This window comes from Pagrus major, chromosome 6, assembly GCF_040436345.1.
Source record: "Pagrus major chromosome 6, Pma_NU_1.0".
Classification (NCBI taxonomy): domain Eukaryota; kingdom Metazoa; phylum Chordata; class Actinopteri; order Spariformes; family Sparidae; genus Pagrus; species Pagrus major.
Window position 1 is genome coordinate 30499970 of NC_133220.1, and position 288358 is coordinate 30788327.

The 288358-nt window shown below is 42.5% G+C and overlaps 4 protein-coding genes and 18 non-coding genes across 26 annotated transcripts; 20 read left to right on the plus strand and 2 right to left on the minus strand.

Moving 5' to 3' along the window:
• Window positions 1-2161: 2161 nt before the first annotated feature.
• shq1 (SHQ1, H/ACA ribonucleoprotein assembly factor) lies at window positions 2162-41333 on the minus strand. Of its 2 annotated transcripts, none has more exons than XM_073467750.1 (12): window positions 41267-41333; window positions 40142-40308; window positions 39312-39376; window positions 35122-35250; window positions 34826-34986; window positions 34560-34672; window positions 34382-34479; window positions 28699-28856; window positions 28104-28157; window positions 21868-21991; window positions 14349-14469; window positions 2162-2918 (listed from the first exon to the last, which is right to left on the minus strand). In XM_073467750.1, exons 2-12 carry the CDS (start codon window positions 40282-40284, stop codon window positions 2258-2260), a joined length of 1827 nt encoding a protein of 608 aa, XP_073323851.1. In that variant the 5' UTR covers window positions 40285-40308; window positions 41267-41333; the 3' UTR covers window positions 2162-2257. The 2 variants fall into 2 exon arrangements, with proteins under 2 accessions (XP_073323851.1, XP_073323852.1); XM_073467751.1 differs by having other exon boundaries at window positions 40142-40292; window positions 41267-41314.
• Window positions 35722-78261, plus strand: gxylt2 (glucoside xylosyltransferase 2). Of its 3 annotated transcripts, none has more exons than XM_073467755.1 (7): window positions 35722-35744; window positions 53950-54148; window positions 56393-56524; window positions 72271-72522; window positions 72872-72995; window positions 75317-75489; window positions 77091-77335. In XM_073467755.1, exons 2-7 carry the CDS (start codon window positions 54008-54010, stop codon window positions 77265-77267), a joined length of 999 nt encoding a protein of 332 aa, XP_073323856.1. In that variant the 5' UTR covers window positions 35722-35744; window positions 53950-54007; the 3' UTR covers window positions 77268-77335. The 3 variants fall into 3 exon arrangements, with proteins under 3 accessions (XP_073323856.1, XP_073323854.1, XP_073323855.1); XM_073467753.1 differs by lacking the exon at window positions 35722-35744 and adding an exon at window positions 43306-43774 and having other exon boundaries at window positions 77091-78261; XM_073467754.1 differs by lacking the exon at window positions 35722-35744 and adding an exon at window positions 48003-48059.
• Window positions 59997-60069, plus strand: trnak-uuu (transfer RNA lysine (anticodon UUU)). The gene has a single exon. It is a non-coding gene; the product is annotated as a tRNA-Lys (tRNA).
• On the plus strand, window positions 60435-60507 carry trnaf-gaa (transfer RNA phenylalanine (anticodon GAA)). The gene has a single exon. It is a non-coding gene; the product is annotated as a tRNA-Phe (tRNA).
• trnak-uuu (transfer RNA lysine (anticodon UUU)) lies at window positions 60952-61024 on the plus strand. Its single transcript has one exon. It is a non-coding gene; the product is annotated as a tRNA-Lys (tRNA).
• trnak-uuu (transfer RNA lysine (anticodon UUU)) lies at window positions 61910-61982 on the plus strand. Its single transcript has one exon. It is a non-coding gene; the product is annotated as a tRNA-Lys (tRNA).
• trnak-uuu (transfer RNA lysine (anticodon UUU)) lies at window positions 62868-62940 on the plus strand. Its single transcript has one exon. It is a non-coding gene; the product is annotated as a tRNA-Lys (tRNA).
• On the plus strand, window positions 63309-63381 carry trnaf-gaa (transfer RNA phenylalanine (anticodon GAA)). Its single transcript has one exon. It is a non-coding gene; the product is annotated as a tRNA-Phe (tRNA).
• On the plus strand, window positions 63826-63898 carry trnak-uuu (transfer RNA lysine (anticodon UUU)). Its single transcript has one exon. It is a non-coding gene; the product is annotated as a tRNA-Lys (tRNA).
• trnaf-gaa (transfer RNA phenylalanine (anticodon GAA)) lies at window positions 64267-64339 on the plus strand. Its single transcript has one exon. It is a non-coding gene; the product is annotated as a tRNA-Phe (tRNA).
• Window positions 64784-64856, plus strand: trnak-uuu (transfer RNA lysine (anticodon UUU)). The gene has a single exon. It is a non-coding gene; the product is annotated as a tRNA-Lys (tRNA).
• Window positions 65225-65297, plus strand: trnaf-gaa (transfer RNA phenylalanine (anticodon GAA)). The gene has a single exon. It is a non-coding gene; the product is annotated as a tRNA-Phe (tRNA).
• On the plus strand, window positions 65742-65814 carry trnak-uuu (transfer RNA lysine (anticodon UUU)). The gene has a single exon. It is a non-coding gene; the product is annotated as a tRNA-Lys (tRNA).
• Window positions 66183-66255, plus strand: trnaf-gaa (transfer RNA phenylalanine (anticodon GAA)). Its single transcript has one exon. It is a non-coding gene; the product is annotated as a tRNA-Phe (tRNA).
• Window positions 66700-66772, plus strand: trnak-uuu (transfer RNA lysine (anticodon UUU)). The gene has a single exon. It is a non-coding gene; the product is annotated as a tRNA-Lys (tRNA).
• On the plus strand, window positions 67121-67193 carry trnaf-gaa (transfer RNA phenylalanine (anticodon GAA)). Its single transcript has one exon. It is a non-coding gene; the product is annotated as a tRNA-Phe (tRNA).
• trnak-uuu (transfer RNA lysine (anticodon UUU)) lies at window positions 67638-67710 on the plus strand. Its single transcript has one exon. It is a non-coding gene; the product is annotated as a tRNA-Lys (tRNA).
• On the plus strand, window positions 68596-68668 carry trnak-uuu (transfer RNA lysine (anticodon UUU)). The gene has a single exon. It is a non-coding gene; the product is annotated as a tRNA-Lys (tRNA).
• Window positions 69037-69109, plus strand: trnaf-gaa (transfer RNA phenylalanine (anticodon GAA)). The gene has a single exon. It is a non-coding gene; the product is annotated as a tRNA-Phe (tRNA).
• On the plus strand, window positions 69554-69626 carry trnak-uuu (transfer RNA lysine (anticodon UUU)). The gene has a single exon. It is a non-coding gene; the product is annotated as a tRNA-Lys (tRNA).
• Window positions 78262-79336: 1075 nt separating the features above from the next.
• On the plus strand, window positions 79337-88060 carry ppp4r2b (protein phosphatase 4, regulatory subunit 2b). Its single transcript, XM_073467756.1, has 9 exons — window positions 79337-79444; window positions 80170-80251; window positions 80578-80748; window positions 83891-83984; window positions 84075-84112; window positions 84205-84279; window positions 84409-84552; window positions 84656-84960; window positions 86483-88060. The coding sequence occupies exons 1-9, from the start codon at window positions 79411-79413 to the stop codon at window positions 86851-86853; spliced, it is 1314 nt and encodes a 437-aa protein (XP_073323857.1). The 5' UTR covers window positions 79337-79410; the 3' UTR covers window positions 86854-88060.
• Window positions 88061-104950: 16890 nt separating this feature from the next.
• Window positions 104951-210560, minus strand: pdzrn3b (PDZ domain containing RING finger 3b). Of its 2 annotated transcripts, XM_073467428.1 has the most exons (10): window positions 209773-210560; window positions 203300-203386; window positions 200624-200731; window positions 113630-113883; window positions 111749-111836; window positions 109214-109312; window positions 108996-109058; window positions 108804-108905; window positions 108456-108572; window positions 104951-107332 (listed from the first exon to the last, which is right to left on the minus strand). In XM_073467428.1, exons 1-10 carry the CDS (start codon window positions 210484-210486, stop codon window positions 105827-105829), a joined length of 3138 nt encoding a protein of 1045 aa, XP_073323529.1. In that variant the 5' UTR covers window positions 210487-210560; the 3' UTR covers window positions 104951-105826. The 2 variants fall into 2 exon arrangements, with proteins under 2 accessions (XP_073323529.1, XP_073323530.1); XM_073467429.1 differs by lacking the exon at window positions 203300-203386.
• Window positions 210561-288358: the final 77798 nt, after the last annotated feature.

Sequence of the window (288358 nt, forward strand, 5' to 3'; positions counted from 1 at the left end):
TGTGCAAAATCCCAAATTCTGAGCTTGGTATATTTTTGGTGGTGGCCAGAGTTGATCTGACCCTGAGGTGTCCCTTAGTGATGATACTTTTTCATTCTCCAGGTGCACATCATCATCATCATCATTACCTTTATTTAAACAGGGAGGACCAATGAAAAAAAAAATACACATTTAAAACAATCAATCAAATGACAATACATATAAAGCAACATCAATTCAACATCTCAAGTCTGCAGGTCAGTATGTGACCATTGCTGCACAAGTCTTAATCGTTCGTCTCCTCTTATGGGTTGGTTAAAAGCAAATACATCACGAGCCCGAGTAGACTTCTTTATTAGACATGTGCTGTTGCTAATGGGCTAATTACCAGGGTGGCCCACATGAGTCCTGAACACATTACTCCACTTTCTGAGACCCATGAGGGTCAAAGGGTGCACTCACTACACGAGTAAGGGCCTGATTTATCAAATCTGAGTCAAAATAGAGCATAGACATCACATTAATTACTGCCTTGTATAATTTATCAGCTCCCTTCATTAAACCGGTCTCATGAAAAATGTCCGTCGGCGAGGAGTATTAATTGCAGAAGAAGCTAGTGAAGTGCAGAGCTTGGCGGCGGATCCCCCGGTCAGGCTCTGAGACGGCTGCACTAATGGGGGAATATGAGGCCACTTTAAAATGAAAAACGGCAACGGAGCGCCGTGTCACTTACTCAATGTGAAACCCCAGCGGGGAGAGGGAACCACCGCCTGCGGGGGCTGCTGTCCCTGGACTCATGTCCCCCAGAACGGAAGGGGGTTTTAAATGGGCCGACTTTCACTGCGTAACTCATCACAGTCACGCCAATGATGGTGCTCGCTCCCAAAGGAGGTGTTGCAAGGAGGTTGTCTCTTCTTGGGAGGTGCTTAACAACACCATCCGTCTTCGTAACACAATACTACAGACAGCGCCTACATAAGGAGCTATCATCACCGGTGGCTCCCGAGCTGCCTTCATTCATGCAGGATGAAACTCTCCTTGGAAAAAAGCCTGAGGCGACGCTGTGGCTGTGCCCGATCAATCACTCCCCCGGCCAGTTATGACCCATCAGGATCACAAAACCTGACAAATTCTGCTAATTTGGGTCATTTCTGCATCTCATCTTTGTCCTTCAATCACAGTAATCAACACCGAGTCCACTCAGGGGACACAGATTAAAATTATTTTATTACAGTGTGGTTGGAAATAGCTGCTGCCACTGTATGAGCACATCTTTACGCCTGAGCCGGTCAGTGTCAGCTTGCCTCTGCCGGCCCCCTGCTCCTCTATCTCGCGGCTGCCTCGGGCCCAGGGGTGCTCTTATCTCTCAAACAAACGGCTCCCGCGCCACGGCCCCGCTCGCAGCCCTCATCTATCTGCCTGACATGTGCTTCCTTGTTTGTTTTCTCTCGCCTGCTAGACGCGGCCGATGATATTGAGCTGTGTTGACGGCGCTCCTCCATTCATGCCAGATGAATCAATCACTCCTGCGTGCTCCGCAGCCCTGTTTAGTGCCGGCAGAGTCTTTTCCACTTCAATCAATGCTGGGGCTTTAGGAAGAGGTTAGTGCTTTTTCCTGCTATTTATTAGGGAAAGAATAGCTCCCTAAAATAAGCTCTAGCAGGCACGGTGACTGAGTGATTTACAGTAACAAATAATGACAGATGTTGTCGGTTTCCTGGAATGACGTTTCCTGTTTTGTTCATTAGAGTCCAACATGGTTATATAGACTGAAATTGTTCACATGGGTAGTAGTACAGAAGTTCTACACTGTTAGAAGATGAACTACATTTAGTCCACAAATACTGCTGAATTACTTTCAATAATAAAAAGAGAAGAAATAATTCATATAGGATCAAACACAGTATGTTCAGAGAGTAGGAATATATTTGTATAACATGTAAGGCAGCTAGATATAGAGCTACAGGAGCAAGAGTCAGATAACAAACGAGGCAAGACAGGAGAAGCTATGCTGCCTCTAATTCAATCCTCTAGTGCTCATTAAAAGAAAAGAAAAGAGACTTGGCAAGTTCATAATTAAAAAATATCATTCTTTATCTAAATAAATGTCCTCTAGAGCAGGGTTAAAGCGCTGCGTGTTTTTACAAAGGAAAGAAGAAGCAACAAAAAAATATTCCAAAAATAGAAATGAACTGATTGAAAACCAAACGCGTTCTTACATCACTTACATGGAGTCAACAGTTCAGAAAGTGTCTTTAAGGCTCCGCAACGGTTCCTGTCAACGGATGAAGTCACTGTCATTGAGATCCTCCTGGGTTTGGATGATGTGCAGAGGGTTTCTGCGAGGACTCGGCTCTAACAGAGTCCCACTGCTGCTCCTCCCAGATGTTACTTGAGTTGTTTCTGCGGCGCTGCTGGGCTCTGAACAGCTCCTCTCTGCTTTGTAGCTCGAGTCTTGAGAGATTTTCAGCTCCCCCAGCTCCTCGATGAGCTGCCTGGAGCCTACTGAGGCTGAGGGGAGGGCGTCCACTCTCCTCTCTGCTGAGATGAGTGAGTTCGTGGGCTCCTGGGGGATGAGAGAGGCAGCGGAGCTGGAATGGTACTGTAGAGGGTTGTCCTTAGACATCCCTCCTCCTCCTCCTCCTCCTCCTCCTCCTCCTCCTCCTCCTCCTCCTCCTCCCTCGTTGGAGTCGGTGCAGCCTTCCTCTTCAGATTCCTCACTCTCATCAGATGAGTCACTGCTGCTGCTGCTGTCACTAGAAGTGCTGCTGCTGTCACCGCGGGATATCGGAGTGCTCTTGGAAGCTCCCTGCTCTTCTTCTTCTTCCTCTGCCACCATTGCCGCTGCCTCCTCTAGCTCCTTGAGTTCCAGCTGCAAGTCTTTTTTCCACAGGGAGGCTTTTTCTAACGTCACGGCCAAGGCTGTCATCTTCTTGGACCTGTGAAGAAAAAGAGTGGTTAAGTTAGAAAAGCCAAAAAGTTGTTTCCTCAATAAAATGTAGTGTCTGACAACACAAAGAGGAAGAAAAAAAAGAGACATCCAGCTACAACTTCATCAGTGGCACCCGAGGGAGAGCGGCACAACGACTGACTGATCGACTGGCTCTGCGTACTAAAGACATAGCCACAGGATAACCATCTACAAATCTAATACCCATTAACCATATCCCATTCTCATCTGAATGCTAAGTAGACCACGATTTGCCGAGGCGTGGGGGGCTCAATGAAATATGGAAATATGGATGTTTAATAATGTAGGGAGATGAGCGGCGCTGATACGCGGGGCTCGGGCTCTTCTCCTCCCCCACCGCTGCTCTCCCTGCGAGAGGCGATAAGAGACTGAGAGGGATTACTGAGAGAGGCGGACCCCTCCTCCACAACCCGTCCAGCACACGCATGCACGTGCACGCCTTCACCTCCGCATTCTGAGAGGCTACGCCAACAGAGGAAGAGGAGAGGTGGCTTGCAGAGGATGAGAGCAAGCAGAGGGACCTTTCACACCACACAAAATGTGGTTTTTAGATTCTAAGGAGTACATTCACGTTCTCTTTTTTTTTTAATGATTTCAAGAGCTGCCAACATTTCCTGAGAATCTGATTCAATGCATGCCAAATAGAGGGGAAAAAAAGTCTGATTTGAATTTTAAACTGTTAATTTCACCCAACAATTAGGCTGCAGAGGGAATTAACAGAATGAACCTAAGCACAGTGTGAGAATAAATCCTGCAGAATAGAAGCAGGGTGACCCTGAATGGCCCGAACAGACTGCAGTTGTGCACAAAGTCTGACTGCAATACAGTCAATAAAAGTCTGGACGGAGAATGGCTCCGTGCTGCAGCCCCAACATCTCCGAAGATTAAGATTAAGAGAATGTCCCCATAAAGCAGTACATTAAACAACGCTCCCGTCCTGTGGCTTCAGTTTTATAGTTGTGTCACCACAGAAGACACAACGGACTCCTTGAGGAGAGAGAAGGTGTTTTATTGCTGGTGACTGTCCTCCTACAAGGCCCCATTTGTGTAAAGCCATCAGATTGTTGGGAGGCCCCCGCCTGCACATTATTCACACTGGGAATGTCTGCCATGCTGCCAAGACCTTAAGTGGTTGCTATTCGTCCCCCGGAGCGGTTAGGGCGTGTGTGCCGCCCCCATTGCCATGGTGATTACAAGGTGACCTCTGCGGGTCACTGCGATTCAGACTCTGTCCATTCAGGTTGGGATAGAGCGTGTGTGTGTGTGTGTGTGTGTATGGCCTACTCTTCCGCTGCCATTCACATTTTCACACTCGGCTCCCGGTGCCCTCTCTGGCCCAATTAACCCACCGCTGAGCACCAGGATGGCTCCTCATTACCGTGCAAGCCTAATGAGCTCCCTATTCGGGAGAGAGTAGTGTGTTTATGGAAGCAGCATGTAGGGGCTGAGCATTCATTTAAGACCTCAGGAGGGACTGTGTAAACAGATCTTATAGTTGTGCTGCATCATATGGACACACGCTATCCTCTGTACACTGAAACTGAAACTGGGGATGAGCAGGGTGTGAGTGTGTGTGTGTGTGTGTGTGTGTGCGCAGAATGCCCTTTCCCACATGCACCTTCATCCAAGAATGTTTTTGCCAGTTTTCTCTGTCACAACTTTGCAGAATTTGAAAACAGAAGCCAAAGTCGATTTTCCTGCTCTGATGCTTGGGCAGGTTGCCAGATCAGAATGTAGAAAAATTTTCGAAAACCTTCCCCTGTGGTCTCGGTCACGGAGCTGTGAGAGCGGCTGAAATGCACCATTTTCTCAGGCTGTGAAATATGTGAATCCTGTCAAATGTGGCCAGCTGTTATCAGACATTATTTATCCTTCTTGAAACAATGAAAAGAAATGACCTGTAAGTAAATCTACAGAAGGAACCAGTGGTCTTGAGGCTGAGTGCCACTGGCAGGATAAAGAAGTCAGTTTTTGGATATGTTGACACTAGGAAAAATAAACAAGACAAAAAGTCTACAGCCACACCAGCACCGAATTCAGTCCTGCGTGAAAAACACATCTCTTTCATTTAATTGGACGACTCTGGTGGTGCAGTGGGTGTTCCAACACAGAAGGCTGCGGAAAAACAAAGCAGGGTCATCTGGCAAACTTTTGCTTCAAAGCAACACGACAGCATCCAACAAGTCGCTGTCTTGGTCTGTCAATAAACAGTACACGATCAGGAAAAAGACTCTCGCACACTATCCACTTCACTTGCAATTAAGTTTATTACCAAGATAACTAAGATGAAGGTCTAAGTACCGAAACGTTGTTGTCAATAAACTTAATTGCAAGTGAAGTGGACAGTGTGCGGGAGTCTTTTTCCTGATTTTGTCGGCCTTCGGTCTTCTCCTACGCACCTGACGACTTTAAGGTGTGCAAAAGCTGCACTCAATAAACAGTACATGCAAATGGATGTTCCTGGTGGATTACTTTGAAACGTGAGTGTTGTATTTCTCCATTTTACCTCACAATTGTTGCAACAAAATAGAAATAAGTTCTGTATATGAGAAGTGTTCACATTCATGAACTTGTTGGACTGTATCTCACGTCTCATGTCTCACTGGTTCTTGAAGCAACACGCCCCAACCAACACATTGTTTTAACACAGGGCTGATTTCACGCTAAATGCACACTTAGGCACAGTGGTGCTTTGGGCTAAACACTACTGTCAGCAAGTACGCTTAGTTTAACATATTACCATATTATGAGAACATCATTAGTTTAGCAGGTATTTGGTTTGAACCCAAAGTATTTGACAGTTAGAAATATTGACATGATGATGATGAAGCCAGATGAACAGCTAAGGGATGACAAAACTTTCAAAAAATGTATTCCGAAGGAAGCATGGATCTCCAATCCATCCCAGTAGTCATCAGGTCAAAGAGAGTGCACACACTTTGTTCTTTTACTGCTTCAAGTGATCATCAGCTCTCCACATCCCTGGGTGTGTGTTACTGTTCTATTACAGTCATTATGATACATTCACTGGGTACCATCGATATCTGTATCCAACTTGGTTGACCGACCAACCAACATTTCCATCCCTTAAACTGCTTACTTAATGTCTGTATAGGGGTTAGCTGATTTTCCTATTTTATACAGAAGCACATAAATGCACCATGCTCGCACAGTTTCCAAATCAATCTGTGCATTGTAAACTAAAAGACAACTACTGCAGACAGGTTGTCTAGCACGAGCAATGCTTAACCTCCATATATGATCATGTAAACACGTAAGCTGTTTAACGAGACGACTTATGTGTGAGGAGCAGAAACCCACTGCATTCTTTGGATAACTGTGTCCAGCAATTTTGTGGTCTCCGTGTTTGAGAATCTAAAGACAGGAACAACATGAGCTGAGATCCCCAAGTCTTGCACAACTATTTTAACAATGACAAATGGCTTTTTCTTCACAAAGACTACAGGATATCAAGACATTAATATAACCTCGATGGATGCTGATGAGTGTGTGTAGGCTCTATGGAGCCTGTTTAAGTCTCTGGCTCTATAAAACCCACGTGAGAACTTCCTGTAGCGAGGCTGTGGCAGAAGAGCCTCCTGCAGCACAGCCACTTCAAAGACTGCCCCGTATTCTCTTTCCCCCGTGGGAAGTCATTATTGAGTTAGCATTGGGGAGGCGCGCTTGTTTTCTCTCCCCTCCTTTGCTCTGTGGTGGGAGAAGCTCGGCCTGCGGTGAATACAAAGGCTCCATCCAGGAGGGGGAGGGATAATGTTGTACACAATCCAGTCATTACTACACCGCTGTTGTGGCTTGCCTTCATTAAACTGAGGAGGGGTGGCTTTTTCAAGGTTGGAAAACTTCTGGCGAGACAAAGACGCTTCCATCTGCCAAAGTCTTTCCGATGAGAATGAGAATGAGAAGAGAGAGAGAGAGAGAGAGAGAGAGAGAGAGAGAGAGTGTGTGTGTGTGTGTGTGTGTGGTGCCTGTGTCTGCGAAAAGAGCCGAGCTAAATTACAATCTGACATTTCTTTCATCAGACCCGTGTTCATTGAAAGGCCAACTCATTCAGCATGTCTGTGCTCTTCAAAACATCTCAGATAAAGCTTGTCTTCAGATGCATAAATCTGTGTAATATGAGTACCAGATTTCCTCAGTGCAACTCGCAAAATGCATCATTCAGGAGCTGAGGGGGATAAAAGCTGACACCGGGAGATGTGATCCGTCAGTGCGACTGAATACTGGAGTGGTCCGAGCTTCGATTCCAGAAATGAGAAACACAAACGTATTTACTCAACACGCCAATGTTCCCACCTATAGCTGCCTATGAAAGACTTATTGTACTGTACAAACAATGATATGTCATAATTATCTGTTGACAGTCAAGTACATTTTGTACATTACAACCTGGGCTACTGTTAACCCAGCAACTTCATTGCTGATGTCGAGGCACAGTGACAGACCTTATAGGTTGTACAGTTTTACGCTGCTTATTTGCATCAGAAAACAACTACACAAATCTTTGGCCAACGTGCACACTGGAAACATTCATTTAGCCAGACTAGTGATGTGGCTCTCAGAACGGCAATCTGGACTTTGGTCCAAACTGAAATGTCTTGACAACTATTGGATGGAAAACCATCCTCATGTTTTAACTGGTCCAATACTTTGTTACAAATTTAAATACTTTATAACGCATTAAAAGTAGAATGGCACTCAGTAGAGCGTATACCTCTGCCATGGCCCAACAGTCCCCTTTAATTCAATCAAGCCTTTATCAAACTAAATAGCACTGTATCACTCTAAATTTTAAACCCCTCATTAATTCTTAACCAATTTAAGCACACTAGATCTAGCATCAAATTGTTCTCACTCATAGTCACCAGCCACCTTAATAAGCAGATGTTTTTCCATCAAGAGCCATGCATTATTCCCTGACAAGTTAACAAAAATGTCGAAAAACACCTCTTCCGGGTAACATTGAGAAAACATTTTTGGATCCGTCCCGAAACTTAACAGGGTCTATATTCTGGGCTGCGACCCATCCTCCACCCAAGTTTATTTGGAAATCTGTTCAGTAGTTTTTGTGTAATCATGCTCACAAACCAACCGACAAACCAAACAATCAACCGTCCAACAAACAGACCAAAAAACTGACATGGGTGAAAACATAACCTCCCTGGTGGATGGCATTAGCATTAGACTGGTAGTATGGCTGTTAGGACTGCAACCAAGAATTCTTTTAATTGAGTTTGACTGATTAATCTGCTGATTGTTTTCACGAATACTTGTTTCCTCTATAAAATGTCAAAGAATTGTGAAAACACTCGTCAAACTACTGTACAGTGCACATGACAATGTGAATACAATCAGTTTTTTGGACATTTTAATGTTGAATGAAAATGTATCTGCCTTGTGATATGTCATAAAAATATTGCCATTTCCAGAAAAATAAATAACAAAACACAATGCAGAACATAAATGGCAATTACATCAGCCCCCTTAGTTCCTACTGGGGTTTTGGCATCTGCTACTGAAGACCCAAGACCAGGTACTGGTCCGCAGCCTGGTAACCCATCATGGCATGGTCAAAAGACTTCTGGGGGTGTCCTGTGGTGTCTGGCACTGGGACATTTGAAGTGAATTCTTTGGGTCCTGTATGTCTGGGGGTGGAGCCTCCATGGATCGGACTTGATCCAGCACGCCCCACAGATGCTCGATCAGATTGGGGTCTGGGGAATTTGGAGGCCAAGTCAAAACCTTAAGCTCTTTGTCATGTCCCTCGAGCTGTTCATTGTCCTACTGGGGGGGCCAGTGCCAATGGGAAATCCTGTCGTCATGAGGGGGTGTACTTGGTCCACAACGATATTTGGATGAGTGGTGGTGTGTGTGGCTTTTGTGGGTTTGGTTGAGGCATAAGAGGGAATGTGAGACAATTCTTAAAATGTCTCAACTGACAAAGCGGTGTTGTATTTCCCACATCATCATTTAAGTTTAAAAGTCGAGTTGAAATTTTTATCAACATACAGTATCTTCACCATGGCAGGCTTTGGTTTGGTCTGTGCTCAAGAAGTCAAAGCCCTCAGGCTCGAAACTGAAAGTTGTTTCAGCTTGTATCGCAGCTTGAAAAGCAAAAATTTTCAAGTTTGACTCATACTCATACTCTGCTGTTGGGAAATTGGGATCTTTACAACAAAGAATGTTCAGCTCTTCACAATCTGATTTTACTGTCTGCTCTCTCACCTTTTGGTTTATGCAATCCCTCAGATATTTAAGCCCTGAAATTAAATTAATAGTTATACAGTCTGTCTGTGTTATTTCCAACTGTTAACATCTCTTGTCAATTTCTTCAAAAGTGGCAGAAATTACAATGTTAATGCTTTCTGATCAGATGCACAAGCCTTTGAGGCTGCAAATACAGAAAAAAAAAAAATCCCTCCGCTATAATCAATTGAAATAACTAGAGTGGCCACTCCAAACATGCAAATAAGAAATTATGCAAAGTCTGTGTTTAAGATGAGCCTGTGTACCCAAGACAAAAAAGTGGAGTGGCCTCATGCTGGGAGGAAATCTGTACTACTTATCCCTGTTAGCTGCAAGACATTTGTGTCTTTGTTCTCCCCAGCGGGGCCTCTAGGATCTCCTTCAGTGCTGAGGCTAACATCAGATAGAGCAGCTCCATTATCTATTTCAAAGCCTTCAGGACGGGCGTTTGACAGTTGTGTGACGCTGCCTGGTTGTTCCAGGGAAGTCCTTCCCAGCGCTCATCTGGTTGTCACATCAGCTGTATGGTTAGGGGGGGAGGGGAACAACAGGGAGCTGCCAGGCTCGCTACAGGACAATTTGCCATTTTCTTCCACGCCACGAGCATCACACAACAACAGCCTGCAACACCTCATTGAAATTCTCCAGGAAAAGCCCCTGAGCACGAGTAAAATGAAAACACAAATCTTGCTAAGTAGCCGATAGGAAAAGCTGGGCATTAAGTGCCTTGTGCTTTACAGTCGCACAGAGAGGTGTACTGAGGTGGACTGCTGAGTTGAGCTCGACGGGAGGGATGGGTGTTAACACCGCGCCACCGTGCACAAGTGCATTTTCAAGGCATTTCACCGCAGGTCTTGGCTGACACGGTTGACCCCCATGCTTGACCTCGTTGAGACTTTCCCAGTTGTTGGAGCCACAGATGCTTGTCGCTGTGGGGGAGCTGCTGTCAGAGCTGCCGACTCTCTCCAGCAGCCATTGTCATGCACACAATGCCAAATGAGACGAGGGAGGAAGAGAGTATGCAGAATTTCTAAGGGCTGTCTCGTTATCCAAAAATAAGGATGGCCTCAGGAAAAAGAAAATATACAACTCCAGGCTCAACATTAGAGTGTTTTTTCACTTGCAGGGTTGGTCCGAAATCTAGTTGTAAAAGTCAACTACTTGCCCTGAACAAATTGTTTTAATTTATTATTTATAAGCGGTTATCAAATAACAAGAGTCTTAAGTTTGTTGTCCTGTTTTGCATACATGCAAAGCAACAAATTTTCTTGCATATCAAACATGCCAACTCCTGTTTCCTAGTTAATTGAAATGTTTGCTTGTTCTTCAAATCTTTAACATCTTCACCCGCATCTGTTTTCATGCCCCGTCAGTACTGCGCATGAGCAACTCTCAATAGTAGAGGTGTCAATCTTTGGCAATCTCACATTGGATTCCATCTATCCGACTTTTGGTCGTCAGCTCGATTCAGTATTGATTTTCGATTCTCGATTGAATGAATAAAAAGGGGGCACTATTTTTCAGTCTCAGAGAGCCAAACCATTAAGTGGTTAAGATTAACATCAATGAGCCACAGCCTTTTCATTTAAAAAAAGTTAACAGCATTGATGGATGAATTAATTAACTTGAAAGCATCTCATTGTCATGCCTGTATGTGAGTAACAAAATGAGGGGGTGGGCTGTGCGTGTTACAACATTTTCAGCAGTGGAGAGCAGCCTCTCTGCTGCACCGTTGGATTTAGGGAGGACCATTGTTGTACAAGACGCAGAGCAGGCGCAGGGTTTTTAAGGTAAAACAGACATAGTTATTAGGCATAGTTATTTCCTTCATGCAGAGTCTGTTTAAGTTGTTAAAAGCTGTGGTGTGTGTTGGCCAGCTGGTCTCTTTCGGTACTGTTGATCACTGCTTGGCTCTGTTAATGTTAAGTCTCTGAGTGACACAGTAGAAATTATTCACAATTAATGGCTCACAAAGGTAATGTTTAAGTCATTAAAATAAAATGAATACTTGAAACCTCTGTCTTTTTTTAATCTGAATCAAAGGAGAACTCGAGCCTGTGCGCACTGTAGATATTCTGGGTGCTGCACTGCCTCGCAGTCGAGTTCTGCCTTATCTGATCCCTCAATATCATGTTTTTGATTGACATTCAGAACATTGATTTTTGACGTTGGCGAATCAATTCTGAATCGTAGGAGATAAGAATCAAGATTTTTTTACCAACCCCGATTTAAATGAGATGGGAAGGAAATGAAATGGCTCTCCTCTTTGCTACTTCCATCATCAGCTCTGGAAAACATAATGTTGTATGTAGATTTACTACCCAGATGTGACCTTTAACTTGCCTCGGGCAAACTTTTGTCAATTTCCTTTGTAACTGTCATAGTGCAGCCCTTCATCTAATAACATTTATTATCACTTTATTTATTTTGTACTCCCTTTCTTCAGTGAAAACAACACCCATGTTTTTTGGGGCCTGTTCACTTCACACCTCTCATTCACAATTATCCGAGTCTGTCCATTCAGCTGTTACAGTGTGACGCTCGGTTTCTCCCTAAACTGTTTCTTGTCAATTTTCCAGTCTCTGGAGCAATGTGTGATTGTCCAGCTCACACGTCTTATAGAGAAGTCACAAATTCTCTCCACAAAAGAAAAACCCCCACATAGAACCACGTTTTTCCACTAATGACTTCATAAGGCAACAAGAATCTCGCCTCACTTCCCTCCTCTCAAACAAACCCTGGAACACATCATTTGAACGCTGCCATGTTTTTTGTCTGCCAGAATCTAATTGACCCAATTAATAAGGGTGGGTGGGTGGTTGCACGTGAACCAGCGCTGAAAAAGGAAGTTGTAGCCCTTCTGATTTAACTGAGGTAATGCAACACAACAGCAGGCTTAAAGGCTTTGTCTGTGCTGGCTGCTGTGAATCTACATTGGCCTCCCTCCAAGCTTTTTGATAAAGGGAAAGACGACAAAGAGAGAGAAAGTGAAGCGACTCGCTTTTTCTTTGCAGTCCAGCAGCACTGCAGGAGCTCTGGCATCCCGAGGACCTTCAAAAGCATACCCTGGGACTAATGGACTGGAGAGCCCGCTGCTCCATTTGGAATTATACTCTCTGCTAACAATTCAGAGATAATTAGGATTGGATGGGTGTGTGAGGGTGAAGTTTAAACACTTTCCACAAAGGAAATGTGTGTAAAAATTTGGAACAGTGACCACTGTGGCGAAAAAAAAAAAGATCACTGAGACACTGTGAAGAGCAATTTGCTTTGAGGTTGCACTCTTGATTTCACTGCGCAGGTTTCTGCTGAGACTCTGTGTGTGAGAGCAAAGGCGAGCGCCTGCCCTGTGGCTTAAATCACGGTGAAGTCTTTACGAGGTTGTAAATTTGAGACCGATGTCTCGGCAGTCAGAGGAACTTTAGGAGTAGAAATGCATGTGGGACAGCAAGGAGATTAAATAAATCAACCCTCCAGCCAGCAAACATCCATTAATCGCCATGTCCATCATACGCAGCTGATCGCGTCTGCTTCCTCGGCTGCGAGGAGTGACAAGATACAGGGATTGCACCAGGGGTATAGATTACATCTCATCTTACCGCACGGCTCACACAGACGACTCACTTAGCGGAGGATGACAAATCCAGCGCAGGGGGAATATCTTGCACTGAAGAAAACAATGCCTACACGATCTGTCATCAAACTTGTCAGACGCCACAAAAGGCTGCCACAACAAACTGCATGTTTGATATCCGAGGCTGGTCTGTGGAAACCGCGATCGTTCCAAACCTCAAAGAAACAGGACTTGAATCTCCTGTGCTGCTCTGCTTTCAGACTTATTTTATACTCCAAACATGAGAACATAGTTTCAGAAACCGCAAGTGAATGGAATTTCTGTTGAGTGAGGGCCAGAAGACCCACACTGGAACAACAAAAAACATCATGCTTGGTTGCTCTTTCAAGTAGCTGGAGGTGACAGAAGTGGTTTTACCAATCCAAACGTCTTTTTCACAACAGCTTATATGAGAGGCTAAAAAACTTGACAGGGAAAAAAAACAGAACAGAAGAGGGAAATGTACCAATTCCGCCGCAGGTCAGTGCTACGACAACATGGGTTAATGTATTTAATGATCGATGTGGGGCGTATTAGGAGTCAGCGTGTTAGGTCAAGCTGACATTTAGTTCCAATGTACAGAGGAGGTAAAGAGAGGAGGAGGAGGAGAGGGGAGGGGAGGCAGTGCTCCGGTGCCCCTCAGCTGAGGAGAGACTGATTGAGATTTTCAGCGAGTTGACAGAGCTTCAGAAGCTCCATGTGCTTACACCGTAAGATGGAGAGCCTTTAAAAGCACAAGTGTGTCTCTGATCTCAGAGAGAAGATCGCACCAACCTTAAACCGAGGTATTGATTTTTCCCACCCATTAAGATCCCAGCATCTGTAGCGTTTATAAGAGCAGAATTCTAGACTTGTGCTGGAAAAATGTAGAAATGAGAATTTGTGGAGAGGGTGTGGGGCGTGGGTGGGGGGGGGCACTAAATCCCCGCAGACCTTTTATCGTGTCTGCATCTGGGCGCTGAGCCTACAACATCAGGCGCACATTTTTCAACTGGGCTTTTTCCAGACGAGCACACCACTTGGCTGAACTCTAGCCAAGAGTAAAACAGAGCTCATTACTGAATAATGTGCTCGCAGGCTCACATTTGAAATGTGTAAGTAATTGTAAAATATGCACGACGAGGAGGAGAGAGTCATCAAATCTATATCACTTGGAGAAAAAAGTGCACATTTTGCATGTTTGGCTTCCAATGCTGGTGCAAGGTTACACCCATGGAAGATATAAGGAGCCTCAGCACACACATGTGCGCTCGTAAAAGTTTCATTCGGAGTGAAGCCGCTGAGTGCAGCTGGCTCTTTTGAACCATTGTAATGGAGAGAAGGGGAGACTGCATCTCTCACTGGCTTGGTCTTTCAATTGGCCCTGCTGTGACAAATGACTCGTCCAATCGTCTCCTCTAAAGCACTGCTGCATCATAGCGGCTGAGTGGCACTTCCCTTGGCTCTCGTGGTAATTCTCAGAAGATGAGGCCTCTGATGTGTTCGCGCACAGGTTTATGGAGTGTGTGTTGGTGGACTTACTTGACCCTCTGGATCCAGATGCAGTAGTCAGTGATGTACAGATCGTTCAGTATGTAGGCCGGGTCGTTCTCTCGGAAGACTTTGTGAATATCCAGCAGGCATTTGAGGACACAGGCTTTCCCTGGGCACAGCAACACACACCGTGGCAGGAAAATGGAAAAACAGTGTTACTCGCGCTCAGTATTAAGGATGACAATGCGCTCCAGCTGCTGGCAGACGCAGCGTGAATCTAAAGGCTTGCAGTCATTGTTCCATACATAAAAGCCAAGGTACAGGATCAGAGGAAAATCCCAGCGAGCTGCACAGTAATTTGATCCATACGGTTTAAGAAGAGTTCCTGGTTAAGAAGTGCTTCATCTGAGACAAAAGAGCAAAAGAAGACAACTCTATTTTAGGCATTCATCCTGTCAATTTAATGGTGGCTCTGCTCAGGATTTCTGTCAGAAATGCGTTTGCCTTGATCTGTCGAAAATGGAGCTAAATGTTTCAGATGAATTTCCACTTGACAGCCATTCAAGTCAGCCCATTCAGCTATTGTGCAGCATCATTATAGTCTTATGTGAATCCATTTTGCTTGTGATTTGAGAAAACTGTAGGACTGATTTAAACATTTTTACAGACTTCAATGATTCAATTTGGCAAGGTAATGAACTGGACTGTTTTTCCAACTGTACATGGCACCAAGTTCAATACAGGTCACTTAACTACACAGCTTGAAGCTTTAAAATGCCTCTTTTTTATGTCTAGTGCACAACAAAATCACTTTCTATAAATCCTGTCTGTACATAAATGGAGAGTATCAAGTTGTCAAAGCTTTCTGGTCCAAAAGTCTCTTTTGTGCACAGCTCTGTTGCAATCTTATCATGAATGTATGGTTCTGCCAGCCAATCTGATTTACAGCATAATCCTTTGAACTATGAGTATATTTCATTTTTTCCACTTTCTAGAGTGACTCAAAACCTGCTTAGAATATGAAATATGGACACAGCTACTGTGTTGAAGCCTGCTGTTTGACTCAGCCATTGTAAAAGCTGAGAAATTCCCCAGCCAAATACTGATATTACTGGGCTTATGCTTGATTTTGGCTTGCACTAATGACTCGTAATGCTGTAACGGCAAAAATTAAAATCTTTAAAAAACAAAACAGTTTGAGAGATAATTTTGTTCCCCCCCATTCTCTGTCTGTATGCAAATGTCTCCTGCATGCATTTGTGTGTTTTATGAAACTCCATTCTTTGGTACCAAATTCAATTCACCTCCATGAAATTCGGGTGGAGGAAGCAGAATCAAGATGAATATCTCAGAACCTTGGCACATAAACCATAACTCTCTGCAAAGTTAGATACCACACATATGCCAGTGAGGAAATGTGTGCTCTTTGGAGACTTGGGTGAATTAATGCCCCGACAACTTAAAAAAACAATACAGCTTACAGTCTTGTTTACACCCATCAATAATACACAACACTACATTGTGTGTTAGTGCATATATACACATACTTTTCATGTTTATTCTGGCGTCCCCTGGAGACAAAAGCAGTATGAACACCACGGCGTCATGCCATAAAGATCTTCATCTGGCTAGCATGTGCATTTGGTTTGGAAGCTAGTGAAAGACAGAGGCAACGTATTTAATATATTGTACTTTACTAAACTAGACTATATACTGTTTCTTCTTCTTTTTAACAGCTGTTTGCAGGACTAGTAACAAGGTGTTCAGGCGAACACTGATTGCATTAGTTATTTAAAAAAAAAAAAAAGTAATTCGGCACCATGGCAGCCCTATTGCTCGATTCATTCCCTAGTCATGTAATGCAAGATATAGCTTGGTAGCAAGGCCAACATAAAATGTTACAAGTAAAGTTACATAATGAAATCAAAGGGATTTCTGTTTCTCCAAATTTTCAGTCTGAATTACTCCTAACTCCCGCTCTGTTCTGCTCAGTGGTCACGTCACCTCTCCAAACCTTCGTCTGCTGCAGAGTTTGTGATTTTGTCCGTTTGTCAGGGTTTTCATCGGCCCGTTTGTGATCAGATAGCCTTATTGGCTACAAAAATGCAGATGAAGGTTTAGACATTAATTCAAACTGTACTCAATTATGATTTTAAAAGTAACTAAATAGATTATATGGTATAATGCTTAATACTTAATACTTAATAGTATATAATAATAGTAATAGTAAATTAACAGACTTGAAAAAATACTCTCCCAAAAAATATAACTCATTTACAGTAATTTGAGTAGTTGTAATTAGTTACTTCCACCCCTGCAACACAGAGTTATCTGCTGCTGTTCCACCAGACTACAGAGCAGTTCCTCTCCTCGGTCAGACTACCCAATACATCCTCAGCACATTCATTTTCAGATTCCAACCTGGTGACATGAATTAAGAATAACTACTCACAAATAGTCAGTCTTCTCACTGATGGTCTTGTTTGCTTCTGTAGGTCATATCCTTGTTGTATCTTTCAGCATGTGGTGCAGTATGCAATTAATTACAGACAAGACTACCAGCCAAATAATGTAAACTATCAAACATGGTGGGAGCTTTTAGTTACAATGTATATGACATGGTTCACGGCTAACACCTGCACTTTGGAAATATATTTAGAGGTCATTTTGGCCAGCATGCTGCAGCTTTCAACACCACAAATGCATCACACAGTATCTCCATTTGTTATTCTGGCAAATTACTTCTCCCTGAAGTATACAACAAGCCAAACTGCCACAGGACTTCTCCTTCCAATCAGGCATATAAATAGCCTTATGATGTGGCCAACAATCCACTGAGGGCAAGAGAAAAGGCTCCTCTCCACCTCCGCAGAGCTGGTTGGTATTGTCCAGAGACATTCCAGCCCAATCAAAATAAACAGCGCACTCGCAGTGAGGAAAACCTTAAACAAACATTTGGTTCTCATTTGAGCATGGGATCATATACAGGGAACTCTGCCCTCATATTCAGGACTTGGATCGCGTACGGCAAAAACACACTCACTTCCAAGACTTGACTTCTTTTTCACAGGGTTGTTTGTAGAAAACCAGGGGAAAGGTTGTGCTCTGCAACAGTTCAACATTGATATTCTTGGTGAGATGCCTGTGAGCAAGGTGTGTTAATTAGGCAAGAGCAGGTTAACCAATGAGTGGGCCAGAGAGTGCAGTCCAAATTAACAACAGTAATTCTCTCATGGCTGCACAATGAGCAGACTTGCATAGATGTAGTGGTGGGTGTGAAGTGGACCAGAAACAAAGGCTGCTGTGTCCTCTGTGAGAAAAAAAGGAGAGTTTTTCTAAAACAGCAGAGGCAGCAATGTGAAGTGACAAACTTTTACTCCCCTATTCCATGCTTTACTTCCAACACATTTGTATAGATATATCGTCTTTGTGGTTTATAAATTTAAAGAATAATCAAGAAAAATACTGACGATATACAGAGATCAATACATAAGGAATGAGAAGAGGGCATTAACATTAAAGTTCAGCCACCTTAGAATCTGTATCTTATTATGTAAATGTAGTTTTCAGCCTTATACTGAATATCTACTCGGTGTCATAAGTTTATACCATCTAATAGAAAAATCTGAGAATAATATCTGTGTCAGAGGGATTCTATAACAATTCTCCTTTCCACTGAAGCCATGGAATAGATTTATGCGTCTATCACCGCACCAGCTTAAAGTGGAACGTAGAAGTAAAGTGTAGCATATAATTTCATATCAGGGACCCTGAAATTTCCACACCCTTTCTATTGCAGTTAATTTTTTCATTTTGGGATGTGAGCATTTCCATATGAGCTGAGAGATTATTTTATGTAAATGTTCCGCGTACGTGGGTGGAAGGGACAATGATATCATGGACTGTAAGAATCTATCCTAGGTAGAACATTCATTTTTAATCCTGGCTGATAGGGAATTGGGTAGTCTGCACTATCTATCTGAATCTCTTTGAACAGTGTGTTATTTGAGGATACAGTTATTTCTCCTGTTGTTTTCTAAAGAGGGATTTATGAATTTTCCAAGGTATTTAAAAAGAGAAACTATTGGGATATTTTGAGTTTGTAACTTGAAATAAAGCAACATTTTTCTCACACAAAAATAAAAGTGCATCATCTGCAAAAAGAGAAATGCAATGATGAATATTCTTATTGGTTTAATGACTGAGGACTGCCTCACTGTCAGGGCTACTGATGAAATGAATGGGATAAACAGGGTAGGGGATCTCCCTAATTATACATTATAATTTCCAGAAATGAGAAAGCTAAAAGGTTTTTTAGACTTATCGTTGCAATCATTATTCTTACTATTATTATCAATATAATTATCACTATCATTACCATTATTTTACAGCTTGATGTGGAACTTGCATTGTGCTACTGTATGTCTCCCCTACAGGGAGGAAATCAGTTGGTTGTCCATAAATAATACAAAGCAAGGCTGAGAAATATATTGATATTATAGAAAATATAATTAATCCAAGACTAAAGTGATTCAGAGATAAAAAGTTTAAAACACAAAGTGGTCTAATAAGAGCAAATGTACTCAAGCAAAAGGCCCAGTCATAGTTTCTAAAATGCATTATGATTTAGTTTCAGTGCGTGCCATACAAAAATATTTTATTTCCTCTGCGCTCAGTTCAGATTAACTGCTCAAAACTTGCTCTGTGCTTTCTAGTAATGGCACATCACATTGCTGCTTTTAAACAGCGCCGCAGTCTGAGATATGAGTCATACTGATTTTGACCTGCCCGTGGGGAAAATGAACATGTACGAGTCCATTCTTGATTAACTGCTCTGTTTTCACTGTCTCTGACTGTTGTATCTCATCTCGTCTGTGTGTGTGTGTATGTCTGACTCGAATCACAGTGCTTAAGACTATAAAGATTGGCTGAGTAGTGTCATGTGAGTGATTAACAACTCTTGCAATTGGTCTGTGGCACAACAAAATGTAATTATTTAAAAAAAAAAAAAAACGTATCAGTTACAGGTCCTGGTCGTGTTAGGATGGTGTCTGGTATAGCCTAAATATTAAGGCCATATTGCCCAGCACTGCTATAAAGAGTACAGTCCAGACCTGCTCTACATGAAAAAGTGCTTTTTGTTGTATTATATTCTGCCTTCTCAATTTACAGTTTCTAAAAGGCAGGAGAGGCTCATCTTCACCCAATGTCAAGTCAACATGCCAGGGCAATTCAGCCTTGACAGCACTGCCCACTGACATCACAATCAATACAGTTCAATTGACTCGTTCAGTACATCTAGTTCAAATGAATGTACATATTGTAACATTCAATACCAGCACTTTCTTTCATACTTCATTGCCTCTCATTCTGTTTTTTTTTTCTTTCCCTTTTTTCCTCTGTCACACATGCACACACACAATCCATGCATCTCATCCCATAAAATACCAATAGTACCCTAAACCTACAGTGTTCACACCCTGGCCTGCTGGTAAAATGTTATTACTTTTCCTTGATTTTCCATAACTAGTTCAAAGTGCTTTTATGACCTAAAATTTGACTTCCACAGATCAAATTCCCAAGCTTTCCCTGCCCTCCCTCTCAGAAATACCATGACCAGAGAGAAAATCTGCCTGAATGAATGACAGCAGAGATGCATGTTGGATGGATCTGTAACAGGGGAACAGAGCCAACATTTCTTGTCTTGTCTTGTCCAGGCAGTTCGATCGTGACAGCAGCATGACCCAGAGGTCCTCTGCCACACTTCCTGACTCCAGCCTCCTCTCCCTCCTCCCCCCTCCTTGTACCTGCCCAGTAGCTCTTTAGTTACACTTAGGAAGCAGGTGAAGGAGCTCCTTGAGAATACTCGCCACACTGCCAGAGGGCTGTTCAAATATTTACCCCCGGATAACATTTCCTCGGAGGCCTTAACCTGTGCGCTGCCATTAATGGGTTTGTTTTACTAATACCTGCAAATGTTTGCTTTCGCAGCCACTTAAATCAAGTGCCTCAAACATGGAGCGTGCATTTCCATTTGCTTTATCCCGACAAATTAATTAGTGTGTAAAGTAATGCTGGGAGGAAACACACCCTCAGACACACGCCAGGCCAAATTACTGTAGTGTTACAGTTCATTAAGGAAAAGCCCGATTACTCATACTTCACTAATGCTTGCAAATAATGAAGGTTATGAGTCGTGAGCGAACATCATGAGAAATAATAAAGAAATAATTAGCTGTTTTTCCTTTAATACAATGGAACAAATAAACAGAGCCTCTTATCAGTTGGCTGTTTTAGACAAAGCAGAGCCACAGTACGATGCTGAATGAGCTGTCAATAAGCACTGTAACAATTTCCAGGCTCAGGTTGAACATGAGAAATGTCATTATAGCAGAAAAAGTGTTTCCGCAGTAAGGGAAAGGAGGTGGTGACTCCGACTGCTGTTTCCTGGGCTCTCCTGATCAACTCAACTTCCTACATAATGAGGCGCAGAAATGCTAATCTGGAGCTTAAAAGGCCTTAATTTGCTGTCATTTACCAGCGTTAAAATCATCACAAGCTGGATAATCTTAGCCCTCACACATCCTGCGTGTGTTTACACTGCACAGTTTCATCTGTCCGCGGGGGATTTTGATTTAAAGATTACTCTGGGCTTTGAGATATTAAAGTCAACAGTCCGTTCTCCACTAATCCACATTTTCCCTCCCCAAGGAGGTGGGAGTTGGGCCACTCTCTCGCTTAGCTGGAGGAATATTACTTTCAAACACACGCTGCAGTATGCTCAAGACCCACTTCCTCTTTCACAACGCTTTCTGTGTCCGTCCTGCAGGCTGCCTCTGTTAGAGCATGCACCGCGCAAGCATGCTGACAGTCTTTTCAGCAGCTTACTCTCACCATGTGTGTGAAGGTTTATCTTATATCTCCGTGTTGGTGTTGTTCACAGATAATAATTCATGTTGTTCTAGGACCTTCATTTCAACTGACCAATCTCATGACGTTACAAAACTAAAAATACCGCATCACAGTTTTATGCCTCCGCACACCAGTCAAGTTGCTGTTATGAAGCTGTAGCACTGAATAATGGCCAGAACATTTTCTGCATAATATCATTATGTCACAGTGCATTTAACCTCTAACCTTTTGGATATCAGATGTCATAATTTCATCATTTTATCCTATTAGACATTTGTACGTAAAATTTTATTATAATTATCACATGAATTCTTGAGTTATGGCCAAAAATGTGTTTTATGGAGGTCACAGTGACCTTGACACCAAATTGTAATAATTTCATCCTCGAGTGATGGTGAACATTCCTACCTCCTTTTAAGATATGCCCTCTAGGCATTGGTGAGTTATCGCGTTCACAAGAATGGGATGGATGGACGTACGTACGGACTGACATACAACCCGAAAACACAATGCAAAATCATAACATCATTGGCCACTTGCTATGATGATTCTGGAGCAACATTAATTATGATCTTTCAGGAAGATTACCAACACGCTGAGATCAGATTGTGCTTATGTGTGGGCTTTGGTGGTGTGATACTTCTAATGGACTCACCTGACTGCAAAATCTTAGTTGTGTCACAAACAGCTGCAGAGACCATGGCAAAGTGTCTGTAGAGTGGGTAGCACAAAACCCTCCGTCCAAATGACACCAGGACATCCTGCAAGGAGCTGAACGTCTGAAAGAGAGAGGACATGGAACTCAGCTGACATCTTTAATTCAAGAGAAGGAAATGGAAATAGACACAGAGATGCAACTGCCATTAAAAGTTTGACTGAGCCACATGTTTTCTACCCAGGAATTTTTCATTTTTCCCTTTTTTTTTAGGTGAAAGACAGGCTCCTATTGGTCTGCATTGCAGTCGCTGGTGCGCTAATTACTCCTAACAACTCCTCATTTATAGAGCTGGCAAAACAGGGGCTCACAACTCTTAAACACCTCTGCAGCCCTGGCCTGTTAATTGCTGCTTCTCTTTAATCACTGCCTTCACTCTCAGATTTTCTCTGCACTAAAGGACACACAGCCTGGAGACAAAAACAGTGATTTTTTTATCCCGCGTGTCTTTCTCTTCTTTTCTTTGTGGCTTGTTAGGGATGTGTTGCGAGCTTGCGAGTGCGTGTCATCAGGGATCATGCTCTCCCTTGGGCTTGTTTAGCAGGAGTGTAAATAAGGTCTGCTGCTGCAGGGGGGGGACTCGCAGTCACACCAGCGCAGTCGACTGAGGACAAGTAAACATGCAGCAGATGGAGGGAGGAGGGGGGAGGGGATGGCGCTGGGATAAGGTGGTCGGGAGAAGGAGAATGTTAAGCATAAGCGAGGTGACAGAGATAGACAGCGGGAGCATAAAGAAGAGATAGCAGAGAGGGAGAATGGAGTGAGGAAGCAGTGCTGATTTCAGCTGTGACACACAGACAGACAGTCAGTCAAAGACAGAGGGGAATCTATTGTAGAGTGCAAGGTGAAGGGGGGACGAGGGGGAGGGAGACAGGGAGTGGGGGATTGAGCGTGGTGGCCTGTCAATAGGAGCTGGCAGTTCTGCTGACTGACTGACGAGCAGCAAAGGGCTGCCAGGCAGGTGAAGACTGTTCTTTACTCCACTGTCACCGCAACAGGAAACTACTCTCAAACTGCAGTCATGGTCTCGGCAACCAAACTTCTCCAAGCAGCCTCATTGGCTCGTTTATAATTAGCAACAAAGTGCACCTCGGGTGATTCGATCACAAGTGGTGACCATGTATCCATGCCAAACACCTAATGAGGACGCTCTGGGATCCCATCGCTTATATTATAAGTGCTGTGGGACACACTTGCCACCTCTGTAGTGGAGTGTGAACTTAAATGTGTCCCTGACATTAATGAAGGATCGTCTGTTCAACAGCATCATCTGTCTAGGCAGATGTATGTGTTCATGCACAACTGCTGTCACTGAAAGCGTGACATAACTGGCAACACACCAACCCTCTTGAGCAACAACAATAAGAGAATAAAGAGGTCCGCCTGGTCTGTCAGTTGATATTTAAGCATGATTTATGGTTGTTGGTAGAGGGTTTACAGTGGATCTGACAAGCACCTACTCAAAAGCATGACTACACTTTGGGACTACCTTGGCTGCAGGGACAGAGTTGGGGAGTGGAAGAGATATTTTGCGCGCCCCTGGTACCAGAAGTAAAGGTCAAAGTTACGTGACTCACAGTTGGAGCACTTCTATGGCTCAGATCGCAGGAAACTCTCCTGAATAAACCATTATTACAAAAGCTTAACAACCCTGTGAAAAAATCCAATCAAAGGCTCAGATCAGATTGTTTGTGAATTCAGAAACTTTCGCTGTTACAGTTGAAAACTCCCACAATAAAAATAGAGTGATTTAAGAGAAATGTACACAGGTTTGTACTTTCAACTTTTTAATCAAAGAACCAAATATGGCCTCTTTTTCAATTGCAATGCTGGTCGAGTCTCATAGGTATTGTTATGTTTAGATCTGTCCACCATGCCAAAATAACAAAACATGATTCCTGAGAAATAATTAAAGTAAGTTGTAATGTGTGACCGCCTGTTGCTGATCAGTCATGTAGTGTGCTAAGCACAATGACTACAAGACTGAAAGTTGTGTAGTGTAAACAGCACAGTGACCTGACGACTTTGAAAGTCATGTAGCGTGGCCAAGGCATAAGGCAATTCCCACAGTGGTGCAAATGCATGGTTGCCTTTACAATTTAAGCTCCACACTTCCACAAGGCTTCTTGAGAGGAGAAATTTGAAACAAAACACCAGTGTTGCAGAACGGACAGAAATAGGGCTGCACGATGTGGTCAGGAAGTGATATTGTGATTATTTTGACAGATATTGTGATTGCGATATAATTCATGATTATTATGGATGATCAAATTTGACATGATGTGGCATTTCTCCCGGTCTCTACCAAACAAACATGTTTTAATGCATCTAGAGAACAAACTTTGTAGGCCAGAACATCTCTGCAGCACTACAACATTTCATTAAAACACTGTTTTGTGACACATTTTACCTTTATGAAATACTTGCAGTTCTTGCGATTTGGATATTGCACTTCGTCATATAGCGATTTAGATTATTTTGCGAATAATTGTGCAGCCCTAGACAGAAACACCACAAGATACTGTAAATTTTAACAATTTATGTCCGCTATTCTTTGATCAATCCTTTTGTATGTCAATATATTGTCCTCACAATACAGGACCCTGTTCCAAGACGCATTTTTACAGAGTAAATTGCATAATTTGCAGAGTAAAATGTGGAATCCTCCTCAAATCTGGAACACATTCTGACGTAAAAAGACCTATTCCAGGTCACGTTTTACTCAGCAAAGTCATATCTAACATTACTCAGTGAACCTGCTTCTTAGGACAGACCCAAAAAGTCAAAACTGTACTGAATGTATGTTCACACTGAAGAATAAACCTATGATTTTATCTTCACAGATTAAATCACTGTTTTATACACGTGCAGTCATCCAAAGACAAGAAAAAAGAAAAATGTCACCATGAGAACACCTGAAATGTGTGTTTGACTACATAGGACTATTAAAATAAGTGACAATGGAGCAATAGAACAATAGAATAAAGGTTTAATGAGCCTGAACCAAACTGTGATATGTCTCTGATATGTATCCTTTCAACCACTTGTATCAGATGCAGCCATCACCAGCCTCAGGAGGAGGGAGAGGTTTAGCCATTTCCTGCTGTTTGCGCGCATCAATGTGGAAAGCAAACCTAATGATCTGAAAACAGCAGAGTGACTGGAACCCAGTTTGACACAAGAAACAGTCAACAATTTGTCCTCCCGTTTTGGACATGAGCTAAAATGATAGACGACATCAGAAAACTCCAGTTTCTAATGCCGGTCACACACACGTAACACACTGAGTGGTTGTCTGATGGCAGACACAGACCACACACACACACACACACACACCCACACACACCCTATCATTTGCTCTTTGAATTGAGAACACCTGTTACTGCTTTTGTACACCACTCAGATAATGTGCCAAGTCCAACAATTAACAGCTCCCTGTAGTTCACACTGAAGGCTTTTGTTAGTAATGTGGAGAGAGTCTGGACCTGACTGTTCCTTTCACAGCAAATATTACTGATGTTGTCTGGAATATCAGCCCGAGTCTCTGATGCATCTTGTGCAACTGTCAACATATTTATACAGAGTCAAACCATGTGTGTATGTGTGAAAGACAGGCAGACACATTCACACTGATATTCACCTCTTCGATGTATTAAACCCAGCCGCCAGTCAAAACAAGTCTGTTCAACTGGTGCTGAGCCATGATCAGAGGCAACTGCAAAACTAAGGATTACAAGAGGATAATAAAAGAGGAGCACATTCTTAGTTATATTTACATTATTGGTACTTAGGGTTCATAATTCAATGTACAATTGTTTTCACAAAGTTTGTAGGAACTGTAGGAAACAATGGCAGAAAAAAGGTAGACGCCTAAACTTAAAGGAGACCTATTGTGCTTTTTCACTTTTTCCTTTTCTTCAGTGTGTCACAGGTTGTCGTGCACGTAAAAGATGTTGAAAGTTAAAAAGCAAAAGTCTGCGTCGACAGGAGCTCCTCTCTCCTACACTGCTCCTGAAGTGTCTTAACCACCCTATCAGAAATCCAGCCTTTAATTCCACGACTTCTTGACATCACTATGTAACCATGTCACACATTTGCATAATTTATGCCCATATTGACGGTAGAAGTAAAGCTAACTGCAAGCTGATGCAGCAGTATTCAGGAGGGGGGCCTTAAAGAGACAGGAGCTAAAACAGAGTGTTTCAGAAGAGGGGGAATACAGTGCTGCTGCACTGAAAACTGAAAACTGACACTTTTTTAAACATTAAAGTATGTAATCCTATTTTAGTAGTAACACAAAATAATGATTCTGACGATAGCATAATGTCTTTTTTAGCAACCCAACCAACACATATCTAACATGAAGAATAGAGGAAGTGCATCTGTGAGAAATGTCATCATTAAGAAAAAGCAGAAGTGAGAACTTACAGTATCAAAAGAATCAAAAGAATGAACAGTCTCTATATTTGCCCCTATCCTGACAAATGAACATTTGTCTTTTTTGCTGGCTAGCTGAATTTAAGGATGGAAGTGAAAAAGAACTGTAGGTGTTTGTTTTCATCTTAGTAATTGATAAATGAAAACAGCAGCTAATCAAACTTCAGCAACACTTGGGTAGGAAACAAGCTCAATGTCCATGTACTGATGTCACACCCTGCTGAAATTTTATTGGCAAGAGAGGGACCCAATCAGCAAGGCATCCCAAATATCTAGAATGGCTGAGACACTCCAGACACAGTAACGTAGTGAGGAACAGCAGCATGCCAGATCTCTAACAGCAGGCTGGCAACAAGACCTTCCAACATGTATTCTGAATACACATCTGTAACCTGATAGAAACCAGCTCCATCTGTTAATGGGTCGACCCGAAGTTTCCCACAGACAATTTCAAAAGCACATGTGAGGGAGAAATCTTCAGAGGCAGCAAAAATACAAAGTAAGTCAAAGAAAAGATACGAGCAGGGGAAAGATAAGCAGATCCACACAGTGCAGGGATTGAAAAGAAAGCTCCACTGATTCAGCTTTGCACTCCAGAAACATTGTCAGACTCTTGATGGCCAATTTTTTGAAGAAGTATCTTAAAATCAATGCAGCAGAACAATGTACGTTTGATGAGACCTGGATGTAGTGCTGGAGGCGGAGCCCATTCATTCCTGTGAAAGCTGCTCAGTGGCGCTTGAAGCCAAAGAAGCTCGATGTATAAAAATACCCAGATCTTCCGTGTTGTGCGGCCCACAGAGCGTGTGCACTTGAGACTTCCGCCGACGGAGCCGGCTAACTTCTGGTTTTACGCCCAGCTAACTTGAATAGGGATAAAATTATTTAATTTTGTGGCTCTTTTAGACTTTCCAAATTTTAACAGGCCAAATGGATCAAAATATGACAGTGTAACAGAGACAGAGTAATTTCGCGGGGGTTGTGGTGCTCAAAAAAATGTATCCACCATTTTACAGATGATTCATTCACAATGTGGGCTTATGCTCTTCCTGGGGGCTTGAGCAGAACCACATACATATACCGTCCTTTAAATTCTACATGTTCTTCTTCCTTGTCAAAAGCTGCCACCTGCATTACAAACAATGTAACTCACCCACCAACATCTCAGTTGAAGATTTGCGTTAGCAGCAGAGATGAGTAGCAGGCTACTGAGGTATGGTAAGCTTGCATCATTGTGGATCCCACTGCTTTTCTTTCTGAGAGCCTGTCTCTGATTGCCTTACAATGATATTCTCACCCCCACCCAAACCAATTTCACTCTGCATGCAAAAACCCAACCAACCCGACCAACAAAGGCAGCCAATCAGAGGCAGGCTAGGGCCGGTGTAAGCAAGAACAGTAACGGGATCCATATTATCATGATAAGCTCAATTCTTTCCACCTCCACACCAACATATCTATTTCATTTTCAGACTTGTAGACTTCAGCCCCAACTGACGTTGACTCAAGTCACATCATTTGAGCACATTTTGAAGAAAGACCTTTAAACATACTTTGTTTTCAAAATTTTCCTATCAGTGGACATCTGAGCAGGGTCTGCAGACTGACTAGTCTTTGAAGAGCACTTTCACAGTTATGTTTGATCAGGTGCATTGTTCCTATTAAATAAACAAATAAGTATGTGGGAGTAAATAATTCACTGCGGTTCATCTTATTTTCTTATGCAATAACTGACTCACCTCCAGCCAGCAGAGAGTCCCGCTGAGTTTTCTGATAGTCCACGATGACTCTACCTGCAGGGTAGAAGGGGACCACTTATCATCACAACAATAAGCTGCAGGAAAGTACAAGAACATACACTACAGTACAATTTATTCTCCTCAGACAAAAGTAGCTCGGCTGCTCAGATTTCTGCTCACAGTAAAGAGCAGGCTTCAAACAAAGTGAGATTCTCTAGGGGACTTGTTCTAGTCTCTCTGCATATTATAATATCCCATATGGAAATGAAAATATTCACATACGATAGACTTTGTTTTCATAGCTGGCGTTAATTCAACATTCCCCTGGATCAAATATCTGTGGTATTTCATTCACACGTTCTGCGAAGTGTCTTTCACAATGAAATCAGTCGCGCTCACCTTGCCTCTCTGCAGCTACCTTACAGGAGTGACACAAAGAGGCCTGGCCTGAGCTCCTGGATCTGCTGGTAATCTCTTAAGGCTCTGAATGAAATGGAAGGGGGTCTAAAGGATTTGAGGATAGAGGGCTTTGTCATCCAAGGCTAAGTGCTGCTCAGAGGAGTTGCCTCTTCACACATACACACTCACTACTCACATTGTGCTCTCCCTCTGTGGAGCGCACTTCATAGCAATAAGCCAGCAGGATGTCCACGAGGCTGAGCCACACTTGGTAACGAGATGTCTTGTCAAGCAGGTAGGAGCGGTTGGTGAATTTCCTCAGCTGCTCCTTCTCGACGTCGGTAAATGACACAGCTGCACAAGAACATGGATAAGAAGTGTTACCATTGGTTGGACACTGAGCTGCCTTGTGACCTACACAATATCCAGTCAGGTTGTGAGAAGCCGTGGCGGTTGGGTGGAAGAGGAGTGGCATACATACATTTCAGTTTGCACATATAAGCTTTTAATGTAAAGAGAGATGGGGGTGAATAAAGTAGGCTTAGTGTGCACTAAGCCTACTAAATCTGAAAATCCATCATTTCTCTCAGCTTTGGCCTTCTGTCCATACCAGGCAAGATTTCACACCCAAAACATAAGGTAAAAAAAAGTCTCAAGACGGGATCAATCTGAAAACACCCACCTCAAACATAATCTTTGAAAAACAATGGTGTTTGGTGGAGGACTGAACACTCTAGACTGAGATTATGATATTCCCTATGAATTCTAACTAAAAATCTGCATTTAGCAGGTGTGATCCTGTCTATCTGGCAGTGCCTGTGTGTTGACAAACTGAAGATTACACCATGCAATAAAACAGACGCCTTCTCCAAATCTAATGAATGCTGAAGCCTGCTTTATGGTAGAGAGCTAGACACTATGATGTGTAGTTTGACAGAAATTAAAGAGCTGCACAAAGTTCTTGATTTAAGCTCCAGCCGGATTGTTGAGCTCCATTATAACATCCCAATCGGTGTATATTTATCCTTCCGACCGCTTGTTTGTTACCAAATCACATTAAGTGACAACATATGATTTTGGATTCTGTTTCGAGGCTAATACATTACATGGTATCAGATAGATGCAAGAAATGGGGATAAAAGATCAGGAGAAAAAAGACTCAGGATTTGTTTATCGTGGTATATTTCCATTACTGGGACTCAAAAACGTGTCCAGTCCTATCATTCCCTGATTTATTTTTAATTGCCACATGGGGAGGCCGGCATGTTTCAAGTCATTTCAAAATCCCAAGCCTGTCACCAATGTGCACTCCCATGCACACAAACAGTTACACTTACAGAGTTTTAGGCATGTTTCAATCATTATCATGATAATATCTTGATATCGCAATTATTCTGGTGAGGATAATTGCGACAGGAAATTTTCATATTGTCCCATGCCTAATTGGTGCATAGACCCAATCCAGCATTTCAGGCTGTTTCAGAGGCATATCTCATAATGTTATCGGTATTGAAACGACCCTACCGAAATCGCAGTGCACAGTCCCACTGTGTGGCAAAAAAGTCTCGAATAAGTATGAACAAATTGGGCAAATAATCCAAATAGGCCTACATTCAATTAGGAAATTGGTAAAGCTAATCCAATTTAGATGTGTCTGACAGCTGAACAGTTCCCCATTAAGATATCATAAAGCTCCATCATATGAAAATATCTCAAAACCGCCTCGTCCCTGCTCTCTGCAAATTCACTAACTGTTGCCTTTTGAAAGAGGCATCTGCTTAATGGGGATCTGTGGCAGGCCTAATGGGGCGGCACAAACAGACTTCAATCCCATTTAAGCTATCTGCATCGTTCAGTATTGAAAGGCGCGCTGAATTTCTGCAGGAACACGCTGTAACTCAACAGTTTTTCTTTTCTCCCAGCAGCTTATAAAACAGCTGAAAGCAATTCCTCTCTCTGCATGAGCAGAGGAGAGTCCCTGCACTGAGCCCCCGATGTGCAAGAAGCACGCGGTGTGTATTGGCTGGAGCATGTACACAAACGCACGCACACACTCACACTCACACTCAGGCGCACGCGATATACATACATATACACACACACATGCAGCGCTTTAAAAATGATCTCTCTGGCTGCAGTGGGAACTTGGCTCTGCTGGGAAGGAGATTCCTGCTGCATTACGTCAGCTCTCTGCTCCCTGCAGAGGCTACCTGAGTCCCACGTCAGTGCAGCTGCGGAGCACAGCCGAGCAGAACACACACAGACGGACACAAAGGCCCATGTGCATGTGCGCCCACATCTGCACACACTCTTCTTCAAAGAAGGACACACACATCGAGAAAAGGGGATGAAAATATTTTAAAAAAAACAGATTTAAAAGACTGACTTGCAGAGTCATAAGCAACAGATATGCAAGAGTGTCGTTTAAACACACACGCACACATCAGACAAACGCCAGGATGCACGGGTACATAAGGAATAAAAATGTATTTAGTGCACAAATGTTGACAGAACTCTTGTAAATCATCATTCACACGAGGATACAAACACCATCTGTTGCTGAACACACTCAGGTTCTGCAATTAAAACCTGACATTCACGACAACTAAATGCTAAATCTAAATCTAACAGCGCACCGACTTTCTTGCAAGTTGAACTCTTGACGCTGATATATTTTCTATTAGTTCTGCAGCCAAAGCGGTGAGGCGAGGTGAGCGGACCTGATTGATTTTCCCCAACAACCACATTCATTCATCTCTGCTATGGAGCCAATCACTTCTAATGGGCATTAGCACACAGTGCGTGAGGGCTTCTGCTGATTGCAAATTAATTTCTGACCTAATTCCTCCAGTTGGAACGGCAGCCTGGCTCTCCACTGCTCTCTACAGGTCCAGATGGCCTGATGGCATGGAGTAAATATGCTTTTGTTGAAATGCTGCTGAGGCTTGGAAAACGCTTGCACAAATGTAAGACGTGGACATGTGACCTTGGATGGCAGATACGGTTAATGTTGTGCACACAAACACTGTGATCATGTCAAGGATGAAATCAGAAGGGACATTGAAAGACACGGATACTGTAAACTCGGGTAGAGCAGTGGTGCTATCTAACGTGGTCAAAGGTCAGATTTCAAAACCCAGCCATAACAAAGTGCAGCAGGTAGACAGAGGCTGAGCTGTCAGCACCACTTAGCTGGACCAGTGTGTGAATGCAGGCCTCCAGTGGACAGCTGTGGCCTGTCAGAGCGCTGGCCCCGACACCGGAGAGCACAGAGGGGCCAGTTTCTACTTCATTAGCACTTGTGTCCACATCCATCGGTCAGGTGACATATATATCAGACTTAGCAGCAGTAAAGGGGGGAAGAAGTCTAAAAAACACACATGGAGGAGTTGTAGTCGCCATTTTAAATATACGAGAAACAGTTAAAATCATGAGCATGCTTTCAAGATTTGACGGCAAGCCGCTTAAATCTCCAGACCGACCGCCATTCTTCACACTCAGCTGAGGCTAATGCTATTCGACCTGTCAATCAAGCCATTAAGTTTAATTTGGCCCATTTATCTACGCCTGGGCTCCCGACTGAGGCACTCTGCCTTAGCATGCAGAATGAGGCGAGAGAGCCCGCGGGGCTACATAGGACCGTAATGTTCTTCAGAGGCTAAACTAATGGCCTTCTGCAATGTTGACTGATGGCTGCTCGTCAGCGATCTGGCCCTCGCGCTGGCGGAGACGCGACCGGCAGCACTCCCCTCCTGTGATAATGCTATCAGTTTAATCTAAATCCTCTCTCAAGAGTACAACACCCATGCACTACACGTAAGCTGTGGCTGTGAGCCACACGCCTGCTTAAACAGTGGAAGTGCTGGAATTAGCAGGCTGTTAGAGGAGCCGGATGGCACAATTAAATAGTCTCTCACAGAGCTGAGGCTTCACAAGCTATCACTGAGCCTTAGCGGAGAAATGAAGCTGGGAGGCTCCAGCCAGTGAGCAGCACGTCTCAATCTGAGTAAATGAGCCATTGATTTGAAATAGATGGGAAGTGATTGCAAAAAGAAAACCTGAAAAAAAGATACTGAAAAAACAAGAAGGTATAAATTGTGAGCGTGAGTTGTCACATAAACTCAGCAGATGTTCTTGCTTAAATTGGTCAACAGGCAGCACAGAGATGTAGTGATTAGGGAAGGTCCAAGTTCAATCTCTCATAATGGCAAGTGTCTTTCCTGTTGAAAAGCCCCAAGGCTGTCTGGCAGGGAGTGCAGCTCTGTAGCTCTCTGGCTGACCTTTCACTAGAAGGGGGCAGTGAAAAGACTCGTGTGTCCTCAGGGGATTAATATATTGTTGTCAGAGAACAATGTCAGCGCCTTGCAGGCACAAGTCCCAGCCAACAGAGTCCCGTCTGAAACAATGTTTAAAGTCACATCACTATTAGAGCACGTTTTGGAATAGCACAACTATGGCCTGTAGAAAAGGTCAACAAGAGTATTTAATTTGATTGAATAATATTAACTAACAATGCATGATCGGCCTCTCAATTTCTGCTACTTCATGCCACCTTCTGGTAGCCTTCAGTCACTGCTTTGTTGGTTAATTAATTGCAACTACAACTACAAGGGGGAAAACTTTTTTAAAAATGTTGAACATAACAGTGCAGAGCGTCTACAGGTATCAGACACTTTAATTTAATGCTTTTTAAAACCGTTTCTTAACCAAACTTGGCTGATTATTCGGACAAATCTCATTCTTATTCAAGCACTGCAGGTAAGTATAATGCAGATGTAGGGTTTATGTGGGAATATGGTTATTAGAGTGAGTTAATATACATTTTGCAGACAGGTAAGTGCAAGTATAAAGTAAAAAGAGAGTATTGGCTTAGTCTTGGAACATTATAAATGTGGACTTTGATGCAGAAGAGTGTGACTCATTTAGACAGAAAGACATTTAAATTAAATATTTATAAAATTGAATTCAAGTCATTAGAAGACTTTTAAGGGATGAGCAAACCTCCAATTGATATAGTGCAAATTCACATGCTCATGTCTGCAGTGCAAACACACACTACTCTAACCAGTCATTAAGCCGTGCTGTTGAATCTTCTAGATGCAGCATTTTTATTTCATTTTTTAATTCTCTCTCCCTCGCTTTCTCCTCCTCCTCTCCTCTGGACCATCCGCCTCTGTCTTTCTTGTTGGTGCCTCACATATAAGCTGGATCAGGAATGTCGCTGCCTCAGGACCCCCTCATGGCTCAATTATGTTTTCCAATCTTCTTATATGTATTACTTTTTCAAATTAAAATCTGTAAACATTCTGATGTTTGTTTGCTAATCTTCTTGTGGGGCCTGTCCCCTTCCAGGTCAGGTGAAGAAGAGGTTGTGTGGCTCGGTCGCCACTTGGCAAAGCCTTGGCCTGCTCAGTTGTCCACCTGGATCCACATTCTTCACATTTATATAATCTATTTGTATCAGATATTTTGTCATTGTAATCTGTATATTTTGTGATTTTGTTAGTCTGTTCTGTGCATGAGACGACCGTCCCTCCTGGGAGAGGGATCCCTCCTCGGTGGCTCTTTCTTCAAAGGGTTTTTTGGTTTTCCCTCACTCAAATCAAGGGTCTAATGACAAAGGGCATCATACACTGTACAGATCGTAAAGCCCTCTGAGGCAATGTGTGATTGATTGATCAATTTTGGGCTTTTCAAATATAACTGACTTGACTTCTAAATAATTTGTCTGTTCATTGGAAAAGTTAAATTAGAAAAGAAAACGTGAAATAAATAAGTAAATTCATGTTTTTCAACTGTTTTTAAAAAGCAGCTGAATATTAGATGGATCCCAGCAACAAAATTCAGATTAACTTTATGGCAGATTGACTTGAACTCACCAGCCTCTCCCTCCTGCTCTGTAGAAGGGCTCAGCTTCACCCACCACGGCTTAAACTCCAGCAGCCCCTTTATCTCATCATCCTCAAAGAAATCAGCCCTGCAGTGACGTATTAATGTTAGCAGAAAGCAGACATAGAAACATTTGTGGGAGTCGGGTTTCAACTCTGATAAACTCACAGGTAATGGTCAGGAGAAAAAGCAGATGCCTCCGCTTCCAGCCGTGCCTTCCTCCTCTCTGCTGCCGTCGTTCCTTCTGGGTTCTTGACATCAGTCACATCGCTCAGTTCCTCCTGTCAGTGCAGTCCCGACATATCAAATCTCTCTCTGTCATCTTAACTTTACTTGTATCATTCAAAAAGTTCCACTCAGCAACTTTATCTGATTCCATTAATAAAAGATGAGGAGTTCACAGATGAGGAAGTAATCAGTATCTGTAATCTCACCTGTAATCTTGCAAACACTCCAGACCTCTGATTGCCGAAGCCGTATGTCTGCAGCGCTCTCAGCTCCTCCTCAGAGCTCTCCTTGTACACCTCCTGCTCAACCTGCCAGTCAAATTCTTCCTCGTCTTCCTCTTCATCATCTCCCATGCTTTCACTGCATCCTATTGAAACATTAAGAAGTTATGGTTACCTACATTAATACTGCACCACTTTGTGATACTATCCCCATCTACATACTCTAAATGATTGATTTTCAGTTGATGAACAAGTTCAGCTGCTGTATACATTTGACTTACTTGTGCTCAAGTCCTCTACCAATGGTTTTGCTGAGCGGGAGCCTTTTGGGGCGAGGAGACTTGTCAGCATCTGAAGTCCTTCAAATTGCTCTCCAGTTGTTTCCTTAGGGACCCGGAGAGTGAAGAGACCTACAGCAAGACAAGACATGAAGGAAGGGATGTTATTATGTCATTGTTTATCTAATACACTGTGTATTTCTACTGCTGAAACAATTATCTACTTAAGTGAGGGACACAAAAGCAACCGCAGTAATTTTGATGACAGATGAATGCTTCATTTATCAAATGTCATGTAACAGTACAAATGATTTGGTGATTCCAGGGTCTCCAATGAGAGGATTTGTTTGCTTATATCCAAGTTATTTTATCATTTTAAGTTTTATTAATTTAAACTGCCAATGGACAACTTTTTTGAGAGTTGAACAATGTAATGGCTGTAAAAAACACCATCCACATATAGTTAAGTTCTCTTTACACCTCCCTTTCATTATGCTATTCTGTCTGCCACCAGGCTTGACTGTTCCCGCAAAAACGAAGGACGTATTACGCCAAAAAGGAAGCGCGTCTGACATCGCTCAACAAAAGCAGGAAGAGGCATTGCTCTCCTCGATCACAATCCCCAGGTAACAATGGAACAACTGGAATAACTGCAAAAGAGAAAGTACCCTGTTGACTGAGGAGGCAAAGAAGGTGAAGAGGAAAATAGAAAACAAGGTAAAACAAGAGTGAACGGACAGACATTCACCTGATGGAGAGCGCTCTGGTGTTGTGTCAAAGTCTGTTCCCTCGCTGATATGTTTCCCCTGACCACTGAGACGATTCATTTCCACTGGCATTCTTTCCACGAGATCAACGAGCAAAAAAACCTGCCTACTTTTTAATACATCCAAGTGTTTTACTCTGTCTTTTCATCGCACTGAGATCAGGGTTTCTATGGTTTGATTTTGCTTTGGACAGTAGCCACTTTGCTAACAGTGTCTTTGCGATAGCAGCGCCATCACTAATACCACAGGGAAACGTTTGGAGGGAGGAATTAAGTTAGTTTTGAGATTTTATACAAGGCTATTCATAAAAAAAGGTAAATGGGAAATTGTTGAAAATAGGCATTACCTTCAACACATGTCAAATACGTCGTTTTTCCATGAAGTATATTAATTACACATCAATTATTATAACAGGAATCACTGTGATGTCGCACAACACAGCAGTCACTTCTAGGTAGACAACTGGCAATTAACTTGTACTGTGGAGTTATGTCAATTTGGCAATATTGTTTATTTCTTTCGTCATTTTCAGCCATACCTGTAATGTTAAAGATATATAGTCACACTCTGCTGTGCTTATTTCATGTTCTGTGTTGCTTTGCTAGCATCTTTAATATCATTACACCGCTCTGAGCAACTGCTGGTTTTGGACAAACTCAAGATGTCATTTCAGCTAAATGGGTCTCCAACCCAACACTAAAGTGCTATTAATGAGATATGAGAGCATCAATAGATGCTTATAAACTGGCATGTGATATTTTACTGAAGTCAGCAACTCAACATAGACTGCTAAAGAAAAAAGAAACGTTTTGATTGATCACTTTTGGACATAGACTTTAATGTGAAAGAAAAATCTCTTTAGAACAAGTACTTTTTTTGCATATGCTATTAAAAGTAAACAGGCAATACATAACTGATGAATGAGCCTGATTTGGCCACACAACAGACATAATCTAATGGTTGCCCAAAGACCTCATAAAATTTCAATGCACCCAAGTGTTCGAGCTTAGATGTGCTTTACGAGGGAAGCTGACTAATTGCTCGAGCTGTGGAATGGAGAGCCTGGAAGAGGGATCTTAATGATTGCTCATTATAAGTCTAAACAAGGACACTCATTAGTGGAGCTTTATTAGCAGATGTTACAGGCTTATTTGGACACAGCGTGTTAACTGGTGCCACGCTGACAGACGGGCAACGAGGTGTCAGAGTCCATAAGGCAGACGCCTCCATAAAGACAACTTCATTAAAACTGATTATGTGCAACAGAAAGTCAAAGACAGATCACAGTGACACAGAGTACTGTATAGACACGAGTCAACGACACTAAAATAGTCATTAAGTGTTTCATCTGCTTGTTATATTTAAAGAACATCTTATACGAGCTCCTCCCTGTCACTGTCACTGTCACTGTGGAAGAGATATCACAGGCAGCCTGCAGGCTGTAATCATTATGACATTACAGATGGTTCCAGTGGCCCTTTAAACGGGATGAAATCAGGAGGATCATTTACTCTGGCTGATTGACTGAAGAACAAATTAAAGACGCCCCGGGGATCAATCACTGGCTGCTACTAGAGCCATGTCACTCAGTGCCTCGTAAGAGCGAGACTGCTCACCAATATCATGCAGAGCAAGAACGTGCATGTTTTTTAATAAGGATCACTGTCAAAGAGGGTGATCGCCACTGATACCCTGAATGGATTACATATTGATTAATAAGGTCCAGATTGGATTTCCAAATTCAGTTCAGTTTGGTCCAAACATTTACCCACCAGTGTCCAGAGACTCATTCTCCAGATCAATCTCTGAACGCTCCAAATCTACCTGCAATTTTCGGACCTGCATCTACAGGAAATACATTTTTAAAAGATCACTCTCGGGATTTTATGAGTCGATATCGGATCATTCAAAATTGATTTCTTTAAACCACAATGTTAACAATGTTGTTTTAATTCTCATCAGATATTTATGCGTTGTTGTGATCAATCAGAGTCAACACTGCTCTTTTTACAGACTCTAACCCAGAATAACAAGCAGATCACACAGCTGCACACCAGCTGACTAAGGCAGCTGAGATTAATTTGCCACGATTAACTGATTAATCGTTTAGTCTACGAGATGTCAAAAAAATGTGAAAATCTAATCACAATTTCCCAAGTCACATCTTCAAATGGTTTCTTTTGTCCAATCAATTATCCAAAACCGTAAGATTTTTCATTTAATATCAAAGAAAAGCAAGTCCTCAGATTTAAGGGTTAGTTGTTTGTCATTTCTGCTTGAAAAATGACCTAAATGATTAATAAATCATCAAAATAGTTAGCAATTAATCTGTTTTCAACTAACAACTGCAGCTCTACACCTGCCATATCCCACATTGACACTCACTCACAATGTGTTATCATAGTTATCTGTTAAAAATCATTTACTGAGGGGTCAACTGTCAAATAAAGACCAGAAACACAAAAGTTACATTAATCTGGGGTGTCAGGGTGGCCTAGTAGTTTAGAAATATGCCATATGATGTCCCCAGTTCAATTTCAGCCAAGGACTGTTGTGTCATACGCCTCTTTTTCTCCTTTTACTTCCTGTTTGTATCTTCACTGTAAAAATGCCAAAAAAGTTACAGTGCTTTTTACAACCCTGGTCCAGCATACAGATGACTGGGAGGTCTGGTGTGAGTCCATGGTTTAGTGTTTGTGTGAGAGAAATATAGCTCAATATGTTGAGATAGCTTTTGTACGACTACAGCAAGATGCTGGAAAACAGCTTTTCCCTTGTTGAAAGAAAGGTCAGCACATTCTGACAAACACCGCCGGAGAAACAACAGTTGGTAGAAGTTAGAAACAGATTGTGGAGAAAAATGCTTCCACTTGTTTTTAAGTCACGGTGTCAACAAAAACACAGATGAAATCAAACTAATGGAAGACATCAGATCCCCCAACAGAACTTCTAGTTGTTTTTCCAGCCACAACATAGTTTTAGACAACAGCAGGAACTTTATATTGACCTTTTTATCAAATAAGAAGAAAACATAGGCTGAGTGTAGAACTGCTTGTCCCTCCAGTTGGTGTGCATGCTATGATTTATACTGCTACCTTGAAACCTCAATACTGCCTAAACTGGCCTCAGTTTAATGCAACAGCTGTCTGAACTTTTACTGTCATCACACAACTGACATACGGCTGGGTAATATATCAATATCATATTGTTATCATGACATGAGATCATACTGTATATTGTTTCAGATCTTGGATATCTTTGTCATATCATGTCTGTTATGGCAGAATTGTTGTCCTTTCCTGGTTTTAAAAGCTGCATTACAGTAAAATGATTTTGCCTTTACCCACTTAGTGATCATACTGGCATTACTGATGATCATTTATATTGATGATGTAGTATTTAGTCATAGATAGTGATATGACTTACCTTTATCAATGTCAAATTTGGCCCTTTCTCTCCCATCCTCCACTATTCTTCCAGGAAGAGATAATCTGAAATCAAGATGGTTACAGTCACTAACAGAAAAGACAAACACCACAGATTTTCTATTGATATCTGAGACAAATACCATGTTAAAATAAATTGTCACAAATTCAAGTCTAAAACAGATGGTGCCACTTGAACAGCAGGCTTTGGGAGTAATGGATTAGATGGATTGGCGTTGCATAAGTAGGATACTGTATTCTGTTAAAGTTGCAGAAAAAAAGGTGCAATCAGATTACCGATGCATTTTGTAAAAATGGGGTTATTACAGGATTCCAATTTTCAACAAGGCTGCCAACTCTTATGCATTGACCGTGGGACTCAATCCCTCAATCCCATGCCACAAATTTATAACTGATAACAGCACGAAAAGATGACAGACAGTGCACAGATAGTCGAGAGTGAGCAGCTCTTGTGGCGGCAGCCTCTGTCCCACTCCTCTGCAGCACAACGCTATCGCTGCGTCTGAATTTTGGCCTTATTTCGTCTTTAAAGCACAAAACATCACAATACAGTGCAAATAATTTATCTACTCTTGTCTTTATTTGAATATTTGGTATTGAAGTCATCCAAAGTAAGGGAAAGTAATCAATTACATTACTTTCATTATGTTATACTCAGATTAGGTTACTGACTGCATTTTTTAAACAGGTAATTGGTAACTATTATTAAAGTAACCCTCCCAACCCAGGTGATAAGCCCATAAAATAACCGCTTTCTTCGCCCCCTCTTGCATCCAAGCTACATCAGTTTGTGCACGTTGCTTAACTCACCTGAGAAAGTAGGGCTTGGCATAGAACTTGAAATCTGTGCCATCAATGTAAAGGTCAAACTCTGATGTCCTGGTGTAGGGCACCCGGATGTTGAGGATCAGGTACTCAGGATCTTGGTTCAGGTCAAACGCAGGAGTGATCATCGTGAATACTGTTGTAACACAGACCTGTAGCATCAATGACAGGAAGGATCTTAAGCTCCTGTTGCAATGTATAGGATTGCACTCCGCCAGGCTGGAGGAATGAATGACGGCCCAGCTGACTACAGCATGCCACCTTGTGGTTGACTCAATTAAATGTTGTTAGTGGCTCACATCACCACGAGCAGCAGCCCACGTGTTTCTCACTGCTAGTGAGAACTGTCAACAAAGCTCGTGTACAACATAGCGACTCATTTCCTACTGAAACAAGATACCAATTGTGTATTTACTTTGGCTTAATATTAGCTTGTTGATCGTTCCTTCCGTTCACGCTTGTTTATAAAGATCTTCACACCAAACTGCATTTGAAAATCTGCACATTTAAGAAGGTCTTACTTTTTGACTGACGTGTGTATGTTCCAAAACATTTTTCACCCGTTAAACATATGTGTAATGGTCTCCAATTATGTTCGGCATAACCCTCATCTGCCAAAAAGCTTTATTAAAAGTTATTTGTTAACGTTAACTTGTAATTATAACAGTCTCTTCAAGCCAAGCAAGCTGGGGAGTTAACACGCATTCAAATTTTGCAGGTGTAGATTCGCTTTAAATTACAGTTTCTTATTGACCTACATGTATTCCGAATTTAACCACAGACTCTAAAGACCAAAAGACATTAAGTTGTGATCTACGAGGAGTCTATATTTGTCGGTGAGCTGTATGTCACACTGACTTGACAGGTTTTCACAGGGAGTTTCGTTTTTTACGGTTAGCTCGCTACTAGCTTGTAAACTAAGCTAACACATGATTGGTCTCCTCGTGTTTCGGCTAACAGCACAGCAGTGCTAGGAGACAGATAACGCTACCGGTAGTTAACAGTACTTTTACAACCGTGTACGCGGTGGAAATGGACCGTTTCAATCACTCCAATGACAGTCACTAAAACACAGCTCATTTAGCATACAGTTAAAGCGCACACACTCACCAGAGAAGCACGGAGTTATCCCAACAAGCTTCACTGGCAGCTCCTGGATGTGGCGACCATGTTTTACCGTAATACCAAATGTTAACAGGCAGTAAAAATGTTCTTTGAAGATTCACACTTTTTTTCTAACATGAAAGATGACTTTATAGACATTATCATTTTTTTCACAGTCAATGTAAATACATCAAGATTCGTCAATATAGCAATACGATTTTTTTTTAACAAGAAATGTTTTAATGTAGTTAACAAGAGCTGTAGTGGCATGCATTTGTTTCCAAAGTGAGGTCCTTGAGGAGCTGTCAGGTGGACAAAACTCTTCAGTTAAGTTAAAAACAAGTGAATATATTGATAAACTGTTTAAATGATTGAAAAACAAAACAATCAAAATTAAGGAGAGCCATACCAGCTGTGGTTGGAATGTCACTGTACATTTATTTAATTCCACTGTACTTTACATGCAAACATGTTTTACTCTGTTGCATTTATTTGACAGTTGTAGTTGCGGCTCACTTTGATTTGATTGATTGATTAATCATTTACAAACAAAACCTAATATGAGTTTATAGAAAATGAAGCATTATTGTAGCTTAAACTCCATAACAATGTGCCTACAAGTACTTGAAATGAGCCTCTAGCTTTTAAAATGCTGCTTACCCAGTAATACCACTGTAATATTTCTGATAATACCGCCATACACCACTCTGCCACATGATAAGCAGGCTACTTTTACTTTAGATGATTTAATTAGTAAGATTTTGAATGCAGGACCCTGAATTTGACTGGCTTGTATTATACATGGAACAGGCCTCTCAGACATCAGAGGTTCCTAAGTCAAAGCATCCGTGTGAAGTTATTGTTAAGATTCCTAGTTGGTAATACAAGAACAAAACTTTATAGTGAGTTTTTATCACTTCAAGTTTTATGAAGGCTCTGCAGAAATAAAATCATACAAAAACTATACTACACAGATGGTGGGAAGGGTCGTTAAGGCATATATGACCAGGGGCCCATCATTTCCAGCCCAGCTCATAATCTGTCCATACACTGTGCTATTGCTACTTTTACCTCAAGTAAAATATCTGAATTTCACCACTGATTATGCAATGGATTTATCCAAGAGGCATAACTGTCAGTTTATGGCCTACTTTTAATTTAGTCTATAACGACTTCTTCTGCAGACATTACATGATGTGTGAATCCATATTTTTTAGTGAGAATTAGGATGAACAATTGTAAGATTACAATCAATTACATAGATTAATAAGATTAGAATGATTTCTATATGAATGAAAACTGATTTTATTGTCTATTTGCTTGTATTTCTCTTACAAAACTTACTTTATAGACATACTATTGCCCATTAAGACGTTTCCACAATGTAAGTTGTGTACAATTCAGTGATGTAACTCAGTACATTTACTCAAGTACTGTACTTAATGTACAATTTTGAGGTACTTGTACTTTAATTGAGTATTTCCATTTGTTGCTACTTTATACTTCCACTACATTTCAGAGGCCAATATTGTGCTTTGTACTCTACTACATTTATGTGACCATTTTAGTTACCAGTTACTTTGCAGATTACATGCTGCCTCAGAGCCAAAGAAGCACACTCACAGAAAAATGCTGAATATCGGATTTGATAATAGGACAGGCCCATTATTGGTCAACCCAAAGTATAGGCCTATAGTAAATGTACATTTACTTTGATACTTAAGTGTATTTGTTTTTATACAATAACTCTTAATACTAGTAAATTTACTTCCAGCTACTTTACGACTTTTACTCAAGTAGCTACTCACATGGGTGACTCACTTTTACCAAAGTAATATTGTAGCCCTGTGTCTTTACTTTTTAATCAGTATGACTTTAGGGTACTTTTTACAACACTCGTAAAAGTGTCCTATAAAAGCATGAATAAATAATTCATAGTGCACATTAATACCACTGTTACCACAGCCACCCTTACAGGGTTATTACAATATAATTGCGCGTTAATACTGCCATCATTACGGTAATGCGTGAGAAGCCACGCCTCCGCGGTGTAATCCTCCATGGACGATGAGGAGCCCCTCTCCGCTCTCCATCATCATCTGCAGAAAAATGCGAGCGGGGAGCGGTAACAAAATGTCAACTCGGGCCGCTCTCCCTCAGCCGCAGACATGAGCGGAGCCCCGTCTGCCTCCTACAGCCGCAACAAGTCGCTCTCGCCATGCGGTTCCACGGCAAAGTAGTTGTGATCGCCGTGTGCCTGGGAGTTTTCCTACTTTTGTACTTTTGGGGGGGCAACGCCGCGGACGACCCGCTGTTGAGAGAAGTTGTTGAGGAGGAGGAGGAGGAGGACGGCAACTCTTCCCCGTCGCCGTCGGAGCACGGGCGCGATGTTGCGGCGAAGTTTGCGAGGAAGAAGCAGCCGTCGGCGGGAGTCGGCGTGCGTGCGGAGCAGCTCCTCGGGAGACGGAAAGAGGGGCGAGCGGTGAACAGAGGGGCCGGCGTGAATGCGAAGAGGTGAGTTTGTTTGTTTCAGTCGATCAGTTGGAGCCTTTTTTTCCTCCACGACTGTTCCCACAAAAGCATCAAGAACAACTTGGTGTTTGTGAATCTCATCTTTCCTGTCAGGAAGTTGCAGGGTGAACGTGTCAGCGTTTAATCCTGCCCTTTTTTTCTTTTTGAAAGCAGACGTGCTCCCTCCATCAGAACAGCCTACATTGTGCTCAAGGACGCTGCCTCCACAATGGGCTCATCTGTCAGGGGACACGTTCAACATGCGTGTTGGCACGAGCTTTTTTTTTTTCCCCACATCCGTAATTTTATTCCTCATTTGTTGTGATCTTGTTGTGACTCACGCTGCTTCAATCAGCAGCAGCTCTGATCTGGGGCTGAAATGTGAGAAGGGAGCATGACCGATGTGATTATGTGGAAATGTTGGCTGGATTTGCAGAGAGGACGTCCAAACAAGCCACAGTGATAAATCATCACCTGACCTCTAGGTCTTCATAATTTGACCCTTGAGGCCTTTAATTAAGACCTTAAAGCCTTAAAGGTCACCTTGAAAGACATTAATTGCCATTAACAGGGAATGCAAATGAGCAGAGAATGATGCAACAGTGGAGAGATATGACTGGAAATGACAGAGAACGGAAACCCATCCTGTTCTCGGCTCTCTCGTCAAAGTCTGTCAAAAACAATCCACGTAGGAGTGAAGAGGCTGTCAGGTGTGATTCTCCTCTTTAAGAGAAAGCGGCACCCAGGCACGTTCTGATGAGGCCACCAGCCCTCTCAGATTTAGACAAAAGGCAAGAGTTTGTCAGCTGCTATTTCTGTCCGAGAATGGCAGCGTTTTTATTATGTCTGCCAGCTTTTCTAAATCAAGCCTCACACGTCCCTCGAAATTTCCTCCCTGGGCTGAATGCCGGGCGATGCCATAATAGCCGGGATGTGGTTGTGGAGATACCCGCTCCGCCGGCAGGCAATAATATGTATTCTACTCCAAAGCTCGACTGGAGCTTTGGGACACTGTTCGTTAGATAAAAGCCATCAAGGCGTTACGTTGAGAAAGGACCTTTGCGTCCTCCCAGAAACCACACTCCTCCGTGTGTGCTCGGCACTGATAAGGGAGATGGGGTGGAAGGGGTCACCGGTGGCCGTGAAAAAAAACACTAACAGGTTTGGAAAAGGCTCAAGACTGACTGCTGCGATTAGGAGGGAAACACACCGAGCATCTGGCCAAAGCCTTTCGAAAACTTTCTTGTTTAATTGCATGAGCTAATCGGGTGGATGTTTGGTTTAGAAGATAAAAGCCAGAGGATTTTGAACAATAGGGTGTAGTTTTCAACTAACACACATACTAGCCTTTGCTGTTAGTGTGGCTCGTAGGGATAACAGGGCTGTATGTGCACACAGAGGGCGAAATAATTGATCTAAGGGAAGGAAACTTTTATAGGATGCATGCCAGGGCGATTCATTGTTGCCTCCTCAGACAGACATTTCATTAAAAAGGTGTGTACACACACCGCCCGTCCAGGTCTGGTTTTTTAATATCTGCTGCCCGACACTCTTCATCTGTAAATCTGAGCCGTGGACAGATTTCCTGTGCAGCATGCCTAATAGACAAACATCCCTGTTAGTCCCAATCATATCATTTCCTCTTGACACATCACACTACTTCCTGCGGCCAAAAATAGAGAGAAGAGCTCCAGCTGCCGCCCCCCCAGACATCACACACATACTGTACCGCTGTACACTGTGTGCGGTACTCCAGACAGACATCTTCAGATGATTAATCAATTAGTGAAATGACAGAAAAAGAATCTCGAACAACTTTGGTAAGCAGTGAATTTGAACATTCGCAAATTCCAGGTTCTTAAATGTGACATTTTGCTGCTTTTCTCTGTTTTTATCCTGTTTGAAATTGAATATCTTTGGGGTTTATTTGGACTGCAGGTCAGACAAAACAATACACATTCATCATCGATCAATTTGCTGATTATTTTCATGTTTCATTGATTGATTTAACTCTATATAATCTCCAAAAATGTTTAGTTTTTAAGGTAACGTAGACACTTAGGGTTTTATCATCAGTGAAAACCTTTCTGACACACTTGTATGTCACTCGATTGCCTTCCCGGCTCCCGGCAGATAAAAATGAGGGCTTTATTCATCTCCGCTGGGACTGGTCTTACATTTTTGGATCATAACACATCGACTGTGGAGTTTGTCTTCAGACTCTCCACTTCGACATGAGACCCTACCGTTCTTTGGATGGATGTCAGTTTTTAGATCCTCCACTACGTCCAAAATGTAGGCGGCAGCTGACTAGGTAAGCCTTGTTTTTAGCCTAGCCGCTTGCCGCAAACGCCTTTACTATTGCATTAATATGCAGTAATGCATATTATAAATGGCCAGACTGCCTCACTTGACATCAAATTGCTTTTTTTCCCCAAACAACAGTTCAAAACCCAAAGACTCCTCATTGACTATCATACGAAAAGCAGCAAATTCTTACAGTTCTTACATATCCTTAGCCCAGGGCTATCCTTAGCCCTAGGCTAAGAGCTGACCCTGGGACTAACAGCTACCTTAACCTGGGACTAACAGCTACCTTAACGTGGGGTTAACAGCTACCTTAATGTGGGGCTAACAGCTACCTACATGTGGGACTAACAGAGACCTTAACGTGGGACTAACAGCTACCTTAACCTGGGGCTAACAGCTACCTTAACGTGGGGTTAACAGCTACCTTAATGTGGGGCTAACAGCTACCTTAACGTGGGGCTAATAGCTACCTTAATGTAGGACTAACAGCTACCTTAACCTGGGGCTAACAGCTACCTTAATGTGGGGCTAACAGCTACCTTAATGTAGGGCTAACAGCTAGCTTAGCCTGGGGCCAACAGCTACCTTAACCTGGAGCCAACAGCTACCTACACGTGGGACTAACAGAGACCTTAACGTGGGGCTAACAGCTACCTTAATGTGGGGCTAACAGCTACCTTAATGTAGGGCTAACAGCTAGCTTAGCCTGGGGCTAACAGCTACCTTAATGTGGGGCTAACAGCTACCTTAATGTAGGGCTAACAGCTAGCTTAGCCTGGGGCCAACAGCTACCTTAACCTGGAGCCAACAGCTACCTTAACGTGGGACTAACAGCTACCTTAACGTGGGACTAACAGCTACCTTAACGTGGGACTAACAGCTACCTTAACGTGGGACTAACAGCTACCTTAACCTGGGGCTAACAGCTACCTTAACCTGGGGCCAACAGCTACCTTAGCCTGGGGCCAACAGCTACCTTAACCTGGAGCCAACAGCTACCTTAACGTGGGACTAACAGCTACCTTAACGTGGGACTAACAGCTACCTTAACGTGGGACTAACAGCTACCTTAACGTGGGGTTAACAGCTACCTTAATGTGGGGCTAACAGCTACCTTAACGTGGGGCTAATAGCTACCTTAACCTGGGGCCAACAGCTACCTTAACCTGGGGCCAACAGCTACCTTAACCTGGAGCCAACAGCTACCTTAACCTGGGGCTAACAGCTACCTTAACCTGGGGCCAACAGCTACCTTAACCTGGAGCCAACAGCTACCTACACGTGGGACTAACAGAGACCTTAACGTGGGACTAACAGCTACCTTAACGTGGGACTAACAGCTACCTTAACCTGGGGCTAACAGCTACCTTAACCTGGGGCTAACAGCTACCTTAACATGGGGCTAACAGCTACCTTAACGTGGGGTTAACAGCTACCTTAATGTGGGGCTAACAGCTACCTTAACGTGGGGCTAATAGCTACCTTAACGTGGGGCTAATAGCTACCTTAAAGTAGGACTAACAGCTACCTTAACCTGGGGCTAACAGCTACCTTAATGTAGGGCTAACAGCTACCTTAATGTAGGGCTAACAGCTACCTTAGCCTGGGGCCAACAGATTCCTTAACCTGGGACTTTTGAGAAACACTAGACTAATTGATTAATCAGTTTTGAAGATGTCATCTCAGGCTCAAGGAAATTCTGACAGGAACCGTTAAAAAGTGAGAAAAGATTCCTGGATTCATCCCTTTTTCCAGGTCCGCACTAAAAGTAAATGGGGTCTATTCTGGACCGAGACCCATCCTCCATCCAAGTTTTGTGGAAATCCATTCAGTAGTTTTTTTGTAATCCTGCTGACAAACCAACCAACCAACAAACCAAAACTAGTCTCCATCTACTTGAGCTGTAGGAAAATCGATCAAACCAACCAACCAACCAACCAAACAACCGACTAATGGACACACCTACTCCTTGGTGGAGGTAATAATCATTGGTTGCAGTTCTAAACATAAAAACCTGTGACTCCTCACAACAGAGCCTTTAGCTCTAAATCCCACATTCCTCCACTCTGATCTCTTTATTACCTTCAGTATGTCTCAGATTCAGAATAACACAGATGTAACCCCTCTATCAGCTTAGTTACATTGTATTAATGCCTGCATCTGCAGGATTAGAGTGTCAATACTCTGTGTTGAAACAAATCCCTTGCCCTGTCACTTCAAATATAGTTAAGCAGTGTTCTCCCGCAGTAAAGAAGTCACTCTCTCAGACTGGCATTATGCATAGCAATAAAAATGTCACCTTGCATGACTGAACACTCTCTCCGCTGTTTTGAAAGCTCCTTCCTTGCCTGTGAAGCCTGACATGGTTGGAGAGGGTGCCTGTGTGAGCCTCATCGGGGCAGTTAAATCTGTCTGTTACACTGGCGAACTCACTCGTGGATTACCAGTGAATGAGTCATAGAGGGTGTGGAAGGAGAAAGTAGAAAAAAAGGAAGACTTACATTGGGTAAAAATCCAGTATTTCTTAAGAAGTTTTCCTGGAAGTACAAAGATAACCCTTTCCTGACTGTTACCGAGCCAGCAAATGCTGAAACAGTTAGCTGATTCATTGATTGGCTGATCAACAGAAAAACCTGATTAACTACAGCAAAAATGCCAAACATTTAACTTTGTATTTGTTTTTTTCTCTATTTTATATTTTTGTTACTGGGATATCATTTGGTTTTGGACTGTTGGCCAAGTAAAACAAGCAATTTGAAGACGTCAGCTTGGGCTCCGAGAAATTGGAATTTGCATTGTTTCATTTACAGATTAAACAATCATTTAATTGAAAACATTGAAGAGTTGACTGATGAATTATTCATGGCAATAATTTGTAGTTGAAATCTGGGTCTATTTTGAATTCTGGAAAATGAATCTCTTGGTGCTGGTGATGCGTTCAGTAATTGAAATGTAGTCAGCAACATAGCGTTCAGTCGGGGTGGAGCTGTACACAAGTTAATTTTAGTGACAGCTTATGATTGGTTATTCAGGGTTGGCACAATGGACTGACTGAAATGCGAAGGAGCGCTATGGTGGGGCTCAAGCTCTGTATTAGATGCATTCAGTTGATGCTGTTGCCAATGGTCAAGCCTGTTTCTGATATCCAGAGACACAGGGATACAACTTCGGTTTGATAACGACATCGTCTTCGTTCATTGTCAGTGTGACTCGCTAAGAAACAAGATACTCTGTAATGATACATCATTTGGCGCACGTCAGTTGATGCCTGTAGCCGCTGAGATAAGTTAGCCAAAATTTGGCAATCAGGGAAGTGAATGCAGTCATGTTTTGAATCTGCCCCGCACATGGAAACAGAGTATGTCCACGCCAAATTCTCGACAATGATGCACGTCTGTGTGCAGGCTCGCTTAAAATGACCACCTCCAGTTTCCCATTTGTGTTGTGCCACGCCAAAGACACTTGCTATACGAGTTATATATCGGTTGTTAACTACCCATCTGTCTTACCGCTCAAGCTTTCCCAGTGGAACTCACACTTTAGAAGAAAATGTTCAACTTGTACTAAGATGATAATATTGATAATGAGTCACAGAAAAAATGTCCAAAATTTTCTGGTTACAGCTCCTAAAATGTGAATATTTTCTGGTTTCTTTCCTCCTCTATGACAGTAAACTGAATATCTTTGGGTTGCGGTCAAAACAAGACATTTGTGGACATCGCCTCAGGCTTTGGGAAAAAGTGATCAACGTTTTTTTTGCCATTTTCTGACAAGTATTTGAGAAAGTGATTAACAGATTATTCAATAATTACATTTTTAGTTTCAGCCCTATTGAGCACCAAATCAATCATCCGTTACCATGTGCTTTGGGATGAGCATGTATCAGTAACACCCTAGTATTCAGTGTGCACTATGATAACAACCCTCTTTTAAAACGTGCATATGAAATCTCACCAGGCGTAATGAGCACATCTTGGGTGAATATAGAACACGACTGATGCGTATTGCAGAATATTTGGTTGGGGCCGTTTCTGTTAGACCTTGCAAATCATCTCATAGGGCGAAGGAAAAGAAAACAGATGATCTGGTTCTCATAAAAGTGTGAATCAGCCGGCTGTGGGTGCGTCAGCTATTTACGACCAGTCAACGCTGATTTGCTGAAGTTTCTGAATTTTCTTTGCCACGTCTTGGAAGCACAGCTGAATCCAGTCTATCAATCTGAAGAGGCGTCTGTCGGCTTCGTTGTCAAGATGCGTAACATTTTGCGCCTGTTTCGAAGAGCTGAGTTCTGTTCTACCCCCTGCAGACGAAGGGCATGATGGGAACACGTTCGTACCTTTGATTCCCACTGGTTCAACCCACATATTAGGTGTGAGTCCAGCAAATGGCCCAGTTGTGTGCTGATTAATTAAATTCCTTCAAGGTGTTCTTTGGTGTAGTTTGTACTCCGGCCCTTCATTCTGTACATGCACATATTTCTTTGACATTATCTTTGAAGGTGCTGCTTTTTTCTCTTCGTACATGATTTAAAAGGGCTGGCTGTGGTGCTTTGTAGGCAGAGGGCTCCTCTTATGCTCACTCTGCAGCCAGTAATGAATTCAGTCCCTTTGTACCTCTTATGTGCTTTCTGACTGCTCCCAGATGTGAGGAACAGTGCCATGACACAAAATATCACGTGTGCAGCCTGCGCTTTTACACAACAAAGAGATTCTTTCTTGTTTTGTCATTTGATTCTACACAGAAAACCGTTTCAAGGACATTTATTTTGCATGACTAAATGCAACCTAATTACAGTCATGTAGGAGATATGGATTGTATTTTCTGCGGGGAAAATAGGAATGTGTGTTCAACAACCTTGACAGAGCATCGGCCTTTGAAGCGTGGCAGACAGATTTCTCAGCACCTTCTCATTCATCCTAATCTGCGCTCCATCATTGTCCCCCAGCCATGCAGAAAACGAAGTGTCACGCTTGGAGACTGCCCTGCAACCCACCTGTCAAATTTCACTCTCCTCTCTTCCCATCCCTTTTTATGGCAGACTCTCAGCTTCCTCCAGACTCGGAGGAAATCCATGCCGTTCGGTATTTGCATTCCTTCGCCTTAAAACCGTTTGACTTCCACTGTTCTCCCAAATAACGCTTCACGCTGAAGAAAAGGTTCTTTGTTTGCGCGCCAGTTTTCTTTCCCTACGGCTATGAGAACATAACATTATGCTGAACATGTTGTTATTACAAGCGGCCCCACGCAGTGTGTACGTGGAGGACGACTAGATGATGTCGGCCTAGCTCCGGGCTCCCCCATTGTACAAATGTTTCCTTATCGTAGTGGGAGATGCTCTGCCCTGCTGAGTGTTTTAACTCTACAGCAGTGCGAGCTCTGCAGAGAGAGCATGTTTTTGCATCAGATAAAGGACCTCCTTGCCTTTGAGCATGGGAGAACAAAGTGGGAACGGAGCTACAGAGGTAACAAAGTGGTTATGTGTGTTGGATAGTGTGTGGAGGCAGTGTTAAACAATATGAAGGCACATATGTCAGGTATTCGAGGAAAATCCTGTATTCACACCTTGTGTATGGAGGATGAATCTAGCGATCTGCTGTTTTCTTGAACGCTTCACTTGTTTCCTCTGTCTTGATTCTCATTATGTCCAAAATGATTTTCATTGCTCCTGACGTGTTGATGGAGTGACACTCTGTTACTGTTCAGCGGTGACGTGTTGACAGGTGAGGAGAGCGTACAGTCTGTGCTGCTGTGCTCTGAGATTGGACGCACTTGGTCGCAGGTGGAAGTGTTTTAACAGATACATTTGCCCGATACACATGCAGGATGTTACCCAGTTGGACATGCATACTTTTTTGGTGTATGAAATTTATATTGTACAATGCATCTGCAAAGTGACTTCTGAAATAAGATACAAACATTTGTCCTTGTACAAATGAAACGTTGTATTGGTAAGCAACAAAACACAACCAGGCTCATCTACATACTCTCAGGGGGTTTGCTGCTCCAGCCTTTCCTTGTCTGTACAGAGACTTTATGGCTAGTAGCTCATGGTGACTGATGTTAGCTAACATATATCCAGCCTGTTTCCTGAAAATGTCTTGTTTTCTACTTAAGCTACTGTTACATTATGTTGGTGTTCTTCAGTATCCTGTAGTTGTTGAGTGTAAATGACCGACGGCTGGTGGATAGTGAACAGTAGTTGGTATCTTCCAGTTAAACTTTGTAAATTCCTTGTTTGACGCATTTTACTTTAAAATATCTTAAATGAGACCTTCAGCATTTGTTGCTGTAAAGCCGCTGGTCCTGTCAGTCAGTTAACACAAGCTAACGCTAGCTCAAGCTAATACAGCGATGTCAAGTCAGTAAGATGATTTAAACATGACAGCTATTTGTGTTTGTGTAGCTGTTGGCCTTTGAGTGTATATATTTCTATATAATATATATTTCTATATTATATTAGGAGTAGATCGATTATTGGCCCTGGCTGATTATCGGGCAGCATTTTTCCGATTATCGTTATCCGTGATTTTTCTGTCAGATTGTTGATAGAATAAGCTAATTTATAAAATGTGCTACTTTGGCTCTGTTCCAGCATTCTCTCACACAAAGTCCCACCCACAACAATATCTGATTGGTGACACGTCACAATTAATAGCCTACTAACACTGAATAATCCAAATCTGCAGAGTAACTAGTTACTAGATGTATCAAGTAAGTGTGGTGGAAAGAAAAGTAAGAAGTAAAGTGGCAGAAAATCGAAAGTACCTGAAAATTATACTTAACAACAGTACTTGAGTAAATTGTACATACATTTCTGACTATTTGCTTATATTACGTAGACCACCATTGCAGACATGGTTTAATTTTTGTAAAAGTATCGCTTTTCAAATTCCAATCACAATATTGATGTGTAAGGATCATAATTCAAAGGCTTGCTCTAGTTCTGCCCTGCTTTTACCTTTTTAGTTAAGCTACTGAGTCTATAATAACAAATGCATGTTGAGCTGCCGAGCGTTGTTCGCTAAAACTCAAATTGTCAGTTGTCACGTTGTCATCGAAACATGCCATGCTGAATTAAAGAGAAATATGTTTATGCAATGCATAACACATCATTTTCGATTTGATGGAATCATGCACCAAGAAAAACATGGTGTCACTGATTTCCATGTTATCTTTAGTTCAAGCATGATATCACTGCAATGAAGTGGATCAATGTTGAAATGAAAAAAAATCTTTGTTTAACATAAGCAAAAGGGAATCTGATGGAGCAAGAGGTTAATGACTAATCTAATAGGGGGGTTAGGGTTTATAGGCTTTTTATAGGGGGAAGTGCTGGATTGCTATATAATTTGAGGGATTTTTGTATAGGAATATTCTTGGGCATGTATGTGTAGCTATTAAATATTACCACAAACCATCAGAAATTTGTGGCCTTACTAAATAAGAAATATGGGCATCAACCTTCAAAATACTGCTTTGGTCAAACCTAATGTGGAACACAAGTTTCTTCTTCTGTACTCTTCTTTAGTATGTATGTTTTGACTCAAGCATAGTTGAGTACATCTGTTGTAGATAACAAACTGTTCTTCACCAGCTCTGCAGCGAACAGGCCAATTTACAGGCGATGAGAGAGAGAAACAAGGTTTGTGAAATCACTGATTGTCAGCAGATCCACACCCCCTCCGTTCTCTCCACTCTTGGCCTTGAATGATTAAGATCTGAAGACATTGTTGGCTGAAGAAAAACGGCTCATTGTGCACTTCATTTGTTCAGCTGATGTATTGAAGAGATACTGTACCATTGTTCCTGTGTTCAGTTGGAATCATGTGTTGTACACTTTTTATTCCTGTTTTGTGTGTCTGTTTTAGTATACAGCGGAGTCATGTTGCCAGACCTGTGGCAAAGCGCACCCGGGTAGAGGAGGTCATGCACCTGGCTGTGGTGGCCTGTGGGAATCGTCTGGATGAGACCCTCACCATGGTCAAATCAGCCCTGCTGTTCAGCCTCAAGAAGATCACGTTTCACATTTTTGCCGAGGACCCTTTGGCTCCACAGTTTAAAGAAAAGGTAATTATCCTGCACTGGCCTGATGTCCTCATGTACACAGTGCAAAGGTGCAAGATCAAATGTGTTAACCCAAAGACCTTGGTGACAAGCATCACTCTGTAGTTTCTATGTATACTTCAGTGAGTCCTCTGACTTCTGATTTAATCCAGCGCATGTTAAACATTGCTTCTCTCTTTGTGATAGATGATATCAAGATCAGAGCGGTTTTTAACTCTGCCTCTCTGACTCACTCTGCTACAGACACACAACCCTTTTATCTCAAGGCTGGTGTGTAATATATCATCAAGACACTGCTTTTCCTCCCCGACCGTGTATCACTTCAAAGTCACCTTTACAGAGGCGCCTGGCATGGTTTTGATTACTTCCACTGATATTGTAACTAACAGTCTATTAACAACACTTCAGCTGAGCACCTAAAGTGCCTTAAACAGCTTTAAATCCAAACCCTGAACCTGCAAGCTTGACTTCATGTGTGTGGTGAATCATTGCCACATGTTGAAAAAATCCCCTTGTGAAAGACAGGGAGTTGTGGTAAGTAAGGCCTACATACTTACATATGTACAGCAAGGAGCTGAAGTCAGGGCAAAGCCTTGGAATTTGATGACCTGAGAGTGAGACTCAAGCAAGTGAGTGCGTGTGGAGGAAACTTGTCGGCAATTATTTAGCCTGTCGAAACCAGCATGGTACCAAAAGACATCAAAACAACCAGGTGCACTTACAAGCTTGTACTAAACAACAGAGTAAGCAGGCCTTCATTAAATAGGAGAGGCCGCAGTGTGTTTACAGAAGGGATGTGATACCAGAGAGCTTCTCTTTCTCTGTGTGTTTGCCCTCAAAGCGTTTGCAAATGTCAGTAAATGGGAGGTGTGGAGCGAGGGCAGGTTGTCCACTAGTTAATTAATCGCTGATGCCGTCGTTCTGGCTGATGGATAACTCGGGCGACCGTTAATATACCTATACCTGCCCAAGTAAAGTCTATATGTGGGAAACACTGCCCTCCAAACAACGTTTTTTTCAGTGCACTCCTGTCATTTTAAATAATTAAAGTTAATTGATAAACTGTTAAATATCCTGCCTCCATTATATGTCTTTGTCACAATAGTGTTTGATAACAACATTTGAAGGATATTGTGTATATCAGCAGACATGGCAATGTCGCAATTTTTGACTCGCTAACATTGGTATCGGCATCGGCCCCGAAAATTACATATCAGTCAGGCTCTACTTCAAAACGATATTGTGAGGTCTTTTTCATTATAAAAGTATAATGCAGTCTCTACTAGTTGGTTGATGTCTTGGTAGCTAACTAGCTCATCAACGTTACATAGTTTTTGCTGATTTGTGCTTTACTGTCATGCTTTTTGACGAATTTGATGGCATATGACACCCAAAATTTAGTCCAGCAGCAAAGTTGCTGCACTGCTCCTCTAATTTCAGTGCTGAGTGGCACCGCTAGTGGCCAGGTAATGAGGCGGTGTTCTTTTTCATTTGATGACTTGATCGATGGTGTGAAGTTCTGAACAAATTGAGAGCATCCATGCCTTCCTATCATCAATCATATAAATGGCAAATGGCAGCAGGATAATACCAAGGTTGCCACAATAACGCAAGAGAAATCACCACAGCTGAAGACGGCATATTGGAAACATCTGGTCACGTCTGTTTGTGTAAAAGCCATCGATGACAAATGAGGATCTTGAAGGGTTGTCCCATTTAATAGATTGTGATTTCAACCACTACCCGTCTCTAACTATTTTCTGAGGGGCAAAAACCAGTGGTAGGGGTAAATATTGGAAATGAGATTGAGTCTTGGAGCATGTGTGTTGAAGGAGTTAGAAATGTTGTCTCTCCTTCGGTTTCTTGTCCTCGTCAGCACAAACCACGCCAACTGCTTGCAGCGTTCTCACTCCATTCAGGGCCAAACTGTGAAACTGATGATTACAGGGGGACTCAGCGTTTAATTGGTCAGATAACACAAGCTTTAGCAATACACTCTGGACCTGTTTCGACTGTAGCTTTAAAACAAAACAACAGCTGGAGGCTGCATGTGTTCCACACAGAACCGCTTCGGCACCACAAGACATGACTTCATTGTTTTAAACGGCCGCCTTTACAAGACAGACAGATTAGCTTTCAGAATAATGGTTGTTTATAATTTCTTACAAACTTTCCCTCACTAAACCTTTTAAGAAATCCATTCGACACTTCCTTTGTATTACATGTGATGTGTTTCTTTACTTCCAGCTGAACCAGTGGCCTCGCGCCGTGTCAGCCAAGTTCCACTACACTATCTACCCCATCACCTTCTCTGTGGGGAACGCCGACGAGTGGAAGAAGCTCTTCAAGCCCTGTGCTGCTCAGAGACTCTTCCTCCCCGTAAGGCTGCAGCACTTATCTGCTCTCATATCCTCACCATGCATAATGTCATTAACCAGTGTGAAGACAAAAAATTGGCATTAATCCATTTTTCATTTCTACTTGTACAGCATTTTTTAGCCTTAATTTTATCCCAGAGCATAGTTCTAATTAATTACTTGTGTGATTATTGATGATTTCACACCTTTTCTGCAGCATTTACTAAACTAATAAGCAGCCTCCAGAGACTGAATCCAGTAATTTCATCACGTCAAGGCTGTGCTTGGCTATTGATTTTCTTTTTCTGCTTGCGTTCATTGATATCACAGCCAGCTCACTTACCATGTAATGAACATATTGCGGGTCAGACAGATCTATAGGTGTTTGTCTCGCTGCAAGGCAACGGAGAACATTCAATACTGACTGTGAGGAATACCTTTTGAGAGCCTCATAGGAGTCTTTCTTCCTCTACAATAGTCTGAATTATGGACTGGGTTGCTCCCTTCTGATTCAGAAACATCACATAGATGTCTGTTACACTCCTTCTACACCGAGCTCTCAGCCTGGCTCAGAGGTGGACCTGCACATACTTTGTGATCCCCAGTGAAAAATTGTCTGCTGTAGGCCTTTTTCCACCATTAGAACTTAACAACCCGTAACTTAAGGTGTTGTGTCCATTGTCATGGGTTCTGCTTTTGGGTCTGCTCTTCTCCCTGCTCTGGTGAAGAGACGCTTCCTGGAACTAAATTTCAGCACTGCTCAGGGAGCACGCAGGGGAAAGACAACTACAGCCCATTTACAGCACAGGAAACATGAGAATTATGTCTTTAACCGTAGAGAACACTGAATATCGTTGCATTTAAATGGTGCTATCTTAATGGTGATCATTTTATGAGCTTCTGTAATGGGTTCTGAGGGTAAGTGTGGGAAAAGCAGGCAGTTAGACGAGGTCGTGCGATTGACGATGCTCTGCTCGTTTCTGTTTCCTGCGCTGCCTTACTTGTTTTTTCACTGCAAATGAGCACACAGTCGAGCTGGACTGTTTGCAACGTGTCATTCCCGTGTCTTGTCTCGTCTGTGTGCTCCCTCACACTGATCAGTCACATTGTGTGAAAACCACAATGACTGTAAGACTGTTGATGACAAGGTAGAAAGTTGTGTAGCATGAACAGGACAGTGATCTGACAAGTTTAGAAAGTCGTGCAATGAGTTAGCTGCTTTTTACAAAGTGTGCAAACAGACTCATTTTTGTATTCACTTAGTTTACTGATTGCTCAATAAGGCGTACAATAGGTTCAGTTGATGGGGAATTATAAGATCACCCTCTGCTGGACTGCAAGTGCAAATTACAGTTCAACGTTTTTTGGGTTTTTTTTTATCACGTTTGATTGAAAGTTGAATATTGAATTAAAAGTGACAGCCTTATTTCATAACATTCAGGTTGTGGTGGTGTTGTTAAAATCATGTAACATATGCAGTAGTGAGCTGTTGTTTCCACTAAGTAGTGGGGCAGTGCAGGGGCGGAGGGGTGGGGGAGGTGTCAGCCTGGTGCTGGCCTCGTTCACTATCCATCAACCTCCTGCTGTGGGCCCTTTCATTATTGAATCACACTGACGTTAAAAAGACATTACATGCGAACGTTTCCTGTATTAAATTAATCCATTAATCCAATGTTTTCTGTCCCATGGCTGTACTCGCCAACCAAACTGCAGGAAAATGAAGAAGGGTGACCACTCCCCCACGGGGCTAAAAGCCTGCAGCTCCCCTCCACTCAGTTAGAACTGAAGAAACCTCTTGGATGAGAGGTGAAACGTCTTCAAGAAACTGAAACACGTCCAGTTGCCTCTGATACAGGACTTAGAATTACCATGACCTGGATGACTGAGAACCTTCAGTGGCACCGAACACTTACTTTTTATTAACGTCAGGTCATCATGGATAAAAGCTCTGAGAGAAAACTTTGATGCACATAGTGTGGACGGACTGTGTTTTTAAGAGTGTAACCACACCATCTGCACAGCAGTATTCGTCAGAGAAATTTGTGTTCTCCTACTCGGGGAGTCTAGTCCACAGTGCCTATTACTGCATAGCTGTGTGTACGCACACATTAAATTATGTTGTTGAAACAGTGGGTTACCGCTCTGTTCAGGGCTTGTTGGTATTGATCGCTGCTTTGTCACACCACTCCTCCTCGCTGCTGTCAGCAACATAATCCAACAAAGAGCAGGCACAGTTCATGGTCAGACACAGTGCAGCGTGGCTTCTTACTACCACTCAACTCCATCCATTGGCTTTAAGTGGTTCTGTCTTTAATGACCCTAGGCCTCAGACTTTATCATCCCAGTTAGCAGCATTCTAAGTTTGCCATAGAGGCAGTCCGACCCTCTGTCCATCCATGTTGCATATTTTTAATAGCTTATTGGGACCGGTACAACTGTAACTGTAAATGTACTCACTATAAAACTGGGGAGTCACTTCAGGCTGTCAGAAATCTAGTTCAAACTCGTAAAGTTTCTCACTTCTGAAGTTTGGCTGCTGGTGAAGAGTGAAAACTAAATCTTATCTCAGCCAAACTCGCACAGTAGTTTTTCTACCATTCACTGACAGCACAATTCATCAGTGAATACAGGAAGTAATTATCTCATCTTTAACTCATATTATTGTTCTGAACAGACAGTAGAAGTCAGCATTTTTTGGAACCAGTTTACTTGAAGGGGTGTGCGTAAGACATAACCATAATATGACACCTGTACAGAACATTAAGGAGTCTTAATGAATGTTTATGACTGTTGCCTTACGTGTCTTTCAGTCAATGATTTGATTTTCAATGGTGGTTAACGGTCATTCATGAAGACTCCTTCATGGTTAGGACAGTGTCATGTCAGTGTCACATCAGTCTTATGGAAACCCCTTCAAGGAAGGTTTTACAACTAGGTGGTCATGATTTCAATTCTAAGTCAAGAATTGATCGAATGAACTTTGAATTTCAATCATCAAAGATTAAAAGCAGGATCTGCGAGTCTCCCAGTACTTCTTTTCTCTCCACCCTTGCCTCCCTGCTCTCATCTGAAGAAAAAACTCTTCAAAGACGACTCAGCTAGCTCACCGGTAGCCTACAGCAGTGCTTTTGGACACTTCAACCGACTGCTGCCGGAAGTAACTCTGACAGCATCTTAGATGTTGGGTTTTTTGGTTTTTCAGAGATTCTTTATTGATTTGTTGGTGAGGAGGGTTTAATCGGGACAGATTTGAGAAACAGAGTTTTGTAACAAACTGAATTGATATCTTTTGTTGTTTTGTGTTGAGTCCTCAAAGAATGTTATTTTTTTTCTTCTTTATTTTTGGTGAATATTTTCTGAACTGGTTTGAAACCCTGCTGGCTCCACTTGTAACATGTACTCGATAGTAAGACATAAAGCCTAATGGAATTCTTCATCAGTTAACTGTGGAAGTGTGTTGGTCTTGCTAAAAACACCTAAGCTGTGCTGGAAGAGCCTGGATAGCTCAGACGGTAGAGCATCAGACTTTTAATCTGAGGGTCCAGGGTTCAAGTCCCTGTTCAGGCGCAACAAGGATCCTTGCAATGGTTCCACCATTTAGCCTTTCACCAAGGCACGGCACACACCAATGCACTTGCAGACTGAACCTTCAGCCCAACTGCTGAACATTCATGAACCATTGAGATTAGTGCGTTTTCTTGAATTGTTGACCTTTTCTTATGAGGTCCATTAGAATTTAGGCTGAAACATGATTTCTGCAAGCCCTTAATCAGCCAACAATTGGTTCAGGGAATCCTGGACTTTGACTGACACTGGACAAACTCAAAGGCTTTAAGGTAGACTACCAAATGCAACATATTAAGACTTTCTTTTCAGGGCAATTTCAACATGTAATGGAGCGGTGAAAAGTGCACGTTTGTACTGTTGTCTTTGCCGAAATAGCTCAGCTGGGAGAGCGTTAGACTGAAGATCTAAAAGTCCCTGGTTCGATCCTGGGTTTCGTCAAAGCCCACCTACACTATGTGAAGCAACGACATGTTCTTGAGGGACTGTAAAAATGTCATGCTAGAGCTTTCAAAGCCAACATGAAGGCCTCTCGCCCAGCAATGGAACAGCCATCTAGACGGGCTTGATGTTGCTCATTCTGGTCTACATTTTACAAATTGCTTGTCGTTGGATGCGTGTTTGACTGCTGAACACTGAACCATTTTAAAAGGTGGATGTGGCGCCACACAGCAACTGGCCAAGTTCATGGTTTTGAAAAAACTTGAAGTATGAAAGCAAAAATAAGCAATCTCCCTTCTCTTTTTGGAGCAACCACAATATGGGATCCTGCCTCCACTTGTAACATGTACTCGATAGTAAGACATGAAGCCTAATGGAAACCTTCATCAGTTAACTGTGGAACTGTGTTGGTCTTGCTAAAAACACCTAAGCTGTGTTGGAAGAGCCTGGATAGCTCAGACGGTAGAGCATCAGACTTTTAATCTGAGGGTCCAGGGTTCAAGTCCCTGTTCAGGCGCAACAAGGATCCTTGCAATGGTTCCACCATTTAGCCTTTCACCAAGGCACGGCACACACCAATCCACTTGCAGACTGAACCTTCAGCCCAACTGCTGAACATTCATGAACCAACATTGAGATTAGTGCGTTTTCTTGAATTGTTGACCTTTTCTAATGAGTTCCATTAGAATTTAGGCTGAAACATGATTTCTGCAAGCCCTTAATCAGCCAACAATTGGCTCAGGCAATCCTGGACTGTGACTGACACTGGACAAACTCAAAGGCTTTAAGGTAGACTACCAAATGCAATATATTAAGACTTTCTTTTCAGGGCAATTTCAACATGTAATGGAGCGGTGAAAAGTGCACGTTTGTACTGTTGTCTTTGCCGAAATAGCTCAGCTGGGAGCGCTTTAGACTGAAGATCTAACGGTCCCTGGTTCGATCCTGGGTTTCGTCAAAGCCCACCTACTCTATGTCAAGCAACGACACGTTCTTGAGGGACTGTAAAAATGTCATGCTAGAGCTTTCAAAGCCAACATGAAGGCCTCTCGCCCAGCAATGGAACAGCCATCTAGACGGGCTTGATGTTGCTCATTCTGGTCTACATTTTACAAATTGCTTGTTGTTGGATGCGTGTTTGACTGCTGAACACTGAACCATTTTAAAAGGTGGATGTGGCGCCACACAGCAACTGGCCAAGTTCATGGTTTTGAAAAAACTTGAAGTATGAAAGCAAAAATAAGCAATCTCCCTTCTCTTTTTGGAGCAACCACAATATGGGATCCTGCCTCCACTTGTAACATGTACTCGATAGTAAGACATGAAGCCTAATGGAAACCTTCATCAGTTAACTGTGGAACTGTGTTGGTCTTGCTAAAAACACCTAAGCTGTGTTGGAAGAGCCTGGATAGCTCAGACGGTAGAGCATCAGACTTTTAATCTGAGGGTCCAGGGTTCAAGTCCCTGTTCAGGCGCAACAAGGATCCTTGCAATGGTTCCACCATTTAGCCTTTCACCAAGGCACGGCACACACCAATCCACTTGCAGACTGAACCTTCAGCCCAACTGCTGAACATTCATGAACCAACATTGAGATTAGTGCGTTTTCTTGAATTGTTGACCTTTTCTAATGAGTTCCATTAGAATTTAGGCTGAAACATGATTTCTGCAAGCCCTTAATCAGCCGACAATTGGCTCAGGCAATCCTGGACTTTGACTGACACTGGACAAACTCAAAGGCTTTAAGGTAGACTACCAAATGCAATATATTAAGACTTTCTTTTCAGGGCAATTTCAACATGTAATGGAGCGGTGAAAAGTGCACGTTTGTACTGTTGTCTTTGCCGAAATAGCTCAGCTGGGAGTGCTTTAGACTGAAGATCTAACGGTCCCTGGTACGATCCTGGGTTTCGTCAAAGCCCACCTACTCTATGTCAAGCAACGACATGTTCTTGAGGGACTGTAAAAATGTCATGCTAGAGCTTTCAAAGCCAACATGAAGGCCTCTCGCCCAGCAATGGAACAGCCATCTAGACGGGCTTGATGTTGCTCATTCTGGTCTACATTTTACAAATTGCTTGTCGTTGGATGCGTGTTTGACTGCTGAACACTGAACCATTTTAAAAGGTGGATGTGGCGCCACACAGCAACTGGCCAAGTTCATGGTTTTGAAAAAACTTGAAGTATGAAAGCAAAAATAAGCAATCTCCCTTCTCTTTTTGGAGCAACCACAATATGGGATCCTGCCTCCACTTGTAACATGTACTCGATAGTAAGACATGAAGCCTAATGGAAACCTTCATCAGTTAACTGTGGAACTGTGTTGGTCTTGCTAAAAACACCTAAGCTGTGTTGGAAGAGCCTGGATAGCTCAGACGGTAGAGCATCAGACTTTTAATCTGAGGGTCCAGGGTTCAAGTCCCTGTTCAGGCGCAACAAGGATCCTTGCAATGGTTCCACCATTTAGCCTTTCACCAAGGCACGGCACACACCAATCCACTTGCAGACTGAACCTTCAGCCCAACTGCTGAACATTCATGAACCAACATTGAGATTAGTGCGTTTTCTTGAATTGTTGACCTTTTCTAATGAGGTCCATTAGAATTTAGGCTGAAACATGATTTCTGCAAGCCCTTAATCAGCCAACAATTGGTTCAGGGAATCCTGGACTTTGACTGACACTGGACAAACTCAAAGGCTTTAAGGTAGACTACCAAATGCAACATATTAAGACTTTCTTTTCAGGGCAATTTCAACATGTAATGGAGCGGTGAAAAGTGCACGTTTGTACTGTTGTCTTTGCCGAAATAGCTCAGCTGGGAGCGCTTTAGACTGAAGATCTAAAGGTCCCTGGTTCGATCCTGGGTTTCGTCAAAGCCCACCTACTCTATGTCAAGCAACGACACGTTCTTGAGGGACTGTGAAAATGTCATGATAGAGCTTTCAAAGCCAACATGAAGGCCTCTCGCCCAGCAATGGAGCAGCCGTCTAGACGGGCTGGATGTCGCTCATTCTGGTCCACATTTTACAAATTGCTTGTTGTTGGATGCGTGTTTGACTGCTGACTATTGAACCATTTTAAAAGGTGGATGTGGCGCCACACAGCAACTGGCCAAGATCATGGTTTTGAAAAAACTTGAAGTATGAAAGCAACAATAAGCAATCTCCCTTCTCTTTTTGGAGCAACCACAATGTGGGATCCTGGCTCCACTTGTAACATGTACTCGATAGTAAGACATGAAGCCTAATGGAAATCTTCATCAGTTAACTGTGGAACTGTGTTGGTCTTGCTAAAAACACCTAAGCTGTGTTGGAAGAGCCTGGATAGCTCAGACGGTAGAGCATCAGACTTTTAATCTGAGGGTCCAGGGTTCAAGTCCCTGTTCAGGCGCAACAAGGATCCTTGCAATGGTTCCACCATTTAGCCTTTCACCAAGGCAAGGCACACACCAATCCACTTGCAGACTGAACCTTCAGCCCAACTGCTGAACATTCATGAACCAACATTGAGATTAGTGCGTTTTCTTGAATTGTTGACCTTTTCTAATGAGGTCCATTAGAATTTAGGCTGAAACATGATTTCTGCAAGCCCTTAATCAGCCAACAATTGGTTCAGGGAATCCTGGACTTTGACTGACACTAGACAAACTCAAAGGCTTTAAGGTAGACTACCAAATGCAACATATTAAGACTTTCTTTTCAGGGCAATTTCAACATGTAATGGAGCGGTGAAAAGTGCACGTTTGTACTGTTGTCTTTGCCGAAATAGCTCAGCTGGGAGCGCTTTAGACTGAAGATCTAAAGGTCCCTGGTTCGATCCTGGGTTTCGTCAAAGCCCACCTACTCTATGTCAAGCAACGACACGTTCTTGAGGGACTGTGAAAATGTCATGATAGAGCTTTCAAAGCCAACATGAAGGCCTCTCGCCCAGCAATGGAACAGCCATCTAGACGGGCTTGATGTTACTCATTCTGGTCTACATTTTACAAATTGCTTGTCGTTGGATGCGTGTTTGACTGCTGAACACTGAACCATTTTAAAAGGTGGATGTGGCGCCACACAGCAACTGGCCAAGTTCATGGTTTTGAAAAAACTTGAAGTATGAAAGCAAAAATAAGCAATCTCCCTTCTCTTTTTGGAGCAACCACAATATGGGATCCTGCCTCCACTTGTAACATGTACTCGATAGTAAGACATGAAGCCTAATGGAAACCTTCATCAGTTAACTGTGGAACTGTGTTGGTCTTGCTAAAAACACCTAAGCTGTGTTGGAAGAGCCTGGATAGCTCAGACGGTAGAGCATCAGACTTTTAATCTGAGGGTCCAGGGTTCAAGTCCCTGTTCAGGCGCAACAAGGATCCTTGCAATGGTTCCACCATTTAGCCTTTCACCAAGGCACGGCACACACCAATCCACTTGCAGACTGAACCTTCAGCCCAACTGCTGAACATTCATGAACCAACATTGAGATTAGTGCGTTTTCTTGAATTGTTGACCTTTTCTAATGAGGTCCATTAGAATTTAGGCTGAAACATGATTTCTGCAAGCCCTTAATCAGCCAACAATTGGTTCAGGGAATCCTGGACTTTGACTGACACTGGACAAACTCAAAGGCTTTAAGGTAGACTACCAAATGCAACATATTAAGACTTTCTTTTCAGGGCAATTTCAACATGTAATGGAGCGGTGAAAAGTGCACGTTTGTACTGTTGTCTTTGCCGAAATAGCTCAGCTGGGAGCGCTTTAGACTGAAGATCTAAAGGTCCCTGGTTCGATCCTGGGTTTCGTCAAAGCCCACCTACTCTATGTCAAGCAACGACACGTTCTTGAGGGACTGTGAAAATGTCATGATAGAGCTTTCAAAGCCAACATGAAGGCCTCTCGCCCAGCAATGGAGCAGCCGTCTAGACGGGCTGGATGTCGCTCATTCTGGTCCACATTTTACAAATTGCTTGTTGTTGGATGCGTGTTTGACTGCTGACTATTGAACCATTTTAAAAGGTGGATGTGGCGCCACACAGCAACTGGCCAAGATCATGGTTTTGAAAAAACTTGAAGTATGAAAGCAACAATAAGCAATCTCCCTTCTCTTTTTGGAGCAACCACAATGTGGGATCCTGGCTCCACTTGTAACATGTACTCGATAGTAAGACATGAAGCCTAATGGAAATCTTCATCAGTTAACTGTGGAACTGTGTTGGTCTTGCTAAAAACACCTAAGCTGTGTTGGACGAGCCTGGATAGCTCAGACGGTAGAGCATCAGACTTTTAATCTGAGGGTCCAGGGTTCAAGTCCCTGTTCAGGCGCAACAAGGATCCTTGCAATGGTTCCACCATTTAGCCTTTCACCAAGGCAAGGCACACACCAATCCACTTGCAGACTGAACCTTCAGCCCAACTGCTGAACATTCATGAACCAACATTGAGATTAGTGCGTTTTCTTGAATTGTTGACCTTTTCTAATGAGGTCCATTAGAATTTAGGCTGAAACATGATTTCTGCAAGCCCTTAATCAGTCAACAATTGGTTCAGGGAATCCTGGACTTTGACTGACACTAGACAAACTCAAAGGCTTTAAGGTAGACTACCAAATGCAACATATTAAGACTTTCTTTTCAGGGCAATTTCAACATGTAATGGAGCGGTGAAAAGTGCACGTTTGTACGGTTGTCTTTGCCGAAATAGCTCAGCTGGGAGCGCTTTAGACTGAAGATCTAAAGGTCCCTGGTTCGATCCTGGGTTTCGTCAAAGCCCACCTACTCTATGTCAAGCAACGACACGTTCTTGAGGGACTGTGAAAATGTCATGATAGAGCTTTCAAAGCCAACATGAAGGCCTCTCGCCCAGCAATGGAGCAGCCGTCTAGACGGGCTGGATGTCGCTCATTCTGGTCCACATTTTACAAATTGCTTGTCGTTGGATGCGTGTTTGACTGCTGACTATTGAACCATTTTAAAAGGTGGATGTGGCGCCACACAGCAACTGGCCAAGATCATGGTTTTGAAAAAACTTGAAGTATGAAAACAAAAATAAGCAATCTCCCTTCTCTTTTTGGAGCAACCACAATGTGGGATCCTGGCTCCACTTGTAACATGTACTCGATAGTAAGACATGAAGCCTAATGGAAATCTTCATCAGTTAACTGTGGAACTGTGTTGGTCTTGCTAAAAACACCTAAGCTGTGTTGGAAGAGCCTGGATAGCTCAGACGGTAGAGCATCAGACTTTTAATCTGAGGGTCCAGGGTTCAAGTCCCTGTTCAGGCGCAACAAGGATCCTTGCAATGGTTCCACCATTTAGCCTTTCACCAATGCACTTGCAGACTGAACCTTCAGCCCAACTGCTGAACATTCATGAACCATTGAGATTAGTGCGTTTTCTTGAATTGTTGACCTTTTCTAATGAGGTCCATTAGAATTTAGGCTGAAACATGATTTCTGCAAGCCCTTAATCAGCCAACAATTGGTTCAGGGAATCCTGGACTTTGACTGACACTGGACAAACTCAAAGGCTTTAAGGTAGACTACCAAATGCAACATATTAAGACTTTCTTTTCAGGGCAATTTCAACATGTAATGGAGCGGTGAAAAGTGCACGTTTGTACTGTTGTCTTTGCCGAAATAGCTCAGCTAGGAGAGCGTTAGACTGAAGATCTAAAGGTCCCTGGTTCGATCCTGGGTTTCGTCAAAGCCCACCTACACTATGTGAAGCAACGACATGTTCTTGAGGGACTGTAAAAATGTCATGCTAGAGCTTTCAAAGCCAACATGAAGGCCTCTCGCCCAGCAATGGAACAGCCATCTAGACGGGCTTGATGTTGCTCATTCTGGTCTACATTTTACAAATTGCTTGTCGTTGGATGCGTGTTTGACTGCTGAACACTGAACCATTTTAAAAGGTGGATGTGGCGCCACACAGCAACTGGCCAAGTTCATGGTTTTGAAAAAACTTGAAGTATGAAAGCAAAAATAAGCAATCTCCCTTCTCTTTTTGGAGCAACCACAATATGGGATCCTGCCTCCACTTGTAACATGTACTCGATAGTAAGACATGAAGCCTAATGGAAACCTTCATCAGTTAACTGTGGAACTGTGTTGGTCTTGCTAAAAACACCTAAGCTGTGTTGGAAGAGCCTGGATAGCTCAGACGGTAGAGCATCAGACTTTTAATCTGAGGGTCCAGGGTTCAAGTCCCTGTTCAGGCGCAACAAGGATCCTTGCAATGGTTCCACCATTTAGCCTTTCACCAAGGCACGGCACACACCAATCCACTTGCAGACTGAACCTTCAGCCCAACTGCTGAACATTCATGAACCAACATTGAGATTAGTGCGTTTTCTTGAATTGTTGACCTTTTCTAATGAGTTCCATTAGAATTTAGGCTGAAACATGATTTCTGCAAGCCCTTAATCAGCCAACAATTGGCTCAGGCAATCCTGGACTGTGACTGACACTGGACAAACTCAAAGGCTTTAAGGTAGACTACCAAATGCAATATATTAAGACTTTCTTTTCAGGGCAATTTCAACATGTAATGGAGCGGTGAAAAGTGCACGTTTGTACTGTTGTCTTTGCCGAAATAGCTCAGCTGGGAGCGCTTTAGACTGAAGATCTAACGGTCCCTGGTTCGATCCTGGGTTTCGTCAAAGCCCACCTACTCTATGTCAAGCAACGACACGTTCTTGAGGGACTGTGAAAATGTCATGATAGAGCTTTCAAAGCCAACATGAAGGCCTCTCGCCCAGCAATGGAACAGCCATCTAGGCAGGCTTGATGTTGCTCATTCTGGTCCACGTTTTACAAATTGCTTGTCGTTGGATGCGTGTTTGACTGCTGACTATTTAACCATTTTAAAAGGTAGATGTGGCGCCACACAGCAACTGGCCAAGATCATGGTTTTGAAAAAACTTGAAGTATGAAAGCAACAATAAGCAATCTCCCTTCTCTTTTTGGAGCAACCACAATGTGGGATCCTGGCTCCACTTGTAACATGTACTCGATAGTAAGACATGAAGCCTAATGGAAATCTTCATCAGTTAACTGTGGAACTGTGTTGGTCTTGCTAAAAACACCTAAGCTGTGTTGGACGAGCCTGGATAGCTCAGACGGTAGAGCATCAGACTTTTAATCTGAGGGTCCAGGGTTCAAGTCCCTGTTCAGGCGCAACAAGGATCCTTGCAATGGTTCCACCATTTAGCCTTTCACCAAGGCACGGCACACACCAATGCACTTGCAGACTGAACCTTCAGCCCAACTGCTGAACATTCATGAACCAACATTGAGATTAGTGCGTTTTCTTGAATTGTTGACCTTTTCTAATGAGGTCCATTAGAATTTAGGCTGAAACATGATTTCTGCAAGCCCTTAATCAGCCGACAATTGGTTCAGGGAATCCTGGACTTTGACTGACACTGGACAAACTCAAAGGCTTTAAGGTAGACTACCAAATGCAACATATTAAGACTTTCTTTTCAGGGCAATTTCAACATGTAATGGAGCGGTGAAAAGTGCACGTTTGTACTGTTGTCTTTGCCGAAATAGCTCAGCTGGGAGCGCTTTAGACTGAAGATCTAAAGGTCCCTGGTTCGATCCTGGGTTTCGTCAAAGCCCACCTACTCTATGTCAAGCAACGACACGTTCTTGAGGGACTGTGAAAATGTCTTGATAGAGCTTTCAAAGCCAACATGAAGGCCTCTCGCCCAGCAATGGAGCAGCCGTCTAGACGGGCTGGATGTCGCTCATTCTGGTCCACATTTTACAAATTGCTTGTCGTTGGATGCGTGTTTGACTGCTGAACATTGAACCATTTTAAAAGGTGGATGTGGCGCCACACAGCAACTGGCCAAGATCATGGTTTTGAAAAAACTTGAAGTATGAAAGCAAAAATAAGCAATCTCCCTTCTCTTTTTGGAGCAACCACAATGTGGGATCCTGGCTCCACTTGTAACATGTACTCGATAGTAAGACATGAAGCCTAATGGAAATCTTCATCAGTTAACTGTGGAACTGTGTTGGTCTTGCTTAAAACACCTAAGCTGTGTTGGAAGAGCCTGGATAGCTCAGACGGTAGAGCATCAGACTTTTAATCTGAGGGTCCAGGGTTCAAGTCCCTGTTCAGGCGCAACAAGGATCCTTGCAATGGTTCCACCATTTAGCCTTTCACCAAGGCACGGCACACACCAATGCACTTGCAGACTGAACCTTCAGTCCAACTGCTGAACATTCATGAACCAACATTGAGATTAGTGCGTTTTCTTGAATTGTTGACCTTTTCTAATGAGGTCCATTAGAATTTAGGCTGAAACATGATTTCTGCAAGCCCTTAATCAGCCGACAATTGGCTCAGGCAATCCTGGACTTTGACTGACACTGGACAAACTCAAAGGCTTTAAGGTAGACTACCAAATGCAATATATTAAGACTTTCTTTTCAGGGCAATTTCAACATGTAATGGAGCGGTGAAAAGTGCACGTTTGTACTGTTGTCTTTGCCGAAATAGCTCAGCTGGGCGCGCTTTAGACTGAAGATCTAAAGGTCCTTGGTTCGATACTGGGTTTCGTCAAAGCCCACCTACTCTATGTCAAGCAACGACACGTTCTTGAGGGACTGTGAAAATGTCATGATAGAGCTTTCAAAGCCAACATGAAGGCCTCTCGCCCAGCAATGGAACAGCCATCTAGACGGGCTGGATGTTGCTCATTCTGGTCCACGGTTTTACAAATTGCCTTTTGCTGTGAGACTGCTGACTATTGAACTTGCCTAACCCTAACCTGCAAGAAAACACCAGGATAAAGTGAAGTTGCTGCTGTAAAATACACCTGTCTATTTAAAGAAGAGTTCAAAATGTAAATGACATGTCAGGGCATAAAACCAATGATCTGTTGATCTTCATAAATCCAAATGTGATTGTTTAACAAAGTCCCTAAAATGCCACTTTTTCCACACTCACATATTCACTTTATTGGATCTGGAATGATACTCCTGATGCTGTTTGCATGATTTATAGTTTTATTTTATTAGATGCATAAATATGGAATTGCATCGCAATAATTATCGTGTCTGTGGTTGAAAATACCAATACAATTACAGATAAAATTAATTGTACAAAAGCAAAAATATGAAGAGGTTAATACATTTTTAGAACGAGACAAGTTTATTTTTCTAACACAACACTAATAGAGCCTTCATCATCCCTGCTTTAACAAATACAACCAACCTGTTTGTAAATGCCTTAATTATTTTTTTAATTTGTAGACGAATGACAGTTGACAAGCATGTATGTGTTATTAAAACTATTAGAATAACTTACTCTACTTACACCAATTAATAGTTATGCCCTTGGACTTAAGGCTGCATGCCTTTTGCGGTAACAGCTGGCGAACAGCTATCAGGCATCAGTCATCCTCTCCTCTGATCTCCACCGTGTGTGTATATGTGTGTGCATGCGTGCGTGCGTGTGTGTGTCCAACCAGAAAGCCAATTTCGAGTGGCGTCCCCAGTCTGCAGCCAAGTCTCCACAGCCAAGGATCCACATTATCAGATGCAACTGTTGGCTGAAAATCCAGTATTGGAACAATAACAATAATTTAATTTTCTATCCTTGTCAGCCACCGATAGATTTTGCATCCTTTATTAATACGTGAGTGCATCAAAGTCTCAGAAAGCAAGCTGTTTGTGCAAACAGGGAGGTGTATAATGACACTGTAAGAAAATATCTTCATGAATATATGTATATAAAAATACAGGAGCAGGTTTACATTGTCAAGTTTTACAATTTCAGCTAAATGTTTAGTCACGCTAGCAGTTGTCCCACCACATTGCTCCAAACAGAAATATCGCAAAAGATATTGGATGGATTGCACAGCCATTATATTAAACTGACCGTGGTGACTTTTTCTGCGAATCCCAACGTGACATTTTTGGTTTTAAGTGAAATGTCTTGATAACCATTTAACGGATTGCTATTATATTTTGTACAGACATTTATTTCCCCCTCAGAATTAATTATAATTAGTGTGGTGAACCCTTGTGTGTTTGAATTCAAGTCAACTCTTACTGATCACTTACCAGAGACTCCAGTTCTCGCTCTTCTTTTCCCCCTCTCCTCTTTGTAATGCTGTTGGTGAAGTAAAGAACATTTCCTCTCCAGCTCCAGTCACCAGTCAACATTACAGTACATGAACACCTGACAGTATATTGCTGCTTCAGTCAAGTTGATAAACAGGAGTGAAGATAAATACACTCTTTAATCCCAAATGTTTTAATTGTGTGTCAACTTAAAACTAATGATGTTCCCACCAACCTCACTTGTACTTCATGTTTTTTTAGTATTGCACATTAAATTTGCCAAACATTAACATGTAAGAAATGTGAGCATGCTGTATTTGTACAACTTCAAAGAGCAGCTAGCATGGCTGTAAAATATTAGTTTATGTTTGATGTTGAATCCCCCACTCAGACGTTCTGTTGATCTGATCTGAACTTAACGTCTTGATGCTTTCTGCATACTTTATGGTTATGTTTTATTAATATGTGAGTCGCTGTCTGAATCAGCAAGCTGCTTGTGCAAAAAGAAGAGGTGCACCTAAGACAGTGTAGTATGATACTGTGAGATACTTGTTTCTTTTTTTTCCAGCTCCAAGGTTAACACTGTCATGAGGTGTTTGAAGCTAACATGGTAATCATGCCCAGTCTAGTTTTATAGGTGAGACATGTGACATGTGGTCATAAACACTCTATTGATGCCTATAACTGTGTCCTCCCAGGTCATCCTGAAAGACGTGGACTCGTTACTCTACGTAGACACCGATGTGCTCTTCCTGCGGCCCATGGACGACATCTGGAGTCTCCTCAAGTCCTTCAACAGCACCCAGCTGGCAGCGATGGCCCCGGAGCACGAGGTCCCAAAGATCGGCTGGTACAGCCGCTTTGCACGCCACCCTTTCTACGGAGTCACGGGGGTCAACTCCGGTGTCATGCTGATGAATCTCACGAGGATCCGCAGCACCATGTTCAAAGTAAGGTCAAAACAGAGTGGTATTTGCTTACACTCTGACCAGCGGAAAGCTAAAAGTGAGCTGCGATTTCCTCTTTGCATTCTGAAGGGTTTTTTCGATGAGCTGAAGTCACAGGCTGAGTGCTCTGAGTGGGCCGTGATTGAAGCTTTCTGATTACCACGCTAGCATCACAGACTTCTGCCCTCAGAACTCAATTTAGCAGCTCCCCAGCTCTCAATACTGCCAGCAGATTGCAATTGGAAGTGGGAATGTAAATGTGCTCCTCCTTTGATGATGTGTTTTTGGAAGAAGAAAAAAAAAGTGCCGCTCTTGAGCTGTTTGTGAGTGAATGTGGTTGTTGGTATTTCAGAACAGCATGATCCCCAGTGGCCTGTCGTGGGAGGATCTTCTCCATCCACTTTATCAGAAGTACAAGAACCACATCACCTGGGGGGACCAGGATCTGCTCAACATTATCTTCCACTACAACCCAGGTACATGTTTAACATGTCATCTATAATGATCGTAACACATATTGTTATCACACTGAAACAGTATGAAGCTTTAAAACGCTCTATCGAAGGCATAAGCAGAATATCAAACTGTTTATATAAATCCATTCTGAATTATTACTCGAGACGCTTTCAACACAGCCATTTCACACTATCAACACGTCCACATAAATTGTGTCTTATTGCACCGACAGTAAACCCGTCTACATTATGATTCTGGATCGGTAAACACACGAGGCTGTGGCTGTAGGCAACAGCAGACTCCAGCAGCAGACTGAGTTCCAGCTGCAGCAGCCAGATGTGGGCATTAAGCGCTCAGAGCCAGCGGTGGAGTTGGCATTGCAAATGTTTGCTCGGAAAACACAACCAATCAATTGTTTGTTTTACACGGTACAGCTTTGAGCTCTCTGCTATCTCCAGAGAAATGCTCCAGTTGGTCCATGAGCATTATTCTGACCTCTTATTGCTCGTTCTGAAATCAGGACACACTAATAAAAGATGATCGTGGTGCTTTCTGTTTAGATCAGGACATGATGAGTTTAAAAATGGAAATGTATGTTTTAGGACTGTAAAATCATATTTAAGGATGAATATGGTAAAGATTTTAACGGTCCTCCTACTCGTCCCAGTACTGCTTACCGATAAGTTACTTTACCGCTACTCTTATCAGTTCTTTTTGTTTTTTTTAAAGAGAAAAAAACAAACAGATTAAGAACAGAATTTTTTTTTTTTTAAGTTTACATTACGTGATAATTGAAATGTAAAATAAATATCCTAGGAGAGAGAGAGATTTATCTGTTCCCTCCACAAATATTCTCTTCTGGATTGATATTAACAGAAAATGCATCACAGACGAATGACTCAATTTATCCAGAAACGTTGGAGCTTATCATTACTGCTGTCTTTAATAATGTAGCCCTGGGGCCCGTTTATTATGATTGCAATATGATTCACGATTAGTGGGAATGACCACTTTGGCATCCCAATTTTCATTTTTGCTGAAAAAAATATTAAAATCATAATGAAGTGACCTTCACCGGGGAGTTGTATTATTAGATATACAGCTGTATATAACAGGTTCAAATGAACAAATATATAAACCTCTGTCCTTCTTTGTGTATTTGATGTTCACACATACAGCATGCACACATCTCCACCTTGCAGCTGTATTGTAATAAGCATAAGCCATTGAGCTGCCGTACTGCAGCAGTTGGAAGTTGATTGCTTTGCTCAAGCGATGCCTCGCAGTGTAAACAATTTAGTGTGTTCTCAGGCGTCTTTGCCTTCTTTTAGGTGCAAATAAATACATAGATGGGCAGAAAGAACCAGTCAGAACTGGCAGGCTGTAAAGAAGAGGATGATGACATTTTCCTCACTCTGTTGCCAACCAGTCCGGCTTTCATCCTTTTCTTCTTTCTTCTTCATATTGTGTGTGTGGTTTCTGTGTGGGACACAAGCCATCTGGAACTTAACTGGGCTGTGTGGCAAAAAAATGCCTCTGTCACCACAGCCGGAAATATGTTTTTCACCTCTCATCTGTAGCTATGAAAATAAAAGACTTTTGGTTTGTTACATTTTGAACCGTAAGGTGCAATATACTGTATGAGAAAGACTAAAACACACGAACCTTTGAACCAACAGACCTGAAAAGCTCTTAAAGCATATATATGCTGGCTGAGGCGCTTTCATGAGATTGAATGGGGCTCTACCCTGGAACACTGTTTCCATTTCCATATATCCACTGTGGGACAACATATCCTCCTACTGCTGCTTGTTTGATGTCTACATTTTCCACTGTTTCATAATGCAAATTCAGTTTGCGCTTCAAAAACACTTCCTCCAGGCATATAAACAACCGGCTGTGGTTCAGTGGAGATGGTGGTCACATTAAATGTCCCAACAAGTTGTTGCCTTTTCTTTTTGAAGTTCCTAAAGTGTCCAACAAGAAATCCGGTGAGGCTGCTTTCTGGTTTTGTGGCCCTAAATTGTGGCCCCTTGGATCTTTGAACAGCAGAGTCACACTTTTCATTTGTTTTTTACACTAGGTTCAACTTCAACTGGTGCCATTGTTAGTGTTTTATTATATTGTGTTTTTTTTTTATTGTTATTGTTATATTCATCTGATCATGTTCTTTGGCTCTTTCTTCTTTTTCTTGGCATCCTTGGCAATCAAACTTGCAACCTACCAGTCACAAAGTTTCCCTTTAAACATTCATATGTACTGTCCGTACTGTGTCTTAGCATTGTATTTCCATGGTGTAACGTACTGTATAGCACTGATGTGTGTTGTGTTTTTTCCCCAGAGTGTCTCTTCATCTTTCCCTGCCAGTGGAACTACAGGCCGGATCACTGCATGTACGGCAGTAACTGTAAAGGGGCTGAAGAGGAGGGCGTGTCCATCCTCCACGGCAACCGCGGAGTGTACCATGACGACAAGCAGCCGGCGTTCAAAGTAGTTTATGATGCAGTACGTGATGTAGGTATCCCCGTAACATGTTTAAGCTTTACTGACACAAAAAATGTTACTTACTGTGCCCACAATTTAATAATACCTAATTAGCTTCGACAGGAAGCAGCAGAAATGTTTTCATTCACGTGTATTTACAACACAATTTGTGTTTTATTGATCAGAAATGATGACAGGAACAAACAGTTCAGTCAGATTAGAGATAAAAGACAGTTTAGATTTAAACAGGATTTCACAGCAGACATATTGCCGTGTTGCAGCAGAGAAACACAGGTGTAATAATCACATTAACGATGACTGCGTTCGTTCAGGCGTGTCAGGCTCCAGATCTGCTGCTTTTATACATCGTTAATGTCATCAGCAACACCTGTGCCTGGCAGAACAAAGCACCTGCTGTAAACGAGGTTACAGAGGCTGTTCACTGTATAAGAGAAGTAACACGATGAATGGTGTTATGATATATATATATATATATATATATATATATATATATATATACATATACATATATATATATATATATATATATATATAACACATAATTATTGGAGTAATAAGCCCAGTAAATATGGCTTTGAAGGCCAAATTATGTACATTAGTAATGGCTTATTTTCCTTCTCAGCTCAAACTCATGTATACCATCTGTTTATGGGCAGTGTGAACATACATGAATTACAGTGGAGCAAACACACTCACATTTTGGTAAATAGACTTGTGTATTATTTAACCAGAGTCTGTATAAAAATCTAAATTTCATTAGACTGATATCAATCCATTCATCTGATTCGAGGTGATGCTAAGATGCCTATTTGCAAAATGTTGGACTGTTCCTTTAAAGGGTAACAAAATTTAACACATTTAAGTGTGTAATGTGAAAAAAGTATTATAAAGCCTTTTGTGGCTCCAGAGGAAACTGCATGTAGCCTGATGAATCGCATCCAGTGATGTCACTGAGTCACTTAGTTGCATTGTGGGTGATGTAGGCACCAGGTTTCGATCAGCAGTCCACTGGTCCAGCACGGCACTCCAGAACCAGAGATATTGCCTTGTGAATTTTACACATTCTTCTTCCTTTTTTTTTAAACCTGTCGACTACATTACCCACAATGCAATTTAGCCACTAAGTGACATCACTGGAGGCAATTTATCAGATTACATGCAGATTCCTCTGGAGCCACGAAAGGTATTATACGGCTTTTTTCACACATGCATTAGTGCTCCCCGAGATCTGTAAACACACTTTAATGTGTAAAGTGTGTGTACTTACCCTTTAATGACTTTGGCTCAGTAAAAGAGCAGCTTTGTGTATTTCTCCCTGTGATGCAGATTCACGCTCGCTTGCATTAAACAATCTGGGTCAGTTTTTAAATTTAGGATTTGTTTTCTCCGGCAGCAGAGTCAGTCCCCCTCTGCTCCGCTGAGATAAGCCTCTTAAAGACGAGCCGGGTCGTAATTTATGATTAATACAGAGCAGCACCACCTCGCCCCACCCCTGCCGACACAATTTGTAAATACCATTTAGTCTGTGTGATACGTTCCATTAAAAAACGATCAAGCTGAAGTAGCTGTGTGCTCAGAACTGACACAGGACGACGTCTCTGTTTCTGCAGTTTCCCTTCGAGGACAACATGTTCCAGTCGCTGTTCTACCCCATCCAGTCCAAGTTCCTGGACACGGTCAACACCCTGTGTGGGCGGATTCCTCAGGTCTTCCTCAAGCAGATAGAAAAGACCATGAGGAAGGTGTTCGAGGACAAAGTGGTCCGACACGTCAAAAAGCACAAATAAACCGACGGAGAAAAAGACTCCGTTTTCCCTGACAACACAGAGGACCATCTCGCTGTGGATTATGTCACACCAGCCTCTCCTGGATCCAACTGTCGGCTCTGCTCTCGCAGCACATAACACTTCCTTGAATGGTCTTAGGACCATGATAATCCTCCTCTAGTGACGGGGCGGGTAATAGGCCTATGTATACAGAGAAGCATACAGTGCTGGTCAGTGATGCCGTAGAATAGGTTTTTGCCTTATTGCCATCTTAAGCCTGTCACGTCCCGGTCATGTGCGGTGATGAAAGCTGCGGTGCAGAAGAAAAGACTGCATGAAGTATTATTATTATTATGTTTTAATCAAGAATCATGAAAGTAACGAAGGCGTCTCTCAAATCCGTCTTTAGTTTTCCTCACAAACATGGTGAACTCGAGCCAACTTTGGACTCTGGGAAGCTTTTACTACTTCAGGTAGTAGAACATAAACCGCTCCTCTAAAATCACGTGAATGTTTTACCAGCAGATAACTTGAAAAGTGAAGAGATGCCGGTCGTTGGTCCGTCTGCCGCTGCCAAACGCCACTGACAGTATTCAACACAGCACAAAAGAGGAAACACGGACTGTAACGTCACATGCCGAATGTTAAAATGCACTTTGAGAAGGATGTTAGGGGCTGGATGGTCCACATTAGATGCTACACTGACCAAGTCAATCAAAACCAAAAGTGCTAGCGTTAAAGATAGCCACATACCACAGCTGATTATGTGCCATATAAATATTCATGTCTGCCATGTTTACTGTTACAGGAAAGTGAGTGATGTAGATGTGTGTGTGCGTGTGCGAGGCGGTGTCTTAGTTTGTAATGTGATGTGAGGTCGGCTGTGAACGCACGAGTCACATGTTTGAGCAGCGTTACTTTCAATGTGCTGTAATGGTCTAAATATATCATTCAACTGGAAACTGAACGTGGCCGTACAGTCAACATGTGTTTCTGAATAAATCAATGCAATCTGCCCAGTCTCATTTCATGTGTTATGCTGAATGTGTTTCACCAGTGGCTTTTTAAAGTCTTTGTTGTTTTCAGACATTTTCCTGTTTGAGGAAGAAGAAAGTTTAATGTTTGAGGATACAGATAAGTGCCTGGGAGAGCCCCAACTCTGCTCCATAAGGGTTTCAAACTAATTTAGTCCTTTAAACCCAGTTTCAGTTGTTGAATCCGTGTCAGGGGCCTGGGGAACGGCAGATTAGCAAACACCAAAATAACACAGTATACTGAGAGCACGGGGGGATATTGTCACGCTGTTATTAGCTGCTGTTCGCTGCTCTGCAAGGACAAACATTTGCTCACTTGCACATTCATTTTCAGCTTGTTTTGTCTAATAAGTACATGTTTGTAGAGCGTTGTCACACATTCTCTGATCCCAGCTTCTCAACTGTGAACATGTTCTGGTTTCTTTACTCCTCTGTGACAATAAACTGAACATCTTTTGACATTCGGGGACGTCACACCATCAGGACCGCCCGACAGTTCTGCCCCTGCCGAAGACAAGACGGCCTCCACAGGCTCACCCAGCATATTTGAACGGTCAGCGGGGGCCCTTCTGGGCCCCGGACAGCTGACAGCTGTGTCCCCCCCTGTTGGTGGCCCTGACCACTTTAATTGATTAACTGAGAAAATAACAGACAGATTAATCGACAGTGAAAATAGTCATTAATTGCAGCCCTACACAACAATATGACACATGACTGATGACTTTCCAACCTGCTTTACAGAAGCTGTGGGCCCTGGGGTGAGTGGGCAGGTGAAGGTGCACACAGAAGGTTACATATGTAACATCCCTGTATCTACAGATCACACACTCACACACTGATACATAACAGAACTAGATATTTTATATTTCATCACACGGTTTAATTGATGCATCGTGGTGCTGTTGATGATTGTACAGATGAACACTGTGCTCTCTCTGGTGGGGACTGACTCCGTGCAGCGCTGTCGCTCTTCCCGGCGCAGCGCTGTCTGTTGCTGAGCAGGCAGTGACCTCACGGCGCCATATTAAAATGCTCCCTCCTCTTTGCCTGTGAGATCGTAGCTTAGCAGCAGCAGCTAGCCGCCAGTCTGCTTTTTTACATCCACAAGGCTGACAGAGGGCAACGACGTGATGGAAATTGACTCGCTGCAAGAGGCGCTCAGAGGTCACTTCAGTTTGTTTCGATAGTTTATGTGTTAATTAAGACCACGTGCTATTCGTGCGCTTCCGTAACCGCTGTATTATAAAAAAATAAACGGATTGCAGCTCACAAGCTAATGTCGCTAGCTAGCTAGCGGCTACTCCGAACTAGCTAACGCTAACATTACAAGCGTTTTCACGGAAATGGTTAGCTGTGTGTCCAATTCATTAGCCAGGCAAGAAAGCTAACTAAAACACGGTGCTCTTTTCGTCCGTATTTTCGAACTTACATCTATTGTACCTCAGTATTTGTCAACTTGCTGACAGATATTTTTGGCTGAGATTAAGTAACTGGCCGGTGTCACCGGCTACTGGTAGACGACTGTGTGCCGGCTACGCTCTTGCGGCTAACTTAACATGCTAACCAGTGCGCTAAACTTTAGCTAGTTACACCTAGCAAGCGACCTAGCTAGATAGATAGCATCCGATAGCCCGCTAACGCTACGTTATGTAAATAGCTAACGTTAATTAGACAAAAGTGTCGGCAGAGACCTGCTAACAAGCCTCATTTAGTTGGCTAAAGTAGGTTGTCACTGCAGGTAGCGAAATCACACCTGCTCTGTAACAGTTAGCTCATCAAAACTGTAGGTTAAGTTGGGTTGAATCAAAGCCTGTTCATCTGAGCAGGCTAGTACATAACGTACTGTCACTGTATGTTTGTTCACCCCGTGGTTGATTTTGTCTCCACAGATTTCGACAAGAAAGCAAAAAAGGAGTCATGTCCTCTGCTGGAACAGTTTCTATGTCATATTGCCAAGACTGGAGAGACCATGTAAGTGAACATCGCGGGCCTGATAAATTCCCCTTACAGCTCATACAAAGACACACTTTGTTGTGTCTGTAATGGTGTTTCTAAACAGACTGTAATTGTATCCAAACCGTTTGTACATGAGCAGTGAATAAATCATTGTATGCAGACTTTAGAGTATTTTTTCTGGGCTTGTTGTGCAACTGTCATGTAAGTGTAAGTGTATTTTCCTCTGAAACCAAAGCTTGTGCAACATCCACTCATCGTATGTTTGAGTAATTTAGCCAGTTTTTCCTGTATTTTAATGCGTTACGTTAAAACAGTTATTCTTCCTGTCATTTTTCCTCCAGGGTTCAATGGTCTCAATTTAAGAACTACTTCCTGTTTAAATTGGAGAAGGTGATGGATGACTTCAGAGCCTCGGCGCCCGAACAGAGAGGTCCTGCGAATCCCAACGTGGAGTCGATTCCATTTGAAGACATGAAGGAGAGAATCCTGAAGATTGTGAAGGGGTACAATGGGTAGGTGCTGATGTAGTACATTTCTCTGTGATGCCACTTTTACACCGTAACTGGCTTGTGCATGCAGCTTTTTTAATCACTGGTAAACCCGCTAATAATCTGCAATTATCCTCTTCACTGTGTAGTGCACTATATTTACCCCATTTTGTCTGAGTGTCAGAATATGATGTTTAATTTATGCCCTACATAGTGCCCTCAGGATTCCCTCAATGGATCCACTAACAATCCATTAATGGAGTGCATCACATGTTAGTGTCACAAATCTCAATTACTTAAGATCACTGTAAGCTATTGTGCTGAGTGTCTATTGAATAGGTAAGTAGGATTGGACTTTTAGGACACTTAATAATAGAGGTCTTCATGCGTCCCAAATTTTGGGCTTTGTCAAAACAGATTGTGGAACCTGGATATGATGCACATAGATTGAATGTAGACTAAATATACCCGATCCTGACAACAGTCAGACACGGTTTGTAATGAAGGCGACCAAAAATGTGCTAATATAGTACACTTCTCTGTGATAGCACTTTTACAACGAAACATTTGTGTGTATATGCATCTTTTTTTTAATCCTGGGCAAACCCGCTAATAATCTGCAGTTAACTCCTTTCACATTGCCAGTGGACGAGTGTGCCTTTCCGTTTTCCTTCCCCCTGTATGTCCCATTCGTCATCACTGAAGCGCCGTAAAAACAGGGCACAGTCGAGAGCAGCAGATCGTAAACCTTATCAGAGTACATCCAGAAGACATTAAGCTTGCTTTGAAACGTCGTGATAATATTCTGAATTACACGTTGTTTTTTCTAGAGCTGATAATGGAAGTTGCTAAGGAGTGAGACAGCTAGCTTCTTGCTGATCTCTGATGAGAGTTGCACACGTGCAGTACCGATCATGCGGCCACATACAATGCTTACTTTTTAAAAATATCTTTAACTTCAGTCTGTCTTTCAAATTCAGTGCAGACTGAACTATGTTCAGCGCTGCTTGACAGAGACGGCTGGAAAGATATTAGCTGGACGTGATAAATACCCGTGACTACTGCAGGGTCAGTTGACCCGGGAGTGAATCCTGATTGTACACATTCACATTGCATACAAAAGCCAGATGTTGGCGAGTGTAGGTGGGTTTTTTGGCAGCATGAAAGTGGTATGACATTGATAGTGACAGGCTGAGTAGATGCAACGAGAAGCCAGATTGAGCAAATCATTTTCCCCATGATCAGCTCACGCCATTGATAGGTGAAGTCTAGCTACCTCTGTTTGTTACACAGATGTTTGTAGTCTATGTTAGGGCTGGGCGATTAATTGAATTTCAATTTCGATTTCGATTTTGGCTTCCCTCGATCATGAAAACAAGATAATCGTAATAAAACGATCATTCTGCCGCACGCCGTGTCTTGTGTGGTAAATGCAGCGAACCCTTCCATCTCCACCTGTGCACTCCGCTCCGCCCCGCCCCCGCCTGAACAGTTTCGCTTTCAGCCACGCCGGTGCGTGTTTGGAAAAAATGTGTAGAAGAAGACGGTAGAAGATGGCAGAAAGGAGCCTCTGGTCGGGAAGAAAGATAAAGCGAATTCTGTGGTGTGGAAACACTTCGGTTTCGAGGAGTCTGACTCGGAACAAACGAAGATATTGTGCAAGATAGGCACATCCACCCGGCTCCCGCAGGCATGAAGAAATAACGGATGCCGTCACATACATGATGCCAAAGACATGAGCCCTATCAACACCGTTAGCGAGCCGGGGTTCAATTAACTGATTAACACATTGAACAAGCGGTAGTATGTGTTACCATCACGTCACCATTTCAGCAGAATTGCGCTGCCTGCCCTTTATGACGAATGTCGCGGAAAAGTTGCAAGAGAAGTGTCAACAGCATTATATTTTGCCACCACAACGGACCTATGGTTTTTTATTTTTACATTACATATTATTTAATTCATTTTATTAAAATATTTTTCTTATTTATTTGCATTTTTCAGTTCAAACTTATCGTGTTAAAAGAAATACCAGAGTTAAAAGTTCAATAAATGCTTGTTCTCAAATCAATGAATAATCGTCTTTAATAATCGTGATTACAATATCAATCAAAATAATCGTGATTATGATTTTTGCCATAATCGAGCAGCCCTAGTCTATGTAGTTTAAAAAGAAAAAGTTCCTTATGTGTTAGGACTGTGAGATGCTGTAGTGATGCTGATTTGATCATTTTTACACAGTAGTACCACATCTTGAAGCTATTCGTTGTGTCCCAAATTGTGTGGCAGAGTCATTGTGTTGAATACATACATACGGTGGAGTAATGTACTTTTTTCTGTGTGTCAGAAAGAGCAGGGATGTCTCTGAAATGATCCTCTTCACTATGTAGTGCAGTGAGTGTCAGAATATGATGTTTAATTTATGCCCTACATAGTGCCCTCAGGATTCCCTCAATGGATCCACTAACAATCCATTAATGCAGTGCGTCACATGTTAGTGTCACAAATCTCAATTACTTAAGATCACTGTAAGCTATTGTGCTGAGTGTCTATTGAATAGGTAAGTAGGATTGGACTTTTAGGACACTTAATAATAGAGGTCTTCACGTGTCCCAAATTTTGGGCTTTGTCAAAACAGTTTGTGGAACCTGGATATGATGCACATAGATTGAATGTAGACTAAATATACCCGCTCCAAAAAAGGACCTGACAACAGTCAGACACGGTTCAAAATGAAGGCGACAAAAAAATGTGGGCAATTCAAACAGACCAGAATGGAAAGAGAACACCAACACTAACAGCAGCAGCACGGTGTGTCAGTAATTATGAGCAATGAAGAGCTCGCCCAAAGTGAGGAGTGTTGCTTTTCTTTTTTCAATGTTGTTGGTTGGACAGAACGAGACATATGAAGATGCCGTTTTGGGCTCTGGGAGTTTGGGTAATATGTTAAATATACGTTTATATTAAAAATATTCTCCCTTTCTAGTGATGTTGATGCACAAGTTGGCTGCTACTGTGATTTCTCCCCCAAGCACCCTGAGTACTTACCAAATCCACCAAATAAAAGGATGAATCAAAATGTCTAGGGGAAAAAGACCCAAATGACACATTTTCTATTTGGTGGATATTGAATCATTTGTTTTTTTTTTGTCTTTCTCAATTGTAGAATTCCGTTTACGATCCAGCGCTTGTGTGAGCTGCTCACAGAACCCAAGAGGAACTACACAGGAACAGATAAGTTTCTCCGGGGGGTGGAGAAGGTACGTCCTCAGCAGTTTGACTGTTTCCCATCAATTTTTAATCTGCTGACTCCTGCATTTACTCATTGGGGAATTTTTGTTTCCTTGTAGAATGTAATGGTGGTCAGCTGTGTCCACCCGACCTCAGAGTAAGTGTCATTTTTATTAGAATAACTAGATATTAAGTTAATATGAAGTTAACTGTATTAAGAGATTTGTTTTTCTGAACTTGCTTGTGCAGGAAAAATGGATGCAGCGCCGTCAACAGAATGAATGGAGTGATGCTTCCTGGGAACACATCTGCTTTTACAGAGAGGTTGATTTTTGGGACAGATGAAGTCCTTTTATCCTGAATTCACATAAGTTATATTAAACCAGCTCATAATGTTCATTGTTATAATACATTCTGTTGTCCATTCCTTTTCTTTTCGTGGCTTTTTATCAGGAAAGTGAACGGTCCTGGAACTCCTCGACCGCTGAACCGACCGAAGGTGTCTCTGGCCAACTCACTAGCAGCTAACGGCCTGCCCGACAGCACAGACAACAAAGACCTCAACACAGAGCAGGAAGACGACGACAAAGACTCAAGGTATGTCAGAAGCTATAACACACCAGAAACTCTGTTCTCCGTGTTGAACGTGGACTCGCTGGAAACTTTCATCTTTATCCCCCGTTTCTTCTTTGTTTGTCAGCGAGGTGTCGGCGTCGGGAGGTTCCCTGGGGAGCTCGCTTAAGAACAAACACCCAGACGCAGAAGAGGACATGGAAGCCGAGCAGCAGGAGGTGAAGAGACTTAAGTTCAGCAAGGACGAGGAGGAGGACGAAGATGAGGAGGATGACGAGGAAGAGCAGGAGGTGGACACACTGAGGCCTTCGCATGCCACCTGCCTCTCAAAAGAGGCAGAAGCCATGGTCCAGGAGGAAGAGGAAGAGGAGAAGGTCGAGTACAGCAAGGAGAATGAAGCCTCCAGCAGTGCTGCTGCCACTGAAGACCAAGGTAGAGTTTATTTGTGGAAATGTATTTTAGGCTGTTCAGGCTACACATGGAAAAGAGTTAGGTAGGGCAGATAATATAAACAGGCTTTAATGTCTGCGTACTGAACTCAGTCACCTGTTTATTAGGTGCACCGAGCTACAGCTAATGGAGCTGATGTAACCTTCCTGCAGCAGTTTTCCCTCAACGTTGTGGTCCATTTGGAGGTTTCAGTTGGTGTTGCAGTTTAATTGTATTGCTTCACAGTATTGCTATTATTTAGCCCACCATGTTTGTGTTATAGCCTAAATAACAGACACCTCGCTGTAACTTAATACAGTTCAACAGCAAAACAAACTGCAGCCTCCTGAATGACCATAAAGTTGAATCACTACTCCTCAAAAACAGTTCTAGCACAAATTAAACAGTATTACCTTCATGAAGTCAGGATTTATTGCAGGCCTAACAATAAACTCGTGGTGAAAATATGAGATTGGTATGTCAGTGATGTCCAACATTTCATCTGAAAATCAGATCCGCGTAATTAGATTTTTCAGTGGCTCAGACGCTCTCTAATTATTTTTCCAAGTTTGTAAACATGCATCAAAACAAGGGCGAACCACTGAAGGGACCGGAGCTTCAGCAGCAGTACTTCAGCTTGTTTGCTTGTTTACCAGCTGGGCTGAAAAAATGTTTATTATATTGAAATGATCATTGTCTTTTTCTGCACTTGGATAAGTATATTAGTCTTAACATTTTTCCAGAAAGCTGGATAATTCTCACTACTTTAGTCTGAATCAGTCGACAAGTTGTGACTTTATAACTCTGTCAGACTGTTATATGGCGATGTTCCACATGGACAAAATTCCTGGCTAAGATTTGGCTGTCGCCTAAAATTTCACACACTCCGCTGCAGTTTAGGACGGACTCATTCCAGCCAGTGTTTTAACATACATATGTATGTATGCTTAAGTTCACAGAGAATTGTCTCTCTGTCAAAACAAGCAGAGAAAACTCAGCTGTGACTGGTTTTCTCTCCTATTGGGAGAAAATGTTGAAAATAAAAATCAGTTCATCAGCCCTAAAGTATTACTCATGGCATCTGTGTCAGGTGGACATATGGATGGTTGATGGCAAGCGCTTTATTTGCATTCACACTGATACGGTTGATCAGTTGTGGGTGTGAACCAGGTTGTGTAAAAATGAAGGTCAGCCAGCCAGATTGAGAAAACTATCATGTGAGAGCATGATTACTCATGATTCTGTAGTATCCTTGTGATATTCTCGATTTTAAATACTGCACTGTCATGTAAATTTAATCCAGCTTCTCTGCAATAATAAAAGGAAACATTGAATCCATTTTATAAACTTGCGTGAGCGGATGTGACAAGTTCTGTTGAATGACAAATTAAGTAGTGTGTGAAGGCAAGCAAACCAATCATTCATCTGTCTGAAACTGAAAGATTTGGGTCATCTTGTAGTCTGAAGAGGGTTCTGATACTCTGCTGCATGTGTTAAAACCCCTGTTTCTACTTGTTCACCACAGAACCAACGAGCAGCACCCAGACCGAGGAGTGCGCAGGCTCAGGTCAGGAGGTCGAGCAGGCAGAGAGGGAGGTGCCATGTGGCTCCCAGGAGGAGGGCAGTGACATGGATCAAACAGAGCAGCAGGCACCCGCAGGCGTCCTGGAGAGCCCCGAGACCAGCAGGGACAGTGAGGAGAGCAACAGTGACCCAGTCAGCAGCAGCAGTAGCAGCAGTGGTAGCAGCTGTAGCATAGAGGAGAGTGCAGAAGCAGCCAGAGAAGACGTAGCTCTCACTCCCTCCAGCAGTACGACTGAAGCTCCTACAGAGGGCGCCATGGATAGTGCCACCTTGAACACTGGGACCACTGAGGAGCCCATGGAGCAGGACTAGACTGAAGGCCCCCTTGCAGCCATGTGTGACCATAAACCAGCTTGTCCTTGAATCCAGCTTGACTGTCACTGGGAATGAGGATAACTGCACCTCGTACACAAGACGAACGCCTCGTCCCGCTTTTGGACACTCCTCCAAAATGGCTACCTGGCATTGATGTGGGCATACAAATAAATTTTCATTTGAATTTTTTTTTTTTTCTTTTTAACTGGAATATTTTATTGCTCTTGTTATCCTCTGTTTTTAAGTTTCCCTTCAAAGGGGTTGGTTTCAGCTGCCTTGAGATTCCAGGCTGGATTTCTTCTCTCTTTTTTTGTAGGCAACGGGGTTGTTCGGATGCTGGGGTGGTCTGGGTCTTTTCTTACGCCACTCACTCCAACCATTGGATGTTGTGACAAGATTGGTAGTCTACGTTTTGTACCCTTTAAGCCCAGTGTACCACACTACCAGGGTCAGAACAGAGCCATACCAGCCCCTCATTATTTATGAAATGATATGAGCTGCCGCCACCATTTCTGTACCTGACTGAAGCTCATGTAAAAATGTTCTTTGGTCCGGCAATCAGACGTAACACCCCACCACCACCACCACCACCATGTTGTTACTCCACCAAGCTCTACCTGGCTGTTGAGAACATGCATCGTTTTAAAATTGATTTCGCCGTCTTCTTGAGATGGGAGGCGATTTTCTTTCCATTGTGTCCTTACATTATTTTAACCATATTTTTTTGCAATGATACACTACCAATCCTACTGAACAATACTATGACATGCTACCTTGTAGAGGAGTCTTCTGTAAAATGATATATTTTGGATGCATAAAAAAAACACCATAATTTATATGATCATTTCAATTCAATGAGTTATTTTGGAGTATGTTTTTGTTTCGTCTGCCAGTTGTAGTTTCCAAAACCAGCTGTAAGTACAAAGATGACTTCCGCTTTCTTTGTATCGTGATGTCACCATGTTGTCTCACCGACCGATATCCAGAGCAGTTTCTGGTTCCAGTTCTACACCTGTTTCTGCAGCTGTACTTTTTGATATTTAGAATTTTAAATTTCTGTAAAGTAGATTTTTGTAGATTGTAATACAGTATGTGTTCACTGCCTTTGTGAAACCATATATTATTGTATAATTTCTGTGTATACTCTGAATGCATTTGCTTTCAGTGCGGTATTCAGAAACAGCAATAAATGTTAACATTTTTATGTGTGGTGGTCTTGACTACTTTCACACAGCAGCACCTCATTCTGTTCACGTATTCCTTGTTAGAGCAGGAAACACAGCTGTAATTAATAACTTGTAATTATGGCTTTATTCCATCTCGCGTTTGACGGTCCCATTACAGTTTATGCTGCCTTGAAACTGATATTAACACAATAGATCTGTTAATGTCTTTGTGTGTGTGTGAATGAGAACAATATGCAGACAGGTTTCAGAGAAAAATGTGTCAGAATTACTCATTAAGCAAGTAGCAAATTGCATTCCAGAAGAAAAGGTGAACATTTAGGAAGATATTTAAAAACATTTTGATGGCGATGAAAGAATTTTGCATACAGACTGAAGTTGATCTCATATTCAAGAGTGCCATCATCTGGATTATCATACTAACGGACCAAAACTATATGGTTAAGAGTAGACGGAGTTAAAAAATAGCCAAGATATTGTATCAATACTGTATTCAAGACAGTTAACAGGATAAATGTTGTGTAGATGTTTAATTTCTTTAGTTACACCTGTGCTTTTCCTGATATAAGTCAAAATGCCCCAGCCTTTATACCACAACACAAACCTCTGCTGTGTACCAGTTCTGTACTGCATACTAATTGTTTACGTACGTACCAGTGTGCTTATTGCATTCACAAGAAATGCAGTAAGTGTTTAACAGACTGCAGCTTCAGAACACTCCTGCCAATTAACAAATCTCAGAAGAAAAAGCAAAGTGTTTTTAGAAAAATGCAACACCTACTTTGTGTTTTCCAAGAGTTTTGTCAAGCTGTCAGTATGTTAATGTAGTCTGGAATTGTGACAGTGAAAATACTGTGTACTTGTTAATTGCAGCCTGAGTGCATGTTGGTCTCTGATTAGTCGGCTCTACGGTGTCTGGGTCCTGAGCAACAGGAACATTTTAACACATTTTGGCATGTCATAGCTGGAATAGCAAAGGTGTACCGAATAACAGTAGGTGACAATAACCAAATAATGAAATGAAGTCAATATGAACGTTTACACCTGTGGTTGACAAGTCATTGTGCCATATTAATCCTCATGCACTTCTATTAGTTTTGGTGTCAGTAAGCACATTATTTCCCCTGGTAGGAACACAGCCACGTGAAAAGGTCATGTGCAGTGAAATGTTGTGTAACACAGGCATTAATTATATATATTTAAAAAGAAAAACATCATCTGTGGGTAGGATTTAGTCTCTGACCAATTATAGAACCCATCAGCACCACTGTTGTCCTACATGTCACATATCGGAGGGCAAAAGAAGCCTGATTTGAAAATGATGACTGGCCTGTTTGACTAAGTAGATTTTCAGGATACAGTGAAACAACACAACATGTGTCCGGCAAACTTCTTCTGTAGAAGCTCACCATCTGTCCTGGGCCTTCGATTATCATCAGAATATACAGGCGAGCGAACCTTTGCCTGTTAGATAAAGACGGCTTTTCATGTCAATTTGTTCAGCAAAGCTCTGAGATGTGTTCCCGTGGGGTCATTTCACAATATGGTCCATCTCTGCCGTCTTTTCACTGCTGAAATTTGCCCGGGCTCCCCGAGGAAATAAAGCTGCATTCATCCATGCGGCACTGTTTAAACGGCGGGGCTTTTAAGGCTGGTCTCCAGGGAAACAAATGCCAGGTCAGGAGGGATATTAAAAGCAGCTTGACACCGAATGATATTTAATCTGACCCCTCGGTAGCTTTCTGAATGGCAGATAATATGGACAGGAGGGACGGCTTAAAGGTTTCACAGACTTCAGTCTTTTTTAGTCAGTGGTCTACAAAAATGTCCAGTTGTCTGTGTTTACTGAATCTCAGTTTATGTGTCAGACTTCGCTTCAGGCCCCCAACTGATATCTTTGCTTTCTTCTGTATCTGCAGGCGTGGGGAGCAGGACTCTATTAGCAGGGGATAAAACTTTAGAAATGTGAATACACAAGCTTGCAATGAGAAAAGCTGCCTGTGGGTTACCCGGGAAGCAAAAAAAAAAATCAAATTAAATTGAAAATGAAAGAAAACACACTGCAGGGCTGTGTCTGAGGAGTGCAGCAGCATCACTCCCAGTTTTGTAGGCTCATTTAAGACACTCTGGATGCTGCTTTTTGCTCACATTTCTCTTTAAACCCCGACAGTCCAACTCCAGTAAACTGTCTCTAATTATAAAGGTGACAGCTGAGGTCAAGCCTTTGATCAAACGACTCCCTGAAATAACTATGAAATTAAACTTCCTCATTTCACTCCTGACCCTCCTTGAAGCCCCCTCATGGACCACTGCGGGCCTCTGGATTGCTCTTAAAACCCACCGGGCTTCTGTTCACAGTCATATTAGAGTTTCATGCTTCACCAGCCGCCTCAAGAGAAGAACTTTTTAAATGGATCTGCGGTCAGCAGCGGTGCATACCCAATTAAACTAATTGTCGCGTTGAGGGGGAAGCGCTTCGGCGTCGGACACACTCGCTGACAGGATTAAAGGAAGAAATTACAACGAGTCTTAAGAAAAGTCATCATAACAGGAGTCAGTCTTTTAGTTCAAGCGCATCACTTGTGAGATTGGAGCACATTAAGCGCTTCAACGGGATTCAAAGTTCACAGATGGAGCTGCAGCAGCACCACACGCAATCTCCGTGTAATCCAATAGAGGGTGATGTTTAGTTTCCTCAGCCTGCCCTGAAATCAGAATGCAGACCCAGTCGTCCTCCTCCTCCTCCCCCTCCTGCTGCTGCTGCTGCTGGTGAATGCAGGCTGTGACACATTCACTATGCCTCCTCACTGCCTTGAATCGCCTGAAAAAGCACACGCAGACATCGTGACCTCCTTCGACTCTCTCCAGCGCTGTCCGCACGGTGAACCCTCGCCCGCCTGGTTTTGTTTTCTCCGGCAGAGCACCCCTGCCCGTGAATGAATATGAGGTGGCTTAACCATCTTTTTTCTCCCTCTTGTCCAAATGCCAGGTAGAGTGTCGGTTTCTGGCTCGACCTGAGACACATTTTTATCACGCCTCTTCACAAAACCGCAGACGTCAGATCGACTCCCACGTGTCTCGTTCCTCACGGGAGAAAAACAGCTTTTATCAGAATGATCTAGAATACACTGCTTTTTAATTGCAAGCTTCTCATTATGTGGTGAATCCAAGATACGCCCTTTTTTTGTTAGGGAAAATAAAGGTGTGACACCGGGTTTTCTCCGCATTGCCTCATATGTTTGTTGTCTCTGTTGGAGGCACAAGCGCGCCCAGGTCAATGTCAAGCTACATTATTTGGCGCGCAGCGGGGTCAAACATTCTGAACTGCTCTGACAAAAAAGGCAAACACCGGCAGTGGGTGGGATGCTGTTCAACCCTGTTGGCAGACTCCAGCGTTTATTTTCCCCACACACTTCAAGAAGCGCGCCTAAAAATGGAGTCAGCGGGGAGGCTCCGCCACAGGAGGCCTCCAGACAGACTTCACAAGCACTGCTTAGCAAAGTGGGCGCAGTGAGAAATACTATCTCATGTTTGGATGTGGTCAGCGGGCAGAAAAAAGCCTGATGTCCAGGTCCGAGGAGTGGATCGACCTCAGGTGGCTGCTGCTTGGATTTCCACTTCTCTGTCAGAGTGCCATCATCGCACAGAAAGAGAGACGGTTAGTGGAAGAGGTGCTTTGATTCAGCCGCTCCATCCGTGCCATCGCCCATCAGCGCCCTTCTTTGTGATCGGCTTCAAGTACCCGTCAAAAGTGCCAAGTCGGGAGATTCTAAGACATTACATAAAGTGGTGGCATTTATGTCCGGCTGCTGGCTGTGAGCCTGGCTGGGGAAATCAGGTCAGTGTTAAAACGGTGTGTACACAGAGGAAGCGAGTGCGAGTGCGACTCCTACACAAGCACTTAACCTTATGTTTCCAAGACAGGCATCGGTCTCACAGACACATACAACTACAACACAGTAAATAGGAAACAGGCAAGCTGGTGAGATATTCCAGCAACATTTGTCTGAACCCTTAAAATGACCAGAGGGCCTGTTACAGATGGCCTGAGGTGTGTCATAGTTGATGTGCAGGTCAGAGAGGAGCTGTGGAGACAGGTCATATAGGGCTTTATATGACAAAAGTAAATATTGTTATGAAATCTGGAACTACGTGGAAGCAAATGCAGAGATCTGAGAAAGTATGATCAGATGTGTTTACCTCTGTCTTGTTAGGACGAAGGCTCGTTGCTGCATTTTGCTGTAATAATCTTAACAACTGGAGAGTAAAGCAGTTCCTCTGAATCTACCATGGACCATGATAAGAAGTCTCTCACTCTGGCTCTGTGAAAGTACCGCCTCTTTGGTCCAGACTGAATATCTCAACAACTAATGGGTCGTCAGGAAATGATTCTGCAAATATCATGTTGCCCAGAGGATGAATCCTTCTGACTTCCCTGTAGCGCCACCAGCAGGTCACATGTTTCACTCTTCCCGCGCAACATCTTACATCTCTTGCGTGTAACACAACATCGTGTCAGTGGAGCAACACAAAATGTTCGGATGATATGTCAGAAAAAGACCTTTGTAATCCTCTGACTTTCTCTCTAGCGCCACCGTGAGGTTTACATTCTTTTTAAACAACTATTAAATGTACTGTCATGATATTCATGTACTCCACAGGATGAATATTAATAACTTTGATGATCCCTTAAAGGGGAATTCCAGTATTTTTAAACATGGGCCTTTTGTTTACACATCACTTCCTCATCGTTCTTCCTTCATCTGCCTCGCTACCCGATATATTGGTGAGTAAATGACTCACAGCATTTTGCCTCAGCCAGCTGTTTCTGGTTAAACAAAAGAAATTGTAGTCTCAAAAAAAAAAGGTCATTCTCTGTCTGAATCCTGATATTGAGAGACACAGAATAAGAATATGAGCCCGTCGGTGGCAAAAACAAGCAATTTAAGTGGAATCTGATGGTCGAGGATTACATTGCAGCCAGTGCAGCCCGTGTTGCAACTTTTTGTACCTATGAGTCATCTACACACCAAGATATGTAAACAGAGACACATCAGAATTCCCCTGTAAATTTCCTGCAGCACCATCATCAGGTCAAAAAGAGGTGCGAGCATGGCTGTAGACTCTGGGCTTGTTAAATGATAAAGGCTGATGTCACATTGATGACATAGCTCCCGAAAATAAGGTCAGTCAGCGACGATACCGTGTGCAGTACTCTCCGTCACAGGAGCTCAGCACCAATAACAAGAATTTGTGTTTTGTTGTTGTTAAGTTGCAGGAAATTGTGTGACATTCAGTTGTTTATGTCTTTAATGCATTCAGCTGGATATATTATGGTGGGTTTTCCCCTTTTCTGTGACAGTGTTTTGCCTCATCTCAGTCGACCTACATCCAGCCCTTTATAAGCATAAATACTGTAGGTGTCCCAGGTCATACAGTATCAGAACATTTTACATTTCTGATGCATAAGCAGTAACAAAATAAAATTGTATTCATGTTCTCACTAAAATATCCATCTAAGAACAGGAAACATTAGCAGTAATCATCAGGTTATGGCCTTCCTGCAACTTTACTACACTCTAATGAAGTACACTAATTGACTTCACTCACCATGTCGGCAGCACAGGGCCCGTCTGCTCCCACCCGCCCCCCTCAGCCACTCCGTCTAATGGCACTGAAGGGTCTGTTTACAGCAGCCTCATGCTTTTAGAGGCCATTTCCAGAGATGCGACCTGCTCTTCGCGCCAGGTTGTAAAAAGTGTGAATGGGAGACTAATAAAGGTGCAATTACAGCAATTGTGTGAGTGCGTGCGTGTGTGTGTGTGTGTGTGTTGATACCCCCGTTGAGTGTGATTGCATACATGCATCCTGCAGCTGAGGAGGTGGGCTGCTCGGATGCTTTATGATGATGATAATGGATTGTAAGGCCACGCTGGAGAGGCACGGGGGAGAGTTTGTGTCTGAGCTGCCGCTACCTGTCCGAGGAAACACTGGCATTATGGTGATTCTTCAGGTCTGTGGTTCGAGTGCGTCTGACAGCAGAGACGTAAATAAATAAGAAACCGACCAGGCTGGTGACTTGAACTCTTTACACTAAATACAATCAGCGCTTATTTATTTAAGCCCCCTCAAAACCGACCTAATGAAATAGACTCTTTTGAGATGAACACTTAAGTCGTATTGATTTACTTTCAGCTGGTGGGACATAAAGTTGAAATGTGGCCTGTGAGAACATGCCATGGATGGTTGAGAACCGCTGCCGTGGGACGCCAGAAAAATGGTGTGTCACGAGCGTGGTCGGTCCACAACCACAGTGCAGCCTTTGTCACATTTAAGGCTGCTTGTTTCATTCTAAATCAATAGGCAGGAAATAAGAGTCACTCACCGAGAGACCAGCATTTTATAGGTATTACTAGTGATACGTCATGGCACATACATTATAAATGAACAGGGAAGGTGGAGATGGTAAATATTAACAGGTTGACATCTAAGAATCAAGTGCTCCTAAATATGTGAACTCCAGCCTTACCTCATGCTCTCCAGGGGTATTAATAAATGCTAATGGTCAATAAAAGCTCCACCAGACTGCACACGCACACACGCAACCAAATATACACACATTTATTGTCACTGCAGTGTCTTTCTGGCACACACACATGCAGAACACGCACACACTCAGTCCTGTAATACTGTATAAATGTTAGAGGATAATGTTCGTTTTACCCAAATCACCGATGTTTCTTCATAACTAAAGTGTGAGCACGTCTTTCTCTCAGCCACTAAGTCTTTCAATTACGGCTCGTATCACGCTGAGATTCTAATTCCTCACTCCAGCGGTTCTCTAAGTGGAGCCCTTCGGGGGGAATCCTTTGAAAATGAGGAACAGTTTAATTTTGCCATCATTTCATTTAGCACATCACATCGTTAACTCGCACTCTCAGATGTGCAGACTGAAAGTCAAATGCCAATATAATCCTTAGATTATAGCTTACAGCTGTATGTCTTTATAAACCTAACCTTGGGCCATGAGGTGAAAATATCCAACAGCAAAGTTTGTTTTTGGCCGAGTCCAGGTTACTGCAGCTGAGTGATAAGGGATGGACTATTTTGCAGCCCCACTTAGTGAATTAGGCTGATTAAATTTAGGTATTTTATTTCATGTGACGAGACTAAAAGTCTAAAGGCTTGCTGACAGCAAGAGGTTGCAATGTCCACTGTTACTACAATGTTGGTACTATAAATGCACCATCTTGGTTTTTTTTGGAGCCATAAGTGACCAGATGGTGAAGTTGGACATTGGTTTCTGATTGGTTCTGACTGAAAACCCAAGGACACACCGTGGTAGCAACTTATCAATCACAAGATAGCCACGCCCTAAAGCAGACCCCGCTTTAATCGCCTTTTTTTACACTAAATGGGACCATAATTTACAAAACATCATGTATTAAAGAAGACTCAAAACAAGTGATTGAGATCATAAACTCATTAAGAAACTGTTTACAGAGGTCATTAATAAAGTGAGAAGTAGGGTTATTTTCTCATAAGCTTACATACAATTGGACTTCTTTTTGAAACCAGTGGACAGGTTTTAAGCACTTCCATGTTGGCTTTATTTTTTGTATTGTATACAGTCAGTGTTCCACTCTTATGTCTTGGCGTTAAAAGCGTAGCTGGCAATTAGCCTAATTTAGACATCAGCTAGCTCTGTCCAAAGTTTAAAAATACGGCCACCAACACCTCTAAAGCTTACTAATTAACATGTTTTATCTTCTTTCATGAAGTCTCTACATAAATAAACCCAGTAAAAATACGTTGTGGGTTCTACATCGAATTACATGGTAATTTCTTGGCAGTCATCGGTAGTCTGCAAATCACCTCCTGACTCTAGCCACATAGCCTTGAGTGGTTTCAAGCTCATCTAACTCTCGGCAACAAGCTGAACATGCATATTTCTCAAGATGTCGAACAAAAAGTGCATCCCCTGGAAGTATAAATGCAAAAGTTTTGCCTCAAGTTCCAAAGTAATGCTAATGGGACATTCAAAATGGAGAGGTTTTACAATCTGGGGAGCATGTCTTTTAAATTTCATTACATTTACACATTTTAATATGACCTTTTTCTGTGATATGACTGGGCTCTGGTTACACCATCTCATGCAGCATGGTGCAGGTCACCACATAAGGTGCACTGCCAGGAAGTTCAAGTCCCCATTTTAAAGGATCTGGACATACCATGTTTCATAGCAATCTGACCAATTAGCTGTCGAGCTATCCTGCTACAAACTAAATGTTTCAGTCTGATGATCCCTCCCATGCCCTTCCAGTAGACAAAACATGGTGAAGTGCCCTCTAATCACGACTTTCTGCGCGCTTACTGCCCACCTTTTTATTTTTTTTCCCGCCTCTGCCCCTCAAACATCCTGAGTACACCACTGCCGTTAAATGATGGTAAATCCTCTCATATGGTTTCAGGGGGAAAAAGTGTTGGCACTGACATTTCCAGTGATACAAACAGATGGCAGGGCTGCTGCTTAGTGGTTTTTAGTTCTTACAACGGTGCTTTTCAGACAGTTCAAAACAGTGAAAAGCAAAAAAAAAAAAAAAAATTGTTTATCATTTGGACAAGGGTATGTTTTTATAATTCACCAAGTTTCAATCCAAAAGTTTCACCGAACAATGTTGGCAGAGCCTCCAAAGTTCTGAGTGCTGCACATTGTCTGTGTCCAATCACTCTAACCAGAACTCCAATCTGCTCCTCTGTTGGTGGCAGCGGTTTCTCTACATTCATGCAGTCAGCCGGTTGTGACAGAGCTGCATTTAACCCTCAATGATGTCGGTGTTATCGAGCACAGCGCTCTGAGGAGTCTCTGAACACGAGCCCTGATACGCTGTGCACAAGGGCGAGGTGAATCCTTTGTATCCATGGGGAGACGCGGTGGCACAGAAGACTGACAGCATGTCTTTGCTTTTTTATTTCACTCCCTCTCTCCTTCCCCGAATCTGTTGCCGCCATCCTGCTGACTGAAGCCTATAATTTGGAATGTGTATAATGGATAAATTAGCTGTCAGCCAATAAATCTGCGGGAAGGGAGCCATAGAGGGTTCCTGCGATCTGACCCAGGAAACTGCACTGTGAGAATAGTGGAGCACAGAGGGACGAGATGTGGGAGGACGGAGCGCCATGAGTTATGGCTCCGCCGGGCCATAAACAAAACACAAGCAAAGGGGCCTTTGAAGCTAACAAGACCATCGAAGGGTCAAATACGTAGTTAGAGACATTTATGTGTCTTTGGTATTCAATGAGCTGGCTCGCATTTTGCATTCATCTGATGGAAAACATGTTTTTAAATGAAGAAGGAAATTTGGACAAAAAACACTTTCATACAAAAGCTTTCGTTGAGTGAGGAAATGATGTTACATGTCATTTGTGAAAGTCCTCCCTGCTCCTCCGGGCCTCTGTCTGGTTAAGGAGAAGGTTCTGCAACACACCGGCGGACTGACTTATCGCCTGCCCTGACCTTTTTAGTCAGAGAGCAAAGAAATGACTCAAAGTGAGAAGCATTAGCAGGCCGACTACAGATAATCAGGGTGCCACCATGCACTTGTTTCAGACCCCTGTGAAGGTCGCTCAGAGCTAATGGGGAAGGCTTTCTTCTTTGACTTTTACATCTGGTGGCTTATTTTTCTTTCCTCTGGCTCTCAGTGAGGTCCTTCTCGTCGCTGTTTTGTTTGATTTCCTCCAGTACTTTGGTTTGTGACCAAATACCTAACAAAACTATTGAAATTCCTGTCAGCCTCAGGTGTTCTCTGTGGCTGTAATTGGTTTAACATGCACGCTAAATTAAGATGAAAAGCATGGTCAATATTTGCATAAGTACAGCCTCGCAGAGCTGCTCGCAATGAAAGCAGTCTTATTAATGAATTTCCATTAAAATGAGGAATGAACTAAAGAGCATCTGTTTTGTTTCAGTAGGTAGTATCAGTGAGAGGTTCTCCTTTCTTAATCCACCCACCTACAGTGTGGATTCTTCTTTCATAACAAAAAAACTCTAAGTTTGTACTCCAGATGGTGTTAACTACTGACAATGTGTCAACTTTTCAGAGATCATCAAAATATAATTGAGTGATCATCCAAATCTTTTCACTGCATCACAGGGGGCCGATGCTGACACACTGTTTTCAAGTTTTCCCTCATCAGTACAAATGACAAGGACAAACACTGCTCCCCGCCCCCCCACCACACTCCCCGAGACACTTCCCGAGAATCCAAAAGCAAAACATCACACGAACAATGACATACAGCTGACAGAAGACGAATATATGGCATTAAGAGCAAGAGTATATACTAGACTGACAAATCATAAATCAGCATGACAGATTTGGGGCACAGAGTTAGAAAGACATGGGTGTTTAAGATACCGTGCAGGGTGATGTGAAATACTAAATTGATTAAATAGTATGCTCAAAATTACAATACATGTGTGTTCAAACAATTTAAAGCAGCAAGAACAAGCTTTAAACCAGAGCTGCAAACAATAATCAGTAAGTTGATAATTGATTAATTGGTTTCAAGAATTTTTAAATGAAAAATTCTCTGATTTCAGCCTCTTAAATGTGAATATTCTGGTTTCTCTAGTCCTCTCTGACAGTAAACTCAATATCTCTGGATTGTGGACAGAACAAGACATTTGAGGACATTTTGAGAATCACTGATTCACATTTTTCACAATTTTCAAGCAACTAATCAATGAATTGAGAGAATAATTGGCAGATTTATTCTCAGTAAGTGCAACACCACTGTCGTAAATACAAACCCCAGGTCTGTAACATGATGTAGGTGCTAACTGCAAACAAACCTCATTACATTCTAACAATGTTCTGTCTTGAAAACTTGTATCTTGTAAACATGCATGTAACGCTGTGATCCTTCCCAAACCATCAGTCCGTGGTGATGTTTTAGCTTTGACAAAGCTGCATATGTGAAGGCCTTATTTCCTGACGATTTGTTCTGTCATCCTCCTCGGACCCCTCTGTGCCCAGATACAGAAGCCCTCATCTGCTCATGATAGTCAGTAGAATGGGATTATTTGTTGCCTTTTTCAAAGCTTTCTCTGAGGCTAGAGGGACTTTCTGACAGGTAAAATGTGATGCGTGGGCTTGACAGAATGCCATATCAAAACCTCCACATGATCAGTATTTTACTTCCGATCACATCCTACACTCTAACTTATAAATCAGATTCTTACATGTTGTCCAGGCTCATATCTCCTGCAGGTAAACAACATGTTCCCATGTTCTCTCCCCTCCATTAATCACTGTAATGTCTCCGTGTCGTTCCATCTCATTCTCGTGATAAATCAGAACAGCCGGTGGATTTTTATTATTCATTTTATGTAGGTGATATATTTGGTTACCTTTGGAGGCTTGCTCATCTATCCCACCTGTCATGTATGATTTTGCAGCGTGCACGTTTGAAATAAGAGTGATAAAACGCTGTAAAATACAATCAAGTTGTCACTTCTTAAAAACAATCCGACGCTTGTATTTCATTGTTGCTCCTCTTGACATTATTGCAGGAAGCATGAGAGATGAAGTCAGTCAGGACACAGATAAGAGTAATTTACAGCTCTGCACAGTGTTTGTACTCTCCCAGTCCATACAGAAGCTCACTTAGAAAACGTCAAGTTTTATTTCAATATGTTTTACTTCTAATTAAGTCTTTCGAGACCTCGATTTTGGAGTGATGTTCTATTCCACAGTAACTGAAAATGTTTTGACTGTATTTTTATTCAGTCAAACTGTCGACTTTCTTCACTTCAAGGAGAAAGAAACATCTATAAAAGCATGAATCCATTAATATCTAGTAAGGTTATCATGGTAATCTTAATACCATGGACTTCTGAAACTACTGATCAGTCATGCAAGTCAAGGTCAGAATGATTGCTCTACCCACTAATTAAAATGTGGAAATAATACACAGATCACTTTTGAAGATATGATTCCAATTAGCGATGAGGGCTCGAGATTTACTGCCTCAAGTTAGAAAGTGATATTTAGCGATATTTTCATTTTTCTCTGCTGTGCTCCAGTTTTACATCAGCACTATTTTTTGGGTGCAGCTTCAAGTTTTATTGTGAAGCTCACAGTTTTTTGGAAGAGAACTCTTCAAATATGCAGAGGTCAGACAGTAAAACGCTCTGAGGACACGGCTCCACATCTAAGTGCAGCCCTTTTTTTGACTGATGTTCAGACACGGTGTGCGGTTCAGCACTTCTTTCTGTTTATCCAGCAGCTTGTTCTCTTTAATCCAACACGTGATGCGTGCCAACACGGCCTCAGCGCCTGCTGAACTTGCTGGAGTGATGTGGTGCCTCGGAGGTTTATCGCACCAAGTAAAAAAGGGGTTATCTTAATTTAGGTCATTCAAAAAATCAGCCACAAATGGCTCCTTTAATTGAGTTCCACTGTCTGAGTACTTGTGACTATGACTGTGAGCCTGTAAATGTTGCAATGTGAGGGATAATGTCTGCTTGTCGAGCAGGTACGAGCCCTTCAGCACTTGAAACAATCAGAATCCTCTGCGCTCACAGGCAGCAGAGGAGCCGCCTCCTTATCAGTTAATGGATGAGTACACTGGAATGTCGGCCTGTTCCCCCGCGCAGACATTTAAACTGATGAGTCCCGCTCTCCAGCCCAAACACAGGACCGTCAAACGGGTTGGGGAGACAACCACTTTCATCCCAAAGATAATAAAAACACATGGGGGTAGTAAAGCCAAGTATGTGATCGACTTATCTCCCAGCGTTCTGCGGCGGTTGGAGGAGGAGGGGGGGGGGGGTGTCCCAGAATTGATTGCTGGAGCTTTTTGTTTGCCTTGCATGCCATATTGTTATCTCCCATTAAAAGAGTGTGTACAGAGACTCGTAGCCACACATAAATCACATGGCTTGGGTTCGGTCAGGCTGAGGGAGGAGTAATCAATTATGCTCCGGCGGACATAGAGGAAGAGGCTGAGCTTGCACCCTGGGCTGCTCCTCTCATTATCATAATCATCCCTGTTAAGAGACGCTGGGTTGAAAAGACAAGAGATGAATGCATGATCTACCAGGTCTGAAGACGGTAAGGAGTTGCATCAGGGAGGGAGATTCAGTGATGAGGGGTAGCAGGTAGTTTTAATGTGAGTCCATGACAGTGTGGTCAGTCGTAGCTGGATGAGACGTATTACCCCTGACATTATGTCCAAAGTTTACCTGATGACACATCATGTGGTTCAGGGAACGTCAGAGAAAATGACCCACGTGACGCCCTCCACGTCTTTGTGACTTCCGTAAGTTTGGAGATACGACGCACCAGGTTTGTTACACAGAACCATCTGGAAGGGGGCCACAAGAAACTGTTTTTTGATGAAGCGCGAGCACTTTTAAAAAATAATTGGCAGGTGATTGGACAAACCATCTGTCTATCGTAGGCTCGCTTCAACAACTCAGATCAACAGCAGGAGAGCGCTGCCACCAGCAGAGCCAGTTGGTGAATCAAACTTTTACCAAAGTCAGCTGAGAGGAGAGTGAGAACATCTTTTCCATGAAGAAAAGCCTTCAGTGACGTTCTTAAGTCTTATCTCAGTGAAATAAACTTGCGGGTCGTCACACTAAAACACGAACGTTGCTGCCTGTAGATCCTCAAAGGCACTGACTGTTCAGCCACTGTGTGTTCAGCCACAAGCACAGAGCTCAGAGCTGCCTCACAAGGTCCGATTGGACTGAAAATCATAGATTTGCATTACAAACTTGAGGCACAGAGTTATTTTTAAAGGAAACATTCTCTGATTCATGCCTCTTAGATGTGAATATTTTCTGTTTTCTCTAGTCCTCTGTGATGGTTAACTGAATATCTCTGGATTGTGGACATTTGAGGACATTTTGAGAATCACTGATTTACATGTTTCACAATTTTCTGACCAAACAACTAATCGATTAACTGAGAAAATAACAGGCAGATTTGTTCTCAATTAAAATAAACCTTAGGTGCAGTACTTAGGTTTAATCAGAGCTCCTGTCCCATGAAAACAGCCGTCTGTATGCTCTTGACAGCGCGGTTGATGAGAACCTAGAGAAGCAGAAGAGTTGGTTGCGTGCTGTAAAACTAAAACAATGAGCTGGAAGATGCTGAAATTATCCGCAGAGCAAGAAAACTGTGTCAGGTTTTAGTTTTATGTCTGTTGTCACGACGATGGACAGTTTCCACGTTGCACACACTCATCCTTAATATCAAAACACTGATTAGTGCAGCTTTAACCTCAACTATACCTTAATTGAAACACTGCAGTGTGATTTAAAAACAGATACAGATCAAACTCCCAGGTACTGAATTTGTAAGTGCACTCCAGTCAGATTAGCACACTGCATATTAATGTGGCCCTAACTGTTTTCGCCTCGTTAAAAAACAAAAGAAGCGTTTGATGGAGGTGAGCTGACAAAAGTGGTGCATCAGCAGAGAGGCCGGGCCGCTTTTGTCCTCAGTAATGAGACACTGAGCTGCTAATTGAAGGATCATATGGGACTGAGGGGACGAGGTCCCTCTAACAGATGGTGGGAGTCTTGAGTCAGATAAATAAACCATTCGCCCAGCAAGGAGATATCGCTATGTGAGGGAGCCTCACGCCAGAGACAGCTTGGTGACAACATAAAAGAGCACAGTGAGCTCTGTCAGACATTAGTTAGGAAGCGATGGACCACTTTGTTTGGCTGAGGAAGAGCGACGAGAGATGATGGAGGGCAGCCACCGCTGAAAAATCCATGCGAGGGAAACATTTGTATTGATGATGAGAGAAAATGAAAATCACACATTTCTTAGCCTTCAGCTGTCAGATCTGGACAGCAGGGATCTCTGCTGATTGGACTGTTTTATGTTAATGTCCTGCCCCACTTGGACTCTGACATGAAACACAGACAGCCAGCAGACTTCTTTTTTTGCCTCAGGACTTCTGATATCATCACTACAATTTGGCAAATTTACATGAACAGAGAGTCTGAGTCTGGGACTCCATTAAGAAAACATATCGTGTATTTAAAAATGTATTCAACAAGAGATCAAGGCAGGCTTCATTACCCACTGTTAAACTCTACAATAGTGATGTTCAACCAGCACCAAAGGAAATCAGGATCAGAAGTGAATCCGACTGCGTGTTAACATTCTTTTTTTTTTTTAAACCCGACAGATATCATTGTGGATGTTGGATCGCAGACCACCCTCTGATGGATCACTGCACTCTCCACAATCAGTACTGTCTATAGAACTGGATGGACTGAAGCTGTGAGGTTAACTTCACTCTGAACGATCTTACCGTTTGCATCAGTGTTGAATCACCCGTTCGTACATATTGTTAGAGGGCATGATTTATAGATCACAGGGAGCTTTTGTCAGGACAAATTCTCAGATAAAATAAATTGTGAAAGGTCGAAGTCACGGCTCGCCCACACAGGTGTTTCTACTTCTTCGCCTGATAAGACCTCTTGTGAGGTGTGTGTGTGTGGGTATGGAGAGACTGTTCTTGATTGACATTTCCTCTGACTCTCCCATAGAGACTTTTCACAGTGGACATTCTGACCTGTCAGAGCAGGAGAAGCCTATAACATTAACGATGGCTGCATTTTATTCAGGCGAGCTGGTTCCAGAGCTCTGGCGCTCGCTCACTGCGACACTTAATAGAACAGAGCGATCATTATTGTTATTGGTCACACCTGTGCTTTTCCTGCTTTGACAAGTCAAAATGTCCACTGTGAGAAGGCTCTGTTGGCTTTGTTGCACCTTGTTGTTAGAAAGAGAGCTCCAGAATGGCGATGTTGTGTAATAACACTGTGCATGGAACAAATAATGTCGTTTTTAATCCTTTTTTTCAGAAAAAAATGAAGTCTAAAACCATGAATATATTATTTAGACCTGGATACAGAGGCACCACTCAGCCTCGCTCCCAGTTTTGCCCTGTGGCAGCAGGCAACATTTATAAAAGAGACATCTGTAAAACTGTTGACAGGACACCTTGAAGTGCAAACTAGGCTGACTCTTTCTATTCTGAATTTTGATCCATGGAGGTTTTATACTTTAAAACTTTCCTCGGGCCGAGAACAGCAATTTAAAATCTGTGACGTCATTATAATCATCATTATCCACAGAAATGTCCACAAAACAGCTTCACTTCCAAACAGTGTTGCAGAATTCTCCTGAACAACTGAACGTTTTATTAAAAAAAAAAACATTAATAAAACAACCAAAAGAAAACATACATGGCTCTATACAGTCTGTCAGGCATAATCCAAGTCTCCAGAAGCCCCAAGATCCCAAACTGATCTGAAAATATACTATTTACACCCTTTTAAGCCAAAATCTCCACTGTAGCTGCTGAGCTAAAAGCGTCACACGTCTGAAGTCGGTGCACAAGCTCAATTTGGGATCTCTGGGCTTCCGGAAACTTGGATTAGGCGAGGCACATTGTATGGAGCCATTTCATGTTTTTTTCAGTTGTTGAGGAGAATTCTGCAACAGTGCTGCTGTGAAGGTCCAGAAATGTTTTGTGAACTGTAACTTCACCAGAATGGAAAACGACTGAATTTTCCATTTCTGGCTTCCTTTGACTGAGACGGAATAAAGGATAAGAGTAAAAGGAGCTGGATTTCTGCACCCAGACAGTAGGTTTCCTTCTTTCAGAGGAAGTTTAAGGCTGCAAACAGTGTTTCTCTTGGACAAAAGCATTTTCAGATTCCCATGGTACAAAGCTCAGCACAACAGAGCCTGCTGAACTCGTCTCTATGAAAAACACACTTCTATGTGCTGGTTTTTGGCTTCTTCCTTCCCTTGTGCGGCGATCCAACAACTCTTACAAATGACAAAGTCCAACAACATTTGAAAGCTCATCATATATAAAACAATAATTTATTATTTCTCTCATTTTACAAGACATCAAATTGTGTGGCTAACTATGGATTTGTAAAGCTGTTATTCTGCTCAATACATGAAACCCTATGAAAGCAAAATCGACTACAAGGTGTGCTTGAACAAACACAGACATTTAAAATTTCAATGTGAGAAACATCCTGCTCTAAAGATACGCACGTACACAATGATATCATGTTATGATGTTCTCTACATTATGGAACAGATGGTACATCGCTGGTGGCAGTATTAACTTTGGGAGATCAGCACCATTCGAGAGAAATTCAAACTAAAAAAAGTGGATTTGTTACAAAAATTTTATTTTTTTAATTTACAAAAGTCCTTTTGAAAAGGATTATGTGTTCTACCTTGCAGGAAAATAGCATTGTTTCCATAAAAGCATTAAGTATGCATAACAGTAAAATACTGATAAGAGATATATAGTACGAACAAAATAATGTAAAATAGTGTAAATGCTGGCTGTTTATGTATGGCACACGGTCTTTACACACTTTCCAAACCTTCCAAAAAAAGTCAAATATCGTGTTTCTGTTTCCAAAATTATTCAAAAGAGCAAGCACAATGGTAGAAAAGGTACTTGAAGGAATCTGAAAAAGTTTCCAAAATCATCCCCATTGCCATATCCCATTCATGTCGAGTCCAACCGTCATCTACAGGACCTTCTCTTCACCGCGGAGGGGGAACATGTTTGTCCAGAAAAGGCTGTCCTTATTTCCTATGTACAAAATGTTGCCACATTGAACGAGGCAGGAATCTCTACTCCGACTGGTAGTGTCCTATGTACAGTCCATCGCGCTCCAGTCTGTCCTCCTCTGCCACCTGAACTCCGAGCAGGACCTAGACTGTGGTCACAGACAGCAGTGAGTTGTAAACCCTCGTGCCATCAGGTGACTTGGTACCATGGGTCAGCAGTTCCTGGATGGTCATCCAGTTGTCAAATATTTTCTTATTCCTCTTTTTCATCATCTTTTTGTGGCTGAGTTCGATAATGTTGGGCTCCTTTTTGTCCTCTGGGCCGGTCAGCTCCTTCAGACAGTCGGCTCGGCTCTGCTTCATGAACTCGCGGCGCTGCCTCTGCTCTTTGGCGCGAACTGCGTGCTGCTTCCTCTCCTCCTTGCTCCAGTAGCGGCCCATCTTCAGCTCGCTGATGGCGTCGTCGTCTGTGGTCATACCGCTGCGCTCCTCGTGGATGCGGAGGGCGCGCTCCCTCAGCAGCTTGTCCCGGATGGGCCGCTTGGTGATGTAGCGCGTCCCGTCGCTGCGGATCTTCACCTTCCATTCCATCTTAGGCTCCAGGTCGGGGCTGTTGGGGTCCCGGCACATGCTGACCAGGCTCATCTGGCTCTGGGCGTACTCCACGGCTGATTTCTGCTGGATCAGCTGCATGTAGCTCTGGTAGTGCTGGGCGTGGGCGGGGATGTGGGCGTGCTTGTAAGGTGAATGTTGCTGGGGGTAGGTCCGTCCAGACTTACTGGACTCTCTCCTCTCCTTGCTCTCTGCCTGCAGGGCTCCGTCTGGATCCTTGGAGGAGCCTCTGCTCCGGCTGGGCCCGCAGGCTTCTTGGACCGGGGACAGCAGGGGTTTGAGCATTCTGCCGTTGGAGCTGGTGGAGCCGGACGCCCCGGCCTCATTCTCTGCGCCTCGACGGAGCGAGTTGTCTGGAGACAGCTCCAGCGTGAGTGGGGTGCTGCGGCAGCTCTCACCAGTGTTGTAGGCGCTGGAGCTGTCTTTGTCAGATTTCTCTGGCAGCTCTGTGATGTCCGACAGCTCATGGCGGCGTGCGTCGATGCTGGTGTTGTAGTTGCGGAAGCCACTGTTGTGGAGCATCCAGGACTCACGGCACTGCTCCCTCAGCAGCTGCATCTTGTGAGCACGGACGATGTTCAGGCACTCCAGCTCGATGGTGCGCAGCTCCTCGTTGAGCAGCTCCAGCTCCTTGTCCACACCATCTTGGTCCTGACCTCCTGCCCCACCACCCTGGCAGTATAGCCCCTGAGCTCCACTGTTCCTCATCTGGCACTTCAGCTCCAGGAGCTCCCGGAAGCGCTCGCACTCATCAGCCGTGATGCCCAGGAAGTCGGTGTCGGCGTAGTCAGCGGAGATGAACGACTCGCTGCTGAAGGGCAGGTCGATGCTGCCGAGGGTGTCCTGGCTGTAGGTCAGCTTCCTGCAGCTGCCCAGCGTGTTGGAGGCTGTGGTCTGGTCGTCACCGAGGTTCTCCTGCTCCGAGCTCTCGTCGTTTCTCGTGCTCTCATCGGTGCGACCGACTCCGCTGTCCTTCTCGTGGTGGTTGGACAGGAGTGTGGCTGTGTCTGTGGTGCCTCCATCCTCCTCATGCTTCTTCTGTAAAAAACAGATAATACACGGCTCAGAAACAGTGCTGCATTGAAAGAGAAAGTAAGGATTTGGAGGGGAAAGTAAGGAAATGCACACTATGTCTTTTCTACCACTACAGGTGGAATCAAACATGTAAGCATGGGATCATGGAGTTTTTGTTAATTAACCACCATTCCAGATGAAAATCTATCTGACATGAGGCTGAAATATTCATGGCCAAGATAATGTTTTTAAATGTTATTCATGTTGTGTTAAGTTTGCAGACTTCCTTCCTTGCTCTCTGACTCTCTCCTGGAAGTTAACACGGCTGGCGACCAAATGGAACGCAACATTACCTGAGTAAACTTGTGGATTTCTCTGGTCTGAAATTGTTGGCAACATTTAGGTTGAAGGTGCAATGTGTACCATTTTTGTACTATTACTACTTTGGTTGAAACATTAAAAACTTCACTAAAATTATCAACAGAGTCGTTTAGCTATTGCATTGCAAGGCATGTTTAGCATGCTAACCTGCTCGCCACGCCACACCCAGATCCACTGCTCCTGTGTTAGTGGTCTAAACGCTGACACTTCCTCAGTGCTTCGAACTCCCAGTCTGCACTGCAGTACTGTAGCTGTACGGCTAACTAAGCTAACTAGCCAACAGCAGCTACAGTTGGCAGCAGTTAGCAGTTACAGTTGGCCAATTTTCACACATTGCACCTTTAATGTAAATACAAAACCTAAAAATACACATAACAAAGGTTGTTTTTAGACATTTTTACGCAGAAATGTTACATATCATGTCTTTAAGATGTCAATGTTTTGACTTAATATAATTTATCTATTTTAACATCTACTGCTAAAAATGCTACTTAATTTAAAACTACCTTTTAATTTGAAGTAAACCTATAACAAAGACTTCACAGTCTGTTTAGTTTAGTGCGTGAGTTTGTGCTTTTTCATGTGACAGTCTCTGTTTTCCACAAAGGGAAAAAAACGTTGCTAAAAACAATCAGACAGCTGTTGCCCTCAGCAGAATTGGCTCGGCCGAAACAATCTATAGATGAACATATGTGTTAGCGCAGATTGATTGTGCTACTTTGCCAATTCATGCTGTGCAAATGTGCGTGTGTGTGTGAGTGGGTACCTGCTGCAGCATGCTGGCAGTGAACTGCATGGCCTGATGGTGCTGCTGCTCCAGCATGTCCATGTGGAGGTCATCCAGGAAGTCGTTCCTGTCATCATCCATCCAGCCCTCGTCCAGCTGAGACACAGCGGGCAGAAGAGACGCCTCATTAGCAAATATTCATCCGCAAAGTTTTACTCAAAAATGCAACATCTACTATCGACAGTGTTTGTTTGTTGGCATGAAAACAGAACTCGCTTTGAAGAACACACCTTATCTGGTTCCAGAAGTGATCATATCAGGGTTTAACATGAAACACCTTGTCATTAACCTTTACAGAGAGCACACCCTTAATGACTTCCTAATTACCTGGATCTCTGGTCTGGCCACCAGCAGAGAGATGTTCTGGTTCCCCTCACTGGTCAGCAGCATCACAGCTTCCTCTCGATTCTGGATCTCAACACCGTTGATCTTGAGGGACAGGAGGAAATATTGAAACGCCTGATATTTTAACACAAAATTAATATGATTATGGAACTCCTGAGATTGCTGCCGACTTACCTGAATGATTTTGTCTCCTTCTCTGATTCTGCCATCCTTTGCAGCAATGCTGTTTGGATCGATCTACAGAAAAGAGAACGAGAGAGTCAGAGAATAAGGTTACTGCTCTGAGATCATTACTGTGTTTAACCTTCACATTTTTGAGCGAACATAATCACTGCTGAGAGTCCACACAGTTGCTGTTTACTTACTGCTGAAGTATGTTTGAGACCACATACCTCACTGATGTAGATCCCAGCCTCGTCCTCATCGTCAGTCCTGTAACAGATCGTCAGGCCCAGCTTGTCCTGGATGTTGGCTCGGTACAGATCCACTTCCTGGTGAGACACATTCACTAATTAATATCCCACACATGGAGTATGTTTAAGATATTTTCCAAGACTGAGTGGAAAACGGTAACGTATTTGCTGATGTTTTTCCAGACAGACTGAATATATTGACTAGGAAATGGGATCATGGAGCAACAGTGATCCATCAATCACTGTAATGAATCTTTCAGCTGGACGCAGGGAGGCCATAGGCTTTTCTTAGAGACCCGCTGACAGAATGAGAGATGATGCAGTGGACTGCAGACAGGCAGAGTCCCGTTTTTCACATGTCAACACCTGTAATCTCACAGATACAGATAAAGATACGAGCGGTGCTGTTCTTGGAGGGCAGAGGACGGGCTCTGTGAGGGTTAACCCCCCAAAACAGAGTCTCAGTTGAACATGAACGTTATCTATTCCATTAACTCCTTTTAAGCAGAGAGTCGGGGGTATGAGCCAGACTATATCTTGGCCAGCTGCAGATTTGGTTCCCCCAGCTATTTGTAAAACCGTTGTTAAGTTTGTGTGTGAAGTAGTGTTGTCAAAAAAGACTTAATTATTGATAAATATCTATACTAAATATTTTCCACAGTAAAATGAGTATTAACAAGCTGTGTTTTCTTGCTCTCTCCGCTTTCCAACAGCAAGTAGACATACACGCACACACACACCGCTGCAGTGTCTGCACAGGCCTGCCTCCTCCCACTGTTCTGACTGTGGTCAGAAGTAAAATACCTTAAATGCCGTTGGTCTTAACACAAAGTGCACAAGCCTCGTTTTATTAATCTTTTAATAAAAATCTTAAATTTGATCACTGTTGTGTCAGTTTTTGCCTGTGGTATCGAACATGGCATCGAATATTGATCTTTTTCAAGGTCAAAGTTAGAGATTTCAGTATCGTGACAACACGAGTGAGAAGTCGTTCCTAACCTCCTTTTCTAACGCCTAACTTATTCATAACTAGAGAGATACTTTATCAGTTTGCACCAATTTAATTCAAGGAATGTCTTAGCTTCTAAAGATTTGAGCAGAGTGTAAATCGGTTGTTGGGAAACATCTGTAGAGTTTGTGTAGCATCACAAGCTGTGACAAAACTTCCAAAAACAAGAGTTTTAGGCCGACTTAGTGACTTACTCACTAGATTGAACAACTTTGAAGGTCTTAAGCAGCTAAATTCTCATTTATATTTATAAATAGTAACATTATGATGTCATGGATATACAAATTAGCTTCCAACATTTTGTAGTTTGACGTATTTCGTGCCATTTAGTTTAAAATAACCTCCCAGCTTACATCATTATTTAACAGTATTTTGACAAAGCGTTGAGTCAAATATGCCGACATTCGCCTAACTCATCTGTTCTTCAAACTAAATCGGTAATATATTAGAAGGCTAACGTTAGCTACACAGCAGCTGGCCTGCATGTACTGGGTATAAAAATGTAGTAACTTATCTCTATGCAGAAAGTAAGTAGTTTGTTTGGTGCATCCCATTTTAATTTAGTGTTGTAAGAATATGCACTAAGTAAACACTTACATTATGACTAAGCTATGTTTGAGCGGTTGGTGCGAATGCCAGGGAAGAAGAGGAATAAACAAAAACTCAAACTGTTTTTTTTCACCTGCTGAAAACCTAAATATTTTACAAAGTTAGGCACAAAAGCTAAGAGGACATACACTGTATTATTTCCAATACATTTTTGGGTGAATTGTAAACATTAATGTAAGCTAAGTGACAGAGCATGAAGGCAGGGCAAGAAATGTAACCTATCTGACGCAAACAGAGTCACTGGATTGTTTGTCAGTCACTCTCTTCTAAGACGGATGGTCTCTCCACAAGGACACTGGGGTTAGTCAGTAGTTTGCCTTCTGTGCATCTGCCATTAGTCGCCCTGAACTTTACCTCTCTTGCCTCAGCCTCACGGATATCATTAATATCAAACAGTAGGTGGCTGGGCTTTAATGGGGAGGGGGTGTCGGGCTTGGCGGAGGTCACTGAAGGAGCACAACAAAGGCTTGATCATGGCCTCATCATGGCCTCACCCAGGCATTGTTAGCGCGCATCATCAGATTCATCACTGCAGACCTATTATCTGCGCCATCTAATTATCTGCCGGGCCTCATCTCCACTGCGTAGGAGCCGAGGAAGACTTATTAGGCTCTTGTCACTAATAAGTAATGATGTCACCGTTGTGCATCTGCTGGAACAAACCAGCAACTCGATTCCTGTCTGGCCTACATCTCAGTGTCTGCATGTTGGGAGAGCGGCCCATCAATAACTGTGATATATCACGATTTGTGGTCGCTAGCAGGGCCATTGGACTGGAGACACACAGGCGACCTTGGTTCTGCTTATGTACCAATAACGCATCGCTGTCTGAATGTAGATCTTCATTGAAAGGAGGAGAGTGGAGATGAAGGGAGGGAGCTGATGGTTTTTTTTACCTCATATTCCAGCTCCTCACGCTCTATGTCCTGCTGTATGCCCTCCAGGAAGTCATTGGGGTCGAAGTATGCATGTCCTGGAGGATGCCTGAGAGAAGACAAAGAGTGTAAGATAAAGTGGACAGGAGCGAAATGTAAATTCAACGCGCACATATAGAAAAAAAATCATTTGCTAACACATTAATCAATCTTGGATTTAATTTGCCCCAGAGTTTACAAATTAAATGAGAAGTAGGGAAGAAGTAATGAGTCAATGTAGAAATCACTCTTGAATCAGATATATATGAAGCTACACCCAGAGGCTAATCACAAATTAACATGCCCTGTTATTAATTTGACTCAGAAATCAATTAAAGAAATCACAATTATTCATTAAAGGGCAACTGCAGCTGACACACAGTGTAAAATGTAGCTAGACTTCGTGTGCTCCAGGGCCCAACACACACGCCCACCCACCCACACACACACAGAAACAATCGATGCAATTTGGGAATATGCAAATCCAAAGGAAGTGAACCATCATTTTAATGTGTCTGCGTGCCCCGGAGGAGCAGCCATCTCCAGTAAGTGACAGGAGGGACATTTTCTCCTCAAACTTAGAGACATGGTGGGCGATCATAGCACGGTGGTCTGCAGGAGAGAATAAGGTGCTGCTCTCTTAATTAAGGTGAAAGGTCTGATTGTGTCTAAAAAGTGAAGTGACCTTTTCAGCACCGCTGAGTTCTGACACCAAAGAATTCCTGTACCTTGCCATTAAAAATGCACTTCTTTGAAACGTGCTTAATGATCCTTTTGTTACCGCAGCGATGATAAAACTTATCAGAGGTTTTTAAAGTCAGTTTCAGGCCAATCAGTCTCTACTCGACTTCTCTGACCTGGGTGGTGTGTAAAACTTTATGATAAAAATAATTTTCTACTGAGTGTCAGCACACTCGGCTGTGCCCTGGCACAGAAGGACCAAATATGGCCCAGATTAGGGGTTTTGTGGGGGTAGACAGGGCTGATTTGGGCCCAAAATCAGAAACTCTTCAACTTTTCTACCACTGTCACAATTAGAAATATAACCCAGATTACGCTAGATTTTGTGGGTATTATTCTTTTATATATATATATATATATATATATATATATATATAAGAATAATTTTATACCAAGTGTCACCACACTCGGCCGTGTTTTGGCAATGGAGGACCGAATACGTCCCAGATTTGGCAGCATTTTCTGGGTGTACGTTGTGTCCATTTGTCCAAAATCAGAATCACAAAATGGGCATTCAGACTGAGAAAAATGTAAAGGGGTGCGTTGGTTGTGATGTATTGCTTCAGGTACCGATAAGACGATTTGATACAATCCAGAAGTGCTGGTAAAAAAGTAATAAATCCACCAGTTTGAAGGCATTTGAGACACCAAAACACTGCCTGCATAGGGGATTATAATACACCAAGACAGGCTTTTCAGACGCTGCATTGCGCTGTGGCAAAAGTTGAGCCGTGTTGAGCCAAGTAAAACTGTGTTGCCGGGGGCCTCTGTATCAACACCTGCTCATGGTCAAATTTAAATCAATGAGGGTGCTTTTTTTCGTTCGTTGTGTTTGCTGTTGTTTATTTTAACACTTCATTCCTCATCTGACAAGATGTCCAGCAAACCCAGGTGTGCCAGATGTAGGCCGCTGCTAACAAATACATCATTTCTATAGTGATCGAAGAGGTAAATTCTGTGTTCTTTATCATCTCTAAGGTTGTTTAATCAGTGGTTATTTGCATGTAGCCAACACGTGTTATGAGACAGATATAGGACACAGCTGCAGATACAGGACTTGAAAATGGAGGAGGGCCTGTCTTCTGCCATGGCAGCCCAAAGTAAAATTCTCTGTTGACTTACTCCTCTGGAAGCAGATACTCCTCCAGCTCCGTCATGGGGGGTGAAGATGGAGGCAGCTTTGTTAGGGCCATGATGTGCTGGAGGGTGATGTCGGTCTGGGTGCTGCTGTCTGAGACCTGGGAGTCAGCGGCCGGGCTGACCAGTTTGGGATGCGGGGGTCGGCGCAGAACCTGGACCATGATGGGCTCCTTGGCGGTGCGGAAGGCCTCCACCGCCTGGTCGTGGGTGGCCTTGGAGAGGTCTTTGCCATTGACCTGGAAAAAGAAGAAGAAGAACCAATTAGCGACTGTAGTGTCTGTTTGGTGTGTTGATGGAGAAGAACGAGGAAGGTTTTTTCCACTTGGTGTTGTGATCTGATGGACTGAAGAGGCTTTTCATTATTCCAAACGGATGTGATCATTATCTCTGATGATTAAGGCCTCACATGAAGCTCTGTGCCCACACAATCTCAGCAGTGATATCTGTTTGAGAAATGACTCATTACTGCCTCAGCTTGTTTTACAGGGTCACAGTCGGACCAAGCAGAATAAGACCTTAATTAGGAAGAGTCCCCCTTTAATTAATCAAGGTCATTAGCTGAGGCTGCACGGAGGAGCCCTCATTTAGCTAAGTAATTTCTCAGCAGAGGATAAATTTGACCTGCTGTCAGAGACAGTGGAGTGGGTGCCGCGCTCCAACCTGAGAAGATTAATTTGAGCAAAAGGCCAGAGCATGTCGCGGAGAAGAGGCTAATTAAGTTTGGTTGAGCCACTTAAAGCCTGTGTGTGCTGATGAATGATGAGCGTGAACCCTGCTCTCAACAGTCTGTGTCACCGGATCTAATCAGACTTAAAATTAAATAAAGGAGATTTAAGTCTGCGTACAGATCTACGCTGTCCGAAATGTCAGGCGGAGCAAGTGGATTAACTTTGAGATTTTTTCGCTTTGGCCCAAATGCCATCATGTCACCGTCTGAACAGTAATAATACACCACACAGCTGTATTATCAACATTAGGCTGTGAAATAGAGGGAGATTTTATGGGGCATCAGCACATGGTCTAAGCTCAACACCATCACTCCAATATAACCCTACAATACTAATTAAGAGAATAAATACAAGCATGTTAAAGTTAACAGACTTTTAAAGAGGAAACAGACGATGTTCACCCCCCTCTGAGTAGCAATTAACAACACCATAGGACCAGGTGAGGCTATTCATTTAGTCTAAAATGGAGACGTGAAAGAAGACAGAAATGGTTCCAGGCTGCCAGCCTGACTTCATAATGAAAGACTTGTCTACTGCCAGCTTAATTACTCTTAAATTTATAGCACACAGTACAAAACATTTAAAAAAACATACAAAAAGTACAAAAAATGAACACAAGTCAACATCATCATTGCCAGGAGGACCTTTAAAAAGAAGACAGGAAGCACACATCAATAAAGGGGAAAGTCTCGCACTAAGTGGAGTGAAACATGGAAGCGTATTTCTTCTTTTCAGGACCCGTTTCATCCATTTTCAGCTGCAAACTGAGTGGAGTGGAAGGCTTGAAATGGGTGCACGCGACAGGCAGGGTTGTTTGTGCGTGATCAGCTCTGCCTCTGGGTTGGGTTGGCAGCCATGATACATATCACACACAGAAACTAACAAACACCCATTTGCGTCACTATGAAATAATGAGACTGATGAGAGAAATTAGCAGTCGGGAGCACAGCGGGGGAAAGGGTTAAAAGTATCTGGAGTGTTGGTGGGTTTAGTAAAAACCCAAAGCAAGGGGCACCCCAGCAGCTCAGATAGTAGAGCGTGTACCATGTACAGAGGTTGTGTCCTCGCCGCAGCGGCCCATGGTCTGAATCTGACCTGCTGTCCTTTGCTGCGTGTCACCCCCCCCATCCCTCTCATCCTGTTTCCTGTCTATCTTCAGCTGTACTACCAACATAAAGCCATTAAAAAGGCTGGAAAAATAATCAAAAAACAAAACAAGCCGGTGAACTTCAGAGGTGAAGTCCCCTGCAGCCGCCTGCATGAAAACTGCATTCTGGGTCAGCAGCAGCAGCAGCACACTGGCTCTCTGCTTTATCAGGCTTTACACAGAGCTGCTGTTCCGCTCTCAATCTCCACATCACACGGAATTTGTTGGTTTGTGATTCCTGGATGTGTTGAAAGCTTTGATAGGATCTCAGCCCGGGGCTCTCCTCATTTCACACACTCAACGCTCCCACCGCCTGCCTCTCCGACACACACACACACACACACACACACACACACACACACACACACACACACACACACACACACACAAACATGCTCAAAGCTCTCTTTAGAATGAAGCTACTTTCTAGCAGGAGTGTTGCAGGTCATTACGCGTGTCATAAATCTTCAGCGTCCCTTCTCGCTCCTGACATGTAACATGCATGCAGGTCTGTGTTTGAAAGATTAATTTTCTGATAAACATGTTGCTGGTTGGTGCGCCCGCCTCCGGCCAAGGCTGCCTCATCCAAATTCATGGCGTAGTTTGCGGACTTAACTGTGGTGCTGCGACATAAGGAGAAGCAGTGATATTACATCGCCTCCAGGGAATGATCACCGCGTATATACAAAAACTCGACCCAGACGATGTAAAAGCACATAGTACATATTTCTATAAAGGAGTACGTATAGATATCGAAGGCACTGGCGCTGTGCTGAGAGGAAGGACAGAAGAGGAGAGAAGTTAATGCAGAAGTTTGAAGAGGCCCACTAATAACCAGAGCAGATTAAAGCTAATCCTAGTCCTGCAGGATAATTGGATCATCTCAGTGGACTTAAACTTCTACTTCTTCTACATTAAAAATTAATAGCTCATCTATTTGCAGTTTGCTCTGAATAATTCTACATGGTGAAACGGGAGTTATCGTATCACAGAATACTGATGTAAGAAATCCTGCTGAAGAAGTTGAGAGTTAAGACCGCTGCCCTTTCACGCAAAGAAAAAACGAGATCCAAAACAAGTGAAGAGACGTCTAAAAATCCCTGTACCAACAATAAGCCTTCCTGAAATCACACGGGACCTCACATCCTCAGCCATCTTTGTTTCCCACAGCGAGCCACGATGTTGTACATCAGCTGAGGAATACAAGCGCCTTTGTGCTTTCTTCTCTCTGCATGCAGGCTCCGAGCAGTCAAACCTGGTTGCCAGGAATCCCGGGGCTACTTGAAGGCAGTGAACCAGAGACAAAGCCTTTAGCCCCCGTCTTGTTGAGCCCCGGAGCATTCTGCCTCAGTGCTCTCAATGGGGGGAGCCTCCTCCCAGCTGTGGAGGGGGTCCCACGACCTCCATTCACCGCGCTCACCTCTGACACGGAGCGGCCCTTTGCAGCACACTGGGAAAAAACACACAACACTCCCCTGACACAAAACACAATGCTTCGCCACCGCTGGGCTCTCCGACTACGCCGTGTTAACCCTGCGCTCTGACACAGCCGCGGTTCAGCTGGTTGTGGCTTGAACACTTCTGGTACCCTGAATACCTGTTTAACTGTAATCTGAGGCTCCATTTGCCTTCGAGCTGTTGTTCACGTCGACACAACGCAAGGATGACTGACACGCAGAAATGACTCTGTCAACCTCTGTTGCATCCTTTCAGAGGTGTTTGAGTTAAACCCATTTTAATGACAAGAGGGCAGGAAGGCCCTACTTAAAGGAATACTAATTAGGTCTAACTCAAGTCTGTTGTGTTAGAGACACCGGCCTGGTGAGGAATTTACACAGCTGTGGCTTTGTTTCTCATTTTCTTTAATTAAAATATCACATCGGACCTCTAAAGCAACAGTATCCCTGCACAGGATCTGGATTTCAGATCTCCTCATCGCCTCATGTGATGGCTACATCAGCCTTCAGCCCTCTGGGTAATAATTAGGGGCAGCAAGGGTGAGCACCGCTGCGAGCCCTGCTGCGGTATCTTCCATGGAACGCAAATCAAGCTGGATTGAGATGTCAATGTGGGAATCCGTGTGTGTGTGTGTGTGTTTGTGCGCGTCTATTCAGTGATTGCTAACCTGCTGCCAAAGCTGGTTATCTACCAGGCAGCGAGCTCAATCTCCTGCATTATTATCTTCGTATTATGTTAGGCTGCCCCGGGTTTTCATTCATTCCTTATTCAATCAGTGAGTCTCATTGAAATTGAGCTTTCTTATTCATGAGTGCCCCGATCACAAAATAATAACAAACAATACGATAGTAATTTTATATTATTATGACATTGAATTGACCGCTCACCAAGTCAAGGCCCACCCTTAGTTATTGTTGCTATGCCAGTCATTTTCTGTCCTTAAATGTCACATATGCAGTTCAATCACTCAAATCAACCTTTATTTATACTTAAAGATCATTGTTGCGTATCCATCCAATATCAAAGCAAATTGATGTGAACTTGTGAAATGTTGCAAAAAGAAGATAAATAAGATACTTCAAATGATTGATGGAAACGCGGCTAATGACAACGGTGGCAAATTTAGCCTACCACTGAAACTTCTAGTACATTTCTTGGAAACGACGCGTCCTTGATTTCAGACAGAGGAAGACAAAAACAACTCAGCAGCCAACGACCGCAGATATTATCAGCTAAGTTAGCAACTGTCATGAATATTATTAGCAGCAGCTAGTTAGCTAACTGAGGTAACACTAGCTCTGTGGGATGGTGAAGAAGGCCGTCTACAGTTGACTTTTTAACATTTCCAGCTGACTTTTATCAAAAACTATCAAAGATTCTTAAACATGCATTGGTAGCTTCATATGCTATCATGCTAAAAGACTACGGCTAATGTCTTACGTCAACAGTTAGCATCCTCACAAGATGAAGACTAGTATAGAAGGTTTGGCAATACATAAGCACAATTGTTCTTGTCAAGTATGATAAGTAAAAATAAAACATTCGACTATTATTTCAGTCCAACATAGTCCCGTTTGGCTACTTAGTTTACATATTTAAACGAGCAATAGCCTACAGAAGTTAGATTTATACTTTTGTTGTTTGAAATTTCAAACAGTGTGTTTCAATTTGAACATTACAGAAGAAAAAGCTTTGTGGATGGGAACTAATGTGTTTGGCAAGGGTAAATATGACGGCTGCGTAAACTGAGAGAGATGTTAACGTTAGCGTACACTCACTTATTTATCAGTCTCCACACATTGGGGAAATACTACACTATGGATGTGCTGTTGTTGAACAGGGCATTTTAAAAAGATGTTATCTATAACTACACAAATGAATAGTATGATATTCTCGCTCATCTTGGCGAGAATGCTAGGTTACAACTCGGGGGTTATTATAATAATAATAAAAAACATTTGAATACATTAATGCAAAAACCTGATAGTCTGCTAAAGAAGTAGTCACTGACAGTAACAAAACGATCTTCAATAAAAGCCTCTGTGGCAGCACAACCCCCTCTTCTAATCATCATCATACAGAGAAGCCGTTGCAGGATATTAAGTTAATTCACTGACTGTGTTGTGTAACATTAGTCTTTGATACAACCATTCAATCACCACGTAATCCTTTAATAAAGAGGAGAAGAACATCATTAAAGAGCCAGTGTTTCTGCTCCTCGGGGAAACACAGTGAGGTGAACAGAGTGGAAACTCTGCCAGGCAAACGGTGCCTTTCAGAGGCGGGCGGAGGAAAACCCTGGGAACTTCACTCTATAGATGAGCATTTTAAAGAGCCTTGAGAGCCGGGCCGCTCGCCTCCTCTTTCTGGTCGGATACACTTCTTAGACGAATTCTTCAAAGTCTGTATTTCGGAACAGAGAGGAGCGCTGACGTGATAGAGAGCATGAAGACTTGAAGGCTTAGCTTCCGGGGGGCCTATATAACGTATGAGTGGCTGTCTCAATGTGGGTCATTCTACTTGAAAAACACAGTTAATCCCTCTTTTATTTCACTTTTAACCGTTTTCATAAGAAAGAAAAAAATTCAAGGACCAGCCAATGATTTCTCAATGTGTGTGTGTGGATGTGCACACTTTTAAGTGTGTCCTGAAACCTGAACATGTTGTTCTTTTAACTGACTGGACAGAAAACAGAAAAGTCCCCATGAAAACACAGCAGTCTTTATTTACCACAGTGTGCGAGCTTACCGAGGATTACAGAATAAACAGCTAAAAACGTAATGCTGACTGAAAGAGACACCACTGTGTACTTTCACCTAATCTGATTCAAGCGTGGGACGTTGTATTATCCACAGTGGATCAATTAAAAACCCCAAATCACATCCAGGATGCTTTCTGCTTTCTGCTTCCTGTCTCTGGTCTCAAAACTGAAGGTGAGAACTTTTCCTTGACTCTTAACGATCATCTGTTTCATCCACTGTGTTTTTGAAAGAGCTCTGTAAAAATGAACGTTAAATCTTAAATAAAAAGGAATGATTTTCTCTCTCAGGGATTTATTACTAAAACTCCTCAGCCTGCCAGCATTAACCTGCGATCATTCACACAATTCACAGAGACTTGGACTTAAAGCTAATCTGCAATAACCTTGAAATGAAAGCAGACAATACGCAAAAGGTTATTTGAGAAAACGGCAAAGAGATCTTGAATGAAAACACCTTTAGGCTACTCGAAGGAGGCTGGAGAAGACGGTCTTATCAGAGCGCAGCTATCTGCCCCTCAGTACAGACACAGTATAAGAACAGAGCTATAACTGAAGGTGGAATAGTTGAGGGTAATATCAGCAAACATACTGAAACCCAGTGTTGCGTCATGCTTCATTAGCACCGTTATCTCATTCCACTACCCCAGGCTTCCCCTCTCGTTCCAGCCTCAGCAGCTCCACACACATGCAGAAACCCGCACAGTAAACACACCTTTTCCCTCCGAGGGCTGACGGCACATTGAGCTCCACGCTGGGGCCAAGTGTGTTTATTCAAGTCAGCAAGTCAAGTTTGCTCCAACAGCGATCAAACAGAGCTGTACTCCGCTGGAAGAAGGGGAAGCATCTCCCATTAAAAAAACACCAAAGTATGATAAAGCCACAATAAGCCTCCTGGATGTCCACAGATGGACACAGAGGCTCCTTTTTTACAGCCTGATGATGAGAAATAATCATCCTTAACCCTCCGAAAGCGCCAAACAAGATGGAGCTGTTGAGTAACTGCTCGCAGGCCACACATGTTTAATTCATTACAGGGTGTACAAATAAAGCACTTACAAGGTGCGTGTACACTAATTTTACAATCAGCAAACTCTTAATCATGTACCTAGCGTGGTAATCAGCTTCATGCTCCACTGCTCTTGTAAAACCGTCGCTAATTGATGCAAATTAAGAGCACTGCTCTACAGGAAACAACCTCTTTTTGGGGGAAGAGGGAGTTTAAATGATCCCGTCCCTGCCTCGTTGTAAAAGGAACAGACTGACTCATCTGTACACCACAAACTAACATCTGTGACTCCCATATGGATTTAGTGTTGGTGGGTTTCTATTTTAATGAATTTACCATTTACTAAGCAAAAAGGTCCCAATCTCTGTCGCTAATGTTTGAAAATAAGACTCATGGGAGTTAATTATGATCGACAGCCTTGAGTAGCAACACTAAGCTGTTTGTCGTCCTTGACGCTTTACATGTATATATTGATCGCCATCTATATGTGGTATTGGTAACAACGGATGTGAATGTCCGTTTAAATAGTTTCGGTTATCAAAAATCCAGTGAATCCAGAAACCACCAGGTATAGATGCCGTGTCTTGATATATACAGTCTGGTCAGACCTCCTACTCACTGCCCAAATCTTTGATTAGTTCAGTGAGTCATCAACTGCCCACTGATATCTAGCTGGAGAAACAGTCGACCAATCAGAATATTGCAGGTAGGATTAGCCTGCAAAATTATTAGTCAGTCAAAGGCCGTTGTTTTCCCAAAACCAGAATAATAATCGGTGCAGTCAGACCTTTGACCAGTAGTGGAGATTGGCTAAGCAGGACAAGAAGTATTAGTAATGGAGATGCCACCTTACAGTTATATATACAGTATAACGGGCCACCTAACTACAGAAATCAAAAATGGCGACAGGGAAATGGCAACAACTGCACAGATTAGTTGGAATTCTGCATATTTTTGGATCATTGCGAAAAACTGCGGGTTGACTGCTTATATCAACTGCTGTCATATCGTCTGTTTACCCCTCCAACCCCCACCAGAACAAATAATAAGCAAACATATTCAAAATGAATTAAGTGAAAATAAAGGGCAATTCAGTCTGATTTACAGGCTCCCTTTATAGGCTGTGAAAATGTCACTCATAACATAAACAATTTATCTCTCGTGAAAAGTGTGACATTCTCATGTGCTACATCAGTAAGCTCAGAACTCTTTGTAGTTCGGCTTGCACAATCACTGCTGGCTTTCTCACTTCTGTCAGGATGTTGTTATATCTCTGTTGTGGCTGTGATCCCTCTTTGTCACTTGCTTTGGACTGATGGTGAGCACACGGGCTCCTGTGAGTGCTCCCCTGTGGCAGCCCGCCACCTGCTCCAGTGTTTAACAGATGTGACGGCACACCGAGGCTGATCTTGGCCGTTATTAAAAACACACAGTGTCAGGCTCCGGCGGCCACGCTCGCTAGCTGGTGATCCCTGCTTTGTCTCTGTATGCCGTCTGTGTCAAGCCTCATTACAGGGACAGGGACAGGGGCTGAGCGAGCCATCTCTACTGGTTCTCCTTTTCTGTTGACTGCTTTGATGACGGGGGTCTCTGACAGTGGGGGCAGAGGATTGAGGGGATGAAGGGTCGTCTTGTACAAATATTTCCATCTCATTTTTCTCTCCGTTTGGTCCAGAGGATGTCATACTGAGACCATCTGGCACTATGACAACTTGGCTTTTTGAGCTGAGCATGACATCTTTGCTGCCTTCAATCAGAAAAATGGCTAATTAGGCAGTGGCACATGGAAAGTGTCAGATAGGAATTTCTTCCAGCGGGCTCATTTGTAAACTTCTATTTCTCAGCAGATCAATTGTTTTTGGTTTAGATGCTGTTCCTCTGCGGGGAACAGAGAGAGAAAAAACGACAGAGAGGGACGGATACAGAGAGACATAAGAAAGCGAGGGACTAAGCAGACAAACAATAGTCCAGATCAGTTCAGCACGGATCAGAGCCTCAATAGCCAGCTTGTGCTAAAGCTCTAATTAAGCTTTGGGTCTTGTAAGAGCCGCAGCACGGCGCCACAGCCATTACAGGCTGCTTCTGGAGAGATTTAGAGCCCTAGGACTGTCAAACAGAGTTTCCAAGGCCTCTACCTTGAAGTCCCTGACAAAAGCAGCTGAGCTTACTTCTCCACATGGTGCTTACCTTTAGCTTTGAAGAAAGGAGCGAGGGGTTCGCCGCTGTCAGGAGGGTCAAGTTTAAAAGGGAGCACCGAGCCTGCTGCAGCTCAGGCCTTTAATGATCAAAATGAAAAAGGGAAAACGCTTATCTAAAACGCCATGTTGGCAGCGTTTAACAGACCTTAACCATGTTTGACTTCCAGTACATCTCTATCGACACTCAGCGCTGTAAACAAACATTTGCATAAGTGCAATTCCTTTGAGAAAGTAGTGTATGCAGATACTGAAGCTCTTCATTAATCCTATCCAAACAGACTGCTAACGTTACCGAGTGCTTCTGCTCCTGCCAGGATGGATAGGACGCCTTCAGGTAAAAAATGATGTGCAGGCTGTTGACTCTTATAAAACAGTGTAAAACCATATTTTTCATGCTTTCATCATGGGAGTTGGAACTAAGGTGTTTAATGAACTGGAAAGATTTCAAGTGTTCATGGATTATTAAGTCCTCAGAGAGATGACGGGGAGAACACAGTGGGCGCTGTGCCAGGCTCGCTGATCAAGAGGATCTGCCTGCATTATCAGCAAAGAGAAGAAAGACCTCCCAGAATCCCCCCAGAGGTACAAGCTCGAGACGTGCCCACACAGACTTCATTTACCACCATCGACTGTGCCAGGGAAAGGCAGAGCACCACAAAAACTCTTACAGTTGATGCAAGGAAAAGGTTTGCAGAATGTGTGAGTCCTGTGGCATGATGCCCTGATCAAGAACCAGCGCTGATGTTTGATAGTAAATGAACATCATCATTACTTTATGAGCTGTTTCTGTCAGAGCAAGACTCAAGTCAAGTTTCAAGTACCTGGGGATAGGTCCAAGCATCAGTCCCACATGCAATTTCTACCCCTACACCTTGCCCTTCACAGCTTAGGGATATTGGTTAAAATAACCCCTATGAAATGGGACAACCCTTCAAAACCCTCTAACGTCATCAGTTTTTTGTCGATGGTGTTCAAGTAAATAGACACAACCGGAGTTCTCATAACCCTCATTTTCAAGTGTGCCTCTGGAAAAACCTCAGTTTGGAGGGCCGTGTAGCCCGAACACTTCACCCTACCACTCTGTCCCAACATCCCAACAAGAATTAGGACACCCTAGTCCTAGGCGTAACCTCGCAAATCTTAGGGGTAGGACTTAGTGGCAGGGGCAAGGGGTGTATTGGTATTGGGAAAATGTCGAGCCTACACAAATCAAACAAGCCCTTAACCGTAACTGACTATGACCATTGTTGCAAAATCGCAGCACTGGGTTGAGATGACTTTTGACTTCAAACATTTTGTTTTCAAAGTTGTTTTATCAGGTATTTTCCACACACAGCTGAGACCAATCACTTCAATGCACTTTGTAAAACCTACAAAAATTATAAATGAGCTACAGTCACAACTGCAGAAGTTTTACAACCAGCCGCAAACCTCAAATACCCAAGGTTAATGCAGGCAAAATGAGCCTGAACCCTGCCTGAATTAGCAATTGCTAGTAGTTGTAGGTTATGATTGCACTCTCTAGGTGGGCAAATGTAATGATTACATACACAAAGTGTGTCAGAGTGTTGATCATTGTGGTATAGTTGGCCAAAGGCCATGAAAACTTCAAATTTCTCATTCTGGGTGAATAGACACGCTATTAAGCCCCTGGTTGTATTATTACTGCAATTAGTCACTCTTTGAGTTAAAGAGAAATAATTACAAGGTGTGGCCTTGGAAGTTTATCAAGTTTAAAAATGATCAGGATTTTGCTTTGAAGTCTTGCAAGTCTTAATTTTGGCAACTCCAGTCTGACTCAAATCCAAGTCAACAGTCTGCAGCTCCGCCTGATGATGAGTGCCAGAAACAGAGATATACAAATTAGAGCTGTGCCTTTTCTCTACATGACTGACAAGAGGCAAACCCTCATATAACTTTTCTAAGAGAAATAAAGACAGAAAAGTACAGCTACAATGATCCGTCAATTTATCTATCGATAGAAAGATAGAGGCGTCTCTCAATCTAAACAATGAAAACAAAAGAAGTAGTTTGATGATGTTGAGAAGCAGTGTGGGAGTTGTTGTCTTCGTTGGTAAAAAAACACTGTTGCTGAGGAATATCTGTCTGCTGTGACTCAGGCAGACATTAATTTCATGGACGAAGTGATGTTTTATTTAAGTTTTACATTGTTTCCCTTTCTAACATATCATCTGGCATTTACCTGAAAGTTACCCTTTGTTGTTACCCTGAATAAAAGCACAGATTTCCCGTGGTTTTAACATCTTTGAAGCATTTGGGGCTCTGAAAAACTGTCATGGACATTTTTCACTAGGCTCTGACATTTCATAAACAAACTGATCAATCAATTAAGGAGCAAAACAGTCAGCAGATGAATCGATGATAAAACTACTAGTTCGTTGCAGCCCAATGGAAAAGCGTTTCTCAAAGTTTCACAACAACCTGGCAAATTTGAAAAGGAAAACGTGTCCCAGCCAGATTCCTTCCATCACCATTATCAAGCTTTATAACAGAATATAGATTGACAGTGCACCACAAACCATCTGTGTTATCTCTGCTGTCATGCGGGGCAGCTGATTGGCTTGTCTGAGGGCAGCAAAATGACAAATGACTTGTCATGTTCAACCCAACGCACTGATGTTGTCTGCACGGCCTCAGCGGCAGACGGACTAACTGACGACGGTAAAGACTGCTGCGAGACGAACAGAAGTAGTTGAGCGACCTGCCAATCCAGGATAAGTGACAGGCGAGATGACGCGGTGACCGGGGAGACAACAGAACAAAAGAAATGACAGCTCTCTTCCACACACCATGTTTTTGCTGTTATTAGTGGTCGGTTGGGGGTAGAGGAGTGGAGGGCTTTCTGACCCCAATATCAGCACCCGTAATCCATTTATTATGCCACTGCATAACACCCATCCTTTCTTTGACGGAAGCGAAAACCTTTTAGTCTCTTTTTTCCACAAACAGACCTGATCAAAGAGGAACTATTTGCAGGCACAATGTCTATCTCAGCCTGACGGGAGGGAGCTGTTTTTTAGGAGAGAATAATGAGTGAGATCCACAGAGAGCTCGATCATTACATTCATTTAAACCAGCCACAAGCCACTCGGCACCCTGTGCAGTAAATGGAGATGTAATTTGGTGCGATAGGAGGATAACACTTGGCTGAGGTCCATTATGGATGAAAAGGGGGAGAAAAAAAAAGAGGCAGATTTGAGTGTGGTACAGAAACCACAGCCTCAAAGACGTCGTACACTGTCTGCTGTCAGTGTTTTCACTCATTAGACCGGACTGGCACTTGAATGCAAACACTTTCAGATGAATAAACCAGCACTCTGAGTGTGCTGTCTCAATTAAAGTTGACACCACAGCAAAGGCTGGAAAGAACAGAGGATGGTAACTGCAGGTTTTCTTCTGGGGCACCACATGCCAGTCACAGAGCACATTAGAGGGAATAAATGTACAAGTTTCATTCTGACTTCAATGTGAAAACATGTACAATCAAATGCCTCTGAGAACAGAGCTGGAGTAGGTGGGTTCACACTGAGTTCATCTGAGGGCAGAGAAGGTTCAGGCACAAAGGTAGATGACGCTTCAATCCTCTGAAATTTTGACTTGACTTCTGGGGAAAACTGGCAAAAGTCGCATTTGTCATTGTCAAGATCTAAAATCAATCAGGGTTTACTCGTCTTTTCCAAATAAATCCAACATGCAAAGTCAAAAATCCTGAACAAAAAATGCATTTTGAATTTCAGTGTTGGGGGAACCAATGATCATTTTCATTATCCATTTATCTGTCCTTTTATTCCCCAAAATTTCCCAAGTCCTTGACTGACAGTTTATTCAGTTAGTCCAAAATCAAAATATGTTCAATTTACAATGATATAAAACAAAGAAAAGTAGTAATTCTTCACATTTCAGAAGCTCAAACCTGAAACTGTTGGCCTTTTTTGCTTCATATATACATTTTTAGTTGCTCAACTAATCAATGAACTGTTTCAGCACTGATCAGCAGGAATCACCCAATCGCCCAAGAATTGCTTAAAAGACACTTCAAAGACAGAATAGCAAAACCTGTTGTGTTATTGTTCCTGTGAAAACATTCCCCCTCTGTGTTAATGGAGCATCTACAATGCTCCTGCTCTATTTTCTTTGGTGGAAAAAAAAAAAAAAAAAAAAAAAAAATGTGCACAACAAGCAACCGAGTGTTAAATATAAACTTTAGTGAAAGTCAAACAGGGGTTAAAGCCGGAAAGCTCCGACTCAGCATTCAGTTGACAATGAGGAGGTGGGCAGTGATCGGCGCACACACTAGCAGACACATTGAGAGAGCTGTCACCTCTTCATCACCCCCTCCTTTAAGCACTGCGCGCCACCTCTCGCTGACCCCTGTGGCCAGAGTTCAGCCTGCTCAGCTGCAGTAGCCGGCAACAACTCCACACCACTCCACTCCACTCTGCTCTACACCAAACTACTCCCACTCAGCCACTGACCCCAGAGACCGTCAGAAAACACTAAATAAAAATACTGTGTTGCCAAAACAGTTAAAAAGTACAAGAAAACAACTCAAACAGTCTCAGAAACTCCTCCTGAGGCTTGGTCACAGTACCTGGCAGACTTCGTAGAGTAGTTTATACTGCTCCTCAGGCTTCTGCAGGGTACAGAGGCTGCATCCCATGGTGGAGGAGATCACACCATCCAGGCTCTCCCTCCAGCCACTCACACAGGAGGAAAGAAGCAGCAGATATCTTCTTCTCTCTGAACTGACTCCCTCTGTCCGCTCTGTGTCTTTTTTCCGACTTGGGCTGACAGGATTGACTTCCCCCCAGCTTGTGGCTGTATCTCTCTGCGCTCAGCCTCGTCTCTCCCTCACACAGTCCCCCCCTCCCTCCTCCACGCCTCACATGCTCCCTCCCTCTCCGGCGCTCTCTCAGCCTGCTGCTGAGCTCACGGAGGCCGGGTGCCAGAGCTCGGCTATATACACCCCCTCATGTTTATTAAGCAGGCGCTCATTGATTATTCATGAGTGGGGGGGCAAACTCTTTGGGGTTTACCAAAGCGGCTGACATCATGCGAGATGAAGTCTTCTTAATTAATAAGCATCATTGGACCCATTGTGCAGAAACAAGCTGAGTGACAGAAAGGCTTTTCATTTCATGACAGGACTAATATGTTTCTCTCAAGGGGTCCCACAAGCTTGTTTGTTAACAGTTCCAGACTTTTAATTTCAAGTCCAAAGTGTGACAAGAAGACATTCATCTGTGACAACGGATTAAGCTTTCCATATTTGTGACTCATGCATCCAAAGCCACGCGATGCAGCTCTGTTACAGCGTACCCTTTCCGTGTCCCAGTTAAATTAGCACTTGGTGACCTCTGCTATACTAATCCAGCAGAAAGAGACACTGAGCATTCTTTCCTCATTTGTTTCTCTCCAAATACACAAGCGCAGACGCAGGGAAAACAAATAAACCAGATAAATGTTTATGCCGGCCTCCTCTCCAGTGCAGCTAGACAAACTTTACCCAGCGGAGCATCTAATGCGTAATGTACAGTAGAGATCTCCTGGTCCTTCATGGTGTCAGACAATGGGTACAACTGCATAAGCCAGACCGGGTATATGTCCTGCTGTTCTTGAGCCACCGAAGATAAATGTCCATTAGGGACAAAGAGGGCAACCTAAGTAGCTGTTGCTACTTAAGATCTGTTGGTTTGTAGGATGCAACTAACCATTATTTTCATTGAAATAAGCATGAAAAGTTCAACAGCCTAAAGTGACATCTTTAAATCACTTCTTTTGTCCAACCAACAGTCCAAAACACAAAGACTCTTCATTAACTATCATAAAGCAAATACTCATATTAAGAAAGCTGGAACCAAGAAATGTTTGACATTCTTGCTTAAAATGTGACAAATGATCGATTGATTTTCAAAACAATTTTCTTTTGTTTGACTAATCGTTGTAGCTCTATCAGAGATGAAAAACTTTACATTTCTACAGACAGATGTGATACAGTTTGCAGAATTTGACCCTATGATGTGTTTCTTCGCTTCCTTCACGGTTCGATCTCGTTGTGAAATACGAAGGATTGCTTCAATTAAGTCCATGGTGCTAAGCCACATACCTGGCTAGATTTCATGGCAGGAGGGGGATGGTCCTGTGGGAGAAGCCCTGACTGCTGGTGATAGTGGTATTTCCTCCTGCCAGATGTGTCCACTGATCCCTATCTATCAGCACTTCCACGGCTCCAGCGCTTTTCCAAGACGGCCGTATTATTAGCGAGGGCTCGAAGGTTTGCAGTCAAATGTCAAGCAAATTTTATGTAAATTTTTTCAAATGCCACTGAAAAAACAAAATGTGAAGCCCGAAGGTGGAATTAAACTCAAACCAGGCAAAATGAAAGATGCCCTATGATGTCGGATAATGTTGGCCATATTTCAAAGAAATTGATGGTCCTATAATCTAGAGCCCACCCAATACTTGAGTTTTGGGGCCAATGCAGATATTAGAGAGCAAGTAATTCCAAAAACAATATATCAGCCCGTATACACACATTTTTTGCAATAACCCCATAAATGTGGTTATCAAACACTTGTGACAAAGATATTACAGAGGCAGGATATTTTACAGTTAAACAATAAACTCTTTTTTCCAAAGTGACATGAGTGCATTAAAACACTGGGACTCACATGGGACAACATAGACATCGATACAAGCCTGTCTTCATCATAAAACCCTATAGGTTGTAAATGAAAACTGGTTATTATGACCAATATTTATGTTATATGTTAGGTGGTGAAGTAATGTAAGTATTGACAGAAGTAATGTACAGAAATAATGTAGTGATTTTAACCCATAGCACAATGTTTTCCTAAACCTAACCAAGCCGTTTCAGTGCCTAAACCTCAACAAGTAATTTCATCGCCTAAACCTAACCAAGTCGTTTGGTGAGACGGTGACAATCAACCTATTCAAGTCATTTAGGTATGAGCATGTGTTGGCATACCGGCAGAGCGATATATCGCTTGGGTTCTACTATATCCACAACTCGAATTGTACATTGGCATGACAGTGTGAGCAGCACTTGTGGCAGACTCATAATTCACAATTTTTACCTTCAACATCATCCTGTTAATTGAACTGCCACACGTAATTTATGTATTGGCAAAAACACCTCTGCCTCGAGCAAAGTTCTTTTTTTAAGAATTGTATCAGAATTTTCCATTTCTATTCAGCTTCCCTAATTTCTAATTTACATAAAAATACTTGGATGGGAATACGGCTAATGAGATTTCACTTTTTCCATTTAATCTCTGTGTTTGTATTCTGTCCAAGAGCTATTAACCGAAGGCTGTCTTCGAATAAATTCTCATGTTTTTCCCATAAACTGAACCACACACAATACTGGACAATCTTAAAAAAAAAAAAAAAGAAATCCTAAAATAAAATCCTTGAGGCGGAAGAAGTGCTGGCGACAAAAAGTTGCCTCGGGCAAACTTTGAAGATATCTTATGTGAACCTAGCAATCATTCATAATTACTGCGGGCTTTGCTTGTCTGGGTGCTAGGCTCAAACTTTCATCTAGTGTAGCATGAAAACTAATTCTACGCTCACATTAGCTGCGCCGTTGTGCCTGGGGCTGGGATCAGTGGAGAGTTTTAGCCGGCGCTCTTGCTCGCCTAATCTTTCTTTCACACTGAGATTATCCCATTCACAAAGTCAAAACGCAGACAGAGCTCTGATATGAACAACCGCACTAAAGGTTATGGCTGCTGTTGCAGACAAAATATGCGTATTAATGAATAATCTGCGGCGGTAAAACGTGGAGCAGGAGAGTCAACTGAGGACTTGTTCAACCACAAGCAATCTGCCCACTGTCCGTCAATGTGTTCAGAGATTTAATTTTGCCGGTGCTGATTAAATTTCTTGCCCTCACTGGTGACAAAACCTGTCTCCTCTGTCCCTGCGGTGTGGTTTGATCCGCGGGCTCACACACTACAGCTTTTATTCATTACTGGTCCAGACGATGACACAGTGTCAGAGGTTCCTATCTCAGCGGGAGCGAGACCAAAAGATAATAATGTCATGCAGTTTGCTATAACAAACATCAACATTTGGCTTTTTTTCTTGTAGCGAGGAGAACGGCTAGAGGTTACCACATCCTCTTCCAATTAGCAATGTGCTGCTTGGTCCTGTGCATTTGATCCATGCTTGGTTGGATCATTCATATTCATAGAGGCTGCCTGGTGTTGTTTCTGCATCCCACTGGGCCCAGTTTAAGAGTCATGGCTTTAACTAGAGTCACATTGGGATCAGGCGCAGCCATCACCATCCTTGTGTGGCTTATAACTCTCTAACACATCGTCTCCCCCACCTCTGAGCTTCTTATGCTCCTCAGATAGCTTAAAAAAACAGACGATTTCACCTGAAGAACATGGCTTCTACAAATACAGTGTACAAGCTGAAATTAATAGCCTAATTTCAATTATTTGTTTGATTAATTGAACACAAGGTAAGTACTTTGAATTGCTTACTTTGTCCAACTAACATTCCAAATATATCAAATACACAATGGCATAAAAAACAGAAAAAATCCAAATCATCACATTTAAGGCAACATTATGTAGAAATTGGCAATTCATGTCACTTGGCGCCCCCCACAGTTTAACACCACTGTTGTAACTACAAATCCCAGGTCTGTAACAGTTTGTCAGATGTAATGTAGATTCTAACTACAAACAAAACTCATTACTTCAGAACAACGTTATGTGTTGAAAACTTGTATGTTGAAGTAAACATGTATGTAACGCTGTGATCCTACCCTAGTTTAGCATAAAACAAGGAGACACAGTTAGCCTGGCTTTGTCCAAAAACAGACAATATCCACACACCAGCATCCCTTAAGATCACTAGTTATCGTGTATCAGTCATCATATTCTGACTTACTAATGTAGTTAAGTCACGTAAATCACATAACTGAAGTAACGTACATAATGTAGGTATGTTCGTAACCAAAGTTATATAAGTAACGTAGTTATTTTAACCAAAACCACAATGTTTTCCTAAACTGCGACTCTACGACGGAGGTCTGGTGCACCTGTTGCTGGTACGCTGCAACGGTCATGTTGTTTTGGGAACAATGATATATGCAAGTGTTGTATTTACAGTATGTGACTGAGGAGCAATTGCAGATATGTGACCCTCATTGGTTTCCACTGCTCATTTATCGTTCTGTGAGCGCAATACTTGCACATCTTTTCATCTCCATTTGCACCATTTAGGGCTTTTCACAGTGCACTTAGCACACAGCTGAAAAAGGCCTCACAATGGCACATTTCAAAGTGAGCTAACCCAGACTTTAGCCTAGGGATGTCTGGTCTGGTTAGAGTTTGTGGAGTTATCCCCTGAAAATCTACTAATACCAGGCTAAAAGGTGGCAGTGTTAAACAGAGCTACACTAAACAGAGTTGTCACTCATCATACAAGGATGTAAACATTAGTCATGTGTTCCAAAGTACATTTAACCCAGGGCTAGTAACAGTGCAGTGTGACTCATATATCCCTGGGCTAAGGTTAACCCTGGGTTAACAATTTGAGTGTAGAAAAAAGGGGCTAAGGTATTCCAGGGTCAACTCTTGTCCCAGGGCTAAGAACGTGCAGTGTGAAAAGCCCTCACGCAATCATTACAGTCTTTGTTCTTGGTCTCTCTCAAACCCCACCTTAACCTGAAAGTATTTAACGCAACAAAATGTAACTTCTTGGAGAGAGATAGTCGATTGCAGAAACTCACTCCCAGGTCGTCAAATACTGACGCTTTAGGTTGGTGTCCTACCCCCGGCCGCCAACCCCAAAGTATCTGGTTTAATACCTGTATATGCCCACACCAGGGTCTGAGAGAAACGTCATTTCAATCCTATATAATGTATGTCCTGATCATACATATGACAGAACCGACAATAAAGTTGAGTCTGATTTTTGACTTTGAGTCATTGCCTTTAGTCTACATGATGGCCTCACTGCAGAGTCACTGAAATTAAGGTAACCTGACCTCCACATTTCAGCCTGCTGCGTGGCAAAATGCCAAGCCATTTATCTCTCCATCGTGGGAAGCCAGATCTCAGTGATCAGAGCGTCGGGGGGATTTTAAAAAAGGCGACCTTAGCAGGGTGTGGAGACAAAGTCTGCAGAAGGGTGACAACGTGGCAACATGTGAAGAAACAGGACACCGATGGCTGATGGTGATAACACAAGGAAAAAGTATGATGTCCAGGTTCCTCTCACACGACTCTAATGCACTGTCCAGACGGCAGGATGAGGGTAGGAGGGATGGAGGAGGGGTGGAAGATGAGGAACGATAGAGTGACGGGGAAAAGTAAATTGGCTACATATTGAAAATCCATGAAGAGAATGTCCTGGTGTGGCTTGTTTCTTGTATAAAGTGTCATTGTTCTGCATCAGCAGAGGCTGAATTAACATCACTTTCTGTCAACTTACTTGAGGTCAGATGAAAAAATGAGGACTTTCCACTGTCCTCAACTGCTCTTACTTTTGTTGGGTGAAACCACAAATGCTGAATAACATAAACAGGAGGATGCTGAAATTTTCCTTTTCCCAACATGACTGGATGAACAGTCTGAAGTGGAAGGCAACTCAGACAAAGTGCAGAGCTTTCTATAAAGGGTTTATAAGTTGTAACTGGTGGAACTAATGTTTTTTTTCACTTTTTAATAAGCTATTGAGTCTGCAGTAGAAACAGAAGTAAGGAAATAAGGGTCACGGGTTTCGCACTCACAAATAAGTCAGCAGCAGTGGTTCATGAGTCATGTAATTCTAAATGTTGAAGGAGCCCTGTGGAGTTTTCTTGTAAACAGAGTTTTTGTTTACATCCAGTGTTTATCATTGAGGACTAACAAATGTGTGTGTTGAACATCCAAGGAGTGTTAAATACATTTTCTTCCTTATGAAACATTGAAAGCTGAAATTTTTTTTGTGTGCAACTCCTTTGTTCACTATCGTTCCATTGTTTACTTGCGAGAAGTCTTCTTCCCTTGATGAATTCCCTGCACTTGTTGAACATATTTATGGGCCTGAAAATGGGAAATTTATATTATTGGCTCTCAAACAATAATGAAATCACAGCCAATAAATATAGTCAATATTACAAAGCCAAATTGCTTTCATTGACTAAACAAGAGCAGCGTGTTCACAGTCCAGCACAGTGGGTGGCACCCTTAAAGTTGATTTGATTTGATATTTTCAAAATCCATATCGTGCAGCCCTAGATTTTGGTCTTAAGGCCCTGCAGCACCCTCCACTCAGTTAAAGTCCTCATATTCTTTTAACGCATGCAGACAAACATGTGTCAGAGGACACACATGCAGTCTTTTTTTTTTACTACACACTATATCTGGTGATTGTCGGTATGTTCAGCCTAGGTGGCCATAAATTTGGCCCTGATTAAATCCACTGATTTTAACTCATGACGATAAGTTGTATGATGGGAAATGTAGGATTCAGCATATTTTGGAGCTTGGCCCATACCGGAGATCACAAGTCAAGAAATATTGACCTCTTCTGCTTCGATTTTGATCGGCCAGTTTTTAGTTACTCCATAACTTTACGCAAGTGTAAAATCCCTAGAAGACTCATTACATTAAGGAGCAAGCAAGAATGAGGAAAAAGCAAAAGCAAGTGTCATGGTGGAGCAGGATAAAACCAGTCAAACCCAACATATTAAAGTGATCATTTAGGACTTATTAGAAAGTTGTAATCAGCAAAGTTTGCCTAAAACAGGAGTTTTCCCCGGCAACAGTCAACAGGTTTGGTCCACCATAGACAGAGATCAGAAGTTGATTTTGGACGCAGCTCAGTCTCCTCTAAGCTCCTATATCAGCCCTCCAATCTGCAGAGGATATGAAAGGAGAGCTACAATGCTGCCGTGCTAATGGAGATACCAGATGAGCCAACAGGAGCGGAGAGAGGGAGTGAGAGCTAACACAAGGGATGTTAAAAGAAGGTGTGAAGAAGATGAAGACACACACACACACACACACACACAGGAGACAGAGACACACACAGAGGAGGGAAAAGGGGGCAGAAACAGAAACTAAACGTGTGGAGGAGTTTAATGAGTCTCCAGTTCCTCTCAACTGTACCGCTGGGGCCTGAGCGCACGAGAGGCAGTGTGTATGTGGATGCAAGCGTGTGTGTATGTGTGTATCCACCTCTGAAACACTGGGCTGTGCATAATTTATCAGACAGCTGTCAGCTTTGTACTCCTATTTACTCTGCGAGCCAGATCCTGTGCCAACAGGGAGCCCAGCCAGCAGGAATGACAGCCACCGAAACAGTTTAATTGGAGACTCAAACAACTAATAATACCATTACTATCACTTCAGTGTAATTACTTAAGTATGAGGGGATGTTAACAAGACTGGTGCGCAAAAATTCTCTGATAATACTCTTTTTATGCTCAAATCCTGATGCATGACACTGGGTATTTTTGCGATTAAGATTTTGGGGCTTTTTTGTGTTAACAGAACATGTAAATCTGCAAACTGGTTTCCTCTTTCCAAGCTCCCCGAGGCTGTTTCCTATTATCATCAACCTGACAGTAAAATGCACATAATTTTGCTCTGGGCTGAATGAAATCACCTACAATTTTTTGGAGCTTGGATAGAACAGCTCCAGGCGTTTGTTGTGGTGCGGTCACCAAGGTGTTATACACAAACATCACGGCACAAAAGCAATTATCAGTTTTTGTGTGTGTTCATCAGAGTGGAACCTCTGTCCCTGCGCCAACTTTTGGGAACATCTCCCACTTCTCAAAAAGAAAAAAAATCTGCCAGGTTCTTCAAATAAACACAAAAATCACTCACAAAGGAGTAAGTAATCAGCTTTCTGGCTTTTAAAAAGAGCCAGTATTGGTTCCAAGTGGGTGCAGGCACGGGCAGGATGAGTTTTAGTGTAAATTAATTGGTGTTGGTGGAGAGAGATTTGCACTTGAAGTGATTATCTTGGCCTGGTCTTCGGCTAACTGTGCTACAACCCACCCATGGGAGACCTGTATTAAGCTCCATTATAAAGCTAGCCTAACCTTTGCTACTATAAAAACGTCTCCACTACCGTGTGATGGCGAGGTATAATGAAATACTATTTACAGCTAATTATCCAAATGCCACGACATTCCTGCAGAAGGTAACTCATGGTGCTTGTCAACACGGTTATTAGGCGGGATATTAAAAGGAGTTCATATTTCATCCCCCTCTCCCGCACTGAGAGCAGGGCTCGATGATGTGACTCCACTCTGAGGCTCTCTGTAGGGTGCTGCCAACTCTGGAGTCCACACAGAGCTCCTGTCACCGGCTAATTCCCAGAGCCTTCATCACTCCTGGCTGCTCCAGTGTGTTGGCAGCCAAAGTCACCAACGAAGGCCTCCAGCTAGGAGAGTGAGGAAGCGTGAGTGCACACATTGCAGGAACAGTGGGCAGAGGTTTCGGATGGTGTTCGACAATCAAACCAGCACTTCGTTTGAAGCATACTGAGCCTCTAATGTTTCACCTCAGTGTACTTTCCATAGCCAGGATCTTCCTTGGATTTCTTTGATATTTTACAAACCGGGACACTTTGGAAAGTAGACAGTGAATCAAATCAGTGTGTTGTTTTGTTGTTTACGCCACCATGATTAGAGTTCGGTGTACAAGCCTTAACCAGTTTGATTTTGTGCCAAACGACTGAACCAGCATTTGTAATGTCAGGTGGAGAGAACTAGCATCATGTGGCTAGTTAACAGGAGCCTGGGGATAGCCGATTAGCTCAGCTCCACAGGTGGTGCGGTGCTTATGTCTCGTTATGAAAGCCTAAAACTTGAGAGTTGTACTCCCAGTGCCAGTATACTTCTTAGACTGAAGTTCACAGGAGAGAACTCTGATCAGTAACAAAATGGTGCAGGTTACGCTGCAGCCTATAAATGTTATACGCCGTTTTCGTAGTCTGCAGTACGCAGCCTCGTTTTGATCCACTGCTCCTGTTTTCCTGTGTTACACTGTTAATCCAAACCAACACTTCCTGTCTCTGTTTCAAATTAAAAGCACTCCGCTCAGCTTCAGTGGACAAAAAACACATAATTTCTTAACACAGCTTTTATTGTGAAACATTACCAGGAAAGCTAACTGACTTGCAAGATTCACGTACTTGACTACTTGAAATGTCTACTTCTTTTCTCCAGTTTCACTCAGCTGTAGTCTTATTTTATTTATTATTTCAATCTTTAACTTTAGAGGAAGACAAGTTGAGTTGAACTGTAGTTGTGAGAAATGAAAACATGACGTGTTGCAGTTGCCCTGATGGACTGTAGTGCTGCTACACTCTCATTCATGGGCTTTCAGTATGTTCCTCTGGTACAACATCTAGTTATTAAAATCGGCCCAACCCTAGCTATGATCTTTTTTCATTCATTAAATCTTACACTGTACATGGACAAATTAATCGTGGTATATACCCAATTCTTCCACTTTCTGAAAAAAGCCACTTTTACAGTGCACATTTAGTTCTTCCATCTGATTCCACTTCCCCCTGAATTACATCTTCTCCCCATGCAACACCTTTGCCTCATCAATGGCCATCAACAGCACTGCTCGCACTGCAGAAGGAACCTGGAACTTATTATCAACTCCTGAGCAGGGCTGACATTTAGAGTTTCTACGTTTTCAAGTCAGGAAATAACTGGAAATGGAAATAATAGTAGGCCTGTTGAAAATGTCCACATGTTACGGTAGAATTGGTTTCTTGTAAAGACGGAATATGTCAACCTGTTTGAGTGAAAGGTCCTGAAGAGTGAGTTATAGGCAAAGGTCCATGTTCAGCACTCAATCTCATTACATTACAGCGCTTTTCCAAATGAAACGCTCTGACTGAGAGCTGAGGTCATTGAAAGGTAAGTGACTGACATGTTGGTTGCATCACTCAAATGTCCCAGATGGATAAACAGGTTTAACTGCACAAAGTCGGCTGGGATGAATGAGCCCACCAGCCTGGAGGAGGAAATATAATTTTTTTTATTTATTTATTTATTTTTTTACACACACATTTGCGTCTTTAGCACTCCAAGAAAGTTTGATGAAATTGCTACTGATGCTAACTGGATGTCTTGACCAGTCAGTAATCTCTTTGCTACGTGACCTCCGCTCATTAGTCAGGCCGACGCAGTGACCTAAGAGGCATTATGGGCAGTGAGGACGATTCACAGCCTCCCTGTTGTTTCTGCTGAGCCAGCCAGTGCTTTCAAAGGGAGATGTCCACTCCTCTTCAGATGGGTCAGGCTCCAGTGGCTGCCAGATGACACTTATTCTAAACATCACTTTGACTGATAGTTTCCACTTCAGAGATGGAGGTAATCGACCAGATGTTGGAGCTTTAAGCCATCTTACAATTCTTCATGTTCCCTCGCCAGGGAAAAATGGTTCAGGCCATTTTATTTCTGGGCTTTTTAATATTATATTATTTAGATTATGTTTCCCAATCAATGAAAAGATAAATCCAGATATTGGAAGTCTCCAACATTAATATAATAGCTGGTGACATTATGCCTTAGATGAACACTGTCTCTTTAACTACTCCAGGATTTATAAGAGGTGTGAAATGACAAGTTGTATGCCGAATATCATCATTAACCGAGAAATCCCACAGGATACCTGAGACAATCTGGTTTGATGATGAAGGCTGACCTTTTGGATTACACAAACCGCAAAATTCATTTTCTCTGTCCCTGGCACTTTGAAAGTTAAAATGTCTTTGAGCAGCACATTGAGCACAGATATGGTGAATTCAGCTTATCTGTCCTTGCTCTCTATCCTCTATCCGATCCGTACAGCCCCCAGGTTGGGAGTTTTCAAGATTACATATTGCAAGTTGGCATTGTTCTGATTGAAAAAAGCTCAAACTGGTTTAAGAATGAGAAAGTCTGCCATATTTCCTTAACTACATTTAAGGATGGACACATTTTCAGATGAATGAGATATAAGACATTTCAGAACTATCATTGTCATTTTACTATTTTTACTACAAATTTGTTCCCAGTAAGTGTGTATATTTGAAGCAAGTAGCAGTTTGAATGTTGCATTATGCAAACAGTCATGAGTAGTCTGTAATGAATTGGATTCTGGCATTAATTTCCATTCGGATGCTTCCCCTGACACATCTGCTCATGACAATACAAACTAGGTTTGTCCAAAGTAAATTTAATTATCAACTCCCAGGAAATCCAAGTGTGTGCAATGGCCCCATTCTTCACCACTGATCCAATGACTACCCAAAACAGTGGGGCTTTTAACGGAGGAAATACTAATGCCATTAGCCAGAATGGAAAATTAATTTGTGACATATGTCAATATCTGTACAGAACCTGTGCAAAGTGGTTGTTAGAGTGCAAATAGAAGCATTTAGTGTTTAGCAAGTGTTGTAATGCTACGCAAAGCATGACCATAGCTGTGGAGTAAAGCAGAGGTATAAATCTCGACTGAAAAACATGTCCATGCTGTTAGTTTCCTGTTTATTTTCCGGAAAATCAACGGTATCACAGCCATTATCAAACTACTCAGTGGATCATAATATAGACATTTATAGCATGTGCCTCTTTCCAAATGAAAGACATTATAGGTTGCAATTATGGTGACACATGTCTGCCATCACAACAAGAGAGTCCTAATGTCAATACGAGGCACTGGTTGAAAACATTTCATTTCCTATCCAGCCGGTGGGCTCAGTGTACTTCACATTGAACTGGGAACTGGAAAGTGGCCCCAAAGTGCAGGTTTCTCCTTTGATGCTCAGAGCATCATTAACCCGAATATAATTTCTCGAGCACCGTTTCCACCAATGCATCTTCAGAAGGAGTGTGTTTGATTGAAAATAACAAGAACTGCGAATTCAGCCTCCCATTCAATTCCAAATGGAACAGGAGAAAAATTGAGGCATGCTTTTAAGGAACCCAAGCCTGTAATTTCCATCTCATACCAACTTCATTTGCGCTGAAGTACCCTGCAAATGCTGCCTTTACAGAGCACAATGCTGTGGTGATGCTGAGAGGACCCAGTCCATTAAGAGAGGCAGGGGAAAGAACCATCTTCTCTATCTCGAGAGGAGCACAGGAGCAAGGGGAAAGAGATACTAAAGAGCAGCAGACAGAGGGGAATGGTGGACGGAGGGAACAGGGACTGGAGAAAGGAGGGAGAATAGGTAACGATAGAGAGAAAGCTGTGGTTTAATGAGGAGACAGTGATTTTTAGGAGCGAGCGAGGGGGGTGGTTTGATCTTTGACCTCTTAGATCCCTCGGTGCGTGTGACAGGCCTGAGTTCAGACAGAGGATTAAGGTAATCAAGGGTAGTAATGAGAACAGAGCACACATTCATGAGCCCGGACACCCTCTGAAAGCAACAATTATGCACCTAGCCACCCCCCACTTCTCCTGAGTGTACCTAGACATCATCTTTTCCTGTGGTGGTTTACTTCATGACAGAAGGGGGCCACTGCAGACAGATATAGATGTGTGAAATACTGCCCAAGGATAACCCCATCCCCCAATTAATGGAATACCTAGCCTTTGTCCCACTTTACGAGGACACGTGTCTTTTAGCTGGTACAGACGACACTTCAGTCCAACAGGATTTGACAGGTATGACTTAATGGAAAGTGGATATTTGAGGAACAAGAATCGCCTGGTTGCATGGGGTGAAGCTATGATGTAGTACTGACACGAAAAATCTAATAATTAATTGAAACTCAGTAGGTAGTTAGGGATTTATTGATTAATGATTGATTCATTATTGATTAATTGATAGATTCAATGAATAATTGATTTGATAGATTATTTATTTTGCCAATAAAAACAAATGTATTCAAGTTACTATGATGGGAGACAGGAAGAGTTTGGTAATATTACTTACAATATTATTGATTGATTATCAACATTATTAACAGTGGCTGATTAGTTTTCTGTTGATTGATGAATAATTGCCAATCCGACATTAATGATGTCCATAGGCTCATAGAGTATCCATTACATCCAAAGGCTGGAGACTGATGTTAAAATCCATCCTTTTGGAGAACTGGCACTAGCCAATCACAAGCTTAGAATGCCTAAACTGCCAATAGACAACTTTGTCTTGAACAAAAAGTCCTGGGAAAATGAATTCTGATTGGGAATCCAGTCGGGCTGGCACCTGCCTCCTTTTCCATCTGCTTTCACATCTCCATTGTAGATGGAAAGTGAATAAACTCATGTTTTGTCCTTTGTTGTTGGTAGTTTTTACTCTGAGGAAAAAGGAAAGGGGTCTGGTTGTCTTTACGACACTGGGACAAACAATATACTGCTTGGACATACGTCTATACTTTGTTGTATGCTTTTTGTTAATGTGCACCTTGAGTATGTTTGAAGAAGGTTAAGATTTTTCTCTCTTAACCTTCTTCAACCAAACTCATTGTGCACAATAACATAAAAGCAGACAACAAAGTATAAAGCAATAAATGTTCGACAGTGACTGAGCTTTTTTGCTCAGGAATGAATCGACCCAGTGTTAGAAAATCCTGAAAACATTATTTTGTGGCTTGGACCAGTGTCTTTAGTTTGGTGGAGTTCCGATTAGGGATCTTACAAGTAAAAATACAGTACAAAGATATTCTCAAACAATCCAACTTAACTAACACCATTACTAAGAGAGAGCAACTGGAATCTGTAGCCCCTTTTGAATTCCTTACACTCAGTACAGTAGCATGAAGAAGAGGTACAACAGACTTTCTGTGTCCCAGCAGACACCCTGACAAGGCCAAGAGTGAGGAGGCACCTTAAAAGGCTACGCTCTGTCTGCTGCAGACTGGTGGAACATGACTTCATTTTGAGGTCGGCACAATCACTTCAATCGCTTCAAAAATCCTGGCTCGGGTCTTAACACCTATAAAAGGGGACATTTAAGTCCTCATAATGAGGATGCCACATGCCGATATCATCTTTCACAGGCTCCATTTTACGGGTGCTCTCGTTGGATGGAGTCACGTTCACTGGTGCACATCCCTGCCTTTTTTTAATCACATGTTTTCAATTACTCTGTGAGTGCACAGAACCCAACTTGTGCCGTAATTCAATAAGGACACAAAGAGGCAGGTCAAGCGGGTGGGACAGTCGGGCATTGTCCCGGGACAGCTGAGTGACAGGGGACCTCAGAGCACACAGCGGTTACTTTGTACCTGTCAGTCAAGCTGTGACACGAACAACCTGCTGGGGGACTTGGGGGACACTTTGAGAGGCGAGCGAGGTGAGAGGTCCTCGACCGCGGGGTAGTCCCCTACCAGCAGGTGACTCCCACTCTCTGCCCTTCAAAAACTTCACATAACAAAGAGGGGCACAGCAGCTGGCTACTACAACACAAGTCGAGTGTGTGCGGACGGACCTACGGATCCTTAGAGACGCTCAGTGATGCTGCAAGAGCAACACTGGTTTCAACAACCAGACCAGCTAAGAACTAATAAAACACACTCACAAAAAACATTTAATTTATCTTTTGTTTTCCAGGACTTTCCAAGGTGCTATGAGAATTTGGCACCACACTTCTCGAGCCGTTATCAGCTGATTTAAATGTATTGTTTTTGTAGATACCTGCAAATCCTGGTTAAAAAGTAGAGACAGACTGAGGTGGGATTTTTGAGTCCAATAATGATAATTGCATTTTGACGAGATAACAGTAATACAGCTGTGTAAGGCTGCTACATTTTGCTAATTCGCTGCTAAATATGTTAACTGTATAGTCAACATTTTAGTTTAACACATTAGCATTTTAACATTTACTAGCAATAAACACAAAGCACAGCTGTGGCTGATGGGAATGTAATCAGCTCTGCAGTATTCTCACAAAGCCATATCTCCACAGTGCTAACACAGTGCTTGAGAAAAGGTCTGATATCTTTCTGGTACAGAGACAAAAGAAACCCCGCTCTGGTTTGTTTGAATTACTTTCAACCAATCACAATCGTCCTTGGGTGGCACTAAACCCAGGATGACAACAGTTTGGGGATGGAGTTTTGTTTTTTCAAAATGACAAAGTCCCTGAACACTAAGGGGAAAAGGCCCGTGAAGAAATGAATTTTTGGAGTTTGGTGTTGCAGAACTTGATGTACCTGCATGGAGCCCCAACCTCGACCCCACTCAGCACCATCTGGATGAATTGGAACATTAGTTGTACGACCGGCCTTGTCACAACCCAGCTTCATTAATGTCTCTTGAGGCTGCAGCTAGGTTCCAATATTGCCTCAGAAGAGTGGAGGCTGTTAGAGCAGCAAAGCGAGTGCCAACTCCATATTAATGCCCCTGGTTTTAAAATGAGATGTTCAACAATCATACAGTATATGGATGTAATGTTCAAATGTCTGCAAACTTCAGTGGTAATTACAGCACAACCCAGTCCAAATAAAAATGGCAAACAAAGAACTCTTCAACAAAGAACAAGCTGATTAATAGTTTGCTGTTGCCAACAGCATCTCTATTTACAGTATCCAAATGCAACACTCTACGCCAGAAGAAACTCGGATTTCCTTTCCTCTGAGGCTCCCACTTCAAGGTCTTTCAGCCCCATCTATCTCTGTCAAAGCTCCTCACTACAAAGTACTCCTTCCTCAGTCCACCACTGACTTCTTCCTTATCTACCGCTCTCAGCTAACACACCATCATTCAGACTGCTTCCGAGCCATTGGACGTTCCCCGGCCAAGGAAAAAAAGATTGATTTTTGCAGTTGAGTTGCCGAGGTAAGGCGGTATTATGTGCCAGTCACGGCTGGCTGTGCTGCCTGCTGGAGTGAATGGCTGCGGACAGCACATCACACCGACTGAGGCCGCTGGATAACACTAACAAACCTGAGCATCAAAGCTGAATACAGAAGCAGAAAACTGTAGACAGGAAACTGGCTGTTTATTTGCTGTTGGAGATGACAAGACTGTGATTATTCAGTCGCTGAATAAAGACGTGAGAACTGACTGTGATAACACCAGACTATTAATGTACATACAATGAGAGTCAGAATGTCAATGGAAACCTCTGTAAAGAACCAGCATGTGTCATAAAGTGCATTTCCTGTTAATAGTTTGGATTGGGGCTGATTTATCCAGGACCTGGAGTAAACCAGACCTTCTATATTTATCTTTGAATATTTAGTACTCACTGTTATTATACATCCTTTAGATTGGATTAAATTGATTCTGTGCTATTGTCTCCGTCTTTAAATGGCAATTTTTGTTCCAGAAAGACTCTCAGTGTTTCCTAAGATTCACAGAATCGACATCGGCCTGATTAATGACCTGATTAGGCAGATTAGATATCATGATCACTGGTCCATATTAAATACAGTTCCTTTGTTAATGCCAACAATGGCTGAAATAAATCTCATTGGTTGAGGTAAATGCAGTGTGGTATACAGTACGCAGTGCTGGCAGATTTCCTGAGTAGAGGAGAGAAAAAGTTGGACTGGTGCATCTGTTAGTGTTCTGCATTATAGTCAGGGAGAACAATCCTCTGACGCAGCTTTGAAGACAATGAAAGCTTTGCACTGGAACAAACTGTAATTCTTTAAGTGGAAGAAGCTCTTTAAGACAAAGAGCGCTGATTTCCTCAGTGGCAGAGGAAACTCTCGGCACATAACAGACTTTAAATAAAGAAAAAACAAAGAAACTTGGATCAAAACTGTAAATAAATAAATAAAAGTTCCACAGATTTTACAGACAGTATGATAAACGAGTATATATGCTCCAAGAAAAAGCCCAAGTCAAGCAAGCCAAAGACTAAGAAAAGACGAATAGATTTATGATCCAAATTCCCCTCGTGTCTCTTCCTCCCTCCCCCTCGCAGGTCCCAGTGGGCTGTCATTAGCCATCCCGGGGTAATATCTCCCCCTGCTCCTAATTGAGAACCACAGGTCGACATGATGTCTCTCTAACCCCTCTGCTTTAATGCTGTTGTTTCCCCTCTGCCTCACTGCACGGAGGCTCCTAATGGGAGAAACAGGTGACCAAGGAAAACCTCAAAAAACAGAAACAGAAACATAGTTTTGAAACTGATAATTGAACAGAATACAATAGGACAGAACGAGGCTAATACAAGCTGGAAATGGGCGACATACTTTCTATAAAAGAAGCCGTAATGACCTTGATGAAAGTTCTCCAAAGAACACCTATGTGTGTGTGTGTGTGTGTGTGTGTGTGTGTGGAGATGGGATGAAGAGACCATCAGGCAGGCGGCGTCGGAGAGGACAGCAACAATGAAGCCAGGCAGGACCCCAGTCGCCAAGGAAACACGACCTGTTTCTGACTGTCACCATGGCAACCGGCATCCCAAAAGTGTCAAGGGCTCTCTTCAAGGGGCGCTGTCCCATTGTTAAAGATGTCTCTGTCTTCATCAGCAGGTAACACAGTGCATGTTACAACATAAATAACAAGCTGTTATACAGTAAAAGATTTAATGAATGAGATTTTCCATCAAAATGATCCTCGATTAAGGATTGTGCAAACTCAGCTCACACTCTGAGGTCACACTATCCTTTCAACTGTTTAATAATCTCGGATAATCCTCTTCAATTAGCAAGGAAAGAATTCATGCTGAAATATCAATAAATGCGCCAAGAAATGTTAATTCAGAGGTTTTTCATGTCCTGAGAATGAAAACTGATGCTCATTGGCCAGTCGGTCCAACCCTGTCTACATCATCGGCCTTGGCTTTAAGCTCCGGCTCGGGTGGCTGTTCAACCAGCTCAGCTACACACATAGTCATGTTATGCAACCTGAGCCGGGCCGAGAATGTGATTTTCAGTGTCCAGCGGGCTCTAATGCTGCTCTTGATGTGCAGTGAGTGCGAGGGTTCAGGTGAACTGCAGCTTTTGCTCTCTCCTGTGCGCTCGCTTTGGTAATGAGATTATTGGTTCAGATGGGAGTTGTAGGGGGCTGCATACATGAAGCGTGTGTGTGTGTGTTTTTTTTTTTTTTGGGGGGGGGGGGTAGGTTTACATGCATGCCTGGGTTGACCGCCCTGAAGGGGCTGATCAGCATGCAACAGGGGCAGAGATTAACTCCCGATTACATCACAAATCTGCCCCGGGCAGCCGTCCTCTGCCAATACATGCAGCACTGAGATTTGGATTGCGGAGTCCAACCCTCATGACATACGCTCACAAACACACATGCTCTCTGGCATGCACATTCACTCACATTCCACCACCAGTGGGGAAACAACAAACAGCTCTGCCCCTGCGAAACATACGTAAGAAGTGAAACCCTCGAGTAGAGAGAAGCGAGGCCACGGAGAGTTCATCTGCCGCCCTGCACTCCAGACTAAACAACAGTCAGAGAGCTGTGAGCACTTTTATCTACTCTCCCTCTACACAGAGGTCGTGTAATTTAAGAAGGACAGAAGGACAAGTCCACCTCTTGGGTTACGTCAACAAGGTCGAACCATTCACAGGCAGCAAGAAAGAAATGAGATCAAAAAAGTGGCATCGCTCTCAGTAACTCCTAACCTTCTTAACACCGTCTCCCTTTACTACTTCTCCACATTTTTATCACTTGCACTTCATACTTAAATATCTTCGGAAATGTATCTTGAAAGGTTTCGTATCAGGTTATAACATGCCATATAGTTAATCACCTGGATTCTCTAAGGAGGCAAAGAGCTTCTTCAGAGTGAAATCTGTCAATACAGCTGCCCCGAAGACTTCTTTAATCCTCACACTGCAGAAGATGTGGGGAGTATATTGCACTGCAACTGCTGGAGCAAAAATCCATAGCAGTCTCACTAGATGTAGTGCGAAAAATATGTACTTTTCTGTCTGAGACTTTGCTGTGAATAATTCAGTGTTAAAGATCCAACAGGTAATTTGTTCACAAGCACAGCTGGCTTCCTCCTCTGTGGCTCTCCGCTGAGCAGCAAACCATATTTTCTTGTCGCATACTACCAACATCTCTAAAGCTTTTGGGATTGTATGTGTGCTCCACCTTCAAATACATATTCATCCACCTCATTACAAGCAGACATGCAGCCCCCAAAATCAGACAGAAAAGATCAAGCAGTCGAGAAAATGTCTGAGGCATCCAGGTTTTTCTCTTTAAGAATCTCACAAAGCGGTAACGAGACATTGTTTTGCTGAAGGGATGTGGGATCAAATAAGGGCAAGGAAGAGGGATTATTTATGAAAGAGAGCTCTTAGGTGAGCTTCTGAAGAGTCATATCGCCACCTACTGGTGATATGGAAAAAGTCTGGGGGTTGAGCACATCGATGCCGAGCAGGAAACGGAGCCTCGAAACATTCAAAGCTCTCGGTTTTGCTTTCATGTTGAACAAAGACAGTGTAATGACTTTCGCAGATGTTCACTCAGGAAAAGACAAATGAAATAAGGAGAGGGTAGGGAGAGGAAAGAGAAAAACATAAACAAGAAGACGGGCACGAAGTGAGAGGGAGAGGGGGCGTGTGGCTTTTAGCAAACTGAGAATGTGTGGAGACGAGGGGCCTAATCCCAGAGAGCTGTGGTGTGGGGGAGGAGGGGCCGCTCTGGAGTTTACCTGCTAGATTCTACAGCCGACCATCAATCTCAATGTGGGCCTCGCACTGCCCGCCCCTACTCCTCCTGGCATTTCATCACTCCTACGTCCCTACTGCTGTCCTCCCATCAAGCACCTCTCCAACCTGTGTGTGTGTGTGTGTGTGTGTGTGTGTGTGTGTGTGTTTGGATGTTTCAGGAGCCCAGCTGGTTATGTCGGCAGTGGGAGGAGAGGTAGGAGGAAAAAGAGGGAAAGGAACTGAGGGAGCTGGAGCCATGGCTCCAGTCTAGCATGACTCAGTCTGGGTGCATCTATGCCCCTGGGGAAAACACACAAAGCATGTACCAAAACACACTGCTCTCACTCCTCTGTAATCAGCGAGTTCAGATGCTCACTTTCCCCCCTTTAACAAGCATTTCAATGCCTCTTAGCCCAGCTGCTCAGAGCAGAAATAACAGCAATGACAGGAGGGCGACTGAAAAAGTATTGGTGCAGAGTCTGTTTGGGCTTTCCGGCAAAAGAGAGCAGAAGAAGAAAGATCTGTGCTAGCGCTGCTGCCCTGCTCCGGAGGCTCAGCTGTACTATGGACTGAAGAATGCGACGCCCAGGAGAGAGCACAGACTGGACGACATGAGAGGGGCCGGAGCGTTTACAGCCCCAGGGGGGATGGCCCACCTGTTCAAACAGCCAGAGCTATCCTGAGGAAATGAAAACTTCCATCTCTGCAGAGCTGCACACCAAATCCCTTTCACTTCCTCCTATGGCTCGCTCACTATCTTCTGTTTCTACAGCTGGCTCCGGGACCGTCTTTCCCTGCCTATCTGCACATCTAGACCCGGCACAGAACCAAATACAAATCCCTTAACTCATTCAGGTGGAAAATTAAAGTCTTAAATGTCAATGTTTTCTGCAGTGCGTCACATATACGTCTATAAAAGTTACGGTATGCAAGCCAACTTGAAAGTGGGTCACAGTTGCCTGCCCCAGTGCGACCGTAATTATTCACCAGCCCTCTAACACAGAAAGACCCCGTCTGAGCTGAACCGGCTGAACCTCGGCAAAGCGGCAGAGGTCGAAGTCCTACGCACAGTGGCATGGGACAGGGACAGATGTGAACTGTGACTGACATTGGCCAGTCATCGCTCAGGTCACTGCTCACACCAAGGCGAGGGATGACTCTCAGGGTCAGGCCGGGTATGACCCTCGTGACCTTAAGGTACCATTGCCTTGTGTGCTGCTTTTAGACAGTACAGAATAGGTGCATTATGCAGCAGTGACATAATATATATATATATATATATATATATATATATATATATATATATATATATATATGTATATAATATAAACCTTTTATTTCGTTTACGAGATTTCCAACTTGACTTTTATAATGTATTTACAAGGCTGTAGGGAAATAAAGTAATTTACTTTGCTGTTAAAATCAGACGAATGAAATTCACCCTAAAGCAAACGTCTTCCAGACTGCAGGTCTTAACCTTGAGTCCCTGTCTCTTCCCAGCCAGTCTCTGCCTTATCAGCAGACTCTTGGCGTCGGATGGGGCAGACAGAGGTACCTGAAAATAAACACCACCTTAACTGCATCCATCTCCATGGAGATACCCTCAGGGGGAGGCCAATGAAACACCTGACAATGGGGGAACAGCCTGCCAGCGAGTGCCATCAGCTCTTTTTATGAGCGACTAATGTACTCCCACGTCTCTGTCAGGGCTGTCCGTTAATACCGCCGCTCACTTCAGTCCTCTCACACAGACTCATCTGATGACTCATGCTACGGAGCAGGAGGAGGAGGAGGAGGAGAAGAATAAGAGGTGCTGTTAATGTATTCTGTCACCTCTTCCCTTCACCGCAGGTTGAAAAGCCCCGAAACCTTTGGGTGTCAGAGCAGGAGAGGATGCAAATGATCACAGCTGGCTGGTCCCCGCATGATTTGACAGCCGAGAGACACCCAGTTTTTTCCGAGCTTCCACCTGAAAACCTCAAATTACACCTTTCAGACAAGTCATAAATCAGAACCTCTTGGTTAAATGCTTTTGTGTCAGACATAAAACAGAAGCATGACAGGTGGGGGAAGAGTGAGTCAGCTAGTAAAACGAAGGGAATGAATGTAACTACGGCGGGAAGCCATCAAGCTAAAGATTCACAGCGACCGCAGGTGACATGCTCCTTTCACTCGGACTTATCATTTTTGACATGCTGCTCTGAATGAGTGAGTTGGCTCTGGAGTTGTAAATGCGCACTGCAGCCACCAGGGGTCGCTCCATCCCTCTGGTGCTGTGTTTTACAGATTAGGGCAAAGCCAGCTGGACGGAAGTCAAGAATGATCTTCACAGAACTGAGCCTCTATCCAGATAGAAAAACCAGGCTGCAAGGAGCAGGTCGAACTGTGCTCTTTTAACAGACAACAGCTCCAGTTACATATAAAATGCATATTTTAGGGAACATATAAATACTTTATAGATCTGCCACAGCTGGCACTAAAACTTGTAAATCCCTTCTCATTTGTGAAAACATCTGTCAGAATATTCTTTTGTCTCGGGATTAATACTGGAGTACAACTCCAGGGCTCCTTCGGAGAACAATCCCAGAAATAAAGCAGACAGAGAACAAAACACTGTCGGGCTAAATTAGAATTTAAGTATGAAATCGGCTCGTTTTGCCAGCGTGACAGGCCACACCTGAGAAGAGGGAGAAACACACAGAATAAGATGAGAAACGCACAAGCTCCCTGTTTAACATTTAACTCTCTCTGCAGATGTTGGTGACAAATTTATCTGTTTTATTACAAGAGTCCAAGAGAACAGCAGAGAGCGTGGGAGGTGGAAAAGTAGAAAAATAGAGCGAGAGAAAATAACAGTTGGATGTTTAAAGCCCTTTTGCTGGTCCCACAGGGCATTGCAGGAGCAGCAACGGCACAAGGCTCACGGTTGATTTGGCCCATCACGGGCGCATTCGTACTTTTCCAGCAGGCAGACAGGAAGCACCTGGGTCCAAGGGCCGGAGAATGGCGAGTGCCCCCCGGCCCCACCCAACGCAACACATCATCAGCTCGGCTAGAAGGATCCTGTGCAGGCTCCGTGGCTCTGAACAGCACTCCCTGGCTGCCTGTGTGTAAACAAACATGCCTCTCCTGTACGCAGTGGCGGCACAGGGGACTACGTTCTTTCATTACGCCTCAACCCTCAGGCACAGAAAACAGCGAGGAAAGCAGCATGTGGTGGAACTGTTGGCTCTGAGACCTGCTTCTTTACACTAAAGCCTTCGATGAATTAAATGGTTTTCCCTCAGCAGGGCTGGAAATCCAAACTGTCGCGAGCCGCCACTAGAAAGAGGAGAGGGTTGTATGGGGAACATGAATGATGGAGCTCTGTGGGGTTTTGGGAGGAGCACGAGTGGCTGGGTGGGAGCGTCGGTAAGCCGGGGCCTGGCGGGCTCCGGGTCGCGCTGGGTTGTGTTTCGGTGACTGTGCGGCTGCTCCTGCTGAGCTCAATGGGGGATGAGAGGCTGGCCACAGCAGCCAGAGGCAAGTGGCCCAATGTAAACAGCTCATTCTGGCGGTGAGGCCGAGGAGCTGCTGTAATTACGGCTCGTCATGAGAAGATGAATAGAGATTTAGAGAAAGGGAGGAGAAGAAGTAGATGAGGAGGAGGAGGAAGCAAAACAGGGGCATGAGCGCTGGAGCAAGAGGTTGGGGCGGGGGGCACAGTTCCAACCCTCACATCGATCTTTATCTATCACAGATTCCCAGGGAAAGAATTATACGTAGAACAAGCCTGGGGCAGGGAGTGCAGTTCACACCAGCTCTGCACTCTGAAGCCAAACACATTCTCCGTTCCAGAGGCCCTTGGCAAATCAACTGTAATGCTTCTGAGAGCCAGAGTGCTGAAAATGAAGTTAGTGGAGATTCATTTTCCTGTTACAATGGACCTACATTATAAAAAAATAAAGGAGAATCTTGTCCAAGTTTTGTCTTGTTGTATGCCTGTGACCTGATGTGCCTTAAAGGAAAGGTCCATGTGGGCTTATAGCTGATACACCCTCAAGTCGTCCCCGAGCTAAAATCAGGAAAAGAAAACACCCCTTGAAGGAAATCTGTGTGTTGTGTATTGTCAGCTTGACTTAAAAAGGTGCACTGACTTTTGCACTTGCGTTGTTGTTGCTGATGTTTTTCTGCTCGTCCTTCTGCTCACATAACAAAGCCCCCCTAACAAACCCCTCAATGCTCGCCAATTAGCGCCTGCATTTTTGCAGCATGCAAACCTTGATCTGAAGTGAAAAACAAGTGGAAACCACTCAGGGGGCCATTATTCTTTGAAGGAGATCCTACAGCCGTCGTTTGTGGGTTACTCTTTAACTTTGACTAACAAGTTACAACTCCTGTGTGAATGATAAAATAGCCCTTTTGTCAAACATTCCTCGGAAACCCTGAGTGTTGTAAAAGACTGTCCATTGTGGGCCAGAAGTTGCTGTTTTCATATTGAGGCTGCAGCTAAGGATTAATTTCCTGAAAGATCAAGGCTCAATCCCATTTCGAATTTTTTACCCCTGCCCTCTTTGGGAGTGCCTCCTTGCCCCCCTCAGAGGAGAGTTACAGGGGGTGGTGGTTGAAATCTCCCCCATGAAGTGGGACAACCCTTCAAGACCCTTATACGTCTTTAGTTGTCATAGATGGCATTTATGTAAACAGATACAACTGCGCCATTTCAGCTGTGGTTCCCGCCACTTCCTGCTATCAACCAAGTCATCAAATAAAAAAGAACATTGCTTCATTACCTTGCCACCAGGGATTCTTTACAGGCTAATATTAGCAACCATTGCTCCTAACCTGCCAGTCTGCGCTGATATTAGAGGAGTAGCACCAAGTGCTCCAACTTTGTTGCTGGACTTAAGTTACATTTCAGGCATCATATGCCATTAAATAGGGGAAGAATATGTCAAAATATGACTCTGTCATGCACAAATCAGCAATAACAATGTAACATTAGCTAGCTAGCTTGTTAGTTACCAAGACATCAGCAAACTAGAAGTGGTAGTTGATGCTTGTTATAAAGAAATGCATCATATTACATTGAAACCACAGATGCCCTATTTCGACCACAGTGAACCAAGTATTGGTTTTGGGATGGTGATGGTTCGGTGTTGGTTCAACCTACAGACCTCTTTAGTCACATCATTCAGTCACTGTATACGTGTCCAATTTCCCAGCATTGCTATGATGGACTACATCGACTCTTTACGAGTGTAGCTTCTGGCTTTCCATGCCCACATTGGCATGCAAACATGACTGGTCCTCGAAGCACTGTTGCTTTAATTTGGTCACCATCGTGAAAATCTTTTGTTTATTCTCCGGTGTACAAGTCAGAACACTGTACACTAGCTCTGGTTTTTAAAAGTGGCGGTCATAAGCGGTTTTAGTTGGTCCTTGGTCACAATAACCCCACCCCCAGCCACTGACGTAAGCAGTTATTTGTTCTAGACCAGCTAGCTGTTTGTGCCGCTATCGAACCAGTTTTCCTGGCTGAGAGCTGTTTTTTTGGCCGTTGAAACGCAAAGAACTGGCTCCAGATTGGGTACTGGGTACCTAAAGGGCCCTACCCCTCTATCCCAACAAGAATCAGGATACCCTACTAGGCGTGAATGCACACAATGGAGGGGTAGGTCTAAGTGGTAGGGGCAAGAGGTGTATTGGGATTGGACCCAATTGTTAAGTATTTAAAAAAGTTAGGCAATCGTGAAACAATGCTCATCATTATTTTCTAGAGCACAGCATGACGCAAACTAAACCTAAATTTTACCACATGTCTTGCTGTTTCATTAATCCATGACTAAATGTGCCTCTGTGTGTCATACATACCCTCATGCATAGCTCAGAGACTTATCTCTTTTTCCAACTAAAAACCACTCTGACTCATCGTCTGACCCCTTCGAGGCCTTTCCTCTAACCCAGCTCTGATTAGCAAATTAACAGGCTCGGGAATTTATCCAGGCTTCAGGTAGCGGTGCAGGAGTACATGACCTGACTGCTGAGGATTAAGGCTCTTTTATACCCAGATTACACAGCACTTAGCCCCCCCTGGCTGAAAGAGAAGGTGGGGAGTGTGTGCGTTTGTGGGATTCAGAGAGGGGAGGGGCGTCAGGTGTGCCCTCACAGATTAGTGCAAAGCTCCTGGTAATGAAAGAAAGGATGACCGCCACTCCCCTTGTCGCCTTTGAAGTCCGATCAGAGGAATAAAAGGCATTCCCCCCCAAAAGGAGCCCCCAGAGGGTCAAGATCCACACACAGCCTCCCAGAGGTCGGCACTGATAAGGAGGATCGGGATTAGACCCTCCAGCCTTGAGTTCTCTCTGCCTCTCACTTTCCCTTGTGTCACTCAGCCCTATACAGTCTTCCTGGCCTCACACCTACTAATTGAATTAGATTTCTCATGTTGGAGCGAAGGCTTGTCTACAGCCAAAGGTGACGAGGGAAGTCTTGTTCTTTTCTCGCTCTGGATTGAGTTTGCCAGTTAGAGAAGGTCAGTCACGACTGCTGAGGTTCAGCGGTGCAAATGAAAAAAAGGAAGTGCTCGGATATGTGAGCGAGTGTGATGCAAACTTATGGTTGATCTGCATTTTTTTTTCTGCAAAGCAGACCAAAGCTGGCAGGAAGAGAAGGTCAGGAAAAAAATCTCCCACTGCATGCTCATACACATTAAATGACGATTTAGAATAAAAAAATAAAAAAATAAAAAATAGCAGTATGACTGTGAAACCCAGGGATGCTTTATAATCAAGTCAAACTCGCTGTTAAGGCAAGGACGTGGGGCAGGAGGGGAACATAGGAAGATGGGAAAACCTAATTGGAAAGAAGAAGCCCAGAGCACAGAGATGGAGAAACGGGGGGTGAGGAGGTAAACAGAGGGAGAGGTGAAATATGCGTCACAGCTGCAGCTTGGGGCTCACCTATGGAGCAGCAAGGGATGTTACTGATGGACATGTCTGACATTGTACTAACAAGCAGCCTGTGGTTTCTGCAGCAGACACATACACACTGAATCCTATACACATGTGTAAACATACGGCACACAGACACATTATTTCAGGTCTGTTCTTGTGAGGACCATCCACTGAAAACAATCATCTCCCAACCCTTACCTACCTACATAATTTTATGTTTACATTTGTAACCCTTAAGTTTAACATTATACCCATGTCATTTTTTATACCATTTAAGACCTGCATTTTTGAGAGATATACATATGTGTGTATGTGCACTTAGCAGTTGCTTCTCCACAGAAAAATCTCCTTCGTGAGTAGAGCTGCAACAACTGGTCGATTCGTCAATTGGACGATTGACAAAAAATTAGTTGCTATTGATAATTTGAGTCTGTTAGTTGGGCAAAATGCGAAAAATTATAATCGATAATATCAATTGTTAGTTGCAGCCCTAGTCATAAGCTGCACCATATCAACCACGACTGAAAGCTTTCATATTATATTATTAACCCAACCTTTATTTTGTATTTCATCTACCAAATACCAGAGATCAGATATTCTTTAACAGAAAGCCTACGTTTCAAACTGAGTCTGTGGAGCTTGAAAGACGTGGGAGTTTACCAGACAGGAAGGATCTCATAAAAAATGCTATCTAGTTGCATTATGAGGATCCAGGGTTTTTGAAACAACCCATTGGGACTGAAAATCAGGAAATCTTAGCCTCTGCTTCATCAAATTCTTCTATATGTCTATTGTGATCGCCCCCCACCCAAACCTAGAAGAATACATTTAGAAGTACTAAATTGATGGAATATCTCTTTAACATAAAGACCAGACTTATAGCTAAAGTAACTTCAATTTTAAACCAAGTAGAAATATAAACAAATCCCAACTCTAACATGGTAAACACAACACTTAACACACAACCTGGCCTTAAGTCTGGTCGAATTTGTTCATCTGTCAGTCTTTGAAACGACTTATGGTCCTCATAAAGACAGACAACAACAGTCACACACACATAAGAGTAACTCCCATCTCATCCGAAGCTTGCCTCAGTTGCTACATGAGGGTTTTCAAAGGGGTTGAAGGATTCTCCGACCGATCCCTGCCCTGGGTGAGAAGAATGCACCCTCTGGAGGGGTTTACACAGTGTACAAACAGAGGATTTGTACCCATCAAACAGCGCTCCCTCCAGCTGTGCTGCAGTCCATCAGGGTTAAATTAAAGGCAAGCTACACAGCTCGCTGTGTTGGCACTCTTGTTAAACCCAGGATCTCTTCGTTACAACAGGCTGGCACATTTCCAAATGATTTTCTCACAGATAAATGTCAGCGACCCCACAATCATTTCCAAAAGGCTTTAACTAGAGACGCTTCACTGACTCTTGAAGCAGGATTTGGCTAAAGTGGCATTTGAGCCAGATCTGTCAGTACGCTGCCAGCCAGTTACGACTTGCTGTCATTTCACATTGACGCCCCCCCAGATCTACAGATGTTAAGGCGCTGCCATCATTCACCCTGATGAGCTGGAGCTGCTAGCTCATCATGAGCCAGAGCTGTAATCCCTGTTCCTCTGACCCTTTGTGAAAGTCATCAGCTGATCAGCCAATGCCCCCGTCGGCATCATCACTTGACTCCGGGCTGATTTAGGGGATTTGGAAAGAGAGAGAATGAAGGAAGGAACACTGATAAAGTATACAATGGGTAGAAAGAGAGAGGTTGATGAAGAACACATGCTTATTCACAGTAGACAACCCAGAGGAGAGACGAAGGGCTGCCAGCCAGATATTCACTGGTACTGTAGATGGAGCACAATTAGGGCGGCAGATGGCACTGATAGCGTGAAAGTGTTGGGGTGGGGGTGGGATGTGGAGGGCTAAGACAAGGCTCATTATCACCTCTCTCTGCATCACATGGCACATCAGCCCCCCTCTCCATTATCACCCATACCTCTTGCTTCTCATCGTATAATAGTGCACTGCTCTCTCAGCATGGAATCTCGGCTTCCAAGGTGAGCAGCTCAGAGCCTCGACCTGCCAGTTATCACTAATACTTCTGCATACACCAATTCCAAAGGAAATACCGCATTTACATTTACATTTACATTTAGGGCATTTAGCAGACGCTTTTGTCCAAAGCGACTTACAATAAGTACATTTGTCACAAGAAAGAAACCACAACATATCACCGTTGATAAAGTAGAAAAGATAGGGGTGGGGGGGGTGGGGGGGGGTGCTATGCGGGGTCGAGGTGAAGTCTGATCTAATTTGACACCTTGAGAATTCATTGCACCTCTCTCGAAATAGAGGGGAAGGAACTTTGCACTACATGCGTCATCACAAGTTACAATTTCATTTTAAAGCCCAAAACTTGCATGCCAGGATCTCCGATTCCACCGTGACCTTCTTGGCCATCCTTATTGAAGGCACTGAACACACAAACAAGTCTGGATTTATCAGTCCTAGAAGGGCCGGGCTGTGCACTTTACCAGCTGCCCACATGATGTTTTATCACGGCTGCAGCAGCCCTTTGTAACCTCCTGCTCAACCCATCCACTGAGCATTTTTAACTGGCAGCCCAGCCAACACCAAACCACATAAACAGCACGGGTTTAGAATATGCAGTGCAAATTTGGTTTCCTTGACAGCCACGGTCCTGTTGACCTTCGCGAAAAATACTAATTTCAGATCATTTCATTGAACAAATGCGATCATAACTGTTTATAAATACTGAGGGGTACCTCAAGCTCTGCTCGGTTGTTAGCCCTAAATGCAATTGAGGGTAGTTAGCAGCCAAGCGAGGCTGAATGTGATCCCTATCTGAGGTCGTGACTGCGCGGTTGTGTGTAAAGGGGAATATGAGCAAGCCAGCAGAACTATCAACGTTTAGGGATGTGTGGTCTGGCCAAAGTGGATGAAGGTTTGGAAGGGAAATGAGGTTGAATGTGAGACTGCACAACATGCTCTGTTCCTCAGTCCCAACGGTCGGGTTGGCTGGCCCTCCCGAGAACCGAGTTCAAATGTTCTATTTAACCGAGGAACCGAAATACACCCTCAACATGGTCTCTGGGTGACGCAGCTGTTTCTTCTCATGAGAGGCAAACCTAATGGGCGAAACAGTGATGATGTCAGCCATCACAGGCAATACAATGATAGCGTTTGGTCATGATGGAATGTTTGGGTTCTGAATGTGGTGAGATCAGGGGTCAAAATGTAGAATATAAAAAAAAAAAAACTTTGCAGCACAACTCCTGTACTTGGCACCTTCGTATGAATGGAAATACATGTTATGGTAAAGTAGCAATTTCCGCTTCTGCTCTTGAGGTTGTGCAAAGACAGCACCATTGGGATTTACCATTCAGACTGCAATACACCACTTCTTCATCCAGCCCAATGCTACTGTGCTGTGCAAAGACTTTGTCTGCCAATATTGGAAGTGACTTCTGTCCTGTGGTGATAAAAAACTGCAATAAACATAACTGAGGGAAAAATGTATATAATGTATGAACCTCTTTCAAGATACAATAGGTAACATTTCTGCATTAATGTTTAACAAAATCATGTTGTTATAATGTTTTTTCTGGAACTTTATAATGTCGTTCCAGGATCATCAGAGAAACTTAGGAAACGTCAACAAAGTTTGCATATGGAACAACTGGGGTTTGTATCATGTTTGGGACATTTTGTTACTGTTCACTTATATTAAACAGTCACTTTACTTTTGTTCCCTTTTATTCAGTTTTATGTTGTAGTTGGGTTAGGTTTAAACGAACAAAATACTTGGTTAGGTTTAGAAAAAGATGCTTTGGGTTAAAATAGACCTTTCCACAGCGTTAAAACTACTCTTCCCATGTGCGTATTTTACTCTCTCTCTCCCCCCCATAGTTGCAAAGCCATGACATTACAAAAACATACTTGGCCGGTTACGATGTGCTCCTGAAGGAATATAAATGATGATATTCCAGGATCACCGACACGTTGATATCAGATCGTGCTTTGACGGTGAACGCTGCTAAATGTAAAACTTTAAAACATTACCGCATCTGTTAACATTTCTGCCTGAATCACATAGATTGATTTGACATTGGCAATGGTGCTTACACCTTTTGTTTTCATGTGGCAGAAATTACATACTGTGCCTTTGACATTTACCTCTTCAACTAAAACTTTCCTTGATTCTTCCATTGTTTTCCTTATTGTCAGATTCTTGAAACCCTTGTCATGAAACCAAAAACATGTACCTCATTCTTTTGTTGACTTTGTTCATTGTTGGTGATAAGGATGTCTACAACTTCCCCGCAATGTTATAGTGTAAACATGCTTATCTTTAACAACCCCTTGTCTTCCACTCCTCCTCCACTCCCTGCTGCTCCCAGGATGTGGCTGAGGTCGGGGGAAAAGGCAGGTGGGTTATGTAAGCAAGAGTTATGGGTTTTTACGGGGAAGTGTCTGAACGTGCGTGCTGATGGAGGCGAGTTTCAGTCTGAGATTCTTAGTGGTCTTTGTAGTACTACAACCCCCCCCACCCACACCCACAACTCTTTAATCCTCCAGAGCTTCCGGTCCCATCTGGACAGATACAGACCGTGTGCCTTTTTATACATTTTAGACATTTAGCTGACAATTCAAATCGACAGTTGTAGATAACAAAAAGGAAAGTAAGAGCAACATAAAAAGACAATGGATCTAAATCCACTCACATTTTTGATGAACTATATGAAAATCAGGAGTTCGTCTGCTATTTTCTTAAGCTTGTTTTCTATCTGTTGGCCTTAGCTCACGGCCCCTGAGTAAGGATTACAGCCAGTGTCCCTCATCTGTTTACCTCTCTGCTATTAACTCATAATAATCACACACTCCCGACTGGAAGTTACTCTTTTGCACTAGCTTAAGGATTATGCAAAGGAGTAAGTCAATACAGGTTAAGTCTCTATTATCGCACAGCCAATACTCTCCTCCTGGCACTAAATTTCCTCCCGTAAATGGCTCCTTTTGTGGCGTCTGCACAATAGAAAAAGGAGGGGAGATAGCATCGGCTTGTGCCTGCAATCAGCGGCCAGGTTTGACTGACGCGCTGCATTATTAGCATGACACAGGCTAAGGAGTGGGAGCTCACAGATTACAATTTACACGTTATCTTTTAACGCCGCTCAAGTCAAGAGCCTGTCACAACAACAGGTACCCTGGGGATATCACACACACACACACACACACACACACACACACACACACACACACACACACACACACACACACACACACACACACACACACACACACACACACACACACAGTGAAGGGATGTCAGGAAGGAGGAAGGATGAGGAAGGGATAGAGAGCCTAAAACTGTGACATTTTACTTACATGGCAGACCACAAAGGCTTTTTTAGCACAGGAAGTCTTTCTTACCTGCAGAGAGACAAAAGAGAAAGGAGACAGAGATGGAGAATGTTAAGTGTGTTTCTTCAGCAGAGTGTTCGTGTCACTTGTCGGCCAGTTGGTTTGGGTTCATTCTCGTCTCCCTCAGAGAGACTTAGAGGCCGGCTGGATGTCCATATTAGGCCATGTGGGTGCTCCAATACATGGGCTCTGTTTAATAACACAGTGCCTGGTCTCAGCTGGTCGGGCTGATGGGCATAATTCCTCTCTCCCTCTCTCTCTAACAGGCCCCTACACACAGACACCACAGGCCAGAGGAGGGGATTCGCATGAGTAAAGCTGCTGGCAAACACTACTGATGCTACTACAGATACTACTGCCACTATTACTAGTCGTGCTCTTTGGTAGTACTACTGCTATTACAATTATCAGTCATTTGGTTAATTGTTACCACACTACACCTAACACTAATGCTGCTATTACCAATATGACTTAATCTTGCTCTTACTAATCCAAGTATTACCAGTAATACAGTTACCATTAGTTACTGCTCTCAGAGGGGATTGAATGTAAAAAAGCATTGTTTCTTCCATTCTCGGCAGACTTACTGATACTTATTATAACTGTATATTTTGTAAGAAATTAAGAGTAAATGTTTTTTTCCCCATTAGGACTTCATTATAGATTTGCCATGACTGAAAGACATTATGACACTGGAAGGACATGGCTATTACACACACAAGATAAACAGTGAAGGGAGGGAAGAGGAGGGTTACGGTGTTAACTTATTTGATGCATGTGTTACTATTTAACACTTGGTGTGTCCTTAGGATCACATGCATGCACATGATCTCACAACACCACATGCTCTGCTCCAACACATATATACATTTTTATAAAAAAAAACAACAGGAACAGAAAGACAGAGACCAGGAGTGAATATTATATAAATCATATTATTATAATATAATAATATATCGGTTAACAAGGCATTGCAAAAACTTTTATTGTCTTTTAATAAAGAACTTTGCGCCAACATTGTGTACAGTGAAATGCCAAAAAGGCCACTGCTCTCTCAACTCTGCTACATAAAAAAAACAGTGATCGATAACTAACTTCAGTACAACACATAGGTCAGTGGATGGATATGCAGTAAAAAAAAGTAAACTTATTTAAAAGTACAGAATGTACAGTACAATTCTGCTTCCATCAGTCAGAGGTGAAATGCTCGACGAATGCATCTCTAACAACAGCTCCTTCCTGCTGCTGATGTTCTTGTAACACAAACACAGGAGGCTCCGTGTTCCCATGCATCACTCGAAACATCTTTAAAGTACTGATCCCCATGCTCTTCACTAATATTGTGCCACACACAACTGGCATGAAACGTTTTCTGTGTAAAGTCCAATTGGCAGCCACTTGTTTTAGGAGACACCTCCGTCTACCATTAAGTTTCCCTACGGTCGTCTCCACAATTGTCTTCGCACTGCTTATTCTGGCATTGTACCTCTGTAGCTACGGGGTCAGCACCAAGTCTGCAATGGATAGACAGGGTCTCCAATTCAGTGTCCTCCATCATAACCAGAGATACTGACAGTGTGTTGGCTAAGAAACTCAACAATGATATGCGGTATGATGGAATGCTATTCCTCTCTATTATGATAGTCACGTGGGTACACTTCTGGTGCTTTTATGAGAATGTGGCTGCAGTGCCATCTCTTGCTCCAACACATTGAGGTGCTCTCCATCTGTTGTTAAAAAGTTCCAAGCATCAGGGGTCTTGAGTTTAGGAAGCAGCACTTTTATAACAGCATTGCAGAGGCCCTGCACACGATTGCAACAATCGCAATACCAACGCCAACACGGGACTCATACTCCGGTATTGACTGTTGGTGGTCAGTCTACCATAGGGCTAAGACGATGACCGATTTAATTAAAAAGACTCCTGAGAAATCTGAAAGTTGCTCATCAACTGCTCGTTGTTGAAGACGGGAACAATAGCATTCTGGGACAGTTGCTCCCATTGATGTGTCCACACAACAGCCCTCTGTCTAACCAAGTTACATTTTATAAACAATAGTTGGTCTATGCCGTTTTTGTAATTTATTTATTTTATTTAGACAAATATCTGCAATAACAGGACAAAAGCTTGCAGGAAATCAATGCCATCTGCCATCTATTACTACTGTTTACTTCCACAGTGCATTGTGCAGCGCCCTCTGCTGATGCTGTATCCTTGATAACAATGGTTCTTCACAAAACTGGTGGACACGCAGGATGTTTTGCTGGACAGCAGTTCCAAGAATCCTGAATGGAACCGGTTCAAGAACTACAGCTAATTTGGTGGAAAGAGAGTAACACAGAGAGGGGCTGGGCTTCCTCTTAATTCCCTGTCTAATTACTCATCCCCAGCTCACCCCAGGTCAAAGACCCTGCAGGTCCCACTCTAATCCGTCTCCTCGGCCCACTTCAAAGGGCCCTGATTACAGGGAGGGGAAGAATGAAGCGAGAGAGGGAGAGAGAGGACGGGGCGGAAAGACAGAGGGATGAAAGGAAGGAAGGACAAAAAAAAAAAAGGAGGGAAGGAAGGTGGACGGGGCCAGAATCGAAACATATCTTGTCTGTCTGTGAGCCGTCTGGCGTGTGAGGTCCAGCTGATGCCTCTTCCCTGGCTTTGCTCAGCCCCTGGAAGCCATGTGGGGCTCAAATCTGCTGCATCTGAGAGAATGAGGCACACGCGAGCGCATACACTCAAAGCTCTTTTTCCATCGTAACATAAACTCTCAGTGCGGCAATAAAGCCAAGCAGACAAATGTAACATAATGACAGTACTGTTCTGTGAACATCTGCGTATGTTTTTTGAACTTTTTCCAATCTTCCATTGAGACTGTCTAAACTCTCCCATCTATTACATGGTTTGAGCAGCCAAAGCATTCAGAGCAGAGATAAGGAAAGGCTGTCTAAGTACATCAGGGAGAGTGAGCCAACATTTTCCAGAACAACAGACTACTATTATCATAACCCCAAACAAGAATGTCCAGTACAGCGTCGTCTGTGTCTACCTGGGTCAGATGACTATCGATTTACTCATAAAAGCAAAATGCGGAAACAAGCTGCAATAATTTGCTTATGCCAGAGCTACATCTTATCACGTCTTGTTCCTTGGATTCTCTCTTTGTACCGGTCTTTTCTTCCTCCAGGCATGGTGATAATCACTGCTGTTTCATATTTTATTTACTCATATTCCAAACAAACCAATTGGGCTGCAGCTGAAACTGTAAAAACACATCACTTCCACTGTGCCCGAGGATTTTTGTTTTGCGGGAAACGTCCTCCCAGGTGTTCATAAAAGCAAATGAAAACTGCTTTCTGTACAAATTGAATCACTGTTGTGTTAGATCCATCAGCAGCTCAAAGAAGCCACATGTATTTGTTGGAAAATGTTGTGGATAATTGGTCAAAAATGACAACCTTTAGAAGCCAAAAGACAGTCCTGTAAGAATTGAACAGTGAGTGAATCCCACTGGTGCGTTATATTTCACCTCAACAATGCTCTAAGAACTCTAATATATACAATTTTTTCGCCCACTTCTGGAGAGTCTGGAGGCTGGAGAACACAGCCTAAGTTATACAGCATAATTTCAAAGCGGGAGTTTAAAGAAGAAGCGAGGGAGAAAACAGACGAGGGAAGCGAAGGAGCGCAGGGGAGGGAGTGAGAGGAGTAGGACAGACTTAAAAGGCCCGAGGCTGACTCCTTCTCTCTCTCTCTCCAAGCCGTGGATGATCAGCGGCTGGAATGAGGCTGGCCGCTGGCTAGACTCGTCTGTCCACAGGTTTAAATTTAGGCTGGATCAGACACGACGCCTCGGCCCTCGCCCTCGCAGCCAGCCGGCGAGTAGCTCGCGGAAGCCAATCGCTGACCGCATTATCATTTCTCCTCACCTCTCAGGGGGGGAGGAGGCCACCCAGCATTATACTCTACTTGATGCATGCAAGGATCCTTTTCATAATGTGTGCAGCGATGGATCCAAGTGAAAGTCCACTGATGAATATCTGTTTTTCGGACGTTTGTGATGTTTAATTCTCGCGTCTCATTTTGAGTGATTGCGGTTTTAAAATCGCAAGCATGCTTCCCACCTACAAATCAAACTGTATACATTAGTCTCTTAAGTTCTAGACCACCAGCTAAATTTCCACTGTATACACAAGCAGACAGATCGTGTTTTCATTCCCGATTTTTCTTTTTGTGCACTCTGACAACACAGAGAAATTAGAGAAAAAAAATCTGGCAGACTACAATGAGCAACCCTGCATCTGATTCTGCTGTGTGCAAACAGCAGTTCAGGCAGAGGCAATGATAATACTGAGATGTCTTATCAGAGCCTCTGATGTGGAAAGTCTGACCGGCATTCAAATCAGCAAATAACGCATAATTGCGGACGGGCCTGTTCAGGTCTTTGAGGTACACATCTTTTTCCATCAAAGAACACGGGCCGGAGAGTATCTGTTTACAAGCTATTACTCACTTCCCTTTCTCGCTGGCTTGTTGTCCTCGTTGTGCAATCTTTTTCTGTAATTGCGCCTTATTATGCCACAGTGATAAGGGAACGATGAAACAGGGACACCGCCTCTCGTGTAAACATTTGGATGCGATTTTGGCTCACTGCTCTCTCTCACTGTCTAATGTCTGTCTGTGTCGGGTGGGGTGGGGGGGTGGTGGGGTGGGTGTAAAGCTCCGGCGGGAGACGAGCCGCGACCTTCTCGACAACAACTGAGGAGAACAGACAGCGCGGAGTCTCTGCAGCTGTTTCTCAGCGGCCGCAGAGGGGAGCTTTTAATTGAATGTGAATGCAAGTTGCAAAGGCTTTTAATTTGGCCTTGGCTGGAGAGACGCACACCAGGGGCGGGTGGGGTAGGGGTAGGGGTGGGGTATTAGCTTTGGGTTGGGGGGGGGTTGAGGGGGAGACAGCCCCGGCCTCATCTACACTCACCTCATCTCCCCTCCCCACACACACACATCACACGCCTCTAATTACTAACCATGGGAAAGCTGGGAAAACAACAACTTTTTACAACATGCAACAACAACAAGACAATGTGACGTGCTAAGATCAAGCTGTAACATCCGCTGAGCCTGAAATCAAATTAGGGAGCACAGACGAAAAAATGCAGAGAGGGGAAGAGAAAAAATAAAAAAAAAGGAGGCTCAGCTGTATCCTTGCGTAATGAGCAGAGGGACGGACACGTGATGGCTCCAGTGAGGCGGCCCGGGGGTGAGGAGGGGAGTGAAGGGCCTGTGGTCAGCGTATGTCGGCTACATTACAAGGCATGTCAATGTATTTAAACAGCTGTAATTGTGTGATAACTCCATCGGGTGGGTGGGAGGACTGGTGACGTGGAGGAGGGCTTCGACTCCTCCACTCCTCCGTCTATCTCCCCCCACACAAGCACCCCGGTGGAAAACGCTGCATGAGGAGCGGATGGAAATCCAAGCGTAGGGTCATTTTTCGATTCAGTAACTCACAATGCCTTGCGCGACTGGCATATGGGTTTCATTTGTGCTCCGCTGTAGGTATGAGGGGAGAAAGGACACATGGTGGTGGAGAGTTAACAGCCTGAGATAACTAAACTTCCATCAATGGCTTCGATTCTGGGTTCAATGTCCTTGTGGGAAGGGTGCTCGTCTGACTTGCATGCACTTGTAAGAAGTGCAAATGCGGAGCAACAGCCAGTTCTGTTTGCTTTCTTCCTGAAATATGGGACTGTTTAATGTCACTGATGAGCCCAGTTTGTTGTTGTAGCACCCCCCCACACCACCACCACCACCTCCCTTCTGCACATATGTGCGTACACACACAGAACCACACAAACACAAGCAGACAGGCAAAGGGGGGGAATGTGAGCCTTGTGTACCCATCCATGAAAAGCACACATACTCTGCACTCCAGCACACTGCTGGGCCCTGAAAACAGAGCACCTTTTCAACAGACAGCACTAACTCAGGGGCTTTGCAGTTAAACTGCCCCGGGCCATGGCAGTGGTGTGAGGGCCAAAGGCATGTAAACAGCAGACGACAATGAGCAGACTGACCAGAGTGCACGCTTCTGTCATTCAAAGCCTCTTTACAACCCTGTTCCCACAAGCCGCAGAGCCGCGCTGGAAAACAATGCGCTTACTTTGCATCACTCACATTCTGTCAGGCTGAAGGGATGGTAACGCTCCAGACTGGAGGAAGTAAAAAAAAAAAAATCCTCTGCGTGAACTCGGTGGAATGCTGCCCTGCTCAACAAAGACAAGCTTTTGAGGAGTTTTCTGTCAGTGTCAGGAAAAGAGAGCAACTTTACTGTAAAACTTATCTCTAAAATATGATGCAGAGAGAAAAAAATATCATCTTAAAAGCCTCATGAGGCATTTGTTTGGACCTTTTTCAAATTACATCTGGAGATGTTTAAATGTCATTAAAATATGTGCTGGCTGAACGGGCTGGGCTCAAATTACAGCCCCAAAATGGCTGGAGAAACATGCGAGTCTCGCATCTATCCTCATCACAACTTGTCAGCCATCACACACAGATTTATCTGTCAATTCATTTACGCTCCAGTAGTGTGAAAACTGGTTCGGGGGAGAAGCAGATAAGGGCCTCGTTTCCTTGTAAATGTATGAAGACGAGAGCAGGAGGTGGAGAGACGGAGCGAGGGGGAAAAGAGAGAGGTAGTGATGGTGGGTGGAAATGGTTGGGAGCCTCGGTTCTGTGTGAGTGTCTGTGCGCAGCCCTTGCCAAGAAAAACAAGGTCTGAGCGACGCTGGGATCTGATTTCAGCATGGAGGCATGGCAGGAAACTGGTTCCTCTGGGGGGGTTGGAGGGATGGGGGGTGGGGGCTACACTTCATGTCCTCCCAGAGAAAAAGAGAAAGAGATTCAGAGACAGAACAATCGTCCTCTTCACTCACCGCCCAACCAGCTACGATTGCTGATGTACAGTCACCGTTTGTGTGGGTGCCGTATTTGAACCCCGAGTGGCACGTCATCGGCGCTGCTCCTGCCAGTAACACTTTCACAGTGATCACGATTGGGTACGAGTCCCTGATGCAGATCCGTGTGCCACTCAGAGGTCAGCTCAGTTCAGTCTTGTATCTGCATCTGGATCGCAACTCGGCTGCTGCGGAGCCGGAGGGATACTACTCAGAACATGTGCAGAGAATTAGCGCTGGCTACGCAGCGTTCGGAGGCTTAGAAAACCCTTTGTTACTTAGCCTCCATGTAACACGCTACTCCGCGTGTGTACAACAGTCTTGATCTTATTTGTCACTGGCTGTGTTTTTACTGCTTCTAGGCAGCTACGCAGTGACAGCGACTTCCAGTGCGCTCTGTGGTAGCAGCGAGCTGCTGGCACTTCACCGCGGGGGCCGAGTTCAACTGCAAGTGGTACAAGAGGGAAGAAAGGAAATGCAGATGGTGGAAAATAAAGATTCTGTGTCTCAAAGGGTGTCAGGTGTGGTTCGGCTGCTCCAGAAGTGAAGCAACTCTTGTGTGAGGGTGGATGAGAGAAGACTATGTCAGAGGCTGATGTCAAAGGAAAGATATTTCTCACATAAACAAAGCAAGTAGTCGCCTGCTTTTGTTATTTTTGCACCATATTTCATCTACATTTTACCAGTTTCTCTTGCACACACAGCTGCTACAATGTATAGTTAAAAAAAAGCTGAAATAAATTGATTAGATATGATACCAATACCTAAATTTAAAAAAATATAAGCATATTACTTTTTTTAATACCCTTTTTTTGTGAAGAAAAAACAGCTAGATGAATAAATTAATTGGCCACATCAAAAATATCTATATGATGCATTTACAGTATCAGAAACTAATTGATTAAATAATCTGTGTACTAAACTCTGTATTTGTTGAGGCAAGTCTTCCATACTCTTCGCTACGGGCCAATATATTCATAGAGATGCTACATATTCTCATTTTTAAATGACAACTCCCCTTGTCTCATTTCACAGAAAAGCCAAACTTCTCAAACGTTAGTCTGGGCGTCTAACATTTAAAGAAAAGCAGCCATCAGACAACACTGCTGATTAAGATGCAGTCTATAACCTGCAAAATTAGGATGTAGATCAGATACCATCTAATCAGAGAATAGGTAAACAAGTCAGAATCCAGACAACTGATGCAAGCCTTTGATTCGACATAATTTGCAGTATCTAGAGATGCTACACATTTACATTCTTCTCACTTTTTGGATAAATCGCTCAAGTGTCTGTCTGGATCACTGGAGCCAGCTGTCCACCTCTCAGATTCCATGTTCTACTGTTTTAGATAGAGTTGTGAACTGGTTGACATATTTTGGTGCCGAAGCTTTGATTATACAATAAAACGTTTTTAACACTTTGTGTGATATAAACATGTTTTGTTTATTAAAAGTCTTCTGTCAGTATCTACACAAGAACACTGCCTTAAGATAATACAGTGTGAATTCAGTATGATAGGGTTTATGAAGTGCATACAGTTGATACAAATTCTCATTTTTCTCATTTAAAAGATAAATCACTGGACTCTGTTAGTATGGATCAATGGAGACAACTGTCCATCAAAGAAGAAGACAATTTTAGATTTGTTGTTCCCTCTGCTTAACTGAGGCTCTGAATCATTAGAACGTTTTAATAATGAGACTCTGAACCAGTTTTGGTACCAATACCACACTGAAAACCTTTCTGATACTTTAACAAATACACACAATAACAAATTCACCATTTTGTTTTGTTTGTTTTTTTGTATTTTGGCCTTAATAAAATTGGCAAAATTCTGTTTCAAATCAAAAACTGTAGTGAAAGAATGCCAAGCAAAGACTTTTTTGATATTTGGTGCTATGGGCATGTTTTATTTAGTAAAGTAAAGCTAGCAGGGCTCCTGACTCATTTTTCACACTGGTTGCAGTGGTGCACAATTTCTTATTTTGTATTTTTGGTGCACCAAATTGAGTTTAATTTAATTTGTAAACACATTATGTAAATAGAATAATGTTTTTCTTCATTTAAATCACACTCAACAAGAAACAACAAGTGATCGTCTCAATTGTTTAAAAAATAAACTGCAAAAACTTTAGGCACTTAGTACAACCACTGAAAATGTTTAATTGCATTTGACTGACATTTCGGTGCATTTGTGATCCAAAGAGTCGCACCCTGGAGCCCTGGCTAGTTAAGACAAGATCATTTTAGCTTCTCTGCTCTCATCACTTAACAAGTTGAGCGATTGGCAATTTCCCCCCTCGCTCCGTGTATCACACCCCAACAGAATAAACCTCTGAGCAAAGAAATAGTGTTGCACTGAACAATTTTTCAAGCCCAGTGTGCTGGAAGACCTTGAGGGCACAGAGGGCAAAAAACACACACCGGGGGCCCGGCCAGCAAACACAAACAGAGCCATGTTGCTTTAAGCTAAAGCCTCGCATCCAGCATCAGGCCCCCAGAAGCCCACTCCAACCCTGACCCAGCCCCTGTCCACCAATACATCCCCCATCCCCTTCTCCACGCTGGACAACCCCAAGGTGGAAGTAATGATGCCAGATGTGACCAATCAAGCTGATAAAGAGCGGGGTCTGCTGTGGACCGACGCACAGCTGTGGGTGCAGCTGTGCACGGGTGTCAGGCCAGTTCGCTCGCTCAGAGAGAAAGAAAGAAAGAAAAAAGAGAGCCGGGGAGGAAGAGGAAACAGCCGTACTGTCCTAAAATAATCTACTTAGATCAAAGCATCGACATCTCCAACACATTCATCATCTCCACTCCTGCCACTTCAAACCCAATAAAGATTTTGTCACCGTTTCTAAATCTGCATTTTCTATTCGGCTCTTCCGTCTTCTCTCCCTTCTCTTTTCACCTACAGTACCCTCTCTCGCTTCCTCTCCTGTGCCGGGACAGGGCCTGCTCAACACATTAGCAAGATATCCTGTTCTGACAGCAGCTTTAGCCCAAATCCAGCCATCATGAAGAGTTATGCCATCGTAGTGAGCTGCGGATTTGGGAGATATAGTAGAAATCAAACCTAGAGGGTCCTGGGGGAAGAAGAATGGGAAAAACTGCTCTTGTGAAAACAGCAACAACGACAGGGTAACCAGAGGAGCCGCAAACTCGGAGGCGGCGTGTATACGATGTGCTGACTGGGTTTGCATGCATCAGAACCATCTGATCTTAATGTGATTAAAGATCGAGGCGGCATTCTTTCTGAATAATGCATAAGTTTGTGGAAAATATGCAACATTGTTATTCATATTCGGTATCTTTAAAGTAGAATTCTGTGAGAAAAGGACAGATAATTCCCTTTTGCCCAAGCAGAGGAAGTCAGATGACTCCACTAGTATCAAGAAAATGTCACAGACTCAAAGAAGTTTCCTAAAATAAGTCTGCATTGGGAGGATTCTTCAAATATGTAAATTCTACAGGCACTTTTCTTCAGTTGAAGGAAGAAAAAAAAAGGATTTTACAACTCAATCCGAGCTGAAATGGTGTAAGATTATTTTCTCTTGCAGTGTGCTCACATCTTCTCCCGGTCTTAAAAATGGAAAGTAGCACAGCCTCGCTCACTTTCCCTCCTTTGTTTATTTTCCTCCCGCCTTTTGTCCATCAGTCTCCCCGTCTGCCTCGGACTTCAGCCATTTTACGAACAATCTGACCAAATTAAGATAAAGCTGTGGCGGGCTGACGCAGCAGCATGTAGCCAGGCATTTTACATTAAGTTATGGGATGTTTCCTGGGGCCCAAACTCAAAACGGAATCTAGCATTACTTTATGTTGGACTGCCAAAACTTATTTTATCTCCTGGTTGCAAATCGAATCAGGCTCGATGGATGACTCCGTCGACTCTATCACCTTAACACGCTGTGTGTTTTACGAAGGTTGCTTGCCACAGCGTGAGCTTCTCGCTGTCCCAGTTTCTCAAGAATTAGAGTAATTATGTACTGCATCTTCGAGGCAATTACAGTGATTGTCATGTCGGTGCTTTAATCTAAGTAAGGTCATTATGAGTGTAAACACAACCTGATTAAACACCTCGCTTTCTGCTGCATCCTCAATTTTCCTTGGGCATGTAAATAATTAGATTTATTCAGATTACACTCAGTTTTTTTGACAGCGTGGCAAATGGTGACAACTGACATCTCTGCTGGAATAATAGAACAGGGTTTTGTTACAGTAAATGAAAAGGAGAGATTGGATTTTTAGGGAAAGGCTTTTTAAAATATGAACAGGATTTTGGAGCTACTTTTTAAATAAGATGTCAGCTTAATCTAATCAATCATGGAAATGATAGCATAGTCGGAGTGCACATTTAATCAGATAAGATGCCGGATCCCTATCCTGTTCCTGAGGCTCGGTGGCAGATGAGTGGTGAGACCGGTTTTTAAAACAATAAGGCTGAAAGAAAGTCATTCAAAAACAAGCACCACTATTATGTTCAATGCTTTTGGCCAGCCTCTGCAAACGTCATTCAAATTACCCATGATTGACTCTGTAGCATCAGAGTAGGAGCTTAAGGAGGACTAAATGTTGCATACAGAAATTGGATTCTTCTTGACCGAGGCATTTTTTAACGTCTCTCCCAAAGGAGCTGACGCAGCTTCAGACCAATCACACAACAGGCGCTCTGTTGTACACTTGGCGAGCTGCTGGCCACCACTGGGCCTCACTGGATGAATGTGGACCTTTAAGAGTAAACCACACACACACACATACACTTGGATACACACAAGAAGGCATGAAGGTAGGCAGAGAGGCACAGTTGGATAACAGTGTGCACATAAAAAAAGGCAGCGACGACTTTTCATAATTGATACCCCGTGTCACGCGCAGGATGTTTGGGTGTGAGGCGGCACGCCACTCACGACTATGACATAAACAAATAACACAGGTAGAAAGAGAGCAACCACACACCGTGTCTTCAACAATCTGGACGTTCACACAGAGCCCTCTCTCATTTTCAGCCTCGCTGCTAAAAGCAGGCCTCCAAGGTGTAAGGATACAAATGACCTAATCCAGGATAAACATATAGCTGGGCGGTAGAGGAGGAGGTTTATATGTCTGCGCTATGGAGTGAACAGCATGCCAGTGTTTTAGGAGGCAAACTACCCAGAATACCTCCTGGTTGCTTTCCGTGCAAACGGAGTACCGACATCTGAAAGTGCCAGCTATTAATAAAGTCTGTTTATGAGCCGTCGCACTGCCTCTTAGATATATATGTGTTTTTTTATGCTCTCAGCACTAGTTTATGCAGGCGGTTATCAGCGTAAATCCACATGAAGGCATGTGCAGGCTGGAGATGAAGTTACACGGCTATGTGCTCATCAATGCTATTAGTTTCCACCAACGCTGATTGCTTTGACACTTCGTGCCGTCCAAGCGTGGCGATAAAACAGATCGGTTTCGCTCATGCCAAATTAGAAGGCTGATATACAGCTCCTCTTTCGAGGTGAGGTGTCAATGCCAGCCTGAGAGCGTGCGAATCAGACTTGCAATTTCAGGATCCAAGACGGATAACTGACGTCTGAAAAATGACAAAAAACACGCCAGAGGACTGATCCCAGAGCTCTGCTGTGACATGCAAGGCGGATCGTGATGGTGCAGCATATACCAAGAATAGTAGTGGCACCTGTTAGCGGTTGGGCACAAATTTTGAGTTGCCCCGCCAGGGCCTGGACCAAAAACAGAACATCATCCAGACATCATGCCAGCGGGATACCATCAATGTCATGTTGCTGTTGGGTTTTAAAGCGAGACTTCTTTATGTAACTTTTAAAAGAACAGAGATTACTTCAAAAATTCTCTGAATTAGATAAAAAGTTGAATTCATGATCAATAAAACAAACTCTTGCACAATTTTATATAGAGTTTTGCTGCTGCTTGGTCTGGTATGACAAGTAGCTTGTGCTGGATAATGTTAACTTTGGGTAGATATATCCAGTAACACTAATGTTGTAATAACCATCACTAATGAATGTAAAATATACAGTTATTAAAAGGTGCAATTAAAGGTCAACTAAAATTATCAACAGAGTGTGAAGAAATAACTGTGTTGACGTTCTGTATTGTGTCGTAGAAATATCTATTGAAATTAGCATGCTAACCAGCTAGCCCCGGGCCTGAAAACCCTTTTCTCCCAGTGCTCCCAAAGGTCCTGTGCTAGCGATGTAAACACCAACTCTCACCAACACAGCTAACAAGCTAACAGGCTAACAAGCTAACAGTAGCTACAGTCATAAACAAAATACAGGTAGCACAGTTCAACAGGTGGCCAATTCTTACACAGTGCACCTTTAAACTTTAGTTAAGAGTTATTTCACTGTTAACAAACAATAAAAAAACAAATAAACCATTTATTAAGCAAATGTTTATTATGAAGTTGCAGCTGCTATTTATAAACCTTTAAAATTGCTTAATTAATAGATTCTAAAGCATTTTGTAGTTGTAGTGAAATAACTAAATTAAAGTTTAACTATAATTTTACCATTTATTAATGATGGTTATTATAAAGTGTGGCTATATTTCTTTGTGATTTTCATTTTAGTTCACCGACTCTTCTCCACTTGTGCTGGTATTAGACTGATGCAACTTCGATACAATGCCGAAAAATATCAATATTAGATACCATGTATGTACAAAACTTTACAGAACATCGAGGGCATAAAATGTTGGATTTTTATTCAAAGATAAATATAACAAAGCTTGTTTACTGTGCGTTAAGCACAACAGCATCTAAGTTAATATAGCACTGGAGGAGGCGGGACTATGTGGCCACTACAGCACTGAAGGTGTCAACTTGCTGTCGTAGAGGAGAGCAAAAAAAAATGCAGCTGGTACTGGTTTATCCACCCCACCCTGAGAAAATTAGAATTGAAACCATAAATATTCAGAATCAATATGTTGATATGTCAACATTTTTGACAACACAAAAGGCAACGCAATCAAAGTGTCACCAAATACTAATTCTTACACTGTTGTCAGGCGGCCCATCCACCAGTGAGAAAAGCACTGACATGAAACGAATATACAGGCACATCTAATGTGAAATGACCAGCACTGCTTCAACTCTGGCAGAAAATGTGTTTCAGTGTCAGAGCTGATCGCTGATACTAAGATGCTTATTAAGAATATAGGCTTCCATGTCCTTTAAAAGTCTTCATTTAAAGTAGGAGATGAAAGAGTCAGGGTTTTACCAAGCTGCAACAGTGTGCAAATGTTTCGTTTGTAGTTATGAGCATGATTTGAAAGGACAGTTTTAAAAACACTTAAAGAGATTTAGGTCATTACTGGAGCCACTAAACACCGCTCTCCTTGATCTCACTGATGATGTCTAACGCCAAAAATGTGACCACACAGGGCAGGGAGATATTAATGATGTCTGTAAATACACCTCTCCCTAGGCCAATCCCACACACACACACGCACACACACACACACACACACACACACACACAAACACACACACACACACTAACACATCATCTGCTTCTTCGCTCAGGCCTGAGTCAGACCAGGGAGATGAGCTCAGCTCCAGCTGGATGCTGAGGCAAGCTTTAACTCAGTCAGCCACTCCCCCGGCCCAGCTCAGCTCAGCACAGACCTGCGCTGCCAAGTTTAACATGGCTGCTGCTACAAAACCTAAATCAGAACCGCTTTAAATCAGCAGCACTCCTGAGAAGACGCAGTATTTCATTTACACGTTGTTTTGAGCCAGACTAGCGGGGGAGGGGAACGGAGGCTGTATACATACTCTGCTAATGAAATTAGAATGGCTCATCTGTGTGGACATGAACACCTCGACGGTACACGGACCTCGGCGATCTGCCCGAGCTCTGACTGGCCAGCTTTAAGCAGATTTATGCTCTCCGGTGGGGGAACAGGGGGATTTTTGGGCCAGACCTAAATCATGGCTGAAACTATGAGGAGCTAATTACTGGAGGAGTTGAGCAGCAGTCTGGGGACTGTGTGGTTTTCAGTTAAGTCCACCAGCACTGAGGATTGTGCTACACACAGAAAGCCCCTCTCTACCTAACATGGTAGCTAGCAGCAGTGTAAAGCGTGCTGAAATCCACGCTGAGTTTTGTTTGGAACCTGAGTGCTGAGTCACCTCCAAATCAGATTTTCTGGTGGTAGTGAAGTAGCCATCTGGGCAGCTTTCAGTAGGCAGAGCACTACCCAGAGAGCTCAGAGCCACTAGCTGTTCATGGTTTTGACAAATGTGTAATGTGCTCTGGGACTCATCGCTGCATAATGTTAAATGGCTATGGGCCTCTTCTTAGCTCTGCTATTCTACCGAGAGGGGCAGAAAACTTTATATCTGCACTGCGGCAAAACAAAGTCTTAAAATCCAATGATTTTGTCAAGGGGAATCCGTCAATCAATTACACTTAAAAAATTGGAGCGCCTGAAATCATTAGGCATGAGTGCTAACAATCAAATATAAAAGAGATATTGATTGCATCTCGGCCAAACACTCCTGCTCCCAAGAGTTCTCATCAGCCACTCCCAAACTCTCAGGCCCACACCCTCCACTAACTAGGCAGCATGTGTTGGTAATTTGCAAGCAGTTGATGTTGATTAGCTGGGTTATGACACCCCGCGACCTCGGCTGTAGCCAAGCACATAGACACACATTCTCCAATTAGCCCCGTGGCGTTTGGCTATCAGGCTTTACGGGGCCGTAAGAGGGAGTTATGTGAAAAGTCTACAGGGCTTTAGTTAAAGCCTCACACACAGCAGCACACACACACACGTCCAGTAGACAGAGATGAACACACAAAATTCATGCTTAGAAGCAAAAATACTGTCTATATATTCAGTTATTTACATTAATGGAGTGTGCATCTGAGCAGCTACTTCACAGATAGCTGCACATTCATCCAGACAGTTAATGATGTGTACAGCATAATGTGCTCTTTTTCAGTTTCACAACTCCAAAATGAACTGCCGTTATCCCCAGCAGAAACTAAATATGAACTCATAACAGCAAAATTGTTCTTAGGTAACTTTGTTTTTGCAGGCATACTGCTGCTGGGAGTGTGAAGTAATTCAATCTGTCTGCTGGAGAAGTGGTGTGAAACAACAAGAACACAAGGCGAAGCAAATGAACTATTCTGATAAATCGATTAATCGGTCAAGCGTAAATGCCAAACATTGTGGTTCCAACTTCCCAACTGTGGGGATTTGCTGCTTTCTGTTTTGTTTAATAGAAAATTGAATATTTTTTCAGGTTTTCCAGGTTAGTCAAACAAAACCAACAAATTGCCACCTGGAGAAATCTATTCTGTTTACATAAGGTTTTCAAAAACCAATGTTTCCTGTCATAAATAAAAAAGACTGAAGGTCTAAACTAAGCTACTATGCTCACAATGATAATGTCAACATGCTGATGTTAAGAAGGGTATTATATTTATCAAGTGTAGCGTGTTAGCATGCTAGCATTTGAATTAGCACTAAACAAAATATACAGCTGAGGCTGAATGACTTACTTTTAAATAAACAAAGTATTGGACAAGCTGAATTTGACTTGATGTTGGCGCTAGATACAAAGCTAATGGATCACAAAAGTAATTAAAATAAATCCTAATGAGGACATGAATGTCTGTACAAAATTTCATGGAAATCCATCCAATAGCTGTCAAGACATTTCAGTCAAAACCACAAATTTGAGCGTCAAGGTGGTGCTACGGGAAAAATTGGGGGAATCACAAAAGTCAGTAGGATACATCATCTGGGAACCATGAATGTCCCCACAAAATGTTGTCCATTTTGTAGATGTTGTAACATTTTACTGCTTGAGTGACAATTATGACCTGCTGGTGCTAGATGAAAAGCTACAGGGTCAACAAAGTCACTATGAGTCATCCTCTGGGGAACATAAATGCCTGTAAAACATTTCACGGCAAACAATCCAATAGCTGTCAAGACCTTTCACTCAAAACCACAAATGGCAACCTCATGGTAGTGCTAGGGGAAAAGTCAGGGGATCACCAAAGTCAGTGAGACACATCATCTGTGAACCACGAATGTCAATGCAAGGTTTTGTGCCAATCCATTTTGTAGATGTTTTGATATTTTACTGCTTAAGTGACAACTATGACCTGCTGGTGGTGCATGACAAGCCACAGGGTCAACAAAGTCACGGTGAGTCGTCCTCTGGGGGCCATGGGAATGCATGTACCAAATTTCATGGCAATCCATCCAATAATGGACCGATTGGTCAACCCACCAGCTGACACACTGTTATTGTCATTCCTATAGCCACACCACTACTGTGCTTGTAAGAATGGTTTTCTGATGTGTATTTGTCTCATCAATCAAAAATGTTTTTACCCTTCTGGCTGGTCAGAGATAATTGAGCAGCAGTAAATCTTTGTCAAATTGTTTGATATCGGTCAAGCACATTGTAAAGCAGAGCGTGTGTGATAGCAGATAATAGCTAGCAGAAAAATAGACACCAGATCAGATTGGCAGGTCAAACCCTACAGATCCGAGGCCAGCAGCAGTCTCCCCACCTTGATTCACTCCCTTAAAATGACTCCATTACCGTGACAAGAGGCAATATTCTAGCAACAGAGCTCAATGCTTTCTTGGCCTGCGTAGTGGACGAGTGACAGATTTAGTGCTGTTCTTGGATCCTATGGGGCTGAAATGACTTAATAAAGTGAAGCTGACATTTTGAGCACGAAAGTGGAAGCCTGAAGTTGAGAGGTTGGAAAGGGGACGCCAGGACTGTTTCCTATCCAGCCGGACGTGTGCGTGAGTGCGCCACTGAAAACCACCTAAACCTGATCTACAGTAGTACATGCGGTAACTGTCAGGACCCTCTTCTACTGTAGGGGGACTGAGTGGAGATATTACTGTGGAGATAAGTTTGGCAACCACTACCAAGTTCTCAAGTCTGCTTCCTGTGGGGGAAGCCCGAAGCAACCAGAGACCAGTATGAAAGTTGAGATAGCCGTCCACTAGTACAGAAGAGATACTTACACATTATATTATGATGCGAGAGCTTGCTTTTCTGGGTCCATGTTAGCCTAACAACTGCAAATGTTTGCTGCAATAACATTCAAATCAATTTCCTATTCTATGGAGAAACTAAATGTAAATTAAGCCCGAAACCCAAAAGACATAGTCCAGAAATAGAACCTCGCATGAGCGGGAACGATCCAAAATGACTTCACTCCACAAAACTTCCTGACTCCAAAGGTCTAAAGCTCAAACTGGCTCTCACAAAAATAAAAAACCCAAGAACACACACTGACATAAACCACACACAAAGAAGATTTAATTCCTTACAGTTACAAACTCCATCACAAAAACAGTCTAGCTGAATAATACAGAGGCAGTCCTGTGGGGTTTCTTCACTTGCCAACACGCTAGACCAGTTCTTTTAGTGTGTGTGTGTGTGTGTGTGTGTGTGTGTGTGTGTGTGTGTGTGTGTGAGAGAGAGAGAGAATGTACCCCTCGCCCCTACCCCCCCCTCTCGTCCCACCACTCCTCTCCCTCCCAGACGTGCTCTGATGGAGAGATAAGTTGAAGGTCATCCTGAGAGAACAGAGGCTCCGCTCAGGAATGTGTGGAATAACATTCTCTTGTTCTGTGGACAAAAAGCATATCAGAGGCTGGTATAATGTCATATGGACCTTGTGTCATCACTGCAGTCAGTACGAGCCGCGCACTGATGATGACTTGATTTGGGAGAGCATGGAGGGTGACAGACAGGGTCAGCAGCTAGTAACAACCCCAATTTTCTTTGATTATTCTCTTTTATTATGTGAACAATTTGAAAAAAATGGGGGGAGATCAGACTAAATTTGACATTGCCACACTGGCAGACCATCAATCCAAAACTGAAATAGTTCCAAAACTGCGCCTTGTGTGCAGCTGTTTATGCAACCAAAGCAGTTGTTATGGTGCTAAAATGCTCAGACTAGTAAATAAAATTGGAGTGAAAATTGGGACGCAGTTCTGAAAGCAGATCTCTTTAAAGAATCTTGTAAAAATTAATTTCCTTTTACTTAACGCCAAGGGGCTTCTTTGCCAAAAACTGAAATTCCAGATTCTGATATCACATGAACTCAATAACACTGATGGATGAAATATGAAGACTTGCAGCTTATCTAGTTTGAAAACTGATGTTTGGATAGGCAACAGAACACGACTTTTCCCCCACAACATCCATTAGTCTCAGGCTCATTACTCAAAACTATAAAGAGATCCATCTGACACATCAAGGATATGGACATAGTGGTAACTGAGATCTCTATTGGCAGTGTTAGTCTTGCTCTGCACACACACATTAATAATGTGTTTGCGACATGCGAGCCTCCCAGCTGCTCCCATCCAGAGCTGTGGGGGCTGCGTGAGTCAGCATGTGAGCTGGGAGAAAATGAATATGGCTGCAGCTCTGTCATAGATCATGAGAGTAACCTTGCCAAATTCACTGCTGTCATGTTAAGATCCTATAATCATCAAATGTACAAGCATGGACATTATCATAGAAATCAAGAATAGAAAGCTACAGGCTTAGGAACACATGACCTGCCATGAATTATGCATGTTTCCATTAGCAGGGAAACTCTTTGTTCACCAGAACCAAGTTTTATTTAGGATGATAACATGGGTTTATTTGCAATCAGGTTAGTCCCTTGCACCTCCTAACCTATCACTTATCCATGTCATGAAAGTTATAAAAGAAGGTAAGATATGATAAGTTGGATCCAACATGTACTCTGGTGAAGACACAGCAAGAATGAATGACTGCGTGACCCAATGACGATCTCGACACAAAATATTATGTAGTCTGATCCAAGCATAATCTCAAAATGGAAACATGTCATTACCTGCTAGCCAGGCACGTCAAATCATCCATGTAATGGGAAATGAAAAAGCATTTACCTTACAGATTGGCCATGTCTATCAACTGAAAAGGGGACTGCATGACAGGAAGGAAATGCATTTAACATGTTTCTTTGGCCTCAACGGTGGCGCTATTTACACTTGTCATTTGAAATGTCTCATCTCCGGATCAAATCTGTGTGTAATTTATCACATTACTTCAACATAAATATGAACATTTCTGTTAGCAAGGTCACCAATTTAACTGCATCTGACTTGGTTTTTGTGGTCTAAATGCAAATCAGGGGAGGACCATGGGAGATGATTTGTCTCCAGTGATGCTGTTGCACCTCATCTGCCCAAGACAGATGAAGCCTCCAAGTGTGACTGGTGTAAATGTGTTTTGGTGAGAAATGGTGACTGACAGAAGAAGAAAACTAGACAGGTACCTTTAAATATTAAGGACATACCTGTTACTAATAGAAATCTGACTGCCCCCCCCTTGCTGATAGAGGCCCCTGGCATTCCCTTCACTTCGGTGGTCCCTGTGCTGCCAGCCCCTTTACCACACTCACAATGGACCACACATCCAGCTCAAAAGAGAAAACAGGGGCTGAAAGTGAGCAGTGGGTCAAAAACTGGACCAGACTGGATGTGCTTAGATAAGCAGAACTGGAGGGATCTGCCCCTTAGAGCAATACAGCAGACAGGGATCCTGCAGGCAGCCTCTCGGCACCGCAGCATTTGAATTAACCAGCAGGAATAGTGAGATCCTGTTTAAATTCCACTCCTCTCTTTGTCTCCTTCATATTTTCTTTTGCCAATATGGTTCTGGCTGCCTTTTTTCCGTGCTCCAGATGGGAAACTGTACAGGGATGTTTTCTCAAGCCTTCTCAACAGAGACCATCCCCACTTTTGTCTCTCCTTGTTTTACAGTACACAAAGCTCCTTTCAATACCTCAACACAATCTTTGTATAGACTTGACAAGCTGGTGATGTCACACTTGCAAATCAGTGTGCAACTCGCCCATTTAGCACAACCCTTCGCAACAGAGATGTTGCACCTCAAAATAACTTGTTCCTGTTCTTCCTGATGAACAGCCAACATTTTGAGCCAGCACTGCAACCCATGTGAGGTGTCACTTTATTCTCTTGTTTCCTCTTCCAAAACATGTTAACAATGACACGACATGTTAACAACTTGCCTTTCTAAGATCTGCAAAAAGCACTCTCTCCAATTTACAAATATTGGCCAAAAGTGTTGATACTGTGAACTTTGTCACATTTGCTCCAAAGAAGTTACAAAGAAGTAAAGAAGTGTCATTTCGAACAAGACTCATATCTCACTGTGTCAGATAGGGCTGCAACTAATGGTTATTTTCATTTTGATGAATGTAACAATTATTTTCATGATTCATCGCTTGATAGTTTGTTTTAAAAACTGTCAAAACCTTTTCTCTTCACAATTTCCCAGAGCCCGAAGTGATGTCTTCAAATTCCCCTTTTTTGTCCAACCAACAGTCCAACACCCGAGGACTCTTCCTTTACTTTCATAAATGACAACAAAAAGCTTACATTTAAGAAGCTGGAACCAGCAAATGTTCTAGATTTTTGCATGAAAATTACTGAAATGATTAATCAATCATCAAATAAGTTTGGGATTAAACTTCTTTAGTTTAACTCTCGTATCCGATCTCCCATAACCAGCATGTTGTGCTCATTCTAAACTAACAAATCCTGCAAACCTGAGCCACACACAGGCTTCTTTATAGTTCATAAAAGCAAATATTACTAAGTTATGGATTGCTCGAGCATGTCCTGCCACATTATTTCCATACTGCACTACCTTGGGGTTAAGATGTGGACAAATGAGTAATTAATCTTGACATGCTAGGTTTTTGGCAGCAAGACTTGGCACCAAAGCAAAGACTTGATTTTTTATACACAGGTCATGGTTTATGGCTAAATGGTGGTGGAGAAAGAGAAAGCTTTGTGTTCTAATTATTCATTCGACTCTGAATAATTTGTAATTCATCTCAGGTGCTGCTGGATCTTAGCTCGGAATTTAGTCCTCTTCCACTTTGGCTCCTCTTGATCACTTTCTCCTGACATGTCCACTGTCTCATGTTTTTGCCCTGGGCTTGTCCTCTGAGGACATGCTTGTTTACGATTTACAGATTAGGCTGTGGAATGAACAGCACAAAGGCAGGGTATTTCTGAGGAGGTATAAAAAGCTTTGTTGAACGAACAGGCTAATTGACTAAAATGAATCATGTGTTTGCGGGCGAGCGTTCCAGTTGGATGAGTCTTGTTCTTGTGATGAGTGGGGGGTGCGGTTTTACTCTCCCGGTTGACTTTTACTCTGTGTGTAGGAGCTGGACAAACAGCTCAGTCAGCTGTGAAAGCCCATGTACGGTTTCCTCAGGAGACACGACAACAAGGGAGGCAAGGTGACACTACAACCAGGTGGTGCAAATTGAAGATTACCGTAATCCCTGTTTAAGTGATGTAAATGATATGCAGCTAAGCAGCATTTCTCCCCAAATGAACCTACTCTTTGGTACTTGAACCTCTCTCATGCAAGTTGACTTTTCTTTCCCACAGTATGTAAAACAGTGAGCTTTAAGGAGGAGTCCTGAGGTGCTTGGCCACAGACACATGCTGGGAAAATCACAGTACGCTGCACTTCATTACCAAGGTGTACTTTTTAACTCGCATGTCATGTGTCTGTCAAGTTGTAACTGGTTTGGTTTTACGGTGTAATTCGTAAGAAAAACCTTGAATGTAAGATCACAATGACACTATTCATTATGAACACTATAACAGGATGACATTCACTTTTCTCCCAAAAGTCCAGACTTAATATTTAGCTCCAAACATTCCACATTTGGACACACCGACAAGAAATGAAGCATCAAAACCACCAAGTTGCATTTTTTCCTTTTAGAGTCATACTTGATTAATCAGAGGTTGGGGGAAGAGAGAACAAATGTGCGCTCAAGATGAGGAGAGAACCATCTGAGAAAACAGTGAAAGAGACACTGAAGGCTGAGAGACGGAGTGAGTGCAAGGCGTTTAAAGTCAGGAGCAGCTACTTGTCATTTCAGCACGATGGCACAGAATCTTCTTGGAAAAGGCAAACCAGGAGAGTTATTTCACCGCGCCTCACCGCTGAGTGAGTGGAGTCTCCAGTCTGCCCCCCCAGAGTTTCTGCATCATGTAATTTTATTCATGGGCTGCAAAACACAGCAGAGCGAGGCTCAAACAGGACGAAGACACATAACCGCAGCAGCCATTTATGAATGACGTTGATTTTGAGTTTTTTTCGGTCAGACAAAAGAGCGCAAAAACATCTGAGAAAACATTTCTTGGGATTCTAATAGCAAAGTTAATCTTCAGCTCCCAGTCTGTAAACATGGAGTGCTTTGATATGAGCTGTCAGTGAGATCTTATAGTTAGCTCTTGCCACAGTGGTACCAGTGGTGTTCATTTTAGGGCCCAAAACCAACATCAAAGAACGAGCGGTGATGAAGGGCGACCGTGCTGCCTCACGTTGCCCGTGTCTCAGCCAAAAAGCTGCACTTGAACACACCGCAAGACTACAGCAAGCGGCCAACTAGCTTGTACGTTCTGAGCCTGTGTGAGAGGATATAACTCTTCATACCACCAGGTGATGATACTCTGTGTTCATCACTCAAAAAGGCCCAGGACTGTGGATATACAAACCTTGTTATGATAAAGCCGTGTTTTTTACACCACTCTCTTATCGAATGCAAAGAGGCGGAAAATAAAAAATAAAGAAACTGCATTAATGGGTGGAATCATGGATACTAGAGTGACAAACTCTTCTCAGCAACCGATCCACTTAGCTAAACTGCCGATCAGAGTGATTGATCTCCTACAGGCTCTGCCGCCAATTCAACATGCTCAGTCGGCCAAAAGGCCAACAACAAGGGCAGACTAGTGCCAATGGTGTGGGACTCACCACAACAACTAGGTCCACAGATGCTCACCGATGGCCGTGACACTGGTCGACAGCCAACCATCTGCCTGGTGTGTCACGACCTAAGTGATGTCAAGAGTCATTGCTGTTAAAGTCCAAGTTAAGTTGCAAGTCTTTGTTGATTTTGTCAGGTCGAGTCTAAAGTCATTAAGGGCCACAGAAGCTCACCAAGAGTCTGACATTGGCTAAAAGTCGACTTGGTGTGTCAGGGCCCTTATAACCCTTGAGCTCATAGTGTTGCCATGCTCTTTTCAGCACAAAAAGGTGAAGATTCTGTTTTTTTCCAATCCTGCAGAGCTTAGCTATTCTTAGATACATTATGGTTACATAAATGGATTGTTACAGTTAGAGTACAGAAAAAGAAAGTCAGCTTCAACTGCCAAGACATACAGGCAGCATACGATTTAACTGAAAAATTGATTCAGAGGCATTTTGTGGCCACACTGAAATGCAAAGAATCTAGGTAGAACTATGTGTTCTCAACGGATTTGAACGCTTCAATCCTGCACCCATCCTCCGACTCCTGTCCTACCCTTCATTCCTTGTTAGGTGCTGGACACTGAAAGGAATTTAACTTCTGTCACTGCAATGTGTCAGAGTGAAGTGAGAAGTTTAGGGCAGTCGGCTCTGTAGGCCTCGGGGTGTGTGTGTGTGTGAAAAAGCCTTGGCCCCCCGTGCATGAGGCTGTGCTCAATTCCCTGGCGAACACCCAGCCTGACATCTGATTACCCCCAGCCTGGTTAGAGGCTTCTGTGAGTCGAGTCAGAGGAAGGTCATAGATGAAAGAAACGTTTGATCAGAGCTCCATCGGCCTGCCCCTAATGTACATGCTTACATAAATATTGACTGGATTTCGAGGACCATGTAAATTGTTCACCGTTAGAAGAGCAGGGAGATAGCTGAAGCGCGCTCCACTGAGTCCTTTGGGCTTTGAACATGTTTGAAAGTGTTGACTTTTGCCACTTGATGAATCACTCACCCTTCAAAGAAATCCTGTGACAATGAACTGTGTTTGCCCACTTGAATGGATGTGTAACATACATGCTGATGTCCACAGTTTTAATATAGCTGCGGGCGAGATGAAAACCAAGTCCACTTATTTAACACTTACAAATGGATCGTGATCGATTGGATGGGCATTTGTCTAGACACATTTTCAAGGAGCCTTCAAAAAGGTTGGCTCAGGCAAGGATTTGTATATTTGTCTAAAAACCTGCCTGATGACTCCTTGACAAATGACGTTGTGTAAACAGACCTATGTGCAGATAAAGCCGGGCCCGTGAGGAGCCATGATGGAAAGTTCTGTCGAGAAGACAGCCAGGGTGGAAAAAAACATCCATTGTCGCTCACATTTAGCCGCTCTGCACCGTAAGTCTTTCAACAAAGGTCGCACAGCGCAGCACATTTGGTTCAGATCAGTAAGGTCATGACCCACATGGGGTTTATTTGGACCTTTGCACCAAAATAATCACAGGGCTCTGACTCTGCTGTGACAGACATTAACAGTCTGGAACCACTTCTCCTTCTAACCCCTACCTGAAACGTGAACTTAGGGGGCTAGTCAGTGCCATGAACATTTCCTAATTATTGTTTGAATTATGTGAGTCCTGGAAGTGGAAATGTTTCTTGCAGGAGGCGAAATGCTTTTCTCGGGGCAGGAGAGTATGTCAGTATTATGCTCTGCGGTTGTGGTTTGTCTGCAGGAGCAAGTCGGCTACTTGGAGGTAAGGGACTGGGAGGAGGTCCAGATGAGACAGAGAAGCTTTCATTTTCCTTACCTTTATGTACAGAGAACCGACAGACATGTGGTTCTTATTTTCACGGCAAGTTTAGCACGCGGTGGAAATGTTCGCAAATATTATTGCAACCATCAAATCTAGTAGATTTAAAAAGTGAAGGCATACAAAAACAAATCAATATCAAACTGTTTCTGGTCACAGATCTGGTCCAACAAATGTAGGGGAGTTGGTCCTTAGTGGCGGTGAACAGACTGAGCTGCAGCAGCACCGACTCCAACTCTCCAACAATCAGATAACGGCCCTGTCTTGATGTACCATGGGACAGCTAGGAGAGGGCTTACATTTCTTTGGCTCCCATTCAAGGAATTTGAGTCGAGGAGCGCACCGCACACCCTCTACCTGAGATACCTTGTTTAAATCTCCAACTCCAGTGTAAGACGACAGCTATGCAGCGCAGCAAACACTACAGCTTATCCCGACGGTTTCGGGTCAGACATGAAAAAATGTTTTTATTTCTTCGACAAATAAAATCCAAGATAGAGCTGAGGGAGGGAGTCATAAGCCCAAAAATAAAGGGCCTTGTGTACGATCCGGTGTGTGTGGAAGCCAAGCCCCGGCAGTCAGCATGCCTTTGCTGAGAGACAGCAGCTGTTGGCCTGATATAGCATGGCTAGAGAGCAGCGAGGCCACAGTGTTAAAACCAGCCTTGTTCTTGCTCAGGCTGTCTCTCTCTCTCTAAGAAACACTACAGGTAGTCTTCTTTGTGGATGGCTGAGGAAAAATATGAACATTTATATCCTTACTCTCACGACTGATGCAAAAGTAAGAGAGAAAATCTGGGATACCCATTAAAGAATGAAGTGAAAGGGATTTCCAAGCCAAACATGCCGTTTTCCCCTCAGTGTGGCCCAATTCTGCTTTATCTACATCAGTCCTGCTTCAGGTGGCTGGATTCCTCAGCTTGCATATTTTTCTCATGTTGTGTTTTTGTTCTCTTATCGCCAAGAGTGCGTGTCCTGGCAGAATAAGGCTAGATGATGCCATCCGATATGAAAACAAAAGAGAAATGGATATCTGGTGTAAATCTAGGTCGAATTTTTAGAGATGGTGGCGACCTTGCGCTTAGCAGAGCCAGACAGGGCAGAAGTTAAGTATTCAAAGAGGGTTAGCGGGTTTAATGCTAACCCTAAACCTGACCCAAAGCCTCGGACATTCAAAGAGAAAAGGCCACAGTAAAAGTTGCAATATCACACCATAAAAATACTCTTTTACAACTTAGTCCTGCACTGAAAGACATACTTAACCTCGCAAGAGACAACCTCTCATTTTAACCTGATTACTATTACAGTAAATACTGACTGCACTGTGTAATAGCTGTAGAAAAATGACACCATCCGTCTATAGACTTCTCTTTCATTATGCCATTTTGTTCTGACACCGAGCTTGACTTTTCCCAGAAAAAACAAAAAACGTTTCACCCGGTTGCTATCCCCAGGTAACTGTGGAACAACTGGAATAGCTGTGGAAACTTCACTGCAAAAGAAATGGACCCAGCTGATGGAGGAGGCAAAGAAGGTGAAGAGGGAGTGATAGAAACCTAAGTTAAGAGTGCACGGACAGGTATTGACTCGATGTAGAGCGCTCCAGCGTTGTGCCAAAGTCGGTCCCCCCACTGATATGTTTCCCTTCACCACTGGAACTTGAGACAGTTCAAAACCAACATTCTTTCTAGTAGATCAGTAAGTCACAAAACCCGCCTACTTATTGATACAACCAGATGTTGTACTCTGCATTTTCATAGCACTGAAATCGTGGCTTCTAGGTCAGTTGTTTACGGTTTTGGAATGTAGCCAGGCTGCTGGCAGTAGCCATGTCGCTACACTGTCTTTGCGACAGTTGCGCCAACAGTAATACCACAAGGAAACGCTAGGAGGGCGTAAAGTTTAAAAGTTGTCTGTTCTGCTTTAAGGAAAAGTAAAAAAGTATTAGTAATGAAAAGTATTTTTGAAAAAGCACTAAACTGTACAGTACAGTACTTTAGTAAATGTATTTATTTACTTTCCACCACTGAATAAATTACATCAAATGGAGACAGCCACATTCATCCTCTTTTTGGACCATAACCTCCTCCTTAAAACCTCTTTATGCCACATAAATGATTACATCCCAGTTCTATATTTCCAATGAATCTGACTAAATTGGTTTTAGCCTGTGTGAACTCTCTTCCAACGTTCACAGATGCACAAATAAACCAGAACACCTCAGCACTCTGCAGGAGAAAAGCCTCCTTTCCTTACCCTGCAATAATTTTCCATCTTCCTTCTTGGCACTCGCAGCCTCCTTCCATTTATTTTCAGGGTAAACTGTCACAGAAGAAGGGAGTGTGGAAACTGCAGTGACAAAAGGCTTAATTTCCTTGTATTTAAAGGTAAGCCCAAGGCAACTGGGCTTATGGTGTTATGAGCGTTAAAAAAGAGCCTACAAAGGAATCACAAAGACCTATTGTCCAGCCAGGATAGGCATGACGTTAGAGACATTAGACATTAAATTACACTTCTTTTTCTTTTCCTGGCCTGCTCCGATTCTCTGCTTTGAGACTACTGTTTTCATAAGATGGCAAGGAGGGAAAATATTCTCTTTCAAGTTAGCTGGGAACTCTTACTCAGGGGGATATCCTTTACCACCTGCACATATCAATCACGCCAAGCACTCGGCTGGAATACAGAGGGAAGAAAGGGGAAATCTCCTTGGATCTCGCTCCAAGATACAGACAAAATGGCCGCCACTGTGCGTCCGCTGGCCTCCCTCTCTGATTAAATGCAACATGTTCTCGCTGAGGTTCTAATCAAAGCAGCCCTCTGTTAGCGCAGAGTAAAGGTATCTTTATTGACACCTTGGCGTTGACCTTGGCACCGGGCTCCGTGCTCTCAGCCGGTGGTCCTGGGCTTCTCCTGAGCCTGCCAGTGTTTTTCTCTTCCTAAGCACTATCGTATGTCATGATCTACAGGAATTTGTGGACACAACCTATTCAACCCCAGGTACAAGGTGTACCATTTTAAAAAGGAGAGGACCGAATGCGCAGTGGATCAGCGTGAATGAGACACACTAGTTATTAAACATATGCTTTGGATAAAACTGTCAATAATCCTCCAAGCTCATGCTGGAATACAGAAAATCATTTAGGCTTCCTTTAAGTTATGTCCAAAAATATCCAGTGATGGGATTTTTTTTGATAAAGAACAAGTGGCATATATCACTGAGTATATGCAGGTGGAATTAGAAGACAGAGAAGTGTGCACTTGCAGGGAGCACCTGTATAATGTCAAAGAAAGGGGAGTATTTGGAGAAAGCACACTTTACTTCCCATCATAGAATAACTCATCCTCTGAGGGGAGGAAGGAAAAAAGTAAGACATAAGCGAGGATGTCTGAGGGAGGCGCCTGCAGAACATCTCTCTCTCTCTCTTTTCCTCCCTATGCCTGATAGCTGAAAAGCTTGCTCAATGAGCCGGCTCTGGCCATTCCTCCAGGCTGTTTGTCAAAAGGGAAAGAGGAAGTCTTGAATGAGACAGAGAGGTAACACTTGAAAGGGAACATCTCTCTCAGGGGAACAAGAGAAAGGCCAGAGCAAAGCGGCGTAACAGAGACGGAGAGCCACGCTGATGAACAATGTTTTCTATTTGCACACATTTGCATAAGAAAAGGCGGCGCAGCGGGCCGCCAGTTCCACCAGTTGGTTGGTGAATGGAGGGGAGCTCTAAACCTCCTCAAGAGAGGCTGGGAAGTGGTGCGACTCTGAAGCGGGATGCTTCATCAGGATTAGTCTGTGGAGTGAAGAAAATGTTTTTTTAATAAGAGACGCCTGGCTTACACTTCTAACTTGAACCATGGCCTGTGGTACGAGACAAAAGAACTGGTGAACACTGCTAGCACCGAACACAGTAGGTTCTCAAAAGTTGTAAAACAGCAGGTGTGCAGATCAACTTTTCACTACAGGACTCCAGTAAATAATATGTCACGATGAGGCATATGTGCAATAGATCTTTTAAGAAAATCTGTGTGGATGTATTCCAATTAGTTTAGATATTACTGAACATCTGTCATGTACAGGAGGGACAATTATGAACGGTGATGTCAACCCTGTGTGTGTTGCATCTGTTAAGTCCTAATGGAGCCGAACAAAATGAAAACTAACATCTGTTGGCAGCAGGATCGGCCATAGCTGCAGCACTGCAGTGTATACAGTACAGCCTAATTAGGCTCCCTACAGAACAGCTCCAGACTTGTTCTGAAGGTCAGACTGGCACTTCGGATGAGTAACTTGGGCTTTTCTTATTGTGCAGGGAAACATCACACAAGGTGTCCTATAATCAAATCAAGTAAATCTGATGTTTTTTAAAAAATTCTGATGAGTTTACCACAACCGGTTTGATGGATTGTCCTGTTTTTAACGACAAATGAGAATTTGCCGTAGACTGGAGAGGTATTCTACCCGTCTAATAAATAAATAAAGTACAGTATAACAGAATGTATAACCTGCTGCCAATAGGAGACTGCACAGGCCTTTTCAAACTGCAAATTCGGTGACTCTTAGAGTAAAAAAAATTTCCTTTTAGGAAAGTCTCGCCACTCAGCGGCCATCTTGGTGATGCACCCAGGCGGTTACTTTGGGCTAATAAGGTAACCAGGACATAAAAAACTGCATGTGTAGAATCAACAGTCAAACCTGGTAAAAACTTTCTAAAAAGTTTAGTGACTTTGCCCTAAAATAAGGTTTAAAACACTTTTTTCCCCCACAGGTTATACTTCTTTACGACATCAATGTCTCTTACGGTTCAGTCCAGAGTGCCGTGACATGACGCTGTCAGCTCATCCCACCAGAGCACCTGAACAAATGCAAAAGATTAATGTCTAGAATTGATCGACTTCACCTTCCTTGGTAATCCTGCACATTAATCCTGTGATGTCCTCCTCTTCCATGCTTATTCAAAGTCTGTCCGCAGCTGCGCCAAATCGGACGAAACTGTCCTGAATGTCAACCGCGCCCTCACCATTAGTTGATATGTTCCCCCAATTTGGCTGTTATAAAGCAGATGATAGGCTATTTTGGGGGAAGGGGCGGGAGATGTGTCAAAAAAAAAGCCATCTCTGGCGTTACAGACTTTTCTATTCAACATGCTTCAACTAGTTTGTCTCCTCTTTTATAAGGTCTCTAGTAAAAACATCACAGCCTACGCACAGTCCATTCTAATATTCCTCTGAAAAGGTTTGCGGTGAAAAATAGACGATGCAATTTGATCTGAGTTTTGTGACCCAAACCCGCTGAGCTGCTCGGATTCATTTGCATTAAGTTGAGACTGAGTGTGCTAGGCTGCTGAATGGACCGCATAGCTCGCCACGGCACATTCATCATGCGCCCTGTGGCCGTCATCGCATGCACTACAGTGAAGGCAGCAACCTGAGGCGCGTCCTCTCACCTTGCTGAGAATGTAAAGTACTAGATTGCTAGGAAGCAGCTATTGGATTAATGCTAAAATCATTAGATCTGACCCTGCACTACATTTTATTACCCCCCTGCCCTTATTGATAGTCAGTCTTGTACCTTTTTAAGCTCTGAGGAACCATTAAGTTTCCTGATTTTTAGAAGTTCAGACCAGACAAAGTGCTTCAGAATAGAATATATTGAGACCTTAAGGGCAAAAGTAAAGGCTGAAAAAGTCAGATTTAGGGAACTCTTCTGCTGCACCGGTGATGTGAGGCTGCAAAAAAAAAGAGCCGAACCTCCTCTACATGATTAACAGCGAGTGGAGATTAAAGTCATGCAGAGCTGTGGGAAAAGAAATGAAGTCCACTTCATCATCTCACTGGAGCAACAACTGTAATGGTTCCATATGAGATGAAGACAAGCGTACTCTGGCATTTTGATTGATGAGGGAAATCTATAGCCTATAATCTGCTGAGGGACTGATGTTGGATCACACAATGCCACACAAACCATGTTTAAATCACTGTCAGCCTATAGCCATTTCCATAGAAACAAATACACATGTCACGGTGTCTGCCGCCAACAAGTCAGAGATGGAATCTGTGTAATAAAACAGGAAAGTCCCTCCATGTAACATCATGATGGTTAGAACTGGTCATAAAACAGACTCACGGGAAGCCGGCTGTTGTGTCAGAAGAGATACAACTGCGGTACTGTTCGACAATTTCCTATAAAATGTAACAATGACAATTTTACAAACAAAGCTGCATTCATGTCGACATCTTGTGATTTATGTTGAAGTCTGCTGCTGAGGCTTGGCAGGCTGTTTCTCCACTTAATTGATTTCTCCGCATGGAGCGTTCCCTCAATCACCAGTCCCCCATTTAGTTTTTATTTTTGCCATAATGCCTTTATTTATCAGCTCTAAGTGGAATAAACCGCCCCTATATATTAGGCACTCTTGGTTTATTTGACAAAACTACCGCGGTGAAGCATTTTACTGTCTCGAGTCATTTCTGCTGACTGTCCCTAAAGCTCAGACAGAGATGAGTAAGAAACGATTTCTGGCTCCTCTGCAGCAGAAAGATTTACAACTTGTTAAATGTAGCAACACAGAGTTGAAAACTGTGGTCGACACAATGGATCACACATTTAGTGAAAACTGTCAACACTTTCATTAGGCTGATGCTTTTAGGACTGCGCCACTGTTTCCTATTTCTGTTGTGCTCCCTTGTGAGAGCTCTATTGTAATCAACGCAAAGATTGAAAACGTTTCATTGACGTGCTGGGCTATTCAAGGTGCAGCTGAACACAAGGCTGGTGGACGACTAGGCTGCAGTGCTGACGAACAAATTAAACTGCGGTAGAGTTTCTCAGCCTCACATAGGGTTTTCTTGGCATGTGGACAGATTGTTGTCACTTGGGCAGAAAGATATTGGTCTTATCTAGAATAGGAAACTGAATACTTAACTATTCCACGCTCAGATTCACAGAAGAACTTGATAACTCTATTACCACATTCACACCCATTTCCCATTGCCAGAAGGCATGTCTGTCTTTCTGTTTAATTTCTCATGTATTCCGTTCATCATCATGAACGTGCCAGATAAACAGGAAACAGCAGGTTATCTATCTCATCAGACTACATCCAGAGGTGTTTAAACTTGTTGTAAAAAAGTCTTAATCATTAACATTCTGAAGTAGACACATCGTTTTTCCGGAGCTGATGATGGAAGTGAGGCAACTTGCTTCTTTCTCATCTCTGTTGAGAGTTACAAATGCGCTGTACCGACCAGGCGGCTGGCAAGGCTCGGTAACAGTGATTACTGTTCTTTTTTACTTTCTTAAAGTCACACTTTCTACTCAGCAGTGACCGAATGATGTTTGAGTGCTGCATGAACAGAGACGGATGGAGAAGTATGAACAAGCCAGCGGCCTAACTTCAACACGTCATAGCATTGCGCCTCAGAAGGTGCGAAATTTAGCAAGTTCACCCAGGTGTTGTGTTTTCATTACAGCTGATCGAAGGTGAAGACGATAAATACCTGTGAATACTGCAGAGCCAATTAACTCAGGAGTGAATCCTGACTGTACACATTCACATTAAAAACAAAAGCCAGATGTTAGGGAGTGTTAGTAGTGTTTTGAACAGTGTGAAAGGGGTATGACTGACAAAACAAGACAACCTCAAAAGTAGTTCTTCTGGAGTTTAAAAAAAAAAATTGTTTATTACAATGACAATTTCACAAAACTGCTAATACCCCTTACACTTTACATACTCCATCTGTCTCTGATCAAGCAGTTTGAATGAGAGACTTATGTAAAATATATTTCTTTTTAAAATCATCCACGCTGATTTCTACCGTTTCCTGTTTTCTGGCACGTTTGGGACCTTGAACATGACACACCAGAATAAAACAAAGGAGGCAAACTCATCTGATCTGGTTAACCCAGATTTTTTCATTAAATTTATGAATGGACCTTGAGGCATTTTTGTCTAATGCTGTTTCCAAGGTCAAGAATGAACCTTAAGCTCGACACTCAATTGCTTTAGGATCATGGGAATCTGGACGTTGGCCAGAAAAGGAACATAACCTGTGGCTTTACGGGGTTACTGTGAATGTTCTGGTGTGTTTCTGTGGTGTAATTATTGTGGCGTCGACTTAAACTTACTAACGAAAAGGCGATTTTACTTTTTGCTCTACTAGTTTTTTGAAATTCTGAGGCACTTAAAACATATGGTATGTAAATTATGATCATACAAGATGAAAATGATGAGCTGCTACACATACTTTTCAGAAATGCGTGTAAGTTAGTTAATTACATCCTTTTTTTACTGCCATTATCTGTCTATCAATGTCTCCGAAAATGGCTGCAAACTTTTTGTTTCAGGAAATTCAACCAGATGGAAACACACTTGTGTCAAGTGTGCTGCTAGAGAGACATAATTACAGAGAGAGAGAGAGACTGGTAGGATCAGAGATAGAGAGAGGCACAGAGAGAGTGGGCGGTGATTAACATGCTGCAGTCGGGATGCATTTCAGAGGGGCACTGGGAGGAAACGACGGGCCATTACAGCACAACTAAGGGTCTGTTAATCAGCCTATTAGGGTTTAATTGAGGGTAGTTAATTAGGAGTCGGTGGGCAGTCTCTGCTTGGGGGTCAGGGGCTGACATGAGAAGCAGCTGGCAGAGCAACTTGAGCCGATTGTTACTGATTCATTTACACAAGCTCTGTGATTGATTGGCAGGAAAATTAGCCTTAATTACACCTGTCTATTTCTGCCCACTTTAAACCTTTCAGGAGCCATAAATTAACCCACCGGGTCCGACAAACAAGGAGCCGGGCCAGACTGTGTCGGAGCAGCGCAAACACATTTACAGTAGGTCCAGACTGTATGTCTCCACAGAAATCATCAAGTGTCGGCCTGCCTTTGAGGACGCAAGCTGTTCAAGCTGAGTGGAAAATACAATATTCTGTGTGTGGCGAGGGACAGAGACAAAAGCAGCCTTCTGGCTGGAGCGAGGCGTGAGCTCACCTCACACCATCTCTGGACTGAGACGACTCCACATCTTAAAGATCCTTTTTTTTTCTCTCCGCAGCGGAAAACAAAGGTGTGCTTGTCCTCACTTCTTAAAACCAGCTCTGCATAGGGCAGCGGCTACCACCAGAAGCTGATTATGGACTCTTTAAAGTTAGATTTGATTTAATGTCCTGCTCCTGCCTCAGCTGGACCACGGGGCACAGGAATGTGGCTCGCTGCTAGGATTGGCCCGCTTAGCCTGGGGTGGATTCATCCCGTCTAGGGCCAGACAGGAGAAACAGAGCGGGGCCACATTCAGCTTGCCCATCTGGGGAATAAACACACTGCCTGCACAGAGGCCGAAATCCAATAAAGAGCCTGACAAAGGCCTGCTTCTTGCCTCAGAATGCCAAACAACATGTGATCCCCCTTAGGGAAATAGCTTCCATGTCTGTTCCTCATAGCCCTCCGGGTCAGAAATAACGCCTGAGGAACTTTTGGCACATGTCCGGCTGAGGATGCCATGTGCTGCGACAATTTATTAGTGACAGTCGGGTCTAGCCAATCACATTCAGCTGTAATCTGACATTTATTCTTCAGGAGGACTGATGACACGCTAAATACATCCTAAGACACGAAAACTGCCGTCAGATTCGATGACATTATGTGTACTCAAAAAAAGGATCAGTGGAGCCATCAAGTATTCAGTTTCATCCACATGCTTACACACACGCACGCGCACACACACACACACACACACACACACACTTAAAGTGTTGTAGAGTAAATCTACTCCAAAGACCAGTGCTGTGCCATGACAACACCTAAAGAACATTACTGAACACTTAACTGAATCAACTATAATGAAACTAAGCTTTTTGTCCTCAGTCTTCCAGGGATCAGAATAATATCTGGAATGTCTCACAGGAAAAAGTGACGCAGCTAATTCGCAGCAAAAGGCAGCGTTTTGCCTCCAATTTCTACCAAAATTGTTTAAATGTCTCACTCCTTCTCTGCCTTGGACGCCGGCCCGGACACCAAAAAGGAATAAAGGCTCATTGACGTGCGTGCTTCGGACCCGCCTCCTACATAGCTCAATTCACATTTCTGTCAGTCACTGCTAAGTGCTATCTGGCTGGGTTTTTTAAGCTGTCTCTGGCCTTGTGACTTGATACTTAAGTAACTGTGGGGAGGTTTGAGGTGTTTAGTGGCCTCACTGTGGGTAACCTCGCAACTCACACAGCCAGTGACAAGAAAGAAACTGCAGATGTGCTGCGTTTAGGAGTGTCACAGATCTATATTTCACATGTGGACATGAAATTGTTCTTGGCAGTTTCAGATAAAGCGCATTTTTTTGCAGCGCTAATGAGATAAAATAACTTTTTGCTCAAGTTTTCAACATCTAAAGTGGAGTTAACTTCAGCACGAGGCCAAAAGCCCGTCAATTCTTTGTTAATTAGTATAAGCTGCAGCAATATGGTCATGGGAACAGGTTGTGTCAAACACAATAAAGCTGATCTGGGTGTAGTGTGTTACAAAGCCCAGGATGGGGGTTTAATTTTATATTCGTTGCAAATAATGTGACAGAATTTACAGCAGCCTATTTTGCATTTCAGACACGCTGGATTGTGACCCCTGGCATTTTTCCCACCACGTTCCTCCTGATCTTCCTCGAGCTAATCACGCAAAAATACACTGTGCATCTCAAACAGGTTAAACGAGCAGAGGTAGCTGCCAGCTAATCCAACTTTCATCATCTGTTACAAAACTGTGCCGGCAACACACATGCCTGCCGTTTTAGGTCCACGTGTCGAGACGCCTTGTTGTGTCGAGAGCGATGGAACAGTTGTTGAATTTTAGCCTTCCAATCTCCAACACATAGATTTCTATAAACATTTTCTGAGCTGGCACACATTCCTGCCCCCCCGCCGTCCAGAAACGCACACACAACCTCGTCCTCCATATTAGAACTGGCTTCTCCCAATGTCAGTTTATTTTAAAGTAGTTGTTGCCGTTCACCCTCTGCGACCTAAGAATGTTTGCTGAGGATTTACAAGGCGACATTTACAACTGCAGCCCAGGCGTCTCCATTCTCTTCCTATTTTCACACTCACTAGCCCACACAGAAAACATCCCCTTCACTCTGGGGAGCTCAGGCACGGCCGGTCCGGGATTGTGACATTGGCTTAGTATTGCACAAGCAAAGAGGCTTGAAGGAAGTGGAAGGTCACTTTTGTGAGCAAATTAGAAAGCAACTAACTCTTCCAGCATTGCTCAATGAGAAGTGACACTGAAGAAAGAAATGCTGGGATTTCACTTACACGGTTAACTTTTACTGAATAACATATAAGTACACACTCAATCAGCTATCTGGAAACATAGCAGACTAGAAAGTAAGCCAAGGCTGCTGCGCCCTTCATATCAGACCAACGCCACTGTAACTGAATCAGAACTTATTCATCAAATCCATCCGCAAATACAGGCAGATCCTGACCAGAGTGCTAAGATTTTTTAGCTTGTGGAGGGGCTAGCTAAAGCAAACACAGCTCGAGGTTTTTATGAGAAAAATGTCTGGCTGAACAAGGAGGCATTCATGTGCTGATTCATACCAGCCTGTAGCTCAGTTAGAGGACAGCCATCTGCTATCACACTCCCCCGCTAAGAGCCTGTTATAGAAGGACGAGCCGTGGATCATCATGTACATGTTACATCCATATAGACTTACTGGAACTAACACCTCTACTACTGGAGGAGAATGCAGCTCGACGGCCGTGGCTTTCTGCCTCCTCAGGTGAACGTGCCACTTCACTGCTCGATGTAAGGTGATTGTCCTTTTACAGCGTTTTGGCCTTTTTTAGCTCATTGTTTTGATTTTTCTGGCCCATAAATCTGCTCTCATCCACCTTGTTTCCAAGTGCTACATATGTGTTTTTGGCTACCAAAGAAAAGTTAGGAGGAGAACGAAAAATAGACTTAAAGCTGCTGTAAGTCATATATTTTTATTAAAATAAGTGTTGAATAGCTCTGTATTCCAACAGCAAACACTGTTATAGAGTGTTTGGCCAGTAACCCATGACTCTCCTCCCCCTGCTCACACAGGAAAAGAGAAAATAAATTTTCCGGTATCCCTGCCCACTTTATCCAATCAGGACAGAGACCTTCACAAAGGAGGTGGTCCTATCTAGCCTTGAACAACGAGAGAGAAGGATCCTCCCGTTTGCTGCTGTCTGGCGATTAACGTGTTAGCGTGTTCATGTGGTGACCTGGAGAGGAGGGAGGTTACTGCTAACTGTAAAAACAGACAGGAAGTTAGCTAAAACGACGGCAATGCTTACAGCAGCATTAAGATCAACACTTGGTCATGAACACAAATGAATGGTGAATGTGTAAACAAGCGACTGTGTGCTGAAACAGTCACAATTCCAACTTTGTAACACAATAATATTAGTTTTTTGTTTTCAGTTTGTTCCACCGCCCCCAAGTATCCAAAAAAAAAATCAGTCAATGCAGCTTAAAAATGAGGAAATATGTAAAGTGGCTGACAGAAGGACCAGTATTAAACTGTTTCATAACCAGTTAAAATATAATATAATACTGATTCTCCTAAATGACCTACAAATGAGACCCACTGCTGCTCTGTAGAACGAGTATTTTAGTGTAGATTCTATCATAAGAATCCATCTTTCTGATCTTCAGCATCACAACTAGTGCTGAAATGATCACTTGATTCATTTCTTAGTTGAATTTTCAAGTTTCCACAGAAAAATTCACAACAGTTTTGGCAGTCAATTTATCACTTAAGTTAGTCACCAAGAAAGAAATCCCAAATTTATGCCGTCCTGGCCCCTCAGGATTTACTGCTTTCTTCTTTTTTCACACAATAAAATGGAACATATTTGGGCTGTTCGTCTGACAATTCGAGCTAATTTGAACAACAAAAATTTCTTCAACAGCAATTTGATGACTTTGGGCAGACTGTGAGATTAAAAGATGATTCAGAAAAATAATCAACAGATTGACTGACGATGAAAGTAATTGTCTGCTGCCGTGCTAATCACAGCAGACAGCCTCATGTTAGATTAAAAAGCACCGATGGTTTCTTTAAGTACATCTAGCTCTCAAAATATCTCCCTGGCAGAGATCATCAGTCATGGACTAAAACTATTTAATAGGAGAAGCCACTGATGTCATACCATATTTGCATGAAAATGAAAAAAAAAAAAAGATTTGAAGGCTTCTTCTCTTCAAACGCACTGCATCCCACACAGGATGTTAGATAGGACAGTTACGAGCTGTTGTTTTTCAACCCACGAGTTCAAAAAACATGAACATGAAACTGCCTTTAGGCGCTTGAGATTAAATTCCTTTGATTCGCCACTGTAGACCGCAGAGTTCATAGACCCAATCACCCCAGGTCAAAGATGCAAACCCACACAATTGCAAACATGTCATCGTGACGTGGCGTTTCTTATTGTGGTCTGAGAAATCATGACATGGAACTTTTTCGCTTTAACCAGCAAAACAAAGAAGGACTTGGAAACATGAACCACCTCCGCGATCAGGTTTCCCATTGGGTGAAAAGCTCCGATGTGGAACAGCGACTGTGAACTGTCTATACATTTCTTTTCTCAATGGTTCAATGATTCATGTTGTTGCTTTTTGTCTAGTAATCCTTCACCTCTTGAAAAGAAAAAGGTCACTTAATAGGGTGCTTCACTCCCTCCTTAGGCTCTTCACGTCCTCCCTCCTCGTGCGTTCTCCTCATTGGAGAGATTTCGTGACTTCACCCACAATGGCTCATAAACATGACACAAGTGCAGCATTATCCTAAAGCAAAACCTGTACTCTCCCTCCCTCTCCCTTAAGCTGATAAAGGGCGAATGAATCTCAACACCAAAATCCTACACAAGATATCTTCTTCTCAAGTAACCAAATACAGCAACATCTGGCCCATTAACACGATTCCCCAGCCTTCACACACGCCCAGGCAAACACATGCACAAAAGCTCGTAAAAACAGACACTGCAGATGCATGCAAAGACACACACTTATGCACGTTCATGTGACATGTGAGCTAATCCCTCTTCGCTCATCATCCGGGGGAATCGCCGGTTCAACCTGCCCTTTGTTCAGACGAAAATCTCGAGTTGTGGCGAGCGTTCCGACACTTGATTGTGTTATTGAAGAGATTATAACCGAGGACAAACATGTCACATTTTAGTTACGGTGTTGCCAGACTGACAACCACAATATTTTGAACCACACGAAGAGCCTTGTGCCGGAGGACTTGTGGCATTTTTTGTACCGACTGCATGAATGTCAGGATAGAGTGATCAACACGGTCCAGATGTGGGAGTCTTCTTTTCTTGTAAACACTTTCCACAAACATCTCTGTGTGCAATGTGCTGGTCAAAATGCTCCGGGGCAATTTCACTGAGGTTTGACAATAAAGCCTGCGACAAACCATATTTGTCATCCTGCGGCGCGCAGTAATACACACTCGTAATCCACATAAACCTCTCCATTCAATGCAGCCATTGTGTGAGATTCTGCTTGACAACTGTTCTATAAAAGCAACCTTTGTGATGTGGAGTTTTTCAACGCATCCCTCTAGTTGACCTCGGGGGTGAGTTGGCCTTTCCACTCGAGATTCTGTTTAAAGGCGAGAGGAGGATGCTACACGGCAGCTCTGTCATAAGGGATTTGTCAGCTAGGAAGCGAACACCGGGCTCTTTTCTCACTCAGCACAGCCAAAGACAGACAGCCTCGCCTCAGGTTTATCTCGGTCTATCTGCAGCGATGCCCCACTTAACAAAGCCTTCGCCCGGGTGGTGATTGGTAGAAGTATATGTTGAAACCTTAGCTGTCTGCAGGATTTACTTCCTTGAGCCGGAATAAAAGCCCCAAAATATAGATGCTCATTCCATGTGTCACATTTGCCGCTTTCAGCCAGAGTTTAATTTTCAGAAGTCGCAGGAACATAAACATCGAGGGATTGTTTCATGCTCCCTCACTGTCGTCATCTTTATGGGGCAGACAGCAGCTGCCACATAATCCAACTTCACCATCTACAATACATCAACTTCTGTTTTTTTTCCTCCTCCGTATGAAAAACTGTATCAGAGGACACATACCTCTATTATTCTGTCGTGGATTTGAAGGCCTCCCTCCTTGTCCGCCGGACCGTTCTCCACAATCTTGGATACAAAGATCCCCTCATTCGAAGTGCTGTCACTGTCGTCCTGTGGAATAAAGTGCAGTTATTTGTCTGGAGAATCATAAAAACACAGATTGTTAAGGAGAATAGTGGTGTACATGTTGCTGACACAAATCTTTGAAGCCTTATTAAATTTTGTGCTGACATGTAAACAAGAAGTGTTAGGAGCTTTTTCATAAATCTCTCATTAAAACTATAAAAACACTGGAAACAGTGCAGACATTCACACACTTCATGTACACCTATTATGCTTCTTCATTTGTTTCCTTTCCTTCAGTGTTTTTAATAGGTTCTTGTGCATGTATAAGATCTTGAAAGTGAAAAAAGTCTGTCCTGAAAAGTCCTGAACGCCTCGCCATTAGTCCCGCCTTGAATTCCGTGACTTCATGACATCACACTATGTCACACATTTGCATAATTTATGCCTAGTGGCTAGTTTGGCACAGAAAAAATTTATTTAGCACAGCTGCTTAATGCTGGGTCAGGCGTGTGTGAGCTGACCAATCAGAGCAGACTGGGTATTCAGGAGCTAAAACTTTTCAGCTAAACGAATTTTACAACTAAGATGAAGCAATGTACAAAAAAAGTGCATAAAGTCTTGGCTTAATGCATACACACTGACTGCGACTTGTACATGTCCATGTGCGTCATCATTCCAAAATTGTTAAATAGCCATGAACTGGCAAAAGGCCAAACTTCCAGACAGCCGAACAGATCTGGAGTTAAAATGTTTAAAGACAGATACAGCTATGCCTCATTTTTAAATGAAATTATTGATATTTGGCACCAGTTTATCAATAACATATCACATGATGTAAGTATTTAGCTGTACAGATACTTTATTCCACCCTACTCCCCATGTGGCACAAGGCCAGACAGAAAGTTTAAGTATTTCACGCTGAGGGTTTGAGTTATCCCGCTCTGAAAGTTCTGCTGCCACCCCAATAAAATGGAGGTGGATTGAATTTATTTTGGGCTGCTCAAAACAAAACTGAAAAAAATTACAAGTGAATGGCATTAAATAGCTTTCCAGAAGTAATTTTCCAGAAAATCAGTTACTCAGATGAGGCAGCAATGTCAGAGGTGGATATCTCAAAATCTGGGCACATTTAACCACAATTACCTGGAGGGCTCAATACTCATAGAGGTAAATGGAAAAATATGTCTGTTTGTAATCTGGGCAAACTGACCCTTTAACCCTGCCCTTGAGTGTGGACTTAAGGGTTAGCTTTAGCTTCATACGTTTCCCTGGCCTGGAGGGGTGATCCTGGCCTGCAAAAGGAGCCTACATGTTGACATGTTGGATGGACATGAGGTCGTCTGCAACTAACACCATGGCCGTAACCCCAGAGTCAGAGCTAAAAAAAAACCTGCTGTTTACATCTCTGTTAATGCTCTCTTTAAAACCACAAGAAGCATGTTCTACAAGCCTGCTGAGCTCTGCAGCACGAGTGCAATTTAATGGGATCCTTAAAGAAACCTCTGAAGTCAGTCTAATTAATAATTTCTGGTCTGCCATCACGTACGGTGTTAAAACGGCGATGCTTTGCTGCACACTTTTTCAACAGGCTCACTACATTGCTTTACAGCCACCCTGCCTTACAACTGCCCCCGTCTTGAGAGCTGTAGACAAACTAGCGCTTCTAGAGACCACAAAACCTGGCAGCTGATTGCTCTTACCAAGCCATGCCAGGATGACAGCCACATGAAACACACGTGTCAAAGGCTACGAGGGGATATTAGCTATTTCCATTTTAATGAATAGCTTCTTATATAGACTGCTGATTTGAGGCTAGCAGGGGAAAGCAAAAGCCAAGTATTATCTGTGCTCTCTCATGGTTGAGTTTGATACATGGTTCTGTCACAGGAGCGAGAAAGGTTGCAAATCTACGAGACCGTGGGCTCGGATGGAGAACAGAGCTTTTTTATGTGTGGATCTTTTTATAGTTTCCCGCTGTAAAAAGTTTTACTGTGATAATGCATGTCGCTCCAGAAAAGTTCGTCACTGTGGCTGTGGAAAAACAGCACGGCAACAGTCGAGTACAGTCCCGATGAAACAGATACGGGCAGCACCATTTCAATAGCCCCGTGTATGGAAGATGGAGTCGTACCCGGCGTTGAGATATTTTCAACCCCTTCTCGCTCGGCATAGCGTGTGGCATCATTAATGACTTTCATGTCAGAGCCTCGAGGCAGAAAAGTGGCTGTGAAAGGTTTGGGGCTGGGATAAAAGACCCTTTCCTCTCCTCTGTGTTTACCTCACCACCAAAATCCCCTCAATTAGAGACAAAACAACTGCGGTCAAAGCCATAATCCCAGATTTAACTCCCATAAAAGTAATTATAGTTTTTTTAATCTGTAATGCCAAATCCGCTAAACCAGACCAATATATAAACACAATAAAACTTGATAGATGCGGTCCATCTATCCGCAGACTAAAAAACACATGCATGACTGTCTAAGCTGTGTCAGTCAGTACAGAGAAAGCTTGTGGTGCTTCAAGTATGTGCTATTCATTCCTGGGTTGCCATTTGACACTTGGCTGATCACCGGGGGAGATGAAACCCTCCGAGACGCTCGGCTTTCAACCTACCGCGCATGGCCTTCCTCCTATGATGTTAAAACCCAGAGATCCGCCCTCACGAAGAAGGACAACCGTCATGCTTTTAGTCTCGCCTTCCTACAGACAGACAGACAGGAGAGAGACGTGAACACAGAGATGGCAGGAGGTTATACATAATAATCCATTACTGACTCCAGGTGAGCGACAGAATGATTAAACCGGGTGCTTAAAGGGGGAAGAACAGAAGAGAAACAAACACCAAAAGATTATCTAGTTTATTAGCAGAAAACAGGGGGGCTCAAGCACATAAAAGTAAAAATAGACGAAGGTGTAGCGGTAAGAGAACGTTTAAAACACCCTCCTCTACACGTTAAGGGGCGAACAGTCTGGCTCAACGGCACCTCTGAATTCATATCCCCTCAGGGATGAGGAGGAACATTTAATTGACGTAGTTTGAAACATTGCAAATGTCAAACTGTAAAAGCTAAATTTAAAACTAACACAGTGTCTTACAAGGTGTGGGGAAATTAAAGTTTTAACACACAGCTGTTGAGGTCACCAAATATACCGGCAACTGTTGCTGGCATACTCGACTCAGCCGTAACGTTAGCTAACTGATGCCAATTCTGTGAACTAGCCCAACAGAAAAAGAGGTTTACTTGTTGCTGTTCTCTAATCAACAAGCTCCCTATCTGCCTGTTTCTAACGTTTAGCAAAAAACAGTTTTGTCGAAAGATTAAATCACTCACCGCCTCACCACTCGTCTCTTTCTACATAAACGTTCTAAGTTATCGCCTCGCTCAGAGATGAGACAGGTAGCTAACGGATAACGTTAGCTCGGCAGTTGTAGAGTGTAATGACAGAAAGCTGGTGAACGGAGTTGTTAAAAACGTTATCATTAAACTTCCAAGTACGTCATATGTATATTTTATCATACAAAAAGCTCTGAATCTTGACCTCCAGGACTCAAGGCTGTCAAGCAGCTCGCTCTGTTAGCCTGTGAAGCTAACGTTAGCTTAAGCAGCCACAGTGCTCAGCTGTCAACGGGATCATTAGGGGTCGTTAGTCAGATATCAAAACATTGTCGGGCTCGACTTACCGTGAGTTGGTCATTATTACCACAGTAGTGTAATTAATATAGTGAACACCACCGCTTACAGTCATAATTAGACTACTTAGATCATGTATACCACTACTGCGGGCCAGTACCTTCAGAAATATGAGCCAAACTGTCCAGTTATTCTATTCAAACAAACCAAGTTTACTTAAAGTTTTCTCCAGCTGACTGGCTTGAAGAAACTTATCTCAACATCAAGAAATGTAATTATTTAATTAATGTAGAGACAAGATAAGTTTGTGGTTATACTTGGTACAAGTCATCATGTTTAGAACTAGACCGTTATTTATATTAAGAAAGAAAAGCAACCAAATATATAAATATATACATTTTTTTATTGTTCAGCCTTAACCTTGACCATTCTCCAGGGCTCAGCCAGCACAAACTGTTGTCCTATGTAAATGAATACACCAGAGGACCTCTTACTCAGTGGCAACACGACATGAAGACCTCTGGGAAACTCGCAGAGTCAGCTCTTAATCTGTTTTTTCAAAGCGGGCCTCAGAGGGGAGTTATGAGGTAACATAATTTCAGCTGCCACTCCAGCATGCTGTGCCACAGAGAGACTAAATATAAAGCAGATATTATTGGCATGTACAGTGTCCTGACTGCCATATAGGCTAAAAAGACCATCGTGTGCATGTCAGGCCGTTCAGGAATGCGTGCTCCTGCAACATGTCACGGCAGCATTAGCGACACATGCTTCCGAATTATAGTGACTACAGCCGTTACTGTCAACAAGACGACAGTTGGCCATTAACTGCAAACTGAGTCAAAGTCGACTGAGGAGTTGGAAAAAAAAGCAAAAGAGTAACAAGCTATTTGAGCCACTTAAGTTAAACTGAATCCACCACAAGCCCCAAAACAAATTGGATGCATTTTAAAGGTGTTTTTTACATTTTTGTCTGCAGGAGCCATTAAAGTGAACGCACAGTAATTAAGGAGCGTTTTTTTCCACATCTGCGAACACTCTAGCGATGCTCTAATCCTGAAGAAATGAAGTGGATCTCTTCAGGAGGTTGTGTACTCACTTAAGCATTACCTACGCCGTGATTATAAAAAAAACCAAAAACAACTCGCCACTAAAAATGCAAAACGTGATCACGCTGACATCATCTGGGGTGAAACACATGGAAGCTATGTCAAGTAAACAAACGTTTAACGTTCAGTTTCATGGAAAAAGAAGAACAGCTGGCCAGCTGAGGAAAGAAAGTAAACTGACAGTGAAACTTTAGTCTGCTGCTCGCTGGTGACTTGGCACACTCACGGCGAGCCTTCACCTCAGCACCAGTCACACTTTCCGAGTCTGTCCTCAATCAAAATGCTTCCCCTCTGACTGCCTCTCATAGTGTATCTAATTATACTGTTGGTACTGCGATGCAGAATGAAAAAGGAAAATACAGATTGACAATATAATGTCATGTGATCAAGAGGAAGAAACTCAGTGACCTGGTCTAGTGAGGAAGACGCCGTATGATAGATTTTTAACTCAGTGAGATAATTAATGTTTAAATAGGAAGCAGGCAATCGATCTCATCCTTTGGAGGGTTAATTTTCTACTAAAAAAAACACATTTCCAGTGACTTCTGGATGGCTTTTTACTAATGTGATCTCTGTCATATTCAACCGACACCCACGGGTGCGAGATAACTAATGGAGCCACATTATTCTGCTAAACTGTCTCACAGATTCACGCTTTTAAAATTAGACCACTATTAACCTTATCAGATTAAGCCCATGATTACAAAGATCAAATTCAATGGAAGCTCAATCTGTTTCACATCTCGTGATTTTCATAGACTCTCTTTATCGCATCAAGTAGCACTAACACTGTCATCCAGAGCAGCTGAAGAGGAGCTCGGTTCAAAGCCGAGATCTGAGGCTTGAACGGAAAGTGTGACAGCGATCCTAGCAGCGCTGAAGTGAACCAGAGCGAGATCTGAGCTTTTTGTTTTTGCTTTGTTTTATAGCTCTTGCTGGCTCACTGAAGAAGTTTAAATAGTGTTGGGACTATTATTGGAAACTCCAGTCACTTATTCCATAAAGCCAGGTCACCCTGATCTCCCTCACAGTGGCTGCCTGGATATTAAAAGGAGACATTAAAATCCTCCATCTGGCTCAGGAAGCCTCAGCTTAGGAGCGACAGAGCCACAAAAACAAACTGAAGTAGGTTACTCGTCAGGATGAACCCCCATACTCCCTAGGAACAAATCTGCATTAGACCCTTCTCACATTGTGAAACACGGCTAGTAACGGATGCACTCCATTTAGCTGTTCCGGGACCGTGACGTTGAGAATGCTGGTTCTCTTGCATGGCTTCAAAGCAACAGAGCCATCATAAATGTCATTACCTGGGCCTGTTCTGAAATATCCCCCGTGAGAACGCTTTAATAGGCAATAAATTTAATCAAATCTGACGACAATGCATCACTGACATCACGAAAAGGAAGCAAAGCTCTGAGAGTTTCATGGCTAATCCCACTTGTGATGCTCTGTTTCATAACGCCGTGTGTATTGAGGTTCTCCCAGCAAACAATCCTATTCACTGCTTGACTGGACCCAATGAAAGAGCCTTTATGGAAAAACAGCTTTCCAGCTAACCACATTATCCAGAAAATGGTGTTTCTTCTCCTCCCGACCTGCTCTCTCTCCTACGTCGGCGATTACTGCAACAATTCCTGTTTCTTTTATGTACATTCAAGGTGTTTCAGATCAAAGGACGTCGTTCCTTCTGTTCCCATTAGTTATGCTGAGAATAAAACACTGAACGTAAACTGTATCTCAGCGGTAGGGCTGAAATGCCACTGTGAAATGAACTATGATAACCAGCTGTGCTACAGTCCCAGGAAGCTTCTGTATACCAGCATGAGCGATTTCACCATTTCCCCGCATCGGTGGTTTGGGTGGGTAATTCACCAGTCTACTGGAACATATTTTGCTGGGAACTGAGCCCAACGACGAACAAATGAAACCACCAAGAGAAAACGAGCAAAAGAATGAGAGATGAGTGAAGTCTTTGAAAGATGTCAGTTAAAGAAGCTGTGCAGTTGTGTGAGAAATCACATGGGCTGTTCAAGGCGGGAATGTTGTGCCGTTATTCCGTCGCGCCGTTGTGTATCAAAGGTACGAAGACGAAATGGGGGATCATTATTGTTCCCCTGCAGAGGTAGTCACACAACCAGGGGATTTACAAAGCAGCTAGCCTCAGCAGCTAACTCAGAGAAGAACAGCGACAGTAAATGTCTGCAAATACAGTGCTCAAATATCAATGTTTTTTTTGTGGGTTTTCAGTTAAATGTCTGACACAAGCTTAAGATATTTTTATATTTTGTTCTGTGACATGAAATACGTCAGTGAATACAAAACAGGCGAGTGCTAACAAGTGGCTAAATGAGACAACAGAGGTTGTCACTAGTTCGTCTTTACAGGCAAAAAACCCATAGTTTAGTTAGAAACTATGCTAACTCTACTTTACAACTTGTGATTTATCAGTTTATAGCTAAGTGTGTAAAGTACAGTGTAGTAAGAAGCTTAGTGGCAGTGACGATGAAGTCGTACGGCCGCGATGTAGTTCGTTAGCCTAACGTTAGCTCTTCTGGCGATGGCATTTATGCTTTAAAAATCATAAAAGTGGTCTTCATTGGTGAAGATTATCTTGCTGAATAACGTGTTTAAGTATGTTTAGTAAACCTGTGTTTGCCACAGGGCTTATTTTCTACAATAATCCAAAGGAACAAGCCCACAGGCTTTTTGTCGAGGGAACCATGGTGATGCTAACTTCCGGGTCAGCCCGCAAAAATACATCATCCCTGCAGCACTCGAGGTCCAGGAGCTCATTTTACCCTCTGAGCAGAAGGTTTGAGATCAACTGCCATATCACAGATACAGTAAATGCTTGTTATTGCCACAATATGCTATTGTTTAGACTCTAAACAATAGCATAACGTGGCAATATGCAAGTTTTACGTACACCTTGGACGGCGCTCTCCAAGGTGTACGTAAAATGCCACATTAGCCACCGACGCTGTTCTTCACGCCTCTTTCGCCTGCTGAACGGTGGTGTGCTATTCAAAATCACACAGTAAGGAGACATCATGCCGCCATAGTTTTGTCCTGTGTGAAACAACAACAGGGTCTCAGTTGATGCAGTGTTGCTAGAAAAGCCTTGTGTAAGAACCTTCAGTGACAAAATTAGGGCGTTAAGAGATGTAAAATTAAATGAGGGAAATCCAATAGAGTTCCCATTCATCATCATTTTATATAACAGCGTCAGCAGTTTGTTCCCAATCTGTTCACATTAGAAACTCCTCCTCCTGTTCCTGGACAAATTTTATAACTAAGCCTGATTACGCTAACCACTCCCCTCGGCTGATCACAGCCACCGTTCACTAATTCGATTCATTAACTGACTTATGAACTCCTGCATCCTTTATGATGTTGATAATTGGTCATTACAGGAGGCATTAGGTTTTTAAATCTGAGCCATAAAACATTGTTTCACCAGGCCTTTGTGGTCTTTTCTCTCAACAGGAGCCGGCGTTTGCTCACAGATTCAACAGAGAAAACATTATTAAGCGGTGACCAGTACATATATCACTGTAGGTGGAAGAGAATTAAAGTCTCATTATCATTGCATCCACAAAACAATGGGAATTGAAAGGCCTCCCAGCCCCTCTGATGTCTCCTACTGATATCACACAACACTCACAACTTGGATGCCAGCGACCCTGCTACATCCATGATTCTAATTTGTTATGATCGTCCCAGGCAAAGGGCGAACATCCGATGACAGAGAGCCCCAAACAAGCATGCTGCGAGGAGGCAATATAACTGGAACCTGGCTCTTGTTGTGTACAGAAGTGCAGTAAATATTTGGCCCTCCCCCCCCCCCATTGACTGCCAGCTGGCCAGAGGCACAGCTGACATCCATGTCTCAAAGCAGACAGCGAAGAAACAAAGTTCTGAGCTACAGAAGACTCCTGAAAAGTTGGTTCAGGGGAAGAAAATCCTCAAAAGTAGTCTGACTCGTATGTTCATCTGGGATGTTGTTATAACAATCTGTCTAAACAACATGGAGGTCCTTTAAACTGGGATAGCAAGTCCATGAATGCAAGCAAACACGTTGAGAAATGAGTTTTACAGCATTGTCTTTTCTAAATGTGTCTCTAGGCCAACTTCATGGCCTAGAGACACATTTAGGAAGACAATCTATCAGAATCAACTTTTGGGAATCAGTCACAAACATTGTTATTCTATATACTGGAGGTTTTCTTTTGACTTCCATGTATTTTACACTAATGGAATACAGGTTTTCCCTCAGTAGCAGGGTGGATAAGAGAGGAAAAAGTTGCCTGCGCGCTCTGAAAGTACAAACTGAGTCGCTCACCTGGCAGGAGAAAGCCACGGTCTTGGTGAGGGAGTCGATCCTCTCGCTGTACTCGGTGAATTTCTTCTGATATTTCAGAGCTGTCATCTGCAGCTCGCTGTGCACGGCGGAAAGTTGCGCCAGGAGTGACTTCTCCCTCTTGTTGGCTTTAATAGTCTGCTTCTTGAACTCTCTATCCAGGCTGATGATTTTGCAGTGCAGCGCGCTGTTGTGCGCCTTCAGGGCTCGCAGGCAGCAGTGGCTGTTTAATCTCTGCTCTTTATGGGTGAGCATCAGCCCGCAGCCGCTCTCGCATATCCCCACCGGTCTGTAGTCGCACGTCTCCCGCATGTGAGCATCCATGTCCCTCAGGTTGAGCACCTCGCTGCATCCTTTATTCCTGCACTTCGCCGGGGAGTACTCGCACATCTCGGCGTGCTCGGCCAGATGCTGCAGCTTCACCACGGCATCGCAGCCCCTCGCGTGGTTGTCACATTTGATCTCCAGCTTCAGGATGAGGTTTTTCAGCGGCAGGACGTGGTTGAGCTCTTTGGCGGAGATCCGCTGACATTTGACGGGGCAGCTGCTCTGCTGGACGACCCAGGGCAGCACGCAGCCGGAGCAGAAGACGTGACCGCACGGGGTAGTGAGCGGGTCCTCCAGGACTTTATTGCACAAGTTGCATTTGAAATCCGGGTCCACGGTCCCCTTGAAGCGGTCCAGCTCGAATCCCATGGTTTTCAAAAAAGTCCAAATCCAAACTTGCTGGCTCCCCACCCCCGCAGATCTGAGTCGGAGCAGTGGGGCGTTTTTAGCTGGTCATTGGTGGAGCGCTCACAGACCGACTACGAGCTCTCCTCACTGTCTAAACTCTACTAATTGACCGAGACTTTTGGTGCGTTCAGGTGCGGCTCGTAGCATTTACTTTTAAAAAGTTGGAAAAAGTTTGTCGAGGTAAAACAAACATTACGTAAGTTACGTTTCCAAGTAGGAAAAAGTTTGTTATGCAACTGCGACATGAAAAAGACAAAAATCTGGGTTAAGGCTGACTGTAAAAAGTGTAAAGTCAGAACCTTAAGAAATGAAAAACTGAAGCTAAAGTAGCAGTCTATTCTGCAAAATGACAAAAAACACATTTCTCTGACTACTACCGCTCTCTGACAATACATACACCTTCATGGTCTTTCTTATTAAAACATCAAATTTACGCTGTTCTTGTGACGAAAACGCGTAAGTGCAATAATTCTGATCCTGTCCTGAACGCAGCATTTCAAGGGACGAATTTGTGGAGGAACTCTTTACTGTAACACCCCTAGTAGCTGCGCACGTGAAAGAGAGATTTAGGCATAAAAACGTTTCTGCTGCCACAATATACAAGTTTTCTACACACTACGAGTAGCTAACCTCATCCATGTACTTGTAACACCTGACCCCACCATGGTTGTCTTTTACTGGTGCACAATAGGAGCAGAATTTTTTGAGACTCATGTGAGACATTAGCCTGTAAACTTGACCTTGTTATTATGTGTACATTTGCAGCCTTTGCTGTATAGGGGTTTGACAGTGCAGATCAAGTCTGTCATGGAGGCCTATAGCTGCTCCCCACCTGAATATCCCTGAATTGATGAGCTGCCAAATTCCACTTCATATTTGTTCGACAAGGTGACATGACAGTTAGATATTTACAGCGCTGTGGGTGAGCGTTCAGGCATGCACAACACTTGTGAAAACAAGCAACTTTGAGAAGACCCCACCAGTACAACCACAAGCGAGACTTTCAAGTTAGAACACACTTTGAGTGTGGAGGAGATCAGGTAAAAGTTGGGGGAAATCACAATGTGCGGTATGAGAATGAATATCTGAGGCACCAACATGGGATTCGTGTTTGAACACACCTCTCACCGCACGCCTTCTGTAAAGAGAGCATGGTATTACACTGTTTTACTACTTTGACACTTCGATTTGAGTGCATTTTCAGTCCCAGCGGGAGGTCCTATAGTTCTGAATGTATTTGAATTGTAAATGAAACTCCAGCGGGTATAGTGGGTGTGTTCTGCGAGGGAAAAGAATAGCTTCTGCTGCTCAGGCAGAAACACACAGCCTGCGTTGGTTCTGACCCTGCCTTGATTGGATACCCATTCCTACCGGTTGCCTCCTCTTTCGGAAATCCAGTTTTATGCAATGCCATGCTCAATAAAACCTTTCCATATGTGCATTATCCAGAACTAAAAACAAGGGCTTATCAAAGACTTAATGGACAAAGTGTGACAGAGAGAGTCTGAGCTCGCGGGTAATCCTACACTGATGTTATGGGTTGTCTTAGATGGGGTGGAAGAAAAACTCCCTGTGCAGTCACGTCAAAGGTCTTTGTTCTGTGTATATACAGCCTGTTTCATACTCACTGTGTGATTACATATTTTTTAGCGGGTACTCTTTAGGTCATGACTTGTTTTTTTAAAAAAAAAGGCTTTACGGACATAAGAAATGTTTAAACAGATGTGAGGAAAAATATTGGATGAAAAATGAAAGAGAGATCTGGAGTTGTACTATAACACCTGTTTCTTCGGTCAGTTTTCACAAAGTAATTGGAATTTTTTTTCATGCCGATGCACATCAGCTCTACATGGCCATATATAATTTCACAGTTCAGAGCTTGAGGTTGCTATCAAATCTTACACTTTCGATCAGGGGTGCTAGAATATTGTGTTCAGCTCTGCAGAATCAAACCAACAACCTGGCAGCTACAACCAGCCTCTCGACCTCAGGGCCAGCCGGCCGCCTGTGATTTATCATTTCAGCCGAGGAACAAACAACCTGCCTGTCTGCGTATGGCTGTTTACTGCAAGAGTCAGTTGTTTGTTCTGCCTCAGTCGGAGAAATGTTTGCTCTCGAAATGGAGTGAGAATAAATAAGCAGTTGTTTTTATAGACTCTGTCAGAGTCGGAGCGAGCATGAAGCTAAAAAAGAGAGTTTCTGGATTTTAATGGTACGGTGTGTTAAAGGAACTGGTATGCTATATCTACCATACTGGTCTGTTTAGGAATGTGTTCCATGTAGCCGGGTGAAGTGGCAGCAGAGGGGGCTCAGACGAGTCCATGTTGGGTCCAGCCCAAAAGACAGACGACGTCCCAGTGGAGATAAGAGTTAATCCCAGTCCTCCAACCTAAACTGTGAGTGAAGGATCAGGACAGACTGGACTTAAATGGTCCCACCAGACCTGCAGGTCAAAATAGCATTGGAAGATAATTTCTATGCAGGAATCCAAGCTTCAGTTGTTTGGCTGTAAGGCACCAGCTGATTTAGATTTAAAAGAATAGTTTGGCATTATATGCTCATTCACTTTTTTGGAGTCTTATTGTTGGTTTTTGTAGCAATTAAACAAACAAAACACAAGTTATTAATTAGGGAGCTTCTGTTACCTCTGGACAGAGCCAGGCTAACTGTTTTCCCCTGCTTCAAGACTTTATGCTAAGCTAAGCTAATAGCCCGTTGGCCATAATTTGGAATTTAGCGTACAAACATCAGAGTGGTATCAATCTTCTTATCTCGATGAGTATGTCATTTCTGACATGAGGGGTCGCTCAATCAAAACAAAACAAAAGATGTGAGTTGCGTGGGATCATGGGAGTTGTTGTCGTCTTTGCTAAACAACCATCATTGATAATGACAATCTATCTTCTCTCATGGAAGTTATAATGACATGCGACCAAAGGAAAGGCTGTTACCTTGAACGCAATTACGGAAAAACAATGGGGACAATGTAAGAACGTCAACAACATATATCACAAAGGTTAGTTGTTTTTAGACATTTTAATGCAGAGAAGTTACACATTATATCTTTAAGAGAAAGTCAGTAAAAACCTGCTTTTTCGTTGTTTTTGTAAACCAGATATGTGTCAAATACTCCGAGCGGAGAAGTGTTCAAAGTAATGCACGCTTTGAGTGACATGAACAGAGTGTTCCTGGGTTTCATTGTTGAACCCTCTTACTTGAAGCCTTTGTTGTACGGCAACACAGAGATCTGGGTTTCAGCGTGTGTGATGAGGGTGTTCTGTGTATGGCTTTGGAGTTGGGCCATTTAGTAATCATCACCACTCTTCTTTAGATATGTCAAAGACATGAGGGCCATGTGGGAGACTGCAAAGATGAGTTATTGCTCTTCGGGATGTCTTTTCATGTTGTGCTGAAACATGATGTACTTACAAAAGGAATACACTATCCATCTCGCTGTGGTTTCCCATGTGCCTCAAAGTCCCACGGGAGTCAGTAATATTGTCAAAACTGAGTCTACCCCCCCAAATGATTTATACACCAATACTATGGTTTGTTTTTCTTACAAACATCAGTGACTTATTGTGCCTTTCACAAGGGGAATTGGAGTTTTGTGGCTCCAGCGCCTTGAGTGAATGAGTAACTTTAAAGGCTGTCTGGAATGGTCTGGGGGCGACCTTATGGTCAGGTTGGGCTTGTGTCTGGGAACCAGCGAGGCTGTATTGGCCTTTGCTAGCACGCTACAGACAGATGGTATGAACCAAATAACCGCTCTGGCCCTGTCGGTCTGTTATGACAGAGAGCAGCAGCTCAACCGTCACAACATCCTAACAGGCATAAACATGTGAATGTGCGATCAGTAATGATTGCACAACACAGGTGTCGGCAGCAGTGTTGTTAATATGCACTCTTAATAGTATAGCTCTGACACTCCCAATTGATTTTTAACATGTTGTGCCAGTCTCACTAAACACAACTGATGATTGAGTGCAGAAAAACAAACAGATCCGCAGCAGAGATAGTGATGTGCAAAATATTTGCTGTTGCTATAACGATCCTTATCACAGGCTGCTATGTGTATGTGAAGAAAATCCAATAAATATTTTCCTTCTCTTCTCAGAGCAGGCTGTTCTGAGTTCTCCCAGGGAGGTTAGGAACAGGATGTGGGTCAGTGGAACCCAGATTTACCCAAAAGCGAAAGTGCACAAGGAGAGAAAATCCCCATTTGATATGAACTAAGTCAAAGTCTCAGAACAGAATCTGACCTAAATCTGCACTCACATACAGTAGCTAATTAAATTTTCATGGCAGAGACTCTGCATTTGCCCTCTTTGGCTGAACTGCCCTTTTGGACCGAAGCAAAATAATAATTATCGTTATTACAAGTTTTATTGGTGTTGCCACTACTGTTTCTGCTGCTGCTATTATTATAATAATTATTGTGTGTCGGCTTGCCCTCTGCACCTTTCTCTCTTGTTCTGCGCATGAATGAACATGCTAAAGCTTTATCATTACCTAGGTTTCTATTTTGTTAGCAGTTGTGGTTTGTTATGGTTGGTTTGCGTGTTTGCCTGAGACTATGACGAATCAGCACTTATTAGCAAACTGATGTAACTGCCTTCCAAGAGCCTTTTTCCCAGGATAGAAAAAAAACAACCCAAAAAAAGAGAGAAAAACAAAGTGAAAAGAGAGAGTCAAAGCAGTAAGTCCCCAGGAGCCACTGTGACATCATATGTGCAAAAATCATTGACGTTATTATTATTTTTGTAATGTGTATAATGATTTGTGAAAATTATATTTAAAGCGGATGTCTTTTCAAATTCCTCCTCCTAGGGTTTCACTGCTGTTGGCCCCACTGTCACAAAGACAGCATTAGCAGCATGGCTACCGCTAATGTCCTGAATACTGTCCGAAGCAAAAAACAACCGTAAGAATCCCAATTTGACCTAGAAAACACATAATTGTGTTACTAAGAAGGCTGGTTTTGTTAACTGATCAAGTAGAAAGAATGCCAGTTTTGAACCGTCTCAAGTCCGGTTGGTAAGAGGACACATATCAGCGAGGGAACAGACTTTGACACAACACCGGTGCTCTCCATTGAGTGAATGCCCGACCGTTCACTCTTGTTTTACCTCGGTTTCTATCACCATCACCTCTTCACATTCTTTGCCTCCTCCTTCAACGGGGTTCCCCACAGTTATTCCAGTTGCTCCAACGTAACCTGGAAATAGCAACCAGGGAAAACAATGCAGCTTCCTGTTTTGGTTGCGCAATGGCAGATGCACTTCAGGAAAAATCAAGCCCGTTGGCAGGCTGCATAGCACAGTGAAAGTAAAGTTTACAGGGAACCAGTCTATAGGCAGATGGTGTCATTTTTCCATTTACTCCAGAATTATAAAGTAAGGCAAAAAGCTTTCTATTGCCAGTTTAAGGACTGTCTCCCTGCATTAGCATTAGTTATCTAGTTGCTTAACACAAACGCAAATTGTTGACTGCTACCTAATGTAGCTTCATAAATGAAACTGCATTAGCAGAAGGATGCAAAGAAAGTAAGAGATGTTAAAGAAAGCTCCTTTTACAAAACAGCAGGTGACTCATTGTGTCTGCAGTATCCAGACTTCTTTTAATACCAGTTTTTACTCATTTGATCTCCATAAGTATGGCTGTCTCTGCGTCTCTTCTTAAAGCTGGATATAAAGCTTATAAAGCATTTACATATGGCCCACATTATAAGCTTTTTTTTTGCAAATTAGGTGCTTTTTCAATAACAATGTTAATGGACAAGGCGATACGACTGTGGTGATGGTAAAAACTGAGAGTATGTGTGCAGACTTACCAAGTGTGTATGTGTATGGAGGGATGAATATTCTGACAATTCGTGACCAGAATTGATGTATCATTTACTGACATACAGCAGCAGTAAACAAATAGTGGGACATTTCAAATTTTGTATCAAATATTTCACATGAGCTTCATAAATCTACTGGAGATAACAATCTATATACAAGGATTATGCAAATCCCAATAAATACGATCCTGCAACGTCATACTGCCCCCATGTGAAGAATCGCATGCACACCGAGGCTAATGTGTTTGGTTCTGCATCAGGCTCTGGTGCTGAAATGAAGTCTAATAAACTCACTAGATGAGTAACACAAGTAAATAAATCTTTATTTCACTGAGACAACTAGCTCTTAAAATTCATACAGACTTCTGATTCCACGGGTTTAGCCGATTGGAACAGGATTTGTGTGTTGACAGGACTTTAATCCAACCATAAATGAAGTGGGTCACAGTTGCACACATTTCTGTACACGGTATGAATCATTTTTGTAAAATAAGTATTGACATAAGCAGCTGTAACTCTTTAACAACTTACTATCTGTGAAAAATGGCATCTTCCCTCGGATACCAATTCCAAAACAAGTTTTATAACTTTTTATAAGAATTAAAAGAAATAAACAAACACGTGTACAAATGAATTCCTGCCTTGCTTGTAAAATGTCTTCCTGCTAATGACTAATGCTGAAAAAAACTGTTAAACCCAACCGCTAACCCTGATATACTGTGTCAGGCTTTATATTCTCAAGTGATGATAATGTGCAATCGTGTGTTTTCTGGGTAAATATCTACCTGAAGTGTGTTCTGCTACAGCTCTTGCACAAAGCCTTCAGCATTTCTTCAGATGGACTTGCATAATGCATTCGTTACAGAGGTTTCCAAGGCACAAGTGTGTAATATTAGGAACAGATGAGTCCCTCAGTAGGGGGGAGGAAGGCACTTGAAAATAAAAAAAAGGTTCCTTTCTGAAGCCTGTGAAGTACTGCTGATTTTCTGGAAGCTCTGTTCCCACTGGATCCATAAATAACATTCAAAGTATACAGGGCACATCTTATCTCGGCTTATTAAAGTTTAAAGATAAGGCATGTAGAGTTTAAAGGTTAATATTTCACATCAATGTAATGCATATTATTGTTCAATACATCTTACCACTTAAAGATTTTTCATTTTCATTTTTTAAATTTAAACTATGCACAACTTTGCATTTTCATGATTCCACAAGGATATAATGTTCATGATTTCAGCTTTAGTGCCACCATCAGGTCAGCAGTCTACTTTACCATCTCAAAAACAATACCTGACTTATATGTTTATATTCATGGTCCCCAGAGGATAAACTCTATAAAAAATCATTTTTTCACTTAGGGGCCTGATACGTCAGGCCAACCATTGGCAGTCGGCCAACTGAGCATGTTAAGTCGGTGGCCGAGCCTTGAGAGAAAACACTGTTCAGTGAATCAGTGCACAAGAGAATCGGATAGAGGAAGCCCTTTTGAGCCTGTCGCTACAGTATCCATGGTTTAACCTCTTCAGTGCCATTTCAAACTTTTCATCAGACATATTCTTGATGAGAAGTGGCTATATAAGGGAGACTTGTGAAAAAAATGCTGTTTAAGTATAAAAAACAGTTTGTATATCCACAGTGGATGCCATATCCACCGCCTTCCACTCAGTCTTCCCACACCTTGAGAACAGGAACACATCACAACGCTGCTTGTTGACTTCAGCTTAGCATTCAGTACAATCTCACACATTAAGCTGATTAAAAACCTAACACTCTGGGCTTTAGTGCCACACTATGTGTTGGTTTAACAACTCTGGTGTTGTAAAATGACAATTAAATGAACCTTGACCTTAATTTTCGCAGTCCCAAGTCTTCCTGTTTCCCTTTTTGAGTGACGGATACAGCTTACCGCTACCTTGTGGTATGGAGACCTTTCCTCTCACGCAGGCACAGAACGCACAATTTGTGTCAAGTGTATTTTACATTTTTAGGCTGAGACATGGGCGACATGAGGGGACACAACAGTCGGCCTCTGTCGCCGCTAGTTCTTGAATGTCAGTTTGGTGTGTCTTGATAAGTAAATAAACGATTGTTAAAGGTTCGCTGTGGAGCCCATCTATTTTTTTTTAACTATTCCACCGACTTACAGGTGCCGGTATTGTGCCAGTGCATGGGGAAATGTGCAGGCATTGACAGGAAATAAGAGGATGAGCTGCAAGCTTGTAAACATGGATGAAAAAAAAGGCTGCATTTAAAATACAAAACGTTTTTTTGTTTATTTACAAGAAAACTGCACAGGGTACCTTTAAGCAGTTCACAATAACATCCTTAAAGGTGATGATCAAAACCAAAACCTGTTTTCCACTGCCCACAGGTGGCAGGTTTAAATAAATGATTACCTGCATGTATCGTCTGATGCTATATTGTATTCACTGTTTTATTCAACGGAACATGTCTCCTCTGCGAACAATCTTCCGTGTTGGAGAAGCTGTTCTTCTCTCTCCTCGAACACCTGGAGCAGGGTGACAGCAGGACTGGAGCTGCAGATAAAAGCTGCTATGCTGAAAGCTTGTTGATAATGAACAGCGACCGTGAACCAAAAAGCTGTGACTGTAGTGCTGACAGGTCACCCGACTGGCATAGTTCACACTTGCACACTCGCTACTAACCGCTCATGCATGGTTGATGAGCATGAGTGTGATGTAAAAACACACAGCTGAACCACCTTTGAATGTTTCTAAACTTTAAACAGCAAACGCAAATTCTGACGGTTAAACTGTAGATCGAAAAGTTCAGATAAAATGTTGTAAATAAATTATGGTCTATTCGAAAGATAACAACAAAAAATGATCTTTTTCCTCATCTTGAAAGCAGACTACAGGGTTAAAATCCTTATCAGTAACTTCAGATGATTCAGTGAGGGTTACATGAGTTCCTGCAGAAAGTGAAGCCAGATTTCAACTCAACCTCAACAGAGGATCAGGCGGTGCGAGGGGAAGTCACATTTCTGTGTCTCTTGCTCACCACAAAGTCTCTAGGCTAGCTGCTCAGTGGCCACTCTGCCTCCATTTGTGTCACATCATGTGTGGGCAACTGCCAATGAACGTGACAGTATATCCCTTCTGTATAGCAGTCGGAGGGATTGGAGTGCATGCAGATGCTTTCTATTTTAGCTCTGGCATGCAATTTTAATGCATCTACAGCAAACATAGACAATTCTGAATATAGTTACTAAGCACTGTCAACATCCCTCTGCTTTTATTCTACAAGTCTGCAAGCAGCTCATTAGATTACTTCTATTTGAATATGGTAATTGTAATACGTAGGAATGTAATAAGACGAATGCTGAATATAAACACAGACTGCGAGTTTCTGTTATTATATCTAAAATATTAAATCTCTCTCAGCCACAAAACTCACATTTATTCCTGAGTTACATTAAAAGGGGCTGTGTTGGCTTCAGTTCACTTCACATTCATCCTATCTCCCAGGTGTACAATCCAGTGTTGTTCCAAATAGGTCAGCTAGATTAATTTTTGGATACTCATAAATCTCATGTGTGGAGTGGTTTCACAGAGCTAAAGAGGAAAACCTGGTATATGAAGTATATTCAGCCTGCTGGTTGTTCCATGAATCTCATGAGGATACGAAGCGATTTTGCACAAGAGTTACATGGTGTGAACTCTTGTTTCAAATGAATCATTTACGTTGTGGTTCTGATGGAGACTGTGCTCACTACAGCTAATTTGCTCACTGTGTTATCAAGCTAGTGTAAGACACAGCTGACAAGTTAGCATAGTTTATCTGAGACGCATTCGTCTCATAACGGCCTGGAAAACATCTTTTTTCAACCCACCATGGAAAAAGTGGTGAGTTTTTTGTGATGGGTAATATGCTAACTGTCTCCTTTAAAGTTTAGCATAGCTAATCGGTTTGCTAACGGTTCCCCAGAGGTTGAATGGACACAAAGATGTGGTGCAGATTTACTCCTGTGAGTGGATCCACCGGTAGTGGCGATTCTGTTGTTCCGTTGTGTTCATTTTGTGTGACTGGGCCGTTACCCGAGGCTATATGACTCCACATGTACAGAGACAAGGGGAAAAAGAGACTAGCTAGAAAAAAAACACAGATTTGGGGCGTCATTTATAAAACTCAGCCTTGATTCCATCACAAAACATTGCAGAGTCATTAAAATCTGAATCTACTTATGCAAGAAAATATTCAGAATTATAAAATTGAACGGCGTACGCAGGTGAATTGTACATGTCCTCCTCACCTTTGCCATCTCTATCTTGGTTTCCTTTACAAGCCTGTGGACCATTTGTTCAAGTTGTTTTATGCTGCTGGACAAGGACTCTGGTCAGATTTTACACCTCAGTCCAACATTTGACTTTATGCACATTCTCAAATGCCTCGCCTAGTCATCCCACAATCATTCATAGATAGTCAATACTAAATAGCTCATGACGCTGACTGCAAGAAAAAAGTCAAAATTTGTTCAAGGTGCTGATCACAGAGGTTGAGCACCAGAGAGGTGTACTGTTTGAGAGCTCAGTCGAAGCATCTCAAACAAACGGAAATAACTCGAATGGAGATGTGACGAAAGCAGTGCACAGTGTCGGCTCCACACTGTGAGCTGTTGCCGAAGTAAAACAAAAGGTCAGTTATCAAAGCTTTTGTCTACAATTATGCCAGAGGCAGACAGGGACACAGATGCAACTACCGATGCTACAGAAACCACTGAGGCCAATACCACAGCTGCTACATTATGGGCAAATTCACACAGTATTTAATCATCTCAAGCCAAAGACTTGAGGTATGTTTTTTCCATTTTATTATCTTATATAAGATGTGTGAGGTGATTGAGTGATGTGAGTGGTGATTATATACATACATACATATATATATATATATATCTATATATATCTATATATAGATATATATATGTGTGTGTGTGTGTGTGTGTGTGAGTGAAATGTGGTGATGTGTGTTTTATATTTCCTCTGTGTTTTTCCATTTAAGGACTGAGCCTTATTTTGTGATCTCACCATTGGGCATCACTGATTCCCGTGACCTCTACTCATGAGTCACAGGATATTCACCTTTTAGCACTTTTTTCTATAAATCTTGACATTTAATGTGGAAATGTGTACGCACATTTCATCCCTGTTTGTGCAACTTTTTGGAGCATAGAAACCTTTAAGTATAAGGCTCCTGGAGTTCCTGGGGAGCCCTGAGATCAGCGAGCTTGGCTAGCAAGTACATTTCTACAAATAATGCCAGGTTAAAATTGTTAATACAACCATAATGTTGGCAGATCAGAAAGCCCTTTAAATGTTCTTATTTACTTACTTTGTAACAGTCATTTGCATCAGTTTTGCACTGACATAATACCAATATAGCACCAGATGAGACAATGCTCATAGAGGTCAATTAGGAAGACAGTGACAGATAACACGTTTTTGTATGCATGAGGGCTTGATTGTTCTAATTAATAAATACAATCTACGTCCCAAATATTGCAGGACAAGCCCTTATACTTTAATCTAAATTAATGAAACAAAGCATTGAGAGGAAAACAGAGGGATTACATTGTCCGACGATCAGTGAGGCCAGCAAGCACAGCCCCAGCCACTTCTTCACTAAATAATTAAAACCATTCATCCAAATATCAGCTTTCTTCTGGGAGTTTCTCAGGACCTTTTCAGAGAGGTGATTAGTTAAATCCGAAACATACATTAGGTGACAAATACTGGGATTAAAAGGCAAGAATAATGGCGAGCGTCATTATTGTGTATGTGATCAGGGACAAAAACAAACAGCCTGATTGGAGCAGTCAAACCAGTTATTCCAGCAGCACAACATGGTGAAAGGGGTTCACTGAGGGATAACTCAATATACACGGAAACAAGGCAATGGTCTGTGTAAGTAACATTAGGAGCTAATCGGAAACAAGCCCCTTCTAATTAGCCATTACCAAAATAACAGACTGAGGTCATAGTTATTGCTTTCCCTTCTGGGGAACACTGCTCTGGGTTTGACTCAAAGTGAACGGATGCAGAAATGAAGTATTTTTAGACGTTAGAGTTTAACACGCAGCCTCCATCTGATCAGACGGCCACATAATCAACTGATTGTTGTGATTTTCTCTGATGTTATTTGTTGTCATGTGAGTAAATAGGCCTACAGTTTAAAAAAAAAAATTCATGTTAATTATTGTATTTTTATCTGGTTTTTCTTTTCTCCAACATAACCGTTGTGTGATTAGAGAAATCACTTGTCAGGCAATTAATTAGTACAGGAAATTACGATTTTCTGTTGATTAAATTGTTTAAAGGCACTGATAACACATTTTCTTAATCACCATGAGAAATGCAGTCCTACACTGTAAAAACTCAGAATCTTTACAAGAATTTTTTGTCAACACATTTCATTACTTAGGCTATAAGAGAAGAAGACAATTTTCAAGCGTTGAGATGTTTTTAAACTTAGTATGTATAACCAGTGTATATGAATGTACATGTTTTTCCCAAAGTTAATTCAGTTTTAACTATTTTACAGATTTCTGTAGGCTACTTCTTTTTTTTGTGGTTTGAAGTGGCCGCTGCTTCTCTGGTAAAAGGGACCGTCATGTACTTCTATGCACCAATCAGGGTGCAGCAATGTTTCAGTCAAATTGTGATGACAGTTGTGGGGTTGTGTGTCAATCAAATCTGACCAAACCCAGGTCATCCTCATCAGAAAAACTACCATATAGATCGGTCGACTGTGAAAGCAGCTTATCACGGCCTGTGTTTCCATCTACTGTTAGGCGGCGACCTCTAGTGGCTGTAGTTGTTATTATATCAGCAAAAGAGGAAGTCATGTTGTCTGAACATCAACAAAGTTTGCATAAGGAGGTCAGAGTGGATAGTCAGCAAAGAAAGTGCAGGTCTTTCACAACGGGGAGTTATTTTAACCTATTGAAGTAGTTAAGTGTCATCACAGACATCACGTTATTGAAGTTACATACGTAACGTAGTTATTTTAACCCAAGCCACAATGTTTTCCTGAACCTAACCAAGTATTTTTTTTCCCTAAACCTAACCAAACTCCTGCTGTACGACGGTCTGGTATGCTTGTCATTTGTACACTGCAACAGTCATGTTATTTTGGGAACAGTGATATGCTTTTTTTGGGGTCACTGGCAAGTGACCCAACAAGTCGTGTTGACCAGTATGTGTTGACCAAACCACACCCACACAGTCCTGACGAAGCAGATACATTGAGTTTTTGAGAGTATCTGTCTCACCTAAGGATGTTTTTTTTTAATAATTGAACTTTTAATGTTACTTATTTAGTAAAATCAGAAAAACAAGTTATATGTTTTGTCTATAGAGTCAAGCTGGCTTTCACCACTGATGTAAACAGTCATTCTTTGTTCTGTTTTTGAGGTATAAAGCACTGTAGCTGCTGTCATAAACAAAAACATACCAACCTACACAAAAGAGGATTTGTCTATATGACATACCAGACAGCTAGAGCTTATGAAACGGCATATGTAAATATAATAATTATATGTAAATTATAACAAATTATTACCTTCAATTATTTTTTTCTGATGATCAAGCTGTTGCAAAGAACAGACTTCATCAGACTCACATGATTGCAGGGCTGATTATACACCTCTCACCGTCCTACTTCAGATGCCTGTGAGGCAAATACCTCGACTCCATTTGGTCCAAAGGAGTCTTTGCCTGCCAATGCTGCTGCTGCTCTACCTGGCCTGATCAGATGGGAATGGAGATAACGTCTCTGCTTATATTCTTTGGAGCGGTGTGAAAACAAACACACCTCCACTCCACAGCTAAAGACAACCTTCCTGTAAACACCGTCCAAAAAAGAAAAGAAAAGAAAGAAAGCCCACTCTCTTTTATTTGGCTATTTTAGATGCTGGTTGTTCTGCTGTGGATCGCGGTGCAAGATAAATCTCACAAAGGGAACAGTGTGTGGGCTGGGCTCAAAATAACATGCCGTAGCTTTGGTTTAAAAATATTTTGTGCAAAAATATGTTAATTCTTTGTACAAAACACAAGTATCCTATTTAGCATTCCAGTTTCTGACCTACTTGTTACACACAAATGAGTGCAGCTTGAATAACATCTGTATTTTGTAGAAGAATATGAAAATATTAACCTTGAGGCGGTCCCCATTTGTGTCTCTGAACACACTGTGCATCTTTTTGGCTGCTGTTATGACATAATATAGAGTAAATGTGTAGAGTGGAGTAAACGTTGATAAGCAAATGCTTTGCAAACAGCATCACGACAAAAAAAAAGCTAGAGAGAAAATAAATTAAACACATGATTGAGAGAGCAGAGTTGGGGAATAATAAACTAGGGCATATAAAATGTAAGAAAAGGAAGCTAAAACGGGTCAAACAAACAACACAATAAAACGAAAGCATGACTATGGCTCATTAAAATTATGACCCCTTTTTGCCAGCTAGACCCCTGAACATTATGATTAAAAGACAAATTCACAGTCCCCTCTGGTTTGAGATGAAGCCGAGAGCTGTGTGAGCCAAAGTTTAGTTGTGGTTAGTGCAGTCTGAAAATCGATCAAGAACAAGTTTGTCAAAGAGAATTTAAGTTTAAAGGACAATACCTGCTTTTTATTTTTGGCCCATACTACAAATCATATATACCTTTGCAAACCATGCAACTGTGTGTTAAACATGTTGTATATTGTATATTTTTTGTCCCACTGCTCTTAATATCCATTGGTTTAAATATATGGTAAATACAATACAATAATTCCAGCCCCATATTTACATTTCATTTTATTCGGCAACCTTTGGTGGCTGTATAATTACAACCGGAGTAAAGGAGGAAGTCAGGCGAAATAGTATAAAGAGTGAGAAAGGAGGAGGAGGTCAGACAAGCACAGTACTTTTGGAGACAGCTGTTTGTGTCCAGTGTGAAACCAGAAGTAAATGGTCAGTTAATTTAACCTACCTACATAGTGAGGTAATGTCATGGACATAACATAACTGCAGTCACATATGGAACATAGGTACGTTTGTAACTGAAGTAGTTTTAGTGCCTCAACCTAACCAAGTAGTTTAAGTGCCTAAACCTAACCAAGTAGCTTTTGTGCCTCAACCTAACCAAGTAGCTTTTGTGCCTCAACCTAACCAAGTAGTTTAAGTGCCTAAACCTAACCAAGTAGTTTCTGTGCTTTAACCTGACCACAGAGCAAGCTAATAATGAAGGTCTGGTATGCCTGTTGCTTGTATGCTACAACAGACATGTCGTTTGGGAGTGGTGATATATGCTGTTTTGGGAGGTTTTAACCTGTTAGAAAATAAATAGAAATCAACAGAATGTTAGGAAAAGTCTAGTCTACGATTGTATAGCATGTATTGAATCGGATCATGGCTTAGGTTAAAATTAGTACTCCGTAGGTGACGCGGCTGCCAAGAGAGAGACAGCGTTTCAACATTTATAAACATGAAACCACTGGATATTTGGTTGAGACAGAACCAGGTATTTTAAGCCAAAACATCCCTTCCTAACTCTAACCAAGTGGCCATTGTGCCTAAACCTGAGCAGCAGATAAAATTGAAAATTGACCATAAAGTTGAAACAGAAAGAAGTGTGAAGTTTAAACATGTCCATAGTTTGCAGAAACATTGAAAATTTGTTCTTGGTTGGAAATAAAATGTTTTTGTCATTTGGGTGAACTGACACTTTAAGAGCAAACAAATAACATAGTCAAAAAACCAAAAAATAAACAGCCTTACTGTTAATAAAGGTATGTGTTTGACAGGTAAGAATAAGTTGAGTGGGGTCCTCCTGATCTATCAGAATCATCTGATGAGGCAAGCTGAATGCCGAGCTCAGCTCAAGCAGAACTAACAGTGCTCGGTCCGTTGGGACATCATTAGTAACTTTGGGAACGGCAGCCTGAGTACTGTGATGCTTATTAAAACCAGACATTTTTTAAACGATGTGTGCAGCACTGAATCAATAACACACTATTCATCACACTTTAATATATATGACACCTTGTGGACACACTTCAGTGGTTTTGTTTTCCAAATGAAAATTATGAGCATGTAATGAGCTTGATAATGATCATTCAGGAAACAATCTCCTCTTAAGGAGTCTCAGTACTTCTTTTTGCATTTTTTGCGCTTGAAATTAAAGTTCCAACTGACTTCTTTTTGTTTTGATTGAAGTGTGTTATCTACCCATTCATATTCATGATCTTCTCATGTTAGTTTATACAAATAAGTGTTATTATCTATAATATAAGATGAAATGCTTTGATGCTCTTTATCTCAGAGATACTGATTGCTTAGAATCTGCTGTTTCATGCAAGGCCATGAAGTCTGCACTGGTCTGTGTGAGCTGTCCATCTGGCCGCCCTGGTGCCCTCCAGGTCAAATGTTGACTCTGCAGCAGGTCCAAATCAGTGATCTTCAAGGAAGACTAAATAAACCGTTGTGCTGTAATCCTTTCGTGCCACATATAATAAAGCTCTGAGGCTGCACACACAGTCCTCACACCAGATGGGGCTTAAATGGCTTGCATATCCTGCCACTTTTATCTGGACGTTCTCCAGCATGGCTTTGAGTTAGCTCATGATGTCATGCTTCTCAGTGCTGCGGCCAGAAAAGTGCTTTTGTTATAAAGAACTATGTCGATAACTCCACTCATGAGAACACAGTGAAACCACAAGAAAGCTTTGACTTTGACATAAGACAAGTTTTTACAAAGTAGAACAGCCTCCCATTCCTACTTACAAATCTGCTTCAATTCATTGAGTGTGTACTTGGAATAAAGTAGCAGAGAACCACTTGCTGAGCTCCAAAATTAAAACATCTGTGGTGAATTGTACATTTGTGGTCTCTATAATATGGAGCAAATTCCCACAATTAAATCATCGTGATTGAGAAATGTAATAGTTGATGGATATATTTTTTGACTACACATGTATAATGGAGGAACACTGTGCTACAACTCACCCTTTTAAAACAGTTGTTTAATGTTGCTCTGGAGGACTGTGTCTGTAAATAAAAAAAACTCTGATGACGCCATAGTTATGTTATCAGGATCATCTTAGTTTGGAGACGAAAGTTACATAATGGGAATATGTACTTCTAAAGACATGGCCATGTACTGGGCAGGAAGAGCAAAACAGAAGATGCTATTGAGTTACATTATGGGAAATGTTGGATCCAGCGTTCTAGAGTTTGACCCTTATGAGGGACTCAGTATCAACTATACAGTATGTTGACCCGTAGATGTCCATGTAGTTCTGGCAATCCTTGTTCTCTATATTGTGCATGTAAACTCTATGCTGTTGTGTGCTGGGGCAGCAGGCTGAGGGTAGTGGATGCCAAAAGACTGAACACACTGATCTGCAAGGCCAGTGACGTTGTGGGAGTGGAACTGGACTCTCTGATGATGATGTCAGAGGGGAGGAGGCTGTCCAAGTTACATGTCATCTTGGACAATGGCTCCCATCCACTCCATGATGTGGTGGTCACCCACAGGAGTACATTCAGTACTAGACTGATCCCACCAAGATGCGCCACAGAGCGCCACAAGAAATCATTCCTGCCTGTGGCCATCAAACTGTTCAACTCCTTGCTCTGAGTGTCAGACACAATGTGCAATAACCCATATTTCAACAGAATGTACATTTCTTGTATTTTTGTTGTTTTTGTTGTTCTTGTTTATATATAGTTTTTATTCTTCTGCATATTTCTGGGACTTTGAATGGGAGCAGCTGTAACACAAGCAATTTCCTCTCGGGGATCAATAAAGTATTTCTGATTCTGATTCTGAGGTAAAAGCTCTTGAAAGTCACGGCAGAAGTGAAGCTAGCTGGAAGCTGAAAACACGACAGAGCCGTCTGGAGACCAAGTGAGTGGTGCTAGCTCAGGTGTGTGAGAGCTGACCAATCAGAGCAGACTCGGTATGTTGGGAGGGGGGCCTTAAAGAGATAGGAGCTAAAACAGAGAGTCTCAGACAGAGGGGGAATACAGTGCTGCTGGACTGGACAGTATGAGAAAACTGTGTGTTTTTTGAGCACTAAAGCATGTAAACCTGAAAATGAACTTAATATGTGTCTGTTAACTTTGGTTTTGAAATGCCCCCTTAATTTGACAGATATTTTAGTTTGTGACCAAATGCTTACAACAGTAAAGACTTTCCAATCAGCCTCAGCTGTACTTTGTGTTAAATGCTACCATAGCACATGTCAGCATGCTTACACACTAAACTGAATAGTGGATACAGTAAAAATGATACCTGCTAAACATCAGGGTTGTCCTTGCAAGTATGTTAGCATGCTGATTCTTACGGGCTGCTTACACATACAGACTCAAAAGCAGGGCCTTGTTAAAATTGTCTCCTATAAGTCCTCCAACTTTATGGAAGTGCAATATTAACTTGCTGGAATACCCCTTTAAGCATGTTGTTGCTGATAGCAGTCACACCAGAAACAGGTCCGTCCATCCAAAGCACAGGTAGTCCAGATGTCCGTCTTTCCAGCAATGTTTTTTTCAGGTCGGCCTAGGGGATCCTGAGGTGTTCCCAGGCCAGATAAGGTATTTAATCCCTCCAGTGTGTTCTGGGTCTACCCCCGGGTCTCGTGCCGTGCCCCATAAACCTCCAAAGGGAGGCGCCCAGGAGCCATCCTGATCAAATGCCTGATGCCTTTTGACCCGAAGGAGCAGTGGCCTTACTCCAAGCTCCCTCTGGATGTCTGAGCTCCTCACCCCTATCTTGATGGGTGAGCCCGGCCACCCTAAGGTGTAAACTCTTTTTGGCGGTTTGTATTCGCAATCTCATTCTTTCAGTCTCTACCCAAAGCTTATGCCCAGGTACGGGCTGGAATGTAAGTTGATTGGTAAATCGAAATCTTTGCCTTCCAGCTCAGCTCTCTCTGCACCACAACAGTTTGATATAACGCCTGTGTTATTGGGCGCCACACCAGTCAAATGTATTTATAAAGCAAATTTGAAAACAACTCACATTGAGCAAAATGCTACACAGACCAGAGCAGGGAGCCACAAACACAAATACAAGAAACACAGACATGAAAAAGAAAGACATAGAGCTCATAGGTCCAAACAAACAACATGTGCATGGGCTCAGGTCAAAAAACAGCCATGTCAGGAGGATTCAAACTCAGGTGAATATGCCCAATGAATTAATAATAACTTAAATTTGTTGTAAAATAAGCTTTCATATTTGTATTACATGTTTATATGCAGTGAGGTCAAAAAGTCAAAAACTTCATGTTACAAAGAAGTTGATCTGACTAAATCAACGACACACTCACAAAATGGCAGACCCTCCGAAGCAAATCTAATATTACCCATCATATACTGCTGGTATGATTATTCCACCACAATTTCTCCAATGTGGATGTTATTCTAGGAAACATCTTTGCCTCTTTGCTACCAAAAAAATCATCATCAAATGGCTTAAGTACACTATTTTCCTTGCGTGTGTCAATAAAAGTAGATGAGCTGACCAACAATACAGAGAAGACACATCTGCACATGATAGAGTCCCATTTTGTAAGCAAACAAAGTAAGATATTGTATGATGTTTGAGTTCTGGATGCCAGAACCAAAGGATGATCATTTTTCCAGTCATTTCAGACATGTGGCTTTCATTGAGTCACTGCAGGCAGAGTTCAGCTGGGCTCAGTACACTTACATGAAGATAGCATTCACAAGCACTATTAAAGGCTCTCATTATATGTTATTAGTTAATGTAAGCCCGACTTAAACTCATTCTTCTCCCTGAAGAATACGCTGCACGCCTAATATACCTGCCCAATGCAAATCAGTGTTTTCTCACAAAGGAGAGGCTTTACTTTGTGGAATCCTAATTAGGTCATTAAGAATATTTGCACATATCCAGGGACACAAGAGGTTTTATTAATAGTAAATTAGTCAATGTTGAACATGCCTGGAGAAAATAGATGCAAATTAGCAAAAAAAAAAAGGTCACACGTTATTCGACCATATCACAGCTTATTGTGAGGAAACTGGTTGTTTCTCATATAAATTAATTTCTTTCAGTCAACCTAATCATACGTGGGTGCTACAGTGCTCGAGCACCCACTGAAAAGGTTGAGCGCCCACGGGGAAGGCCAATCAAAAAATAAATGAATAAACAAATAAAAAGATAAAACTACACCGTGATGAATAATACCAAGGTTCGGTACTCATTTGTTGTGAATGTGACCAATGTGTATGTAAATACTGAGTGATGAGTAACATGTTGTGTGAGTACTGAGATCGGCTATTGCTATTGGTTGTAATATTACACACACACGAGTGATGTACTGTTGTGTTGTAGCCTCAAGACTGTGTGTTGGTAAGGTGTAGCCTGTTACAATCTGTAACACAGCAGGACAGTAGCCCTCATCAGGGTAATTATGTGTTTTTGTGACAATCAACACCTTGATAGTATTTGCCTAATTGGGCAGCCTCTAGAGTCGTGAAAATATCAAGTGAGAAAGAAAAGACACGACAAATAAAAGGTTACAGTAAATTCTGCAATAACAAATCTCAGTGTGGGACTGGAAATCAAACCTTTGGTGAAACACTAATCAACACCATCTCATTTCAACCTACAGATCAAAAAACATTGAAATTATCACACAATTTTGTCTTTGTATCACCTTGCTTTCCAATCAATATTGAAATCCTGGTTTGTGTCCCTGGGAACATACTCAGGAGTTTGCAGACTAAACAAAAATATAGCAGTCCATTGTTGATTGCTGATTTTTCAGCCGCGACTGGTCCAAAATATAAAGTTGCATTGCTATGTTGCTCTATTGGATTGAGTTGTGGGTGAACGTTAGCCTAGAGTTCCTTTTATATGTTTAGAGATGTTACAGAGGAAGGCAGAGATCAACAGCAAGTGACAGAAAAAAAAATCGCAGCCAGTATTTTAAAAGCAGACATCTGACCACATTTAAGATTTTATGAATTGAATGGGAAGAAAGAACTGGGGGAGACACATGCTGTGTGTAAAATCACCACCACAATAAATACTACAAACCACGTTAGCCGTTTTCACACCGAGCTAACGGCGGCAACCATAAAGAATACAGCGAGCCCAGCTAATCAGCCAAGAATTAAGGAGGCGCTATCAGTCATGTGTCATGTTGACACATTCAGTAAGCGCTCTGTCTTAAAATGATATTTTATTATGAATGTATGTTTTGTTTTTTATTTTTTATGTACTGATGTGGATCTGCATATAACAAGATGCAGTTTTTATATTGAAAACTGTTGCAGTTTGATTTTCTTTTAAACAGACTTCGAAACATTCATAGGCAGTATGGTGGCGCAGTGGTTAGTGCAGTTGTCTTACAGCAAGAAGGTTCTGGGTTTCAGACCTGGCTGGGGCAGGGTTCATTACCCTGCTGGGCCCATTGCCCTGTGGAGTTTGCAGGTTTTCTCCAGGTGCTCCGGCTTCCTCCCACAGGCTGTGAGGGTGATTGATCATTCTAAAAGCGAATGTGAATGGTTGTTTGTCTCTATGTCTCAACCCTTTGATAAACTGGCGACTTGTCCAGGGTGTACCCCACCGTTCACCCAATGTCAGCTGGGATCGGCTGTAAAGGATAAGCTGTTACAGATAACGAATGAATAGACTTTCGTAATAAAAAAGTAGTTTGGTTCAGATTCATCTGACTGCTTGTATTTCTGATGAAAAGGGAGCCATGTGTAGTAATACAGAAAACTGAGGATACGAAACATCGTTGACAGGTGAAGCATGATCAAATCTTGAGGCCAGTAAAGACTCACATCTCTAGCATCCACGAACAAAAACAAAAAAATTGGCGCCTGTGATCCCAATCAATCTAAATATCACCACGAAATCAGACAATTAACTGCCTGCACAGTTCTTCAGTCATGCATCAACTCTCAAAGCGAGCAGTAAAGACATGAGGAAAAGAGGGATTCCTGTAGAGCGAGCTGTTCTTTAATCTGCTCGTGCACGCTCAAACCACTTAAGCTTTTAACCACAGAGGACGTGCAGGAAAGATGTGGAGTCCCCGCGGTCGGAGCCTCATCATTAACCTTCTGGAACGGCACCAGCAACAACTGAACGCCGCCTCAACTGTCCACTGTTGCTTAGCGATGGACAATCAACTACACAAAACAGACGCACAAATCAATAAGAGTTGGTCCCGCATGTGAGATGGGCCGGCTCTGCTTTCCCCGAGATGCTTTAGTTTTTTGAATGAGCTGGTTAAAGAGCAAATGGATAAATAAAAGTGTAACACTGAGTGCAAGAGTTGAAAAGGGCAGACATTTGTAACCATTTTGGAGCCGCTGATGATGGAGTGCTGCAGGGTACGTGCTCACAATGCATAAGATAAGAGGCTATTAAGACTTTCCAAAGAGAGTGATTTGTGAATGCTGTATTTTCAGAAATTACTTGTTTGTGTGTGTGCAGCTTCACCAGCAGTGTGTGGAGTGTCTCTCAGATGTACCCAGGGTTAACCAGACTGGTGAAAGCACCAAACCTCCGGCCCAAGAGTTTGTAAACTATCGCAACCACACGTGTGGAGCTGGGCATCTGCTGCTGAAATGTAAACCTTGCCATGTGCTAAGCCCCAGGGTGATGGCATAATTAAAAGGGCCCTGATGAACACATGACATCGGTTCAAAATGCTGTCCACAAATCCGCTAGAAAAATACACAAAACGGTTGAAGAACAGCATTTTTGCTTTGCGTGTCACTCCTGTTAGCTCCTCGCTGAAGGAGCAGGCGGCGAGCAGTGTGGGATCCTCGGCTCCCAGGGACCTCTGCTGCATGACATATGTCTTCCATTACCGTTCATTTTCAAACATTTCTTCAGGACTTGTGGCTTCACAGTCTGCTTGAGAAGGAGGATTAGGCCCTCCTGAAATTGATTTATTTCTGCGCCCTAACTGTTTATTAAATATAATTGACCATCAAAGTTGTCACAGAGAGGAGGGGAAAAAAAGGGAGCTGCTACATGTACCGCAGAAAAAAAGGGAGCTTTCTTTGAAAAGCTATTTATCTAAAGAATGTCTTAGTTAGAGGCTGGACTGGGAGGCAGAAAATAGGTCATATTTCAACCACTAACACTACCACACTCGGTGGCTGCAGGATTAATTAGAGGCAAAGTCATAATAAATGTGATAAGTTCTCTGGAGTGAAATAGCAGGCTTATAGTGCTCAGAAATGGGCCGCTGAAAATAACTCCCCAAATATTCAATTTGAAAAATCCCTGTTTATCTTATAATGTAGTCAAGCCAATTCATCTTCAACTTAATGAGAATTTTACCTAATTTACATTCTCGATATAAGGTCACAAAACATCAATCTGTCTGTGAGGGTCTTATTTAACAATGGCAGCCCGACGTAAGACAGCAGCAGATCCTGACTGACTGAGATCGACCGTATCAGCACTCAGAGCGTGTCACAGCCACGGTGGTCCGATCGCCATTATCTGAGTCTTAAACAGACATATGTCTGGTGTCTTTTAAATGCCACGCAGATGCCACACACCATGCAAAAGGCCATATTGTTTTCTTTCAATCTGTTTTGTAAGCTGACAGTTTAAAGAAAATCCGTCTTTTAACTCTCAGAGGCAAAACGATAAAAGCTATGAAACAATTAATGCTCATTATGCTCCTATCATATCACAGATTGCGAGGCTTTTTTTCCCACTCTAAATGTTTCATTGACAAAACGCTTAATTGCTATTATTAGCTAAATAAAACTTTTGGTGCAAGAGTATAAGAAAGGGGAAAAAAACAGACAATATGTGATTCAGTTTTAACAGTAATGCCAATATTAAAATGATTATTTCCTGTTTTTGCAACGCCAAAGCTCTGGTTGGTTTTCAGTATCATTATTGTGTTGTTTATTCACACACTGCTATTTTTGAGCAACAAATGAATGCTGATTAAGTCCCACTTTTATAGCCTCTAGCTCCTCATATGTGTGCAAGTATATTTGGTGTGCTAGTTTGAGAAGTTTGAGGTACTCAAAGTGTAAAAAGTTGGAGGGATTTCCAGAAATATCTGCATAATGGGAGCCAGGCGCTAACATTAGCCTGTTAGCCATGCTTTACTTTGCTAACATCAGTGCTACACTCTGAATAATCAATTCCAAGCCTGTTTCCTGATGCAGAATCACATCACGTCCCTGCAGAAAGAGATAAAGTTAACAACAACACGTGTATTCTGTTATACCCAGAGAGGATAGAAAGTAAACTTCCATTTTATTACTGGCAACTGTTAGAAAGAAGCTTTCTCCTCAGCGTCCCTATCTATTAAGTGAAGCGTGCAGTGCAGCTGAGAAATGGAGGTACGAAGCGAGACTATCTTTAAATGGCTGTGGTCCATTAGCAATACCTCCCTAACTCACAGGTAAGGTCGCTTAGATGTTTTTTTTTTTCGTGTGTGTGTCTGATTGATGACAGCTAATGTGCCTTTGGGTCACATTAAGAGAAATCGAGTAAAGCTACAGAAACGCTGCACTGTTTAACTAACACAAGTACTGTTAGCTAGAAAATAGCTGCAGTGTGAGTGATGAATTGGGCATTAAGTTTTTGATGTCGTTTCGGTGGCCACTTAGCCGTGGCTCCTTTTTTAAAGTATCGATTTCTGTAAGCAGAGGACCGGCCGGTGTCTCAGCAGAAGTATCGTGTATATCAGAGGGCCTCTGCGCCATAGTGGCTGGTTAGACCGCAACTAAAACAAGTTGAAAAACTCTCCCGTCCTGTGTTTGATTGGTGTGTTGAATCGTTAACTTGTGTCCCTGACGAGCCGTAAGCCCGTCTCTTTTTTTGAACCCTGTGAAAACTCATAAATTGAGTTACAGCAAAGCCAGGCTGCTGTTTGAACGGACTTTCCACTTATTTTCCATTCTTTCTTAAATTTCCACCCAGTGTCACACTTGACTTGAACTATGTCAAGTTTCTTTTGGCCCCCAAGGTAACAGGAGAACAGATCGAGGCTGTCTGTGCCTTTGAGTAACATGGCCGTCCCTTTGGTCCTAATTATCTGCATTAAGGACACAAGACCAAAGGCACCCGGCGTATCCTTTAGATCATCTTTAGGCTGCTCTGATGTGGTCAAAATGAGCTGTTACTCCTCTGAAGAAGTCACATTCAACTTCTCACAATGATGAATACCATTAGGAGTCTGACATTTTTTGACAGCAGGGAAGAATCAGTGTGATGTATCCCTATCCATCATCATTATCTAGTTTACAGATTTTTGCCTTTTTAGTCGACAGCATCCACTCCTGCCGCCGACACAGTAGCAAACTGAAACTGTAATGATCTGTGTCATTGATGAAAGCTCCCCACATAACTGAGCTGCAAGCGATTTCTCAGAACACTGACTCTCAATCATTTCCAACATCTGGAACAACTATGGAATACATAAACAAAGAGCCGGGGTGGGGGTGGGGGTTGGGGTTGGGTGCCATCATCGCGAGGAATTCAAAGGCGAGTGGGGCAGTTTGAGACGGAGTTAGCTAAGAGTTTACAAGATGGAATGTAAACAGTACTGACGGATGGGTCAGTAAAGCTCTCTGTTGTCCTGAGGAAGTCTGGTCAAGAGCTGCAGGACCCCCGCTAACAGGCCCAGATTATGTGGAAATGGGATCTGCGCTCTGGGGAGAGCATTCTTCTGCTCGTGCTGTGCTCTTACAGTGTATGAAAGTCACATCTGAGGCTTCCCATCTATGTTTTCTTCCCCCGACGCTCTGACCTATCGCCTCGCACACTGCTGAGTTTGTAGATGATGTACAAGTGATGTTCAAACAGAGCATTCCTCTTTTCAAAGCCATTTCAAAGCTTTCCTCGCCGAGCCATGCTGAGGGTAAGTGCCACGGGACTTAAGTCAAATAATGGAGTGGAGAGACATTCAAGCCTGTTGCCAAGTTGGAGATGATGGATGGGAACGTATTGAGAGAGGGAGTGATTAAAAACGTTATTGTGGTACTATAAAATAGCTATGCAGCTTCAAAGTGAATGTCTTAATTAAAAGCATGTAAGAAAATAAATCAAATGTACAGGTGTTAGTTGCTTCAGGAAATGTTAGGGGAAGTGAGAGGAGGAACAAAGAAAAAATGCACTTAAGTACGTGTCCAGACTAAACAATAAAAAGTGCATCCAAAATGTGCATAAAGCAATCTCAAAAAGCCAACTTTCTATCTTTGTACGGACATCCTTCAGCCAATGTTTGATATTTGAAAGTCAGACTAATGTCTGGTTATTTTACAGTGTCTGTTGGATCAAAACATTGCTCCGATTAATTCAATTTGCCGGGAGCTATCAGTGAGGTGTGAAGATCTTTGTCCTTTGCATTCAGTTAGATTCTGATCCAGCACTTATAGATGTTCTGTGGGTGTGCAAACCCTGCATACTGTTACACTCATGTCTGGAGTGATTTTTAGCCAAGCTAGCAAAATGGCTCAAGGGATGGCAATGTCGGTCCGTCCACTACTTTAGTACAGATTGAAAATATCTGACCAACTATGTGATGTACTGCCAAGAAATTTGGTGCAGACAACCATGGTGTCTAGAGGATAAAATGATGACCCCCTGACTTTTCATCCAGTGCCAAGTATCCAGTGAAATCTACAGTACCAGACTTTTTTGATCGGTAAAGAAAATATCAGACCTCAAAAGAGGGCGCTTGGCTGTGTTGCTGAAACATACCTTCATTACATACATTCATCAGCTTTGGAAAAGGAAGCTTGGGTTTCGGATTAAGATCTGCAGACTTTCAGACAATGACTGCCCACTGCATCTTTCGACCACCCGACCTGACCAGCCGGACTGCCCCAGGGAGGAGAGGAAGAGATTTGAGCCACGCCGTAAGAAGCTGGTCCAGGCAAACTACAGGCGAACTAAGATGGAAAAAGTAAGACTCAGGCTCAGACTGCTGCGCCCACATCTTTACAGAGATCTGTCTCCACCACCTTATCCCACATCTACTTGTTGTACTTGACGGGCGGACCGTGCTCTGATCTGACAGAGCGTAGAGCTCCAGCAGGACAAGGAGAGGTGGACCCTGTGTTTTGTCATTGATTCTTGGTGCTCAAACAGCAGTCAGAGTTGAAGGACAGTGTCTTTACCACATGTCAAACTTTTAATGTGGAGCTGCCAACAATGTTATCATCAACATTGCTGGTATTTACATTCACCCAGACACATTTTTTAAAAATGCACAGCAGAATTATATTCCGGGTGGTTACGTGTTTGTGTTTTTAGCCTAAATAACTGTATCTGTTCTGTGTGTGTGCAGCTTGAAGGAGTTATAAACCCGTTATGCAACCCTTGAACCTTGAACCTTCAGTGTGGTAGGCATTATACCTGCTAAACATTAGCATTTTTGCATTGCCATTGTCAGCATAATAACTAATATTTGTACTTAGCTCAAATCACTACTGTGCCAAATGGCAGCCTCACAAAGTCGACTCAAACTCAGTTTTTCAGAGAAAGCACATTCGGTAAAATCTTCTAAATATCCCTGATATTGATAACTTTCTTCCACTTGAAAACTGTGGCTTCCTTTGTAGCCGAGCAGCCTCACATTAGCACCTGAATAGAAAGAGATACATATTTATATCCTTAAGCTCGAGGTGCTATTTACGCACCCATGAGACATGCTTTCATGTCAAAAGCTAATTTCCCCTCCAGATCCAAATCAGTTCACAGGGTTATGTAAAATGCAACCCTCAGGATGACATATTAAACATCAAGCATGGGAAAAAACAGCATGCTGGAGAGGAATCTATCGCAGGTTTTTTGTTTTTTTATGTGGCTGCTTCTCATTATCGCATGTCCTTATCACAGCAGGGTTTTTGAGAAACATCAACACTCGCTTGTTCCAAGGCCAGAAAATCAAATGGCTTATCTGTGCTGACTCTATCCTCACACACACACACACACACACACACACACACACACACACACACACACACACACACACACACACACAGATGCAGGGATGCATGCGGGACAATTGAGGCACGTCTGCTCCTGCAGCCTGATAGCTCCTTGTCAGGTAAGAGAGATCTGGGAAACGAGAAGCCATCAGTCAGGTCCTGACCTGTCTAATGAGACATTTCTGCTCCAGAGAAGTGTCACTGATATGAATGATGAATAATGTGCAGTGTCAGTGCCCTATTTGGTTGGCCTTGTCAGAAAATGTAAAATGTGTGAGAGAGGAGGTTACGATTTACAATGGAAGGGTTTGCTGTCGACTTCACTGTGTACGACACAGACTGTCTTTTGAACGTTATGGGTGTTTATGATAAAGCTATAGTTTTGAATCACAGCTGAAATGTGTTTCCCGCTGATTACTTTCCTCTATAATGTAACAGCAATTTAACACTTGCATGCATAATCCTGACATTTGTTCTATGTCACATATTGTGCGCGGAGCAAAAAATCCACGGTTGCTTTTCCAATGCCTCCTGATTGTTCGTTATTTTCCATCAATATTTAAAAATAAAACCGAACGACTCTCTTCAAAAATTGGAAACCAAGGTTGTTATCTGTGAGACAAAACCTGGAGCTGCTCCTCTCACAAAAAGAATTGGGAGACTGACAGAGAGTTTTGTTTGAATTTTGACTTCAAACCCAGCTTCACTTTTTGCAGAGATAACGGTTGTGGAGCAGGATGCGTTTGCTTCCTTGTAAAATGACAGTGGCTATTACCACTCTCTGCACAAAAGCTCTCACCCCTTCATCAAACATCGACTGTCATCAAAACCATCTTGTTTTGTTCTGAAAATAGACTCCAGTGGTCATATATACAACATACACACTTTTATGTCGGATTTGTTTCGTTTCTAATGCAAAGATCTACAGAAACTCTACATGCACAGCGATGATTAATCAAAGCTTGGTTAGCTCATATGAAATTCAGAAAAGGTTTTATATTATTCATCCACCCACTTCATATCCTTATTTTTGTCATGCACAGAGGATAAAATCCTCACAGTTGCATTGAGTCTTCTATATCATTCATAAACACAGGGGGAGGCAAGATTTCCCATTAGTCGTAAAGACAAATGATTGTTGCTATAATAGACAATTTGTTGTTTAATACCAACAAGGACAATCTGCTGGCATGATCTACACAGTCAATGCATTTGTCAAAGGAACTAAACTAATGGGGCTTTGCCATACACGTGTTGGCTGGGCTTGATTCAGCTGCCACACTTGTCTTGAGGAATGGTTAAAGATCTATTGAAGAATAGCTGCGAACAAAGCCTCTCTAATTTGGGGACATACACGTTTCATTTCCTCCAAATTCTTCACAATTAAACTTAACTTAGTTATTTAAAAGCTCTTATTATGGAGTTGTTGGGTTTTTTCACCAGCAGTAACTTGGCAAAGCTTCAGAAACAGCTGTAAGAGAACACAATGAAACAGGAAAATATTCTATATTAATATTCAGTTTATTCTGCTTAATAAATCTTTTCTCATGGTCTCCTGCACAGACATGAATTGTTTTATTGCAACGCACGCTTGTTTAAGGGGAGAAGGAGGGGTCGTCATGGGTTGGTCATGGTTGCAAGATGCTCCGCTCCAGAGAGGGTCCATCTTGACTCAACTGGGTGTGGTAAGCCAGCTAACGGAATAGCAAATCAGCGCGGCATGGTTTGACTGAAAGTGCTAGTGGAAAAAGTCAATGGCAGCCTACAGCTAAGCTAGCACCTCTGTGAGGCTGTACTTAGGCACAGCGGTACTTTGAACGAAATGTTGTCATGCTTATATTAGACGGGAATAACACTTACCATGTTCACCGTCTTAGTTTAGTGTGTTAGCATGCTAACATTGGCTAATTGGTACATATATTATATCATTTGTATCAGATATTCTGTCAATGCAAATTGTAAACTGTGATTTTTCTGATTTTTTGTTCTGTTCTGTACATGTGACATTTATTGCAGTCTGTCCGTCCTGGGAGAGGGATCCCTCCTCTGTGGCACTTTCTGAGGTTTCCTTAATCTTTTTCCCCCCTGTTTTTTCTCAACATTGCAAGTTTTTCCTCACTTGAATCGAGGGTCTAAGGACAGAGGACGTTGTTCACTGTACATACTGTAAAGCCCACTGAGGCAATGAGATTGTGATTTTGGGCTTTATTAATAAAATTGATTAGATTTGATTTGATTTAATCGGTACAAAACATGAAGTACATCATAGACTGAAGGTAATGCTTTGGTTATATAGTATTGGACAAATTAAAATGCTGATCTAATGATAACGCTAGATGAAGGTTGGGGATCAACAAACTCAGTTGGTTTCATCCTCTGGAGAGCATGAATGTCTGTATGAAATGTAATGAAAATACATGAAAAGTTATTTCAGTTTGGACCAAAATGTTGGACTCAATATAAGTGACGGCTTCTCTGACGATCAATTATTGTAAAAAATTCAAATTTTTCTATTTGAGGCCTTCCCCACCACGAACCCTCCCAAATCTATAACACACACAGTATGTAGCTTACATTACAAACGCCAACAATCTCCTGTGTCAGAAGAGAGGAAGCGATGAAGATGAGAAACAGATGTAGCCTGAGAGCCAGAGAGGGAGAGAGTGTAGTTGTTGATGTGGTGGTTAACAGCAGCGCTGTACTGACGTGTATTTATAGTGGTAATAAGAGGGAAAATAAGACAATGTGACAGCTTCCACCATCAGAATGTGTTCTCCTGTAGCCCTAAAACAAGAGTTGTGAAGCTCTGAGGTAAATGTATTGGTCTGTTACTGCGTACTGTATGTCAGATGTGCATGTTTGTAAAGCATTTACCCATGAAGCATACTGTAGATGCCATAACATTATAATGTCCTTGGGATTTGAGCACAATCAAAAAATCCAGATCTAAGAAATAAGCTTTTTTCTCATGGTATTCAGATAAAGTCCAACAGTGTAAATATCTCATATTTGGGCAGCAAAATACCAACAAAATTCACAGTGGACGTCTAAGTTAAACATAGACACAAAGCTATAGTGATTGCTTTTGATCATTGCCTTGATTTGAAGAATGCCACCATGAACAACACCCTGAAGGAGTAATCTTTAGCAGATGTTCCCTAATGCCTTGTCCAAAAGTGTTTCATTTGGCGCTTTGACAGGACTAAAATAGAACATCTATTGCTGCCAGTGCAGCGGGTGGACTTGAAGTTGTCATGTCTTTATGAGAAATGTTTTTAGGAGTACTTCCCTTTGATCACACATCAATTCTTCTCTTCATTCTGGGGAGTGAAGTCATCTCTCTCCACATTAAATTCAATTTTCTTGCAAAATTGAGGGCTCGGGGCCAGAGAGGCGCAGTGAGAGGAATCATCTATGTCATAACGCAAATCATCTTCAATTATTGATTTATGTGAAATTTATGTGAAATCACACGTCTTTATATTCATTCTTCTGTATTCACCCTTCTGTAAAGTTTGCTCGTGATGCAATGGATCATTGTTTTTACGTTTTGTTTGCATTGTGCATGTGGGCAGAGCCAACCACAGTGCCAGTAGTTTCAAATTATTCCACTGATGGAAACTGACTCTGCCAATTCCACCTTGAAGCTTTTTACTAGCTAAGGTGGACCATCACATGCGATTGAAAGCTCAGGAAAAAATTCATGAGTGGACTTTGGGTTGAGAATATTTTTAGCATTTCAGGTTCAATAACAGACATTTACATGCTTGGACATAGGAAGCAGACATTAGCTTGAAAGTTGATGCTAGCGCGATCCAAAGGCCCTGTCGTAAAGTGATGTATATGTATGTATGTATGTTCTATGTATAAAAAGAACAAACAGATTTCTGACCAACAGAAGGAACAATTTAAACTGACACGTTACACATACGGTAACTATCTGTAATAGGCTGCTCGAAAAAGGCCAGGTCCTTTCAAACACTCTTGGCAGGCGATTGGACAGCTCGTCTATCAAAGGCTAACTTAAACCAATCAGATCAACAATAGGACAATTATTAGGTAAATTAAACCCTTAAAACATCTTCTCCAATGAGAAAAACCTTCAGTTCTGCCCCTGAAATAAATTCCCCAGTTCTGATATAAATGATGCTAAAGTAGCAGCTGCGCTAACCTCTTGAGTAGCGAAACAGTCGCTTCTTTGTATTTTGTTTTTTTAAAAGATCCACACAATTCACAGAGCAGACGTGTGTGCTGTTGCAGAATATACTCAGGTTAGACTTCAAATGTCAGTTGAATAGGTCTTGCAGGTTGCTGATTGTCAATGAAAACATTTCTCCATATCCTTAAGGAGTTCCTTTGATCTGTGCTGAGCGGGATACCATTCAAAAAATGTACCAATGTTCATATTGAACATGAAACATCAGAGGCCAGACACTGAGGGTTTTGACGGTGCCCAGGCAGGTTTACTTGTGCAAGGTGATGTGATCCCCTTGGGCTTATCACCAGTAGGAGTCTGCTTCCTGTGTCAGCTCCTCGGAGCATCTGGTCCTGTTTAGCGTCAATACTTGCAGACTTCCATCAGCCATATCAGGACTGTTGGCTTCCTCAAGACCTCCAGATCCTCCTCCACCTTTGTCATCCATCAATATCAAGTTCCGATCAAATCGAAAGAGGGAGCATTAAAGATGTCACTTGACTCAAAGGTCTAATTTGTAAGATCGTTGATTCTTGAGTCTCATTCCCAACTCGTCAAATACTGATGCTTTGACACTCAGCAATCACCGTATCATCGTACAAATTGGACCTGTAATGAATTAGATACCTGTCTTTCAGTATTGAATGCAGGCTTTCTCTGTTCAACACTGCCTTACACACTGTACTTGTGCCTTGCTATAAGAGGAGATCTTGATCGTTCTATCTTCCCCGCTGTTCAAAGACCTGTCAGTCATCAACCTGGCGAAACCCTGATGCAAACTGCTATTCTGCTGTGTTGCGGTTGTGTGCAGAAATATCATCGTCTTGTATTCCGTTGCTCTGCAGGTCAGTTACCCACTGGGAGTATAACAACAACTGAACTGACCTGAGATACGGCAGAGAGGTACAGATTGTGGCCCAAAAATGTCTCTTTGGGTTAGTCTGACCTGACACATTTCACTGCGGGTCATTGTGCTGATGAGTCGGAGGCAGCAGGAGCAGAAAAGAGCCCGAGAGATGGGTTCTAAAATGTGTCTGTCCTTGACTGTGGGGACTCTGTGTCAGTGTTGATTCAGTCTGTCATGTTAACTCCTCTCATGACGTAAATCTCCAAAGGACGGCTACGCTGCTGTTCTTTCTCAGACGCCACCTGGCTCGTGTCCTCTCTGACTTTCTGACCTCCGCCTCAAAACTGCCACTTGGAAGTAGAAGGAGGCTGCTTTGCTTAGTACGTACACTGTTTTGAAATATGAAAAGCTGCATTAAGAGGCTGGCCTTATGACCTGCATTTCATATATGAATGCAAATCAGAGTTGAAAAACAAGCGACATTCTTCATGAGCTGAACGGGCGCATTTACCAGAAACCCTTTGTAGGGTTTTTAAACCAAGAGAGGCTTAATCAAAGAAGATTTGCTGCTGTTACTTCACCAAGGCTCGAACATCCAGGTCAAGTCAGCTCCTGCGTCAAGCTCCAGCCGACTCCCCTGAGCAGCCTGCATGTGAGCAGAGATTGGACAGAGCAAAGACAGCTAAATTAGACCCTGCAGATAGCGGTGGAGGGACTTTCCTCTCAGAATCAGCAGGGAAATGAGGAGTCAGAGAATCAGATGGAGTAGATTAGCAGTCCAGAAGCCAGTGCGGCTGGGGAAATATGTGCCTCTGATGATAATGAGTCTAACAGGGCATCTACTACACCCTGACCGCCGCTCTCCTTCCTCATGATGTTGCAGCAAAGGTATTGACTATGGCGGGCAGTAACCAAAACTATATCCTACAGGAGTCATGTTGTCGCAAGCTCAAAGGCATCTTTGTGCATCAGTCAGACTCAAACAGCATGGGACTGACACCAAGCAGGCGTTGTTTACACATCTGAGAGCCTCCTATCAGATGGAGGAGGGTGGAAGGAGAGAAGACACAATGTAAAGTGGAGTTTATCAGCAGCATGTGCTGTGATTGTGACAGAGCTCGCTCGCTCCCCTCCTGGAAAGCTCTCAAAATAAACAACTACTGACCTAAAGCATTCTCCCTGCCATGTCAGACATCACATGGCACGACCAAGCAGAAGTCCACAAACCACTAAATTACATACCTAATATTCCCTCTGTTGGACTGTTGAATGTGAATGTGTTGTAAGAGAAAAATCAGCGAGATGTTGAGAGTCTTAGACAAGCAGGCACCAAATAATTGAACGTCACGACGCAATTAAACGTCGAGGGCATGTCAGAGTAGGTTTGCAAACTCTGAACGTTAAAAAAGAACATCTGGACGAACCACTTTTTCTTGTTAACACGGATTCGCCGCACAGGTCTTGCCGTCATGTTGTTATTTACAGGTCGGTGCCAAAGCAGCAACAACAAGTATTGCACAAGCCAGCATGAGAGTGCAAGCCCCATAATTGCCAAACCACTGGAAGAGGAAATGTAATCATATACAGAATACAAATTATGGCCCAATAAAGATTAGGTAACAGCATGAACGAATTAAAGTGCTGTGAAAACGGAAGGATTAGCGCAATTACACTCATTACACAACATCCATCTCCCTGACCTGAGTCTGGGCTGAAAAACACCAAGAACAGGAAGGCGGAATCCATAAAAGTGGAGAAGGGAAGATGGGAGGATTGTGAGGAATGCAGGAATCTCTTAATGCATACATCCAGGTCGGAGGCAGAAAATAGCAACATGTCTGAACAGCAGTCGGAGGAATCCTAAGTGGACCTAAAGAGACACAGTCGCGGCAGAACTCCCTCTCGCTGCAGGCCTGCTATAAAAACGATATAAGTGATACTGCGGAACACAATGTAGAAATGTCAAGTGAGAAGATAATGTTTTTTAAAAGGGAACATCCGCTTCACGAGTCAAATTGGAGTCAAGAAACGCGCCCTCAATCTTATCTGGGCCAGCTTTACTTGACAGGCAACCTCTCAGATGATGAGGATGCTCGTAAAATAAAAGCCTCGCTGGCACGGAGCCAGCTATTTGCTGTTTCTTCAAATTAAAATCAGTTCTGCACAGTTAAACAACAGGGAAACCTTCCCAATCAGCAACGATAATGACAGAACATTATCTTCTACTTACTTTTGCAACTTTGAACGCTAATTGCGAGAGTGGCTCCATGACCATCCATGCGAGACGAAGCTTCTAAACAAGATTTTAAGCAAACTCAGCAGCTGATTCCAAAACCTTGACTGAAAACTTTATTCGGGCTGATACTGATGGAGCGATGACGATCACAGTTATGATGATAATGAGACTTGTGGCAGAGGTTGCGATGATGGTGATGATGGCAGTGGTGGCGATTACAAGTGCTGATTGCCATAATGGGGTTGATAATGATGATAACAACAATTAGCTGAAAGGGGAAAGACAGACACAGAGAACAGGGTTTTCGTATGACCTCATCTTATTAACATCTCATTAGGGAATATTTAGGTTATGCTCACTTGTGTCAGGGCAATTATTTTGAAAGCTCATAAACACAGAATGAAGTACACGAAGAGACAGATACAGCTGCTGCTCACTCAGAAACTGTGTGATAGAACAATAAAGGAAGTCAGCTCACAATCAGTTTGACTTTATTAGAGTTCCTGGTATTTGGTGCTCGCAGAAGCACCTTGGCTGATTTCTCCGAGCAGAAGTCATCCATTGTGCCAAAACAAAGAACTGGCTTTCACAAGTTAATTTAAAATGTGTGATTAGCGAACAGTTTGCCTCTCGGTGGGTCTCATGCTGCTGCTTTTAATCAACACAACTTCTTTAAAAAACTTTTCCATTCCTCGCTGTCTCTCTCTTTCCCCGGGCTGGTGAGATGACAGAGTCTTTCCTGAGTGCACCGTTGAATCGCTGGAACAGGAGGACACTGAAGCCGGTTTTTATGCTTTGACCCTCTCTCGGGTTGAGGCATTTAAGCTCATGCACATCCTTCAGAAGTTCAAGGGGAGAAAAAGTGAAAGGAAATCTGAACACATGACCCTCTTAAAGGATACGCCTCAACTGGCCTTTTGTGTTGGCTCCGCTTGACAGACACCAGGTGCAGAAAGAAAAATTCTTTTGAGGAGGCGGTGGAGGGCTCCAAGATGGGTTTCAAATTAAAGACAGCATCGCATCATAGCAGACATTTTGAGAAAAGCATTCAAATCACATAACAACACAGAAAATGACACAGATTATTTTTTATGATAGGCCAATATAACAAGCAACTGAAGAAACCTGGATCTGATAAATACAAAATTCAATGCAAAGCACCCCCCATCAGATTGAAATTGTGGGTACTTTGGCATGATATTTGTTAGAGCGGAGGCGATAGATAATAATCAATTTCATAGCCTATTATCCAACAGCCTTTCAGGCAGTTTACCAGCTTGGTGGCTAATGTTAGCTGTTACTGAGCCATCACTGATTTGAGTACCCCCTACATTTCTTTGTGACTCCATCCGTTACTCCCAAGTCCATGTTTCTGCAAGTGCTGACAGTCAAGAAAGTCAGCTAACCTTAGCTAAATGCCCTCCTTTAACAACAACAGTGAGAGTGTAGAAGCTTCCAGTGACTCACTATGTTTGAAATAACATGAATGGGAATGAGCTGCATGGGAACAAGGAGTAACATTAGCAAGCTATGCCAACAGACTTTTCAAGTGGAAGCTAGTTCTGCCAACTTGCACCATTACCCAAGTGGATACAAACTTTATAGCAAGACTTGGTTGAATGTTGTCAAGTGACAGTTGACTAAAATTGGGATGATTGAGTACACCATTACCTTTAATGCTATCTGTTCATCCAACTGCATTTATCTGTATTTGTATCCGCGCCCAAAATGGGTGGGGCTTAAATCTGAAGTGGGTTTGATAATTTGCGATTAATATATTGTAGCCCTGGATACGAGGGCGCTGCTTCCAATTTTGTCCAGTGGCCACTCGCAGTATCGACCAATTATAAAAGAATCTGTAAAACTGTTGACAGAGTACCTTAAAGTGCGAACGAGGTCAGTTATGACTCTTTCTGTTATGAATTTAGGATCCTTGGGGGTTTTATAGCCCATTTTTAAACTTTCCTTGAGCCGAGAAAAGTGATTTAAAGATTTATGATGTCATGGCAATGTAAAGTCTCATGGACGGGGCCAACAGGAGAAACACTACTGCATATATTCACTGGGCCAGATAACCATGAAGTAAACCCGGAGGGTAGAAAACTTTCTCGGCATATGTGCCAAGCAAGCATTTGTAATTGGACTGAATAGGCAGCATTTTCCTGTTCATTATCTAGTTCTATATAAGTGAAATTTACACCTAAAATGGACATGAGTTGCTATATTTATTAATTATTAGAAAACTTTTTCTATAGAACAGGCTAAGAAATAAGCTTCAGATCAATGCTAACTTGGATTTTCCTTAATCACAAGTACAGACATTGACACTCTTTACTAAAATGATACTAAAAAGCACACCATCTCTACTGGATACTGGTTTTAGCCAAGTACTCGCCCAACCCTAGTCTGAAATCATTAGCTGTTGTTAGCCAATACTTTGTGGGCTTGGTGAAAAGAACCAAGAACACTTATTCATGTCGGTATGACTAATACATGCTCCAGCCAGTGACGCACCACAGAAGTTGACAGTGCGTCTTCTAACAACGGCGTCTCTCCAATGTCAGTCAATCGTTGCCATGGAAATGTCAACCAAAATATATTCTTTCACAAAAAATGTGAATATGCATAATAGTTTGCCATTTGCCACCATTAGGAAGATTTTCAGTAATTAACTGGCAAAAACCATCAGCTAAAGTGTGTACACACACACATGCACACTCCAAAGAGAAAAGCAAGACAAGCTCTAATAGGAGATAATGGATTCTGGGTCAACACCTGGTAATCCTTACATCAGTGAAGGGGAGGGCCTTGACATTTTCCAGAAAGTGCCATACAACATGCCGATAATAAGAAGGTCAACTAAATTTCAAACAGGGGCAGGCTGGAACAAAGGCGCCGCACAAACAGAGCATGTGAAACCTTGCGATCTGAAATTGAAAAAAGGTACATAATAATCCATCAAGTATTGAAGGAAGAGCTGTGAAATCAAATTGCCTGTTTTCATCTGCGGCAGCGACAGGCTCTGTTGGAAATTTTGAATAGATCTTTTAATCACTGGGTTGGTGATTTGAACCTCTAACCAGATAATCTTGTTTTGGCAAAGACGGTAAAATGTTCTGCCTCAGTTGCATTTATAGGTTGGCTTTGGTTGCTTGTGTGCGCATGCATGTGTACAACCACAGTCATTAAACGAAATAGCATATGCAGTCAATGTTTCAGATGATTTCTCTATTAATAGACGTGTGGAGGATATGGTTAGGTTGACCCAAAAGAGCTTTTCCCTGAGGAGTGTCTGTTCTGTGTCCAGAGACGGCAAAATTGGTTTAATTCCTTTGTAGGCAAATTAAAAAGTGTAATTTGGATGCCAAATTAGAACAAACAGGCTTCAAAGTGCAGAGAGCCAGTCGTCTCAGCCAGTGTGTAGTGTTATTTCCAGTCCCGTCCCAATCTGACGGGCTGTGATGCAGGCGGGGGGAGGAGAGCGAGGGGCCAGAGGATGATAGAGGACTTCTGTGTTCTAACTGCAAGTCTGGCAACACAATAACGCCCCCTGCTGACTGACCGATCTCACCCCCCCCCCCCCCCCCCCCCCACACACACACACACACACACACACGCACGTCACACACACCACCACCACTCACCCTGCAGCTCCAGCCCCCGAGCCTGACTGTATGTAGAGAGCCTTCGCCTGGCGTGGTGTGTGACCTCACGACTCAGCCACTCTTCGCGTAGACCCATCACAATAATGAACTCCTCGACCCCTCGACCCCTCTCCTCACCACACAGACTCTCGCAAAAAAACAAAACACACACACACACACACACACAAAAAAACAGAGCCGTGCATTCCTCACGGTTTGGCTCGGAGAGAACCCACATCTGGTTTCGTTTTGCTGAGATCTCTCCCCACATTCAATTGAGTCTTAAAAATACGGTTTCAAGTAATAAATGGAGGGTTGTGCTGCTTATTTGTACACTGTATGATGAAATTACAAGGGTTGTAATTGGTTACTTCCATAATTGCATTGAAAGTAATTTATGTAGTGCCTCAGGGACGCCAAATGACATAAAGTGAAATGATGATAGCAGTGGAATAAGTAAACATTTATTGGATCTTCTCTGTGGATCCTGACATTTCAGCTCCAGGAACATTTGTGCAAGCAAGTGCTGATGGAATTGGTGAGGGTGGTGTGTGTGTGTGTGTGCGAGTGTGTGTGACACTGAGTCGTACTATTATTAGAGAGCCACTGGAGGGCAGTGAAAGTACTCCTTGTGGCAGGCGGGATCATCACTGTTCAAGTATGTGCATGTAAGCCCCGGTAAACAATCAGCAGGGTGTGAAAGAGAGGTCATGCATCATTGGCGTAGAAACACAAACATGGAGCTCTCCCTCGCCTGTCCCCCCTTGTGTCTCTCCTTGGGCTCTCCTTCCCTCCGCTTTCCTGTGACCCACTGCCGTGCAAATTTGGGAGACTGCAGAGCTGTTGGTGGAAATATTCAAACTGTGATAGACACATATGAAATTGGCTTGGAGCTTTTGTTGTTTGTGCTTTGATACAGCAGGTACTATGGAGGCTGAGGCATGATGAGCAAAACAAAAGGGTTCGGTGCCGCCGAGCTCCTGAACAGAGAGGTAACGTTACAACTGCACAATTATAACAGCTTGTTGCTGCTGTTCCTCCAGGGACTGGTTCTTATGTAAATGAACTGAGACAAGGGTGTAAGGAAATAATCCCGCTGTAGTAATAACAACATAATGGAGCCGTGGAAGTTAAAAAGATGGGCAGTATACAATGCAACTGCTCTGTTGAGTATAGCTTTCATTGCGCCTTTATTGCCCGTCCAGACTTCCCGGTGATTGGCAGGCGCACAAAACAGTTTTTGGTAACAGCAGTAATTCTATTAGAAGATGTAAAAGCCCACCAGCAGGCTGCGGCACTCCACGCAGGGAATTATCTGTCTTATAATGGAGAAATATCACAAAGTGTGCCAAATGACCATTTACAATAGCAGCGCATTTTGAAATGAAACTCTCAATTTGAGGACTGAAAAAGAGAATCTTTTGAAATCGAGGGGGAAAAAAAAGAGAGTGCTGAGTGCCGGATAACATTTCACACAGTTGACTACTCTGCTTCCCGAGAGGACAAAAGGTAGGCCCATTGTATTAAAAATTCAAGGCCGGTGAGGTGAAATTGCATTTAGAGTCAGGGTGCGCTGCGGCATGAGCACCGTGGGCTGCTGGGTAAACTGGATTCATGTTGGAAACCTTAACCTACAGTTAAAGCTTAAGCCTGCTCTCGTGTTTGGTGCTTCAAAAGGAAAGAGTGTCTTTTAAGTGCAAATCACAGCGTGCTGCTCAGCGGCTCGGCTCATGCGCCGACACTCGCAAAAGGTCACACGGGGAACGACCTCAACTTTCACGAAAATCTCGCTCTGACAGCTGCGGACAGCTGATCAAGTTGACACGTTTTTTTTCCCTCTCTTTCCTGCTGTCATTCACCTGTTTATTCACATTACATCAGTGAAGGCCGGCCCTGTGGGACTGCATCATAAAGTTGACAGGTAGCATCATTGTTCTCCTCCAGCCTTGGCTAACCTTGTACATTCCCACCCTGAAACAGTGTTTGAATTGATTGCTTTTGTGATATCCGAAAAAAAAACTCACATGCCCTTGGTTTGTTTACTATAGCAGTGCAGATCATCCCAGATCACCCTGTCCAAGCAGTGACCTATTAAGATGTGGACCCATCTAGCAAGTGTGGAAAAATGTTGTTTTTTTAAAAATGTCTCAATCTGGTTACATAAGGCACACGCAGTAATGCTTTCTGCTCATCATAGCAAGTTTGGCTCCAGAGTAATCAAGTCAAAGTTTTCTAATGTGGCTCTTTATAACACCCTGATGCCCTTGAAGTAGAGTGAAATGACAAACACGCCGCAATTCAGAGGATTATTACTTTTAATATTAATAAGATCCTACTTAAGCAGACATTTTTTTAAGGAGCCAACTCTATCAAAGACTGATTTAGAAACTGACACGAGTTAATGGTGGTAGTGTTGTTAATTCCTGTTAGTGCCTAACGCAGAGGAATCATTGTGCCCCGCTATGTGTATCACAGGGAGAACATGGCAAGATCAACAACGGCGGATTGACAGTGGTGCCAAGAGGATATCTGAGGGCCAATTTGCTGAAGAAAGATCCGGCATCTGAGCGGCTGATCCCTTCAGATAAGAGCACAAAGCTCATTTTCAGCTACTTGCAAAAATGTTCAACCAGCCCTGGATTTGTGCTTTTCACATTACCATCTCGAAAGTTATTGGGGGAGCCTCCGCTATTCGGTTTACAACGAAGATGTTTTATGGTTAAGACAGTCTGAAATCCATGCTTAGTTAGGGAGGAAAACAAGACAGATTATTCCAATATGTGCAAAGAGGTGTTTACTTCTCCAGGGGAGAGGAGTGTAAAAAGTTGTTTTGCATATATTGCAGTAAATCAAATATATTTTAGTAAAGCACTGTGTCATAAAACATCTTTTATTGCAATGAAACATTTATGCATTCAGGCAAAAACCTGCAGGTTGCATATTTTTTATGCAATAAGGTGGAAAAAATAAAAGTGGATTAACTTTAAATCACACTGAGGGGACTCAAGCTTTAACCTGGGCTGTAACTTCTACATATTCACTAAAGCAGCAATTTCCTGTGATTTGATGTGCCGTGGAAGGTAACAATTGTAATACAGCAGCTGAAGCCCGAACAGTTTAAGTGGAAATGCTTTAATTTGGAGGCTGAAATTAAATATAAGCGCTGGGGACAGATGTGTCATGTGGAGGATAATAATTCTGTCAGAGATACAAATTTGTGTCTCGGACCCCGTGTAAATTTAAAGTACTCTCCGCCCAAAAATCTGTCTTTCAAACACTGACCTGACTTTGAAGGTGGTTGTGAAGAAAGTTCTTGCTCTCAGACAGCAGACATTTAAGTCAGATAGCATTCCTGTGAGTTAAATTGGATTTAATTGCCAACAAGTTTTCACAAAGAAAATATTCAACACATCCTCTTACCTGAATGACTGAACAGGTTGATTGCCAGTGACTCCCATAACAACATGACTGCTGCGGCATACCAGCAACAGGCGTAGCGTACATTAGTTGTACGGCCGCAGTTAGGTTTAAGCCACAACGTTAGGTTTAGGAACATTGCGGTTTGGGTTAAAATAAGAACGTTACTTATGTAACTTGACTTAAACGTGTCATTGTTAGCATTCAGCCGCTAAATGTGGAATTCCATCTCCCCCTTCCATCGCATTCTCTCCACACCACCGCTGTTGTTCCAATCATCTGCCCCCTCAGGCGGTTGCCAGTTTGTTGCACTAGCTAACACTAGCTAGAAAACGCCAACGTTGCTAACACTAGCTAATCTTAACATTGCTAACGTTAACATTGCTAATGCTAGCGAGCTAACGTTAGGACAGTACAGTATGCGGGCACATACTGTAGAACTTGGCCATTTTTACCAACTGGCATCTACCAAGACTGTTGATTGCTGACAAAATGCAGATACTCTATCAGCTGACTTCCTCCTTTGCTGCTGTAATAATTATTTTGGCCACTAGACGCTTCCAAACAAGAAACATAAATACGGCTCGTAATAAGCTGCTTTCACTGTTAACCTCTATGGTCGTTTTTCTGATGAGGATGGGCTGAAATGATATGAATTTCTCAAACCACGTCTGCAGCATAATCCTCTTCTCCACTGTCCATCTGTATGACCAGTATGTTCCAAGCCGTTATTGATTCGCCCAAATTTTGCTGAGACATCCTCCTCAAAACTCTGTAAAGCTCTGTACCTCTGTAGTGAATTTAGCCATATTTTAGCAAAGTAATGCCAATTGAAACATACTGAGCATCAAGAGGAAAAGATAAGTGGATTGTGCTGCAGCAGAAGTTTGGAAAGTTTTGTGGACTGACTGTCATGTCTGCTGTGAAAACTTGTTCTCACATTGTAACTGACATGTTTCCAAAAGTCACTGTTTGGCTGCTCTCCTTAAAGCTCCGTTGCTCAGTTGGAAGCAGCGTGTTCGGCAACAAAATGACTGAGCAGCAACTGTTAAAACTCACATATACAGCTCCAACGAACGCTCTGTAAAACGTGAATAAAACAGAATGGGATCAATTGCTAATCCTTTTTTAACATATACTCAATTGAAAACATTACAGAGACAACATCGTTCATGTTTTACCTCAACAGCTTCATTGATTGTTGTAAATATATGCTTGTTCTGAATTTGATGCAAACAAATTGGGACAGGGCGACAAAAGACTGTGAAAGTTTTTGAATGGTATGCCAGGTTTTAGTCGCTGTAATGAACACTATTTCCCATGCCCTAAGTCTAAAAAATTACTTAAGAAGAGAGCATTGGTGGATATCATACATATACATAGGCCTATATGTAGACACCGCACTGGCCGCTGCAGTCCATTGGCGGGTGGTGCCAAACGCAGCTGCCATATTGATCCAGGGAAGCCTCGCCTCCTAATGCATTTAAGTCTACTGAGGCAGGAGGTAAATTGACAATAAAAACATCATTACCAACTGCTAACTTTTTAACTTCCACTCACTTTATGTTCACTTAAAATAAGGATTCTGACAGTAACCATATTTGCATGTTCTACCTATGTTTGCATGGGTAACATCTGGGGGGCTCCGGTTTCTCTCAGGTTAATTATCCTGTCAGCGACAAGTTCACTAACCATACAAATTTTACTATGTTGTCCTAATTATGATTGTGACCCAATAAAAGAACTTTCTTGACATTAGAATAACGTAAAGCAATTTCTCTTCTGTGAAATGTTTTCGCGGAAGTTTTAGCATTTCCTTCATAGCACAGTGTCTAGCATTTTTCAATATTTGAACAGGTCAGAAACTGAGAGCAAGATGGCGGCGGCAGAGATGCATCCCATAGTGTATCTATCACAGATATGGACAAAATCAAGTTGACATAGGTATATACCCACAATGCCACACTGGTAAAACTTTGCGAGAGCTGTATTTTGTATACTAAAAAACTATTGTTGAACTTTGTTTTAAATCACAAAGGATTCAACTTCTAATAGCACGTGCTAGTGGCTTTCGATTTGTCTTAGGATATAGGAAAATAAACCCCAGGAAAACCGCAGAGAGACAGATGAGAGAAATGCTTGAGACATTCCATTGAGCTAGCGCTATTCAAGCTAACCACAGCTGTGCTCCATGAAGAGGCTGCTACATGTAACTGCTAACTTTTTACAGCCACAAATCTTTGAAGCCTACAGATGGTGTATGTTTTCCACTCAAAAGACAAAATCTACTATAAGGCTTCAAGCTTTTATCCTCAGGTATATTCATCAAAACATTAGCTTGTGTGTTGGGTCCATAAATGGGTTTACACCGGCAGTGAGAGACCTGCAGTGCATATTGTGCCGTTTCCCCTCGCTAGTTTCCATCTCTGAAGCGCCGTGCTTTATCCCCAACACCCCCTTGGGAATATGGTTTTGAAACGGATGAAAAAGGAGAAAACAAACAGAGTTGTGCTAAACATTTATATGATGAGCATCTCTGCTGCCATGCATAAGGCATACTGACTTAATTGACACTGATGATGTCTTGACCACATACAACCCCTATTGGTGAGGCCTGAAGATACTGGTTTACCAATGCCCTTTGATATCACACACACACACACACACACACACACACACGCACCCACACACCCACACACAGAGGATATGGCTGAGCTTCCCATTTTTTATTTATTTATTTATTTATTTTTATCTCAGATCGCTTTTAACCGAGCCTCTCCTGGGTAGTGCCATGCATCTGCCACGCTATCCATCTCTCTTCTTTTAAACCAGTGGCAGTGTTGGGGGCCGTCTGCAGGATGAACACAGAGGCTCAATAAAACGGTGAATTTGTATGTGGCTGAGTGGGTGTGTTTGGCTACTTTCACAACGCAGACCTTCATGCTCAGTTCTGAATCGCTGCTTCTGATGTTCTTGGATCACCGTTCCAGTTTATTCTAGGATGCATCTGATACCAGTGTGAACTGACAGCAATGTAGAGTAGATGACATACAGAAGATGTCATATATATACGTATATTTGTACTTATACATCTCCTATTGTTTGGAGCACATTTACTTTCAACCTTTGACTAAATTGAGACAGACATCAACCCCAGATACTAATCAAGGCAGGTGTTTGACTATGCAGCACCAGTGTATGACAATTTGACTAAAGTAAAGTTTACCTATTATCACCCATTAGATTCTGATTTTAGTGTTCAAACATGAGCTACATGCAAAGCTGCCTGCCAAAAAGACTGACTTTTTAACCAAATCTCATGCAGATCAGAACTGCTCATAACTTTCAGTATTCATTCAGCTACATAAATAAATCAGAGGATTTATTGGCAATTTATTTTGATTTTCTGAAAGAACTGTGTGGAAATCTGACTTAATAAAATCAATAATAGAAAAACCCTTGGTGGAAATCGAATATTTTGAAAACCATTTGGAGTGTTTGCACAGCATTTGCAATTTCTCCCTATTTTCCCATTCAGTTAATATCGGGAGATTTTCTGAGCTGTGGTTGTTGAAAATTAATCCTGTTTGCAGTGAAGTGTGTCTTCTTGCAGCACGAAACACAAAATGATTTGGATGTGGTTGAAATCAATATGCACCTTTTAAAAAATGCACATTTTTCTGTGAAGACTGGCACAAACCAAAAGCCTTCAATATGATGCAACCCCAGGGCAGGTTGACTGTATTCACACCTGCTAGAAATCTTTAGATCAGTGTCATATGTGAGAGAAAAATCTAAATTGAGGGCACTGCTCGCTGTCATTATTGACATGCTGCTATGTAAAGGTGTTGTGTATGGTGCACACATTTCAGTAACAGAATATAACCACCCTTGCCTTTATGCCTGATGAAGCCCAGGCTCAGAAATGTAGGCCATGCAGGTCATAACCCTTTGACAAGCTGAGTTAGTGCACATCAAACCGGCCGTGCTTTGGCACAGTTATTGAGAAAAATGTGAGGCGAGCGCTCCTCCCCTATCTTTTGAAGTGTCCAAGTTGTGATAAAGTAAAAAAGCCCTCCCAGGCATGGTGTGATAAAGCCAGATTGAAACCTTATCGATCTCTGGGTTATTGGAAAGCGGATATAAAATATCCTGAGCACAGAAGACACGGGGAATGCTGAGCACAGTGGCTCAGGCACTGGATGCCTTCCTACTCTTGTCACAGCATCCTTCTGCGCCCCGGGCCTCCTATCGCCATGCACTGTGGTGCCAGCAGTTAGTGCGACAGCTGGTCTCCATGCATGCCTCCATTCTCCGTCCCAGAACACCCAGCTTCTATGGTCTCTCATCAAGTCCTGTGAGCCAATCCAGGCTTTCATCTCCTGACAGCTGACAGCTGATGCGCCTCTACAGATGCTAGTTTAAATCATTCATATAGCTTTCCGCTGCTTGCGGGAAGCACTGAGATGTGTTTTCCGCTCTTTTTTATTTATCGTACCAGGAGCGGAGATTGTGGATTGGACCATACCTAGTTCATTAGTCAGAAGGAGGGGGTATTTTCAGAGCGGTGCGGCTGCTTCCATCAGCTGTGATGCAGATATGACACAGCGCTCATAAGCCTGATGAAGCCTTGGCTCATAGCAATAGGCTGAGAGGCTCAGGGCGATTGCCTACTGCAGAGTCACGGGGCTTTGGTAGTTCCCACTTGATTAAGCCCGACTCACTGCACGCGGCTCTCGCTTTAATTTAAAAACTGCGAGGGGGAAAAAAAATGTAATGAGAAAGTCAAATTCACAGATATGATGTAATTGACTTTGCTGAACATCTAGGAATCCGAAGGAGTTTGATTAGTGGAACCTAATCATAGTTTAATTAGTGGACTTAGACTAGATACAGCTTCCACAGAGGATCGTATGGAACAGCGGATCAAAAAGGCGGCAACAGACAGTGATTGAGACGTCATTTGTGTTAACAGCTCATCCTGCCGCAGCTCTCCATCTCCTCTTGCCTGATTTGATCTACTTTCCATTCTCAGATTTTTATTCACAATCACACACTCCTCCTTGATTGCAAGCTGCTCGGCTAATAGAGTACATTGTATCTGAAGCCGCTGCTGTCAACCAGAGAAAGCTCTCAGCCTTATACTTATCTTGTCAGGATTTTTTCCGCTCCGTCTTTACCTCATGTTTGTTACACCAGCCCGCCTTTCAAGGTACCCTGCAAGGCTCTCTGCAGCACCGTCTGCGGCTGTCTGGCTGTCTGTTTTCATCTCCTCTTTTCTATCTGCAGATTCAAATTTTCCGTATGGCAATTTCACTAAGAGATGGACTTTATTCACATATTTATGGTTTATTTTCTCTTAAGTTGTCCTGTCTCGTTGTTTGGCCATAATATTGGTTCTGTAAACATAAGTGGATACAAGTTTAAAGCAGGCCAAACGGTTGAGCCAGATTATAACCATTTTATTTCGAAGCAAAACAGAAAGTGAGTGCTCCCTAAAAGCTTGTCTAACTTTAGCCTCGTTTAGAACTGCCTTGCTTATCCACTGTATGGAGAACAGTCCTACATGCCTCCCATTAGCTGACTGTGCGCTGATGTTTACTGGCGGTATGGAGGTTAATGACTTGTACATTTGCTAAACCAGGTCTGTTCTCTTGTCAACAAATACACAATACTTTGTTGAGTTGTTTTGTTGTTTTTGAGTCTGTCTTCTTCTCCTCTTTCTGATGTTCTAAGATTGACTGGGTCAATTGCGAGTCCCCAAACGGCTGGGCTTTCGATGTGAATATTTTTTCCAGTTGTCTCTATCTGCAATATCTGTACATGGCTAGTACAGTCGGCTATGGTTAGGTTTAGGGAACAATTGTGGTTATAGCAAATGAACTCTGGTAATTAAAGTAAGAAATTGTTAAGGTCAGGGTACATGGTAAGGGAAAGATGTGGTTATGGTTAATAAAAAGGTGAATGTTTACCGCTAATTTATGGCAGGACCCAAACCTGTCTCCTCCTTGAAAGTGGAACTTTCCACATTTTATATTCTGCTTTGCTCCTTACACAGTAGAGCAAACTACTTCCTGCATCGGCATCAGGTGTAAACTCACCATGACATCACCCATTGGTTTGAGGTTTTCCAGCCGCAAGTTTGGCTGTATGGCCATCGCCGTCTTGTTTTTGGAGCTAGAAGTAGTTGGTTTACATGGTGGAGGATGCACTTTGCTTTGCCTCTATCCTGACTGGATCTGACTAACACCTTTCCAACAGGTAGCCATTGCCTGAAGCATATCCTGCTTTATTGTCTATCTTATTTAAAAGGGATCATGATTTACAGAAGACTTGAAACTAGAGATTGAGACCATAAACTCGTTAGTAAACTGTGAGAAGTAGGTTCACTTTCTCATAAGCTTACACACAATCTGACTTCTTTTTGCAACCAGTGGAGTCGCCCCCTTCTGGCTATTAGAAAGAATTCAGCATCTGCATTGGCTTCACTTTTCAGACCCGGAAGCTCCTTCCACTATTTATACACTGACTGGCACGGGTTGTTAGCATTGGACGTAAATCACGAGGTGCACGATATATGGACTTAATTACTGGGCTGTATTCTGAGATCTCGTCAATGAACTCGGTGAATTTAATGACAGAATGACAAAATAATGACACATTGACCAAGGTTGTGTGAAAGCACGATTTCCCTCTATGTAAACAATTTGAGAACTTCATTTTGTTAATCCTTACCCAATTCATAGCAAAAACCCCTTTATTACAAAGTATCTCATTGTATTTTTGTTTGTATGAGATGATTATCAGATGAGCTCAACAGGCAATATGAGGAAAGAGAGAGTGAAATGACCTGTGATAAAGGTCCCTGGCTGGATCCATGCCCAGGATTTTGCAGTTTCATGGCTGTCAGGGGTTCGTGCCGGAGACCACTGGGCCCTCAGAACTCCCCCTTAGTGTGACATTTTAACTTGTGTTAATGTTATTATCCACAGGCAGGGAATTTTAAAGGTCTGCAACAACAAACCCTGCTTCAGATGTTTTAAAGACATTTCTCGATCCGTTTTGTTCCCGGTGAAATCTGCTCATTTACATTTGCTCCACGTGTCCGCCTCACTTTCATCCACAACACGACACTGTTAATCTGTGTCACGGCACGAATAGATTTTTTCTATTCTATTTTCTCCAGCGTGATTGTACACATGCCACCGATAGCTAATTTCGAGCCCAGCGAGGTGCAACAGTATGCTGCTGCTGCTGCTCAGTTAACAAGGTTATTGATTTGGAAACCACCCTCTAACTACGGTCGCTCCTCCAAAAAACATGCTAATTGCTATTTATTCCCTACTTTCTATGCGGCATAGCGACTGGTAATCCTTACAAGATCCAGCAGACTACTTTAAACTTGGCACATCAAACTGAGGGTGGAGAATATGTTAAGAGGGATACTTTGATGAAAAACGACTTCAAACAAACACAGCTCTCTCCTATTCCCATCTCAAACAACAGACCACCTGTGTCTGCCTGAGGAAGAGGAAAACACGGCAGCGTGGAGAGGAAACGAATCTCCGAGTGAGGGGAGAGCACCTGTTTGTTTGTAGTTTTCTCTTCAGAGTTTGAGCCAGCCCAACAAGTATGTCCCATATACGGAGGGCAACAATCATTTATCCGCACGTTTCTAACAAGACATCGTAAATCCCAACCCTCTGGCTGCTTCACAAGACAACACCCCAATAGAGTGGCATCCTCCTTGGTGCTCCCTCCTCCCCTAACATTAATCTATCTGTGTGCACCCTGGGTCATCCATTAACCGTCCCAGTTTCTGTCTCCGCCATTTATTGAAAAAACCATGCTGGCAGAATCTCTCAGGCAGTCGCCATCAAGCTCTCAAAAACACAGGCGTGTGGTTCGAGGTCCCATCAGCCGAGGGACCGCCGAGGACGCGAGCACAGGGTGTATAATCGGGGATAGGAATGAACCTTCAGGCGATTAATCCATAGGCACCCTGCTTCTTCCAGATGGCATTTCAACAGGGGACGTGCATTAAAGTCTATGAACCTTTGCTGCTGCTGCTGCTGCCACCGGTCTATCGCAGCACCCTCTGCTACAGTGAGCGCCAGTCTAGATCCATTCACCCCTTGCCCCCCCATGATGTCACCACCACCCACTCTATCCATACAGATATATGCCTGTGCACATATAAAGGAGGTATTGACATTTAAATCAAGCTGAAGGATTAGCCAGAGCAGACAGCTGCTATTTAAGATAGACACTTATATCCATAAAAACTAGACATGTATTACAGAGCGCCAATATTCACTGTTTGAATTGAAATCTACGCCTCTGAGAAATATTGCCCTGAGCAGCCCTGCTGTGTGTCATGCTCCACATGTGCCACATTTTCTTTCATACTTATGATGCACATACATATGAAGAAATGAGTGATAGTCCCAGATGGAAGCTTTAGTAATGAAATATAGCATTTATATGTAGTCCATGACCCAATATTCCAGCTTTGTAGCTGCCAGTGAGCAGTGTGACATTTGTCATGGGAGTGTCCGTGTTGAACTCGATCATCGACGCTTTACATGCTCTGAAGAATTTGCCTTCCATCCAGCTGAAATTACAGACAGCTTATCAGGTACATACTTCATATAGTGTTGGCAGCAGTGGTCGGATAAATCACCACTCACACGCAGTTAAGCGGCAAAACTTCTCCATAATTTGTCTTGGTGCAATTTTTGTTGGCGTCTGGACAAAAAGAGAAGATGTTCAAGTACCCATCCTGTCTTTGAGAAATGACACTCATGCAGTATGAATTTGCAACAGAGAATATGTGTTCTGAGAGAAACGCAATGCCGTCCGAATTTCATTTTCTTTAACAACATGAAGAAGCATTTTTACCTCCACCAAAGGGTATGTTTTCACCCATGTTTGTTTGTTTGTTGGTTGGTTGGTTTGTCAGCAGGATTAAACAAAAACTACTAAACAGATTTTCCTGAAACTTGGATGGAGGATGGGTCTCAGCCCAGAATAGACCCCATTACCTTTTGGTGCAGATCCAGATAAAGGGACGGATCCAGGATTTTCTTCTCTCTTTTCTTTAACATTGCGAGATTAGCCATATTAAGATGGCTGGTGTCTTCATGTGAGTATAACTTGATGCATATCATAACAAAAACACGGATATAGCAGAATAAAATCTAGTCTTTCAGAATCGTAGAAAAAGTATGAGGCACTCAAGAGTGTAATTTCCACACCCAAGCCGAACTCCTTGCGTCCTGTTTTTTAACTGAAAATATATTCTTGATTGAATTAAAGGGGACTGTAGGTCTGCACTCTCCTGAGTGCCATTCTAGCTCATGAATGTATTTGCAAAACATACTGAACATATCTGAAAAATATTGACTTATATTGTATTCAATTTGTTTTCCAGACAATGTCCTTTCATAGCAACTAACGTCTTCATCAACGGCCGTGCATGAAGATGCAGCGGCTGGTCCTCTGATGCTGCTACATATTTGTATTTTTAACTGCCATTTGTTCAGCTCTCTTTGCTGAAACACACATTGCTTATGGCAGAAATACTTTCAACAGCACTGAAGAGGAAAGCGAATGTTTTATATTCATAGCAGCGGACTTTGGGACCATCATGACCCGCAGCGTCTTTCCGCGATCCAACCCGAGCAGGACCACCACACGGAGGAAGAGAGTCGGGATAAGGGCCCTGCTTATCCAGCTTTGGTTTAAGGCTGCTCCTGGCTAATGTCCCGCTGCAGGCAAAGGAAATGGACAATTGAGACTGGCCAAACAAGTTGAAATCACAGATTTTTCATGTGGCACATAGGGGGTGATCGCTGGTGTTAAAGCCATGCACTGTCAGCGTATCTACATATGCATGCGGGACAAGAACATAGCACTGCTTTGACTGGAAATAAGCAATTACATTTCTCTCAAAACACATTTGGCAAAACAGAAGCTGTTTATGAATGTCATTTCTCAGAGAGTGTCGCACATACACATCCTGGTTTCAAGAACATTCCAAACCTGGTAGCATGAAGACATCACACAAGAATAATTACTCTTTTTCTTCAACATATCACTATTCTAATAATGCCCATGAGGAAGCTGGTGTTCCTAAAAAAGTTAAAATGTATTTGTAGCTTCCCAGAGTCCTTTGTTGACTCAAAGGGATGAACCCAACAATCTCATTTGTAGATGTTACTGTGTGGTTTGGGAGAAAAACACAGGTGTGACAAAGTAGCTGCTCCTAACATCAGGGGAGAGGAAAACAGCACATCTGTTGTGGGTCACAGTGTTGTCAAGCAGACAGACCATATGGGCTGTTTCCGCTCAGCACCAGCCATATCTCAGCACCACTAATCTGACAGGAGTGACACCTCCGGAGAGGCTGTGAGCTATGTTTTAATGAACATTGTACGTTATTAAACTCATTATGTGTAGTCTCTCCTTGCCACCACAGCCTCCATTGTTTCCCTCACACACTTTGCATGCATATGAGCGAGCATGCGCACACGTGTGAGTCTTTAACCTTAAGATAACAACACACATGTTTTGTTCCCAACAGACTGTGTTACAATGGCTTTATACTGATTGTGCAATGTTGGGGCATAGCCTAGCCTGGTTTTCTTGCACCTTTGGGCACCGAATGCAAATGTTGGTATTTCCTTAGCAAGGCACTGAATAGAAGCAATGCTGCACATTAGTATTCATAAGTAGCTGCACGCAAATGCTTATTTCATATCCTGTACACATGTCATGTCAACCATGAGTGCTTTATGATTGCATAAATCATCCGATCAGTGTCATTACCCCCTCGAGACGTATCTATACATTAGAGAATCTAAGGGAGAAATAATTACCCCCGTGGATTGGTCGATTTTGGCTCCGTTTGCCGGCATGTATGGATTTTCAAGTGGAACCTTGTTGTAATTATCTTTGCAAATTAAAAGACATTAGCAGGCGTCTTGCTAGTTGTGTGGGGGCATATAACTTCATTAGCCCAAAAGAGGGAATCAGCACTACCCAAAGATGTAATTTGCGCTGATGGATATTTCAGGAGTCATTTCAGTCGGACCCACCTCTCGTTGGACGTGTGCTGCCTCCCAAATCAGGAAAACAGATAGCGCCCTGTGAGGAGAGGAAAGAGATATGACATGACACAAGGGAAGAAAACAAACAGGGAAAATGAGGACTAAAGAAGGAACCCATGGTGCGGCTGGATGGGCTCCCTTTCAGTCGATTATGTTGATTTACTCGGTTCTATAAAGGGCCGGGCATCTTGGCCATAAAATGAAGCTCTTACCCTGATTGTTTACATAAATCTGGACAAGGCTCATGACATTTCACACTGGGTGAAAATTAAATCCAGCAACTAACTCAAGTACAAACTACACTGCCTGCTTGGGGGAAGAAAAAAAAGAAAAACTATGTGGTTGCCATCATTTCTATTTTGCGTCGATTCGAAAGATAACACGAGTTTCATTATATTTCACACATCAGATAGGGCTGTGTTTGAGTAGCTGAACGATGACTCTCTTAGGATTTTTGTACAACCATCTAGATTTTTTAATTGAATTTTTGTCATAACACTCTACAAGAAATATTATTTCTTCTGTCTCCTTTTCAAATTAGAAAAATAGACCGAGCCGGTGTTGCATCAATAATTTACTGCTTCAGAATAGCTGTAAAAGTTGAGTCATAGGTCGAAAGGAGCTCTGATAATGCGGACCATGATTTAAATGGATTTACTTACCTTTTTGCCTGTTTTTCTGCTTCAAAGTCGGTACACCTGAGTAAGACCCGCGGCTCCTGGCATTTCGAGCAGCTCCTCGGTGCTGTTGGGACTCCGAGCTCGGATCGCTTCCTCTCAGACCTTCGGTTGGGTACTCAAAAAGAATCCTTGACATTCCTGCACCGATCGCACAAAAGCTCCTGGTACACTGCTTAAAGGCGTGAAAATACACATCTCTGATTTTATCGTCCCTTTGTTCATGTTGTGTAAGCCATGAGAGTTTCAGAACACATTCAACTCATGTATCAGAGCAAAAAGGCTTATACGCTATTAAAAATAGACAGTACAGGAGGTAATCTGCTTGTTTTTGCATTTAAATGACTATCTAGAGACAACACTCCAATGAAAACAGCCTGTTTTGTAGCATATTATACTGTAGCATACCTGCTTTGCTGTGTGGGTTCTTCATTATCTGATTCGTTTCTTCTATCTCAAAGTAGAGAAGATTAAGCTGGTCTTTGCCTTCGGCTCTATAACCAGGAAAGTGCTTGAAAGTTAAATGCAGACAAACATAAGGTAGCACAGCAGAAAGTCTTCTATTTTAAGCATTGCGTTGTTCAGGTTTCAAGTGGTGCATTTGTTAGTTGTGCTTTCGCCATAGTTGAAAGCCTGTGTAGTGCGAGCTTTGCTGACTGCCCATTAGATATAGCTGACACAAGTCAGAAACAATTGCAGTGCAGTGTGCTGCCGGGCGCCCGGCATAAGGATATTGATCAATAGCCAAGATGAAGGTGCTTTATACCTGGACATTCATTATTATTGATATTTGGTTTTTGTAGAGGCTGTAAATGTGATTTATGACCAAGCAGCAGCACAAGAGCTGCCTAATGACAATGAAATCCTGGGTCATATAGATCAGTTGTTCTCAAATCTTTTCACATTAAGGACCCCTGAACTGACACAAATTGGACCGCAGACCCCCATCTGATACGTTTTTATCCATGGGCTTTTGCTTTTAGATTTTTTATTACAAATAAATATAAAAATGTATTAATGCCAGCACCAAAAAAAGTCATGTGCTATGTCATTATGATGATGATTTATTCCCCTCTTTGCTGGGGACCCACTGCAAACCCCTGAAGGACCCTGGCCCCACTCATTACGATCTCCCTCCACCTCTCGTTAAGGTCACGGCCTCCAACGTTACTGTTTTCTCATTTGCATTTACACAAGTTTAATCACAATTCAATATAAATGAAAATGAATTACATGCAGTAAAATCAATGAACGGCAATGGAAAGGTCTGAAACACATTATGTAAATACATTCCCCACTCCAATGCTTGAACAATCATTTTTCGAGTTCTGCTTACAAATCACTGGATCCCAACCTTTCTGCCTCGTGAACCCTCAGAGTCCAAGTGAAGAAAGACATTTTATTTTTATTTATTTTTCTGCACCTCCTTTGTTATTGTTCTCCAGGGGACGTGGATAAGTCTGCCACTGACAATGCTGGTAGTGCTATATGATTGGTAAGCTGTGTGGGCTGGTACTAAATCATTTGTTTTTAGCCACTGCTCAGTTCCAGCTGTTATTTATGCAAGCATTCCCTACAGTACTCCTCACATTGCACCATACATCACGCCATGTTGGGGTTCAAATTATGAGGTAACATATGAAGGGCTGGTAAGATAGCCCCATGAGAGATAGACAGCTAACACTAGACCCCCACTCCTTTATTTAAAGTGGGACAAGTGACAGTGGTGCTCAGCTGGTGTTCAAAGACATAAACAAAGAGTAACATACAATGGCCAACTGTCATGGTTTTGGTTTTTGGTCAGTTATTTCCTGATTTATTTTGTACTTGTATGTGTCTTGTGTCTTGTTGTCACTTTCTACTTCCTGCTCACCTGTGTTCCTGTGCTCCTCCCACACCTGTCACACATCAGCCTCGTTAGCTCTGCCCTATTCCCAGTATATCTCCACCTGCACCTCTTCCCCTCTTTAGTTCAGTTTGTATTTAAGCCTGTGTTGTTTCCTCACTCTCTGTTGGCTCGTCTGTTCCCGTCCTTGCCTGTCCTGTGCCTGTTCACCCAGTTCTTTAGTGTTCCCTGTGTTTCTAATTTATTCCTCGTGGTGTTCTGGTTTGCCTTTAGTTGTTGTATTATTTTTGTGTTTTCCTTTGCCTGCCTTTTTCCCCCTGCCTTTTTATTGTTTGGATTTTGGATTGTTTGAGTTTGGACTTTGGATTTCAGCTTTTTGTGACAGTTTGACAGCCACAGAGCACATGTTAGCAAATAACGCTAACTGGCGTCCACTTGGAAAGTAAAAGCTTTTTAGCCTTGGATAGATTCTTATTATTATCATTATTGGTAGTCCCACATTATGAATGTTGCAAAAGAACATACAATTTAAATTGCTAACGCTACATGGATGTGAGAACTCCGTATCACTGTTCATGGCATGTATGGGATGTGCCCCATCTTACTATAAAGCAAGGAATCCCTGTCTGTCAGGATGTTGTTCATCAGGCTTGTTGCTGAGGACCCAAGGAAGTGTGCAGTGTAAAATTTGGTGCAATTTGGACACGTTCGATATGAAGACATTTTGAATAAACAGCAAACACAATTACAAGATAATCTTTGCAGAACAGCGTGTTTTGAATGGGCACTGGACTAGTGTCATAAAATGGACAATCATGCAAGGTAGCGCACAGAAGGAAAAGCAGCACAAACCAGTTAATGAGGATGCCACGGACGACATCTGAATATAAATAATCCCAATATTTTGTGTCTTGTACACCCACCAGGTGCCCGAAACAGCTCCCTGAGACATTTGCACAGTACAAGAGCATAGCATGTCCTTGACTGGGAAACATTTTGCCAGCAGACATAATCTGCACTGCATTAAAAAAGTAGTTGGCACATACATTTAGTACTTTATTAACATACCTTGAAGACAGGGCTGCTATAAGTTATGACCAGTTCAACCAAACAATATTTTTTTCCTTTGATTTATTTGAACATTTTTTGGAGCCTGAAAGCAAAACAAATGTACTTACTTATCTTATTTCCCAGTAATTCAAAAGAAAAAAATCAAAGAAAGGAGAAAAGTCTGAAAAAGTAAACACAGTTTTGTCTGAGAGAATCATGATTTTTTTAATCCTGTTCTTGCAGCCCCTTCTGGGGGTCCTGACCCCCGGCTTAAGAACCTTTGCTCTATGATGCAGCATGCAGTCTGTCATCTATTTTGCCTATCAAGTACTGAACAAATGGCAATGTCTGAATATTTCACCAAGATGCAGATAAATAGGTTCAAGCCATAATAATCATATTTGGTTGGTTGTACAAACTCTTCTGCTATTCCAATGCATATTTGTTTATTGACACCATAAAACGACATGGCTGAGGCTGAAAATATCATTCCTGGAGAAAAAAAAGGGAAAGCCAGAGCGATAAAGAGAAAGAGACAGAGCTGTGGAAGGTGAAGGGGCTGTTTCTTTGGATGGACAAAGGAGAGAGAGTGTGTGGCAGCGAGAGAGCAAAATGCTTCATAGCCTCGGGGGTGTGCGCTGCTGAGAGAGACAGCCTAATGGAGGGTCCCTGTGAGGAATGTTGACAGTCTATTTGCTTCAACCCAGTCAGCATCTCTCCATACAACCACTGCGAGCAGGTGCACTGTAAAATCAGAACGGGGTGGGGGATGTTGTACTTGCAAACGAATACCTCCTAATTAAAGGTAAATATACATATTTAATGAGACTATAGTGGTCTCATCTTCACCTCCTGTAGGGGCGTCTGCATAATGTCCTCGCTGCACTAATTATTAGCAGCAACACAGCAGGAGAGAGGCAGAGAGACAATGAGAGGGTGAGTAAATCTCTCCGATATGAGAAAGATACAAATCGGTCCCTGCTTTGACCAATAATGCACCGTGTTAGTGGGTGATCATAAACAGCCATAGTGTCTGTTTATTCCCCAGTGCAGCGCCCTGAGATTGTATCCCAGCTTTGACATAAGCCATTATTGTTTGAAGCATTTAGAATGTGGGTCACATACCGGAGCAGTAACCTTGGAATTTGGGGAGAAAATAAAGGCCTCTTTGATGCCGAAATTCACAACATGACCACTGCATAAACAGACGATTCATCTCTGAGACATATACATCCATAATGCATGAAAAAAGTGGAAATTTAAAAATAGATTTCCTGTAAGATGTTATTTAAAAAGTGGCAAAATGAATATCCTGCTCTGTATAAAACACACATCAGGGATACGCTTGGTTAAATCTTCCTAAATGTGTAAAAGTTTAGAGGCACACGCTGCCTGACAGGTACACAGCCCCTGCTAACCGATGAGAAATAATGCAACATTTTTGGCAGATGCTTCCATGGAACCCAAAAGCATTTTGTCCTCCCAAGGCGGACCTGCCTCAGGAGTAAGTGTGCATGGGAAGATAGCGACTGCAGTTCCTTTAAGGGCCCTCTAGCTATATTTTTAAGAGGAGCTTTCTATTTTAAGCAAACCACCGCTGAACTAGGCTGCAATGCTAGTCAGTGTTGGATGGCAGAAAATACCCACTATGAGCGCTGTCACTGCACTTTCACTTTTTTTCTCCCCACTTTGCTGCTAAAATGAAATATTATTTGGTCATTTCTTTAAGAAAGCAATGGAGAGTCAAAAGAAGTAGAAAATCCTTTCCGTATTTTGAGCAATACAACACATATTTAGGAGAATTACCTGAAATCCAAGGAGAGCAAGGCAGTAATCTCTCCTGTAAGATATGTGAGACCTTGTAAAAATCTTTTGAAAGATTAGATTTGTTTTTGTCGGTGCACTTATTTAAAATTATTTCAACCTTTTTAGACCTTGATCATTACTCAGCATAGCCTCTGTAATGAGTTGTTTTTGATTGGCTTAAAGTTGTATAACAGGCCACCCTCTGGTCAACAATGTGACCATCATTCAAAATCAGTGGGTAAGGTGTATGCAGGTAACCATAGCAACAGTACATCAGCATTGTGCTACATGTGTTGCCACCTGTGTTGAGAAAAATGATTTGTTGTTGCGTCTTAGTCCTCGACCATTTGGTGTTGGGTTCATACAAACAAGAACTGAGAGAGAGTCATCTGCAATTCAGCCTCTGTGACATGGGGGAAAATCAAGTTTAGGTACCCCTCTCAAGTCACTTCTTGTAGCGCCCCTCTTGTGCAGTATTATGAAGAGCGAGAAAGTCCGAATCAGGGGGTGGCTGGGGTAGTTGGCTAGGTTAGCTCTCGCCAAAATGCAACCTAGGCTTTTTATGTGAATGTACCCGAGTCAAACCTTTGTGTAAAAGCATAATTACGACGAAAAAGCCACTTTTAAGATTTACCGTATTTTAGTTTTTGGGTCAAAATCATTTTCAATTGCGTGCTAGGGGCAGCTGTATAGTAGCATCAAAATCGCTATTTTTAAAACACTAAGAAGACTCGACACAACATGAAACTTTGCTTCGTAGTATCACCAGGGTCTCTACACATGAACACGAGCATTGAGAACATTGTTTGTGTACACAGAGTTTACGAAAAAGAAGGTTTTTGAACAACTCACGTTAGCTTTAGCTTGCTCCGCTCGTTGCCGTCCTGCCAGTCGAGATGCGTCGATCCCCGATCCCCGGCGTAACATGGAGCTTTCTCCTCCATGTTACGCCGCACTCGGGGATCGACGCATCTCGACTGGCAGGACAGCTACTGCTGCTGCTAATGAGAGTTGTTCAAAAACCTTCTTTTTAGTAAACTCTGTGTACACTACTACAAAGCAAAGTTTCATGTTGTGTCGAGTCTTCTTAGTGTTTTAAAAATAGTGATTTTGATGCTACCATACAGTTGCCCCTAGCACGCAATTGAAAATGATTTTGACCCGAAAACGAAACTAGGGTAAATCTTAAAAGTGGCTTTTTTGTTGTAATTATGCTTTTACGAGAAGGTCTGACTGGGGTACATTCACAAAAAAAGCCTAGGTTGCATTTTGGTGAGAGTTACACTTTAACACTGGGGTTTGTGTCTTGTTTGTGACCAAGATTCAAGAGTAATTAATTTTTATTTCATGTAGCGTAAGTAAGTGTAAGTGTCTGTAAATTATGTAACAAATGTCACATACGTTACGTTACGTGAAATGTATATAACGTATTGTTGCTAACTTGACCGTGGAGCCTTTATTTTGAGAGTCTAACTGGATGTTGCATATAACTTCAACCCAAAGTATGAGCTTTTCCTCAGCCTAACTCAGTCCTTTTTTTTTTTGCCTTAACCTAACCAAGTAGTTTTTTTGCCTAAACCTAACCAATTAGTTTTTTCCCCCTAAATCCTAACCAAGCAATTTTTTTGCCTAAACCTAACCAAGTGTTTTTTCTGCCTTAACCTAACCAGACCGCAACGGTTTGACAATGTTAATAACAATCCAAAAGTCACAATATATCATATCCTACAATGCAAACCTTTTGTCAGTAGGATTTATTTTGAAAATCTAACCCGACATTGCATATAAGGTATTATTGCTTACTTGACCGCAGAGCCTTTCATATGCAAAATTAACATGAGAGGGATCGGTAGAGTGCCATAGTTTCAAACTTAAGGCCACTGACCAAGCTGCCGCATTTGACGAGTTGAGAGTGAGAATTGAATATATCGTAGATTTGTGAAGTTTTGACAAAATGGTCAAGTGTTTTCAGAGTTGTGATTGAGAAAAACCCATCCTCCCAACCCAACCTGCTCCATATGCAGACTGATTTCCTTATCTGCTCATAATTGCTACGGGCACTACGGAGCTTTATCACTTGAAGGTAGATTTGAGGCACTTGGAATAACTGATGCTGTTCTTTGGACGACTATCTTTATCATTTTTACTTCATCGCTGCATGTCATTCACTATTTAATGTGGACCTGCTACAAAACACAACACATCACATGGAACTGCTGTACACTTCCTGATGTTCAAAAGAAATCCTTGCTCTTACATGCTGGTGCACATATGTGTTGCCATGGTTATGAATGATCTTGCATATTTAGATCGATCTCTGAACTGCTTTGGAGCAGTTCACAATCAGCAGATGAATTGTTGGAGTGCTTTGCTTTCACACCACAAATCAATTACACCGAAATTCACTTGGTAGCGTGGCGAGAGGCACCTTTTCAGGTCGTCTCAGTCCACTCGTTCGCACTAGTGTTCATTAGTGTGCAATTGACAGCTTTCACAGCAGCACAAACTGGCAAAGGCTGCAGAGTTCCTTTAATCCACACCTTACAGCTTAGGTGTGAAAGGATCCTATAACTTGGAAAATGTAGCAGCTCTGCTTTACATCTTAGCCTCTGTTGTTTATCATCACTGTGTCTTTTGTTAGAGGAAGAAGAGAGAAACAAATTAAGAAACAAAGCAAATATTAGTAAGAATAAAAACAGTAACCATGACATACTTTAGAATAGTGCCTCCCAATCCTGTGATCTCTCGAGGGGTCACAAGATGAGGATGATTAACAAGGCAGGAAAAGCTATAAAAAGATGTCTGCTGCACACATTGTTTTATTTTTCAGACTATTCTCTAATCATTTGTTTTAATGAAATTCTGGATCACCTTCAAAGCTACTCAGATGAAACAATCAGAGAACAACAACTTTCCAGTTGAACTGCTCCCAACTCAAAGACATGTCACCTGTGATAAGGGGTCATGGGCGGACAGGGACAGGGGGGTAGCGGTAGGGGATTCGTGATTGGTGACAAGCAAGGACACATTAAAAATGTCCGTTTTTTAGCATAGAGTTTGGTGTGATCTCCTTTCATAAAGAAACAAGAAAGACAGAGATAGAAGAGTGTGCCATGGTGGTAAGCCAGATTCAGTTTTCACAGCCGGCTTGGGCAAACACCACCAGCCAGTGCGCCCTCTGCCAGCCTTTTGTACTCTTTATAACTATCACCATTAATGGCACCAACTGGGAAGGCAGTGCTTTGGCCACCCATCCAAAATTCATCCCATTAAAGAGAACTGAATGCCTCTTTAAATTATAATCAGATCACTAATCTGTTGTATTAAGCTCCAGTTGGGTTTTTAAGATTCCTCCTTTTAGATCATTAACTTCTCCACCCATGTCGATGCCGTTTTTTGTTTTTTTAGTTATTTTTTTGATGGCTCTGGTCACATTGGGATCAATCCTATTCACATATGATACATCATGATTATCCAAATCAGGAAACCATCTGGTGCTCAGTGCTGTATTGTTGATAGTTATTTTAAAACCATTCAAGAACACAAATGAAAAAGAAATGGGGGGGGGGAAAAATGCAATTTACATCCTACTTAGGTAAAAATATCATTAGCCGAATTATATGAAAAGATTGAATGTATTCTACCTAAAGTGTGGCCGGTGCATTATGTGTTTGACATTAAAGTGGTGCTTGGGGAGCCCAAACCCAATCAATCTCAGCAAGGCAGTTAGAGAGAAGCCAATTGCTTAAGTGTTCAGATATTCTGATTGGAGTCCCAGGTGACCAGCGCTGTCAGTAATGAGATATAATATGTGCAGCCCTGGGAGACTTCTATTCACATAATGCCTGGGGAGACAAGAACGCGATGGCATTTGAAATCTAATTGGAAACACTTTTGTAGTGAAAAAAGGGGGACAGTCGGCATGTGTGTGACACAATGGAGCATAACAACACGATTAAAACAGTCCCAGCGTTCAGTGTTTTAAATATAAGTCACTACTGAAGCAAAATAAAGCCAGCTGTTTGAACAGGAGCTGGTATTAAAGCGTGGAGCATCCCCAGTTCGTAGATTTTACTTCAATCTCATGCATCATGATTCATTTGATTCATCATTTATACCGCGGGTTAATTAGGGTGAGGGAGTACGCTTCCTACCATTTTTGTGTCATGGAGAATAAATTAGGGGAACGCAAACCAATCAGCTGAGACCTGTGACAGAGGCTCACATATGGACACTCTAACCTGTGGTTCACATGAAGTTATTATCTTTTTTCTCATTCATATGCAAGCGCAATTAATTTGATGGTCTTTGCTTTTAAAACATTCCCTGTGTGACTTATTTGTCTATATCTTTGCATTAAGGTCACTGCAGTAACTTGTATGCTCAATACAATACATGTTTTTTCATTATTAGACTTAGTATTTGCTTATTTTCTAAGTTTAAAAAGTTCAATGAGTGCAGTTATACCCATACTGTGATCGTTATTACATTTGGCAGCGAAACTGAAAACTCTCAGAAATATTAAAAAAAAACAAAAAACTAATTCTGCGCTCGGCTGCTTTGTTCCCTATGATTCAACAGTATAAACTTGGAAACTGTACAACAGCTTATCTGTTAGTTGTGCAGAAAGCATTAAGGTTAATACAGCTACTATAATGACACATTAGCAGACTTTAAATATTTAACGAAGGGACTGTTGAATTTGACTGCTGCCTTAATTGTGTATGGCCCCTCTCTTAATTTGGAGACGCGCGTATCGATCGCGGCGCTGTGTGATGGCCACAGCTATTTAATCAAGTCAAAGAAAATGAGCCTGCATTCTGCATTTGTCTGATTAGTGTGGGGCAAAGCCTGAAAGCTGGTGTTTCAAGCCCAATATGTGAGAGGTGGCACCACTACGATATTGAAGGAGACATGGTTGAGCTCTGAATGTAACCCCTGCTTGTGTGTGGTAAGCCCAGTCTCATGTCAAAGTGTGTAATAGACCCGCAAAAGGTTTGCTTCGCCTAAGAAGTACAGAAAGAAGTTTTAAGGAAGTAGTTATTTGAAGCAAAACCATTATCTTTTCCTAAACCTAACCAAGTACTCTTGGTGACTTTATTTTGAAAGTGTGAGTGGATATTGCGTGTTTGTTATTTCTTACTTGATCACAAAATGAGGATGTGTTTTCAGCGGTTTTCAACAGTGACACAGTGGACGAGCAGGTCTGTTGCCCCTTTTTGGCTTGATACCAGGCTGGTGTAACACTATTGCTGCTGGTGTCGAGCTCCTGTTGTTACAAAAGTGGCCTGGTTACCTGGTAAACACGTGCACGGACAATAGGAGGAGAACGTCCCTAGCAGGATAAAGGCACAAAGCTATTCTGCAAGTATTTAAGTAATATTTGTCTTTGTAACTGTAATACTGCACCACTCATTTCTACTTATACCTGTCGTCATCATATTCATACCTAAACAGAAATGCAACTGGATGCAGGTTCTAATGTAATGTGTACTGTATGTCGTATTTCATATGTTTTATTACGCCATTGTTTTTGCTTGCAAATGGATATAACACCAAGCTGTGTTATGTCTTATTCTCTAAAATAGGCTGTTCATGCACGCCATTTACTGCTAGTCAAACTAAGTCTGACCCCTCCAGAGATATTGCTACAATGACAGAGAAACAACATTGTAAATTACATTACATTACATTATTGGCTCGGGCCACATTTTGTTATCATACCTGCCAATTGTCAAATTTGGCAAAGCTATTTCTTTGTGTGCTTGTTGGACTTATTTGCACCTTTTTCTGCTTGCAATATTCTAAAAGTGACTTTCTCATAAGATGCAGTGTGTTGAGCTCTCTATTTGGAATATCACTTTGATGGTTACATGGATTTTGAAGGCAAAGGTAAGTTTACAAGCAAGTTGACTGATGATTATAACTGATAAGTTCTGTTGTCATGGTTTGGGTTTTTGTTTCAGTCATTTGCTCATGTGTTTTGGTATTAAGTCTGTGTTTTTCCATCTCTCTTTGTCAGGCAGTCAGTCTTGTTCCTAGCGTCACTGTGTTTGTAATCCTGTGTGTCCCCCAAGTTCCATCCTGGTTTATACTTTGTTCAGTTTTGCGTTTTTCTTCAGTTTTTTGGGATTTGCCCCAGCTTGTTTTTGTTACGTCTTCCCGCCTGCCTTACTGTCTTGGGTTTGGGTCCTTTTTGATAAACTGTGACATCATTAGCTCATTCTTTTCCTTTTAGAAGGCTCCATGACGGCCATCTAAACAATGGCTGGACAAAACAGCTGTTTGTATGATGTATGGTAATGAAGCTAAATGCATGTGAGATTATAATTACAGTATCACAATGATACAGTTCATTATTGAAGTTCACAGTTAACATAACACAGTGTCAAAGATTCCAAACACAAGTCAGTCCAGTGCCGACCAACATGTCTTTCATATTTATTTCATCACTGCAGTAGGAAGCAATCCAAAACATCACTGAATGGCACCACACTGCAGATTGCATGTTACCTTGTAGAGAGCCTATTTTCTCAAAGGCCCACAGCACTTCACTCTGCATCTCCACCTGTCTATGAACACTCTGGCACATTGCACTGTGGGAGTTCACTTCCAATCAATTTATATTTATTTGTTTCTGTTGAGTGGAGAGCAGACATTTCTCAGATGTTACAGCTCCAGCAGCATTTCCACAGCCGGCCTCAACATTGCATTTCACCTCCGTCTACGGCTCTTTTTCATCCGCTCCTCAGCTGCATCGCTCGCTGCCTTTATATTCATAGCATGCATATACACACAACTGTCACATAGCTGATTTAAATGCATCTCAGTGGGCATAAGAGCTCGGGAACTACTTTAGGTCTCAGTCTGGCTATTCCAAAGAGTGACGGCCCGGTAAAATGTGCAGCTGCTCTGTGGGATGGATTGAGTGCATGTTCGGGCTCATGGCGCAGTGAGAGGCAGAGCTGCTTAGCATGGTGAGAGTGGAGGTGGTGACACACAAGTTGAGGCCATGACAGTGTTCAGGCTGCACATTAACAGCACCAAAGTCATTCTCCAGACGAAGCATTGGCCCGAAAGAACATAAATCTGTCCAAAGGCCTTGACATCCAATTAACTCAGAGACAAAGGGACAAGCGCTGAGGTTTTGGACACCAAAACTGGAGATTTTTTTGTTTTTTGTTTTTTTTGGCGAGGGTTTAAGGTCATCCTGGTACACAGCCACCCTGTCATTTTTACAACATGTCACGTCCAGTCCTTAAAACACCCACCCGGCAGAGCAAATTTATGTACAATATTTTGCTGTCATAACATGCATTAACTAAATCTAGCATTTAAATGACCTTGAAAAGTATTTTTTCCAATTTGCATAGCACAGAAAATATAACAGTGCAGTTCTATTAAGTATGAAGATCATTAAACATGAATTTTCATATCCCTAATGCTCCAATTTATATTGTGGAGGCTTGTTTGCATGAGCACTTATGAGCTGATAATTGATAAAAACCCACGGCACGGGGAGGCAGAGAAGGATGCTCAACTTGCTTCATAGATGGATGGCCTAGTTGAACTTCATTTCAAGTGGACTGAGGTCAAAGCAGAGTTTCACAACCTTGAGCTGGAAAATCAACCTTCATGGAGATTTTTTTTTCAGAGAAGTGCACTTTGCATGAGCACGATTTGATACACTAACAGATGTGTGACGAATGCAAATGTTTACTTAAGAGGAGGCTCACGGATCCTTGAGAGCGCTGTCTGGCAGGGATTCATATCTCAAAGGCATCTCTGGGTGGAAATATGGTACACAAGTCTCCACTGATCACAACATGTGACATCTACGAAATGAGATGCTTTATCTGAGCGCGCCATGAAAGCCATTATTCCTAAGAAATCCGCACTTTTAGATCAGATTTTTTCTTGCTCAGTGCCACAGAACAAATAGCGCTGTCCTTGGTTATCACGTCATATTTTTTTCCTCTGTAGATCACAAATGGTTAAATGCCAGATCACATCATTTTGACAGCCTACTCAAGCATTTATAAACCTATTCATACCATCTGCTAGCAGCACAGAGCACTGCTGCCATTGTATTTACTACACTGCTCTGGCCCACAGCCCCCATAGTCGTGTTCAACCCCATGCTCCCATTCAGCCATTGTTATTTCCATGGCTTACAGAAGATGTCTTTGGACAGTCACTTGCTTCGACATCAATGGCTGGAAATGTCAATGAGGCCACTGTGCGAGAAGAGCTGCTGGTTTGGAAAGCATTCTTGGCCTTTCACTACGTGATATGATTTGACATCTCTGGTCAAATACTAGACCGAAATAAAATGTGGATCTTCTGCTTATACAACCAGTGCATGTTAGCCTAACTCCAAGGCTCTGTGAGACTGTACTTAGACACAGTGCCTATGTGCAGCCCGGATGTTTAGTCAGCTCATATGAATGCAGAAGGTACAGTGAAGCATCTGTATGTGACGCAGCAGGCTTTAAAATAACTCCAATGTAAACCCATCCACGGCAATGTGAGACAATCAGAACAACTGCCGACCCCGGTGAAGTATACAGTGACAAAGTCTCAAGAAGGGTGGAGGGCAGTTTATCTGATATCGCCATGTTGGTGTCCCCAGGACATCATAATTAATGTTGTTCCTGGAACATCATTGCAACTGACTAATCAGGTTGCTGTGATGTCTTAGCTTTGTGACTCATCTTGGTGTTGTTTCTGGAACATCATAATTAATGTCGCTCCAGGAGTGACAAAGCACACTGTTGTGGCTAAATGGGTTAAGTTCAGCACTCTCACCTGGGAGACTGTAGTTGGTATCCCATTATGAACATATTGTTATGCTGTTTACTTTATAATTTCCCTTTTTTCAATTTTCCTGTTGCACTTTGGTTAGGTTAAGGTAACAAAATTTCTTGGTCAGGTTTAAGGAACAACAATACTTAATTAGGTTTAATTATCAAACGTTATTGGGATGTTTTGGGTTTAAATACAACCTTTCAAAGTGTTAGAAAGGATAACCCTTCCTCATATGTGTACTTTTCTGATCTTTTTCCACAGCTGCAAAGCTAAAACATTACCAATGTAATTGGTAACTTGCTATGGAGCAGCATAAATCACAATGTTCCAGGAACAAGACCGACACAACGATATCAGATGGAGGAGCGTTGGAGGTCAGTACAGGACATTCACCCACTGGGGTTCACGTTCTGTGTTAAACCAGCTGTGAATGATCTTTTCCTAAAATAATATTTGTGCTGAAACCTAACCGACAACTCAACAATGTGTTAGAAATGATTTGTATGTGTGCATACACAGATGCTAAAGGGTTCCTTGTGTGTCTGTATGAGACAACTAGGGACATGACATGACCTGAGTGCTTTTAGTGAAATGCTATCGTGCTGACATTTAGCAGTCTAGCAGATATGATGAAAACTTTTTTCACCTTGTTGGCATTTGCTAATTTACACAACACACAACGTACAGCACAGGCTGGTGGATTTTCATTCATATTGAACGCATTTGGTCCAAAGTATGGGACAAAAAGTGTTGGCAACTTAAGAGATCCCCACTGTTACAATAATTCTTTCTGACTGGGACATCAATGTCTTCACTGAATTTCATGTCATTCCATCTTGTAATGTTGACATCTCACTGGATGAATGAAATCCTCTCCTCTATAGCCCCCAGCTGGCAAAATGTCAGAGGATTACCAAAGTCTATTGGCTACATGCTCCGGGCAACATCTGCACCTAAATCAAAGGCAATCCATCCAATAGCTGAACAGACATATCATTAAAAATACATGAATGTCAACCACTAAACTAAAAGTCAGCAAAATCTATAGGATGTATCATCTGGAAACACTGAATGGTAATCCATCCAATAGCTGCTGAGATGTTCCAGCCTGGAGCAAAGCGGTTGGAACATGGCTAAAACATGACACATTAAAGTCAGTATTTATCAAATTGAAACATACGTCAGAAAGCAGATAACTATGGAACACAAACCTCTCTGTGCAGGGACACAGTGCAACTGTGGCCTGGAAAGGAAATACCAACAACTGCTGGTGTGTTTCCCAGAATAAGATAACAGCGGACATCTGAGTGACTCGCATGGAAATGTCAGCCAATGTGTGTCTAAAGAAAAAGCAGCATGCGACAATGCAGAATATGTATATTTAACATTGAGAGAAAGTTCAAACAGTGCTAAAGGTCATTGCAACGAGTCTGGAGGCCAACTGGATGACATCTGACAGCATGCTAATTATACCGCTACTGCAGCTGAGGCAGCAACGCCACTGCAGTGCTCTTGTACAGTACTGCTTACAAAGCCATTATAGTCAGGAGGCTTCAGAAATGCACTGTATAGCTCACTGTGATAACTGTTCTTTCAGTAAAATATCAACATTTATATATTATAGCAGTTTTGTGTAAAACTGTTTTGTAGACAGTTAAGGGAAACATCGAGATCAATGTAATCATCAAGCAGAGTATTGAAAGCTCAGCCTGTGAATCTAACTAACTGTAAAATGTCCTCTGTGTCTCTGAAGGAAGGCCTTTAATTATGTCATCAGGGTTATCTTGGCTTATGCTTGAGACTACAAATTTTTAATGGCAAGTCTTTGACAAATGTTACAGATTGGTTGCTTGGCTGTTTGCCAGACAGGAAAGGTCTATCAAAATGTGCTATTCAGTTGTATTTCTGTTGATTTTTGGAGCTGGAGGAGCTTAAAGTTCAGCATATCTCAATCAGTGCTGCATCAATTCTCACCATTCAGTTTTAGCCACAATGTGGCGATGTCAGTTGGTTCACAGTTCATTTATTTGTCATTCTACAAAACAGGGATGTACAACGGAATACAAGTTGTACTGTAGTCCTTTTATGCTTCACAAGATAAACTATTTTTAATAGGTGTTGAGCATGACTTAAGAGGAAAGAAGCTGCTCTGTAGACTGGTGGTATGGCAGTGGATACTTCTGTATCTTTTGCCAGGCGGCAGCAGAGTGAACAGACTGTGGCTGTGTTGTCTTTTAGCATCCTTTGATCCAGGCTGAAGTATCTCTACAAACACTAAAAGGATTCCCATAAAAAATTGCACAGACATTAATTGTCAGCAGGAATGAATTCTTAGTGGATGTCCTTCCAGCACCACCTCCTATGAGGTTGAAGTTTTTGCTTTTGAGCGACATATACAGATGTATTGCCATAAACTTTGAAAAGAATGAGTCTTAATGACGTTGGTGATCACCTGACTTTTTTTTTAATTTGTGGAATTATGAGCACAAAATTGGAAATTGAACTAGTGACTTATCCTGAGTGTACCCCGCCGTGGCCAATGCCAGCTGGGATCGGCTCCAGTCCTCGCGTGACCCTGAAAAGGATAAGTGGTTTGAGATGATGGATGGATGGATGAGACTTGTAAATTGTCTGGAAAAATATCTCAATATTTATTTGTTGTTTGGGGAAAAAAAGGTGCAGACACTAATGATTCCTAAACATAAATCCTAATCTCTTTGGTGAGCCCCTGACTTTTCAATCTACAACCACCAGCAAGTTGAAATTTTATTTTTTCTGTGAAATGTCTCAGCAACCATTAGATGGATTTCAATGAAATTTGTTACAAAAACTCAAATCCCCACAGGATGTATTTTACAAAGTGTTGCTATCTCCTGACTCATCATATATTGCCATCATGAGTTACATTTTTACTTTTTCCTAAATAGTTTTTTGATATGTGCAAAACAAATGAACATTGTCATTGTCATTACCACAGAGGACAATCAGCAGCTTTAAATCAAGCACAACAGCTGTTTGTATAAATCCAATATTTGTGCCTCCAAATAGGAATGCCTTAATATATAGCATGAGCCAAAACACATCTGTTACGCTTCTGAATTTTTTACCTGCACAGACAGTCCTATAAGGACAAATCCGATTTGACTGTTTAGTGACTAAAAAAGGAAAGCTAACCTTACAAAATATCCAATCCCTACCCTTATTCATGTTAAATCTGTCTCCTGTGAGTACAGTAACTGCATGGAACTGCAATCCTAAAACTTTGGAGTACCCCGTTGAAAAGCCCTTCAGAACTGCCTACTCTTATCTATGGTTTAGTTTGGATTGTAGCACCAGTTACAGTAGGAACGTCCGCTTTTCTTTGCTTATAATGAACCAAAATGATTTCTTTTAAAAATCACCATCAGTGTGTGTTTCTTAATCCACCTCGATCCACGGTTACCAGGCAGCTCACACCTGTTAATTGTCTAACAAATGCAACCGACAGTGTTAACAAATCTGGACCTTTTGTCCACGGTAACGTTACCGCGCCAAGTTGTCTCGTACAGCTTTAATTGAGGAACAAGTTATTTATACCACAACATAACTTTGGGTAGAGGGTAAACTGTTGTTTTGAATAATGGAGTGCTCAGCTGAGGAGATCAAGACAGGATCAGCGTGGCAGTCAGCCATCCCTCCCACAGGAACACACTGAAAAACACAAAGTGTCTGTTAATTTTCTCGCTGGCTGACGCCTCAGGGGTAGAACAACATTTGCGCAGCCTACCCTGGAAGTGTGACCTTGGGCCCTGGCCTAGTACTTAGACAGGGAATGCTAAACAGGTTTTGCATACCAAGAGAGGTGTCTCCTTGTTTTCAGTCCAGCAGGGAGCCACATAATAGCAGACTGGAGCGGGTCGGACGATCCCTCCCTCCAACTTCCCCTCTGTTTACTTTGTCCTGAACACCTGCTGTCTCTCAGCCTGTAAATTAGAGGGTGCAACACAGGAGCAGTGTACAGTATATGTGGGAGTGCAGCTCGCGAGGATTAATTGCCAGCACGGTGATAAGAGCCCTCCTTCTCTCTGTTTCGCTCAACCCTCTCTCATCAGAGACTTCAGAACTCCTACTTCCAAAGCCCTCCAAGCGCCACACCACCTCTGCCAAAACAGATCCCTGTGAGAGAACAAGAATACATCTGTGGTGACAGAACCAAACCTCCCAGTTGGATATACAGTATATTTATCTATAAGTTGGACATCCACTGGTGAATTTATAAGAAGAAGGTGATGAACTGAAATAGCTGTGGGGAGAAAGCTGGAAAAATAAGGAGAAGGGGTTGGAAATGTGTTTTTCTCACTTATGTGGACCTCTGTGACTGTTGGAGGAATGAAAACCTTGAATGTGTTTTGCACCTGTCACAAAGCAACTGTATCAGAGAGCGGGAGGGGGTTCCACACGTTGCATTGTGTGTTATACATCAATCATCCATCCATACCGTCTGATCCTGCCCAGGGTTGCTTGGGTCTGGCGGCCTAGAGCTCCTCACTGGGCTAACACTGCACAGTACGTGATGCTGTCAAAAGACAGACAAACACATTCACACTCACATTCTCATGTATTGGCTATTTAGAGATTAGACAGTGTTGCACAGCTCTGTTTAATTTGGCAATTGTTAGAAAAACCTTCACAACTAACTCACAGACCAAATTGGATCATCACCAAACTTTCTTTCATACTTAAGTCAAACGTAATGGCAAAGAATAAATCACATACTAACCCACATGCTGTTGAGATTACATTTTGTGCACATTAAGTGTGAATTTGTTACATTTTGTGACATTGTTGGCATCTGTAGAGACGCAAACTAACTAAGACTAATTATTGCATCTGTATAATGGGACACATTGCATTGTGGGATTGTTAGCAGAAACTAGTGTACAGCACAACTTTTTTAGTTTGGGAACTTTGGGCACTATAAAGGAATTAGGGAGTGATTTCAGACAAAGCCTATTAACTCTTACAATGTCAGATGAGTTCTACTTTAAAGGAGCATTCCAAATTGTATATTGCGTCTGTTAAATGTTTTAGCTCTCTCTGTATTGTTTATATAAACGTGACACACCGTGACTTATGGACATATCCTCCACTGCGCAGAGGATTGTGGGTCAGAATAGCCAGAAAGGCATGCTAGCTGGCATACTGCAAAATGTCACCTGGTATTTTTGGCTTACTGCATTTCACATACTTCACATCTTTTTCTGGTGTCCTAAATAGAATGGAAGTGTGGGTATTGGAAAGCAGGGCACATGTTTTCAATGAATCAGGAACAGGGCAGGCATTGTTAAAGTAAAACAAACCTCAGAGAAGTCAAAGTCAGTTTCATGTATGATTATGTTTGACCGTCCAATTACATTTCAAACACAACCACTTGAAAATGAAATAACTTTCAGCTCTGAATCTCAATCAGTAACATTTTATTTTCGCATGAGCACGTGTCTAATGTTCTGGAACACCCACATGCTAAATCATTTATTTCATTTTTGAAACTTCAGTGGATGTCACTTGCATTTTGTAAGCAGGTTGTACTCATGCAAGTATGTTCAGTTTTTTAATTACATTGTAGTCCATCAAACAGGACACAGGTTTTATTTTCTATCTGTGTAATTTCAATCACCCAGGTACACAATTGTTCCTGATTAGACGGCTCCAATTAAAACCAGTAAGGCTCATAATACAGAGGATCAGAGTTGAATCTTATATGGTCTGCTGGTAATTATAAAGAGTGGGCTTACATGAATGTTTTTTACAGTCATTCGTTTAAATCATCATCTACAAGGATTTCATATTTTCAGAGTTTGTAATTATTTGTTATTAAGGGGCATGTGCAATGTTTGTATATTTTAGGACAGCGAATGAGCCATTGTTAATGTTATCAGATCCACCTGAGCTTTCCTGCTATTTCAAGTCAAAGGGACATACATGTATGGGGCTGTAATCACAAAAAGTTTGCGATATGAAGAGACTTGTCCAGTGAATAAAATAAATGCCTCTCACATACCCTGCACCCTGATTCCCTGGGTAGCTCAGTTAAATTTCACTACACATTTGGTATTTTTGTTCTATTTCTATATGTGTATGGTACAATAAATCATTTCATTCCCTTTTTCCGTGCTACTTTTTATACTTTAATTCCTATTTTATCATTTCAACCACAACATATGTTATGATCCATAGACCTTTCTGTTTATTTTTTTTATTGACATTACTTTTTAAGAAGGTTTACTATGTAGGATTCTCTTAAAAAAAGAAAAAATGTTATTTCTCTCAGTCAATACTAAGTTATGACCCACCAGAATTGTCTGGGGGTGTCTGTATCTGCAGAGACCCTGCCCTCTGAATGCTTTTCCTTTTTTTCTTAGAATTAGTATTGGGGCAGCTGTGGCTCAGGGGTAGAGCCAGCATCTTGTTATCGGAAGGTCACTGGTTTGATTCTCCTGGTTTGCATGTAGAAGTGTCCTTGGGCAAGATAGAAACCCCAAACTGCTCCTGATGTGCTGGTTGGCACTTTGCATGGCAGCCACCGCCATCAGTGTATAAATGTATGTGTGAATTACTGTAAGTTGCTTTGGACAGTCATCTGCTAAATGTAAATTTAGTGTTTGTGACATTGCTGGGAATAAGCCTTTGATCAGCCAATAACAGTGCGCAGGGTGTGATTTCAGTAACGCTCTCAGTCTGTTCTTGATGTATAAAGTGCTGCACGACTGTGTTTCAGCTTGATCGAGGGTGGGGCTGAGCTACAAACACAAGCATAAAGGCTACAACTACAGCAATATCAGAATGCTGATTGGCGTTTTTAGTTCGGCATTCAACACAATCTCCCCCATGAAATTAACTGTAAAACTTCACACTCTTGAGTACCACACTCCCTCACAAACAGGTACCAGAGAGCTTTTATTGGCAGTCACACCTCCTCCACTCTCATGTCAAACAGTGGACCCCTTCAGGACTGTGTACTCAGCCCCCTCCTGTTAATGCTGTACACACATGACTGCAATCCCAGACACGGAGAGAATTCTGTTGTGAAATATGAGGACGACACCACCACCATCGATTGGATTTCAAACAACGATGAGAAATCAACAATCTTGCAGAGTGGTGTACAGACAACAAGCTACAGCTCAGTGTCACCAAAACCAAGGAGCTGATTGTTGATTTTAGAAAAGAAAAAAAGAGGCAAACACATAAACCCAGCTGAGGTGGAGCAGGTGAACCATTTCTGGTTGCTGGGAAATTCAAATCACATAGATTCTGTCATGGACATCACCCATTGCCACCCAGTAAAAAAGGAGCATAACTGCTTTATTTTCTCAAGGAAACTTAAGAAGATTAAATTCTGGTGCCAAGGTCTTGTTCACCTTTTTAGAAGAGCAATACAAAGCGTTTTGACTGCAGCACCTGCATGGTACGTGCACTGCCGAGGACAGGAGAGCTATAGCAGGCGATTAAAACTGCCCAGAACATAACTTGTATCCATCAACTAAGCATCAGTGATATTGGTGAGGTGTCTGTGCCAAGCCAAAAAGGATACTCAAAGGCGACACCCACCCCAGCCACAGTCCGTTCACCCTGCTGCCGTCTGGCAAAAGATACAGAAGTATCCAATGCCATTCCACCAGACTACAGGGCAGCTTCTTTCCCCAGGCTTTGAGGTAGCCTCAGTACTTCATGATGAAAACTTTATTCTTGGTACTATTTATCCATTAGTCTGTATGGTTTTTGTTTGTTTGTGTGTACCAACGAGTTCTGTGCAATCTTGTGTTGTGTAATGACATATAACTTGACCACGAAACAGTCAGAAAATAGCATTTCTTTATACTCAGATTCACTGCTTTGTTCTAGATAACGTCACCCTCTCTCTTCATTCATTTCCTCTGTGTCTTGCTTGTTGAGTTTGGTAAAGAAGGGCCAACTTTGAATGGTGTGTTTACGAACAACAACTGACAAATTTTGCATAGAATGCTTTTAAAGAAATAGCTCCATTGAATATTGTTCTGATTTGCTGTACATCTTAGCATTTACATATGCATCCTTCATCATCATCATTGTACTTCATTAGAACTATGCAATTATGTGCATGACAGTTTTAATCGTATTAGGTAAATTTGCAATCTGCAATTTTCAATAATGCATACCTGATGTGAACAATCATTGTCTTTAACTTTCTACTAACAATAGAGAGAACCCAATCATCGGCCCTGACCACTTTTCTACACAAACAAACCCACTGCTTTGTTCCCTTTTTCCTAACAGGAAGTGTGTTTCCTTGATCTAGAACTTGAACGTGGTGTTTTTGCCTTACCAAATTTAGGAATACTTCCGGATACTCTACCAGTGCTGATAAAATGATTCATGCATTTACTTTCTTCTGGCTGAACCTTGAAACTCTTTGCTTTTTCAGTACTGTAGGTGTAGCTCAGCCTCTAATTTGTGCAGAATTCTGCAGCAAGGATACTGACTAAGACATTTTTTTCCCTACATCACTTCAGCTTTTTTGCTGTACTTGCCAATTTATTTCTTTCTGCTATAAAATTACACACCAGACTTTACATGGCACAGTAATGGATTATTTAAGTGAAAAACTTTTACACCTTTACGTCCCCAAAGACCTCTCAGAGCCAGTAGTTTAAATCTTTGAGCTCTTACAAAGTCCAGGTTAAAGTCGCAGAGTGATGAAGTTATTTTTCTGTGCTGGCTTTGTAGCAGTACATTTAATATTCAGTCTGCTGGCACGGTTTCTGTTTTTAAACCCTGCTTCAAAACATATTTTTATAGATTCGCCTTTCTGACTAATGGGTGTTTTGTTGTTGCATAAAAGTGTTTTGTCAAGTTATCACATCCATCTGTTGGTTCTGCTTTTATATCTTTTATAGAGGTATTTTTCTGATAGATTTCTTTGTTTGTGTCTGAAGTTGGTTCATCTGTTGTGCTACGGATGCTCTATATTTTGTAATTGCTCTTTATTTCCATTCCTCTGAAGAGCATTTTGTGCTTGAAAAGTAAACAGTTATTATTATTAGTGTTATTATTATCAAATGGGACTCAAGTTGTCAAAATTCTGCAGCCTCAACAATGCAACAATGAGAAGCAATTTTTATGCTGATTCACCTTCTACGGTAGTTTGGAATTGTTGGTTGAGCAAAATTCGATTTCAATTATCCAACACAGCTTGCTTATTGGGGATTATAAGGAGCCTTTTGAGCAGTGTGGATTCTTTTCCTCAGACACTCGACGCAGGAAAGATGGAGCTGCATCAGTCTTTGTATTTAATTAAGGGATCGCTTAGCATAGGCAGCATTACAACTTCTCCCAGAATTGATTTGACAGCCCTAAGCCTGCCTCTTTTTGTAGCTTGCATATCCCATCTGTTTGTCACCTCTTAATATGAACAGAGTCACTCAAGCTGAAAATGTGTGGCAAGACTAATATTTATGGAATACCAGTTCTCCTAATGCATGCCAGAGTTAGCAGCATTATGCCTGAACACTGGGCTTATGGTGCACTCTGCATGACAAATACAGTGGTGCCGGTGATACATGTGATTAGAAAAAAAGGCAGTCCCTGGAGCATTACACGGTCCTAATGGAGAAGCAGTGTTTGGGGAATAAAGGCTTGACCGTGTTTGACAGTAATCAGTTGAAGTAGCGATGATGATGTAATGAAACGCATTGCTTTAACATGGACAGTCAATTCCGTTGACTAACATCATTAAATACGTCATGGCCACCTAATAGCTGCGCTATGTTCATCATTTTAACCCGTTCATCTCTTAACATAGGTACAAGTGAAAAGCTTTTCACTCCAATAATTATTTCGCATAACATTAAGGAAACTTAAGGCATACAACTGTCTATAGGCAGTACCTATTGTCACACTGCATGCTGTATAATGGTCTCTTTTAGGTGGAGAAAAGGGATTTTCCCGGGTGCACATTACTCAGTTCACTGCAGCTGAAAATAGTAGTTAATCATCTGAAGATTGATTTAGCATTTTTTTTTTCCTCCAGACTTTAAAAACCTCGCCGAGCATTTTAATGTGACTGTCGCCAGCGCCTGGAAAAAGTGTCATTACTGCACCGGGGCAAAGTGAGCGAGTCAACAGGCCGAGGGGATATCAAGACCTGACAGAGGCAAACTTCAACCCAAGAAGCTTATCTCACATTAAATTATTTACAGGCCAAAAGAAATCAATTTTCAAAGGTAATGGCAAATATCATCTCCTGTCCTCTGAAGTACAGTTTCATCTTATGTTTTTCAGCCCGCTGTCAGAACCTTTTCAAAATCACATAAATATAAATCAGCACAGATTTTGGTAACTGAGCATTTTGTGTGTGCTCAGATCAGGG

Bases quoted from the DNA above. Each gene is read 5' to 3' on its own strand.
- gxylt2 (XM_073467753.1), top strand. From the start codon at position 43,479: ATGCGGTTCCACGGCAAAGTAGTTGTGATCGCCGTGTGCCTGGGAGTT. The intron at 72,523-72,871 runs GTAAGGTCAAAA...TTGGTATTTCAG, and splicing joins TCCGCAGCACCATGTTCAAA to AACAGCATGATCCCCAGTGG. The intron at 72,996-75,316 runs GTACATGTTTAA...TTTTTTCCCCAG, and splicing joins TATCTTCCACTACAACCCAG to AGTGTCTCTTCATCTTTCCC.
- ppp4r2b (XM_073467756.1), top strand. From the start codon at position 79,411: ATGGAAATTGACTCGCTGCAAGAGGCGCTCAGAG. The intron at 84,113-84,204 runs GTAAGTGTCATT...TTGCTTGTGCAG, and splicing joins TGTGTCCACCCGACCTCAGA to GAAAAATGGATGCAGCGCCG. The intron at 84,961-86,482 runs GTAGAGTTTATT...TGTTCACCACAG, and splicing joins TGCTGCCACTGAAGACCAAG to AACCAACGAGCAGCACCCAG.
- shq1 (XM_073467750.1), bottom strand. From the start codon at position 40,284: ATGATCACTCCTGCGTTTGACCTGAACCAAGATCCTGAGTACCTGATC. The intron at 35,251-39,311 runs GTAAGTCATATC...GTCTTGCTGTAG, and splicing joins CAAATTTGACATTGATAAAG to GTCTCTTCACTCTCCGGGTC. The intron at 2,919-14,348 runs GTAAGTCCACCA...TTTTCTTCACAG, and splicing joins ATCTGGATCCAGAGGGTCAA to GTCCAAGAAGATGACAGCCT.
- pdzrn3b (XM_073467428.1), bottom strand. From the start codon at position 210,486: ATGGGATTCGAGCTGGACCGCTTCAAGGGGACCGTGGACCCGGATTTC. The intron at 203,387-209,772 runs GTGAGCGACTCA...GTCTGTCTGTAG, and splicing joins CCGTGGCTTTCTCCTGCCAG to GAAGGCGAGACTAAAAGCAT. The intron at 111,837-113,629 runs GTAAGTCAACAG...GTCTTCTCTCAG, and splicing joins GAGTATCTGCTTCCAGAGGA to GCATCCTCCAGGACATGCAT.